The sequence below is a fragment of the Lissotriton vulgaris genome, chromosome 1_1, assembly GCF_964263255.1.
Source record: "Lissotriton vulgaris chromosome 1_1, aLisVul1.2, whole genome shotgun sequence".
Classification (NCBI taxonomy): domain Eukaryota; kingdom Metazoa; phylum Chordata; class Amphibia; order Caudata; family Salamandridae; genus Lissotriton; species Lissotriton vulgaris.
The window spans coordinates 803,798,093-804,086,450 of NC_141685.1; the positions used below are offsets into that span (position 1 = coordinate 803,798,093).

General features: G+C 45.0%; 1 protein-coding gene across 1 annotated transcript; it reads left to right on the plus strand.

The window, feature by feature from the left end:
* Positions 1-10,684: 10,684 nt before the first annotated feature.
* Positions 10,685-183,014, plus strand: KIAA0040 (KIAA0040 ortholog). Its single transcript, XM_086956625.1, has 2 exons — positions 10,685-11,157; positions 181,799-183,014. Exon 2 carries the CDS (start codon positions 181,931-181,933, stop codon positions 182,231-182,233), a length of 303 nt encoding a protein of 100 aa, XP_086812751.1. The 5' UTR covers positions 10,685-11,157; positions 181,799-181,930; the 3' UTR covers positions 182,234-183,014.
* The last annotated feature ends 105,344 nt before the right edge of the window (positions 183,015-288,358 follow it).

Here is a 288,358-nt window from a genome sequence, read left to right on the forward strand (position 1 = left end):
TAACTCTTGACCCATCTTTATTTTGTGTAGAGTTCTCTGCTTTCACTTGCAGTTAAATGGGTTTCTTTTAGGATGACTACCTAGGCTTTAGAAACATCTAGGGGCATATTACCAATCAATAGCGATAATTATCGCTATTGCTTGGTTAGCGTGAAAAAATGATCGCTGAGCTGTGGCGATTTTTATCGCAGATAAACCTTGGAATTACCAAGGTTTATCGCAAAGGCGATAAAAATCGGCCGCAATGCATGAATATCGCTGAAAAGTCCGCGATATTCATGCATTAGCGAGCTAATGCTCTTAGCCATGTTATCCACCTCCCATTGGATAACACGGCTAAAAACTGCTCAGGGCAGGTGTTAGCTTTAGGAGATATTCGCGCTTAGCGCAAATAGCTCCAAAAGTTGGTAATAGGAGATAGCGATGTTATCGACTCTTTCCAGTCGCTAACATCTTGGCACACCCACTTTGCGGATCTATGACAGAATTTCGATAGACAGAATTTCGACCTACACAAATATCGGCGTAATTATATCGATTGCAAGAATATCGACGCCCTATGTACAACATGGTAAGTACCAAAATATCGAAAAAATAATATCGATGTTAAAAATATCGTTGTCAAATATATCGTTTTTTTTGGGTTTAAAATAACATGAAAAATACTGTAAAGAATACTTATAAATTACTTAAACATATTTAAATATATTTAATAATGGTAAAAAAAAAATAATACATATTTAATATTTAAAAAAATATTAACAAATCATATATAATATATACTTACTTAACAATAATTACTATTCCCACTCCAGAGGGTGCAACAGTAGAGAAAGTGTTGGATAGCGTAGGGGTAAAAATTACTATTCCCACTCCAGAGGGTGCAACAGTAGGGAAAGTGTTGGATAGCGTAGGGGTAAAAATTACTATTCCAACTCCAGAGGGTGCAACAGTAGGGAAAGCGTTGGATAGCGTAGGGGTTACAATTACTATTCCCACTCCAGTGGGTGCAACAGTAGGGAAAACTGACCCTGAACCCAAAAAATATTCCTTTACCCAAAAAATAAAAACTGACCCTGAACCCTAAAAATACCCCTTTACCCAAAAACCCAAAACTGACCCTGAACCCTAAAAATACCCCTTTACCCAAAAACTGAAAACTGACCTTGAACCCAAAAAATACCCCTTTACCCAAGAACTGAAAACTGACCATGAACCCTAAAAATACCCCTTTACCCAAAAACTGAAAACTGACCCTGAACCCTAAAAATACCCCTTTACCCAAAAACTGAAAACTGACCCTGAACCCTAAATATACCCCTTTACCCAAAAACTGAAAACTGACCCTGAAACCTAAAAATACCCCTTTACCCAAAAACTGAAAACTGACCCTGAACCCTAAAAATACCCCTTTACCCAAAAAACCAAAACTGACCCTGAACCCTAAAAATACCCCTTTACCCAAAAACTGAAAACTGACCCTGAACCCAAAAAATACCCCTTTACCCATGAACTGAAAACTGACCCTGACCCCTAAAAATACCCCTTTACCCAAAAACCCAAAACTGACCCTGAACCCTAAAAAAACTCCTTTACCCAAAATTAATTAATATTACAATTAAATTACTTCCCACCCTATTCCCCTATAAACCCACAACCCGCTCCAGTAGTAAAACATATAATTTATTTAAAAATATACATAAATTATCAATTAATTATTCAATTAATCAATTAAAATAATTCATTGCCAATTAATATTTAATTGCAAAATAAATTAATCATTAAAAAATAATTATTTAATTACAAATAAATTACTTCCCACCCTATTCCCCTATAAACCCACAACCTGCTCCAGTAGTAAAACATATAATTTAGTTAAAAATATACATAAATTATCAATTAATTATTCAATTAATCAATTAAAATAAATCAGTGCCAATTAATATTTAATTTCAAAATAAATTAATCATTAAAAAATAATTATTTAATTACAAATAAATTACTTCCCACCCTATTCCCCTATAAACCCACAACCCGCTCCAGTAGTAAAACATATAATTTAGTTATTAATATACATAAATTATCAATTAATTAATCAATTAATCAATTAAAATAATTCATTGCCAATTAATATTTAATTGCAAAATAAATTAATCATTAAAAAATCATTATTTAATTTCAAATAAATTACTTCCCACCCTATTCCCCTATGAACCCACAACCCGCTCTGGTAGTAAAACATATTATATATTTTTTATTTATAAAAACATATTAAACACATATTTTAACAATTAATTTAAATACTTAACTAAAATTTCTAACACATATTAGTAAATCGAAATTACTTACATCGATATATATGCTATCGATATAAGTAATGTCGATATTACTTACATCGATATATATGCTATCGATATAAGTAATTTCGATATTACTTACCTTAGGGTCGATATTCTGGCCATCGATATTCTGGACATCGATATTCTGTCCCTTCGATATTAGCAACTCGATATAAGTGTAAGTCGAAATTAAAGATTCGATATTTTGACTGTGTACCCCACTTTGCATGTCATTAGTGATAAATATCACTGGCATGCTAAGTGGGGTCCAAGATGGTCGCTATCTCCTATTAGCTGTCGCTAACTGTTAGCGACAGCTAGCTAATTAGCTAGCTAATAGGGAGATAATTTTATCTCCGCTTTCTTGGCTTTTAAAGCCAAAAAAGCAGAGGTAAACCCCCTTGATAATATGCCCCCAGATATTTCATCGCCAACCTCTGTTTGCTTTTTGATCTAAGACCATTTACGTTCCAAGTCAGAACTTGTAACTTATTGTCATCATCTCCCATATCTATAGTACTTTTTTCCAGTAATGGCCCAAGACCAAAAGGATATTAATAAAAAAATACTGAGGACTTATTCGTTTTCTTTCACACTGCACCCCACCCTGTGCCCTAACTCCCACCTCTGTCCACCCTCTCCCACCCATGGGAACCCTCTCTTGACTCTCAGGCATATACATGCCTATGAGACCACCAGAGAGGAGGAGAAATCTCCCTAAACTATAACAATAACAGTGCTTGCATTTCCCCCCTCAGCCCCCAAAACACATCCGACATCCCTATGGTCCTGTGATTCCTTAACCTATGACTTATATCTTCATTTGTTAGTTCGAGAACTGTACCCATCTAGATACTCCACTCTTCTTTATAATGTCAATTACGCTGTCTTCTTCTTCAACTGTCCGGAAATTCTGCATATGGTTTGTCCCACATGACACAAAGCATCGCCAGGAATTTCAGTTGGGCTCTGGCTCCAAGTTTATTTAACTCCTCCATCCTCCTCCCTAGCTCCCACTGTTTCTGATCTATTGCGCAGCACATATCTGACCTGATAGAGAAAGTAACATTTTGTGCTGTTAATGGTCTGTTCTTCAGAGATGCTGTCAAAATTGTTTCTTTGACTGTATATGAGATAAAGTTTACAAGGATTTTTCTCTGCTTCTGTCTCTGCATATTACGTTTGAAAGGGTCCCGATGAACTTGTTGTATCTCATAATCCAAATTGGCGTCTGGCCTATCTTTCAAGATGATCTCCCTTAACAATTTATTATAAAAACCTTAATTTTGGTCCCTTCTTCAGCTACCGGAATATTTAAGACTCTCAATTTGTTTCTCCTGGAATGGTTCTCAATTCTTTCCAAATCTTCCCTGGGTCCTATATTTTCCTTGACCAGCGCTCCCAGCCCATCGGTATTTTTGTTGATGTCCTTCCTCATGAATCCTACTTCTTCCTCCAATGCACCTGTCCGCGCCACTACATCATCAAGTTTCTGTGCTAAAGCCGCACAGGAGGCTTGTATATCTGCTTGGTTGGCTTCCGATGTTTTGAACCTACTTTTGATCTCTATTAAGTCCAAAAGAATGTAGGCCAAGGGGGTTTCGGGGTGCTGATTCGGTCCCCCTGACTCCGCTACAGGATGTTCTTTGTGTCTTGGCCTTCCCTCACCGTCTACCTCATCTCTTACTTCCAGAAAGCTGTTCTGTGTTGATAACTAGAATGTGCCCCCAGACACTACTCCACCTCCACTAGTCTTCTCAATACCCCCTATGACCTCCCGCGCTGTATTAACCTCTGCTGGGGTGGCATTAACATCCCCATCTAAGACTCCTTTTGGGACATAGTTGATGGTCTCCCACCCTCTGTCCCTGAAGTTGTTCTGTGGGTCAAAACCCTATAGAATGTTTTGAGGGAGGGGGTGAGATTTTTTCCCCTTCCACGAAGACTCTTCCCCAACTGCCTCACTGACATCCCTGCTCTCACCAGCTTCATTGGGGCTAAGCCCCCTGCTTTATTGACACCTATATCACAGGGGGCCTCTGAGGCTAAGGGTAATTGTAGATCTAAACTTACCCCAACCGATTTCCCAACAGCCTGGGTGCGCAAGGTGTACCTGGATATCTTATCTGGGATGGCACCTGTTTTCTCCAATGGGGTGCACTCTCCTCCATAGGAGCACTCTGTTGTGCTTTTAAACCTCCTTGGCCTCTTTTACTGACCCACTGGCCTATATTCAAATGTTGAGAGACTGCGACAAAGGTAACATTCAGCGCTCCCTTTGTGCTGCCTTTTCCACCTCTTTCATCCTCCAAGCAGCTTGTGCTGCCTCAGCCACCATGAGAGAGGGGTCACGCCACCCACAGCCCTCTCTCATGTCAGAGCTGTTCACCCTGCCTCGGGGTGGCTCCACGGGCCTTCACCATTTCCTGAGTATAACTGCATTAATTTAATGTCACCGATATGCGGTGAGTTATTTCCCCACTATCTGACTAGGGGTCATATGTATCAAGATACCGATTAGCGATTCTGTAATAGCTATTTTTAAGAAATCGCTATTTCAGAATCGCTAATTGGTATGTATCAAGAAAATCGCAATATTTTAGCGATTTCTTGATATTCCTTAATTGCGAACTTGCAAATTGCGAATTCGCAATTAAGGAATACTTTCCCATTCATTTCTATGAGCCTCCTGGCCCATAGGAAGGAATGGGAATTTATTCTCAATTTGCGATTCGCAATTTGCTAATCGCAAATTGAGAATAATTTCAAGGGTGCAGGGGTGTCCAAAGGACACCCTGTTGCACCCCTGAAATAAGTATGGGTGCACATGTGGTGCACATACATGCCCTAAGGGCATGTATGTGCGTCACATGACACGTTGAAAAATGCTGAAATGTGCATTTTTCAAGGAAATCGCAACTTACCACCAACTAGAAGTTGGTGGTAATTTGCGATTCCTTAAGGGCATTTTAGAATTTTTTTTGCTTAATACATTGCATGTAAGGAATCGCAAAATTTGCGATTCCTTAAATGCAATCGCAAAATAAGGAATCGCAAATTTTGCAATTCCTTATTTTGCACCCAAATTCTTTAATACATACCATTTTGCGAAAATGAGTTCGCAAACGCCGACATTTTGCAAATTTCGGCGTTTGTGAACCCATTTGGCCTTGATACATATGTCCCTAGGTGCGGCGGCAGGGGCGGGTGGCCGCGCACCGATTGCACCCATCCTCCTCGTCTCTTCGTCGGTCCGAGACTGCTTACCTCGTGGCCACCATGTTCCCCCACATTCTTTGTGTCGCTGGGCGGCTACCTTGATGAAGCCCGCATGCTATTCTTTTTGCTTTCAGAAACAAACCCCCAAAGCCGAAATGTACTTCTCAAGCGCAAAATGTACAAATGTTTTGTTTTTCATACCTGGGATCACCATATTTACCACTTTTGATCCGGGTAGGGAAAGAGCGATCTAAATAGGGTTCACTTCCCAATGCATGAAAGGCTGTACCCCTATGTAAGAACCTGCCTTGAGAGTGCCTTCAGCTCTCTTGAATGGGACTATCTGTTTGCAGTCTTATACAAGTTCGGCATAGGCTCCTTCTTTATTAGGATGGTCAAGATGCTGTATAGACATCCGACTAATTGTGTTAAAACTTTGCCCTATATCTCGGACTCCTTAAATGTGCGTTGTGGGAACCGGCAGGGCTGTTTGTTATCACCTCCCCATTTTCTCCTTAGCAATAGAGCCGCTGGCTGCGTATATTCGCTTGCAAGTGGACATGGGTATACCCCTGGGAGATGGCATACACATAATCTCTCTGAATGCAGATAACATTCTGCTATATGTGAGAGATCTTCACTACATCCCTTCCCCTCTAGATCTGGCACTCTCATTATGTGTCACTGCATCAGGGCTACATGTCAATGCAGGGAAATCCATTATTTTTCCTTTCTCCGTGGCCACCCTTGACCCGGGACACTCCCTGGGCAGTGTCCTAGTGCCATGGTTCCGATACTTGGGTGTCCACATATACTGGAACAAAACCAATCTATTTGAGGGCAATAGCTGCAGAGCCTCCTCTGATATTCAGTCACAGATGGACTTTGGGGAATCTATTCCATTGTCTTTCTCTGGCACAGTGGCCCTCACAAAAATGGTGGTCCTTCCTTGCCCTTTTTATAATTTCTTTACCCTACCCCTCTATATCTCTCCATCCTTCTTCCGTAAATTTGAGAAGATAATCAGGGACTTTATTCTGGGGGGAGGGGCGTCCAGACTTAGTGTTTCCATTAAGAAGCTTTATCTACCAGCGGGGCAGGGCAGCCTTGCAGTGTCTAACTTCGAACACTATCACTTAGCCGCTCAGTTACAATGGATAGCCAGGTGGTTAGCTTCGCTAGCTTCCCGTCAATTGTCAGACACAGCCACTCTACAATCTCCCACGCCACATCACACTCTGCTTCACATCTTCCATCCATGAGTGAAACCCAGGAGCATTGATTCCTTGCAACTTTCAGTAACCTACAAATGCTACCGTAGAAGCCTATTTATCACTTGTAGCAGCGCACCACTAGCATCACCTCCTGAATCCTAGACCTGGGCCTAGTTACAGCGAAACGCTAATCATGAAGCAGTGGAAAATGCCAGTGGCCCCACATGCAATAGCCTGGAGCCTCTCTTTACTTAATTGGGCCAGGCGGGAAGGCATAGCCCTGCAGAGGGAGGACCTGCTGGGTTTCGCTAATTTCCCCTGGCCAGTGGTTGGAGGCTATTGTGGCCGATCTGCAGAGACTGGATTCACCCTCTGAGGACTCTCAAGGGAGGATTAGGGACTAGGCTGTTCCAACATCACGATTTGGGAACGCTTCTCGATATGTATGTCCTTGGTAGCATTATAAGGCAGAGTTCTGCTATACCTGGTTAGCTAGTTATCTCTTAGATATTCAACACCTGATACATGCAGATAGTTCTTCGATGTAGTACACTACAGCAACAGGTCACTGGCGGTTAACCACTCCCCTCTATTGACTTACTTTGTCCTCTTTTTGTTCAACCCTACTCCCAATGTTCAAATCTGCAGCATAACAAGAGGATCATCTGCACTACACATACCGCACGGGGTCTACCCAGGTTGCTATTGATAACTTTCTCTTTCTACTGTGTTATTTTTCACTCACTATGGGACATATTATCAACGTCCAGCGATAATTATCGCTGGTCGTGCTTAGCGATAATTTTGTTATCGCAGGCTATCTCTGGACTTTATCGTCCTGGTAGCGGGTTATTAACAACGCGTTTCTCCAGGGTGATGAAAATTCCAGAGATAGCAAGGTTATCGCCATTTTGAAGGGAACATCGCTGGTTTTCCAGCGATGTTCACTACAAAATGGCGATAACCTTGCTGATACGACCCACAGGGTCGTATCAGCATAATCCACCCCAATGTTAGGGATAGGTAAGTCTGCATTTTAGCAGACTTTAGTTTTTGGAGAAAACAGTGGTTTTCTCCAAAAGCTAATATGTGCTAAAATTCTGGGGCAGTCTTGTAAATATTGCGATGTGAACATCAGCGATATTTGCAAGGTAGTCCATCCGGGGAAAACCCAGTGACGCCCACTTAAGGCGTTGGGAAAAAGGGTGCTAACATGCGATTATGGTGCCGTTTGAGCTGATTTTCCAGTGCGAGACGAACAGCCGGCACTAAAAATCGGCACGAACATCATGACCTAACGCACTCTGCCGCTTGCTGAACTCCGTGTAGCGCAGCAGAGTTTTTGGTCATTTCGCAGAGTTCTGCATAGCGGAACACCACTAACCCCACCCAGGCTTCAATATAAGGTAAAACAATGAGCTCTTTCAATCATTTTTCTTTTCAACACAGTATTAGCTGCTTTTTCAAAAGCAGTGGAAGGTCACACCCAGGAACACCTTTTAACAAACCACGGTTCTTTCGCTGGTAATGCATATCTAAGTTTCAGTAGTGTAACAATATTTGAGGGGGTCACCCTGCAAAGGACATGGAGGGGGCATCCCATGCTCCGGACCCAGTCAGGAGCTCCCAGGCCAGGGTCCTGTGCACAGTGCTGAAGGGGGCCACCTGGAGATTGGGGCCCCCCATGCACTGCAGGGGCTGTGGGGGCTATTGTTATACCACTGCTAAGTTTGAATTATGAGGCTTCAGAGAGATGGAATTTGCTAACAAAAATGTGTCTCTCATGATCGGGTCCTATGGTGGATGAAAGAATGAGGCAAGTGAAAGGATCTAATGTAAAAATTTGCTCCTTTTTAAGGGTTCCAAGTATTAAAAATTACACTAATTTAGGCCTTTTAATTGTTGAATGTTGTGACAGGGAAGTTTAAAAACATGGTGAAAAACAAACCAACATGTAATTGTCTTCTTTACATACCTCCATTTCTGTATAAAAATGTACACAATTTATCCATGTAGAAGAAAATTGCATCACAGTGCACTATTGACCCACATTTCCCCAAAAATGGTCCAGACTACCAACTCACCCATCTCCATCCAACCGCACTGAAAAGTTTTTGATCATTTGCTACACTGGCCCATTATACCATGTTCGGGCAAAAAATTCTATCACAAGGAAACAATGTGAATAAACAGAATGAAAGCAGCTGTTTTCAGCACTTGATTTATATTTCTGCACTTCTTTTAGCGTGAAATGTGCTCTTGTATTCAAAATAGACTGAGGGGGGATTTACTAAGATTTTGCACCGTGTTTGCGTCACTAAATCAGCGCAAAATCTTTTTTTCACAATTTGCTTTCCAGCTCTAAATTTGTTTAGCGCTGGAAATAACGGAAAAGTAATGCGAAGCAGCACATATCACTGCTTTGCATTACTTTGTGCCATGGGGGCGTACCAAGGGTGGTGCATGCGGGTTCCCATGCAACCACCCAAGGTTTCTCAGGCTAAACCCAATTTACTAAATAAAGTAGATTGGGTTTAGCGTGAGAAAACTGTGCCCTTTTAAACTAGTTGCAAGGAAGGAGAAATGCTTTCATTTCTCCTTCCTTTTCTGACTTTGCTTGTGTGCTGCACTTTACAGCACACATACAAAGTGGGACAATGGTTAAATTTGAAGGGCAGATTTACATGAACTGGCACAATTCTGCATATCAGCAGAGATGCAACAGTTAATTTGCATCACGCAAAAAAAACCTTGTGCCACCATGGATGCGTCGCATTTACAATACGGCGCACCGCGGCAAAAGGATTAATAGATGTGTGACGCATCGATTGGCGTAAAGGCAACACATTGTTGGAGTTGTGTCGCAAACACGACGCAAGTCCAGCAATGCTTCGGAATGCCTATTTCTATTACGCTGCGTCACTCCTTGCTCCTGCTTCAAGCAGGCGTAAGGTTTTGACGCAGTGGCTTCGTAAAATTGACTCCATGAAATCTTGTAGATTTCTCTGCGTCACTTTTACGAGGCTTTCTTGAGTCGGAACGCCCACCCTGCATACATTATACCTGATGCAGGTCTTTACAATGTGATGCATCTCCTCAGATGCGTCACGTTGTAAATGTGTTGCAACATGGCGCATTGTTTACAATGCGGCTGCATCACAAAAGTGACGCAATTGTGGAGTAAAACTGTTGCAAGGGACTTGTAAATCTGCCCCTCAGTCTGTGCATAGTATTTTGTATTGGAAAGGTTCCTTCTTGTACAAAACCTATGCTAGACTCACAGAGACACTCTTGCACCATGACGCAAAGTTGTCTCTGTGGCCCACGGCAGCTGATTTCAGCACGGGCGCTAGAGAGAGGGGAGGAGAGTGCCTTATTTCAGTAAATAGGGCGCTCTCCTCCTCTCTCCTTCCTAAGTAGCGCAGAATTTGTGGCTGCTGCAGTACGCTACGTGAAAAAACAGTAAATCCGCCCCTAAATTTGCACTAAAAGATAGAGCTAAATGCAGGCTCCGCATTTTGCCTAATTTTCTATGATACCACGTCATTTTTCTGACATTTGGCGTAATTATGGAAAGGAAACCCTAATTAACACCTGAGAGTCTTTATTGGGGGGGGGGGGGTGTCAGAAGAGGTACGCCCACAAAGCAGTGAACCTCGCCGCCCTTGGTACTGTCTCTCCTTGGTATTGTTTGCACACTGGATCCTCACATTTAACCAGCCCACACAGACTTCGGACGTGCACACAAATGACGCGTGCAGTGGTGCAACGCTTTGTGGAACACACGCCATAAGATTTCAACATACATGCGAGAGGTGCCACTCTCCTCCACCCCCTCTCCAAGGTCGTGGAACAAACAAACATGTCATTCTGATGCCAGGTGTGTGCGGCACGTGTTTCCGTAACCTCTCTGTGAACACTAGATTCTCTGCCCTTCTACAACCACTTCCTCCGTGGGAAGCACCTAGACGTGAATCCGTTCACCGTAACGCGCTGCCCAAGCATCCCTGACTGAGTGCCCCCTTGCCAGAGCCTGAGCCGCCTCAGGAAGTCGAGCCTCTGACATCAGTCTGCGCAGCCCTCAAGAATGCGAGGCGTGAGCCAACATGAAGCAAACCAAATAAGACACGGCGGAAGAAAGAGTAACAGCGGCGGCGAGCAGGGAAGGTGCGGGCTTCGGTTTCTCAATTTAACGGTGACGTAGGCGTGTGACGGAGGGCCACACCCAGGTGTGGTGGGCTCCGGGGCCAAGCACAGCGGTGAAGTATCCCAAAAGTGCGGACAGAGGCGTTTGTCCACCACAGCCGACCTTCAACTTTGAAACCACAGAGAGCGAAGTACCCGCGTCTTTGACTTTGGCAGAGAAGACCGAACTGTTCGCAGAGGTGAGTGAATGCTTCGAGGGCCCGCGGCGAGGGGTGGCTGTGCCTACGCGAGTCTCCCAGTGCCGCATCCGTAATATTTGCCTCGAGGCGCGTGGCACAGAGTCCAAGGCCATTGACATCCCGTACCTAGCCAGAACTGGCAAGAGTGCTCAGTGGAGCAAGTGTCCCCAGAGGACAAATGCGTTCGCCCTGCTGGTCGCGCAGTCCGACCCTGGCGCTGCCAGCACTCTTTTTCATCTTGCCCACCTAACGTTTGGGGCGCACAGATACACTTGAATTTGTGATGTGCGCTAAATAAACGTTTTTGTATTGTGAACTATGGAAATGACGTCTTGGTGTTTTCACCCATGTTCGCCCAGTGACTCCCTTTATGTAAGATGCTCAGTGGGATAATGCGCGTGCTGGAGAAGTTCGAAACGGACACAGGATCTGGTACGGTGGGGATCGGAGGAAGGGGGCGGACGTAGTCATTTTTTTATCCTTTAAAGGTCAAGAAATTGCTAACTGCTGAGCTGCTAATGAATGCTCTATTGAGCCAGCTTTTTCACTGCCATTCCCCATATACACGAAATTGTGCAAATTTAAACTCATCCTGTCCTCCAAACCAAAAGGAACCATAACCAGAAGAGACTTTTATGGCCTCAGTTATGAAAACTGTATCATCTCTGCGTGAAAACTGCGATGCGACAGTTTCCAGTGTGCCCTCCTTGCGACAGAATGGATGCACTGTATTTAATGTACAGCCTCCATGTCGCAAGAGTTACAGATATGTCAGGATTTCTGACGTATCTGTAGGCGCAAAAGTGGCGCATTGCTGGGGTGTGTCTGTAAACAGACACAACCCCAGCAATATGTCCTTTCACATGGGGCAAGTCCCATGTGAAATGCCCTGTGTCAGTCTAACGCCTGCTTTAAGGCAGGCATAAGATATTGACGAAGTAGTGTCCTAGAAGTGGCGCACTGAAATCGGATAGATTTCAATGCGCCACTTCTACAAGGCTATTTGCGGGGAAGCGCCCACCCTGCGTACATTTTACCTGCCGCAGGTATAATGTGGCGCAGGGGATTACAAAGAAGCGCATCTGCCTAGATGCAACATGGCGCATTTTTTATGCCACCAGTGCGTCACAAAAAGTGATGCAACGGCGGCGCAAAAGTGTCGCAAAAGTTTCGCAAGGCCCTTTGGGTCTCATTTATGGCATTTTGATGTAGACTGCGCTGTCCTACGCCAAAGTGAAAAGACAGGAATGCACCGTATTTAAGCAATACAGTGCAGTCCAGTCCTTTCAGTATGTGCTGGTGCCGTTTTGGCAGCCTAGCCCCAAGGTAGGCACCGTTGTACCATGGTGCAAGAGTGCCTCCATTGCAGGCAGGATTTTTTTGTGCAGGAAGGAGCACCCTACTGCACAAAACAATACTGCTAGGCATTTTCATCTTTCTATGTATGTTTTGAGGAAAAATCTGGGAGAAATTAACATATTTCTCCTCTTTGCACCTCACTCAGGAGGCGTATGGATTTGACGCTTTCCCAGGTTTACATCAATTTGTGAATCTGGGGAAGCATCAAATTCCATGGATGTTGCAAGCAATGTTCCCTCTAATTTTGTTCCTCTGTGTGCGGCAGTGGAGGGTCTCTGTGCGCTGCAACCATGGCTATGTGCGCCAGGAACCAGACCGAGCGCGCGTGCACCGCCAAATGTCACTCCTTTACTGTTTCTGTCATACAGCCTCTTTTGTTACTTGCAGTTTATAAGTTTAAATCCTAATATAGAACAGTGAGCTATTAACTATCAAAGAGCTGCATTTCCGTTCATTACAATGGCAGAAACCCTGCGACAGACCACCCGAGCGGAAGAGTAACATATCTTTTGATTGTAAGAACTTAAGGGTGTTTTTGAACAGTAAATAAGAAAAATTCAGCCTAAAATTTAAAAATCAGCATCAAGAGGAATAACCTTCAAATATTTTTTATTTGCAGATAAGTTTAACCTCATCCGTGCTGCCCCGATTTACCGCCGGTGCTGGGCCCTAATGAAAACAGGCGTGGTCATGACGGAACGGTTCCGTCATGAGCACAGCTCGACCGATGCTCATGACGGAACCGTTCCGTCATGAGCATCGAAAGGGTTAAACAAAACTCAGAACAAAGAACAGTAGGGCGGCCTATTAAAGGGAGTTCCTCAAATACTAGAATAGATGCCTAAATAACAGCCAGTGTAAGAAAAAACAATTCCCAACAGGATTTATGTCAAGACAGTTTCAATAATGTATGCAATGTGCATTACAAGAAAGGAAAACCAAGGAGTCAGTTGATTAAAGGCAGTATTATTCACCAAAGAACAAAAGAAAGGAATGGTCTTTCACATATCAATACAGTTAGAGACAGCACTGTACAGAGTGGATCATGTGACAACCACGTGACACTTGGTGCAAGGTGCTATATACAATTGACAAACGTGAAGGTGCAAGTGTTTAAAATATACAGCGTAATCGACGCATTAGCCAAATTAATACATCAAATCATGGCTCCAAAGCAGCAAGTTATAGTCACTTAAAACAAAATTATTCATATAGGAGCACAGAACGTGATATGCGTCGTATAATTCAAGCTGTATAGTCGACGGCGTTTCGACCCCCTTTAGTCGGGATCGTCATCAGGACAGGGTTGTCGATGGGAAACAGTGCTGTGGGCAGAAAGGGCAAATTGAGCGGAAGACCGATGGTTGGGACGGGGTGGGAGGGATAGGGGAGTGGCGGAGGTGGAAAAGGTGCATGAGTGATCAGGTTTAAGCTTAGGTCAGGGAGAGTGGTGGCGGTGAGGTGGGAGTGGTGGGGTGGGAGTGATGGCCGAGCGGGGATATACTTCAAATTGTATACCTTGGCTCCTTCTTGATATAGATAATCTAATCCTAGACACCCCCAATTCACAATTTGCCCTTTCTGCCCACAGCACTGTTTCCCATCGACAACCCTGTCCTGATGACGATCCCGACTAAAGGGGGTCGAAACGCCGTCGACTATACAGCTTGAATTATACGACGCATATCACGTTCTGTGCTCCAATATGAATAATTTTGTTTTAAGTGACTATAACTTGCTGCTTTGGAGCCATGATTTGATGTATTAATTTGGCTAATGCGTCGATTACGCTGTTTATTTTAAACACTTGCGCCTTCACGTTCGTCAATTGTATATAGCACCTTGCACCAAGTGTCACGTGGTTGTCACATGATCCACTCTGTACAGTGCTGTCTCTAACTGTATTGATATGTGAAAGACCATTCCTTTCTTTTGTTCTTTGGTGAATAATACTGCCTTTAATCAACTGACTCCTTGGTTTTCCTTTCTTGTAATGCACATTGCATACATTATTGAAACTGTCTTGACATAAATCCTGTTGGGAATTGTTTTTTCTTACACGTTATACCCATCCCAACGAGGTCTATGGGTCTTCTCCTGTTTTTTATACAAATAAATAACAGCCAAGCACTATAGGTCTCAAACCACAAAGTGACCAGCTAGAGTACAAGTTCTGCATGTTCGACCCCATACCTCATGCTATGCTGTAGGTACCATCTGTATGTGATAGCAGATAACTTTCTTGTCAGACCGCAAGTATTTCAAAGGGAAAAAGTCCCCACATGTGTCACAACGGTGATGATAATTAGAGCTACTTTGATGAAAGAACTGGTAGGGCACCTCTCACTACCTTGACTGTGCACAGACAGGCCTTGAGAGAAAGACTATTGTTTACCCTTCATTTTAAAAACTCAAATTAGAAACGCTCAGTCCTATCTGACATCTTTAAGTATGCAGACGTGGCTCCAACTGCAGCAACGAGAGAGAGGGTGGGAGAGGGTTAAAGAGAGAGAGAGTGGGAAATAGAGAAAGGAGATAGATAGAGGGTTAATAAGAGAGAGGAAGGATGACATGGGGAGAAGAAGGGGAGAGAGAAGGAGAGCTGTGAACAAGTCTGCGAGGTGAGGCTGAAAGAAAGATGTTCGAGCTAGAGGCAGAAGGGATTGCAAGAGAGGGAGAGAGAAGAGGCTAACAGAGTACGAAAACGATAAAGATAGAGAATGGGGTGCAGAAAACGAGGGTGTGAAAAAATGGAAGGAAGAAGGTGAGACAGAGAGGAACAATAGAAAATGAGCACGGAAGGGAGAATACTGGAAAGAAACAGGGCGAGAACGAGGGAGAAGTTTTAACTGCAGAGTTCTGGGGTAGCAGTAGTGTCAGCCATTGTGATGTAGTGCGTGGGATCGGTCTGTGTGTAGCGTGTGGTGGTAGTGGAAGGCCTTATCTTAATGTATGGTGGGTGTGGTCTGTCTGTGTTTTGGTGCAGGGCGTCAGTAGTAATGATGAATATGAGGCAGGAGTCCGAATAGTGGGATTGCACTCGCAACTTTACTTGAAAATTTACCATTTGCCCACTATTTTTTTCAAAATTTTCTCTATGCGTGCTCGCCGCAGTGAAGTACGACTATTGGTTTACGCCTCACCACTTTCAGATGTCACCAGCCACCACTGACATAGTTGAAGGCACCCAAAAACATGTTTGAGCGTAGGTAAAGAACCCCACCTCCTGCTGCCAGTGCTGGATTTTGCCTTGCATGTCCAGGCCTTGCAAGTCATGGATGCCCACAACATACTGAGGGTTACAATTATGCAAGAGGGGGGTGGCATTATCCCAGGGTTAGGCATCATCGTGCCATAGATGCCTGGAGCTGACACCGTTATGCTTGAGCTAGTTGTATTCAAATGGTAGGCACCATCATACCATGGATTCCCTTAACTTGAAAAGAATTATCAACATTATGCCGGCTATATACTGGAAATGCGCCAGTCATGCACATTCAGGCATGCGCACCCATAGTCTGGACATGAAATGTAACAACCTAGGCAATTCAGTACTTAATGCTCATGAGTAAAGTGACAAAGGAGAGAACATAACTATAAGGCATAAAATCGGTGACTTTAGTTTTATTAACATGAAAAGATAAAAAACACTAATAAAAAATTGATTCTCAAATGTAGTTAACCACATACAAAATTATTCAAATCAAAATTACATAATATCACAATATAGTTTTTATAAAAAAAATTATAAAGAGAAAAGAAGGTAAAGTGGCATGAAATGTTTCTCGACGCGCGTTTCGGCGACCAGCGCCTTCTTCTGGAGTAGCCACGAATTATCTGATAACAGAAAATATTAAAAGTGACATAAGCAAATGTTTTTGACAATTATTAGTTAAAAACAACCTCTTAGATTAGAGAGAATCCTAAAAAAACACTAATTGTGATCAACGATGTTATAACAGGCCTCCCCCATTGTCATTTAATTAACATGTAGCATATGATTCTCAGAGACAAATTATCCTGACACTCAAAAAACATATTTCATTGCTCATTCTTATTCGAAACATATTTGATATATGTTAATGTGGGGTGGGGCCGACTAATTCAAACAAAGTATAAAACGGGTATTGATAAGCTCACTTATTATGTATACTCTCAATGAACTTCTTGCACACGCACTCTCACTAACTGTATTAAATGTAGTTACTCTGCGAGGCTGCAGTGTGTATGATGCAAGCTGTATCCCCCTCACACAAGGCGATGCAAGCAACGCTAGGGCCTAAGTGACATTTACTAAGCCACGTAAAGCTACCTTGCATGGCTCTGCATGGCTGAGTAAATCCACAGTTATAAGGTAGCACTAATCGCTGCCTTGCATTACTTTCTGTTGGGTAGGCGTTCAATGGGTGGAGCATGGACATTCTCATGCATCTACCAATAGATTTTGACGCAATCCTAGATTTACACGTAGTAGTAAACCTGGGATTCCGTCAAAATGGTATGCCTTGCCAACAGAGACATAAATTGTGCAGTACACATAAAAAAAGGACGAGGCCTCCCAGGATTGTTTTTGTGCAGGAAGGTCTCCCTTCCTGCACAAAAACAATCCTGCCTGTAATGCAGGACCCCTTGCACCATGGTGCAAGGGTGCCTATGTTGGCGCTAGGCAGCACTCAGTGCGCCAGTGCAGGGAGAGCTAAGGAATGTGTCATATCTTAGTAGATATGTGCATTCCTACTCTCTCCCTGTCATGCAGCAAGTTGTCTTACTGAGTTGCATGGCATCTTGATAGATCTGGCCCTTAGTTCACTGTGGGAACCATGAAAAGGGTAGTGTTCATAATCACTCCCAAATGTGTCACTTCTTTTGATATTGCTGGTAATGGTTTGACTTCTTGGGCCCAGTTGGTTGTGGGCTGCTTGTTTATTTATTCTCTGTAGGTTAGTGAAAGTTATGTTTGTGGTGATTACTCAGCATACATTGATTGATGGCTTGGACGTGTTGGTCAGACCCTAAGATGTCTTGATCTTTAGGTTTTCTAGTTTTGGGCGATCTGCATGTTGTTTGAGGTCTTGTGGTGGCTGAGGTAAAGGCTAAAGAAATGAAGAGGAATGGCGAGATAACGAAGCCTTTAGGTACTCCAAATCTGTACTGAAAGAAGCTAACATAAGCAGGGGAGAGCAGATGATTCTAGACCAGCCATATAGATAGGAGGAGATCCAGTCTTGGAAGCTTTATTTATTGGCTACCAAGTTCCTGTAGCCCCAACAGTAGGGTCTCTTGGTGCACTGTGTCAAATTCTACATAGTCACGGTATTTCTGCCGGCAGCTGCTTTCAGATGATTGCAAATGGCTACAACATATCACGGCAGATTCACTGTCTGTGCTAGGGTGAAAACCAGTTTCACTGTCAGACTGGAGGGGGTCCCTCCAGTAAATTTGGACAGCTGTGGAAAGGCAGCTCTTTCCACCACCTTCCCTAAGAAAGAGCCATTGGATATCAGTCAGTAGTTTACTACATTTGCTGAGTCAAGATTCTTCTTGCAGATTAGCTGAGTCTGATATGAGGTCTTGAGGACCTAGAATGGGTGAGGGGTGTTTGAAGGTAGCAAGTTCATCTTTACACTTGAGAGACAGGAGCTGTGAAGAGTCGTATGTCCTTTAAGTTTGGTGCTGGCCATGAGCCTTAATGGAAGCCAACTGATTAACATTCCTTGACTAGTGTTTGAATTTGGGCTCAGTTCTTTAAAGGCACCCAGAGACTGTAGTCTGCCTGTGCCATTGCGTATCCTGGTCTCCATCATGCGGGGTCTTGGGCATTGTGTACCAGGGCTAATGTTCCAAGTTCTTAGAGCAAGTTAAAAAACCCAGTGTGTACTTTCTGTCGGTACACGCTGTGTTTTTAAACTTGCTTTATGCTTTGGTTTGGAAAGAGCTGTGCGGGGAAGTCTGTGGGCTTTTGCTTAAGTATTCATGCTAATCACAGCCCCTTCACAAGCTGTGATTAACATGAATACTTAGACAAAAGCACATAGACTTCCCCGCACCGCTCTTTACAAACAAAAGCGTAGAGCAAGTTAAAAAACCCAGCGTGTACCTTCAGAAAGTACACACTGGGTTTTTTAACATGCTCTAATATTTTGTTTGTAAAGAGCGGTGCGGGGAAGATTGTGGGCTTTTGTCTAAGTATTCATGTTGATCACAGCTCGTGAAGGAGCTGTGATTAGCATGAATACTTAGACAAAAGTTACAATCTGTCCCGCAAGTTCCAACAGCCACAAGCCTCCAAGCCCCAAAGCCAGCCTTACCTCACCCCGACTCTTCCATCGGTATACCAAGCGGCGCGACTATTTCGCGGGATGTGTGTGTGCGCGCTGCACATACGTAAGTGCGCGCTCACCGTAAGAGAGGTGCGCGCACGTGCGCACGTTAGTGGGAACAGTGGTTGCAAGGTAAAATCCACGCCAGCACCCATGGAGTACTTCCCGTGCGCAGAGTTAGGTGACACAGTCATTTGTGCTTCTTCGCCTTCCTCATGATTTATGAGGTCTGTCAAAGCCACAAAGGGTGGCTTTGCTTGGCTTCATAAATCTTCATGAGAGCCCTTCATCATGCAAGTGCCACTTTACATGGTGCAAAAGTGGCACAGGCCTCTTATAGATAAGCCTCTTAATTACAGAGACCAGACACAATCATATCTGTGAATTCTGCTATCAGTCAGCGAGTAAAGGTGAAATGCAGTTTCGGGCTGTCCGACTGTAGAGAGCAATAGGAGAATACACAAATACTGTGCACAGTAACATACGCTTGTTTCTGTTGTCAATTCTTTCTATGTGTATTTTATGGGGACTTCTTTTCTGTTTATTAATTCTGTAGAATTAAGCGGTGTTTTTATGGTAGTCCAAAAATAAGAACAAAACATTGGTTAGATTATGTAATTTCATCTGTTTTGAGAAGTAGTTAGGTGTTGCTGCAGAGAGGACAGTGCTTAATTTGGGCCTGTGGTTTCCGGTGCTCAGCACCAGCACTTAATCATCAACACCCGAGCTTGAGCACCAATTAAGGGCACATTAATTTTTGGTGGGCACAGGGAGATTAGGTGATTCGACCAGAATCACTGGATGTTGAGCTGACGCAGAGACTCAAACCTAGTTCCCCAGCTCTGAGGTTGGCAGCTCTGGCAATTACGCCACATCACTTCCCCACTTGTTGGTTCTGTGTTAGGCAGCACTAACAGGAGACAGGCAGCTGGCCGAAGCTGCCTCCTAATGAGAGCCCGGCACTTCTTTTTCTTCAAATTAACCATTCGGAGAGAACAAATTTACTTAGAAGTCATGCAATGCATCACAGCAGCCAAAGTCACGGAGCTGCATTGCCTGAAAGGGTGAGAGGAGAACAGCACCATATCTACTAAGATCAGTAGCATAGCAAGGATCTCAAGGGCCCTAGTGCAAGCAAGCAAAGTGTCCTCTTTGCCTGCTGTTGGGATACTAAAATATAGGATTACCAGGGTTCAATGGGCCCTACAAGGCTCTGGGCCTCTCTGCACCTGCTCCACCAATGCTAGTTTTCTCTCTCCTACAGCGCTCGGGCACTTAAGGGTGACTTGCATCACGCACACACTGTTCCACAATAGTGCACAGGTGTGTGTATGATGTCTATCACAGGTTTTCTAATGGCGTGTACCCTTACAGTACAAAAACTATACTTAGAGTTTGCAACTAATCCAACCTTGCATATGTGCTGTTCAGTATAGAACACATAAAAAGGTGTAAAACTTGGAAGAATGACTGCTTTTCGCCAATTGTTTGCAACTATTATTTTTGCGCAGTTTCCTGTCTACAAATGTTAGCAGACCCAGCTTTGCATCAAATCCCATGGGTGGTTACGTTGGAACACCCAAATTCTGCTCATGGGACACCTCAATGAGAAAATCAGTGCATGCTATAAGGCTAAATTCCAAAGTAAATCAAGTGTTTTGCTGGAAACTAAATACCAAATTAACATTTTGCTCCAGTTTGTGTCACTTTTGGAGACATTGAATCAACATAAGTTTGGCCATTACTGTTGTGCTAAGTAAGCAAACTAGAAATCAGCAAGCATTGGCAATGCCAATAGGTCTGGCCTTGAAAGTAATTTTGTATTGTAATGTGAAGCATTACAAGCAAATAGCATGGGAATGAATATTTGTGTGGAAGCAAAGAACTGTAGAATAATATGTGTAGGTTACAAGGTTAGGTGACAATTACAATGTCAAGCCAGATTTAAACATCCTTCCCATCTATTCTACTGTCAGAGAAACACACCATAAATTATCTAGTTATGTCAGACACTTTAGTAGCACTACAGTGTTATTATGTGTGTGTCCCAGAAAGTTCATGCTCAGACAGTTGGATACATAAACCAAATAACCAGAGCTGTGTGGAGGGCAAGCACTTTTTATGTGGAAGCACACAACTCATGCCCAAAGAAAACATGTACTTGTGGCTCCCAATAAAGGGGCAAAGCTAAAACCCCTCTCTAATAATGCTCACATAATTGTCTGGCAACGCACTGTCACGATGGACCATAAAAAAGTGAGGCCAAGCAAGAGACGGGTTTCTTTATTTTACTGAGACGGAGGCATTTATTAAAGCTTCCTGCCATGCATCAAACGTTCGGATACAATATGGACATTAATTTCTGAATAGGGGATTTCACCACACTCATGAGGTTCCAGAGCACTTTATACACTTACCAAATCCAATTGTGCTCATGATTCTTGAACCAAAAGTGTGAAGAAAGGGTGAGTAGGACCTTCCAGAATTGGATCCTATGACCTGCAGATTCTGCCAGAACCGTAGCCTCTGGCCTGTGCAGCAGGTGCATTTAGCAACCAAGCTGCCCTTTCTGTTGTGTCATGTGTTATATACTATATTATGTTCTTTATGTTATTCATATTATATGTAGTATGTAACCCTGTTCTGCTACCCTGTGTTATGCCATGCTATGCTGTACTATGATAAATGTTATCTCAAGGGTTGTCTGCTGTGAGATTGTATGGTATGATGTGCTATACTAATGTTATATTTATTGTTATGCTATACTTTGCTATCCAGACCTCTGTTATGGTATCATATGGAATGTGGTAATGTGCTCTGCTGCATGCTGTCTGCTGTGCTATGCTATATTAGATAGGTAAGGCCCCAGCATTGCCCCAAGGAATCGGTAGGGAGCCATTGCAGACATACCTCAGTTTAATGTATGCAATCTTTATATAGTATTCTGATGCAGAGAAGTTTTATGGAATGAGGAGAGCAAAGAGGGCAATTGCCCAGGGACCCAACCTACTATGAGCCCCTCTTGGAAAATGAACTTTCTCTCTGTCTCACCACTGTCTATTTCTATGTGTCAACCCTTCTCCTCACTGCCTACCTTTACCCCCAATTGTTGGAGCCACAAGCAAAGCATATTTCTTGTGGTTTCCCAAAAATCATTTTTGTTTTTATATTATTGGCAGCAGAAACAGTAAGCATTTTCATCCTTATACATGCAAGGCATATTTTAACTATTTTTGAGTGACCTGATTTCTGAAAGTTTACTTAGTATCTTGTGGGCTTTAATTGACAGAAAATAGGTATTACAATTCAAAGTTGTTCCCAACAGGGTCCCTCAAATTATGTCTTGCCCAGGACGCCAAAAGTCTTTAACACTGTTCTGACATTATCACGGTGTGCAGCTAGGGTGCATAAGTACTATAACATACCTATGAATCACTTACAATGAGCTGAATTGTTTATAGGGACTTTGATTTACGATCCTTTTAAGGAGTGAAGAAAGCAACTTAAACATGTCAGTCAGTCAAATACTTATTAGAACATTGGAATGTTGGGAGTTCAGTTGAAGACAATGGAGTGCTCCGGGCTTCTAATGGCTGGTAGTAGCCCGGAGCTCCAACATTCCAATGTTTGTTTACAGCTGTTGCTGTGAACAAAAGGCCTCATGGAGCCTGAGGAGATTTCAATCCGCTAAGGCTTAGTGAGACCTTTGTTATACAAATTAGAACATTATGTCCTCTAGGGGCATAACGTTCAAATAGCCTTAGAGTCCGCTGTAGCGGGCTCTCCCGGCTGTTAAAGGCCCCCTCCATTGTTAAAGGCCTTCGCTTTGGGCCTTTAACACTAGAGCAAGCCTTTAATGGCTGGTAGAGCCCGCTACAGTAGACTCTAAGGCTATATGGTACGCTGACTATACATAAAAGAACAGTTACAAAAATGAAGCCAGTGTCTGGGTTCAGGGACCTGTCTTGTGTGTGGGCTATCTACCAGCAGTGTGTAGGTGTAGCCGTTCAGAAAGAAAAGAATTTTTCTTTCTTGTTATCCCCTCACTCACCGGAGTTTCCTCACGGTGACATGCTTCATCATCGGGGTCATCCCAGTTCTCTACGAAAAGGGGCGTGCTGCGACTCTCGAGCTACGAAGGAGCACTATGAAGTGAAGGACTATGTGTGGTGAGAGTAAGTGGAGTGGATGTGTGTGTGAGTGTTAAAAATACCGTGCTAGTGGGCCTCAATGTTTTATTCTGCTCCTAGACCGGTATGTTAAAAATGGGGTTTGTACTGTGGACCAACCAGTGATGTGGGTTGGTTCAGTACCTGGTCAACATGTTTCACGCTACCCCTAGCGTTTCTTCAGGACCATACAGGGACCAGCCCTGTATAATACCACTCCTAAAAAACCTAGATTTAGGATTCAAATATTAAATTAGTGCGAAAAAATATATTTACAGTGATTGACGCTGTTCCTACTTGGTACAGGCGTTGTTTTGTTCATTGGTGAACATTTGTTGGTGCAATATGGCACATCATGGTCTCATGGGGGGCGGTATCGCCTCGTTGGAAACAATGTTCCTGATCAGCAATGCCGCATGGTTTTACCTAGCTGCTTCCCCTTGGACCGAGATGCGGTCTGGTCCCTGTATGGTCCTGAAGAAACGCTAGGGGTAGCGTGAAACATGTTGACCAGGTACTGAACCAACCCACATCACTGGTTGGTCCACAGTACAAACCCCATTTTTAACATACCGGTCTAGGAGCAGAATAAAACATTGAGGCCCACTAGCACGGTATTTTTAACACTCACACACACATCCACTCCACTTACTCTCACCACACATAGTCCTTCACTTCATAGTGCTCCTTCGTAGCTCGAGAGTCGCAGCACGCCCCTTTTCGTAGAGAACTGGGATGACCCCGATGATGAAGCATGTCACCGTGAGGAAACTCCGGTGAGTGAGGGGATAACAAGAAAGAAAAATTCTTTTCTTTCTGAACGGCTACACCTACACACTGCTGGTAGATAGCCCACACACAAGACAGGTCCCTGAACCCAGACACTGGCTTCATTTTTGTAACTGTACCTAGGAGGACGACCTGGTCTTGAGTAAACCTCCTTTTCCCTCTACTCTGTTACTATACATAAAAGAACTACAGGTCATGTGCAAAGCAGAGACGCTGATTTGACTTCAAAATGTGGGGTGCAGTATCTGAAAAGGGTTGACAAAGTCCCCCTTTCATCAGGAAGCTGTGTAGGGATATCCTTTGACAAAAATTACAAATGCGCTCTACGGAGATGTGAAACATCACACAGGTGTGGGGAGACCCACTCACTCCTGCTCATTAGGGACACTATCTCCTGTCCTGGACTTCCCCCCTTTATATAGTTAATTTCAGGTGCGTTAGCATAATTAGGTCAATGGAGCAAAACAAGACCCCAACACCCAGAATGCAGTTGAAAATCCTGGGTGGTACACTGTGTCCATAATGGCCTGAGGAGTGGCTGTTACCTTACACTGGGGGACACAGATGGAATGTTGCATCTGTACAGGCCCAATGTTTGATGCTCAGGGCTGGTACTATGACAGTTTGCTGTGGACCCACCTGACCCACAATGCTGGAACTAGCAAACATTACTCCAGGAAATCTCAAACTGGGCAGGAAGGGCAGGTCAGAGACATTTTCTGGCCTGGGCAAAGTGGGCTCTGGCCCAGGGTCCCAGCCTTTCAGTGGCTCCCTGATAGAGCCACCTCTGTGCTGCAGAGTCTCACCCTGATGACCTTGAATACATCTTAAATATATTGTTTTAAATACCATTTTCTTTAATTTATTTGTAGTTTAGGTTATGTGTGAGAGTCTATTACAGACATTTTGCAGAGAAATGTGGTGTTTGTGTTTCACACAAAATCAATTAATAAAGTTTCTTTTAGCTCAAAACAGGGCCTCACAAATGTGAAATGGGAGGGTGTCAGAGAGATTATTTGTAGTAATATTAGTGAGCTGCTGTGTTACAATACTGAAAATATCACTGCCCCTGAATATTAGGTGTACTGCCTGTGCACTATCAATGACCTGGCCTAAGAGGGCATGAAAATGCTGAAACTGGATCATAAATATAAAGCTGTTCCGAACAGATGCGCCCAAAATATGTTTGGCCCAGGGCCCCCAAAACCCTTAAAATGTCCCTGGGGCAGCCCACGAGGGGCTGAGGTGTAGAACCTGTACAAAGATAACTATTCTGTGCATTATTTTATACAAACTGCAACCTCAAACAAATGTAAGTATGGACAAAAATGTTAAAAAGCTATTCTGTTTTACATAATTGGTTACAAAGAGAATCAATTTCGATATAACTTAGGGGCCCCAGGCGCCTGCTGAATAAATCTATATTGCAGTGTATAGGTTTCGGATAAGCTTACCCAGGCAGTTAAGGAACTTGCTGAAGAGATCTGTCTGGAATTGGGTTTGAATCATTAAGTAGCTGACATGGCTGATGTGTCTTTTACAGTAAATTACTTGTAATCAGTAGACAGCAGATTTCTATTTTGTGATAGGTAGCTCAGCGGGTTATTGCATCTCTTGCAGAGATCCTTATTGACTTTCAGGTCGTATGTTACAATCACATCGAATAGAGTGAGTTGTGTATCAAGCAAATAACTTCGCCTAACTATGCAAGGCATCACTTTGAATTCTTGCCGGTTGAAAAGACCTGCTAGGATTACCAGAGATAAATGTATAGATAGCTCACTCTCACAGGGACAACTCAATGAACCCATACAGTCGCTACTGCAAAGAGGGGGAGATGATGTGGCGTAACGGCCATAGCGGCCCACTTTGGAACTGGGAAATCAGGTTCGAGTCTCGGCATCGGCTCAACATCCTGTGATTCTGTGCGAATCATTTCATCTCCAAATGCCTACCAAAAAGTAAATGTACCCTTGTGTAACAGAACTGGTGCTCATGTAAAATGCTCGGATCGAGTTTGCACTATATAAAACTGCAAAAAATAAAGTGGCGATTGGCAGGTATGACTTTGAATCACTGCAAGGCAGAGTCAGCTTTTCTCCGGAAGGTTGATGAATTGAGTATCATGAGTGGGTAATTGTAAAATCTGTTATTTGCAGTGCTTGTAATGGCAGACGTGCAGTATGAAGCGCTATACAAAAACAAATTATTTATAAGTATTGAAAACATTCACTTTTTCTTCTGGAATATAAACATGGCGATACATTATCACGGCTTTTATCGGCAGGAAACTGCCTCTAAAGCGGCGATAATGGGCTTGATAATATGCCCTTGTGAATTCCCATAGAAGCCCAGGTTAACACCAGAACCTGGGCTTCTATGAGAATTCACAAGGGCATATTATCAAGTTCATTATCGCCGCTTTAGCGGCACTTTCCTGCCGATAAAAGAGGTGATAATGTATCGCCCTTTCTTGATAATATGGCCCGTGGTTATTAGTGCAATTACACACACAGACATGCCAGATATTTTTTTTAAACATGCATTTTTTTATATTCAGAGGGCTTGAGTGAAAAACGCTTTTCAATCTCACTTTATCTCTTGGAAATTAGTGAAAGGACACCTGAGTGTATCTTTGCTGCCGAATTGGAAGCACAGTTCCTGTCGTGATGCACCATTTCAGCCGTAACCTCTCCCAATAGGACAGCAAATGCAATCCAGACAAAAGGGATTAATTAGTGCCTCCCCGCGAAGTGAGCCGTTTACTGCCCTGGGAAGGAGCATTTGGAGATCTCGGACAGTGACGGCTTCTCTGCTAAGGTGGAGGAGAGTCGCCCCACTCCTTTGCAACAGGGAAATATAGGAAATATAAAATGTTAGTAACTCGATGTTATTATCATTTTATGTTTTCCTGCTGCAGAAGCTTTGCGGACGGGGTGGGGCTGGGCTGCTCGCCTAGGAGCAGGAGGAGGAGAGGTTTGACCACTCCAAGTGCGCATGAACGTTTGGCCGGCCATCTCGGGCCAGCCAAACAGTCATGCGCACTTTACATGTTCTCCATTACAGCCTGGGCGGAGAACATGCCCAGGCTCCCACTGTCTGTCAGAGCACCGAACCACAGCACTCAGACCAATCACAATGATGCATTGCAGTCAAGTGATTGGCTAAAGGGAGCCTGGTGCTTACTGTTCTAGTCAGACGAGACGATGGAGGAGAGACACATCAATCAGGTACGGTTTTCCTTTTTTTTTTACATTACACACCCTGAACCCCCACCCCCGATCCTTGGTACTCGCCTCCTTCAGGCTTTAGCACCACAAGGCAAAGCAAATTGGGTCTATATGAGAAAATATAATGCGCCTTGCACCAGCACCTAGCATACTGGACCCAGAGGAAGAGTCACTGGGACTGGCACACAGGGCCCATTTCCGGTCAAGAGTAGCTGCTGGAATAAGGATGCTAAAGATTCCCACTCTTTTCTAACACTTGTTGCATATCAGTACTCTGGTTACAGCAGAGCCTGACAGCAAATGACATGCCCCTCCTCAGTGGCTTAATGCCCGCCACCCCAACACCCCCGCAAAGCTAGAGGTGCACAAGAACAACAGCTGTGGTAGAACTTACGGGGCTGTGATTATAAGGATCTCCTTATGAGTAGGTGTGACCTTCTCTTGCAGTGCTCCTCGTGTACACCCAAATTTATCAAACTTTCACGCATTGCAAAGCTGCGCCAACGCAGGCCCCCTTGCACCATGGTGCACCATGGTGCAAGTGTGCCTGCATTGCAAGCAAGACTATTTTTGTGCAGGAAGGTGCCTCTGAGGCTTTTCCCTTCTTCTATGTGTGCTGCAAAGTGCATCACATGTGGAAAGAGGAAAATACAAGGATAAATAAAGACATTTCTCCCCTTTAACCGTCCCATGTGAAGGTGCAGCATTTTGACGCATTCCCAGATCTACCACCAATGGTAAATCTGGGAAAACACCAAAATCCATGGGTGGATGCGTGGGAACGCCCGTTGGAACACCTCCCTAGGTTACAGTAACGCAAGGCAGCAACATGCGCTGCCTTGCATTCCTCCAGACGCACAAAGCACTGCAAGGCCATGCAAAGTGACTTACGTTGGTTGGCAAATCTGACTTTCGTGTTGCGTTGCCCTTGCATTGCGTGACGCGAGGACAACACTACACTAGGATAGATCTGCCCCCTAGACCTTATTTCCGAGGTAAGCTGGGAATACGCGAAGAATTAGTCACAGATAAGATTTTGTGTATTGAACAGTCGGATTCTAAAAGAGCCACAGTGTTCTGAGCCTTCCTAGGGCTGATGGGAAGACAGAAAAAGCAAGATGGAATAATAGGGGAAAAAGGAGGTACATTCATGATTCACGAAAGGCTGATCCTGGAGTGAGTCAGAATGCTGCCCACCCCCCTTCAGCGATGTTAATAAGTAGAACATCACTCTGGGCTGATGTGCATAAATAGTTTACAGCATGCTGCTCTATCATGTGCGAAACGTATAAACAAAGGCATTTAGTCAGAACATAAGGGATTAAATGACTGCAGCGAGACAAACTCGAATTATACGGGCCTTGTGTGTATGGGGCCAGATGTTTGTATCTGTGAAGCCATTGTGACATGTAAAGCAGATATGTACCACATTAGTCAAGCCCTACTATGGTAGTAGTGTGGAAGATGACCGCGGCAAGGCAGGAGTTAATTTTTATATGCACTATTTTTGGTAAACTTACTTGAAGTAAAGTATTTCCACTGCCACATTTTTTTAACTGGCAAAATATACAGGGCCTCATTTATGAAAAGTGACGCATCGCTGCGTGAAAACAGCGATGAGTCACTTTTCACTGCGCACTCCTTGCGACACCAATGATGCGTCATATTTAATATATGACGCATCATGTCGCAAGGACTTACAGATACGTCAGTATTTCTGACGCATCTGTAAGCGCAAAAGTGACGCATTGCTGGAGTTTGTCACAAAAGTGACGCAACTCCAGCAATGCGTCCTTTCACATGGGGAAAGCCCCATGTGAAAGGGCTTGCGTCAGTCTTACGCCTGCTGTGAGGCAGGCGCAAGATTTTGACGCAACAGCGTCCTAAAAGTGACGCAGTGAAATCTCATAGATTTCACTGTGTCACTATTACGAGGCTTTTTGCGGGGGAACGCCCCCTCTGCATACATTATACCTGACGCAGGTATAATGTGGCGCAGGGGTTTAAAAAGTGACGCATCTACCTAGATGCGTCACTTTTTAAATATGGCGCAACGAGGTGCATTTTTTACACCGCTGGTGCGTCACAAAAAGTGACACACCGGCGGCGCAAAACTGAAGCAAGGCCTTCATAAATAAGGCCCACTGTATATACACATAGTTTTTAATAGCTCTGAGCGTTGTATGTGGAGGAGACACACCGCAGAGCACTTCAACCTTAGGCTTCGACATTATTTGTTGAGTGTCTACATGAGATGTCATGCCTCTGCAAAGAAAGAAATAACTCTCTGTACAAAGACTTCCTTCTGGGGATGCAATCATAGAGTCTACTCAGAGTCAATTACTTAATCAAAGCCCTGAGGCATGCTTTCACTAATCATTATTTTCTTGATATTCATTTAGTCTTAACCTTCCATCATCCTGGCAGTATTCAGCATAGATATAGTCTACTTTATTACTATCTATTCAATTACATACTCTTCCAGCGGAAAATACACACATCAATCTATTTAAAACAAATTTTGTGTAATCTACAGGACTCCTTAAGATGATTTTATTAAACAAACCTGCTTATCATTAGTTCATGTGCATAGCAATTTGTAAAAGGAGGATCATTTATTTACTTGGGTTTTATATAGCGCTGGCTAGACCCAGAGGTATCAGAGCGCTTTACATGAGTAGAGTTACATAGGTTACGAATACACATTGTTACAGAAGGTACAACAGTTACAAGCTACATTCTATGGTTAATGGCGTGTAGAGGGGTAAGGGGGTAAATTAAAACGGTGAAGGGAGGGAGATTAAGCGAAGCGTAGGCATAAGATCAAACAAAGCAGGCAGGTGGAGAGGAATTCAGGGGAGAGAGGAAAGGAAAAGGGGAGGTAGCCAAAGAATGAAGGAGGGAAGCAGAGGTGGAGAGGGTAGGGGACACAGCATGGAGATGGGGAAGTAACTGTGTCTGACGTCCGGCTGGGTGGGACAGGAAGCAGTCTCAGTCCTCGGTTATGTGTGATTCCCATTTTCACGGTGGACACTCTCAGCGAGGTCGCTGAGACTTCAGGGCATAAGATACTGAATCCATCCCCAGCAAGGGGAGAGGAGTGCTTTGGTCACGGGCACACTCTGAAGAATGAAGGAGGTAAAAGGAGGGTGGGGGGGTAGGAAACCCAGCAGGAACACAGTGTCCGATGTCCAGCAGGGTAGGAGATGGCTCCCAGTGGTAAGGGGGTCAGTCCCAGTCTTCCACTATGTGTGACACCCTTGTCACTGTGGACTCTCTTAGAGGGGTGTCTGAGACTCCAGGGCAAAGTTGCTGGATCCATCCCCAACAAGGGGAGTAGGAGTGCTTTGGACAAGGGCATAGTTATGGGGGCCATTTAAGGAAGTCAAGCTGGTAGAAAAAGGTACTCCCTGTAAAAGGGTCTAATGGCATTACCTCTTCCCATTTGGCTAGCACCACGTTGACGAAGCACCAAATCGCCAGGCTGGAAGGAGGAGCTCTGTGTTGCTCGTACAGTCGCCATTATAAAGACAGGCAACACGTTTTAAACAAACAGTTGCAGAGCCCCTAATAAAGTTTTTTTAAAAATTGGCAAATACCCCATCGGGTGTGCGTCCAATTGGATTAGGGTTAGTTCCTTGGGTGGCTCCTGCGTTATACTTTGATGGCGCCGCCTTCGACCGCAGCCGCCATCTTAGGGTCAGGCATTGAGTTTTATTGCCTCTCTTCCTACAGGAGCATGCTGCCAGCCGCAGGCCCAGTATCAACACACGGGCAGTCAACAGGGGACCCACCACTCTGGCACGCATCAGTCAAAACATTCTTTGCCAGGCCACAGCACTCCCAGCCAGGCAGTAACTATCGTCAGGGGACTCCCTTCGCGGGTTCGCATCACCGGGTGAGAGCTTATTCCCCCTTACTTGGTTCCCAGTGGATTCCGCTACATTCTCGCTCCTCTGGATCCCCAAGTTGCAGCCACACACTACCTTCTCCAGTAGGGCGCTGCATGTTCCGTCACTCGAAACCTCCATCTGTTGCGCCACTCCTCCTGTATCTCCACTCCTCTCCTCCACTCAGTGCCAGCAGGAATGTCAAAACTTGCGGCAGTATGCTCCGTACGCTTCATAATTTGGAAGTATTATTATTTAATCAGGAATGTTCTTATATTAGGCAAACTGGCACCACGCAGCCCTGGCGTCACCTTCAGAAGCTAGAGCAATGAGGGAAGACTTGGTCCAGGGAAGCCCTGAGAGTTGGAAGCCTCCTGGCTTGATCAAAGCTCTTGTTTTAAGAAATATGGCCAGTGCAATGCGTGCCAACATGGCAGGAATGTGACTGCATACACATCACCCTTGACATCATCCACTACATGTATAAGAGGCCAATACAACTGTAAAACAGATTACGCAGTTTACATCCTCCAATGCCCATGTGGATTGATGTACGTGGGCAGTACCACACTTCCCATACAAAAGAGAATTATCCAGCACTTAGAGACAAAAAGAAATCGGGACAGAGGGTACCAGGTTGCCTGGCAGTTTGGGGAAGTCATGGAAGGGCAGTAACTGGTTTGAACTATTATTTGGTGAATACAGTTGCCCTCAACATTCGTGTAGGGGATAGAGAAAGACAATGGAAACATCTGGAGACCAGCTACATAATAGAATTGAATACCAAAATGCCAGGGGTTTCCAACATGGAGGAAGATTTGTACCCTCAGCTGTAAGAAATAGAAATAGCTGTTAGGATTTCCCTCTGCATCTACTGTGATTTTTACAGTTGCGATTTTTAGCCAGTCTGTACACACATATTTTCTCAAACACACACTATTACAATTTAGGGAGTTATATTTAAAGCCATGCAGTACAATAAATTACAATGTAGCATATAATACAATAAAATACATGTTCATCCCTGACAATGGTAGTCCCAGCCCACCATGGGATATATTGATCGATACTATAAAACTTACGTCCTACTATGTGAGCATGCTAAGGGCAATGAAGTGTTAATTGAGCACCCTGTGGGCGTTTGATGAATCAGTGCATTCAGACATGTTTAGTTTTCCGATAGTGCAACAGTAAATGTATGGTGAAATCTGAATGTACTGTATTGTCAGGCAGGTATCAGTAACCTTACTGCAGCACAAACATACATTGAGTATAAATGACTAGCTAGACTACGTCCTTGTGTGCTTAATTTGAGTTTTACATATACTGCTACAATGTAGTAGTAAAATAGAAAGCGCACACTGCACACTGGGGCTAGCAAGTAACAAGTAACAACGTAACAGTAGAAACTGCAATGCAGCCAATTGCTTAACACACTGTAATTTTTAATTTTCACCAGTGTTCAGCTCAACTGTAATTGCTGTGATTTAAATGCTTTAAAATGTGAATCGTATTTGCAGTAATGCATTACATGTAAAAACTACAAATTTAATGTAGATTTAATTTCAGTTAGAATGTTCATTTATTCACTCCGGCCAAAGCACAGTCTGTTTTCACTGTTTGTATTCATGTCATATAGTGAACAATCAAATCATTGGTGTAAAATGGCACATCGCCATTGTTGACTAAAGCTGCAGGGCAGCGGAAACACGTTCCTAGAAGCATCATCATGTTTGTATTTCACGAGGGTTTATTGTGAGAAATTACAGACAACATTACAGGTTCAACATTCCGAGGCTGCATAGTCTTGATTCCACCTCAAGTCTCTTTCATCCACCACTAGACACTTTCTGGACATGTATATCACTCTTTCAGGTTCTTTTTCATCCCTGGTTTCTTTCTTTACACTGTTTTTCTGTCTTTGTTTTCACCATTCTTTGCCTCTTTTGCATTTTTTCTTGCTTTGGGTCTGAGGAGGAAAAACAAGTGCCGGTCCTCAAAAATGAGTGCCGGTAGCAGTGTTTAATTTGTAAAAAAGTAAGTGCCAGGGCCCTTCTCCTGTGGCCACTGCAGCTTGCACCACTCATTGCCCCTGCCAGCACTGCTGTTGACAGTACCAACACAACTACCAACCACCACACTCCTACAAGTGTGACAATTCAGACTATTCCTGGCCACCCAAAGGTTTAAGAATGGTGTGGGTGACAGGTATTATTCATTTTTAATGTATATTGAACGATTAAACAATTGTCGTTGTGCTCATATGAACATTAGACAAACATGGCCTCCTTGTGGCAGACTGTCAAAAGAGCCGGTGTAAAGAATGAAGTGTCTGCCAGTGCTAAGCACCAAAAACCCAGGCTCAAATTAAGTACTGGCCAGTGGGCTCCACCTGCAACCACCGGGTAAAATTATGCCTGCTTTCATTTTACAGAACAATTAGAGTCCACGCTGTGAAATAGTGAAGGTGCAACTTCATCTCATTAAGCATTCAATTTGTATGCCCATTTTGCGATTATCATCTCTAGGCTGACTACAGCAATACTTTGTATCTTGGCATCTTGCTGCGAAATAGAGCAATTGCAAAGGATACACAATTTTCCACCAGAACAATACTGAATCTGCTCATCTGTGGTCGAATATCTTAGTTTTTGTTGGAATTAACATTGGTCCCGGTCGCTAAAAGAGCCATTTTTAAAACTATTGGCCTGGCCCACATCGAGAGACGTTTTAAGGCATGGACAAAGTGAAATACAGCGATCCCACCTTTCAATGGGCCTCTTGGGGAACTTCAATTTCTCTTTATCTCACTTCTATATATTTTTCCATCTTAATCTTTAATCTGTAATTCAATATTGTTAGGCAACAAAGGGCTTGAATTAGCAAAAAAAGGGTAATAAAATTCGAAGTAATTCCAAACAGGGGCCCAAAAATATGTCTTGCCAAGGGCCTTTAAAATGCTCAAACTGACACTGGCCACATGCCTCTCAATAGAAATGTTCCTATGTATTTTGTAGGCTTGCACCGAACCGACTGTTCTAAAAGGCCGCTAAATTCCTCCTCTGCTGTCTCCTGGCCATTCGCTGCATCTGCAAGAGAAGGTCGGGAGGATGACTCTTTTCTCATCTTGCCCCTAGAGAGTGTAAGGAGTTACCCCCTTTCATCTACCTGTAATCCAACTTTCAGCAATCCCCCCACCCAAAAAAAGACATGGCTACTCACCTCTCCTCAGCCACTCTTCAGCCTTTCTCTGACCTCTGTAGTTCAGCACCAGGGTGCCCTTCTCTGGGGAGCAGTGCGCTTTATAAGTTATGATATAACTCAGCACTTGGCTTGAAAACAGCTCAGCACTTTGCAAGGACTGCTTTTCAGGGGGAAAGAGAAAGACTCCAAATTACAACTGGCTGAGCTAGAAGTAATGAGGCACGCATTGCGGATCCTGAATATCGAGTACAAAATGACGCGGGTAACTAATATCGTTGACAAAATATCAAGGGACAAAATATCGAACAGGTAAGCATGCGTAGATTTTCTATACCTATCTCTATATAAATTTACCTTGATGATTTATACATGTACAAGAATAATAAGTTTATACTTAATAATATGCACTTACCTTTCGATAATTTGTCCCACAATATTTTGACTACGATATTAGTGCTCCACAATGTTCTTGTACTCAATATTCAAGAGTAGGATCTATTGCAGGATTTCATGACTGTTTTGTATTCGATTCAGAAAAGGGGGTGGTGATGAACAGAGTGTCTGAATTAAGCAGACCACTCTTACCCAGTCCAAAGATCAGGGCTTGATCCATCACCGTTTTTTAGCTCACTGCACCATCCCAGCTCAGAACCTGGCTACATGCAAATTAGTCTGTTCCTGTCCCAGTGCATGATGGGAACAGGGCAAACCAAACTACCAAGCCAATTCTTATACTGGGAAGGAAACAAGCTACCAGGGACCGGTTTCTGGCATTTCAGCCGTCGTCGGCCCGGCTTGCTTGAATCCTGATGGTGCAATGAGCAAGGGACTCACATCTGAGTATACCCTTCCACGCTTATGGTGGACAAAATGATTCAGAAAAGGGGGTGGTGATGAACAGAGTGTCTGAATTAAGCAGACCACTCTTACCCAGTCCAAAGATCAGGGCTTGATCCATCACCGTTTTTTAGCTCACTGCACCGTCCCAGCTCAGAACCTGGCTACATGCAAATTAGTCTGTTCCTGTCCCAGTGCATGATGGGAACAGGGCAAACCAAACTACCAAGCCAATTCTTATACTGGGAAGGAAACAAGCTACCAGGGACCGGTTTCTGGCATTTCAGCCGTCGTCGGCCCGGCTTGCTTGAATCCTGATGGTGCAATGAGCAAGGGACTCACATCTGAGTATACCCTTCCACGCTTATGGTGGACAAAATGATTCAGAAAAGGGGGTGGTGATGAACAGAGTGTCTGAATTAAGCAGACCACTCTTACCCAGTCCAAAGATCAGGGCTTGATCCATCACCGTTTTTTAGCTCACTGCACCATCCCAGCTCAGAACCTGGCTACATGCAAATTAGTCTGTTCCTGTCCCAGTGCATGATGGGAACAGGGCAAACCAAACTACCAAGCCAATTCTTATACTGGGAAGGAAACAAGCTACCAGGGACCGGTTTCTGGCATTTCAGCCGTCGTCGGCCCGGCTTGCTTGAATCCTGATGGTGCAATGAGCAAGGGACTCACATCTGAGTATACCCTTCCACGCTTATGGTGGACAAAATGATTCAGAAAAGGGGGTGGTGATGAACAGAGTGTCTGAATTAAGCAGACCACTCTTACCCAGTCCAAAGATCAGGGCTTGATCCATCACCGTTTTTTAGCTCACTGCACCATCCCAGCTCAGAACCTGGCTACATGCAAATTAGTCTGTTCCTGTCCCAGTGCATGATGGGAACAGGGCAAACCAAACTACCAAGCCAATTCTTATACTGGGAAGGAAACAAGCTACCAGGGACCGGTTTCTGGCATTTCAGCCTTTGTCGGCCCGGCTTGCTTGAATCCTGATGGTGCAATGAGCAAGGGACTCACATCTGAGTATACCCTTCCACACTTATGGTGGACAAAATGATTCAGAAAAGGGGGTGGTGATGAACAGAGTGTCTGAATTAAGCAGACCACTCTTACCCAGTCCAAAGATCAGGGCTTGATCCATCACCGTTTTTTAGCTCACTGCACCATCCCAGCTCGGAACCTGGCTACATGCAAATTAGTCTGTTCCTGTCCCAGTGCATGATGGGAACAGGGCAAACCAAACTACCAAGCCAATTCTTGTACTGGGAAGGAAACAAGCTACCAGGGACCGGTTTCTGGCATTTCAGCCGTCGTCGGCCCGGCTTGCTTGAATCCTGATGGTGCAATGAGCAAGGGACTCACATCTGAGTATACCCTTCCACGCTTATGGTGGACAAAATGATTCAGAAAAGGGGGTGGTGATGAACAGAGTGTCTGAATTAAGCAGACCACTCTTACCCAGTCCAAAGATCAGGGCTTGATCCATCACCGTTTTTTAGCTCACTGCACCATCCCAGCTCAGAACCTGGCTACATGCAAATTAGTCTGTTCCTGTCCCAGTGCATGATGGGAACAGGGCAAACCAAACTACCAAGCCAATTCTTATACTGGGAAGGAAACAAGCTACCAGGGACCGGTTTCTGGCATTTCAGCCGTCGTCGGCCCGGCTTGCTTGAATCCTGATGGTGCAATGAGCAAGGGACTCACATCTGAGTATACCCTTCCACGCTTATGGTGGACAAAATGATTCAGAAAAGGGGGTGGTGATGAACAGAGTGTCTGAATTAAGCAGACCACTCTTACCCAGTCCAAAGATCAGGCTTGATCCATCACCGTTTTTTAGCTCACTGCACCATCCCAGCTCAGAACCTGGCTACATGCAAATTAGTCTGTTCCTGTCCCAGTGCATGATGGGAACAGGGCAAACCAAACTACCAAGCCAATTCTTATACTGGGAAGGAAACAAGCTACCAGGGACCGGTTTCTGGCATTTCAGCCGTCGTCGGCCCGGCTTGCTTGAATCCTGATGGTGCAATGAGCAAGGGACTCACATCTGAGTATACCCTTCCACGCTTATGGTGGACAAAATGATTCAGAAAAGGGGGTGGTGATGAACAGAGTGTCTGAATTAAGCAGACCACTCTTACCCAGTCCAAAGATCAGGGCTTGATCCATCACTGTTTTTTAGCTCACTGCACCATCCCAGCTCAGAACCTGGCTACATGCAAATTAGTCTGTTCCTGTCCCAGTCCATGATGGGAACAGGGCAAACCAAACTACCAAGCCAATTCTTATACTGGGAAGGAAACAAGCTACCAGGGACCGGTTTCTGACATTTCAGCCGTCGTCGGCCCGGCTTGCTTGAATCCTGATGGTGCAATGAGCAAGGGACTCACATCTGAGTATACCCTTCCACGCTTATGGTGGACAAAATGATTCAGAAAAGGGGGTGGTGATGAACAGAGTGTCTGAATTAAGCAGATTTGCATATAGCCAGGTTCTGAGCTGGGATGGGGCAGTGAGATAAATAACGGTGATGGATCAAGCCCTGATCTTTGGACTGGGTAAGAGTGGTCTGTTTAACTCAGACACTCTGTTCATCACCACCCCCTTTTTGTAAATCGCTTTTGGCCACTATAGGTGTGCAGGGTATACTCAGACATGAGTCCCTTTCTCACTGCTCCATCAGGATTCAAGCAAGCCGGGCCGAAGAAGGCTGAAATGCCAGAAACCGGTCCCCGGTAGCTTGTCTCCTTTCTGGTGAAGAATTGGCTTGGTAGTTTAGTCTGCCCTGTTCCCATGATGCACTGGGCCAGGGACAGACTGATTTGCATATAGCCAGGTTCTGAGCTGGGATGGGGCAGTGAGATAAATAACGGTGATGGATCAAGCCCTGATCTTTGGACTGGGTAAGAGTGGTCTGTTTAACTCAGACACTCTGTTCATCACCACCCCCTTTTTGTAAATTGTTTTGTATTCAGTCATATTGTATTGTAATTGTAAATTTATTTATATAGCGCTTACTACTCCTGACGAGTTATCAAAGAGCTTTTCGGCCAGTAGCACGCTACTCCGGAACTCAAAAAGGATTAGTGGTGGATAAGTATTGTGAAAATTGAGTTAATTTGAGCGGTGAACATGTGAGTCTATTAGTTAGATTCAAATTGCGAGCTAGTATGCGTTTAATTATAGGTGGACTGATATGGAACACTTAAAGGTATGAAGGTGCACCCGTAATTAGCAATCGTAGGGCGATATAGCCAGCTTGTTATAAAAATCAATGCGAGTGACACTTGATACAGGAAAAGTGTGAAACGCTGCAACTACAGGTAGACCAATAATTGGAACGATTCAAGTTTACACTCATATATTAAACACTTGCACACCCTTTCAAATTTTTTGTCTAGCTCAAAACTCAAACACCTTGCACAATGCATCTGAATTTTGTGCAGGTTTTGAAAAAAAGCGTGAAAAAAATGTCCTAAAATAAATTTTGTGGGAATTTTCTCACATTTTCTTTTCTAAGAGAAACTTGTGTGATGGCAAGCTGTTCGATGTCCCCAGACTGGGCACCTTTATGCAGTACAGTATTTGCCAACTCAGGCACCCCCCAAAGACTCACTGCGAGATGGAGATTTTTTTCATCTCCCTCGAAGGTAAAGCTCAAAGACATGGCTGAGATAGAAACTGTATATGCTTGCCAAACTTTCCACAAAGAAATGATTCTGAGGTCCTATTTTATTTCGGGATATGGGGCTCGCTAGAAGTAATCTGCCCCTTGGCTGGGAGAGACAAAGGGGAGATTTAGGGCCCCATTCTGAGTGAGGAGCCGATACCACACGGTGGCAGGGATAATGAGCTAATAAAAACTACTGTAAATAGTGGTTTTCCAGCTCGTTTTCTGAGACTTTGAACTGCCGACGTCCATTAAGGGGTGTGAAAACATCACAGGACATCAGCACAGCTTCAGCATACTTTTTTTTGGGGGGGGGGGCAGAGTTGGGCTCAAAAGTGCCTCACAGGTACTTCTCGGCACGATATCCCACCACCTTCAAGGCCCATACCCTCCGCACACATTGAGATTTTTGTTCAAGTTGGAAGATATGCAGAGTGATATCTGTAGTGTCCTATAACGTTCTAGTCTAGGTTACGCACACGCACCCATGCACCCGCAGGCGAGGCGTGGCCTGCGGCGTACAATAAAAGGAAGGGGTGCGCTCGAGCACGTCACTTCCGGCAGTGACCCTGTGTCCGAGCCTCCTTGTTGCTGCGGCGCTGCCGGCCCCCGCGCAAGGGTGCTAAGCCACCAAGGTCATTGGTGGCCCTGAAAGGTCACCCCACAACACTGGCGACGAGCGGAGGGGGCCCAACCCTCGCTCGCGCTCACACGCCACCTCGGAGCCGGTTCGCCCCTTCCCGCGGTGCCGACCGCGCTCCTGCGGCCTCCTGCTACTGGCCACGCTGGAGGCCTGTGTGCTTATCTGGGCCTGCAATTCGGCCCTGATCACCCCTCTAAGCTCTGTGTGGGGGCCATCTGGGGCGGAGGACTCCCCCTGCATCGAGGGATATCGTGCGCAACTGCTGGCTGCGGAGCCGGTCCGCCCGTTGCGACTACATGCCATTTCTCACGCATTGCGCGTGAGACGTGGTTCGGCCCGGTGCCCCGTTTTCCCCACGCATTGAGCGTGTGCAGCCTGGAGCAAGCTGGGAGCAGTATCAGCGGTGCCAGGGGATTGTGGACTCCGGCGGAGGGCGTGCCTGTCCTATCCCTGAGTGACCTCACCGTGTCCGGCAGCAGTGCAGCTGAGGTGCCGACGCGCCACACCCTGTGTGCTCTCCGAGCCCTTTCGTCATCGAGGAAGTGACACGCCCTACGGCTGGGTCCTCACGAGGCGCCCGAGGCCTACCACCACGACGGCAACACGAAGGTGAGCGGCGCGACTTCGCAGGGTGTGCGCAAGGGAGGATACTAGCAGGAGAGACCCACTAGCAACCCCGGGGTCCCATCACCATGGCGGACGAGGACGCACCGAGGCCGGTTATCAACATCCCATTCCAGCACGCTGCGACAGGGGTGTTACCACCATTTAGCGAGGCGGCGGACCCATCTACGGCTTCCCCGAGGTGGAAGATATGGCTAGAGCGATTGGAGAATTACTTCGTCGTCACAAGGGAAACAGAAAAGACAGTGAAACGATCGCTTCTACTACACTACGCAGGCGATGAAATATTCCGACTGTTCAAACACCTGCCCAACACTGGGGATGATTACGACACGGCGGTCGCCGCGCTGAATGCCCATTTCGACCCCCAATTAAATATAGACTTCGAGGTTTTCAAACTAGGCCAAGCGCGTCAAAGGGAAGGCGAGACGATGGACCAATTCCATACCCGTGTCAGAGAGCTGGCCAGCTCCACCGATGAAGATCAACCACGGGCCATTAGGCGGCAAATCATCCAGGGATGCCGGGACAAAACACTGAGAGGAGCGATCCTACGCAAACCAGGCATAACGCTAGAAGACATCTTGATCCTTGCTAGATCCCATGAACTCTCGAGCGTCAGGGCTTCCGCCATGGAACAAGCACTCCGCCCACCACTGGCCAAAGCAGAGGCCATCAAAATAGAACGGGCGGACGCAGTACGACCCCAGCCAAGGGGCCCACCGCAAAGAGAACATCGGAGAGATCCACCGCGGACGCGATGTGGGTATTGTGGACACGAACCTCATGGGGCAAAAGACTGCCCGGCTCAAGGTAAAACTTGCGCGAACTGCGGGATACCTAATCATCTCGCTTCAGTGTGCCGCAAAAGGAACACGACGAAACCATTTCGGAGACCACGAGCACCCACAAAAGCCGTCCGTCAACTATCACTGGATGAGGCGGCACCAGCCAGAGCAGATAAACACCTTCCCACAGTGTACGATGACTCGGAGTCGGAGGACGAAGAGGCGTACATCGTGTTGTTCGCACGAGAGCTAAAACAGCGAAGACGGCCTCAGCCCACGTGCATTGTGCAAATGGCGGGAAACAAAGTTAAGGCCATCATTGACACTGGGGCTACTGTAAACGTAATGGGTCTGCAGCAATTCAACAAACTACGCCCACGGCCTGAAATATTACCGTCCAAGACCAGGATTTTTGCCTATGGAGCGGACACTCCTCTGCCTCTAAAAGGAAAGATAACAATACCGATTCAGGCCGACGAGACACAAGTAACGGCAACGATCCACATCATCAACCGTGAAGCCGATACATTGATCAGCAGTCACACAGCAGAAGACTTGAAGCTCATAGCCTTCGCCAACCGGATAAGATCGCACCAGGTGGATGAACTTTTGGCGCGATTTCCTGAGCTGTTCCAGGGCCTAGGCTGTATCAAATGCGAGCCTATCAAACTGCACATAGATAAATCGGTCACTCCCACCGCCTTGCGACATCGCCGAATACCTTTTCATCTGCGCCCACTGGTGGAAAAAGAACTGGAGAAACTAGAGACTCTTGGGGTCATCGAGAAAGTCACAGGACCCACACCTTGGGTATCACCCATGGTGATTGTCGAAAAACCCAAGCAACCAGGCGCTATCCGCCTGTGCATCGACATGCGATTACCAAATGCCGCCATCCGACGAGAGAGACATCTGACCCCGACCATGGACGACATTATCGCTGACGTAAATGGGTCCAAGTGGTTCTCAAAGATAGACCTGAATGCCGGATACCACCAACTGCCCCTAGCAGAGGAAAGTCGCTTCATAACCACTTTCAGCACTCACCTGGGACTCCGGTGAGGTTCCGTGACAATTGTAAGTGGTGTTTTCGACTCGCACGAATATGGTCGAGTCTGGTATCTATGAACCGCAAATGACGAGTTTAGTAAGTATGCGCAGTTTCGCTGTGCTAACTTAGACCGTTCGTTTGTTATGTGGGTTTTTTTTATCTGCACCCACGGGTTCCATCTTAGATACGGCATCCATTTTGTCTCTTGCCCTCAAGTAGCCAGCGAACGGACGCTGTCCGCTTCGCGACCCTGGGGACTCCCAAGATATTGGCGGAAGACACGTGTTCTTTGAAAGTGTCTTTATGACGAGGGGGTTGCTGCTGTAAGGCAGATGGCGCCGCTCGAGGCTCATCTTGCCGCACGGGCTTATTGTCTCAGCCGTGCATCTCATTAGGCACATCCCTTTGATGCCTGTATCTAGTGTTTCTCGATACCTCCCCTTTTACACCCTTTCCGATCTCCCCACTGTCTCCGTCTTCCTCTGCACCTGTCTTTGTTCTACTTTACTGCTGATTGGAATTTGCTAATGGTGGGAAGATGGGTTTTTACAGTTGGGAACCGCCAAATGTTTCCGTACTTATGTTCCGGACCTTGTGTGTTTCAAAGTGACCAAAGCGACCCCTCTGGGGGCTAATTGTGGGAACCGGGTTGTAAACTTTTGTGTATCATGTTATCCTATGGGTAAAAACTGTATAAAAGGAGCGATCCACAGAACCAATTTGAAGCAGTCTCCCCGAACTACACTCGATGTACTTCCTGTGACTTCTGTGTTCCCTGCAGCAAATAAACCTTGAATCTTTGACGCCGAAAGGAAGTGTCCCGTGTCTCTGTGACTTGTACGCCGGAGCAGGTTACCCACGAAGGTTTCAGGTGTTGTGCCCTGGCACCGCTGGGTCCAAAAGAACCCAGTCCTTCAGTTGGCGCCCAACGTGGGGCTGCATCAGTGGTACCGGTCCAAGCCCGACGATCGTGAGGAACTTCGTGTGAAATCTCCGAGGGAAGGTGCACCCCGCTTCATCGATCCTGTTGTCGAAATAAGTGGTCCGAAGACTTTTCCCGCGAAGATTCCCGCCTCCTGACGGCTGCGACGGACTGCTGCCCTGACTGTAGACCTGTTTTGGCGCCTGGCGTAGACCTTGGTATAGCGAGACGATTGACGGGCCTTCCTGAGGACGCCATCGATCTTTGAGTTAAGTATTTTGTGGGTCGCTCCCAGAGTTCTTGGTTGTTGACACTTTAGCGAGTGTCTTTGTTGTTCACGCTGTGTGAGTGTTTTTGTCGGTGACACTTTGCTAGCGTACTTTGTTGTTGTATTGTTTGACGACTGCAGCCGCCAAAAACCGAGGGTTTTGTTCTTTGCTGGGACTTGGTAAATCCCGTAACCCTTGAAGTTTGTGAAACTCGGCTAGTGTGCAAGATGCCTGGTCGCAGTACTTTGTTCAGTTGTTTTAGACCTTGTGGTGCGGATTCCCTGCTGGAGGACTCGTGTCCGATACCTCCAGTTGGAACTCCTACTTATGACTTATATAGCAAACATGGGCTAGGCCCGATTGCTTTTAACGATTATTGGATTAAATATACAAAGAAAGACGGCGATCTTCGTTGGCCACCTCACGGTAGCTTCGAGGCGTCGATCTTAGATAATTTAGAAATAAAGTTGTTCGAACATAAATCTAGGCCGGCCATGTTTGATGCCTTTCGGTTGTGGCGCAAAGAAGCCCGACAGAAAGAAATCAGACAGAATAAACGTAGTCAGCGAGATACTGTTGCTACTATAGTGAAGAAAGCTGAGCAGTTTCAGCGTGATAAGGAGGATAAGGATAAGGAAGTGTTTGAGAGATTACAACGTATGTCCATAGATAAATGCTATCCTACTTTGCCTACGGAGTCGGATAAGAAGGAAGAGGCAGTTGAGGATCCTTTAATGTCCTATCTCATGAAGTCGCCACCTCCGTACGTACAGGGTACCGCAGCTCCTGTGGTCCCTGCCGTACCTGTTCTTCCACCTATTGTTCCTCCACCAGTTCCTCAACCTGCACCCGCTCTTCCGACTGTTCCTGCTCCTTTGTCTGTTTCTATTCCTACTGCTCCTCCGCTTCCACATACTCCTGCTCCCGCTACTGCTCCTGTGTTGTTAACCCCTGCTGTTGCTACTGTCTCTACTCCTTCTCTTGTTAGTCCTGTGTCTTACTCTTCTCCCTCTACTCGTAATCGTAACTCTCCCCTTGCGACAAACTTCTTTCAGTCGCTCGGACCTGTTTTTGGGTCTGCTGGATCTGATGGTCCTCAGAGACGTAGTCAGCTTCCTGGTAACAGAGAACGTGTTGCACTATATAATATGGCGATGGGTTGGATGGTAAACCCTCTTAGAAATCCACCTCGTGTTGTCCTCGAAACGTTTAATCAATTCAACATACCAACTCAGAGATATGTGTTTGACGAAATGTGCCAGTTCCTTCATGATCAGATAGTGGCCAATGCGCCTGACGAGGTGCTGACCGCCCTGTCCGAACTTCGGCTTCAGTTCGCAACTGGACTGATAGTAGACACTAATGTCCGACGTGCTATTGAGCGGTTGCTATCTCTTCGTCCCGCTCCTATTCCTCATGCATTGTTCGTTGAGGACATTGAAAAACAAGACGAGTCTGGCCAATATCCTATGCGTGAAGTTCCGCCGGTTTGGATACCAGCTGATCCTAATGCTCAACCTCATGCGACAGTGGCACATTTTGAGAGGGTGTGGATACACCTCCCATGGAAACGATCGGAAGTGCTTCAGGTGAAACAATCTTTGCCCGATCCTCGTAAAAATCCTACTGGGTATTATAAGGAATTATCGCAGCTCGTAGATGCTACGGTGATGAATCTTGCTGATATCGATATGTTGTTTGGCAACGTCGTACCGCAACCGGTATGGGCTAAGATTCGTCACCAAGATCACGCAAATGAATTAGGTGGTGATTGGGCTGCCATTACAGCGGCAGACGCTGGACAAGTGGCTGCTACTAAACCCGATCAGTTGATTGCTGCTCTTCCCCAGCGAATCATTGCATTAATGAAAACGCTTATGCCAGCTATGAGGGTAAATTGGGACAAGTTGTCAGCCTGTAAGCAGAAGAAAGATGAGAGTGTTTCCGATTTCTTTACGAGGTTCGAGGAAGCATTCATTGATCATAGTGGACAGGATATGGGTACTGAGGGTGGACAGAGGTTGTTTGTGGATAAATTCGTGTCGAATTTGTTGCCCGATCTAAGCAATAAATTAAAGAATTCAGAAAGTGCGTGGGCCGTTTCTACCTCAGCTCAGATATTGGCTACGGCACAATATTACGAGAATAGAGAGAAAGAGGAAAATGACCGTGCTGATAAAAAGACGAAAGAGCTAAAAACTAAAGTGTTGTTACAACAAGCGTATCCGCCGCGTTCTAATCAGAATGCGCCTCAGCAGAATAGATCACAGTCGCAATCTAATCGATCGCAGCCGCGTAATGATTCCTCTTTCCAAAGATCTTCATTAGGGTACAATCAATGTGCTTATTGTAGACAGGAGGGACACATTAAATTCAATTGTCCTGCTTTAAATGAACGTAATAGTGGTAATTCGTCTAAAGGAGGCCGTGGTGGTTCACAGCACGCATCACGTGGTAGAGGTCGTGGTGCTCAGAATGATCGCTCTGACAATTCATCAAATTCTAATAACTGTTTCGATCAACGTGGATCATCGCAAGGACGATCTGCGCAGTACAATGTAGACGATTATTACGTCGATCAGGGAACTGACGATAGTAATTACTAGGACAGCCAAAGACAAGGAAAGGGAGTGGTATCAGTTCCGGTTGATCAGAGAGGGCCTTACGTCGCAGTTGCTACATCGGGCGTCGTTGAGCCTTTTCTGTTGGACACTGGTGCAGCGAAAAGTTCTATCATGCATTCGAAACTCCCTGGCGCACCTTTGTCTGGCTTAACAAATGTTTCCGTTGGATTCTCTGGCGCCCCCGTTAGCAATCCAGTTTCGCGCCCTTTGCCCCTTACAATTGGGCCTCGTGAGCTCGAAGCTCCGTTGATTTTGACTACTGGTTGTCATCCCCAGTCAGCTGGTTTGGTTGAGGGGTACAATGGCACCCTTAAACTAAAACTAGCGAAGATTCAGGCTACGACTGGACTTTCGTGGCCTGATGCTTTGCCTCTAGCATTACTGTCAACTAGGGCGACTGTACACTCCCGAATAGGGCTTAGTCCCTATGAGATAGTGTTCGGCCGTCCTGCGAATGTGTGGGGGGTTCCTAGGCCAGGAATATTCTCTGATCTTGAGTATCCGATGCTGATTGACTACTTACATGACTTGACTGCTAAACTGAGGTTAATTCACCAACAGGTTTACGACGCCTTGCCGACGCAGACGGAGGGTCCAGGCCACCAGCTCCAGCCCGGGGACTGGGTGGTTACTCGTAACTTCTCACGCAAGAACAATCTGGACCCCCGATTTACCGGACCTTACCAGGTACTCCTGGCCACGAGGACTGCCGTTCGTCTTGAGGGGCGGAAAAATTGGGTACATGCTACCCATTGTAAGCGAGTCCCTATTCCTTTGCCGGCAGACCCGTGGGTAAGGAAAGGCATTGCGTCAACAGAAACAGAAACATTGCCGGCGTTTGTACCTTTTAGCGACGCACAGCTTGTTGGAGAACCCTCAGCGCAGCAAAAAGCCACTGTTGAACACTTGTCAGCAAAAGACTCAAGACCAGATCAACCAACTGATCAGCAGGACGCTGTCTCTTCAACGGATCCTTTGTTCGACGAGCAGACACGTCCCGGGAAACATCGATATTCTTTGCGATCTCACACTAAGGACAAATAAAATTTTCTTGCTTTGCTGAAATTGACAACTGCAATATCCTCGTTTCCCATGATCAATTTTGAACATTCGTATCATTGACAATTTTTTGTACATATATCAAGCTTCTTCCTTGTATCTTTTTCCTTCCACAGCTGAGAGACATTGTGCTAATATATATACATATTGTGTATTGAAGGCCGTAGGGCCGCGCGCGTACTTCCTTCTGGACAGTAGGTCTTGACGCTAGGTTAAAGGCCGTCGGTTCCTAGGAACCCCTGGGGATTGACTATTGCTGCACAGAACGAAGTGCGTCAAGAAACGTTGCGGACGGTCGTAGGGAATGGCATTTTCGAAGCTGAATGATTTGGAAGGAGCTCAGGCGTACAGAGTCAAGCTGCAGCAACTCAGTCGTACCAAATGTTTTATATTTCAAATGTTTGTGTTGTTTCTGACTGCTTCTGCATTTTTGACGGGTGGGGTGTATTACACTATGTCTTACTTCTTACTTGCTACCCCTACTCCTACTCCTTACCCTAACCTTACTTCTACTGCTTCTCCTCATTCCTTTCATATGTTACCGGAACACGAGCAGGCTAGACGTGTAGAATTCCGCAACAATTCCTTTATTCAGCTCCTCCATCAGCATCAGTTAGTGGTTAACACTACTAATTGTTGGGTGTGTGGGTTGATGCCACATACTACGGGTAAGGGAATTCCATATCTGGTATTACCGTATAGTTCCCAAGGGTCAGCTCGAGCATTCCAAACAATGTTTCGAAGCGCACTGGGTTTCCACCCCACTCAAGAACAACGTTCCCCCTACTCTGGTCCTACCTCGTATCAGAGGCTGCTATCGATGGCAATAGAGGATATGGAAGATGAGATCCATGATCCTTTTCTTATCCCTGAAGAAGAGGTACAAGCCTATAGGGTCCTAAGTAGAGGGGAATATAGTATGTTCATTAGTGAAAAGCAGCTTAAAAGCTCACCTCCAATATGGGTCGTACCCCACACTGGTAATCTTTGTCTTATGGGTCGTGGTTCGCAAGCCCCACTTGGAGCAAGTGCTTGCACTGAAAGTTACGTTCTGCCACTGTTCTCGTCCCCTGTGTTTCTGGCTGCCAAGGGTACCTACTTTATCTGTTATGATCGTGCATACACATGGTTGCCCGCAGACTTCATGGGCTCATGTTTCATTGCAAATCTGTTGCCTCCGACGTTCACTGTAGATGCTGATTATCATAAGACTAGAGTTGTACGAGGCGTAATTAGCGAAGAGGATACTGCCGGTCAAGAGGCAGGAGACTTTTTCAAGGGTTTCCTCCCGTTTTGGGGACCTATGGTTAATAGTAGGAACCTGAGACAGTTGACTCGAGTGGTAGAATCGACAGCTAATATTACTGCCAGTGCCCTTGGTAATATCACCACAGAACTTCAGGCGGAGAGACTTATGACGTTACAAAACCGTATGGTTTTAGATGTCGTCTTAGCAGATCGCGGTGGGGTATGTAAAGTGATCCATTCGAGCTGCTGCATTTTCATTCCAGATAATGCTCCTACTGTCTATCAAGCCATCTCGAAGTTGCATAAGATCTCCGAATCCATACACGTGGATGTAGGGGATTGGACGCTACTTGGGTGGTTTTGGGGCCTGATGTCGACTTGGGGTTGGAAGATTCTGATGATCATCGGGGTTGTGGTAGTGTTCCTGTTCATGTGTTGCCTTTGCGTGCAGTGTGGTCCTGCCTTATGTGGCCTCTGTGCTACAACGTGTATGAGACAACCATCTGTTACCAAGGGGACTCGGTTGGACAGAGCTATGCTACAACAACATCTCGATGGTCTGATGAATATCGAATATGATTCCGACTAGTGCTTGCCTACATGAGGGCAAAAGGAGCGTCTGAGGTTCCGTGACAATTGTAAGTGGTGTTTTCGACTCGCACGAATATGGTCGAGTCTGGTATCTATGAACCGCAAATGACGAGTTTAGTAAGTATGCGCAGTTTCGCTGTGCTAACTTAGACCGTTCGTTTGTTATGTGGGTTTTTTTTATCTGCACCCACGGGTTCCATCTTAGATACGGCATCCATTTTGTCTCTTGCCCTCAAGTAGCCAGCGAACGGACGCTGTCCGCTTCGCGACCCTGGGGACTCCCAAGATATTGGCGGAAGACACGTGTTCTTTGAAAGTGTCTTTATGACGAGGGGGTTGCTGCTGTAAGGCAGATGGCGCCGCTCGAGGCTCATCTTGCCGCACGGGCTTATTGTCTCAGCCGTGCATCTCATTAGGCACATCCCTTTGATGCCTGTATCTAGTGTTTCTCGATACCTCCCCTTTTACACCCTTTCCGATCTCCCCACTGTCTCCGTCTTCCTCTGCACCTGTCTTTGTTCTACTTTACTGCTGATTGGAATTTGCTAATGGTGGGAAGATGGGTTTTTACAGTTGGGAACCGCCAAATGTTTCCGTACTTATGTTCCGGACCTTGTGTGTTTCAAAGTGACCAAAGCGACCCCTCTGGGGGCTAATTGTGGGAACCGGGTTGTAAACTTTTGTGTATCATGTTATCCTATGGGTAAAAACTGTATAAAAGGAGCGATCCACAGAACCAATTTGAAGCAGTCTCCCCGAACTACACTCGATGTACTTCCTGTGACTTCTGTGTTCCCTGCAGCAAATAAACCTTGAATCTTTGACGCCGAAAGGAAGTGTCCCGTGTCTCTGTGACTTGTACGCCGGAGCAGGTTACCCACGAAGGTTTCAGGTGTTGTGCCCTGGCACCGCTGGGTCCAAAAGAACCCAGTCCTTCACCGGCGTTACAAACGACTAAACTTCGGCATTTCGTCAGCGGCGGAGGTATTTCAAAATACTATTCGTGAACTTCTCTCAGGGTTACCGGGAGTCATCAACGTCAGCGATGACATCCTGATACACTCAGCCACTGCCTCAGAACACCACAAGCACCTGAGAGATGTCCTAAAAAGACTCCGTGCCTATGGAGCCACACTCCATAAAGAGAAATGCCAATTCTTTCAGCCCTCGATAGAATTCTTCGGCTACGTGTTCAATCAGGAGGGCATTCAGATTGATCCAAAGAAGTCCAAGGCCATCAAAGACGCCCTTGCGCCAAGATCTCCGACCGAGGTGAGAAGCTTCCTTGGTATGGCCACCTACTGTGGCCGGTTCATACCAGGCCTAGCCACCAGGAGTGAACCGCTGCGAGCGCTAACGAAGACGGATGCCTCGTGGCAGTGGGGCCCACGGGAAGAAGAGGCCTTTCGGGGGATCAAAGAAGCGCTCCTGGAAGAAGCCACGCTATCCTACTTCGACCCCAAGAAGCGCACAGAAATAATCGTGGACGCCAGCCCGGTGGGACTCGGCGCAGTCCTGACCCAAGAACATGTGCCGGGTCAATGGACGGCACTAGCGTTTGCCAGCAAAGCCCTGACCCCGACAGAGACCAGGTATGCCCAAATCGAGAGGGAGGCTCTTGCCATCAAGTGGGCCTGCGGCCACTTCCACCTCTACTTACAAGGACACCCGTTTGTAATGGTCACCGATCACCAACCACTAGTACCCCTTTTCAAAGGAACCGCTCCACACCCCCCACCTCGCATTGAACGGTGGGCAATACAACTACAATCCTACGAGATGGAAGTCACCTACCGCCCGGGAGCCAAGAATCCCGCGGACTATCTGTCGCGCCACCCATCCCCACAGGAACAGGAACCAAGGGAAGATGACAGAGAGGAATACGCTCAGTGGGTGGCCCTTGCATCGTGCCCGAACAGCATGACCATAGATGAGATCAAAGAAGCCGCGACAAACGACAACGTGTACCGAAGGACGACCCAGGCAGTCCAGGATGGCTCATGGACGGAATACCTGCGCCCACCCACATCCTGGGGCGCGGAAGACAAAGAATCACTCACAAGGTTCTGGCGGATTCGGCATGAATTGAGTGCCACGGAAGACGGAGTGCTACTGAGGGGCTCACGACTAGTCATACCCCACAGCCTAAGATACCGGGCAATACAACTGGCCCACGGAGGACATCAAGGCTCGACGAAAATGAAGGCGCGCATGAGGGAGAAGGTCTGGTTTCCTGACCTGGAGACCAGCGTGGAGGAATACGTACGTGGGTGCATGGCCTGTCAGCTGACCAGTGACCTGGAGAGACCCGCACCCATCATCACAGAAGAAGCCAGCGCCTCCCCTTGGACCAAAATCAGCATAGACTTCGGAAGTTTTCCGGGAGAAGGACACACACTGGTCGCCATTGACTCGTACTCTAAGTATCCAGTAGTGGAGAGGATTGCCTCCACGGCATTTGCCCACGTAGGACCGGCGCTAGAGAAGATCTTCTCCATTTTCGGCTATGCATCGGAAGTCCGAAGCGACAATGGGCCACCGTTTCAAGGGGCAGAATTTGCCACGTTTCTCACGACCAGGGGCATCCGACACCGCCGCATCACCCCTCAATGGCCACAAGCAAACGGAGACGTGGAGAGGTTCATGCGGACTCTCAATAAGGTATTCCGAATTGCCCTGGTGGAACAGGCTGATCCCGAACAAAGACTACACGAATTCCTGAGGGAATACAGAGGCACATCCCACTGTGCGACACAAAGAAGCCCATGGACCCTGATGTTCCAAGGGCCACGGAGAGACCTCCTCCCGACTGCGCCCGGATGGGCGCCGCCCCCGGCTGACATGGAAGGAGCCCAGTCACGGAGGCGCCAAGAAAACCAACGCGCCAGCACACACAGGAGGGCCCAGCCGAGGAGCATTAGCCCGGGGACCCGAGTGATCGTTCGCAACAGACGTCCTGGTGGGAAGTTCCAAACCCGATATGAACCAGGTCCGTGGACCGTCACGTCTACCAAAGGTACCATGGTCACCGCCAAAAGAGGAGGAGAGGAAATATCACGGAACACGTCATGGTTCAAGACGCTTCCGCAGGAATCCAGTCAGCAACCGGAAGCGGCAGGAGAGGGAGCCCGACCCACTGGAGGGACAATGACCAACGAAGAAAGCGTCAACGTCCCGGAGTGTCGAGTGGAAGAACGTGACTCCGCAGCAGCGCCCGAAACACCGGCGGCTGCAAGCAAAGACACTGACCAGAATAATGAAGGTGGTAGGGGCAACACCCGAAGGTACAATCTGAGGCCTAATCCCCCACCGAGCCAGATGCTCAAAGACTATGCCTGTCGACTGATGTCCTGAGCTCCCCACCCGTGGACACGCAAGTACTCAGACACTGTCATCCTACATGGCATAAGACTGAATCTGCTCTATTGTTATCTGTTTTGAAAAATTTGCAAGTTGGATAGGGATGTAGTGTCCTATAACGTTCTAGTCTATGTTACGCACACGCACCCATGCACCCGCAGGCCAGGCGTGGCCTGCGGCGTACAATAAAAGGAAGGGGTGCGCTCGAGCACGTCACTTCCGGCAGTGACCCTGTGTCCGAGCCTCCTTGTTGCTGCGGCGCTGCCGGCCCCCGCGCAAGGGCGCTAAGCCACCAAGGTCATTGGTGGCCCTGAAAGGTCACCCCACAACAATATCCCCTATAACAAGTATATCAGGTGCGGACGTGCACCTCGTAATCATCACTTGAGGAAAGAGAAACTAGAGGGTGAGAGAGAGAGAGAGGAGAGAGAGAAGGAAGAGGTGAGGGTGAGAATGACTGAGAGAAAGTAGAGAAAGAATAAGAAGGAAAGGAGAGAGAAAGAGAGAATGAAAGAGGAGAGGGGGAGAATGAGAGACAGAGAGAGGAGGGGAGAAAGAAAGAATGTGAGAGAGAGATGAGAGAGACAATGAGAGAGAGGAGAGAGAGAGGAGAGAAAGAATGAGAGAGGGAATGGAAGGAAGAGGTGAGGAGAAGAATGACAGAGAGAAAGTAGAGAGAATAAGAAAGGAAGGAGAGAGAACGAAAGAGAGAGGAGAAAGGGGAACATCCTTTACGACGCGGATGTTACCCCGCAGTACCGTTACAACGCGTATTTTAGAACGCAAGTCGTAACCTCGTAACCACGACTTGCGCTGGAGCGCGCTAAAGGACAAGGAATAGTAGATTTACTATTCCAACACCTTCCATACTGTACGTAGGCTGGTGTTGGAATAGTAAATTTAATTATTCCTAAGTCCGCACCCCTACAGCGCAAGTCGTGGTAACGACTTGCGTCGTAAAATACACGTTGTAACGGTACGCGTGGTAATACCACGCGTCGTAACAACGTACATCCGAAAGAAAGAATGCGAGAGAGAGTGAGAGGAGAGAGAGAATGGAAGGAAGAGGTGGGGAGAATGACTGAGAAAAAGTAGAAGAATAATAAGGAGGAAAGTAGAGAGAAAGAGAGAATGGAAGAAGAGAGGGGGAGAATGAGGGGAGAAAGAAAGCATGGAGGAGAGAGAGAGGAAAGAGACAATGAGAGAAAGAGAGATTGAAAGAGAGGAGGGGGAGAACGAGAGAGGAGAAATAAATAATGTGATACAGAGAGAGAGGAGAGAGACAATGAGACTGAATGAGAGAGAGAATGGAAGTAAGAGGTGAGGGGTAGAATGACAGAGACAGAGGAGAGAGAAAGAGATTGAAAGCGAGAAGAGAGGGAAGATTGAGAGAGAGAAGGACGAGAGAGGGAAAGAGAAAGATATTGAAAGAGGGGGCTATGAAGCAAACGGAGGTGCGTTGCCTGGGGGTACGGAAAAGTAAAAAAAAAATAATAGCTGATGTCTGGGACGGCCAGGAAGCCTTGGCATGACGAGTAAGGAGAGAGGGAGGAAGAGGCAGTCAGGCAAGAGAAATCGAGTTATTTTGCTCTGAAAGCTCTTCAGGACTCGGAGGGACATCTGTCTGGCGCTCATCGCTTACATTTTTATTTCCCCGGCAGGGCCTAAACCCAGCTTGTCCACTCACAGTCCATCACACAGAGGAAATGAAAAAACACAAAAATAGGCTCACAAAAGGGCGTGTGAGAAACACCTTCGAAAAGCAGAAGTGAGAGCGCTCTCTCTGCTTGAGCCCAGACCAGCCCTGCCCTTGGAGAGAACAGAGAGGCATTAATAAAACACCTGGAAAGTATGTCGTGGCGACCATACATCCGCAGACGAGACTGCCAGGAGCCAGCTAGGTTCACGGCGCCTGAGGGGCTATGCAGCCGTGACGTGTTTGTAACACACTGAACTATACAAGCACCGAGTTAACCCACATACCTTACCTCAGGGCCAGCTTTAGCGCTGGTGGTGCCGGTATGACAGTCTTTTTTGGCGCTCTCCATAGAATATGACCGCCTCCTCGGATTCTCCCACTACCACCCCGCAAAAATGCCCCTCAGCTCCCTATTGACCCTCCATCAAATGCATTTTATTTGTTTTAAAGCGCTGGTAAAGGCTGGCTTTACTAATCCACTGAGCTGTCCACATAAAATGCATGTTATTTGCAGCAGGCATATTAAACGTCTGTGCTACTTTATGGTGAGTCAAAACTGCCACTAGGCAAAAGTTCTCTCCAGCAGAAACATGAATCAAAAGCGTTATTGTGACATTTTTATTGCTGCCAAAAAGCTGGGTGCACAATGAACTCTGCAGCAGGGGCTTTTAATTCATACACTATTGCTAAACACAGTGCCCCCACCACCCCCGAAGACAGTGCCCCCCCCCCCCCACGGCCGGACTGGCTGTAGCGGGCACCGGGCAATCCCCCGGTGCGCCACACGGGTGGGGGCCGGTTTGGGGCCCCTGGGGGCCGTTTTTGTTACAGGGACGTTTTTGCAGCATAGCGGCAAAATCGGTACTCCCCCCACGGCCGGACTGGCTGTAGCGGGCACCGGGCAATCCCCCGGTGCGCCACACGGGTGGGGGCCGGTTTGGGGCCCCTGGGGGCCGTTTTTGTTACAGGGACGTTTTTGCAGCATAGCGGCAAAATCGGTACTGTAACAAAATCGGCCGAAAACCGGCCCTGGCAAAGTGCTCGGCGGCACCCACAACCCCCCGGAAGGGGGCGGGAGTCGGCTGAGCACTTTGCCAGGGCCGGTTTTGGTTCCCAGTCCGGCCCTGCCCCCCTCCCTTTCAAGGTCGGCGCCCAGTGCAGCCGCACAGTCGCACCGCCCTAAAGCCGGCCCTACCTGTCCTTCTAGCTTACATCTCCTCAGCTGTATTTCTCACCGATCAAGGGTCCTTTACCAGTTGCTTGCAGTGATATCACTGAGGGAGATAGTACGAGTGGTCAAGTGCTTCCGGGCACAAAATTACTTAGTCTGAAACCACTGGATTGTACTACTGCATATTGACCCCCAGAATATCCTAGTACAAGAATATCGACGGGTAAAATATTGAAAGGTAAGTGCACATAGGAAAGTATAGATTTACTATTCTTAACTCTACATCTACATACCCTGAAGATATATGTACTGCTTCGGTCCATGTATGTGGACTTTGGTATAGAAAATCTAGACTGACTTACCTGTCAATATTTGTATTTGATAGTTTGTCTCAACGTTATTCTAGGGTCAATATCCAGGATGTGCACCAAAGCCACTGTGTTTCCAGACCCCAAATGACCAGGTCTGGAACCAACATATCCAGGTTTGCAAGGTGGCGCTCTGCATCTGGTAAAACTGCGGCTGGAGAGGGCTGGTTCTACAGGCAGACGTACAGCCTGCTCCTTCCTTCACCAGGAGAGGGAGTAGACTATGCTCCATCTAGCCAGGCAATAGGCTGGCATAACAAGGGATGGCCTTTCCACCACCTGCTCCCACCCCTTGGTCTGCACCGGTCCCCTGCTGCCATTCACAGCCTGCTAAGCGCTGGTGGATAAAGTAAGCAGGAAACTTCCTAGAATTGGGCAAAACCTGCACTAAAGGACATGGTATTTATAGGACAGGTATGTTATTCCCCCTGCTGTGGAGTTCAATTTGTGACCCCTGGTAACCCATGGGAAGGTAAGGTCATAATCGTTAATTGCAAACCTAGGGCCTCCTTTACGAGGTTTTGGCACTCGGCAGCACCGCAAGGAATTTTACTGCACTGTCCCGCGTCAAAAGAAAAGGGCTAGGTTGTGCCATAACTATGAGGTACAGCACATTTATGTCCTTTTCCCTCAGCTGGCGCACAGTGAGCTGCCATGGGCCAACATAGCCACCCTTATGCCATGGTGCAAGGGTGCCTGCTTTGTAGGCGTGATTGTTTTTTTGTGCAGAAAAGGATACCTTCCTGTGGTGAGCTGCAAGTTTTTGGCGCTGCCTCAGATTTTCGATTCCTAGTAAATATGGGGGGTTGTCATAAGGCATGGTGTTGCTGGGAACGCCCACAGCAACACCCATTGCATGCCCCTTTCATGCAGAAAACGGCGTCTAACACAACTATATTTGGAAGGCAGCGTAAGTCGAGCGAAGTGGCTTAACGTGCCTTGTAAATAGGTAGCAGGGCACAGCGTCACTGGAGCGTCACTAAAAAAGAAATACTCCGATGGCACAGGGGCCTTGAAAGCATGCCCCCAGTATCTCCCCTTGGAGTTAACAGGGAACTCAAAATTACTGAGGCTGGAGGAGGCCACTTAATTATTGGCAGGGTGCCATGCTGTGTTAAACTTACAACGCTGGAGCAGCAGCTGGATCTTTGCCACCCCCTTCACCGGGGAGGAAGCCAACTGGCTAAATATGGTATAACTTTAACAGATCTCAATACCCCCCTTCATTGCCACTGTATAATACCAGCCTTGCAGCTTTTCTAGGGAAAATGAAGAACACTTGAGGGCAGATTTTTTTTTCACGTAGCGCACTGCACCAGCTGCAAATGCGGCGCTGCGTGAAAAGAAGAGAGGAGGAGAGCACACTATTTACTAAAATAAGGCACCCTCATCCCCTCTCACTAGCGCCGGCGCTGAAATTAGCTGCCGTGAGCCACAGAGACACCTTTGCGCCATGGTGCAAGGCTGTCTCCCTGAGTCTAGCATAGGTTTCCAGTACAAAATGCTATGCACAGTCTCAACTTTAACTATGTTCCCACCTTGTATGTGTGCTGTAAAGTGCAGCACACATGCAAAGTCAGAAAAGGGAGGAGAAATGAAATCATTTCCCCTTCCTTGCGCCTACTTGAAAAGGGCGCAGTTTTCTCACGCTAAACCCAATCTACTTTATTTAGTAAATTGGGTTTAACGTGAGAAACCTTGAGTGGTTGCATGGGAACGCCCATGCACCACCCTTGGTATGCACCCATGGCACAAAGTAATGCTCTGCTTCACATTACTTTCCAATTATTTCCAGCGCTAAACAAGTTCATGAAAAGTAAATTAGGAAAATGCGCCGATTGCCGATTTGCATCACTTTTGGGACGCCACCACGGCGCAGAATTTTAGTAAATCTCCCCCTCAGACTTCTCCCACAGGCACAATGTCTGAAATCTGTAACATAAAAAACAAATACCACCAAATGAATAAAACACTAAACATTGCTCTGCCGACCCATCGGCACCCCAACCTTTAAGCACACTCAACTGTGTCACATACGGGACCAGGGGACACAGTGATTTGACGAGGATCACACAATATAATGTTGGAATGAGGCAAGTGGAACTAGGGTTAGGATGGCGGTTTCCTAGCGGTAAGTGAGTTATTTTGACACAAGTCGCCTTCTCCTCAGCCGTTTGCTGGACAAGGTGACAGCGCGTCCTAGGACACGACGTGCTACTTGTTATGTTGCATCTGGACACAAGATATAGGGCGCAGCTGACCGAAATTCTAGACGCACAGGTAAGAGAATTTGCAATGGGATTTACCAAGAACAATGTATACATTCTCCATTTAATATAGCACACCCCAAACTGATATTTTTGCTTGAAGCTTGAATTATAGCAGGGTTCCCTACCCTTCAAGAATGCTTACCTCCAAGTAATCCCCATTCTCCTTGAAACCTTCACGTTCAAAGCTGTGGTGAGGAGTTTGGTGTATAAACGAGGCAGACACGTTGTGCGCTTTATGTATTCTTTATTTAATAGAGAGCGGCGGGTAAAAACTCCAGCTCTCTTGCTATGGCAGGGCTACAATGCCTGAGATGGCAGCCCTCGCTCGTAGCGTCTTCCGTCACATGACGACGGAAACACTAGAGTGCAACACTACATATCTCCCCCCTTTAACAACACTACGAAGGAATACAAAATCACTGGGTAATAACTAGGATAGTTCAGTCCAAGATGTGATTAGGTCTTCATGTCGAACTCGCAATACTTTTTGGGAAGTACCACAGTCCTATCTGTGCGGGTCTGTCTCTGCAGGGTGCCTACCCTCATGTCTCTACTGCCACTGTGTGGGGCAGTGTTGATTGTCTCTTGTGATTGGTGACTGGTGACAATGCCACTCGCACCTTGCTCTACTTGTCTTGCCTGCCACTCAGAGTCTCCTGGATTCTCCTGTGTCCTGGTGGTGTTCGCCTTTTCTGTATCAGTGCCTTCTGTGCCACCACTAGGTGTTTCTGTGTCTCTGTTATTTTCCTCTTCCTCCAGGTTCCCGTAATTACTTTCATCCAGTGGGGTCTCTTCTGTCTTGGCCCATTTCATAACTTTGTAGCACCTGGACATTCTGTTTAGGGACCATATCTTCCCGCCACTCAATTAGGCTGACCCGGTGTACATTTCTTAGACCTGCAGAGGCGTGCTGTACTTGCTGGCCCTTTCCTCCTCAATTAAGCGAGCCTAACTCTGACCCATTCCCCCATTTCCAGCATTGCGTCTTGACATTGTGCTTCTTGTTGTAGTGGTCCGTGTAGATCTTTTGCGCCTTTTCCAGATTGTTGTGCGACCATTTGCTTTGTACTGTGCGTTGTTTCCACGCCACATTGTCTCTGGTGAATGGGTCACGGCCTCTCAATATTTTGAATGGACTGTACCCTGTCTTAGTGGGAATGATTCGGTAGGCCCATACAGTGCACTTGAGTTCCTTCACCCAATTCTTCCCTACGTTGATGGCCGCTTGGATGGAACCCATGATGACCCTGTTAAATCTTTCGGCAAGGCCATTCCCTGCTGGATGGTATATCGGAGTGTGTTTGATCTGTATTCGGTTCCTTTCCATGAATGCGTTCCATTTCTCAGACGTGAGTTGGGGTCCATTGTCACAAGTTATGACTCGTGGGATCCCTTCTCTGAGGAATGTGGATGTGAGGAAGGCCAGCACTGCATAGGTGTCCACGGTCTCACATATCTCAATTTCGGGCCACTGGGAGTACCGGTCGACGAGCACGAAGGCGTACTTGGGTACACTGTTTGCATCTAATATGGGACCCAATATGTCCACTGACAATTCTTCCCATGGGTTGCCTGGGTTGGAGAACTTGCCTAACGGGGTCGCATCGTGGTCTGTGTTTTGTCTGCATTGCTGCACTGTTTGTATTCTCTAACATGCTTCTCCACCTGGCTATCCAGCACCAGCCACCAGTGTGCTTGTTTGGCTCTTTGTTTTGTTTTCACTATTCCCAAGTGTCCTTCATGCAGAATAGGAAGCAACCGGGTTACGAGTCATCCTGTGGGCACCACTTTGTCTCCTCTGAGCACGATTGTCTTGTTGTCTCCTACTGACAGCTCTTCTCGAACTTCATAGAATTTCCGCTGTTCAGTGTTTAAGTGTTTCTTTTCCGGCCACCCCGTGATTATGAACTGTTTGATTGCTGTGAGGCTTGTGTCCTCCTCGTATGCCATTTTCCATTCTTGTGCACTTAAGACCGTTTCCTGGTCCTCCATGAATGCTATGGTGTATTCATCTTCTTCCGTTGGCACCGGTGCATTTTCGATTGCAGCAGCCCTGCTGAGGAAGTCGGCAACTTTGTTCTTGGAGCCAGGAATGTATTGGATGTCGTACATATAATCCAAGAGCTGCAAGGTCATTTTTGCTATGCAAGGCGTGGCCGTCGTGTGTCCACTTGATGTAAGTACCTTCACCAATGGCTTGTGATCCGTCCGGAGCAGGAATCTGGAGCCCCACAGGAAGTGGCGGAATCTTTCCATTGCCCAAATTGCTGCTTGCATCTCCTTCTCCACCACACTGAATTTTTCTTCATTCGGGGCCAAGGACCAGGACGCAAAGCTGACCGTCATCATTTCACCTTCTGCGGATTGCTGCATCAGGACCACTTCCAACCCTCTGTCACTAACGTCTGTGGTGAGAATGGACAACGCCCATTGGTCAAATCCGTGTAGGGGCACAGCCTCGTATATGTCTTCTTTGATTTGCTTGAATTCTTGCTGCGTTGTATCGGACCAAGTGAAGGCAGTTTTCTCCTTTAATAACTGACACAAGTTGTGTGTTTTGGTGGCAAAATGAGGCACAAACTTGCTATAGAATTTTGCCATTCCAAGCTATGACCGAACATCATCCTTATTCCAGGGGGTAGGTGCATCCTTTATAGCCTTCGCATTAGCCTGTTTTGGTGCAATGCCTTTGTCACTTATTTCATGTCCCAGGTACGTGACCGATGACACTCCAAACCTGCACCTGTCCCATTCTGCGGTGAGGCCGTTCTGCCTTAGTATGCGCAGTACTGTGGAGAGCTTGGCATCATGGTCTGCTTTGGTCTTGCCCATTATTAGGATGTCGTCTTGGAAGTACTGCACCCCGTCTGTGTTTCGGAAAAGTTGATGCATTAGTTTTTGCAAGACCGCAGCGGCAAACGCTAGGCAGAATGGCATCCGCCGGAACTGGTAGCATCCAAACGGTGTAATTAACGAGGTTAGTTTCTTGCAGGTTAGTTTCTTGCAGGTGGGGTGCAGTGCGATCTGGTGATCTGGTGATAGGCAGAGGTCAGGTCTATGGTGAAAAACCATTTGATGGCCTTTGTCAAGGCTAACATCTCGTCGATCCTGGGCAATGGGAATTTATCAACTAAGATGTTTTTGTGGAGCTCCCGCAAGTCAATGCAGAACCGTACCTTGCCGTTGGGTTTCCTGGCTATGACCATGGGTGCCAGCCATTCTGCGCTCTAGATCGGCTTAATAATTCCATTATCTTCTAAGCGTTGTAACTCTTGCTGTACCGCTTCCCTACTCTGAAACGGAATATTCCGTACTTTGTGACTCATTGGTTTTGCTCCTTCTTGAGGCAGATCTTGTGAGGGAACTCCGCATTCCATTTTTTGCACTGGGGTAATCATCAGGGGTCATCATCAGGACTTGCGTTGTGCCTCCCGGCTTCAGTTGAATACCAAATTCACCCTGGTCCACCCATCCTAAGACTGAAGGTTCTTTCTCCACTACATAGAGCTTCCCTTCCGCCGTGCGGCCTTTGAATTCAAATTGGAGGGGACTGTACCCCACCATGGGGATGGGCTCCCCTGTGAAGGTAACTGGGAGGATGTCCGGGGCCAGGAGGTGTGTGCCCTTGGTTTGCGCGAGTTCTCTGTCCCAGATGCTGCGTTGTATGATGGTGTATGGGAAACCCGAGTTGGCTACCATTGCCACTTGGACTCCCCCTATTAAAAGTTCGCACAACGGCTTCTGCGTGCGTGAACAGTCTATGCCCAAGACTTGGTCGTCTATGCACAGGACACTTTCATTGTTGGGCCACGTATTTGATTGGCGTTTTTTTAATATCCCAAACTAAGAAGGGCCTCCAGGCACTCCTAAACTCATTTAGTAGCTATTGTGTGATGAAAGGATTAGAAATAAATGTTGACAAAACTAAGTGTATGGCATTGAACCCTAGCAAACCGGATAGAGGGGCATTAATTTTAAATGGTCAAACCGTAGGAACTGTGGACAGCTTTTCCTACCTGGGGGTAGTACTCGATTCAAATTTAACTTGGAAGGCCCAAATCGAGAAAAGCAAGGTGTCATATGCTCATAATGTTAAACCGATTTTGAGCAAACTGAATGCTAGCACAAGTAAGAGTGTGACACCTGTGCTTGAACTCTTTAAATTTAAAATCCAATCGGCCGCCCTGTATGGGGCTGAGATATGGGGACCCTGGGCCAGGGACAGTTTCCAAGGCCTGGATAATAAATTTATGAGAGCAATTGTAAGGGTTCCCACTAGTAAACTTTTAATCCCTCTCCAATTTGATTTGAATTTTAAAAGAACTGATTATTTTACTACCATTAGACCACTAATGTTTTGGATAAGGTTGTGGTCTACCCCAGAATTATTTGAATATAGGAACGGCCTTCGAGAGTTATTGGACCTAGACTCTTTCCATTCTATTCTATGGCTTAGACATATTAAAAAATGGTTCTCGATAATGGGCTTGCCCCAGCTGGTGGAGAATCCAGACAATTTACCACCCTTCGCTAAGTCTTTAGTAAAGCAAGCCTTCTGGTCCTATATGACTAATAGGCTAGTATATGAAAATAGAACTGGGTCCTTAATCCAAGAATTTTTTACTTTTAAAGATGAACCCTGCTTTGAACTCTTCTTGGACGAAATAGAGCCACCCGTTACGAAGTCTTTATTTCTGAAATTCAGGTATGGTAACCTCATGCTGAATTCCAATATAGAACGCTGGTCCAAGAGAAAAATGGAATGTCCGAATGCTATAAGTGGGAAATGATCCATGTGCTTAGATTCTTGTACGGAGAATGAGGTCCACATGTTGTTTATATGCAAAGCATATTCGAAAGCTCGAAAGAGATGGTTGAAACCCATGTGCACTCTCCTAGGAACAAGATCTTGTATGACAGCATACAGGGTTACCAAAACCAATACTGCCCAGTTTATTGTATTCAGCATTAGTAGGTTTCTTTACTCTGTGTATATTGTTCGAAGGAAATTGGGCCAGATGCTTTGAGTAGGAATTTTATATATGTTTTTATCTCAACTGTCAAACGAAATGTGCTAATAAGAGGGTGCTGGAAACTAAGTTTGTACTGTATTTTAAATCGTCTGTTTCTAACGTATCTGCGTATGTACATTGTATGAGCCTCTGGTTAATGTATGTATATATGTGTGTCTTTTATGGCCAACTGGCCGAAATAAAGAAATAAAGAAGAAGAAGATTGGCGTTTTCTTGGGTTTGCGTCTGCAGACCTTCTCGAAGTGTCCCCTGATACCGCAGTACAGGCATTTGGCTCTGAAGGATGGACAACATTTGTCGTTGGCTGCGTGTTCTTGACTGCCGCAACTGTAGCAAGAGTTCTTGTCCTACCCTTAGGGTTTCCGGTTCATTGGTGTTTTGGGTGCATACCTTTTGGACTGTCCTGAGCTTCCTGTGAACGGCTGCTTGCGCTCTTGAGGGGTGGCGTCTTTTACTTTGCCCACCATGGCTTTGCTGGCACTTTCCTTTTCGGCGGCTTCCGCACACCGTTTCGAGAGTTCCGCTTTTTTGACCATGGCCACCATCTTCTTGATGGGGGCGTCTCCACTGACCCATAACTTCTCCTGTATGGATGTATTCACCGTGTGCATGATGATTTGATCCCTAATGAAGTCATCGTGGAGGACTCCGAATTTGCAGGTGATCACTAGTCTCTTCAAAGCGGCCACGTAATCATCCACTGATTCCCCCACATTCTGTTTCCGTTGAAAGAAGTTGAAGCAGTCAATTGCAATGCAAACCACTGGCTGGTAATGACTGTCCAAGTCCTCAATGGCGTGTTGAAACACATCATCGTCGTCCTGAGCCCTGGACCAAGTTTATGTGCACCCTGATGCCTTCCGGACCCAAGTTGTGCAGTAGGATCTTCTTTTTCCGCTTGCTCAGAAAAACTTCACCCCCTTCGTCCTCCAGAGCTAACAATTAGTTCAGGAAGTATTCTTTCCAATCTTCCCATTTCATGGCCAGTTCCCCCGGTTTTGGTAGGAAGGGGACGGGGTTTGTGAGGGAGAAGGTTTGGGCACACATGGCAGCTTGCCGTCTGGGTGGGGCATCGTCTGCTCTGTGTGGAAGGCTCTCTGGCACGCTTTGGTCTTGTGACCCACAGCGTCTACCTGGCCCTGAGGTCATCAGCCATGTTGCCTTGAGCCTGGTGCGCCAGGATCGGTTGTCCACCTGTCGCTCAGTGTGCCCTCCCCCGCTGGTCTGTGGGTGCCTGGCGTAGCTGCCTCTGGCCTCCCCAACCTCTACTGTGGGTCTGCCTGCCTTCCTGGCCGTTGCGTAGAGTTCAGGGCGGTGCCTTCTGGCTGCTTGCTCCCTCGTGGCAGGCTGGTCTGCTCTCGCCTTGTCCTGCTCTGTGGTGCCCACTGGTGCTGGGTTGCTCTCACCCTCTCCGTGCAGCCTATGATCTCGTCATTGGGGAACCCGGTGCTCGAGACTGGCTGGGCGGTGGCTTTGGTAACACTCCACACCCCTGGAGTTGGAGACTAGGTGTACCCCCCTGTAAGCGGTGGGGCACTCCACTAGCTGCTGCTCCCTGGGACCGGGATCTGCTGTGACTGTTGTGGGACCCTGTAGTCTGGCCCTTGTTGCAGCACCCTTACTGCTTGCGGGGGAGGGGTCCTTGTGCCCTGCGCTTGGTCTCTACTTCACCCTCAGCATGGTTGCTGGCGCACACACACAATGCTTCTACCTCCAATGCGCTTCTATTGAGGGGGAGGGGCACTGCTTACTCACAGTTCTGCCACTCCCTCTGGCATGGGAGTGAGGCGGGACAGCTGCTTTGCCTGCTGCTGGTGCAGCGCTCCTCCTATCCCCTGCGGCGCCGCTTCCCGTGTTCATGTGCCGGCTCCCCTGCTGCGCTCTCTCTCGGTACCAGGCCGCCACGTGTGCTCGGATACCGCGCCGTGGCTGGGCTGTGAATGTGTCTGCCTCCCAAGCCTCGTCGCCAATTTGTGGTGAGGCATTTGGGGTATAAACGAGGCAGACACGTTGTACGCTTTCTGCATTCTTTATTTAATGGAGAGCGCCAGGGAAAAGCTCCAGCTCTCTCGCAATGGGGGGGTACCATGCCTGAGATGGCCGCCCCCCGCTCCTATCATCTTCCATCATGTGGCAACGGAATCACTAGAGCACAACACTACAAAAGCCTTTTCCAGCCATCTTGCACTCTTCCCCTCATTTCCTTGCTCTCTTGTTCATTTTTCCTCATATACACTCTTTCGTTCACAGACACACACACAAGAAGGCAAAGACACAAATACACATTCACAAAGACAGGCGCACACTTTCTCTCTCTTGTTCTCTCACTCACTGTTGCTCCTTTACTTTCCCCTTCTTACCTCTCTTCCCTCTCCCATTTTTGTCACTCTTTTTGTTTTCTATTTCTCTTTCCATATCTTTTGCTCTCTATCTAAAATACTCCCACTTTCTGTCCCTTTGTTTATTCTATTTCTCAATTAATCCCACTCTTCTAGTACACATTCTCTTTCACTCGCTCTCATTGCACTTACTTCTCTACCTCTCCTATTTCTTTTTCACGGGCTCATACTGTTTTCTCTCTACCACAGCATTTTCTCAAGCACAGATACATGCTTCTTCATCTCAGAGAACACACAATGCCATTCCTGCAAATACTTCACTATATTTACCTGCACAAATAAAACAAGGCACTGTGCACAGGGCTAGCACCACAGATCATACCCACCTTGCAGAAACAAGTCTATAGGAGGCTCTGCTTTCTCAGTACAAGTCGCCACGATCTGGAAATATCTGTCATGATTTGAAACATCCAAAAACATTTTAAGTTCAGAAGAAAGGTGGAGACATGGTTGTTCCCTGGATAATTCCATCAACCGCTGAAAAGAACAAAGACTATCACCCTTTTACCAGTTTAAGCATAGTCGGATATATAGAACAGTGCTGATAGCACACTATGGGAAGAAGACAGACACAGGCACCCAGCGCAAATTGGGTGCTCCACGCAACATACGTTTAATATAACCTCGACACATGGATGTACTATAACTGCATCATCTTGATCACACAATACGTCTCTCTTGGCAATACAAAGAGTACCTGCTGTCACTCTGCACCCGAAGACTCACAACCTGCTAATGACTTATGGTACTCTAACAGGTAGACCCCCACACTTCGCCGACTTAGCAAACTACGCCTACCCAACGTTTAACCTCAAGATGGAGGACAGTTACTCTAGTCTCCCAGTATCAATTTGGTATAATCCATGTGAGCATATGATATCATATATCAAATCATTACTTGATCCGTCATCGGCAACAGTACAGGCATAGAATATATGAAAGGACCTATGGCACCTTCCAGGCACCTGGATAGTGCAGATACAGCCTGCATCAGCTGGCCTAAATAATCACACACTACTAACCATATCGGCAGGGCAGCTGGACTTATGTGGCTGGGACAGGCTAAATTTTGTCATAGGAATGACTAAATTATGCAGTAAGAAAAGCAAATTATGTGGCAGCACATGTTATGTTAGTATTACCTCATTCTTTTGCCATTTTTACTCCTGTTAACATTATCTTGGAAAACGTTTCACCTTAGATGTAACACTTTGACACCCATATACAGAAATAGGCAATAGAAGGTGACCATTCAGCCTTTGAGAAGGGCCTTCCAGCAACACGTATTGTCATTTTTAGTAACTTTTTATACATTTGAGTTTGGGGGAAAAAACGTTTTTGCTGAACACTGCATATTAAGCAGCAGATGGTGGACAAAGTGGGTGGCTAATGCAGCAAATCCATAACTATGCAGAAAGTGCAGCGGCCACAAAAGCGCATGTTTCCAGTGGCAAAGCTGATAGGCCTGCTATAAACAAAGAGATCTGCCACAATTTTCAGGTAACTGAAGGACTCTAACATAATCCACCCGCAGGCCTTTAATGACTAAAACAATGAAAATAGCGGCAGCGGCTCCTTCATTCATACGTCAGTCAGTGGAAATTGTAATGATAATATAACTATATCATCATTTTTTTTTGCACTGACTGACTGAGCCATGAAGTCTTCGTCAGAGCCAGGGCATGGCAGGGAGGAGGGGGTAGTGTGCACTGTAAAGTGTGCATGTCGTTGGCCGTCCGTCCGAGGCTGGCCACACAGACATACGCACTTAGGTTTCTCCATCCTGTCTGTGTTGCACAGCCAGGTTGGATAAACCCCACAGGCACTAAGGCACTGTCTGAGTGGCAAACAAGGCCGCTTAGGCCTATCCTGGTGCTGCTCTCATGCTATGAAAGCAGCATCTGGATTGGTTAGGGAGCCTGTGCTGGTCTCCCAGGGACTGCTGGGACACCATCAGGAAAGAAGAGTAGCACCGACATGTCGGCAGCAGGACAGGTACCTTTTAAAAAAATTATATCTTCCCTAGGACCCTCCCACCCTCACTGGAGTTTTGTGGTGGCTGCCACTGGAAAATAGCACAGTTCAGCTCTGCAAATCTCTTCAATTAACATCTATAATGGTAATGACATATAGGAGAACTATAACACAGTCTACCCGGGCAGATTTCTGAACCCCCCTCTTTCCCTTCAACTGTTGCAACCCCTGACCCATAACATGTGGATGGCCTTCTGCCACATCCAGCATAGGAGATGTGATCGAGAACAATAAAGATAAACTACCAACACAATAAAGGGGCCTGCACACAGAACTGGCCGTATAACACAGATTGTAAAAATGTGGGTCTATATCTCACACCTCCTCATCCATCACACTGCTAGGCGCCATGTCCCACAACAGGATAAGAACAACTCAGTGGTTCTCACGCATGACATGTAAACATTTCCCACATAGGCTATTATGGTTGGAACACTCTTTCAACCATCCACCAACACGGCGTTGTTTGCTATCCACATATACAAGTGCTTCAGTGTCCCTCGTAGGGTTAACAAACTCTATACAAATAGTATTATGAAATACAATACAATAAATACAGATACATGCACTTCAGCTCAGATTTTTTTTTAATCTGTGCTGGTGCAAAGAGAAGCAAAGTCATGCAATGTTTCTCAAGGGTTTTAATTTTCCAGTGCCAAGGTTATTTTTCTCTGAAAATGTACAAATTGCTCTTTGTGCTACTTTGTGTCTCTTGCATCAATTGTTTGTTACTGGGGTGTCATTTGGGTGGATCAGTGACAACGTCCATAGTTTCTGAGGCAAAGAGCCTGTTTGATTGAGATACGCAGACCATGCTTTGCATAAAAAAAACTCTCCTTAACGCAGGTGTTAAAAAGAGGAAATGCTGTAATTTCTCCAAAACAACCCACACATGCATGTGTGCTGAAGAGCACAGCACAAGTTCCGTACGAATCCTTTGCTAGATAGCACACACTCACCTCTGCACCTTGTTTCTTGTCTGTGCATTATGCAAGACAGCGGTTTTAGTGCACCAGCACCGGATATAACAGGAGCAGTACATTTTTAAGTCTCGCCTAAGACAGGGTGCATGAATTGTCGCTTGCAGGAGATATTGTGTACCAGGGGCTTGGAGCCCGCCAATTGCTTCACATTTGCTGGCTTCATTGTCACTCCTATTTGCTGCTTCCTAGCTGAATAGTACGTGCCACTTCACTTCTGCTTCTTTCTTGTGAGCATGGACCAAGTACTGATTTGCATTTTAATTAGTGTTCTTTTGCCGTTCGCCCTGTGTTTGAGGTACTTTTTTTAGGTCGCAGCCTACCAGACAGGGCATCTCTCTGGTTTGCGAGAGCCATCTTGGAGACATTCAGAAAGTTGCTGATCTAGGAATCACCATTGCTTTGTAACTCACATTTTCCGACTTTCTATTTGTTGCTTTATTTTCTTTAGACTGTCCAGCCTGTTGCTCAAACCTTGTTTACTGTATTCCTCCACTAACCCACTTTCTGTAAACAGGGCTTTAAATCTTGCTCTTATCTTGTCACATTTGCTGTGCATACAAAGGCAGAGGTCAAATGTCACGTTGTGTCTTCCAGGGAGCTTGGTGTTTATTTCTTTCTCCGACTTCAAAGCGAGAAGATTTATGTGATATTCATGCTTGCTAGTAGGGGTCTGCTTGAGGAAGTCTGTACAGATGTTCTTTTTTTTCTATCACACAACACATTTTCAATGTCTGTAAATGAACTGTGCTGACAATCAAGTCAATACATTGGGTGATAACATTTTCACACATTATCGTTTGTGCGCTGTATATTTTATCTGTAAAACTGTATGTGTGAGTGCAAATGTAATGGTCATTTCAATTGTAGATGTGCTGTCTGTAATGGCAGTACGCTACCATACCATGCATACTCCACGTTACCCCACTCCACTCTACTCTGCACCACTCCAAGCCACTGTACTCTACTCTGCACCACTCCACACTATGGTCCTTTACCCCACACTATGTCACTGCACTCTTCTCTTTTCAAACAAACAGATGCCTCAGACACCATAAATTGGATTTTTCTTTTTACCTTCTTTAGACGTCCTTTTAATTAACTCTGGATTCACTATTCTTTTCTTTCTTTTTTGTATACTTTTTACATTCAGGATTCCTATCACCGATTATTTTTTAACATACCCTTGGTGTTTTCTTAAAGCAAAAAGCAGTATCTACAATATTTACATTACTTACATATATGAAAACATTAACAACACAACAGACGTTCTTTCACATGAACAAACACGTCTTTACAAGCAAACACAATAAAAATACAGTCACTTTGCATCGAAAAAGTTATTTTTAAATTTAACTCTTCCAGTCCTACTTATTTGTGCCTACTATTGGGACATTTATTTTTTTGTCCTCAATACACGCTGTTCTTCTCCACACCAGCCCACTGTACACCACTCTACTTTACACCACTTCACTCTACTCCATGTCAATGCACTTTACCTTGCACTACTCTATTATGCACCACTGCACTCTACGCCAATGCACTCTACACCACGTTACTCAAACCTAATGCACTCTATACCAATCTACTCTGCACCAAATCACTCAAAGCCACTTACTCTATGCACTGCACTCTAAGCCAATATATCCTACTCTGTGTCCTTGCACTCTATGCCACTCTATTTTACTCTGCACAATTGCTCTCTATGCTACTGCTCTCTACGCCACTCTACTCTACTCTGCTCAACAGCACTCTATGACACTCTACTCTGGGCCTCTGCACGCTACACCAAAGCACTCCATGGCACTCTACTATACATGACTGCATTCTGCGACAGCATACTCTGCTACAATATATTATCTGCCACTCTATTATATGCCACTCTATGCCACTGAGCTCTATGCCACTGAACTCTACATCACTGTACTCTGAGCCACTGAACACTACGCCAATGCATGCTATGCCACTGAACTCCACGCCAATCTACTTTATGTCACTCTAATCTACTCTGCAGCACTGCACTCTACAACACTCTACTCTGTACCACTGCACTCTCCAGCACTTAACTCTATTATGAAACAATCTACTCTGCCACTGCAGTATACACCACTCTATTGCACTCTGCACCACTCCACTCTTCGCCACTCCACACTGTACCACTCCACACCATGCCACTGGACTCTTTGCCAATGCACCCTACACCACTTTAGTCAAAGCCAATACACTCTAAGCCACTGCAGTTTATGCCAATCTATTCGGCACCACTGCACTGTATGCCACTCTACTCTACGCCACTGCACTCTATGTCACTCTACACCAATACAATCTAAGCCATTCTACTCTACACCACTGCACTCTACAACACTCTACTCTGCAGCACTGCATCTTTGATACTGGAATCTATGCCACTGCACCACTCTATACCACTCTTCTACACTCTACGCCAATGCTCTCTTGCCACTCTAATCTAATGAGCACCATTGCTCTCTGACACTGCACTCTACACCACTTAACCCTATGCCTCTCTACTCTACCCAACTCTACTACCCCACTCTACTATGCACCACTACACTCTTCGCTACTGCACTCTACATGCCACTCCACTCTGCAACACTGCACTCTGCGCCAATAAACTCTATGCCACTACTCTATAGCACTCCACTCTACCCTGCACCGCTCCACTTTGTGCCATTTGACTATACTCTGAAACAATCTGCTCGATGCCACTGCACTTTACGCCACTCTACTCAACTCTGCACCACTCCACTCTGTTCCACTGCCATCAACACTGCACTACTCTACTCAACAACACTCTACTCTATGTCACTGTGCTCTACACCACTACTCTATGCCACTTCACTCTACCCTGCACCACTCTGCTCTACCCTGCACCACTCCACTCCACTCTGAAACAATCTATTCTTTGCCACTACACTCTAGGCTAGTCTGCGCCCCTCCACTCGATGCCACTGCACTCTACGCTGCACCACTCTACGCCACTTCACTCTACACTATGTCACTCTACTCTTAACTACTGCACTCAACACCATTTCACTCTACACCACATTACTCAAATCCAATGCACCATATGCCACTGTACACGTATGTCAACTACTTTGCACCACTGCACTTTACACCATTATACTCTACAACATTCTACTCTATGGTGCTGCACTCTATTTCACTTCATGCTACACCACTCTATTTTACTCTGCACCACTGTACTCTACGTCACTGCTCTATGCACCACTCTACTCTGCACCACTCTATGCCACTGCACTTTGCAACAGTGCACTCTATGACACTACCCTCTGTAACATTCTACTCTGCACGACTGCACTCTACACTACTGCACTCTATGCCACTGCACTCCATGCTACTGCACCACTCTACTCCATGCCAATGCGCTCTACATCTTGCTACTCTGCATCACTCCACTCTAATGCCACTCTGCACTAATCGACTCTATACCACTTCACTCTACTTCACTCTTCTCTACAATGCTGCTCTCTCCGTCACTGAACTCTACACCACTCTACTCTGCATTGCTCCACTCTACGCCACCGTACACTACGTCAACCCACTCTAAGCCACTCTAATCTACTCTGTACAATTGCATTCTAATCCACTGCACTGTACTCTGAAGCAATCTCCTCTATGCCACTGCAGTTGCCATCACTCTATTTCACTCTGTGTTTACCACTCTATTCCACTCCACGCAGCATCACTCAATTTTATACTGCAGCACTCTATGCCACTGCACTCTACATCAATATGCTCTACACGTTTATGTGGTCACATTTGGCCAGGGCAAGAACACCACCATTTCAGATGCTCATGTTTAAAGTTGGCATCTTTTCTTGAAAGTTCACATTTGGCACACATTCGTTGCATGCTAGTATGGGATAATGTTCCATGAAATAACTTTGCTTACATTTGCACATCTTCATAAGCATATTATCAGAGACTTGAACATTCTGTACTAAAGCTAAAGTTCACTGTGCAAAATGTTGTTGTTTGTTATTCTTTGTCAGGATAGAATCAATAATGACAGTCTTACTGGGACTTCAGCATGGCATAATGGGTGAAGTTTATAATATAAATAGGTTTTCATGTTTTCAGTTTCTATTTTTGGTAAATTTTGGTGTTTTTTTTTTAGTTTTTTCAATACCTTAAAAAAACAGTGGTTATCAGTGGTTACACATGTTCGCGCCATTAAAATAACAGAACAGTGTTTTTCCAGTGTTTATGGAATTTTAATGCAATTTTAATTATTGCTTGTTCTCTGCACTGATAGTACAAGTGTATAGATAGCGTGGGCACAGGATATATGAGGTCCAAATACATTTTTACTGCACCAGAATGGACTACAAAGTCAATAGCATTCTTCATTAACTCTGAAGATTGTAAACATGCTTTCAGCATACCATCTAGCAAGTGACAAGGATCTCTTACAGGGAAGAACTTCAGCTCAGGTATTGATTTTGACAAACCATCATACAATTGTTTCACATATACAGCTAAATTACTGCAAATACAAACAATATCACTCCAATCTTTATTGAACTTGGTAGGAACTTTTTCCAGCAGCATCCCAAGTGACAATGCGTTCCATTTTTACCAAACGTCTGGTGTCATGTTTTCACCACTATCTCAGGTGCTTGGTGAGAACATTCTTTTCACATATACCTGTCACTACATCTTGCATTGAAGGTTTAAAGCTTGGGGTGTTTGGCAATTCACTTGCAATCAATACTGACTCACTAGAAAAGGGGGCAGATATATCAAAGGATTTCACCCATTCTTTAACCACATCGGTGCGGTACGATTTACCGCCCGGTGCTGACCCCTAATGGAAATGGGTGTGGTCATGACGGAACGGTTCCTTCATGAGCACAGCTCAACCGATGCTCATGACGGAACCGTTCCGTCATGAGCATCGAAGGGGTTAAATGTGGGTAAATGTGATCGTACATATTAGGAAAGATTCTTATGAAACCAGCTATTTTACCTATCAGTGAAATCAAATATAGACAAAATATCAAATATGATTTTGATATTTCCCAAATCTCTACAGTTTATAAGATAACTAAATAAGACCTACAACATGCTTCTAAACACTGCATCTTTAGACCAAAGACCACAAAACTGAAAAGAGCAGAAGGAAGAAGAGACAATGTTTTAGTGACATCGCTTAACAACAAAACTCAAGCAGAATAATGTTAGCCCAGTCTTTCTTGATGCTACCTTGTATAACAAAGTTACATTGTATTGGCCCCTTCAGGGAGAAATAAAAAATGTCTCTTTCACTCATCTTTTCCTTTCTTTGAATGGCACTTAGTTTGTGGTTGCAACAGTGTTTTTTCAGTGTTTATATGTTTACACCAGTTATGGCTATTTTCCTTTCAGTGGGGTTTTATCAGTTATTATAGGTGTAACCCTAAAAGCAGATAGCCTAAATATAAACCACATCACAGCTTTGTGTAGTCAAAGGAGCATTTTGCTAACACTGTTGAGGTCACTCCACACTGGAATTCCAGCCCAGTTCAATCCGGTTTACCTCCGGAGAAGGATGGTGCCCAGCTCTACAACAAGATGGGCTGTTGTGCGGGGGTTGCTATGCCACGCTATGCTACGAGCCGGAGCAGGGGGCTGTGAGCACGGCGAGCATGTTGAGTCAACCAGACTCCGTGTCTGGTGCCCTGGAACCCTACGTCCAGTCTGAGTGGGTCTGCAACCAGCGAGACAGGTGCTGAGGAGTTGTGCAAGTCTGAGGGCAGCGACTGTAGTCAGCTGCCACAGAGAAGTGAGCCCGGTCTGGGTGTGGCTTATGCGGGCAACTGAGCAAGCTCCAACTCGTACTCTGCTCCTTGCCTCTGTGGTGTTTCCTCGCCTTTACCAGTTGCTGCTGCAGCTTGGGCTGTGGTGCGGTGGCCTGTGCTGTGTTCTTCGGAGCTTCCAGCAGAAAGTGAAACCAGGTATGCTGGGACTTCAGCAGGCTCCATAATCTCGGCTTTGTCTTGTCTCCTGGCTCTATACCATCATACCACAGAGCTGTTGCAGGAAGTCCCAATTGCTCTGTACCCAAAGTCATCCTTCTTGGCCTCCTGACTCCAGGGAGGCCCGGGGGCAGGACTTCAGCACCTCAACAGATAACATAGCACAGGCACCAGTACAGGAGCCTGTGCTGTGTCTGAATCAGCACTGAGCCGAGGCAAGTACAACAGTCAGGTGCACCTTAGGAGCACACCATTAGCACACCAGGAACAGAGGTGAGGGGCGGTCACTACGGTCACGGGAAAAAAAGAAAGCGCGAGAGCTAGGGGGCAAGCAGGGGGAGAGATGATGGTTAGTTCCATCTTACCAGGTTGAGCCCTCTGAACGCAGAAGTGGCCCAGCTAGGACTGGGTGCAGCTTGTGGCCAGGGGAGCGCACCCCAGCCTTTGCTGCTCGAACTCCCCATGCCACTGTGACGAGGTAGCTCTCTTTTCTGTTGACCTCCAGAAAAGCCCTTCAAACGCCACTCTTTAAATACCCCTAAGCACTCTCCAATAAATTGTGCTGATGAGCGCCCTCCTAGCCTCAATTGCCTCAATTTGCTCACTTGCAACGGCTATTGCCTCAACAGTGCTGTACTTTCATGAACAAAATCCAGCTCTGACGTAGCCTGCATTGCCTAGACTGCTTTAATCAGTACTAAAACACTGTCTTCAATACTCTGCTGAGACAATAACTTCTCAATGAGGTCTGGTAGGCCCAGGGTCGACCCTCCTTTGATCCTGTGCAAAAAGAAGGGCGGAAAGTCAGTCAGCTGGTATTCACGAACAGCTAAATCCATGCAAAGCTCTCCTTCAACGGTCAGAGCCCTAGACTTGCCGTGCACCCCTTCCTTAACTAATTCATTTGCTTCATGGCCCTGACTTCAAAAATACTCGTCAGAGTACTCTTTTATGAAAGAGTACGCAGTCCTTTATTCAAAGATTGAGGAAGTAAACAGAATGTTTTCAATGATACAATCCCCACAAATGCCCCAGTAGAGTCTGCAAGGAAAAGTAGTAGCGGTTACTCAAGGATTTCAATAAGACAACCCGATGGACCGGTCTGCAAGACTCAATCCCTCAAACACCACTAATATAAAAGACGACCCTCTCTGTTGAGCAGCAATTGGCTTCCCCTAGACTAACTCTCCAGACACAAAAGGAACATTACCAGCAGCTTAGCCCTTCTGTAAACTTCGAGGTGGTCCCACAGCCTAGGTGTGCCATCAAATCGAACCATTGGTCAATACAAAACACACTACAACTAGTGATGAAGCACTCCTGCAGCAATATTTCTCACAGTCTGAGCAGGAAACCTCATTAACGCATTAACGCTCTTACCAACAACCTCGGGCTGGCACACGGGCACTGAGTCAGCGATGAATAATAAATCTGGTAGAGGCAAACAGCCTACCTCTCCGTCTACCATCATTACTATCAATACCACAGACTGCCATGAATCAACATTCATCAGCTATTTTCAAGCTGCTTCTCCCACTCAAGATTGCACAATTATTTCCCTGCTAGATATCAAGACCTGGCAACAAGTAACCAACACACTAGACACTACTGCCAAAGCCTTAGAATACCAGTCCAACAGGTTTGACCTCCAACTATCTCTACTAGAGATGCTTGCTCAATACACATCAACAATTGATTCACGTTTCGAGCGTCTCAATGCTACCGTAGCAGCTTACTTTCGAATGCTCACAGCCCTTCTAATCAAAATGCTGCTCCTTGCCCTGTCTCTGATACTCAAGAGTGCGTTTGTGCTACTCTGAGGGACAAGTTGTTTGCCCTACCTACTATATTGGGCTATTTATTACAGGAGGTAAAATTGGTAAAAAGTCCTCCAGCTACACTGCTACCACCAGTACTACCAGATTCATCTGGACAATTACTATCATCAGTAGAATCGTTGTTCCCCTTAAAAAACTCACCCTTTGAACAAAACCACGAATCCCAGCGGGGAAGTACAGCCCACGCCCTCCAAACTTGTATCCACAGGCAGCAACAACACAAGGTCGATACCTCCAGGCATTCTCATATTCCAAGAAATCCTCCGACAATCTCTGCCACCAGTAGCACATCTCCTGTACAGCTATCGAAACGCAAAAGGAAATGGCTTAGGAAACAGAAAAAAAAGCAGGACAAGATCCTGAGAGCTACACAATAGGCAGTCACAATCGAAAGATGTATTCACATTGCAAAAAAAGAGCCCCTGGTGCTCAGAATTTGCGATCATAGAGCAATAACTGAGGAATCAGACCTTAAGTTACCCTCCCAGGCCTTAACACCTCTGTCAGGCCCACAACAATCTCTCAGCATCCAAGCCTTCAGAAATTGGGGCAACTAAACTTATTAGAAATCACTCAGAGAAATTGGGGCAACTAAACTTATTAGAAATCACTTAGCCGTCACCTGTAATACAAGTAGCACAACCAAACGTAGAACCTATTCACCCCATCTATTGACGGGCAAACTGGAAAACACCTGGCTTCCGATTTCATACCATTGTCTAGCAGGCAAAATAATACAGACATTTCACTTTACAAACCCAAACAAGAAGTAACCTCTATCGACTCAGACACACTAGGCATACAAATTATATCAGAACCTCCATTTTTACAAACAAACCCAGCAACAAAAACAAAAATACATCAACACAATGCTGATATCCCTCAAGAAGACGTGGTGCAAGTCCACTTCAATGCACCATTGAATACCGACTGCCCAAATGACTTTAAAGCCGAACTACTGTCGAACTCCTCTGCCCCAATAATAATTAATGTCAAATCAGCCCAATCTGGGTGAAACACTAGTAACAAACTTGCTAGGCTCCTCAATGTCTTCAGTTCCCCCACTCAAGTACTTTAGTTTCCTCAGAATGGAACCCGATTAATAGTGTCTCTGGACCTACTGCCCTTTCTTATCCAGGAGTAGGGAAATCTAATGTAAATCCATATGGCCCGGTTTAAACCTTACTTTCTTCTACAGTGGATATCCAGCACATCAATGCATCTCAAGATGTATCCGCCTTAAGGACAATCTGGCATCCCGAATACGAATCACAAGGGATCAGTGATATTCTGAACCGGAGAAACATCACTAAACTTCTGGCCTCACATCGACACCTTTCTCATCTGAATATCAATAATATTACTGCTATTCAGTTCATACCTTCAATTATTTTTTTGCACAAAGAAGCAACTGCCATGACATGGTCAACCCAATAAATATGCTTTCAACACAATCTGTGAAAATCAGAAAACCTTAACAGGTTGAGGAATTTGGATGACTCTCCCTAAACGGCCTTGATCCCCACAAGCTTTCTTAAAAAATAACCAGATCAAACTCATAATATACATGTATGTAATCAAGTTAGAGCTAACTTTGAACCTGGCACGGATCAACCTCAAAAACAAAGGTCAGTATTGAAAAAAGCAGCAGGACCCCTCTAACCATTAACGTCTGCCAACCTTCATTCACTAATCGTTTCCACACGCATACAGGCAGACAGACAGTGCAAGCTCATTATTCTGAAGGCAAAAAATCTCAGGAGTACTGGAGATGGCTCGCTTCCACCTTACAGTCGTAAATAATTCCCTTTGGCAACCACTGTTCTTATATCAACTCTACACACAGGCACCCATACCGCAGCACGCATAACTCCAATCTTGAATGAGTCAGATGCTACCAACTTAGCTTAAACTTTGTATCGCAACATTTTAAATACAAAAGTCAATCAGTATATCATTACGACCTCTCACAAATTAAAATGTCATTGCATAAAAGCGCTAAACACAAATCTCTTATAAAATACAAAAAGACCACACAGAGACAATCTAAAAGGGAGAAAACATACAAGACAATTACAATAACAACAAGTCTCCCCAGACCCACCTTCTCACAGCCATGGTTCACAAAAGAACTCAGATGCTAGAAAAGATTGCTCAGCAGGGAGTTAAAATCGTTTAAATCTTGGTCATGTACCTCCACACTCGCAGAAATCAACATCCTAGTAGAAAAAGCAAATTTGGCATGCAAAACAAAAGTATGAGGTAGGGTTCCAAATGAAACTTTTTCTCTCTTGTAGAACAAAAGCGTCAAGGACTTTTGGATCATAATTAACCGTCTTAGTAGGGGGCTAGAACCAGTCAACATAAACGGGAATAATGTCACCTCTGAAACCTGGATTGCTTATTTTGGCTCTTTTTACAGGGCACCAACTAAGCACCATAATAAAGAACCCTTGTCCCAGCAGGCAAAATCCTGCGCAACGAACGGCCGAGGCATCAGAAGAGCAACTCCGTCAATACGTGACAACTTTCACAATCACAAGAATAGCAAACCTGATTCAGAAAAGAAGAGCTGAAAGAGCTCCTGGGCCCAATGGGATTCCAGCATCAGTTTTCAAACAAGATCCCAAAGTTTGGCCCATTTCCATTGCAAATTTATTTAAAGTGTGTATGACTTCAAATTCCATCCCTTCATTGTGGCAAGGCTTGATTTTAAATCCCATTTATTAAAAGGGACCAGTGGCACTACCAGATAGCTATCGTCTTATAACCCTACTCAATGTTGAGGCAAAATACTTCACATCACTGTTATTGGAGACTTTAAATATTGATATCTTTCACTCAAACTGGCTTTACACTCTTTTCAGGCACCATTGACAACCTTGTGGTCTTAAGGATGCTTGTTACAAACAGATAAGCACGAATGAGTAATTATACTGCTGTTTCATAGACTATAGCAAGGCCTTTCACCACATGAACCGTCAACGCCTTTGGTCTAAGAATAATGCCTGGTAAGTCCCAGAGGCACTACTACTAACCCTGGGCAGGTAACTCCGCTCCACCACCGGAGGTTGCAGAGATTTGCCTACTCTGCGCTCTGTGGCAAACGCGGAGATGGCCAAAACTCCACCTCCAGGGCAGAGCGGAGTTAGCCGCTCGCTCCCCCCTTTCAAATACTTTAAAAATAATAAAAAGAAGGCATTTACCTGTGCTTCTGCCGCCTCCCCTGCCTGGCCGCTCTCCTTCCTACTCATCTTGCTCCCTTTTTCATAAAAAACCCACTACGTTGTACGTCTTCCGAGTGCGCATGCGCAAGATGTACAACGTAGCGTTTTTTTCAATGAAGAAAGACGGGAGGCAGCGAGGAGCAGGAAGGAGAGCGGCCAGGCAGGGGAGGCGCCAGAAACATAGGTAAGTGTTTTCTTTTTATTCTTTTTAAAGCATTTGTAAGGGGGGGAGAGGGGAGGGAGCAGAGCAGAGCTATGCGTTGCTCCACAGAGTTTTTTTCAAACTCCGTGGAGCTACGCGTAGAGGCACTACGCCAGCTCCGCCCACCCTTAACTACTACGCAGTATCCAGCTGCTTTACTCAGACGCATGGGCCAGAGTGAAACTGGATAATAATACAGTAGTCTCAGATAAGAAAAATACTGCACAAGGCGTAAAGCAATGCTGTGTATTAGCCACAGCTCTTTTTAATTTGCTGATTTGTGATTTGGTACCAGCTTTCAACTCAGTCACCTGTCATGCACCAAAACTGGCAAATCAACATATCCAGTGTCGCCTTTACGCAGACAATGTCGTTCTCTTCAGTCAAATGCAGATGGGCCTCAACAATCTGATCACTGTCTTATATAAGCACTGTTAAATGGAATGACAATAAACAATGAAAAAACAAATGTTGTGATATTTGGCAGCAAATAGAAAAAAAAACTGTGCCTGTTTTTTAAACAAACATCTTGATTTGATTTGATTTGATTTGTCAACTTGTAGAGCGCGCGAATGCCCGTGGGCGTCTTGGCGCTATGATAGATCCTCCTATCTCAAGAACGGTGTCTCAGTTATTCAGAGAACAGCCATGTTTTTACTTCCTTTCTAAAGGATTCCAAAGATGGGCAGGTTTTTATGGCAAGAGGCAGTTGATTCCAGGTTCGTGCTGCATGTACTAGGAAGCTTCTACCGCCCCAGCTAGCTCGTCTAAATCTGGGGACAGTAATTAGCTTCAATTGACCGGATCTCAGAGGTCTCGTTGGTTCATATTGTTTTAAATGAGACCTCAAAAATTGTGATCCTGTTCCCTGAAGTGCCTTGTGGGCCAGGCAGAGTGATTTAAATTTCACCCTTTTTGCAATTGGCAGCCAATGAAAAGTTTTTAGTTTGTGACTGATTGGCTCAAACTTAGGTATGCCTAAAACCAGTCTGGCTGCTGCGTTTTGCAGGTGTTGTAATTTAGCTATGACTTTTGTCCTAGCTCCGGCATATAAACCATTCCCATAATCCAGTCTCACCAAGGCTAATGCTGTCACTACTGTTTTACGTGAATCCTGTGGTAGATAAGGCAGTAAATTTTTTATCATTTTTAGAATATACCAAAGTGTTGATGATAGCTTGCTGGCTTGGGCTTCAAAAGATAGATTGATGTCAAGAGTGATGCCCAGATTCTTCACTTTTTCTGATGACTCTGGGCATCTACCCAAGTCCTTAGGCCACCAGGCGGGGGACCAGATGTTTGTGTCACCCCCTAGTATCATCACTTCACTTTTATCTCCGTTAAGCTTTAGGCAATTCCTTTCCATCCATTGACTAACCTGTGTCATACATAGTTGGAATTTTTCTGCTGTATCCTCCACATCCTTGCTGATGGACACCACAATTTGGGTGTCGTTAGCATACGATATTGGGGTGAAACCACATTTTCTTATGATTTCTGCAAGGGGGGCCTTGTATAAGTTAAAAAGGGTGGGACTCAGCGAGGACCCCTGCGGGACCCCGCATGGTAAGTTAAAGAATTTAGATTTCGCTCCTCCTACTTCTACTGAGAAAGTTCTGTTTACTAAGTAGAATGCGATGAGGGTACATGCTGAATCATGTATTTCTGCTGTTTTTAAACGCGTTAGGAGAATCTCATGACTGACCGTATCGAAGGCCGCCGATAGGTCGAGTAATATCAAGGCGGCCTTCGCTCCATTATCCAGAACTTTCCTAAGCTCTTCCACAGCTGTAATTAAAGCAGTTTCCGTTCCGTGTCCTTGGCGGAAACCAAACTGAGAATGGTCTAGCCAGTTACCGTCCATCAGATAACGGGATAGCTGTTTGTTTAAGAGTTTCTCTAAAATTTTTGCGGCAAAAGGGATCCTAGCTATTGGTCTATAGTTACTTGCTTCTTCACAATCCAGATTTGATTTTTTTAGTAGTGGTCTAATTGATATCTTTTTCCAGACGTCTGGAAAGATATTAGTTCCAAGTATTTGACCAAATAATTTTTCTAATACCAGGCTCAGTTGTTCTGAGCAGATTTGCATTATTTTGGGTGGACAAGGGTCCATTGGGCTACCTGAGTTAATAGTGAGTAATTCCTTCTGAATTTGATCCGTTGTTGGAGGAATAAATCGGAACAATATGGGTTGGACTTATTGTTCTACTGAATTTGTTGATTGTGAGGTAGCCTGATCTGCCATGTCTGTGTTATGGCTTTTGAAAGAGTCATAAACTGAAGATACTTTATTTACAAAGAATTCACCTAAAGTGTTACAAAAGTCTGACGAACTTCTGACTGTTCAAATAATTATAAATACCTGGGATGCTGGGTGGACGATAAGGGAGGTCACTTAATGCACCATAGCTCATTAAAACCAAAATCTACCTCACTACTATTTGCCTTTCGAGCCATAATCAAAAGTATAAATCAGCCCACCCTAGAACCATTGCTGAAAATAATTAATGCCAAACTGATACCGACCCTGGCCTATGGGGCTGAAACATTTCCAGGCAAACTTGGCGTCTTTTTGAACGATGCCCAGTGTGCCATTTTAGGTCACTCTTCAAACACCCGCATAACTCCTCACCTTCCCAGATCAGGATGGAATTTAAGCTGGGCGACCAACTACTCATGCAGAGAGCCAGTTTCCTGAAATACATGCACTCTGCACGGGCCGGCAAAAAAGGATCCTTGAAAAACCTTATTTGGCTACAAATTTCACTTGCAAATAGTTTCAGGCCTTGGTCTGTTTGGTCAAAAGCTCTCCAGGATGCCTTGGAGTTGAAAGGTGCAGCAGCCTTGTGGAATTAAAATCTGCCTCATCAGCAGTTCAAAGCAGCCCTAAATAAAAGGTCCATATGGAAACCTTTTTAACCAACCATTGATCCTTTATCACCGAAACATTTTGTGTGTGTATTAAAGTGAAGTTTTGCCAACTTTGCTGGGTTGTTACTCATCACTGGATTTGTTACCTCTCTGGATAGGTCAACCCGGCATCAATATATGCCGCTTATGTGGCCTGTTCCAGGAATCACTACCTCACTTGGTTTGCATTTGCCCCTCCCTGTTAGACGAGCGCAAAAGATTGTTATGCCTCCTTTCAGCATAAATCTTTATTCGGTAAATAGTTATCACCATAAAAGAATACAGATCAAAAGAAAATAATATCAAATTTATAGTTGATCAAAACAAACAGTATAATTGCTCATACAACTGTGAATATTAAGACAATGAATCAGGTCTCGTTCTCTTAGACACCCAGACAGCTCGTAAAAAGGATACAACAGTAAAAGTCACATGCTTAGTCGGGAGCATCTGAAAACACATCAGGGTAAGCCTAACTTGTTTCAAATTCAGAGATTTCAACAAGCAAATTAAAAAACGCGTTCTCAGTCAGCTGAAATAGCATTGTAAAATGCAACATATCCTACGGAGACAAATTCTCTCAGCTGCAGGGTGCCCTAAACTCAGGCCGTGCCCAACCACATGGAGTTGCCAAAAAATTGTGCAGTGGATTGAACCTAAACTTGGCCAATAAGAACAGGCCATGCTGTGAGCGAACCATGACCAGATATGGCTCCATTTCCCGCACAGTTTATAAGAGCATGTGACCTCGAACTGATGACTTCTGAAGTTCTAAGCCTTCTCTCTCAGAACGCGAGTGCCCCAAAAACAGCCTTTTAGGGCTCCCCAGGTCACAGACGGAGAGAGAGGTACTGTCTACAAAAATATGAGACCTACCTATGGAAGAAAAGGCTACCTTAACATAAGCTATCCACAGCATGCTATTTACCCGATCCAGGGCCAAACAATCCTCAAGGATCAACTGGCTTAGCTTCAGTTCCACCCTGTTCCAGATCTTAATCCAGCACAGGAGTGGCCTTAAAGATATCAAGTCTGAGACTTGTTCAAGCCTGAGCTCTGCATACACAGAAAAGGCTGGGGTAGACTGAGGGACCTGGACCAACTTACGTAATAAATTATTCTCCAACATTTGGATCCAATCCAACATGACATACCCCCAGACCTCACGGCCATAGCGAAGTTGTGCAATGCACTTGGCCTGATAGATTTTTAGGAGAACCCTTGGAGCCCTGGAGCCAAGTCTATGTGCAAAACTATAAACTGCCCCCATTGTTTTTACAGACTCTGATCTATTTGTCTCAACCAACGGTTTCCAACAATTATTAACATCAAATAAAACACCCTAAAAGGCGAATGCCTATACTTTGCTCAGGGTAAAATTGGATATTTTAAAAGTCTTCGTATTTGTCGATTTAGGGCCCACTACCATTACGTATGATTTCGAAAAGTTAACTGACAATTCAAGAAGCCCCATAAAATACATATACCTAGCCAACAGCAAATCCAACCCATGTCCTGGTCGAGCCATAAGGACCACGTCACCCGCATATAATGAAACAGGGAGAAATCTGTCGCCAACCTTAGGGCAGTCGGACAAAACTGCTAAGAGCACCGACTCTTGCCCGTTCCCATACAAGGTTAACAAGAAAGGGCCAAATATGCATCCCTGACAAACCCCACAACTCATCAAGCATGAAAGAGTACACTCTGCACCCTGAGAAAAATTCACCAAGACTGAGGTCTTTGAATGGAGATCATCTAAAAGGGCCACAATACTAGGATCAACTCTCATCTTACTGAGCAAAGCCCAGAGTTTCACTTGTTCACCCTGTCAAATGCGGACATCAAGTGGATAAATGCTAAATGTAAAGATTTAGACCTGACCACCGTGTATTCATTAATAATTAGATGAAGATTGAAACACTGGTCTGAAGTCGACTTCTCCTTCCTAAAGCCATATTGAACATCACTCAAAATATTATTTTCTTCTGCCCAGTCACAAACCTATTTAAAATCTCCCTCCCCAAGACCTTAACCTTTGCATCCAATAAAGATATTGGTCAATAACATTGTGGGTTCTCTTGGTCCCCCTTCTTAAAAATAGAAACAATCAGAGCAGTGGACCATGAGGGTAACAACCCTTCCTGTGCAGCTGTGTTCAAGGACTGTGTTAGAGTTGGGGTCCAGACTTCCGTATTTGCTTTGAACATATCTGGCGGTATATTGTAAGGGTCCGGAACCTTATTACTAGACAAGGCAAGAATGCCTTGTATGACTTTATCTAGAGTGAAGACCACTCGGTTACCAACTGTGACAGGTGCATCAGGGGTTTTAACGCCCCCTCCCACACCTTGATTGTAAATGCCTTCAAAATGATCCACCCACTGTTGTTCTGGAATGTGATGGTACGGGAGCGGGGCAGAGACATCAGCAAAGCAAGTCCTGTTAACTACTCTGTAAAAAAGAGAGCTGCCCCATCTCAGAAGCTCGCCGAAGCTCCTCCCAGGTGGATTCCTGTAGGTTATGTTTGCATGTCAATTGAGCCTGCTTGTAAGCCCACCTACAATCTTTGATCAAGTGCCCATCACTCAGTGATTGATTCAAGGCCGCCTTCAGCTGACGCAAGGTTTTCGAGCAGTCTCTTTCAAACAATTGAGGGTTTTTTGACACCTGGGCACTAGAGGCTGTAAAAGTCATTAGTTTACGAACCCTCAGGGCTATGCATTTGAAAGCTTCCAATACCTCCCCCACCCCTGCATCACTATCAATTTAAACGTTGATTTCACGCAGACAAGTTGCAAAGAGCGAGGCTTGGAGGTGCTGAGAGTCCACCTGAGACCATTTCAACCTTCTCCCCTAGTAAACAGCAGATAGCCTCCTTAGAGCTCGCCTTAATTGTGGTTTCGGGAACATGGCAATATCCAAAGTTAAGGATAATGGATTGTAATCACTAAGTGCCAGATGCATCAAGCATCCATTTTGCGATTCCTTATTAGCGAAAAATAAGGAATCGCTAATAAGGAATGGCAAAATGGAATGCATCAAGCAATCACTACAAAAATAGCGATTCCTTAGAATTCCTTAATTGCGAGTCGCAATTAAGGAATACCTCCCCATTCATTCCTATGGGCCTAGAGGCCAATAGGAATGAATGGGAAGACAATCTCAATTTGCGAATCGCAATTAGCGATTCGCAAATTGAGATTGCGAGTTCAAGGGTGCAGGGGTGTCCAAAGGACACCCTGTTGCACCCCTGAATTTGATCTGTGCACATATGTTGCGCACACACATGCCCTTAGGGCCCCTTTTGTTCCATCTCAAGGGTGCTCACGAAGGGGGTGCCACAGGGCTCATGCCTCAGCCCTACATTGTTTAATGTCTATGTGGCCCCCCTTGCTGAGATTGTGCGGAAATATGGGTTCATACCGGTTTCCTACGCTGACGACACCCAGCTCCTCTACCCTTTCAGCTCCCTTGGCCCCAAAATCAAGGAGAATTTTGCTGAGGGTATGAGGGCGGTGTCACACTGGATGACGAGGAACTGCCTCCAGTGTAATGTAACAAAAACGGAGGTCATGCTCTTTGGCAAAGCAAGTATCCTTTGGTCCCCTGACTGGTGGCCAATAGATCTCGGCCCAGTACCTGCACCCAAACTTCATGTTAAAAATCTTGGAGTGAAGTTGGATCAAAAACTGACCCTGAAAGAACACACAAACTACATTGCGGGACTGTGTTTCCACACCATTGGTCTACTCAGGCGCGTCTTTCCTTATCTCCCTGCCACATTTAGAAAGACACTTGTACAAGCCTTGGTAACCAGTCGCCTGGACTACTGCAACGGCCTGCTGACATTAGCTAATGCAGATGCAGTAGGCCGTTTGCAGGTAGTCCAGAATACGGCACCAAGACTGGTCATGGGTGCACCTGCCAGGACTCCCTCTAAGCCCTTGCTGAAAGAACTGCATTGGCTTCCCATACGGCAGCGCATCAACTTTAAGATCTGCTGCACGGTGCATAAATGCCTGTATGGAGCAAGTCCTAAGTACCTATCTCAGTCTCTGGAACTGTACCAGCCCAGCAGGTCTCTCCGCTCATGCAACCAAGCCCTGTTAAAATCCCCCACCACAAAGAAAACCAGACAAGGATACCGAGCTTTCTCCTCTGTTGGCCCCGCCCTCTGGAACAATCTTCCCATTGACCTAAGAACAACCATAAACCACCTGTCCTTCAGAAAGGCATTAAAAACCCTTCTCTACCAAGAAGCATTCCTATCCATATAACTTCCCAGGTTGCTCTACCTGACAACTCTTCAGCCGGCAAAGCGCGGAGATATCCTTACGGGATTGATTCCTGCGCTATAGAAGAAATTAAAATAAAAATAAAATAAATGTGTGTGCGCAACATGAAACTTTGAAACATGCACAAAAGTGAATTTTTCAAAGTTTTTGAAAATTACCATGAAGTTGTACTTCGTGGTAATTTGCGTGCCCTATTAGCAAATTCGCTATTTTTGAAACTTTCATGCATTGCATTTAAGGAATCGATTTGAGATTCCTTAAATGCAAACAATCGCAATTTAGCGAATTCTCTATTTGCGATTTTTGCATTTGGGATGATGCATCCCAAATGCAAAAATACCGGTCGCAAAGGGGCAGATTCTGAGAATCTGCCCCTTTGCGACTGGTATTTAGCATGATGCATCTGGCCTATTAAAGGCTAAAAAGAATGTCAAAATTAGAAATAAGCAAGTATAATGGTACTGAAACAAATATAAAATCAATGAACGATCTACAGCCTCCTCTCAATCAAACAAGAAACACTTTCAATATTTGCTTCTGTCAAATTTCTTTTGAACAATTGCTTGCCTCATAAAACTCCTGGAGATAGCATACAGAAAACTCAGGACCTCAGCCTTGGTTCTAGGCCCCTTGACAGTGGCTGCTTCACTATAAAATGCCCGTACACAAATAAAAACAGAACTAAACCGCAAAGCGTGGACTTAAAACGCCACATGGGTATCACAGAGGAATTCCAACTTTCAGCCGTGCACTTAAAATAGCAACATAACTTGTTTGCCAGCACAACGGAACATTATTGATAAAGACTCTCCATTGTTTGGCATCATAACTTTTGGTCTCCTGAGTACTAGTGTTAATTGCGATTGTCCCTCTGGACTTCTTAAAGATGAATAAACACTGTCAGGTCACGTCGCTCATTGTACAGTAAAAGCTTGAATAATGAACATGGATAAAATGGAGGCTGCTAGGCCATCACAGATAATTCAATCTGAGTCGACACGTGATAAAGATTTGGATCTGCAAGAGACAATACCTATCCTTCCAATTCTTGTTAATCCGTTTAAAATTTAATTTTCACAGTCATTTTAGTGATAAATTGGTGTTCAAATATTTAGTGCCTTTGGCTTTTTAAAATGTCCACAGCAATTTAGCTTGCCATTTCGGGTATACCATGTAGATGCATCAATGGCACTGTTGGGCCATTCCTTTTTACTCATGAATCTTTGTAAATTGCTACTTAGATAAATATTGCAAACTCTATCAGAGCATTTTTAGGACAGACACATTTTATGAGTCAGACAAAATCTCTGATATATATATGTAATTAAAGGGTATGGCCTGTTACTGGCAATTGTCTCAATCTAAATGCTAAAACATTATGGCTTCAGCTTGCTGAATCTTAATGATATTATGCTACAAACTTGCGCTATCTTATGCCATACACACATTGATTGCTCTGCACAACATGAGGATGTTTATTTGTGCAAATTTTATATTCAAAAACTTTAATGCTTGTACACTGCTTTTTATCTTCCATTTTGCACTTTAAAGGACTTGAATATCTCACTAAAGTATTTTGAAACTCAAAAATCAAAACGGGCTCGCAGTTGAAACATGCCACAGGTAACTGGGGGGTTACGTCGCCTTGCAGTGTTTTTGGCAGACTAACCCACCCTAGGCACACAAGCATAACTATAACTATACTTATATGCATCATATTTTCTAAGTAACAGTACAGTGGTTGAACTGTGCATTTTTTTTACCATTCTTGCCATGCTGATTACTCCACTTTGTTCGACTATTTCTTGTGTTTGCCTTTGGCATGCATGAGTTACCAATCGAAAGGGATTTGGATCTGTTCTCCATGATTTCCTTGGAGAGTCAGGGTTTTCATGTTTTGAGATTGCACATAACACCTATTATCTTCATAGGTTAGGGGTAAAGATGGTGCACCGTGAGCTAGCCAGAACTCAGGCCAACATATCCTGATGGTGTGTGTGATCTTGTGCAGTTTTGTTGTTTGTTGTTCAGCAAACGCAGTTTTACTGAGAAAGTATGAACCATAGGACAATATCACTTTACTCAAAACCAATACACTCTCTACCGCTGAACTCTATTCCAATCTACTCTGCACCACTGCACACCACTAAACTCTACTCTACGACACTGCACTCTATGTCACTCTACACAATTGCCCTCTGTCACTTTACTCTGCACCACTCTACGCCACTGCACTCTTCACCAATGCATTCTACACCACTCTACTCTACATAGCTGCACCCTAGGACACTCTACTATGCAGCACTGCACTCTATGCCAGTGGCGTAACGAAACATGAGGGAGCCCCATACAAAGTACATGGAGGACACCCCCCATGCCCTGGATACAGTCAGAAGCTCTCACTGCACGTGCCCGCCGCCAGTACAAAATGTCAGAGGGGGTCCCTCGCACCACTGGTGGTAATGGTATTCCACTGCACTCTGCCACTAAACTCTAAGCCACTCTACTCTATGCCACTGTACTCTGTGCCACTATACTCTACTCTGCACCGCCCTATGCCACTCTACTGTACTTTATGCCAATACACTCTACGCTGCTACTCTATACACCTCCACTTTACCCTGCACCCCTCCACTCTACATCATTTCACTCTACTCTGAAACTATCTACTCTACGCCACTGCACTTTATTCCCCTGTACTCAACACCACTCTACTCTACTCTTCATCACTCCACTCTACGCCACTACAATCTATGCTGTGCCACTCTACTCTATACCACTCTACTCTATGCCAGTGTGCTCTACTCTGCACCACTATACTATAACCTGCACCACTCCACACTACTCTCAAACAATCTATGATACGCCACTGCACTTTAGGCCACTGCAATCTGCCCCACTCTGCTCTATCGTACTGCAGTCTACGCTATTCCACTGTATTCTAAACCACTGCACTCTATGCCAATGCACTCTACACCACTTTACTCAGAACATAGGTACCTTACGCCACTGAAACTATGCCAACTACTTTGCACCACTGCACTTTACACCACTATACCCTACAACATTCTACTCTGTGGGCCCGATTCACAGAACTAACTTAAGACAAAATCCTAAACCTACTACCATTTTGGTATTCACAGAAGGCACTTACTCATTTTGGAATTCACAGAAGTCATCTAGGAGTCCTAAAGTTAGGAGTCCTAACTTTACTATTCCTAAACTGAGAAAAATCCTAACTTTAAGACTTTCGGTATTCACAGAAGGCATTTAGTAGTCCTAAAGTTAGGAGTCCTAACTTTTCTACTCCTAAACTGAGAAAAATTCTAACTTTAAGACTTTTGGTATTCACAGAAGGCATTTAGGAGTCCTAAAGTTAGAACTCCTATCTTTACTACTCCTAAACTGAGAAAAATCCTAACTTTAAGACTTTCGGTATTCACAGAAGGCCTTTAGGAGTCCTAAAGGACTCCTAGCTTTAGGACTCCTAAATGCCTTCTGTGAATACCAAAAGTCTTAAAGTTAGGATTTTTCTCAGTTTAGGAGTAGTAAAGTTAGGACTCCTAACTTTAGGACTCCTAAATGACTTCTGTGAATACAGAAATGATTAAGTGCCTTCTGTGAATACCAAAATGAGTAAGTGCCTTCTGTGAATACCAAAATGAGTAAGTGCCTTCTGTGAATACCAAAATGGTAGTAAGTTTGGGATTTTGTCTTAAGTTAGTTCTGTGAATCAGGCCCATTGCCACTGCACTCTACGACACTGCAATCTACGTCACACTACACAACTGTGCTCTACGTCACTGCTCTCTGCACCACTCTATTCTAATCTGAACCACTGTACTCTACATCACTGCTCTCTGACCATTCTGCTCGGCACCACTATATGACTCTGCACTCTATGACCCTGCACTCTATGACCCTGCACTCTGACACTCTACTGTGAAAGACTGCACTCTCTGCCACTGCACCCTATGCCACTGCTCTCTACGCGACTCCACTCTACACCATTGCAGTCTTCCCTGCACCACTTCGCTCTATTCCACTTCACTATATGCCACTCAACTCCACTCTGTGCCACTTTGCTCCACTCTGCGCCACTCCACTCTGCGACATTGCAATGTACGCCACTGCAATCTACTCTGCACCACTCTACTGTATGCCACTGCATTGTATGCTACTGTAGTCTTCACCCCTGTACTTTATGCCACTTCATTCTAAGCCACTCTACTTCCCTCTACTATACTACACTCTACGACACTCCACTCCACGGTACTCCATTCTATGATGCTCTACTCCATTCAACTCTGCTCCACTGACACTCTCCTCCACCCTATGCCACTCAACCCTACAGCACTCTACCTCACACCATTCTACAACACTACTCCACTCTACTTATGCAGCCCCCTCTGTGCCACTCCATAGTCAAGTCAAGTCAAGTCAGGTAATTTATATAGCGCACTACATACCCAGAGGGTCTCAAGGCGCTTAGGAAGGGGAGGAGGATTACTTGTCAAATATCCACGTTTTAAGTTGCTTTCTGAATGCTAGGTGGTTCTGGGTAAGGCGAAGGTAAGTGGGGAGTGAGTTCCAAGTTTTAGCAGCCAGGTATGAGAAGGATCTGCCTCCCATGGTGGTCTTGTTGATGCGAGGTACAGTGGCGAGGGCTTGGTTGGAAGAACGTAGTTGGCGGGAGGGGGTGTAGAAGGAAAGTCGTGAGTTGAGGCATTCTGGTCCGATGTCGTAGAGTGATTTGTGTGCGTGGGTTAGCAGTCGGAAAGTGATTCTCTTATTGACGGGGAGCCAGTGGAGGTCTTTCAGGTGACCAGAGATGTGTTCGTTGCGCGGGATGTCTAATATGATCCTGGCTGAGGCGTTTTGGATTCGTTGGAGTTTCTTCTGGAGTTTAGCGGTAGTACCTGCGTAGAGGGTGTTTCCGTAGTCCAGTCGGCTCGTGACCAGAGCATGGGTGACTGTTTTCCTGGTTTCGGTGGGGACCCAGCGAAATGTTTTTTTGAGCATGCGAAGAATGTTGAAGCAGGATGAAGAGACGGCGTTGACTTGTCTGTTCATTGAGAGTGAAGAATCCAGGATGACGCCTAGGTTCCGTGCGTGGTCTGTCGGGATGGGTGCTTTTCCAAGGGCTTCCGGCCACCAAGAGTCGTCCCATGCAGAGGGGGATGTACCTAAGATGAGGACTTCTGTTTTATCTGAGTTCAGTTTCAGACAGCTGTGTTTCATCCATTCGGCCACTTCTTTCATTCCTTCGTGTAGGTTAGTTTTGGCGGTGCTGGGGTCATTGGTGAGAGAAAGGATCAGTTGAGTGTCATCTGCGTAAGAGATGATGTTGAGGTTGTGTTGGCGGGCGATGGCCGCGAGGGGGCTCATGTATACGTTGAAGAGGGTGGGGCTGAGTGAGGATCCTTGTGGAACGCCACAGATGACTTCAGAGGCCTCGGACTTGAATGGTGGAAGGCGGACTCTCTGCGTTCTTCCGGTGAGGAACGAGGTGATCCATTCAAGTGCTTTTCCTTGCATTCCGATGTTTCTGAGGCGTTGTAAAAGGGTGCTGTGGCAGACTGTGTCGAATGCTGCAGAGAGGTCGAGGAGGATGAGGGCGACTGTGTCTCCATTGTCCAGTAGAGTTCGAATGTCGTCTGTTGCTGCGATGAGGGCGGTCTCAGTGCTGTGTTTTGCTCGGAAGCCAGATTGTGAGGAGCCGAGGGATTTGTTGGCTTCGAGAAAAGCGGCGAGCTGGTTGTTGACAGCTTTCTCGATTACTTTGGCCGGGAATGGAAGGAGCGAAATGGGGCGGTAATTTTTGAGTTCGGTGGGGTCCGCTGTGGGTTTTTTCAGAAGGGCGGTGAGTTCAACGTGTTTCCAGTTTTCCGGGAAGGTGGCGGAGTTGAAGGAGCAGTTGATGACGTCTCGGAGGTGCGGTGCTATGACGGAGTCTGCTTTGTTGAAGATGTGGTGAGGACATGGGTCTGTGGGTGATCCTGAGTGGATGGAGTTCATCAGGCGGATGGTGTCCTCAGTGGAGATTGGGTTCCAGTCGTTAAGGGTGTTCGCGGGGGGAGAATGATCAGCATATGGTTGGGTGGGTTGGTCTCCGGGTTGGTTGTCGAAGCTGTTGTGGATGTCTGCAATCTTGTTGTGGAAGAATTAGGCTAGGGAGTCCCAGAGGGCTTGAGACGGTGTGATGTCGTTGGAGTTGGCCGAGGGATTGGAAAATTCCTTGACGATGTTGAAAAGTTCCTTGCTGTTGTGGGCGTTGTTGTCAAGTCGATCCTTGAATGCTGTTTTCTTGGCCTTTTGGATTAGTTGGTGGTGAGTGCGGGTGGCGTTTTTGAAGGCGTCCTTGGTGCTAGTGTTTGGATCTTTTTTCCAGGCCTTTTCAAGGGAGCGGCAGAGTTTCTTGGACTTCTTAAGATCATCGTTGAACCATGAGGCCTTCTTGTTGCCAGGTTTGCTTTGACGTTTTTTCAGTGGTGCTAAGGTGTCGGCGGTGTTGGATAACCATAGGGTGAAGTTGGCGGCGGCTTGGTCTGGGTTAGAAGAGTGGGCTGGGGTGTTTAGAAGGAGCGATGAGGAGATCTGGTCGGTAGTGATTTTGTTCCAGTTTCTTTGCAGAGTTGGTTGAAGGTGGTTGGTGGGTTTTGGCTTGTTGTAGTGAAGTGAACGCAGCTGTGGTCAGTCCAGAGGAGATCCGTAGTGTGGCTGAAGGAGACATGATTGCTGGAGGTGAAGATGGGGTCGAGTGTGTGACCTGCGATGTGGGTGGGGGAAGTGACCAGTTGTTTAAGTCCGAGGTTGGCAAGGTTGTCCAAGAGGGTGGTGGTGTTGCGGTCGTTGATCTTTTCAAAGTGAAAGTTGAGGTCTCCCAGAAGGATGTAGTCTTTGGAGGGGAGCGCGTGTGGAGTGATGAAGTCCGTGATGTCCTCACTGAATTTGGTGCGGGGTCCTGGTGGTCTGTAGAGGAGGGTGCCTCTGAGTGTGGTCTTGGGGTCGATGTGGATCTGGAAGTGAAGGTGTTCGGAGTTGGCGAGGTTGGCGTCAGAGCTGGTTGAGATGCGGATTGATTTCTTATGGACGATAGCGATTCCTCCTCCTGTGTGGCCGGTACGGTCTTTGCGAGTGATCTTATAGTCTTCAGGGATGGCAATGGTGATGTCTGGGGCGGAGGAAGCGTTCATCCATGTTTCCGTTAGGAAGGCGATGTCTGGAGAGATGGTGTCTAGTAGATTCCATAGGTCAATGGCGTGTCTGTGGACCGAGCGGGTGTTGAGAAGGATGCATTGTAGGTGGTTGGGGTCGGGAATCTGTGGTGTGGTCGTAGCGGAGATGATGTAGGTGCCGCTGAATTTGCAGGAGTAGCAGGAGAAAGGTCCATGGGTGTGTCCAGGAGCTGCTTGGACGCAGTTGGGGGCGCGACCGGGGTTAAGGGCTAGGAGGGTGGCGGCGGCGTAGGTAATGCGGGAGGGCTGGGCGGGACGGGGGTCAGGGGGTCTGGCGCTGGGCGCGGTCCAGGCGCGGACGGGCGTAGACGGGCTTACCTTTGGTGCACCTTCGGCGCGGATTGGGTGCGGTCGCTGTGCGTAAACGCTGCGCGCGGGAACTCCTGTCATATGTGGAAAGTGGAGGGGGAGGGGCGAGGGCGGCTCAGCTGGGAGGCGGGTCGGGCACACGAGGACCACAACAACAAACAAAATGGAGGCGGAGGGGGGAGCAGGGCGGAGCGCTATTGGCAAACGCACAAACAATGTTATGAAACAGCAAGCACAATGAAATACTTTGAGCGCTAAAGAGGCAAAGCGGTAAACAAGCAGGCGAAATAAAATGCAGCTTAATGAAGTCAATCTGAGCAAAGCAGCGCTACGATACCACGTGTCTGCCAGGGACACTGGGAGCGACCACTCGGTCCGTGAGGAGGAGCGAGTCACAGCGTCTAGAAGGCGAGGAGCGCTATATCAAGTCAGTGGGAGGGCGGCTCAGCTGGGAGGCGGGTCGGGCACACGAGGACCACAACAACAAACAAAATGGAGGCGGAGGGGGGAGCAGGGCGGAGCGCTATTGGCAAACGCGCAAACAATGTTATGAAACAGCAAGCACAATGAAATACTTTGAGCGCTAAAGAGGCAAAGCGGTAAACAAGCAGGCGAAATAAAATGCAGCTTAATGAAGTCAATCTGAGCAAAGCAGCGCTACGATACCACGTGTCTGCCAGGGACACTGGGAGCGACCACTCGGTCCGTGAGGAGGAGCGAGTCACAGCGTCTAGAGGGCGAGGAGCGCTATATCAAGTCAGTGGGAGGGCGGCTCAGCTGGGAGGCGGGTCGGGCACACGAGGACCACAACAACAAACAAAATGGAGGCGGAGGGGGGAGCAGGGCGGAGCGCTAATGGCAAACGCGCAAACAATGTTATGAAACAGCAAGCACAATGAAATATTTTGAGCGCTAAAGAGGCAAAGCGGTAAACAAGCAGGCGAAATAAAATGCAGCTTAATGAAGTCAATCTGAGCAAAGCAGCGCTACGATACCACGTGTCTGCCAGGGACACTGGGAGCGACCACTCGGTCCGTGAGGAGGAGCGAGTCACAGCGTCTAGAAGGCGAGGAGCGCTATATCAAGTCAGTGGGAGGGCGGCTCAGCTGGGAGGCGGGTCGGGCACACGAGGACCACAACAACAAACAAAATGGAGGCGGAGGGGGGAGCAGGGCAGAGCGCTATTGGCAAACGCGCAAACAATGTTATGAAACAGCAAGCACAATGAAATACTTTGAGCGCTAAAGAGGCAAAGCGGTAAACAAGCAGGCGAAATAAAATGCAGCTTAATGAAGTCAATCTGAGCAAAGCAGCGCTACGATACCACGTGTCTGCCAGGGACACTGGGAGCGACCACTCGGTCCGTGAGGAGGAGCGAGTCATTCATGATACTTTACTCCACTCTATTCTATGACCCACTACTCCACTCTACTCCACTCCACTCTATGCCAATCTACTCCACTGTATGCCACTCTGCTCTGCAACACTCTATGCAAATCCCTCTATGCCACTCCACTCTACACCACTCCAAGACACTGTATGCCATTCCACTCTTCTCTACGCCACTCAACTCTATGCCCTTCCACTCTACGACACTCTGATCCCTCCATGACACTTCACAACACTTTACACTACTACATGACACTTCACATCTCTCCTTTCAAAGCCACTCAACTCTACTGTACACCACGCCACTCCATAATCCACTCTACTCCACTTTGCAACATCCCACTCTTCGCCACTCTCCTGTACCCTATTAACTTTTAGCCATGCTAAACAACAGCCGCACTGGTGTACAACATGGCTAAAACATATTGGCAAAGCCAATAACTCTTGCATAGGTGAGACCTATTAGCTTTGCCAATGCTTAATATTTCTCCTTCCTCTGTTGTCCTTCTTATTTCTTCTTCTCCTGTCATCCTTCTCTGTGTTGCTTCTTCCCTCCCACTAAGGGTGGCCGTAAAATCCGTTTTGCGGGCGAATTTGCAGATTTTCCGCGAATCTCGCGAAATCGCGTTAAAATCCGCGAATCAGCGGGGGCGAATTTTCAGCCAAGCAATGGTTACAGCAGCAGGTGCAAAAGTTGAACCTAATTTATTTGTAATCTTTTACAAAAGGGTTACAAACAACTTCACTTCAACTTGGACACCTGCTGCTAATTGCTTCCTGGCGCCTCGTTGCCTACTTGCAACTATTCTCTGACCCTGCTCTGACCCTTGAAGCAGGGTCAGAGAATAGTTACAAGTAGGCAACTAGGCACCTGCCCAAGGAATTAAACCTCATCAGGAAGCACTTACAGATATAAAAAACAGGAAGAAGGGAGAGGATGGCAAATACACCCATTTTGAGTTGTCAGGAGGGGTTAAACTAAAAGAGACCTTTACAGCACAATTTTCATATGCATTTTGCTAAAAATAAAAAGTTGTATGTTCTGTAGGGGCAACTCAGGAATCTGGCCCTTCAGAGATCCGGCCTCTCTTTCTCTCGTTCTCTCTCTCCCTCTCTCTTTCCCTCTCTTTCTCTATCTATCTATCTATCTATCTATCTATCTATCTATCTATCTATCTATCTATCTATCTATCTATCTATCTCTCTCTCCCTCTCCCATAAACGACTGCATGGGTAACTTCGCTATGCAAGCGGCTCGCGAAGACGCAAAAAGCCCTGCGAACACGCAAAAAACCCTGCGAACACGCAAAAAACCCCGCGAACACGCAAAACAACAAAAATCCGCAAATTCGCACAAATTCACGAATTTTGCGGATCGCGAATTCGCAAATCCGCAAATTCGCGGATCGTGAATTCGCAGAATTCGGCCATGCTTACCTCCCACCCACCTGCTGTCCGTCTGATTTCTTCCCCCTCCCACCCCTCGTCTGCGTTCCTCCTACCCCTCTCAGTTCCCCTTTGTCCATGTTGCTTCTTCCCCTACCACCCCCTGGTGCATGTGATTGTTTCATCCCCTTCTAACCCCCAGTTGTCCATATTGCTTCTTCCCCTCTCACCCGTTTGTGTTGTTTCTTATCCCCTCCCACCCCCACCCTCCTGTTGTCCATGTTGCTTCTTCCCTCTCACTCCTCAACTCCCATTTTCTGTGTTGCCCCCCGCCACACCCATCACAAGAAAAAAATTGCTATGATGCGACCAGCACTGGCTGCGTCATACTAGCACTTTTTGCCATGCGGCGCAGCAGCGGCGCCGCTCTACAACATGCAGTAGTGGACCGTGGTGGGAGAGCTGCTGGGCGCTGACGTGGGGCGGGGGAGGTGCAGAGTTTGTGATAGTAAAATACGGATTACGGCCGATTAAAGGTAAGTAAACATATGAATAAATAAAACTAATTTTTGTTCTCGCTGCATCTGCAAATTCGAAGCAGCGCGTGCAACTAAATTGGTTTCCTTTATTTATATGTTTTCTTACCTCTAATCGGCTGTAATCCGTAGTTTACTACCACCCACCCTGCCTGCTCCACGTCAGCGCCCAGCAGCACTCCCACCACGAGCCGCTACTGAAACATGGCTAAAAGACATTGCCATTTGCCAATGTTTTTGAATAAAGATGACTCTGCGCTGTTTTCTCCTCCTTGCACAACGCAGCGCGGCAACTTTCGTTGCTGTGCTCCGTTGCGCCAAAAAATAATAAATATGGGTCTTCGTGTCACTCTATTATCCCTTCTTGTAACATTCCCCTGGTTGGCTGGCAAGTATCCTTCAAGTGCACGCAGGTTGTCCAATTCAAGGTAGTGCGCGGGACTTGACTCACAGTTTATAGACGCATTCCTGTTTAATCCCCACAGCCCTGCAGGCCTGCGCTCTGGAACTATGTCTGTCTGTCTCTCGGTTGCCCCTGGTAACAGAGTCCCTCATCACAAGTTCACAGTCAACTGCTGGCATGCATACAAGGAGGAAATGCATTTCTTTCGCTACAGTTTATGCAATAAGCAATTAAATGCATTCTTGAAGCCGGTCACATGGTCACATGTGGTTTGCCTCCGTACCCTGCCTCAATGACAAATGTGTAACACTGAAGACCTCATTACACATTTGCTGTTTGTGAGCAGCGGCTCTGAGAAGTTTTACCCATTGTTGCAGCGGCCTAGCGTGGGTTTCAACTTGCCAGCGCCGGGGGCAAGGCACCTATCCTTCACCTTTCTTTTAAAGTTAGCCGCCCTTATTAACATGATGCGCCCATAAGAATACCCCTAAGAATGTTGCGCCCGGGGCAACGGCCCCTGTGGCCCCGCCTACTGAATTGTTGCCATAAACGTTTGGGATGTAACAGGTAGCAAATACATTTAAGGACGGTTGGTGCATCTTTGGCGAAGCTCGATGTGTGTGCGCTGCCTGGGGCTTCGCAGCACAATCACACGCAGAAGGGATGGCAAAGCTGGCCAGACTTTCAAACCTCTTATTCACTGGGACATCTAACAGTAATCGAAGGTAGAACTCCGATATGGTGTAAAACAAATAAAACAGACTAACATAAGTTAACAACATCATTATTTTTAGGGTAATTACACGGAAACATGAAATGAAAATCTGGAACAAAGGCAATCCTGCAGGTCTAAAACATCTGCCTTTCTAGGCCATGACGTTTTGTGAGAGAGGGTAGAAAGAAGAGCCCTTTTTAGGTCGAGGACTATCGGTTCTGCCGTAAGGCAGAAACCGGATGTCGGAGATCTAATGATTCTTAGAGTGCTGCATTTATCCCTCCCTCTTTTTGCTCGTTCTCCATTGGCTGGCTTCCTAAAAGGAGGCCAGCCATTGAAGGAGAGAGCCGTCCATCCAAAGAAGCTCCGTCTTTTTCGGATTCGGGGGCGTGATTTTTTGCATTCTTTAGCCCTGTGACGTCGTCTGTCACTCAGGGCGCAAAAACACGCCCCCGAATCCGAAAATGGCCGTGCGTGTCTCCGAGGCATTGTCTCCTTGCCTCGGAGAGACGTGGTCGTGTTTTCGTAGTTGCTCGCCTCCCTTCCCTGCTGCTTTTAGCAGCTGCTCGAATCCGCTCGCCTCCCCCCTCCCTCTGCCCTCCTCCGTTGTGCTCTCGCCTCTTCCCCCTCCCCCCTCCCTCTGCTGCAGCTCTCGGCCCCCACCCCTTCCTCCCCCCGCTTGTTTGATTTAGTGAGCGGAGACAGCCACATCCTGATGCGCGAAGCCGACCCGGCCTTCCTCGGAGGTCCAGCAGCAACAGGAGCCCGGGTGAACCTGAGGATTGGGCTGTCGAGCCCTGCTGGGCCTGCCACTGCATCACAAATCGCATCAGGTAGGTGGTCCTTGATGTTGTCTGTGTTTTTGGGCTCCTGATCCAGCGCTGCTGAGACCGAACACTGACCAGCCTCGCTTCCGGGGTGGCCTAGCTGAGACTGGGCTGGGTGGCGCCATGGCTTTCCATTAGCGACCGTGCAGCGAGGAGACACAGTGAGGTTTCCCCCCCGTCAGAGACATCCTTCGCCCTGTAGTAGGGTGCGACGGGGGTTCAAGTTCAGGGCTGCGGGTGAGTTTCTCCATACCTTTAGGAGATCCCAGGCTATATTATCCTGCGGCCTTGGTCGGGCCACCACTTGCTGCCTGTGCGTTGCCTGCAGCTCTAGTGTGCTACCGCCCTAAGACCCCTGCTTCTCTCGGGGGTCTGGATACCCTGCGCTGGGCATTGCTGTTTCCCCTCTGGGGGCGCGGTGGGGGGGGGGGGGGGGGGGGTGAGCCCCCAGCTGTGCTGGAGCGCTTCTAGCCACATCGTACTCGCCACTCTGGGCCCTGCTTGTTGGGAGCATACTGGCCCAGCTTCCACACATTAAAACCCCTGCATCACCGGACAATAAAACAAACCTCTGCCTACCAGACCGGTCTCCCTGGTCCACGTACCTACATTCCTGAACTGCATTAGAGGCTCCTTGGGGGACAATGCGCCACACGTGCTGGATCACTCCCACTCTAACGCACTTTGCCAGCCAGTGCCTTCGTGGTGCCCCTTTTTGGACCACGATGAACTGCTGTGTGTGGGGCGCTTCAATCCAGTGCCTCGAACTGGGCCTGTACACCTCCTCCTCTGCAAAAGCCTCTGCTAATCATCCCCTATTGCCACCATGGGGAGGGGGGATCCTAAACAATGTAAGCTCCCATTTGAGAGAGACAAACAGTCTGATAAAGCGAAGATCATGTAAGACTCCTAGGAGCAAGTGTCTGATCATGGAGCTGTGAAGCAATTAACAAGGACAAATGCCATCATGGCAGAGTTGCGGGCTGGATTCTACTCAACAGATGCTATTTCAAAACATTAACCAGCCGCCTAGATCGCATGGGAGAAGGAATTGAACATCACAGCACTCACTTTATGGGGCGGAGGAGCGTATCGCAGGCCTGGAGGATAGCACTACCTTCCTTAATAAATGTCTGGATAAGGTGGAATGACTTCTCAAAGCAGTTGCTGCTAAGAACGAAAGTCTGCCTGTTGAACTTTGGGGCCAGAGATACAGTGCTCCGTCTTGCTCACGAGTGGGGCCCATTACAGTATCTGCCAGATCCTTATATCAAGATGTCAAACCTCTCCTGTGCACAAAAGGCTTCAAATATGGTATGTTATACCCTGCTTGGCTCTGGGTGGATGTAGACTTAAAGGATAGGTTCTTTGATTCCCCAGCTGAATAACTTTCCTTCTATAAGGACCTTCCATCTAGCAGTGCCCGGTCGCCGCTATCCACTCCATATCGTGTCTTGGCAGATTTGCAGGACTTGCAGAGTGTGGGCCTTTTCCCCCTGGCTGAGATGCTTGTACTCCGTTTCTAAATAGTGTTATTCTTGGATGATCATCTGCTGAGCAGTCTCTTACACTCACCTTCACAGTAATGTCTTAGACAGGACAATCACACATATGCCTGTAGCCATATAATGTATCACATCAGATGTTTATTCTTGTGGGCTCCGTTTCGTAGAGTTGTCCACTCTTGTGAATACCATACCATAATTTGTGTGTTTTTTATTTGCTTGTTGGTTTATTCGGGATCTACCTAGCAGTTTGGTATTCATTTTACTTGTAGATTGTTGTTGTCTTTTGTTTTTGCACTTAACAAATGCCTGGAATGAATTACTCTCGCTGTTTTATTATGCAAATCATACATATTCCATTACAACTGTGACTTCAAAAGGGCGATCTTCTTTTGCTGAGATAACATTTCTGGCTTGGAACGTCAGAGGCTTAAATAAACACCGCAAAAGCAAGCAAGTATTGGCTTATCTCAATAGACATCGGTCAAAAATTACTTTCTTGCAGGAGACACAGCTCCCTCCACAGGACTCCCCCGGATTTACAAAAACCTTGGGATCTCACAGATATTTTTCTAGCTACAGTACTTATTCACAGGGGTGAGGGGTGTACATTCATAAAAGCATCCCCTCCAGCCTTATCAATAACTTCATTGATAAGGAGGTCCGTTATGTTGTCCTTGCTGGTCATTTGGCTGACCACTGTGTACTACCAGTGAATGTGTATGTCCCTAATGTGGATACCCCTGATTTCTTTCACACGCTCTCATCCATACTGGGACATTTTGACGCTGCCCCTTTTAGACTGGGAGGACCACAACAGGGTGCAGAGCAGTGAGTGCAGGTGCAGAGTGCTGTGTGCTGTTGAGTGCTGTGTGCTGTTGAGTGCTGTGTGCTGTTGAGTGCTGTGTGCTGTTGAGTGCAGAGTGCTGTTGAGTGCAGAGTGCTGTGTATTGGCAATGTAAATGACAATGCCATTTATTTGTGATTTAAAGAAAAAAAAAGAAATGTCGTCGTCCTGCTCTGCCCCCCCTTCCCTCCGCCCGCAGCTCCGTCGTCCTGCTCTGCCCCCCCCCTTCCCTCCGCCCGCAGCTCCGTCGTCCTGCTCTGCCCCCCCTTCCCTCCCCCCGCAGCTCCGTCGTCCTGCTCTGCCCCCCTTCCCTCCGCCCGCAGCTCCGTCGTCCTGCTCTGCCCCCCCTTCCCTCCGCAGCTCCGTCGTCCTGCTCTGCCCCCCCCTTGGAGTAATGTCATGCTAGCTGCTCTCAACTAAACACGTTCAAGAAAGTAGTTGCCAACACTGAGAAGTGATTACACAAATTAAGCACTTGCTATTGACAGTTGTTGGGATTTGCAGATGGCATAATCAACTCGGCCTTTCATCCTTCCAAGGCACATAAATTAACTGCTTTAAATACTTGCGGCAATAGTAAGACGTGTCATTTACAGCTCTTGAAAATGACTCAAAACTGTGAACTAGCGCATTACATAAAAGTAAGGAGATCTTGCAAGATAGGGCAGTGGAACCTACAAAAGTGTTCCGAAGTGAGGTCAAAATATCAATTTTGTTTCATTTGGTTGCAAAAATATTGTCAAAACCAGGTGAGTACAGGGCCGGTGGTAAATTTTCCATCCACGCAAGGTTTACTAAGCTTCAAGCTCAAAATGACAAACCTCACACTCTTGGTTGATGGGTTCGCTGGAGTGCTAGGTAGTTACTGCCGGAACAGGGGAGGGTGCCCAGATCTAATGCCCCTACCTGAAATGTAAATAACCAGGAGACAACACTAAGAGGAGGAATTTTCACTATCTTTGACAACCTAAACCATACCTCATAGCACTATCTCTTAGGTATTTGTGACTTTCTAGAAACACACACGGGTCGTAAGTGGATTAAGGGGCGTGGCTACGTTTTTTTACAAAATCACTTCTCTTGCCAATTGATTAGGCGTCACAAGATCAAGCGGGTCAATAGGTGACAAGCTCATGGTAGGATCTGCCCTTTACGCTTCCAAACATGTATACCTCCCATTGTCACCAGAATTTCTTGATTAGATCCTAAGATTGACATTCCAGCTCTCTTCCATACAGATCCTGCTCTCAAATACTCGGAGTATGCTAACCGTTGTAGGAGACTTCAATAATAAGTTTTCACAGTCCAGCTCTGTCCTTCCCTCCGCACGCAGCTCCGTCCAGCTCTGCCCCCCTCCCCCATCACTCCGCCCGCAGCCCTTCTTCGCCCCGGTCCCGCTCCCCCCCTCCCTCCGCCCGCAGCTCCTTCGTCCTGCTCTGCCCCCCCCCCTCACTCTGCCCGCAGCTCCGTCGTCCTGCTCTGCCCCCCCCCTTCCCTCCGCCCGCAGCTCCGTCGTCCTGCTCTGCCCCCCCTTCCCTCCCCCCGCAGCTCCGTCGTCCTGCTCTGCCCCCCTTCCCTCCGCCCGCAGCTCCGTCGTCCTGCTCTGCCCCCCCTTCCCTCCGCCCGCAGCTCCGTCGTCCTGCTCTGCCACCCCCTTGGAGTAATGTCATGCTAGCTGCTCTCAACTAAACACGTTCAAGAAAGTAGTTGCCAACACTGAGAAGTGATTACACAAATTAAGCACTTGCTATTGACAGTTGTTGGGATTTGCAGATGGCATAATCAACTCGGCCTTTCATCCTTCCAAGGCACATAAATTAAATGCTTTAAATACTTGCGGCAATAGTAAGACGTGTCATTTACAGCTCTTGCAAATGACTCAAAACTGTGAACTAGCGCATTACATAAAAGTAAGGAGATCTTGCAAGATAGGGCAGTGGAACCTACAAAAGTGTTCCGAAGTGAGGTCAAAATATCAATTTTGTGTCATTTGGTTGCAAAAATATTGTCAAAACCAGGTGAGTACAGGGCCGGTGGTAAATTTTCCATCCACGCAAGGTTTACTAAGCTTCAAGCTCAAAATGACAAACCTCACACTCTTGGTTGATGGGTTCGCTGGAGTGCTAGGTAGTTACTGCTGGAACAGGGGAGGGTGCCCAGATCTAATGCCCCTACCTGAAATGTAAATAACCAGGAGACAACACTAAGAGGAGGAATTTTCACTATCTTTGACGACCTAAACCATACCTCATAGCACTATCTCTTAGGTATTTGTGACTTTCTAGAAACACACACGGGTCGTAAGTGGATTAAGGGGCGTGGCTACGTTTTTTTACAAAATCACTTCTCTTGCCAATTGATTAGGCGTCACAAGATCAAGCGGGTCAATAGGTGACAAGCTCATGGTAGGATCTGCCCTTTACGCTTCCAAACATGTATACCTCCCATTGTCACCAGAATTTCTTGATTAGATCCTAAGATTGACATTCCAGCTCTCTTCCATACAGATCCTGCTCTCAAATACTCGGAGTATGCTAACCGTTGTAGGAGACTTCAATAATAAGTTTTCACAAGTCTAATCCTTGGAAGACTAGAGGAAATGTGACCGGTACTTGGGAACCCCACAGAGATAGTACCTTTCTCTGAGCCAGTCGACTTAAAGAATGTGTGAAATGATCACAACTAACGAAATCCTGTTTTGCTGTTGTCCAGACATACACTCTGTGTTTCCAAGGCTTGACCCGTTATTTCTACCAGAAACAAAACACAGGCTAGTCGGTATGCATTTCTGCAGGGAAAATGCATGCTAGTTGGTAAGGCTTATTACTTAAGGGAAAAAGTCTTGGATCATATAGTACTTGTAATGCCTACGACTTAATCGATCCACATGTATGAAAACTTCTAGGTCTTGTGGCAAGAGACGATTTCACCTCCTATGGTGTAGAGTAGACAGAGTATGGAAAGTGGTAATGACCAAGAGGGTAGAAACTGAAGCATTTCTTATAATTAGGAGCACCCTTCTTGTATTGACCACCAGAGACCTGGATGAAAGTCTAATGATTTGGGGGATCTATATATCACTAGAGGGAATTCTCACTGGAATGAAGATTATAGGAACAATTCCCCTGAAACATATGAATATCCAAGCAAGTCCAGGAATCAAATGGCATAGCTGGACAGGCACCAGACTGGCAAGGTTCACAAATGATTGAGAAATCAAATCTATTTTCGCAATATTTTATAAATCTGCATATGTTCAGAGCAGTGTGTTGAGGCATATCATGACTCTAAGAGAATTAACCCCTTATGAAAATCAGATTCCAGGACAAAGACCTAGTCAAAGCTGCAGTTTAATGTACGAAAAATGGTACCAACTATGATATTGGTTGTTTCCCAAAAAGCAGCACTCAGATGATGGTGCCTAACTGATGTTCATGGTACTTAGATAAAATGAAGCTAAGGTACATGCGAGGAAGCTATCAAATGGAATTCTGAGGTTCGTGTCTAAACTTTTTGGATGAGATTAACTGTTAGCTAGATGTTGGGTCAACTGACCCCGAGAATATCCCATTGATTACTGTTCTGATTCCAAAAGATTGGTAATTCATTGATCGTAGTATCCTTGAACTCAGAGATCGCCTCCCACTCCATTGTGTTTGGAATACATGCTGAGAAAATGTGAGCTAGATGTTCAAAACATGTCCAAAATTCCACTTAGCGTTCTAGTCTAAGCATTTCTGTGTGGTGCTCTATCAGCAGGGGGAAGAGGATGCAGTGTAGATGGAAGGCTGCATTCTTTGTTGCATTGTTTACCTGTAGGCAAAATAAACAGAGTCTACGTTTATCCTGGGATTACTAACCTAACTGGCTGGTGCTCCAGACTATATTGTTAGTGTACATGCTGAGCTTCTTCACCACACCTGGCACGTGTCACCTGCAGGTCACAAGACGACCCCCGCAACAGGCACATTAACACTCGGAGCTGCTTCACGTTGTTTCAAACGTGGTACCAGAGCAAGTCCATTAACGCTGGACATACCTCCCCAGTACAGTGCCCGGAAGCTTACTGCAGCTAGACTAGATCTGTGCAACAGGTCCCTTAACCCTGTCATCTATCTACAAAGCAGTCTGTTGGTGACGAACAAACTGAGCCACGAATGCGTTACTATAAGTTCCCCTTTGTTTTCAGATTATTTCTGCAGAGTTTATATAAAGTCAGACAATCAGGCGGCAATACTGTGGCTCATATAGGAATGCATTACAACCACTGCATTACAACCAGGGCTGCTTTATCCCTCCCTCTTTTTGGCTCACAACTACCTCACAACTTTACTCTCTATCTCACTCTCTCTCTCTCACTAGCTCACTCTATTTCTATTTCTATCTCAATCTCACTCTCACTACCTCAGTATATCACGACTCACTCCCTCAAAAATTCACTAACTCACTCTATCTCACTACCTCACAACTTCACTCTCTCTCTATCTCACTACCTCACTCTCTCTTTCTATCTCACTAAGTCACTTTCACTCTCTTTCACTACCTCACTCTCTCTCTATCTCACTACCTCACAAACTCACTCCCTGTTTCTATCTCACTACCTCAGAACATCCCTCTACCTCACTCTTTCACTACCTCAGTCTCTGTCTCTCACTACCTCACTCTATCTACCTCTCTCTCATTACATAACTCTCTCTACCTCACTACACCACTCTATCTCACTACCTCACTATCTCACAACTTCTCTCTCTCAAAACATCACTACCTCACTCTCTTACTACCTCACTCTCTTACTACCTCACCCTCTAGCTCACAACTTCACTCTCTCTCTCTAACTCACTACCTCAATCACTCTCTATCTCACTACCTCACTCTTTCTATCTCACTAACTCGCCATGAAACCCCTGGGTGTCTGTGCGCTTAAAAAGTTTAGAATAACATAACTCACTTTCACTCTCTTTCACTACCTCTCTCTCTCTCACTACATCACTCTATGCTTATACCACTACCTCACAACATCCCTCTCCCTCCCTCACTCTTTCACTCCCTCACTCTCTATCTACCTCACTCTCTCTCACTACCTCACTCTCTCTCTATTTCAATACCTCACTCTCTCTCTCTCACTACCTCACTCTCTCTCTCTGCTAATGCAATAGGTATCACATATGCAAAAAAAGCTAATGCCGATAGAAATGACAATGCCATTTATTTAGGGATACAAAAAAGATTAAAAAAAATAATGAGCAATACCAATAGCTCTACCTATAATATTGCCGAGACCATTGCATTGTAAATGCTTGTTTATTTAATAAAGTGCAAATGCGTATCCGACCCTCGTTTAAACGTGAAGCATGTACATATATCGATTCAGTTGCTTTCGGTCAAACATCTGTATCCATGGGCGTCCGCAGAAATTTTTCCAGGGGGGGGCAAAATGTTAACGTCATCACCATCTGTATCCTTTGATCTGGTCACGTGCCCTTCAAATTTGCCTCACTCCCACCACGTCATGCAGGCATGAGGGCAAGGCAATGGATAAGCCCACTTCGCCCACTGGCTCTCTTTTTTGTTGTAATCCATGCCCCTTTTCGTGGACAAGTATGACAAGGCTTCGTACCAAGGCTAGCAGGCCATTCTCTGATTTTATATCTGTTTTCATTTTATGGGTTTTACTTTTTATTTAAATTTGTGATGTTACTTATTTTTTATAGTTTTTATTTTTATATTTGTATAATATATATATATATATATATATTGTATTTATATACTTTTATTTTTTACATTTTAAATGTTTTATATTTGTGAGGGTATGTGTTACTTATTTCTTTTGCAAACGTACACACCACGTTTAAACTGGTGCGATTCTAATTTGTATTACTTTGAAGCTTGTAATATCTATTGCATATGTTTGCAAAAATGAATTGCATTCTTGCTAGGGCTGTACCAACTGGCTTTGCCAGCGCTCGTTGATTACTTGAAGTTCGCTTTAGAGGAAGTCATAGTTTCACAAGATCTGCCATCTCAATGTTTTAGTGTGAACATTACATAAAGACGTCATAAAGTGGCGGAGAGGGTGTGGTGCAGTGGCCATAGCTCCCCACTCGGGAGCTGGCGATCCCAGTTGGAGTCTCTGCGTCGGTGCAACATCCTGTGCAAATCACTTGGGGGCAGATTTACAAGCCCCTTGCGCCTCTTTTGCGCTGCCGTTGTGGCACTTTTGTGACGCAGCGGCGGCGCAAAAGATGCACCATGGTGCGGGCTATTTACAACGTGACGCATCTGGGAGATGCGTCACGTTGTAAAGCCCTGCGCCTTAAGGAGGCGTTCCGGTGCAGGGGGGGGGGCGTTCCTGCGCAAGAACGCCTCCTAAAAGTGGCTGAGTGAAATCTAGGGATTTCACTCAGTCACTTTTAGGCCAATGCTACGTCAAAACCCTGCGCCTGCTTGAAGCAGGCGTAAGGCTTGACGCAGCATTAGTAGAATGGGCCCCCAAAGCATTGCTGGAGCTGCGTCGCAACTCCAGCAATGTGACACTTTTACGGCACAGATGCGTGACGCATCTGTGCCGTTTTTGGCCCATGGTGCACCGCATTGTAAATGCGGCGCATCATGAGTGGCGGAGGCGTGGAGCACAATTACTGGCGCATCGCAGCTAATTTGCAGGGATGCGCCAGTATTTGTAAATATGCCCCTCTCCCCGTGCCTATGGACAGGCCTGGATACCCTCACAGGTGATAAGCTGTCTATATAAATCAAAAAAACTAATATTAAAGGCGTCAATTTAGGGATACAGCTTTAAAAATCCCCAACAGTGAGTGTCTACATGAATGGCGAGCTATATCTCTGTTTACCAATTGTCAAGGTAAGCTATCCTGCATAATGATCTATTGCATTTAAAGGGGACCCTCAGCCTGTGTTCTGAATATGGGAGAATGCAGGTACCTGATACAAAACTGTATCTAACACAGTTAAGAAAATATCGAAAGTACATAATCTGATCATCCTGATTCGCAGACCTTGGAAAACAAGCACTGATCTGTTTGTTGTTAGCAGAGATTTCATTGCAGCATATGCCGTTGCTAGTCAAAGCTTGTTATGTCATTATTTATGCAAAGTTTCTCGTGGTTACAATACTATATCATATATATACAGCGCTTGCTGTCTTAGACTTTAGTTTCGAAGCTCTACCCGCCTAACAATATTATAACCCAACGCCTTGGTATGGTTTTTATCCCCCTGCCCCGAAGGAGGGGACGCTTCTGTGTCCTGTCCAGGACTTTAACGTGCGGCTGGAGGATTACACGCAAACCACGGCAGCAGGTGCAAAACTCGCAGAGGTATTTCTTCAGTTAAAATGAGTATTATGTTTCCCTACCCTTTCTTGAGGGTGGTGTATCTCCAGAAAGAAAGCTTCACAATTGGGAACGCTTTGAGTCAAATTTCTGGGTGGCCTTGTGGCATTAATAACAGTAATGTTCTGCTGGCTTTAAGACCCAGCAGTACCAACAGTCTTCTAAATATGGGACTTTTGGGTGGTCTTCACTATTTACTATTCCTTGCAGAAGGTCAATTTCTTCATTTTTTATGGCTTAGAGAGTTATGTTTTTTGTCCTGAGAATGTCCTCTCGATCTAGCCGTATAGTCTCATATTTTGAAGATTGTTCAACAAGCGGGAATTGTTGACATTGCCAATGCTTGTCCTTGTCCGCTTGCCGAGAGAGGAGCGGCACTACTTGGCTTGAGAAACAAGGTCGACTGAGCCACTGAGGTGGAGGGGCAAATTTCCAAGTTAGAACGTGTAGGTTAGGGTCTCGAGACAGCAGCGCATACAGAGCCTTTCAGGCTCCCACGGGCTCTCTCAGAACAGGGAGAGGATGAAGAGGGCTGGGCCCGCTGCTGCATCAGTTGTCTGATGGGCTTTAAAAAGGAAGGGGGGGATCTTGACCAGACCAAGCCTTTGACACCCATAGTTTAGTCTTGGTGGCGGAATCCAAGCTCTCTCTCTGTTTCATAATGAAGAGAGCTCATCTGGCCTTAGCTCACAGGCTCTCTTGCGAACCCTACATCAACCTCGCATCATGAAGGTGCCCAAAGATGACCACTGAGACACCATTCTTCAGGCAGTGTGTAAAAAACAGGTGGCTCTAACAGAATCCTTACCTTCCCAGCCTAAGTGAGGCTTGTGGGACAGAAAAGAAAGTCATTTGAGAGAATAAAAGTCCTTTGAGAGAATTGTAAATCTAAATTGATACTTGTATAGCACACTACTCACCCGCAAGGGTCTCAAGGCGCTTGTACGAATACCACTGTGGAACCCATCCTGGCTTTTCCTGTGAGGCGTCCACTCCTGGACACCCCCAAAATGGAGGCCAGGCATCCTTAGCGCTGTGGGGGCCGTTGTGGAGATTAAGTAAGCTATTGCCCAGAGTTGCAGAGTGGGACTCCATGATTGGAATAGGCACCGAGGCGAGAATTATCAGGTCCGGGGAAATTGAGCCCAAGACCCGCCGAGGCGGAAATTGAACCCTGGTCCCAGGCTAGACCTCTGCATCAGGGTCTGCCGCTCTAACCATTGAGCCACACTTCTCCACTTGAACTAAAACTGAGAAAAATGAAACATGACTACATACCTACCATTATCCTGCAAAACTCATGGTGCTCCTGGAGGCCTAAGTGCGTTTCTTCGATACCCATGAGGCAGCCTGGCACTGGGTGGCTGAAGAGCGAGTCATAGAAAAAAAAGTGCATTCCAAAAGAGGTCTTTGTAAACCAGCTAGACTGCTGGGTGCCAGAACCAGAGAAAGGCATTGACCTGGTAGATGGCAGAGAACAGCACATTCTGGGGTAGGTGGGACCGAAAAGCAGCACCGTCAAGAGCCAGACTCAGACTCAGCGTTAGGCAGTTCCAAGGAGGAAAAGAGCTGCCCTCCAACCCAGTCACAGGTTCACAGTTGACCAGAAGTGACTGGCCCAGAGACAAGGGAAGATACGTCACTGATCGTCACACCAGGTCCCAAAGGTCTGATGTCCTATGCCACTTACTAATTACTATAGTGCCCACGATGGTACACATGGAACGTATGATGGTTGCAGTTGTATCCATAAATGCGTCTTCTTGCAAGTTGCATGTTCCACTCTTCCTTTCTTTCACTTTCTTCCCCGCCCATGTGTCTTCCCTTATTTTACTGATTTACCTTCTCTCTACTCTGCATATGTTATGTATTGCGGTGTTGGAATACGGGGTGGGGTTCTATGGATGATTGGATATTGTGACTTTTCCTGCTAAAGTTGCAGGATTTATACATCCATTTGATTGACATGATCATCCTTTTTCTAAGTCTTTAGGAGAAATTAACACTTATTGTAGGCGCTGTTCTACAGTTTCACTCTACTGGCATTGAGTTTATCAAGAGAACAAAAGTGTTGATTGCCCTACCTGTTCACATTCATGATGTCTCTAACAACATCTATATATAATCAACAATAGAGACAGGGCTCGTAAGGCCACTCTTGTACCCCTTATGAGTAGTAGTTATGAATCAACAGAAGAGTGACTAAAAAAGTAAAGGGATAGTAAATAGCTACCACCAAGTAAAGAAATTATTTCAAACAAAGAGCAGTCAAACAGTTAGGGTTGCATGCAGAGTGCCACAAGAAGAATCCTCAGGCACCAACAAGACAGTCGGTTGCCATTTGTCTTCATTGGGTTCTTTTAGAAAGTAGTGATAGAAAAGTTAAAAGAAGTGTGGACTACTCCCCAGATTTAGAAAAAATCATTTTATTAAGGGGGTAGCTCTAACTTCATTAAAAATCTAGGTGAGAAAAGTCGGACAGAATTGTGGTTATGTTAATTTGAACCACCCAGTCCTAAACAAAAAACAATATAGGTCGACATGTTTCTGCTACTAGGAGCCTAAACTCGGCTCAGCGTTCATCAGGACCATACATAACTACATCACGTGGGTGAAGCACGCTAAGGCTTCGCAGCCACTTGAGGTAGAAAAATATATATAAAAGGATTACGACCTTCTGTGTAATCGGGATACTGGAACTTCCTAGTGTTTCTCCTCCTATGTGTGAGGGATTGAAGTATGCGTGTCAATTTTACAGCACCGCATGGGATCGTGGCTGGGGGAAACTCTTCACGCTCGGGACCTGACTCCCTGCCAGGTCATCTTCGGGCCGTGGACCTGGCAACAAGCAGGTTTATATGCGGGGAGTCGCCTCCTAGAAGTGGCTGAGTGAAATCTTGTAGATTTCACTCAGTCACTTTTAGGCCAGTGCTACGTCAAAACCCTGCGCCTGCTTGAAGCAGGCGTAAGCCTTGACGCAGCATTAGTAGAATGGGCCCCCCAGAGCATTGCTGGAGCTGCGTCACGCATGCGACGCAACTCCAGCCTTTTCGGCACAGATGCGTCACGCATCTGTGCCGTTTTTGCTCCATGGTGCGCCGCATTGTAAATGCGGCGCACCATGGGTGGCGGAGGCTTGGCGCACAATTACTGGCGCATCCCTGCTAATTTGCAGGGATGCGCCAGTAATTGTAAATATGCCTCTTTGTCTTCAGCAAAGTGGCAGTGTTTTTTAGACTCATCGTGCTGCAGAGAGGCAAGGAGTATTTGTTGAAAATATGACTGTAAGGTCATACTTAGAATGTATAAGATTGAGGAGTCCATGATGGATTTAGGACTTGTCAGCCGCGGAAGGTCATGTGAAGACAGTGTCCCTGGTGGCCTTAAACTCATCTGGATGTTGATCGTTCCCCAGCAGTGCCCTTTTGTGTTTCAGAAGGGAGTGGGCAAGCTGCATAAATTTGCCGAAATTGGCCATGTCTTTCACAGTTTCCAAGGTGTAAAGCTGGCTGACAGCTTTGTTTGTTGTGTGACTGCCACGATGGAGAAAGATAGGCTAAGATGGATTCGACGGGCCTCTCGCAGAGCCATGCATCAGAAGAGTATATGTGCCAGTGATTCCATTTTATGCTTGCACAGTCTGCACTCAGTGAAGCCTGTGAGCAGCTCCCAAGTTGGATATATTTCTCTTAGGGGGAGCAGGGAAAGCCTTGCTACTAAGATCAGATTTAATGCTCATCTCCCCACGGACTGATTGAGGTGGGGCTTTGTTGATGGCAGTAAGTGCGGCAGTTTCATGGTTTCGTGGAGGTCCCTTGTGTGGAGAACTTCTAGAGTCTAACCTCTTCGCCGCGGCCTGAAGAAAATTGACGCATGCGCGGGTCAGACGCCCCCTGGCCGTCCTTTGCACATGCCCACTGTGACGTCGGATGGACGGGGGCCGTTCGACGCATCAAAGAGGTTAAAATGCAAGATCATAGTCACAGATTTCTGTTTATTACTGTCTTGACAATTAAATAGTCAGTGATGTTCAGATCCCAGTTCTCTGTGGCCAATAGCAAGGATACCTTTGCTGTGGTGAGTTTTACAGGCCAGGGGTTGTGCGGTTTAGTGAGAATAGTTTTTATAAGTTCCTTCATGGAATTTTCTTAGGCCGCAGTTGCCAGATAGAAATATTTTACCAGGGCAGCTAACCCTTCTAATTTCTGTTGTATGAGATCGAATTCTAGGCGGTGCAGTGTTGAAAAAACTAAATATTGACCCAAACTTTCCAAAATATGCCTTCCTTCTATATACACATATAGAAGCTAGAGCTCAACAAAAGATGCATTTCCGATAACAAGGGGAGCGAGACAGTAGTCCAGTTCAGTTTCCCACAAACGCCCTTGCCATTGGGAAAGTGGTTTAGGATAGATGCCCAATTCAGAGATCTGAGTGGCTGATTTGGACTGAATAAAGTTTCCCTGTAGGCGGACCACCTATTGCTCTTCCTCAGATTACCCAACGGCTTGAACCTCTAGGCGTTGACATTTTTTGACGTTTTTGGAAATTGTTCTGGCCTTAAGGTCAGCTTATCTAAATTGGTCTACTACCCAATAGGGTCTTCTGCTTCCAACCTTACATGGGCTGCCTTGTGATCTTTTTTGTCAATGTCTATTCTTTTTAGTAGGGATTTCTCTGAAATGGAGACTCCTCTATAGTGACAGTGGCCTAGTGCTTCAGATCCTATTTTGGTGGTGTCTGGGTGCCGCCCATATAGCCCTGGACTTCATTCCTCACACGTAATAGTGGTGCATAAATGGGTGACTGGTCTGCATTCAGATACAGCTTTCGCAGGTAAAAGGTGGGCAGTAGGGGAGACTCATCCCTCACACTTCCCATATGAGGGAAAATCCCTTTATGGATCTGTGCCATGCTGGGCCAGGTACACGCCCTACTGGTCTTCGAGTGGTCGGACAACATCAGAATATCCAAACTTGATGATGTCATGTCCCGAGACACCCTCAGCTTTGTTTCTGAACTCCAATCTTACTCTGATCTGCATTGAAGCCAATTATTGCAATAAGTGCAGCTCCTACATACTCTGACTCACTGGACATCCCAAGTTTGAATCTACTGGAAGCCAAGCTACCAATGGGCGACATCACATTTCTAATGTCGACTGCTCACTAATGATCCACACGCTTAATGCATTCCCTGCTATCAGACTAGTTTGGGAGGCGGGAGTGGGGTTACTTGCAGAGGAAGAATGGCAGGCTAGTTGAAAACCTATGCAGGATATACTGTGAGCGACGCTTTGGCAGTTTGGACGGGAGAGTACTCCAGAATACTTGCAATATTGGTGTCCTACGGGAGATTTCATGCACACAGTCTGGTCATGAAGTCGGAGACGATCTCCTTCAGTGGTAAAAAAAACAGCGTAGAACTCTTTCTGGGGGTACTTAGTTATAGACCCTCAGGCTCACATACATATTTTACCAAATCCCTACAGACGCATCTGGAATCCTGTCTGGACTCCACCTCTGTGACTATATTAGGTGGTCTTAATTTTCATTTAGAGGCTTAGAACAACTATTATACAACATTTCTGATAGACACCATAGCTAGCTTTGGCCTGAAACAGACCGTCTTAAAGCCCACCCATCAAGCCAGTCATATCCTTGATGCTATCTTCATCAACAATAAGGATATTGTAGTAAAGACTGTGTTGCCATTACCCTGGTCTGATCACTTTATAGTCAATTTTGAGGTGAAAATTCCACCAAAGAAGTTGGGTCGTAGAAACAGACCTGGATTAATTAAATTTCGTGCCTGGAAATCGGTACAACAAAACTATTTGATCAGAACACTACTAGAGGAGCCCCCAGTTTTGACCATCACTAAGGAGGCAGCTACCAATTTCGGCAAGTGGCGTAATCAGGTAGCTAACACTTTGGCACCAGAAAAAGCAACCATCCTAGAGTGAGGCAGGCATCATCCCCTTGGTACACGCCTGATTTAAAGTTGATTAAAATTAAATGCAGGCATAAAGAGCATACCTGGAGGACTGATTATAGCTCAACCCTCAGGAAGAATTATTGTTTAGCCCTCGAGAAGTATAAGACCGCCATAATACAGGCCAAAACAGCCTATTTTACTCAAAAAATCCAGGAGGCCTCTAACTCCTAGAAGGAGCTATTTCAAACTGTCAATGCCCTGTCTAGTTGCCCGAGAGACGCTGTGTTTGCTCCGGATCAGAACTTTGCAAATGATCTGGGTGTGTTTTTTCAAAACAAGGTTCAGAAGGTATACAATGATTTTGCAAACACAGCTGTAGCAGGTGGCATTATTCATCACGGGGATGATTCAGAGAAATCATCACAAGGAAGCTTCACACAATTTTCTGTGTTGGAGAAAGAAAAGGTTCATGAGCTTTTGCTTCAAACAAAATCCGGGTCTCCTCTTCACCCTTGCCCCCCATATATTCTACATCTGGCTGCAGAGGAGATTGTTCTCTCCCTGACGCCACTGTTAAATCATGTCACTAGTACTGGAATTTCCCCATCTGACTGGAAAAGGGCTTGTATAAGACATATACTGAAGAAGTCCTTGCTTGACCCCCTAGAGGCCCCAAATTATCTGCCCATCGCGTGTCTTCTTCTGCCGTCCAAGGTTCTTGAGAAAGACATGAATGTTGAATTAACATCATCTCTAGATCATAACAACTTACTAGATTCCACTGAACATGGCTTTAGAGCCCGGCATTCCACTGAGTCTGCCTTGATTCTGGCGACAGAGGAAGTTTGTGAAGCAATGAATGGGGATGGGTCAGTGGCCCTTATACTGCTTGACCTCACATCTGCCTTCGATACAGTATATCACGAAGTGCTGATACATAGGCTCCAGAAGGCTGGTGTTAGTGGTAAGGCCCTAACCCTACTATTATCTTTTTTGTTAGATAGGGAACATCTAATACATTGGAATGGAAGTCACACTGGTTCACTCTACCGGGCGGAGTCCCCCAGGGCTCTTCTCTATCTCCCACCTTGTTTAACATTTATGTGACTGCTTTAGCCAGCTTAATAAAGAACCACCGTTTCTCGCTTGTGTCCTACGCTGATGACACACAGTTAGTGGTGTCCATACACACAGCGTAGACACTACGGCGGAACATTTTCGAAACTGCATCACAGATTTGATGATCTGGATGAACCACAATTTTTTTTAACTAAACACAGGTAAAACCGAAGTTGTGGAATTTGGCAAAAAAGCCTCTGTTTGGAGTCAATTATGGTGGGCCCCTGAAGCTGGAATGTGCCCTGTGCCGGTACCCAAAGAAAGAAACTTGGGTGTCCTGATGGACAAAGATCTCACTCTTGCTCCACAGATAAACCAGGTGTTCTCAGCCTGTTGTTACACCTTGTAGTCCTCCGGAAGATCTTACGCTTCATCGCTTTCTCATTGAGGAAAACGGTGGTTGGAGCCTTGGTGCTGTCAAGGTTGGATTATTCCAATGCTCCATATCTGGGAGTGGGGGCAGCCCAGATCTCGAAACTCCAATCTTTACAAAATGCAGCTGTAAGAGTATTACTTAATCTTCCAAAGCATCACTCCACTTCTGCTGGGGCAAATTAACTACACTGGCTTCTAGTCAAACGACGGGTGGATTTTAAGGCTCTGTGTATAGTCCACAAAGCCTTTCACGGAGGAGGGGCGTCTGATCTACAAGCTGTGTTCCCTCGCTATAACCCATTGCGCCGTCTTAGATCCTCTAATGCAGGACTGGTGTTATGTCCTAAGATAAATAGTGAGGTGGGGAGGAAAGCGATTTTAGCTGCAAAATTGTGGCACTCACTTCTGACATCACTCCGACTTCAACCAAGTAGAACACTTTTTAGAAAGCAAATTACAACCTGGCTTTACTCTCAATGTTAATCGATCTAGTCGCACTCGTAGGTACCTTATCTTGGCGCCAAGTCACCTCAGCATTAGTGCCCTTTATAAATGTCTCAGTCAGTAAGTTAGTCAGTCATATCCTAAGATCCAGCCCCTGGTGAGGAGGTGACTCTGTCTCTGCTGGGGGTAGGTTGAGGATACCCTGAAGCGGACTCTGCTTAATGTGCCAATAGATCTACATTATTCCTTTTGCAAACATGCCTCATCATTGCTAAATATTACACAGCATGGAAGAGGCGTGAAGTTGACCCAACGACCTGGACACCAGGGCTTGAGGGATGGATCACTGTATGACCCTTGCGATTCTGATCTACAGGACCAGAGGATGTCCCCAGAACCATCACAAAATATGGTCAGACTAGAGTCAGCATCGAGGTCTTTTGCGGTGATGAGACTGTGTTCGATATTTTGTAATGATGGGGCGATTCAGGGTTTTGATATGGAATGTACAATGTCATGTTATTGTTTGGCTGATCTGCTCTGGATGTGTATGCTCTTTTATGCTTCTGTGATGTAAATCCATATGTGGTTTGTTATAATTATATTCATTACTACATATAAAATGCCAATAAATCTTTGATTTAAAAAAAATGGTAACACTATAAAACACAGAACAACTGCATAAATCTTGCACTCATGAAACAAAGCCCTGCAGGGACAGATTAAAATCAAAAAGTGTTCATTAGAAAAACAACAACTGAGAAATATTTCTAATTGAAAACAAAGCTACAGCAGAAATGGTGCTCATGAGAACACTTAAAAGCATCCGAAAAAATGTTTCTCAAAATCAAAGCGACAACTAATAAGGAAGTGCCTACTAGAAAGGCAGAATCCGCAGAACTAGTGTCCATCAGAACGTAAAGAGACCTCAGTCAAATACTCATCTGAAACTGAAAAGCTGCTGAAATGGCACCTACCAGAATTTTAAGCAACAGCAAAAACAACTCCGTTAAGCAAGAAACTTAAAACATCGGACCCAGTACATGTAATGCAATAGCATGAAAGAACCCACCAGAGAGAGAATAATAGCAAAAAGTGACCATCAGGGGAGAGCAACACCAGAAACTGCGGCGATCAGAATACAGGAGCAAAAGACAGCCCCAGTGGAAATAGCACATATCATAACAGAGAGCAGCCACAGAAAAAGTGAACATCCGGGACACATAGCCACCCGAGCCGCAGTGCAACAAAAGGACTAGAATTTACTAGTAACAAAGCAGGACTAGAAATAGGACCCAATGGAAATAGAGCAAAACAATAAGTAGTGTCATCAGAAGAATAGTACTAGCAGAAATTGTGTCAATCAAACGTTGTAAACAAAGACACAGCAGCATCACATATTGAGCCTATAAGAAATACAGCAGAAGAAGAAATAGTGTCCGTCGTAACGCTAATAAACAGCAAAGATTTGCCGGGTCCATTAGAAAGAAAACACAAGCGAAAATAGTGCCCATGAGAAACAGAGGAACAGCATAATAGTACTGATGAGAAAGAGAGCAACAACAGAAAAAGCAAGTAGATGCTACACTCAACAGAAAATGTGTGGCCATCAGGAACAAGCATTGGCAAAGCCCCTTGGTATGACATTGGCTGACACTGACAGCCTTTTGTCTTTGTCAGTGTTTGTTTTGTCAAGATTTTTGCCAAACTTTATTGTTTGGGAAGCTGCTCGGCTAATGTCAATCTAAAAAAAATAATTCCAAGAAAGCAAAAATAGGTTTTAGTTCAAGAAATTTCACATTGCCCTATTAGTCCCTGGCAATAAAGGGAACTACTTTGTGTGTGGATGTGTTCTTGTGAAAGAGAAGAAAACTGTGGCTCACATTGACGTAAGGCATGGCTGAAGGGGGCTGACCCATTGACCCATGCTGAGGTGGGTGAAAAAAAGATGTAAGTGACATAAATATTTTTAAATTCAATACATTGTTATTGACTTTAACGAAACATAAAGAGAGATAACCAAAAAAAAATAGAGAAATAATACTCACAGTAATGTAGTATAAATAAGCATGTAGTCTACGAGTGCAATGAATACTGAATGAGGTGTTTTAATACATGATGATATTAAGAAATGGGTTAACCAAATCACATAGTTGAGAGTCTCGTAGTGTAATGTTGTTCAGTGGTGATGGGATACGTTACATTCAGAGTTTATGCAGAGTGATGGGAGGTACGGAGAGAAAAATGGAGTGATAATAGTAACCCTGGGCAAAGCACTACGCTACGCTCGCGTAGTTTGCGAAGTTTGCGCTACTTCACACTACGTGAACTGCACGTGGCGCAGTGCAAACACATGTAGCGTAGTGCAGCGGTCATTTTTTTGATTGCTCGCAGTCCTCAACGTCAAGTTGGTGACCGCGAGCAAGCAAAATTACATCCCTGCGAGATTTTTTCCTCGTTCACGATCAGCAACATCAAGTTGCCGATTGCGAGCGTGGAAAATAAACCTACCGGCGAGATTCTCAATGCGGGGGGTCAGGTTTCTCATTGCGAGTGGTCGCGTATTCTCGTGACCGCTCGTGATGAGAAACTACCAGTCCGTGTTCAGAAAGCTGCTGCGCGAGTAAAAATCTACTAGACTGGCAGAAAACTACAGCTGGCACTGTGCAGGATGCCGTTTTCAATGATTGCACAGTGCCAGATGCTTGTCTGCACTGTGCAATCATTGAAAACGGCATCTTGCACAGTGCGAACAGGGTACTACGCAGTTCACGTAGTGCTACGCGTAGCGAGAAGTGCACTTTGCGTAGCGCTACTTCGCAAACTACGCCCAGTCCTAGATAATAGTAGGGGTGTGGGTATGAGTGGAAGGCAAGGGAGGGAATGGTGGGAATATTAGGTTATCCATTTGGGAAGGGCCTCTAGGGAGATTAATCAACTTACAATGATTGATGAATTTGCAGGTTGGATAGGTATTATGGATTTTGGGGTGACCTGGTATCTTCTACAAATGTATGGAATTTAGCCCAGATGTTAAATTAGGATTTAGTTGTTAATTATGAAGTGTTTAGGTACTTGTCTGTAGCTGTTTTAAGGTTTGTGTCCATGCCCACCACGTACGTAGGGATAGTTGTAAAAAGTCTGTTCATTCTGAAAGGATGGATTTAATTCCTTTAGTTAATAATAGGTCTAAAAGGAGAATGTCTGTTTAATTTAAGGCTTCAGTGGTGTTTTGTGGGAAGGACCCAAGAGTTATTTACAGAGGCTAGGACCGGTACCAGCTTAAGTTGAAGATATTGTATAAGTAGGAACTAATATTGGTCCAGAAAGTTTTAATGAAGTGACAGTCGAGTGACCGGTGTCTGAGGATCCCTTGATTCATCTTGCAGGACCAGAATTTGCCTGACTCAAGGAGACCTAGTTCGAATAGTTTAAGAGAAGTCCAATGAACCATGTTTGCTGTCCAGAATCTAGATTCTAGCAATGAGCGGCAATTTTGGATGTGGTAAGTCTTGACCAAATTTCCCCCCAGTCTAGTGATTTGGAATGGAGTAGGTTTAGATGTCTTGTGTAGGATGATGTGAGAAGACTGTAGACTTCACATGCACAAGAGTCTCCTTTTAATATTTTTCTAGCATGCAAGGGAGGTCGGGTTTATGAGGGGACTTAGATTTTGACATGGTGCTTTTAATTTTCAGAAAGTTAAAAAAAGTTCAGATCTGTGAGATGGTGCTCAAATTGCATTTTATAAATGGGTTTTTCTAAGATATCTTCCTTTGTTTGCCTAGTTTTGGTATAAGAATTTTGCCGTCTGATCTTAGGCTGGGATTGTGCTAACTTTACTACTCCTAAACTGGGAAGAATCCTAATTTTAAGACTTTCGGTATTCACAGAAGGCATTTAGGAGTCTTAAAGTTAGGAGTCTTAACTTTACTACTACTAAACTGAGACAAATCCTAATTTTAAGACTTTCGGTATTCACAGAAGGCATTTAGGAGTCCTAAAGTTAGGAGTCCTAACTTTACTACTACTAAACTGAGAAAAGTCCTAATTTTAAGACTTTCGGTATTCACAGAAGGCATTTAGGAGTCCTAAAGTTAGAACTTCTAACTTCTGTGAATACCAAAATGAGTAAGTGCCTTCTGTGAATACCGAAATGAGTAAGTGCCTTCTGTGAATACCAAAATGAGTAAGTGACTTCTATGAATACCAAAATGGTAGTAAGTTTAAGATTTAGTCTTAACTTAGTTCTGTGAATCGGGCCCCTTCTAATGGGAATATAAATGAGAGTTGAAATCATCATTTTGATCCTTCTATACGACCCCACCACATGATGTATTTTGGTGACCAACTGTCACGAAGATCATTATATGTTTGATAAGATTGGTTTCACTAAATTTAATAGAGTTAGTGAAATTGTGTTCAAATCATATCCCAAGATATTTAATTATGTTATGTTCCCATTTTAGGCCTGTATTATTTATTACGCATTTTTTTGTTACAAAGATTGTTTAGGGGGAGTGGTTTAGTTTCGACGTTATTAAAAGTATGTCTTGAGATCTTGGAGTAGTTCTCCACAGTGTTTAGTATTGAAGCAATGGCTTTGTCTGCATTTTCTGTGACGATATGAACATCATCAGCGTATGCTTCTGCTTTCTAAAAGCCTGACTTGAATGGAATCCTTGAAATATCATTATTATGTCATATTGCTATGAGAAATGGTTCTATTGTTAACGGGAATAATACAGGTGAGAGTCAGCACCTTGTCTATTGCCTTGTTGGAGATTAAAGATGCTCAAGCGGTGTCCATGTATGTTGATTCTTATGAAAGGGTTGCTATAAAGAGCAAGGAAGATTTTTATGAAGTGAATGCCTAGCTTAAATCTGTTTAATATTGCCTTTACAAAGTTGCAAGATACCTTGTGAAAGGCTTTTTCAGTGTCTAAGACCTTCTTAATTGATGGGTTCGAAAGAATGCTTGTTTTTTCAATCACGTAACTCAACAGTTGGATTTTGTCAGAGGCTAATCTGCCCTTGAGAAAGCTATTTTGGGTTGGAGGGATGACAATTTAGGCAGGGCTTCCAATCAATTGGCTAGGATTTTTGCATTGATTATGCAGTCTGTACTGATTAAGGGTATGGAATGGTTATTTGTATGATATTTAGGGTCTTTGCGTTGTTGTGGTAATACAGTAATGCGTTTGATGTGGTGCCTGAGATTTCACCAGTACCTGTGTATTACTGAAATAATGATTCTAAAGGTTATTGAATGTAGTTGTACAGGCAGCCGTAGAAGGAGAATGGAAAGCCATCAGGGCTTGGTGCATTCCCTAATTTTAGAGAAAAGATAGATTATACATTTTTTGGGTGGAGATATGGTATCATTGAGGATCCTTTTGGGTTTGTGATAGATGGTATTTTGGGGCAAGTTTTATATATTTTTTGAGGTGGGATGCAAAATGCCTACCTGATTTGTTATGACCACAAATGTTTATTCCTTTATATTTAGTAATAATGAGATGAGCTTTTTGGGAAAGGATTTTCTTATGTTCCATTTTAGTTTCTCCATTTCAGTCAATATATATTTATATTTTAATTGGTTGGTTACAAGATTTTTCTGAAGCGTTCTGATGTCCTTTTCTAGATTCTCTAGTTTTAACTTATCATCTTTATTTTTCTTTGCCAAATGATTAATCATTGACCCTCTATTTGTGGATTGGAGCATGAGGGTGTGTAATGCTCTAAATATCCTTCGGTTTGAGTTTTAATAACATAGGACAGCGAGTCTTCTTTAGTGAGTAAGTCATTAATTCTCCATAGTTTTTGGTTGGTAAGAGTGGGTGAGATATTGTACGTGATGAAAATGCATGCATGATCCAAGAAGAGTACTGGTTCGTTGGAGGCTTAAGAGACTTTACAAACATGTGATTCGTCCAGTAGTATATTATCTATTCTTGAGAAAGTGTGGTGTGGGAGTGCATAGAACGTATATTCTTTGCCCGTAGGATTGGCTAGCCGCCATTTGTCCTTGAGTTTGTGTGCAGAGAAATTATTTGGCATTTGTTTGTGTGATTTATTTGTTTTTAAGGACCAGTTAGAGATCCTGTCTAAGAAGCTATCCCATGGGAGGATGACATTGCCTCCTAGTGTTAGTCTAGCTTTTGGGGGGAGTTGTGCAAGTGTTTTGTTGAGATTGATCTAAAACTCTGGATCATTCATGGTAGGAGCTTAGATGGTAATAATGTATAGCTCAGTGTCTTATTTTTGGACTCTCATAACGAGCCCTCTCCCCTTGCTGTGAGATTCCACTGTCAAAAGTTTAAGACCTAATCATTTTTAAATTAGGTTTACAAGACGTTTTTTCTTTTTCGCAGAAGGGCAGCAGGCAAAGTCTACCATCCAGACTTTGTATAGTTGGTAGGAAAGCTTCATTAAACCCATTTTTATTTCTTGTAAAAGGATTACCTCCCCTTTAGGTTTAAAACAGTAGTCAGTAATCTTTTGACGCTTCACTGTGTGGTTTATCCCTTCGGTATATGGAGATACAATTTTAATATCAGTCATTGTGAAGCGGTAGTGGAGGTATTATGTTGGGCCTATGTTTGGTGGAATATTTTTTTGTGTACAGAAAGGAATAATGTATAACAAAAGTGTTTAGGGTTAAGGGTAAATAAAATAAGCAAGTGACATATGGTTTTCTTTGAAATTGTAGATGGACCTACCCAGACTGGGTAATGTAAAGTAGGGAAGTGAGGATGACTGTGTGGGAGAGATAAGTGAAAGATTAGAGGAATAGAGATTAGAGAAATAAACAAAGACCCACCCATAAAAAGACAAAATCTCACCCCCAAGCCACCCTCCCACCACAACAGTCATAGAAAGGCAGTGGGAGCCACAGTAAGCTATTTTTCCCATGGATGAGGCACTGCCTCTGGTAGAAATTAACATAAATGCATTGAGATAAACAACTTGCATTTTTTCCAAGTTAATGAACAAGTAATAACAGGTTATAATGTCAGTTGGTAAGTACCAAATTTCACAATGCATACAAAATGAGTCATAACAAATATCACATTTTAGGGATCACTGTTGCTGATGTAATAAGTATCTTGTAAAAACCAGCAACATGCAGTGAATAACATGTAAGTATTAAGTATTACTCAGCGAGCAAATGTTGATATCAAATGCACACGTTATGAAGATATGAGTTTGCATGTGAGTGATGTACATCAATGAAAAGGACATCTGATCATTTAGAGTGTGTGTAGGCAGGGTCTAGAAGCAGGTTCAGTATGATGGCAATTAGCATCGATAGTAAGGTAGGAAGTGATAATAAGCTTAATATTAGTACCTTGTGGTGTGAGGTCATAAAGTTCTGATGTGTCAAGTAATCATTTGAATGTCATTAAGGTTGTTGATGCATATAACCAGATCTACAGGATTTTCAAGGATACGTTGTTTTCCATTGTGTCTAATCTCTACCCGCGCTGGACCGATGAATGTGAGTTGGATAGAATGGTCCTTGAGAACCTTTCTATTAGATTAGAAAATCTTCCTTGTTTTAACTGTTTGTTTTGAATATTCCTGAGCAATGACGATTTTATGTCCATTCCAGTTGAACTGAGGCTTTTTTAGTGTAGGCAACAATTAATGCTGAATGGACATATCTCATTAGGCTGCAAATAATGGCTCTTGGGGTCGTCTGATTTTTCACTTTAAAGCTGAGAACTCTGTGGGCTTGTTATTTCAAAGGTTTTCTCAAATTTTATACGAAGTGTTTGAGGTATCCATGTTTTCAGGAATGTTGTGAAGGTGCCAGCCGAGCCTCTGTTATTTCGGGGATCTTGAATAGTTGAAGATTTCCCCTCCTCTTATGAGCTTCATATTCACTTTTTTCTTGGGTTGTAATCCTAGTTGTGAGATTGGAGTTCGTGTTATTCATTTGGGGGCAGATTTACAATAACTGGCGCATCCCCAGGGATGCGCCAGTTATTGTGCGCCGCAGCTCCGCCACTCATGGTGCGCCGCATTTACAATGCGGCGCACCATGGGGCAAAAATGGCAGAGATGCGTGACGCATCTGTGCCGTAAAGGCGGCGCATTGCTGGAGTTGAGTCGCAAGCGCGACGCAGCTCCAGCAAGGCTCGGGGGTGCCCTATCTGTCCAATGCTGCGTCAAGCCTTACGCCTGCTTCAAGCAGGCGCAGGGTTTTGACACAGCATCGGCCTAAAAGTGACTGAGTGAAATCTTGTAGATTTCACTCAGCCACTTTTGCGAGACGCACCTGCCCCGGAACGCCCACCCTGCGCCGGAACGCCCACATGTGGCGCAGGGCTTTACAACGTGACGCATCTGCCTCGATGCATCACGTTGTAAATGGGTCGCAGGGATGCGCCACATTTACGCCGCCGTTGCGTGGCGCAAACGTGGCGCAAGTCCAACATAAATCTGCCCCTTTGTTTTTATTATCTCCTAGTCACTTACATGAGATTCAGCTTCAGTCATTCTTCCCCCCAGATCAAATAAGTCTTTCATTATACCGGCGAAGTTAATTTGCATGATATATGTGCCTGTTTCTGTTGACTGGGCCAGGTCGTATAAGGATTGTGTTTGTTTTTGTATGATGATATCTAATGATGAGCCTTCTTCAGTTTCTCCTTTTATTTGTGATTCGGGTAGTGAGGGTCTTGTTTTGTCCTCTTTTGACCCATTTTAGTCTCATTTGTTTCTTTGTCTCCGGATTCTGTATTGCTGGTTAAGGAGACGTGAAGGCCATGTGATGTAGTCACTTTACAATCGGCTTAAGGATATTGAGAAAATAGTTAAGGAAGTAGCGTGAATAGAATCTGGTATGTGTAGGCAGGATTTCAGTTCAGACCTACAATCCAACAAAGGTTGTGAGGCCATGAAGCAATTAGCTCCCAGAATTAAGTGTGCTAATATTGTGATAGTGCAGGATTGTAAAGTCTTGTCATCATGCGTGATTCACCAACTGTGAAAGTGCCCCTGTGATTAATGAGGCCCCGGAGGTTTGGTTTGTGATGGACCCCCAGCTGCCTTGTAAGATCCCTGGTATATGAGGTCAAATTATGGTGTGGCTACAGAGATACATTGGATTCACCAGTAGTTGGAATGCAGAGGGTAGATTATGTCGGAAACAGTTGTGCTTTAGGCTATATTTGACTCAGCAATGGACGCAGTAGTTGCTGTGATGGTTCAGCTGCGACAATCTAGTATGTACTATATATAGAGAGGGCAACATCAGAAATACCTCTGAGAAGAAAAAAGCAGTAGTGCTCCTCAGAAATACACCACCACCCAAATAATGTAATAAAAAGGAACTGAAATCTCCACTACATACACCTGCCTCCCTCTGTGTATATTGCTCAACAGAGGTGATTGCCTCCACCATGATGGGACATTTTTGAGATAATCTAATGGCATAAATAGCAGCATGCATACGGCTAATGGTGGCGTTCCCACTAGCATATGTGAAGACTGAGAAAGCACTACCAAATTGAGATTACATCGGCAGGACATATATTACTGGTCTGTTTGACATGCTGTGGAGCCTCAAATACACAAAAGACGATGGAAGGAATAATTGCAAATAGCCTACCTACTGGCAATCACTCTCTCATCATATTTTGCCCACTGTGTCACTCCAGGCAGAGGCCCTCCTTATGCAAATCAGTACTGACCCTGTTCCTCATGGGAACAGTCCATCTTGAACTGCTAAGCACGGCCCCCTCCAGAAGAGAGGAAAAGCAACCCCAGACCAGTTATGGCCTCATCAGTGAAATATTGCTTGCATCCTGTGACAGAGAAAGCAAGGCACCCATGTCTCAGCATACATTTGGTCACGTAGGGCGTTACAAAAAAGGTGATGGAAGGAATGTTTACAAACAGTCTCACCACTGGCAATAACTCAGGGTAGTATTCAAATCCATACTATTTTACCCACTGTGCTAGTTTAACCCCTTGGGTGCGGCCGCAATTCTGCGCCTGTGCGGCCGTTTTGAAGAGTGGGCGGGTTCATGACGGCCCCCAGCCGTCATCAGCACACGAGCACCGTGATGCATGGCAGCTGGGGCGGTCATCAGTATGGAAGGGGTTAAAGAGAGGAACAAAGGCAAACCCAGAAACTAGTATGGGGTTGTTTTGTTGCATTTTGGATAGTGCGTACACTGGCAATTTGGGATGGACTGTTCCCCTGAGGAGCAGGGTTAGTACTGATTCACATAAGAAGGGCCTCTGTCAGGAGTGGTCTCTATCTCGAGGGCACGTGGGCAAGGAACAATGGATTGGAATGCTATCCCAAGCAATTTCCTTACTGAGATCAGTTACTTTGTTGCACTGGAGCATGATGTGGATGATTCTGTGATATCCCAGCCTGTACCCACATATCATATATGGTACTTGTTTGGGAAATTGCGGAATTCATCTGGCAATTTTGGTCCAGTTTCTGGCCAATTTGTAGTGACGTTGGCACCGATGAAAGTGGTAAAAGGATATTTGTGCCAACTGACCAGTGCAAAAAACATATTTTCTAAGGTTCTTTGCAAATGTCAAGAGCAGTGCAAAATTTCTTTCCACTATTGAAAAATTGCCCAGCACAAATGTTTGCATGTACCTACCATAGAAGAGGCACTATGCCTAATACGTTTTTGGTAGCAGAAGGGCAAAAATAATTTAAGAAAAGGCTACTGAATGATAGAATACGTTGGACGATTGTGGCTGAAAGTAGTAGTGATTACCTTATAAGCATTTGTAGCCCTAAAAAAGCTATCAAATTGTGAAATACTTGAGGGCCAGATGAATTTGAATGTGAATTTAAAATATTTCTATAGCGCGGCGTTCACCCAACGGTTTCTTGGCGCTCTAGGAACATGGACGGCAGAAGCAGAGAGATAAAAGATCTTATATTAAAGAGTATGGGCTGAAGTTGAGATTTGTGCATTTGCTTTATGTTTTAGCTAAGGCAGAGGAGCGTTAATATCATTTTATTTTTTGTACCAGCTATGGGGCTATGTAAGGGCGGGCTGGGGACACAGGGAGGAGAAGGGTTGTGCATCATAAGTGCGCATGACAGTTTGGCCGGCTGTCTAGGGACGGCCAAACAGTCATTCACACTTAGCATTTCCCCATCTGGCCGTGTTTCACAGCCAGGTGGACAGAAGTCTCAAGGCTCTCAGGCACTGTCTGAGAGGTCACACCGTCTGCTCAGACCAATCACGATGCTGCTGTGATGCTGGTGACAGCAGCATCGTGATTAGCTTAGGCGAGCCTGTAAGCTGCCAGGGAGCCAGGAAAAGAAGAGGACAGAGGAGAACCTGCGGCCGTTATCAGTTAAAGATGTTTTTTTAAAACATGGTATCGCCCGCCTCGCCTCACCACCCCTATTCTGTAGCAGCCGCCACTGAATTTGTGGGTGTTCATTTTGTACAGGATTTGTGCGGGGCCGGCATGAATGTGATCGAGCCTTTAGTAGTAAGCAAGTATTTCGAGTTCTGTGGCCAAATGGTAGGTTTTCCATATCTATCGTAAGGTTTCTGGGGGAGTTTTACTGAACTCTATTCATCATTATGCATGTGGCTGCATACAGTTTAGGAATCTCAGAGTTCGTTATTTATTGATCTGTCCATTGGTTCAATTTTAGAAAAAACGAGCTTAAAAAATTATACGGTATTGAAAGGTTGCACAGGCGATTGATGTGTTATATTGATTGTCTAATCCTACTGTTGCATAATGTTGTGGTGTTTTATAATCATTTGTGAATCCGGAATGCATAGCTATAATGTTTACTGTTTTTTGGATTATATTCTAAATTCAATGAACTATTTTTAAATGGACTAAATTAAATTATAAGATTAATTGTTTGGCATCTAACCTACCCCAACCAATGTGTGGATTGGCTGGATTATATAGACTATTGCAATAGTTACATTGAGGGATTGGATTGCCAAGGGATCTCCACATGCCATAAAATATGCACAGTACTTCGATCCATCCATCCCCCTGCACTTTCCATCCATCCATTATGTATCTATCTAGACTTTCCGTCTCCGTCCATCCATCCTCTGGCTATCCTCTTGTATTTATGTATTTTCCACATCCATTTCTCTTTCAATGCCTCTCTCACCATCTTTAACTTTCTCTATCATTCCTCTCCATTCGTTCTCTCCCTCTCTTACCGCTTCTTTCTTCCTGTTCCTTTGTATCCTCTTCTCTGTCTCCACCCACTCTCCTTTTCATCTCCCCTCTTTGAATCCTCTCCTTCTCCTGTAGGCTGTTGTCTCCGCTTCTCTCCCTTATTTTCATCTTTCATTCTGTCTTCTCCTTTATTCCTGTCCTGGGCTTTCCCTTTTCTCTCTCCTTCTCTTTCTCCTTTCAACATAGCCGCCACCTCTGTCCCTCTCTCTCCCTCTCTCTCTCTCTCTCTCTCTCTCTCACACTTTCTGCTTATCTCTTTCTCTAGATTTCTTTCTGTCTTTCTCTTTCCTCTGACTTACTCTTGCTCCCTTTCCCATTATTTCCTACCCTTTCACTTCCTTTCTCTCTCTCACACTATCGCTCTAACCTCTCTCTCTTGCTAGAGTCTTTCTCTCTGCCTCTCTCTCCCTCGCCCTTTTCCTCTGTCCCTCTTTATATCGCTGTCTATGGCGTCTCCCTCTCATAAGGCCTCTTCCTCCACACCATGTAAAAGCAGCAGGCTCTGCTCAGACTTGCCTTGGGAAGCTGACACATCTCTCAAGCCCACCTTTGTGTACGGAGTCTCACCGGGGCCACAAAGGAACTCGCCAAGATGAAATATGGGAAAGTCGTTCTGTTACTTTGATTCGGGCCCGGGCACGGAATGGAACTGGCCCCAGGACATGTGAATGCCTCCGTTGATAATTGTTTAATTGTGAGAAGAAGAACAAGGAAGCTAATAATCTAAACATCAGACCTTGGGAACAAGATGCGCCATGGGCTTCACTGCACAGTGGCAGTGACTTCTAGCAGCAAGCACTGTGTCCCTCCGTCACTGCAGCCTCTTCACTCATTCAGCCCTCTAGATCACCACGCGTCCTCATTACTTTATCAAGCTCCAACGCTGGAGCTGCTCCATCAATGCAGCGCCCTCCTTCACTGCAGCCCACTCCTTCACTGTGGCCCCCTCCTTCACTGCCGCCCCCTCCTTCATTGCAGCCCCCTACTTCCCTGCCGCCCCCTCCTTCACTGCAGCCCTTCCGACAGCGCACTGAAGTATGCAAACATATGATAGATGAACTGCTTGAATTAATCTCAGCTAATGGTAATTACTCCGGGCATATCGACTCCCTATGTATAACAAAAGTCCGACTCAATTGCCAGGGCCGGTTTGCTTTCCCAGTCTGGCCGGGACCCAGCTATACGCAAAGCAGTCTTGACCCTGCTAAAATAGGAACAGTCCAGCCAAATTTACCAGGCCAGGTCCTCTCTGAAACAGAACACAAGCAAACGAAGACCGGTTTTGCCCTCATTAAGAGTCACCAGTTGGGTAAAACTTGTGGGCATATTTTCAAGAACTGACGCATCGGCATCAATCAGATTCTTGCACCTGTTGCAAATGCCCTGACGACACCATGGATGCGCTGTATATACAATACAGGGTTCCATGGCACAAGGATTCAAGGATGTGTCAGAAATTCTGACGCATCTTTTGACGCTGCAGTAACACACTGCTGGAGTTGGTGGTAAGACTGATGCAACTCCAGCAATGCGTCAGAACACAGAGGCGAGTCCCATTTTAAAAGCCCTGCATCAATCTTTACACCTGGTTTGAGGAGGCGTAAGGATTTTGACACAGTCAAGTCGTAGAGTGATGCAGAGAATAGTTGTACATTTTTACATGGCATTTAACGTGGGAACACCTACCCTGCATGCATTATACCTGGTGAAGGTATAGAGCAGGTCCTGGAATAGGGCGCTTGCCCTCCTTCCTGATTCCCGGATTCATCGTAACTTCATAAGATTCCAGTCCATTGCGCCCTTTTTTTCATCTTGTCCAGGCTCAATACCCGGCCTCCAGTAGGACTGTCAACTCCCCTACCTGTCTTGAGAAAGACCCGCCGTGACCTCCAACTGGGGCATCATAGGGTCGAAACGTCGACGCTTTACATTAGGTCCAGCATCAACAAATTTCTATGCTTAGATAGAAATCTTTGTTTGTGTAACATTTTTCTGGCCTATCCTCATTTACCGCTTGTACTTATGTATATGTTCGCACTGTATATATTGCTCACCACCTAAATACCCTGCACATTTGTCACTCCCCTTACTTTGTATTCTTTTTGACAGTCCGTATTAAGATATTGTATTTATCAGTGAATGAAGTAATTCTGTGATAAAATATTTTTGAGTAAGCAATTGGGTTTTTTCTCATGCCTTATTCATTAAGTATGTTCAAACAATTGATTCTTCCATGCTTCATTTATTAAGTATGTTTTTGTGTCTGAGGCCTCAATTCTAAGACAGCATTAATAGCATTGGTCAATTTATGCTAAACCCGACAGAACCACTTTTGTTGTATTTATGTACTTACCCAGGTTCTGAAGGACACAGGGTCACCCCTTTTCGTATCAATCGAAGGTATAGAGTGATGCAGGCCTCTACAAACTGATGCATTGGGCCCAATGCGTCGGTTTGTGAATATGGAGCATTGTGGAGCAGTGATTGCGCCTCTTCTGCGTCAAATAAATAAGACTGCGGCAGCGCTAGCTCCTTGTAAATATGCCCCTTAATTCCAGTGTGCCTCAGTTTCATGTACTTCATTGGTGCAGTCCTCAGTCACTATTACTGCATGCCCCATCACTGCCACAAGGTCTGTCCCTGCTGAGCCACTGTCAATACTGCCATGTGCATTACTATAGTCTACTTAAGTAACATAGCCACCTGCATTCCCTCATCTCCCTTCATCGCTGCATGCTCGCAAAACAAGGCAGCTTCCTGCACAAGTACATCCTCTTCCAAGAATGCAGCCCTCACAGTCACTGCATCTTGTCATCACTGAGGCGCACTCTATTGATAACACTCCTCCTCTATCACAATAGCCACCTGCACTGACGCAGCCCTAATTATCACTGTACACCTCATCACTGCAGTACCCTCCAACAAAGCACTCCCTCCGCCAGTTCAGCCATGTGCATCAATAGATTCTTCTGAAGTAATGCAGCCACCTACATTCCTTCATTGCGGCATGCCCTCATAACAATGCGGTCCATGCATTAAGGCAACCCCTGGAACAAATTGATCCTATTTCTTGGTTGTGGCCTCCTCAGTCACTGCATTCCCTCATCATTGCAGTACTTCCAATACACCAAGCACCGCCTCTTTTAAAGCAGCTACCACCACTGGCGCAACCCTAGGCATCACTGCATCCCATTACTGCAGCATCCTCTGGTAATGCAACCTCCTCCACCGGAGAAGCCCTTCCATCACAGTATCCTGGTCTTTCAATGAGGTTCCCCATCACTGCATGCCCCTATAGCTGGAGCACATTCCATCAATTCAACTCGTCCATAGACACTGCAGACCCAACCACCAATGCGACCTACTGCATCGCTGCACCACCATTACTGCAGCACCTTCAACAAGTGCAGTAGCTTCCACTAGTGCTACATTCCCATCTATCAATATACTGCTTCGTTCTCCAGCGCTTTCTAGAGCCGAAGTTTCTGATATCTGACCCCTCTGCACTAAGGACTCAGTCAATGTTCCACCCAAATCAGAAACTAGGGGTGGGCGGTAAACTCTGCTCCACCAACGGAGTTCGCGAAGTTTGGCTCACTCTACACTCCCCCTGGAGCATCAGTTCGACAAAAAAATCTGCCAACCGCTGTGTGGCGGAGTTTTTATTGCATGCAGCTCGTCAACGCTAAGTTGGCGAGCGTGCATGAAAAAATTAGCGATGGAGCCATCCAGGAAGATTTATCAATGCAGGCGGATGCAGTAGGTCGCTACCACTCAGGTTGAGAAATTTGCCACTCATATTGCGAAAGCTGCCAATGGAATAGAAAATCTACTCAAGAGGCAGAAAGAACTAGCACCCTCTGGCGCACTGTATAGTGCCGTTCATGCTGATGTTACGGCAGAGGACAAGCTCCAGGCACAAAAAATCAGCGTGACAGACCTCAATCCCCCCACTCACGGAATCTCGTAGAGTTTTTAGGTAACTCCGCAGAATTCCGCGAAGTAAAACTCCACAAGTTCTGCCCACACCTACAGAAAACCAACTGAAATGCAACGCATACATAGCCCACTGAGCAATATTTGTGTAAGCTATGTTTCAGGTAATGTGCAGGCCCACACGAAATGGGAGCGAAAGTTAATGGAACACTAAATCCTCTTTCCGTGGTGTAACAAAATGTGTGGGGGCCCCCTAAATGAAGTACACGCTCAAGGGTCACTAGAATATAGGATACCCACTTTAAAACCTTTTTTTATAACTAAAACCCTAATCTAGTGCACACAAGATGAATTATTACCACATTGAATATGAACAGTAAGACAGCAAGGAAGTTTATGAGTAATGTAAACATCAAAATTACTCCAATATTGTTCCTATGGAAGCTATAGCATTAGGACTCACATTTGCTATATTTACGCACTATACTAATTCTAGTTTTAGTACATTAGTAGCTCCTACTTCGGAACAATACATTCTATTTTCAGCTCACAAAGCCATCTCGCAATGTGCCCCTGTGTGATTGTGAATAGCATAGTCTACAGTGCTAATTGCCAAGTAACCATTGAAGGCACAATACTTCACAGCTTCAGTTGAGGCCGGTGCATGGCTGTGTGTCTGTCTTTCTGTTGCCTGGTGTGAAGTCTTCTCAGGCTTTTAGCACTTTATGTCCGTTTTTTATAGGTTATTCCAGGCTTTGTTGAAGAATTTTAGTATAAATATTCAACAAAGAATAGTGCAATGCCCTTTCAACAATTTCTACTCTATTAGACAGTGTTCTATAGGAAAGACATCAAATGAACACGTAAAACTTTTTGGGGCATATTATCAAGAAACGGAGTTAAAATTATCACCGCTTTAGCGGCAAAAAGCTGCAGCTATAGCGGCGATAATGGCCTTGATTATAGGCCCTTGAGAATTTCAATAGAAGCCCATGTTCTGGTGTCAACATGGGCTTCTATTGGAATTCTCAAGGGCATATTATCAAGCCTATTATTGCCGCTTTAGAGCCAGTTTTCTGCCGCTAAAGCGCGACGATAATTTTAACTCTGTGCTTGATAATATGCCCCTTGGAAACTCCATACTTTACGTTTAATGGTGAAACATAAAGGTGACCAAAAGCAATAATTTAAATACCACACAAATTCATTTACGCCTGATAATCATATTTTCTGGAACAGAACAATGTGAAAAAGAATGTGCATTTGATTTCATTACACGCATTCACTTTTGATGAATCAAGTAGCACATGCTCACAGAAAAGGAATTCAGGCCATAAAAGGAGAGCACAAAAGATGATATTGATGAATGTCGACTTCTCAGGAATGTAGCCCGTTTAGCCAATGCAACCCCCTTCTTTACTGCACCACCATCACCACACTTTCTTCCTCCAATTCAGTCCAGCCATATTCACTGCACCACCATTACTCTACCACCATCAGGCAGTGTAGCCCCCTCCATCGCTGGCTAGCCTCCATCAATGTAGTCTCTTCAGTACTTGCAGCCGCCTCCACCAGTACAGCTCCATCTACCAATGCAGCCCATCCATCACTGCATCCCCATTCATTACTACAGCATGCTCCACCACTGCAACCCCTCTAACACTGCAGCCTCCACTGCCAGCGCAAGCACCATCCTCACTGCACACCTATCACTGCAGAAACTTCCTTCAATGTAGCCACATTTACCAAATCAGCCCTATCCACTAATGTAACGCCCCTCTATCTGCCCCTCTTTCTGTCAAATGTGTACACATGTTGATTAGGTGTGATTGGTGTTTGCTGGGACTGTTTCAACTAGGCACCCTGTTCTAGACTTACTAAGCCTTTGCATTGTCCCTGCTTCACGGAAGGTGAAGCAAGGCAGTGCAAAGGCTTAAGTAAGACATACAGAGCCTAACAATGGCTGAGGTGATTTGCGCCACCTTGCTGTACGGTGTGGGGGCATTATTTTTTGTTTTTCAAAAACAAATTTCCACTTGAGTAGCTTGCCTCAGAAACACAAAAAAGGAACATGGATGCAGAAACATGGCGGGCATGCAACAAACCGGGTTTGCAGAGGAGATGGCCTCAACCACCCTCACAGCCAGAAGGCTGCATGCCAACCTTAGACCTGATTAAATATTCCACCATCTACGGATAGTATGAAAAGCAAACTTTGCACAGGCATATGCAAGTTTGCACAAAGTGAAGTCTCTTCCCCGATGCCAACTAGCACAGATAGGGCGGATGTACGACCGGAGCATTTAGTGACTCGCAATTTGCGCTCAATTGCGAGTCACAATTTGCGAGTCGCTAAATGCCATTTACAACAGTGTCAGAGACACTGTTTGCGATTCCCAATGGGGTCACAAATTGCCTGCCTCAATATTCATGTCTGGGACTGCTTTTAACTAAAGCAGTTTTTTTTTATTTTAAATTTTAATGCAGCCCATTTTCCTTTTAAGGCCACTGCCTGCTCCTAAAAAACAAATTCCCTTGCATTTGAAAAGGGGAAGTGGCCCCCTGGGGACCACTTCCCTTTTGTAATGGATTATCACCCTCTTGAAGATGGCGGTAAATTGTGAGGGTTTTGCGACCACAATTGCAGTCACAAAACATGTTTACATAGGGTAGAGAGTCGCAATTAGGAAGGGACGCCCTTGGAACGCCCCTTCCTAATTGCGAGTCGCAAATCCTATTTAGCCAGTCGCAGATAAATTGCGACTCGCTAGATAGGTTTTGTACATGGCCCTGTAGGTTGTTGCATGCACAAAAGGTTCGCACACCCGTTTGCGCATGCAAAAACAGGTAGTACATCTGCCCCATAAGAATTTCAGAAAAGACACCATTAGTAAAGTGTTTGTTTAGGAATAGAGTGCTATTTGTTTCTGTGTTTACAAGATGCTAATCTACAACCAGCACTGAAGTAGTTTCACAATCTATGGTGAGATGTACCCGTCCTCCTCCCACTTCCTGATTAGCGCATTGAGTGAAATGTTTTAATGTCTTTGATGTTTACTTCAAGTGGACCGCACTCTGCTGCTTTCAGAGCACCTCCTGAGCCTAACAATAACATGAACAGAGGAAGCATATGGAAGTACAATGTCAGAGCGCTGCAAAAGGAGCGTGCAATAAGATTAAAAGAAGCATTGAGTGGACCATTTCCATAACACGCTGCCCAAAGCATTAAAAGTAGCACTGACCTTTAACAATTTAGAAGGGCAACATTTCCATACATGGAACAATCAGCAGACATACGGAGTCAGGATATCTGTCGGATAATTCCTGGGCCATATGGAACTGCAACGCAGCCAAGGGTGACCTCGAACACCTGATCTTTCTGTGCCCAACACTCAATGGGTTCAGGGGGAGGGTTTTTGACTTTATAGAGAAGGTGTTCAAATATAAAATAATAAGAGACTTTGCCTCAATCACCACGGCCTTTATTCGAACGGAACTCCCCACAGAGGGAGAAAGGGAGCTCCTTGATCTCCTCCTAAGTGCTGCAGCCAAGTCAGTACTAACGAACTGGAAGGACACTTCTAAAGCATCTTACAGAGGTTAGCTCGACTGGATCACCTACCTAAGAGGAGCCAACTCCCTAGCGATAAGATACTCACCCTGGAAAACGACCTCTAGGAACCTATGGGAATCTCTGGACAGGTGCTTGGACACCTTTGACCCACCGTGAAAACATGAACATTTGAATGAATTATGAAACAATAAAAATGTTTCGACTCTAACACTGTGCTTGCTGAAGCTGTTGGATCTGCTATTTAATCTCTCTATCTCTTTACTTATGCACATTTTCCTCTCTTCCTACTCTACTCCCAACCTACCACTACTGTATAACCAGCAAAACGGGGCCATCCAAAGTATTTACTATGTACCGCTTACCTTGTACCACATAGGACGGTCACCCATACAAAGTTATCCCTATGCACTGTATGTATGTATGTGTATAAATACCACAAATACATTAAAAAAAATAATAATGAAATGATGAACACAATTTTTATTTATTATTTCCCATGAGATATATACGGGGAAGGATAGTGAGAGTAGTATTCGTCATGGCTATTAGCAGACCAGTCAGAAGGACGATCAGCAAAGCATTGCTGAATGCAAACAAGGGGTGATTACACTGAGGTTCAGCGAGCTGCAGAGGTTTGTGATTAATCTGATCATAGCATACCCTGGACCAGCATGCATAAAGTGCTAGAAAGAAAACAAATTGATATTCAAATGTTGCATGAAGACATAGGTATTCTGAAGGTACAAAGGAGGCAATATGTTTAGGGTAGAACGCAGCTCCTCTGATCTGTGCATTCGAAGTACAAAATATGCGGGCAGGACACTGGGCCATCCTGTGGATGGAATTTGCACAGCAGTAGTGACACATGGAGAGAATTTTCCACTTCATGATTGGCTCTACCATTTTAGAGTTATAACCAATTATATTTGAGGAATTGTTATGGACCCGGATATGGATTGCGGATTTAAAATATGTGGGAACGTCACATTCAAGTTGTATAGGGGTGAGGGAGATATCCTATGCAATTCTACACCAGGCTGAATTGATTTTGCCCATGATACCTGGAACAATATCATACTGGGTCCAGCCCAGAAACCATTTCCTTAAAAGTTAATGTTTGCCCAAGAGTGAGCAACACAAAAATGTATGTTTATCATTTCCTTGACGGAGGGTTTCCACCAATATCCTCCAGATGGAATCTCACTGTGTGCTGAAACAATTATTTTTAAAGTGCAAATTTCAGTGTGTGATGACTTAGCTTCTGACCCAAATTAACCCTCTTAGATGTTATGCTTTTGGAGCCCCAAGATTTTTGGATCTCTGCTATGAGTTAAGTCTCACAGGATATCACATATTGAAAGTTATGGTGAAATGGTTAGGTATGCTACTAGCCAGTACCTGCCTTTTAAACTAAAGTCAGCTACTGTCCAGCTGGTAAACGAGGATCAGATGCACACATGTGATCACATGTGCAGATGTGTTTGCACCTGCGTGTCGGGCTGAGTGAGCAGGCTACTGCTTAACTCCGCACAGTATCTGCACACAGGTAGCCCGTTGCAGATGGGACCTTTAATAAATTGATAATTTCCTGTGCACCTTGATTTGGCCCAATCTAGAGTAAAGTTTAACATACGCTGGCCTGGGTTACCCTTGTTCCTGAGCCAACTATGATATTAATTTGAGCGTATTGCACTCTGGGTTTTGATGAAATTTATGTGAGTCAGCTCTTAAATAAATTCAGGCGTTGAACAACCCTTCTGGGCTAAGTTATTTACTCTTCTCGCCAGCAGGTAGATCAGGTAAATCAGGGAATTAAGCCTGTTTCTGGGAAGGGTGGAGGCAGATCTGCAGTAGGTTAACTACATTTACACTGACTGGCAAGCATTGGCATGCCTTTTCCCAGACAAATAATATGGCCACAGACAGACATCTTTTTCCATTCTCTCCAGGAGGCCCCTCTGAAGTGTAGATTGAAAGGAACTAGTTTAGCAGTGGACGTGATGGGCAGGCTTGAGGGTCTTAGAGAGCTGGGACCACTGTCCACCTGAAATTGTCTTCTTGAAAAGCCCAAGGTGTTCTGAAGGAGAGATCGAACAGGGTTGAAGTGATGATGTGTCATCTTTGGGTTGCCCCATCCTGGAACTTTCCACACCCACTTAAAAACACTGTATGAGACTTTGAGATCGTTTTGGGACATGGAGAAACTACACCTGAAAAAGAAGGTCTGCCTTGAAAAAAGACGACTCCTGCTGATGAAAAGGACTCCTGGACTTCTGAAAGCTGCTGGAAGAGAGGGCTCAAGGACTTCTGGTGCCTGCGGGCACCGAAGGACTTGAACTCATCTTGAGCACCAGTGGCACTGGCTTCCCTTTCCTGCTGAGGCTAAGTAGAAAGTAGTGGGTGATTTGATGGTTACACTGGAGGAGAAAATACTCTGGAACTTTTGTAATTGGTGCTGTGGAAGGTACCTCTGGTGAGGGCCCCTGTCTCTTGCTGGACCCATAAGAGCCCTGCAAGTGTCCACAATACCTTTGGATCCAGGGAGTTCAGACAGTGAGGGTTGCCTGCCTTGAGGGCGCTAGCAGGATCCTGAAAGAAGACTCTGGGCCAAGGCACCCAGGCAGAAGTACAAGGCCTGGGCTATGAACAGCTACCCCCTGCTGAAAGAAGGCAGGTCGGCGTTGGCCCTGCAACATAGGCTAAAAACCTGACTGAGGAGCACAGAGACAGGAGGGCAGGCCTCATCAGAACAGAGGGAGAGCAGTAGAGAAGTCAGCTCCAAGGAGATCGTGAATATTTGAAAGGCTAGGAGGCCTTAGCTGGCATTGAATAAACGAAGCAGCAATGGGTACATTTACTATGGTTTTTAAACATGACACCACTTTTTAGGACTCTGGCAACAGTGAGATATGACGTGGTGCGATCTGTTGAGGCACAGATGAGCACCTCTGGAGATTATGGGCAGTAGGGACTAGGCTTGATGCCATCTCTGACCCAAATAGAATTTTCAGTGTGAGATCCCTCTAGCACCAAAAAGACATATGCAGCAACACTTGAGTAAGAGGTCTGGAGCATCTGGAGCTAAGAAAGGAGGTAAGGAGAAGCAATTGTCTTGGATGGCCTATACATCTGGCGCAGGCTGGATTGGAAGATGGCCCCTTTGCAAAACCCCCCTCACTTAGCAAAAAGGTGACAGTCTTCAGCAGGGATTAAATTGTTCACTCATTTGCTACCTTCTAATTTCAGTTCAGACCACCATCCACCAGATGGATACAGAGGTTGTCTGCTAATATTATTTTAAAAAGAAAACCACTCTCAAAATCAATGCATTGTTATTAAGACCTTAGGAACACTCTCAACATAAGAAACATAGGACCTTATTTAGACTGTTGTGGACGGGATACTCCATCAAAACGTGACTGATGTCTCATCTGCCATATTACAAGCGCTGTAGGCTATAATATATTTGTAATAGGGTGGGCAGGGCATCTGCCATGTTTGTGAAGCAGTATCCAGGCTGCCAAACTCTAAATAGGGTCCATAGCTCATCAAATATTATCTAATCCTGAAAGTCAAACAGATTTTGAAAATCCTCTTATCCATCACTAACCTGAATAAGTATAGAGGCTCATTTAGAATTTAAATTCTCAAGGCTCCCAGCTACCAAACATATGGTTTGTCTTCCTCATTTAGAAGTTGTCAAGATGCAGGGTTTCCAATGGCAGGGCATCAGCTGTCATGGTCATCCCAATCCTTTGACCTTAGGATCTTTCAGGTCACATTGATGGCCACCCCTCCTTATTTAGGGTGGGGCGACCATCATTAGAGTTTCCTGCCTGGATGTCATGTGATGTACTATAGTCTTGGGCAGGGAAATCCATCCGTGGCCCTTATGCTTATAATTGTTTGAATGCAGCCATGTCTTTTGTCAGACTGATACATATTGCTAGTTTTTTTCACATTTTGGCATCTGAAACTTTCAATGGTTCCAACCTAATTCTAAGAGACATCAGTTGGGAATTTGTAGTCTCATCTAGAAGTCTGGCAAGCTGAGGGAAGGAAAAAAGATCAGTCAGCTACTTCGGGGTTTTGATGTGTACTGCTTCACATAATAGGGTTAGACATCTATGCTGGATATGTTTCTCCACGGAACCATCCAACTCTGTATGTATATATGTATGTGGTATTTCTAAAGCGCAAATCTAGCCAAAAGGGAGCAGAGCGCTGTACATGTTCAAAAGCAAGCTTAAAGTCAGAGAGTATTAGGAGAGGAAGCAGAGTTGTGGACGGTTGGTGCCTTGTGATATAATGCTTTCTAAAAAGGTCAGTCTTCATCTCCTTGTTAAATTCGAGTAGCGTTGGGGTGGACCTAATGGGTACGGTGATATTGTATCCTGGGTGCATAGATGGAAAAAGGCCTGTGGTCTTATTTTTTCTTTTTTACACTTCTTAGTCTGCAGTCTGATGGTGTCCTGGCTGTGGGTGAACCAATAATCATCAGAGATGTTGAGATCATCTGCAAGATAAGCTGGGGTGTTGGCTTTGTAAATTCTAGTATTCTTTGTGAAACACAATCATGTTTTATGAGCTTAACATGATGTGTATGACTCAATGTTGGATTTTTGCAATTTCTGTTTTGGAAGACCAAAATAAATAGAAATTCAATAGACCACTCTAATTAAACAACTGCTTGAATGATTAGCTGATCAGGTTTTAGATATGGCTAACAGATGGGTATTAGATGATTTCACTACAGCCTGGACCTCTGGGATGAAAGATACAAACATATATATAAAAAAATAATTCACATCTTGCTCCAGACAACAACGAGATTCCTCTACATATGCTGGTCTGGACCTTGTTCTTTTGAAATATTTGTAATCTACAGCTCAAAAGAATTTGAAAAAAATATGAATCATTATACCCAGAAAGGAAATGAATGTGGCTTTTTTACATAAAAATATAATAAAAGAAGTGAGGAAGATCAGATGAAGACAGACAGCCTTAAGCTCCATGAATTCCTCAAGAGACGGTTGTAACACGGATGAGAGTGTTTTTCAGTCTGGCAGTATATGTATTAGCCCAGAGACTGCTGCACTACTCCCCCCATGCGCCAACATGGGACAATGGCGCCTGATATGTGTGCTTTGACTCCCTTAGTGCAGGGGCCAGAGACTGCTGCATTACTCACCCCGTACACCAATGGGGTACATCGCGACTTGTAGCCACGCCCCAACATTGCGCTCACAAGCGGGCTTCGACTCCTGCAGCATCGGACATGCGCAGGCTGCGCCCGGGTGAAGCCCGGAGGAGGCTTGGCTGGGTCCCCTCTTTTTTCGTTTGTCTACTAACTGCTTACTACAGCAGTGCCAAATTGTGAGTGTTTTACTCCATAAAGGCTTGTCTAATCAATTCCAGCGATTCCTATTGGGTATTTACATTGTCAAGCTGCTGCCTCATTTTTCTTCTCTCTATTGTTCAACTGTTGTGACTGTATTATAAGCAGATTTGGCAAAAGCCAAAGCCGCCAAGCCGCCTAGCAGTGAAGGTCCAACTACAGTTACTATCAAACAACTACTGCAAACCAATACCCTTACTAACTATTTGAATAATGCTAAGGACATAATCAAAGAAGGGATCTCTACTACTGAAATCAAGATTACTGTTTCTCACGGTGGGAATAATAATCCTGGAAGCCCTCCCACTACTGCATCAACCCTGGGACAAAAGAAAGTGCAGGGTGCTAGAAAAAGGTGTGCTACCTGTGTGTCCATTCTGAGGACTCAACTATCGAGGGCCAGCTCCCTTTGCCTCCGGTGACTACGAAAAAGAAAAAATGCCCCCATCCATTTTGGCTGACCAAGTAAACCGCAAGGTGCTAATAAACGGTAGGGGATTTTGCACTAATTATGTGTCTGACATGGGGAATCTCTCTCTTTCCTCCGACATAGAATTGATGTTAAAAGCCATGTATGGGAACATTGTCAGCCATTTGGACAAACCTGGGGAGCATCTCGCCACATTGGAATCTCTAGTTCAGAAGTTCCTGGATATTCAAAGTAATCTGGGGGCCCAATTCAGGGGTCAATTAGTTGCTTCAGTGCTAACAGAAAGTTCTGTTGTACCTACCCCTACAAGGAGCCACCCAAGAGGTTCCAGTCTTGACCCTAATCTCTTGGGACAAGGAAAGAGGGAGAGAGTCTTAGGTAGAGGTCAGACCATTATGCCATAGACTAGTAACTCTGCTGATTTTAGTGAAATGCAGCCTTTGTCTTTGTCAGTTAGTAACAACCAGTATTCTCCTTGCTCTGCCCTGAATTTGCTGGCCAAAGACTGTAGCCTAGATCTTCCCCCCAAGCCACTTCGTACACAGTGATTCTCACTAACATACCTGTGGTGAATCGCCTTCCCCACACGCCTGAAGGCTTCTTTAGTAAAGACACTTAAAGTTTCTTCGCAGATTAAATCCTGTGCTTGGCAGGCCAGACACCAACAACTTCTTTCCGTGTGCTCCAAACCCCCTTGTAACATAATCATTTCACAAATATTTTCTCTTACATCATAACATTCCACCACCTTGAAAGTAGGACCTAAAGTCCAACTCAGTACTGGACAAGATAATGATGATGTCATCTATATACTGCCCCAAATAGCGGAGTACTTTTCCCCATTCTGCCGCTGATGATGCCCATGCATGGATGTGTTCCACCCATTACATAAAGAGGTTTGTGTAAAATGGAGCAAATTTAGAACCCCTGGCTGTTCTCTGGAGTTGTTGGAGCCATGAATTGTCATAGAGGAAGTAGTTGTTGGAGAGAATCAGATCAGCCATCTCCAGTAATATCACATTACGTTTGGAATAGTTAGCTCTCCTTTTTGCGAGAAAAATATCCACAGCACTATGTCACCAACCCCATAGAGTCTTCTCAAACCAAATCCTCAGATTTATTGAGGATATCAGTGGTGTCTCTAATGAAAGAAGGAAGGTCCGTTACCTAAGGCTTAAGGAAAATGTCAACATATTGTGACAGATCTTTTGTGAGGGAACCAATCCCTGAAATAGCATGCGCCCCCGAGGTAATGGACTCTTCTTGTGGACTTTGGGCAAAGAATACAGGCAGGAGAACCTTGGGCAGTCAGTTCTCAAAAATATGTACTTTATGTTTGATACCAAACCAGCCTCCATCCAATGAGCTAGTCTTCCATTGATCAAAGGCTGAGCAGTGGTGTAAGGGTTGTGCTTCAATTTCTTATAGCTACATGTATCATCAAGTCTCTTAAGATTTCTTTCTCAGTGGCGTAGCTAGACACATTTCCGCCCGTGGCGAACCCTACCTTTGCTGCCGGGTGGCTGTATGGAAGAGTGGGGGAGTTGGGTTGCTGGTGATTCCTGAGTTTGCGGCACTGAGCGGGTGAGGCCGCCACCCCCAAAACTAATGCCGCTCGGGGCGGACCGCCCCTCCTTGCTACGCCACTATTCTTTCTCATAATCCCTTCTGTTCATCACAACAACACTCCCCCTTGTCAGCTTCGCGTACAATGAGTGAGTTGTTCTTATTTAGATTGAGTAGAGCTGTTCTCTTGTCCTTAGATACATTTTCATTATGGTGAGTGTGATGTACATTCAAAAGCATAACCCCCTTATTATCTTGCTCTCTTCTACTCCTGGCGCTTCCTTTCCTACTCCTGACCTCAGAAGAGGGAAATGTTTTGCCACCTCTGAAAACAGGGGTCACAAAGGAAGTGCCAGGAGTAGCAGGGAGCAAAGTAGAGGTCACAGCTGCGACCCCTGACTACATCCATATTGGGTCCATTGCTAGTGGGTGATCAAGCGGGTGTGTTGTATAAAGACTCATGTGCTTGTTTGTCTAATCCAACAAACTTCAAACACAAAAATACCATGAAATAACTCATATTTAAATGTGAAAATCGGTTGTCAATGAGTTCACTTAGAACCTAATCCACAAAGGGCACAGTGAAATGATCAGAAATGTGTTCCTGTCGGACTGTTCCTACATTTGAAGAAAATATGTAATGTTTATAGGTTTCACAAAAGATTCCTCAAGTGTACATGAAATCAATGAAAGACATATATTTCTGTAAGTATACTCCACAGTGTAATATTTACATATATAGAATTTCCACCACATTAAAATTTCCACCTGCAGAACTGTGGCCCAAATGTCCATTTGCAATTCTTTCTAGCTTTCTTGTTTTCCAATTGACGAACATATTCTTCTCTATAGAGAATCCCTTTCCCTTATATATCCATTTTAAGCCGAGAAATGTACTAACACTCACCTTGAACAGGAGTACAATGTGGTTCATTTTCAGCCAGAGGTCTTATCTGCAGCAGACATATGAATACCCACTAATATGAGCGTTTGTGAGTATTTACTTACTCTTGCCAGGAGGCCCACCCAGGAATATCCATAATATTTCCTCTGTCCTTAAATTTGTGAGTCCAGAAATTTCACCAGTCTTTTGTCATTTCAAAAATGTACACTGTGAAAGTAAAAATGCGGACAGCTCTAATTCTGTGAATCAGAAGCTGAAATTTACATTTGGAACTACCTTTTGCATACACTGAAGTGTTACTAAGGTGTGCAAAATGCTTTGTGAATCAGATCTTATGTTGTGTAAAGTAAATTGTACTAAGAATAAGGCATAAAAGTGACTGATTGAGAAATTCTGTTGCTTTATTTAAATTCCTTTTGAAAGTGGGGATAAAATACCCAGATGAGATATCATACAGTTAATAAAACCATTATGTTTGATGATTTCCTCACTCTACCTTTAAAGACTTAGGTAGTTTTATTTTACCACTTCTTAAATACCGAATGATATCGAATTGGTATTTAAGAAGTGGTAAAATAGAGGGGGGGGATGTAGGTAATACAGAATCGGTAAGTACCGAATCGTTAAGATTCGGTATTTACCAATTCTGTAAATACCGATTTGGTAATGCCCATTGATTCCAATGGGCATTGAAGCCCATAGGAATCAATGGGCATTACCGAATCGGTATTTACCGATTCGGTAAATACCGATTCCAGCAAGGGTGCAGGGGGTATCACTTTGACACCCTCTAGCACCCCAAATACAGGCATGTGTGCCATGTGGCACACAGACATGCCCTAAGGGCAGGTCTGTCTGTCACATGGCATAGGTGTGCATGCACACATGTGCATGCACACCTGGATTCGGTATTTTACCACCCAATTGGATTGGGTGGTAAAATACCGAATCTGAAAGGCCTGTAGCACTGGAAACAGTGCTACCTACATCAGGAATTTTCCAAATCGGTAAAATTACCGATTCAGTATTTTACAGAATCGGTAAATTTACCTAGGCCTAGATGTAGGTAATAGCAAATTACCGAATGGTAAATACCGAATTTTACCGATGCGGGATTCACTATTCGGTAATTGCTATGTAGGTAAAATATTCGGTAAAAATACCGAATCTGTAAGATTCGGTAATTACCGATTCTGTAATTACAGAATCGGTATTTGCCATTGATTCCTATGGGCCTTGAAGCCCATAGGAATCAATGGCAAATACCGATTCTGTAATTACAGAATCTGTAAAATTACCGAATTTGCAAGGGTGACAGGGTGTCACTTTGACACCCTGTTGCACCCCTGTTTCTGGATTGTGTGCCATGTGACACACAGACATGCCCTTAGGGCACAGGTGTACATGCACAGATGTGCATGTACACTGGAATTCGTTATTTACCATGGAATAGTATTCCATGGTAAATAACGATTCGGTAAGGGCCTGTGGCACTGATTACAGTGCCACCTACATCTTGATTTACAGAATCGGTAAATTTACCGATTCGGTATTTTACCGATTCTGTAAATTTACCGATTCGGTAAATATACCGATTCTGTAAATAAAATGACCCCTACATGCCAAATCCCAAATACCGGTCGGTAACGGCCGAAATCGGCCGTTACCGACCGGTATTTGCCGACCTACATCTAGCCCCTAATCTGTAAATTTACCGATTCTGTAAAATATAGCCCCCTACATCTCAATCACCAAATACCAGTCGGTAACGGCCGAATTCGGACGCTACCGACCGGTATTTGGTGACCTACATCGGGCCTTAAGGGGCTTATTTGTGAGGTACGTGTGTGACCAGTGCTCTCATAAAGATTTACGAAGTTGCGCAAAGCCACCCTGCATAAGGCACTGCAACGCAAATCACTGTGTCGCCTTACTCTGCGCCCCGGAGGTGGGCCAGGAGCATTGCATTGTAGTGGGTTTTCCCATGCAACACTCATGAGATTTGACGCTGCTCCAGAATTAAGAGCCCCAGAATTAATAGAGTGATGTAAGCCTGGGGAAGCGCCAAATCTGTACGCCTCCCGAGGTGAGACGTAAAGAGGAGAAATATGTTCATTTCTCCTCTTTTTCTTCCTCTTCCCATGTGTGCTGCAGGAAAGAGGAAAATGCTTTGGCGGATTATTTTTGTGCAGGAGGGTGCCTCCTCCTGTACACAAACAATCTTGCCTGCAACGGTGGTGCAAGGGTGCCTGCATTGGCGCTAGGCTGCCAAACGACGCCAGTGCAGGCAGAAAGGACAGGAATGCACCATATTACTTAAATACGCTGCATTCCTGCCCTTTTATTTTGGCATAGGGCAGCGCAGCCCTGTGCTTATTGAAATTCTGTCTACCATTTCGACACATCTGGCCAAACTTTACATGTCCCCCCTCCTTCCATCAAGTACAGCACTACACACACACACATTCCATCATATTTCAACTTTCATTAGATCCTACAGGCAAACAATATCACAATCAGTTTCCTTAACCGTTCATTGCCTAAGAGCCTTATGTTGTAAAATAGTATCCCAGTGCGAGCAGTAGTACAATGTGGTGAAATTATACCATACCACTCAGCAAGTCATTGGTTTTCAAGGACCTCCACCTTAGGTGGCATAAAAACAAGTTCAGGGGCGGTACAAAATATCAACCTGCACATGTCAGACTTCGTAAAACAACTTTATTCTCTTTTCTTGCCCATTTTCGGTGCTTACCTTGAGGCAGTGGTTGCATTTGGGACTCACCGGTACTCATTTTTAGGGACTGGCATTTATTTTTCCTCAACAGACTTTGATCCAATGCAAGAGAGAGAAAAACACAGAATGACGAAAGAAGTAGGAGGATAAAGAAGCAAAAAAACAGTAATAAAAGGGAGGAAACGGATGACTGTTTGGTGATAGATTAAAGAGGCATGGGGTGAAATCAAGACTATGCAGCCGTGGTATTCAGCTCATGGATATTCAATAGTATTGGCCACAAGCTTCTGAGCAACAATTTGGAATCCAGGACTCATTCTTTTAGAAAATAAGCACTGCATACAGCCTCTAATACTTGCCAACAGGTTGAAGAGGATTTTTGGGTTGATTCATTTTAGTGCTCCGGGAGGAGAATGTCAAGCGCAATAAAAACAAGTTGACATGGCCCTGAACATTTTTTGTAACTTCTCTCATGTCTGGCTTTCCATTGCTCCCCTCTTCACTTACCACCATGTCTCTTTATTTTATTTAGTAATTTGCATGTGCAACTGTTGCCCACAAAGAAAACGCCTTGAGTTCATTCTTTGTTATGCCACACCTCCTGCTGAATGTATGTGATTCTGTATATTTAGCTCAGTGTCAGTCCGAGCACCTCACCTCTACCCAATAAAAGGGCCAAGAGGCCTAAGTCTACAACTGATTACATCCAAAATGCCTGGTTTGGTTTTGGATGAGCCTGATGCTGCAACTAGGGCCATGGGAAGGCATCTTAACCGCATCGCTGTGGCGGCTTTTCCCGCTGTGTGCGGCAATTTTCAAAAAGCTGCGTTACATGACGAGCTCAGCTCGTCATCAGCACACGACCGCCGTAGCTGATGACGAGCAGAGCTCATCATTAGCAGCGAAGAGGTTAACTTTGGAAAGGTGTTCCAGGTTTGATAGCTGCACTGGGTGTATTTGTTCAGGTGTTTCCCTTGACCTCCTTCTCTTTCGTAATAAGCTCTTAGACCCATTCCTCCCGGCTTTTCAATAGTTTCCGCATTCAAGTGCAAAAGAAGAGCTGCTGAGTTATTGATTATCCATTCAATGCCTGATTCTACTCATAAAATAAAAATCAACCCACAGTTGGCATTTTATCACATCTTTGATGAGAGAAATGATGGTTCTTCAATTTCGTTTATACATCACTAACCTCCAGAGGTCTCCCACCTTTCCTTTTTCCGCTGCCTGCCCGCAACACCTTTTCAGCATATGCTAAGGCATCTCAATGGGATTCAAAACATAGCATGTTTATTCAGTTGGCATAATGAGCAGAAAATCCCTTGCATACGTAATGCTTTTTTTCAGCAGAAACCCGTGTGGTAACTCAAGCTTGACCAGGTTTCTGTTGTTCTTCTCGGCTGGATTACAAAAAAATTTGTAATACACCACTGTCCCCTCTATACTTGTTCTTATGTTGCAATATTGAAACTTTGTTAATGATTGCTTGTGGGCTGGCCTGTGGGAGTGGAAGTTTAGAAGGATTTCTGTATGTATGATTTATTACCAAATACAAGTCTGGTCTTAAAGTGCTTTAGAAAATGGAATTAAACATATTACTCACAATTAACTGTTTCCAAATGCTCTTTCTAGCCTCCCTTGAGCAAATTATTTTAACGTGTTTGCTTTTCAAAATAATGTGTTATAATTTTGCATTCATTCAACATTTCAGAAGATGAAGCGACATCAACAATTATTTTTGGGTTTGTTAAAATTGGTTGGAGCACTTCTACAAATACCTTGATGGTGTTCAATTTTGCGACATCGCACAAATCTTTTGCCCAAGGCTGGGCAAGTAGGATGATTGCCAAAATAGTTCTTGACCCACACCTATAACACACTCCCCTTGTTTGCTTAATTACTTTAGGAATCGCTGCTACAACATGTTTATCAACAACTACGTTGACAGGGGGTGAATAAAGTGGATTGGCATGTATGGATACTAGAGAGTTCATAACCTGGGATGTTACAACTGACCTCTCTATGCTTCTGGCAATATCAATTGTTTCATTGGGGGTGGGGTTCTTGCAGGTTACCAATCTCTCCTGTATTTTCTTGGAAAAACTGTTAAAAACAAACTGGTTCCTTATGTAAATATCAACGTTATTTTCGAATTTGCATTTCAAAGCTAGAACACGTAAAGTGGCAATGTACTCTTCTACTGTCTAATCTGATGCTTGTTTGCATTTCGGAAAAAAATTGTCTTTTCTACTGTGTGTATTGTTTTTGCATTCTTTCTTTAGCTTCAATATACACATTTCATGTTGTGCCTTCTCCAGACGGTGCAGGTACCATAGGCAAGTTATCAAATAGTTTCTGACCAGCCAATCCTAAACGAACAGCAGAGCTTACTTTTTCAGTAGGCGAGCAATCTACAGCATCAATAGCTGTGATGTAATTCCTTAAGATCCTCAACCAGTCTTTCCATTTAACATCATGCCTTCCTGGTTTTTGCAGCAAAGGAGGAGGTTGTACAGCACCTTGAAGTGAGGCCATATTGAGTTAAAGATTAAAACACACCAGGACAAAAATCAAATAGAATAGAACAAATGTCCCACCTGGGCGCATGAAACGGCAAATGTCTCATCTGGGCAAATTAAAATGCCCCTGCATTAACAACAAATGAAGAAATGAAGATTGCGGTGATCAAGAAGCAGTAAGCAGTAAGAAACTCTGAAGCAGTGTCGGCTGTCAGAAGTAAACTAAAGGAAACAAAGATGGCCGCCAATGTACGGAGCGTGTGTGATGAAATCAAATGCACACACATGTCTGCGTCTGAGCGCTGCGCTTCATCTACAAAATTCTGAAATGATGCAAGGGCAGGAAGACGTCAAGGAGAATGCGGAGGCGATTTGAATGATGACGGAGGGCGCAAGGGCAAAGACTGAGGCCAAACTGTAGCAAAAGTAAGGCAAGTGAATTAAGTTTGGACTTACATCAGAATTGCGTTGGCCCGATAGAAGTAAAGTTCCAGTAAAAGCAGGAAATACTTGTAGGAAGAGATGTCGGTGGGTCGAGCGTCTTGACTGCTCACGAAGTAGAGAAGTGATCTTCCGTTTTAAATCAACCTCTTTCTCAACCACACTCCTGGTACCAAAATGTGGGAAGGGGGGAGAAAGAAGTCCAAGCAGAATTGGTTGTTGAAAGCAGGAACGCTTTATTCTCAAACTGTAGAACCCATGACCATGGACACGTCCGGATGATCCCAAGGACTAAGCAAACTGCCCAGCAGAACTGACGATCCTAGAACCATTCAGGAGTGTTCCAAAGAACATGGAACACATATTAAAGGAACACAAGAAATACAATAGTAGTATACCACACAGATACACTGGGTCAAATTCCAAATGTGTTCATAGTTAATAGTACCATCATGGCGACACTCCCCACCCCCAAGCACCTAGCATGCATGCAAATAAATACACACCACACAAATTTGTTGTTGGGAAAAACTGCTGCAGGTTTATTACATACAACGTTATGTAATATGGTGGGTTATCTTACGGGCGATCCAAGGGCAGGCAGCATTCTCGCCACCTGCCCGCCTGATGAGCCAAGCAGCACTGGGGAGCAACACTGGGGCAAACCCCATCTGTGCTGCCCTTTCTGGTGATCCTCCTCCCAGATCACGTTAGACTTATTACTCATGCCCCTTTCAGGGCGGAGCTTAGCAAGGCAAGCCCCCGGTTGTTCAGGCCCACAACCCCCGAAGGACCAACGGGGCGCCAACACGGTTTCCAGGAACCTCCCATGAGGCTCCTGGGCTCTGGCACCCCTATGTGCCATGCAGAGGTACCCTTCTGTACCCATTTGCTTCCAGATCGCCCTGTAACTCCGCCTGCAACGAAAGAGAACAAGATTACAACATTCCCATCATGCTTCCTACCACCGACCACGCCGGGTAAGCGGTAGGGTGGGAGACGGCATTTGTCCAGCGAGGCGGCGTCCGCACGTGTCATGTGCGACGACAAAGAGGTCGTCAGCGTGGCGAGGGGGACATATATACCTCTCGCCCGGCCTCCTGCACCGGACATGACACGGCACTGCCCGCGACCAGGAGGGGACTCCCCTAGAGTCCCTGCCCCATTGGCAGGAAAGGGGGGTGTCGGCTGCCCGATGGCACTACAGGGCCGCCCTCTTGAGTGGCCTCCTGCTGTGTCCTCGGGCAGCCGCATATTCAGGGATAGTGATGTATTTTTCTAATATTGTAACTCAGTAGAAGCTCACTAATACTAGTGCAAATAGTCACTGTGCCACCCTCCCATTTCCCATATCTGAGGTCCTCTTTGGATCTAAAAGAAACATTTTTTAAGGATGCTGCATGAAACAAAAACACATTTGTCTGCAAAATGTTTGTAATTGGCTCTCACACATTACCCGGATTAAAAATAAATGAGAGGAAAATGCAATTTGCAGCTATCTGTTGAAGAATTATTCACAGTCATCAGGGCAAAACTCTCTGCTGAACAGAGCTGGCTCTATCAGGGTGCCCCCTGAAAGGCGGATACCCTGGGCCAGAGCCTACTATGCCAATGCCTTAAAACATCTCTGTGCACATGCAGCCCCAATGCAGCTCACATGCAGTTCAGCGCAGACATGTATAAGAATCGATAGATTGACTGAGTGCTGCTGTATTTGGAGGATAACGGATTCTACATTCATCTCGAGCCCTCAAAGGCAGACTTCGGAAACTCAAGCTACAAAAGCAATGTAAAGTAAGATTTGCACTGTTTGTCCTGTTGTCTGCCACTATCCTGCTGATTGATTCTGAGACCGATAGGCATCCTGTGGTGAATTGTTTGTTTTTGATATTATTATTATTTTCTCCTGTTGGACTATGTTATCTCTATTTGGGTTTTTGGCAAGAATGTAGGGATGTATGACGGTACAACGCGTACCGTTTCAATGCGTGCCTTTACAACGCGTCTTTAACAACGCAAGTCGTTACAACGACTTGCGTTGTTGGGCGCGGATAGTAAATAGTATAATTTACTATTCTAACACCAGTCCCCGTGGATAGTAGGGAAGGTGTTGGAATAGTAAATATACTATTCTTTATCCTTTAGCGCCCTCCAGCGCAAGTCGTGGTTACGACTTGCGTTGTAAAGGACGCGTCGTAAAAGCACTGCGGGGTAACATCCACGTTGAAAAGGATGTTCCCCAGAATGTAGTATCGGTGATGGCACTTCCTAGAATGCCCCCTCTGCATGTGCCGTCCCTCAGCGGTTGCCATGCAAGCAAAGTGCCCACGACTTCCTTTAATGTAGCAGCGCTCGCGCAGCACAAGATACTTCAATCAATGGAGCTTGTGCTAACACTTTGAAAACGTTCCTTTTTCTCGCTAATGGGTTGCACGACAACCAAACAGATTCCGCTTCCGCATCTGGTGCTCCAACGGGAGGTTCATAGGGTGAGCTCCCACCAGAGTAACCCATCTAATGCCATCCTGCAGGGGATACGTGCTGTGTCCAGAGAAACGAACAGCACTGGTTTTGGCAGTTGATGGCCGATGTTCATAGGCATGCGTATGGCCCTCAAGATGGCAGAGGAGGGCTGTGACTACCGGCTGAGTGAGATCCATCACACCGAAGGCCTGCTGGTGAGAGAGGCCCAGTGCCTGAGACTAGCGACAGGAGCAATTGAGTAGTTAGAGAGCCCCCAGGGGTACCTCGAGGACAGACACCGCGGCATGGAGTTCGGGACCCAGTGGCGCTGTGGGTGTTTCGTGGCATGGATCCGCCTGCCCTGAGCGATGGCAGCTCGAGGTGGAGGAACGGAGGAGGTGCCTATGCTTGCCATGAAGGTTGGGGCCCACCACCTGTGAGTGTAACAGCACCCTGAAGGCCTGGCTGAATGAGCACTGCAAGAACCCCAGCAATATTGAGAAGATCATGCTCTGTAAATATCAGGCCTCAAAGAAGAACAAGGAGAACTCTACTCACATAGGAACCAGGGCATTAAATTATATCAAAGAACAACGGCTCCTGTGGTATGGTACTATAATATATCATTCAATGTGTAGCTTAATAGCAATTCAAAAGACACAAGAGGGCTACCAGGGATGTCAAAAAGAGTTACACCAACAATATGAGAGAATTCTCAATACTGTTTATATACTTCAAAACACAAGTTGCAAAATTACACAATTGTATTCAGCTTGTCACAATTTTTTATCACGCATGGTGTGAGAACAAGTTATTATTCAGATGTTCCCCAATGCCTTGTCCTGAAGAGACCCGTATTTCTGACGGTCGAAATGCCATCGACGCCACAAGGAATTGAACCAACAATTAGTGCCCAGGTTTATGTATAAACACTATAAATAATTCATTATTAATATTTTGGTCGCCCTCTTGTGTCTTTTAAAATTGCTATTAAGCTACACATTGAATGATATATTATAGTACCATACCACAGGAGCCGATATACTGTAAATATCAGGGGCGGCTCCTAAGGCGGAGGAGCGTCGCCCCACTACCACTGAAGCAGTAAAAGAAAGGAAAAAATAATGTAATGCTATTATCATTTTATTTCGTCCTCCTGCTGTGGCAGCTTTGCGTGAGGGTGCAGGGAGGCTGAGCAGGGGAGGAGTGGTAGAACCCTCTTAAGTGTGCAATGATTGTTTGGCCTGCCCTCACAGGCCGCCCAAAATAGTCATGCACACTTTCCCTATTCTCCATGCAGGCTGCATTACAGCCTGCATGGAGACCATGCCCAGGTCCCCCGTCCCTGGCTGAGCACCGAATCAAAGTGCTTAGACCAATCACAACGCAGCATTGCAGCGTTGTGATTGGTCAGGGGAGCCTGGCTGTGCCCCCTGTTCCTGGAGTCCGACACAGGACAGCAGGAGCAGAGACACAGGACCTGGCGACAAGATAAATGCTTATTTATTTATTTATTTTACGTTGCGACCCATGCCGGCGCCACTGGTAAATAAGTAACATATTCTTGTCCATCCCTAATTGCTTCAACTTTTATTAAAATGTAATCTTGAGTGCATTTTCAACTTGTATACATGTAACTCTAACCACTAGTATCTGTAGTAGACGTATGTACTTGCTACCATTCTTATGTGATTTTAGGGTTTATCTGTGTGTATCTGTTACGTTATTCGTGTACTCTGAAGTCCTTATGTAATGTAATTGGTTCTATTTTAAAGTGCCCTGACACCTTCGGGAAAACTTTGCGCTATATAAAAACGCATACATAAATAAACAAGGCGTGCTCGAGACCAGACCAGAGCAACGAGCCTCTTTGACACTCTTGCCCATAGAATGACATGCAGCATGGGTGAACTTTCAATCCAGTGTCGAAGTAGGGTGTCACGACCTTGGGCTCTTTCGTGTCTTCCAAGTACCGGGAACTGGAAAATATTTAACTTCCTGACACTCACCACTGTAAATAGAGGCTCTCTCGTGAGAAGAGGCGGGGGCAGGCCGCAGGAATGAAACCAAGTTCAGCGTGTTTTTGTTCAGCGATTCTATGGCCTGAGTCACGACGAGGCTCTTAAGCCACCTGAGATATTTAGAATATGCGTGGCGTGAGATCTTACGTCAACAATGGAATTCGTTCTAACACTATCAGCCTCACAGTACTGTGAACCCGCTTCAATAGCTGTCGCTCTCAGGTGGATAAAAAAAAAGAACATTACAGGACGTCGTGGTTGTCAGACCTGGTCGATCATGTGGCCAGAGCTCTTCCCCAAATACCCATTTTGAAGGAGGGCCTGTGACTAGTATCAGCCCCTTTGTATGTGGTCATACCAGGCAAACAATGCACTGGCCCACTTCCTGAACACATTGGCCCAAGTCACAAAACATTTTTGCATGCCATTTCTTAGTGCTCTTGTTAGTAAATTAAGGCAGTGTTGGGTGCCAACACCTCTTACCACTGTATTACGAAAGTACGTTTCTGGAGTGCTATTGTGTAATAAGAATATTTGGCTTATTTGCTGTGTGGCTATTTGCTGTGGTAGTCACATGGTCTGTTGTTTTGTTCACTGTTGTGCTTTTGTGCTGCATTACTGCCTCTCTAGACAGACACATTGCTGCCCTAATGCTCTATAAAACATGTATTAGACACGTCTCCGAGTAGGCATGTACCAAGACCACAAGGCCTGTAACATTCCCAAGCCTTCAGACCCACCTGACGCAGCAGCCATCTTGAAGTGTTGGTAGGATGCAATGACTGGAACGAGAAAGAATGGAATCGGAGTACAGAAATTACCTTTAAGCAATTAAAGCATGGCCTCCTCGTCCACTTTCTAATTACAGTCATTACTTTTTGAGGACTACACAAGCTAAAGAAAAGCTCACTGAGACTCCACCCAAGAGGGAGGCAAGGTTCAAGTGGGAAGCACCTGCACCCCCAGAAGGGAGGAACTATGCCTAACCTCCTCTGCAACGAAAATGAGAGAGCAAACCAAGCGACTTTAAATGGGTGTGGAAGTAATTTAAACCACTTACCTGGCATGCAGTGTCCCCGGGCTACCCTCCTCCTCTTCCTCACATTATCGATAATCCTTGAGAAAACTGTGCATGCGTGCGTGCATGCGCATTTCTTGCAAGAAATGCGCATACGCCATTTTCTCAAGGTTTACCGATCCTGCAAGGAAGAGGAGGATGGCAGCCTGGGGACGCCGCATGCCAGGTAAGTGGTTTAACTTTACTAGTACGTAATGTAGATTTAATTGATAATATAGGGGGGATTGAAGGTGGGTGGCGTAGCGGAGTCCCACAGTTTGTTTTGCAACTCCGTGTAGCCCTGCTAAGCCCACGGTTAGTTTTGACAGTTTATTTTTTTTATTACAAAGATTTATATAGCGCAAACTTGACCCGAAGGTATTGGAGCACTTTACATAACATCAGTTCCGTTACATGAGGACACATTTTTGTTAGGCACGGGGAGATTAAGCTATTTGCCCAAAATCACTGGATGTTCAGAGTCATTGCCGAGACTCAAACCCGGTCCCCCAGATTCGAGGTCGACCACCCTAGCCGTTAGGCCAACTCCTGCTATGTTTGGTTATGTTGCTTTGTGCATGCTATTATGTTCTGTGGTTTACTTTAGATGTGTCAATAAATGCTGCTACATTTCCAGATGAAAGTAGATCATACCATTTAAGTTCCCATCACAAGTAACCATTTACAACTCTCTAAGGTCATATATACCGCTGCTCTAAGACACCGGCCAGCCCTGAACTGTGACAGAATCCATGCCTTAAACTGGCACTTTCAGTGCGAACTTTGGGGCATATTACCAAGCAATAGCAATAATTATCGCTGTGATATGGCCCCTGCTCTGCTGCCTGAAAGCTAAGTTAGTTCAGCCAATATCAGTTTATGAGAATTTCCCGGCTGTGCCTAATATTCTACGCCTTTCCGGAGTGCCCCATGGCGGTGCAAGCCAGCTCAGTCTTGGGAGTAAGGATTTCGCACATGTGCTTTCATAGGTTGGACCCTCTTTCCCAAAGATCTGGTGGAGCAGCAGGTGCTGGTTTCCGAAAATCCTGTGTCTTCCCCTTCCCTTGCTGATGATTCTCGAGGGTTCCCTGAGGTGACGAAACGAGAGAGCCTGTGGTCTGAGAGTCCGGCAGCTACTTTATAGGCAAATGACAGGTTTTTAAAACTTACAACACTGATTTCACCTTGTGGTTATGGTAGTCTAGTGTGAATGGAGGTGGGAAAAGGGTGGACATAAGGATGGTATAGGAGAGAAAAGGAAGAAGGAATGGGGAGGAGAAAAGAGACAAAGGAGGAACTGCCAAATAGAAGGAGGGAGTGAGGAGAGCAGAAGGAAGGAATGACTGGACATGGAGAGGAGAAAGCAAACAGGGAGTATATTAAAAATGGATGAAGGGCAGAGACGTTTTAAGGCATGGGCAAAGTTGTCAATTGCCTAGGGCCTCCACCTTGCAAGGGGCCCCTGGGAAAGTGAACTTTCTTTCTATTTGACCTCTGTCAATTCTATTTTTCAATCAAAATCACTCTATCTCCCTACCTACCTCTGTCTCTGACTCCCCTCTACCCAGTATGCTGTTAAAATTGGATTTATAATTTAGTATTTTTGGCTTCGGGAAGGCTTGAATTAGCAGGAAATGGGTAATAAAATTCAAATTTATTCAACACAGGGCCTCCAAAACATGTCATGCTGCGACCCCCAAATTCCTTTAGATGACACTGATGAAGGAGAATATGAAAATCATACAGAAAGGAAGAAAAGAGGACTAAAGGAGGAAAGAATGGAGGGAGGAATACAGGAGGGGTGATGGGTAAGAGCAGCAAAGGAAGAGTGAAGGAAGTTAGTGTAGTAGTTAGGCAGGTGATAATGGAGGTAGGGAAGATAGACAGGTGATCTAAAGAGATTACCTAGGGGTTCACGACTGCGTTTCCTGAATCGGACTGAACCCTGAAGTCATTTATCCACATCACGGTTTCCCTTCAGCAGTAATCAGTACTGAAACATGCATTAGGAAAGCCAATACATTTGTGTTTTGTGTAGTGCAAGCAAACAAAAAGCAGACAAAAATATGAGGCCAAATGGACACATGCTTTCGCACAGCAAACAGATCATTACACACTTCTAATCAGTCACAGAGCAGCACACATACAGATACATATGTATGCAGGCAATACGCGGATGTTCTTCTGACACATGAGACTCACATACAGGTGTACATTGTATTGTATTAAATGATTAGTGGTGAATGAGTATAGGAAAATATTAAATTAATATGATCGGTGGACATGTGAGCCTGTTATTTAGTTTGAAAAGAATAGTGGGTGATAGGAGAGGGAGGGATTTGCATTTATATAGCATTTGCTACCCTTGAAGAGGTATCAAAGCACTTTTTGACGAGTAGCACGCTACTCCAGAACCCGACCAGGATTATCGGTGAATTAGTATAGGGAATATGAAAGTAATTTGAGCGGTGGACATGTGAGTCTGTTAGTTGGATTGAAAAGGATAGTGGAGGGATAGAGGGGGGAGGGGTCTAGAAAGTGTTTATTTGGAGATCATGGACAACTGCAGAAGAGGCCACTGCACCCAAGTCACCCATGTCACATTTGGCAACTTAAATTAGTGCTTTGATTCGTGGCCAAATGTATTTCTTCGATGCAGAAGAGGCTTATTGGCTAGAGGTGCCGACCTTGGAACATGAGTAACTGGGTAACTAGGTTCAAAGGAGAATGAGGCAAACATGTTACTCGCAGGCAGTGAGCGAAGTGACACTAAAATAAATACTCTTTTGGAGCCTGTGCAAGCCTCCAATGAAATAATTTCTGGGAAGAGTGGGTTTCTTTCTAAAAAGATAACCAATGAACACACCAGATGCCGGATGAGGGCCCTGAACAGGCTAATCTCCAAATGAGAAGCATGATACTTGCATGCCTCTCCCGCTCTGACTATCATAAGGGTGGTAATTCCAAGTTGACTGCCATGTGGCATGCCCTTAAATGTCCAAAAGGAATTGACAGGAAAATGTTTTGCTAGTGTGCAAATGGCGTTCATAAAACTAAGCCTAAAAATGTTTGTGTTCATTGCATGCTGCCTGGTTTATTGTAAACTAGGGGCCTGATTCCCAAGGAAAGTTACGACTCGTACCTTTCCTACTGCGGAGTCCCCGCAGTTGAGGCAGAGCCTCCACAGTCAGGTTGGAGTCACTGCAGCCCAAACGGAGCCTCCGTATGTTATTTACCCCATACGAAGACTCTGCCCCGCAGCGGAGACTACGCCGCGAATGCAGGGACTCCGCAGTCGAAAGTTACGAGTTGTAACTTTCTTTGTGAATCAGGCCCAATATTTCTTTGCATTTGTACCTAAAGCAGTGATTGATCCAAAAGGCATGGTGTGCCATTACCTGAGAAACCCTGATCGTAAGCGATAGTTGTAAAAGTAATGACACTACTAGGACCAGTACTACATCTTTTATCCCTACAGAGGAAATTCAAATCAGAATTAATGATTCCCTTTGGAATTACTCATTTCTAAGAGTCCCTTCCAGATCCCACCTGTAATCCTCCAGTAGCAGTAACACAGAGGAGCCAGACTAGCCAGGGGGTTTACCACACACTCAGAATGAGGGTCCACCTGGTGAGACAGTGACACAGCTCATGCATTCCTTCACTCACTGCACTCCTGGGAGAGGAGTCATTCCATGCCTTTGTGTATGGGTCAAAAGGCCATTTACTTCCAAAATGTCCATTCCTGCAAATATAGATCCTCTGCAAAACAAATTGGCTTCATTCTATATGATTAAGACCACTGACTGGTCCTTGGGGCTTTTCAATAACATACCCAGATCATGTGAAGAAAGTACACTGCAGCTGAAAAACAGAGAACTGCTGCCCATTTCCTATACACTTGGCCTTGAAATTGATGTGTTTACAAAATATCTGAGCGGTTATAGCACATAGCTCTAGCAAACCTGCCCGTCCTTTGATCACCTCATTACGAGTGTCCCAGTGCTGTCTGGTGTTCCTTTCTCACATGCAAAGTTAATGATACTGGGATTCCCCTTAACTCCAGAGGTGCAGAATTAACTGCATTTCTGTGTTGAAATCTGAGAGTCCCCTGGCAATGAGGAGTCACCAGGAGAATTAAACATTCTAGGCCCAATTCCCCTGGTAATTCCTCATTCTTCCACACAGCTCCACTGGAAACATCATGGGTTTGTAGTGCCTCCATGGGCCTTGTAATTCCCAACGGGTCAGGTAACTCTGCTACCAGCCTCATTGGGAACTTTGCGGCGCTCATAATGAGGCCCTAAGGGGTCTCTTCAGTGGCATAAGCGGGCTGCATAAAGTATAACACAACATAGAATTAAGATAATGTAATAGATTACTCCAAGAAACTTACCAGAAAGCCATAAGTTCTTCTTGTGGACACTGCAGTTAATAAGCTATAAAAGTTGAAAAAGATAACTATAAAATAAAATGGCTTTTGAGAAAATTGGAAAATGGTCGTGGAGCTAGCAATACACTCTTTTTGGGCTTTTAAGACAGGACGTCAGGTGGCATGCAAAGGTATTCAGGGAAAGCTAAGACTCAGATAATTTGGTTCTTGAACTGTAAAACACACAGTAATACCAATGTTAGGATTAAGCCCCAAATGACATTGCAGTTGTTTGGCGGTCAAACTACATCTTTAGGTATCAGGGGCCCATTGCTTAATTTGACCCGGGGGGTTCTGGTGCTCAGCACCAACACTTTATCATCAACACCAGCGCTTTTCATGAGCACCAGTTAAGGACACATTAAGTTACGGAAGCACAGGGAAATTAAGTAATTTTCCCAGAATCACAGGATGTTGAGTCAACGCCGAGACTCGAACCTGGTTTCCCAGCTCCGAAGTTGGCAGCTCTTGCCATTACCCCACATCCTTTCCCCACTTTCACAGTAGTTGGTTCTGTTTTATGCGGGTTTAACAGGAGAAAGGGGCTGGTGCAAGCTGCCTCCTAGCGAGAGCATCGGCACTTATGTTTTTTTTTACATATTAACCGCTGATGAGGCCGTATTACAAAAGGGCGCACTGCTTCTGATTGTGCAAAGACACAACTCTAACTAGGTGTGCAGACCAAAAAAAGGGACAGTACGTGCCATATTACAGATAATGTGGTGCTGCCAGGGCATCTGCAAACTTACGCCTGCCCTGGAGTCAACACCTTAGTGAAGGTCCCTTTGAAGCAGGCAGAAGCTGGGCTGTTTTAGAAAGGGGGACAGAGATCATGCTGCAGGTGGGGTAGTGAGTGACTGCACCCTGGCAGAGGTCGCGCTCCAGGGGCGTGCGGTCTGTGTGCCATCTCTCAGTGGTGCACAGTTATCATGCCGCCTCATGGTCAATTTGCCTCTGTGCCCATGCCTGTAATAGGGCGGAACAAAGCGCCATACAAAGATTAGCAAGAAACAACAACATCACAATACAAAAAGCAGACAAAGGGGGAGCACTTGTATTAATGGATTCCTCTTTCTACAAGCAAAAAGGCGACGAGCATGTAAATGACATAAACACTTATGCTCGGCTAGCACAAGATCCAACTACAAGTATCGCACACAGTCTCGATGAAATACTGGATAATGCAGAAGAACTGAACTGGATAGACAACAACACAAAACGGTACCTTAAGCAGATTTACCCCCGGAGGCCAAAAATTTATTTTTTGCCGAAGGTTCACAAAAGCATCGAGAATCCACCGTTTAGGCCAATAGTATCAGGCTGTTCGTCTATTTTTGAGAATCTGGGCATTTTTATTGACACGCATATGCAGCCATTCATACAGGATTGGCCAACTTAACTGCAGGATACTTCAGACTTCCTCAGAAGTCTGGCAGACATTGATAAAACTGGATGTAGCGAATGGATTCTTTGTACCATAAACGTCACGTCGCTATATACATCAATACCGCATAAACAAGGAATAGAGGCTATGGAGTGGGCTCTCCTGCAAACAGACAAACCTCATGGATTAAAGATACTTCTATTACAACTACTGGAGTTTTGTTTGATTAACAGTTACTTCCTCTGGCAGGATGGATACTATAGCCAACTGACAGGCACGGCCATGGGTTTCCCAGGAGCATGTATTTATGCAAATGTATACATGGCGAAATTTGAACTGGATTACATCCTAGAAGATCCAACCTGGCAACAAGGTTTGATCTATTACAAGCGCTATATAGATGATATCTTCATCATATGGAAACGCTCGAAAACTGATCTTCTAAACAACATTGCCAGCTTAAACCTTGTGGACCCAAGGATTCAATTTACATACAACACAAGCAGTGCAGCATTACCATTTTTGGATGTTCTAGTTGAAATCAAGGATGAGTCCATCCAAACGAAACTATACAAAAAAGCGACTGACAAGAACACTGTGCTACTGTACAGTAGTTTTCACCCAGCCAGTTTGATAAACAACCTGCCAGTTTCTCAATTTATGAGGATCAAACGTATATCCTCTAATCCTGATCAATGTAACAAGAGCCTCAATGACCAAAAACAGCGATACCTTGATAGAGGTTATCCAAAGAAACTACTGGAAGCACATCTTGAAAAGATCAAGACAATACCGAGAACAGAACTTTTGAAAAAGAAATCGAAAGTTTCAAGCAAAAGAATGGTTTTCGTGTCCAAGTATTCAACAGCTTCTAGAGACATCAAAAGAACAATATCAAAAAGGTGGGAAATTCTACTTGCTGAAAAAGACTTTGGAACACTATTCAGTGAACGACCGCTGTTCGCATATAAAAGAGCCCAACATCTGAAGGAACTCCTTAATAAACCAACCCCAATGCAACAGGAACAAGTCCACAAAGGAACAATGAAGTGTTTTAATTGCAAGAACTGCAATAATGTTATTTCAGGAAACATCTTGCAACACCCACGGACTGGAGAAAAAATAATGCTTAGACACTCAACTAACTGCGACTCTGAACACATAGTTTACTCTATTAAATGCCCGTGTGGCCTATTATATATAGGCAAGACAGATAGAAAGATGAAACTAAGACTTTCTGAGCACAAGAGCCGCATAAGAAACAAGAATGTAACGTCACCTTTGGCACAACATTGGTTAGACAAAAACCATAACATAGCACAGCTTCGTTTTCAAATCATAGAGCTGATACCCCAGAGGCTAGGTATGGATAATGCCAAAATCCTACTACAAAGAGAAACGTATTGGATCCGTAAATTGCAGACCATGGCCCCTCTCGGGTTAAATGACAAAATAGAAATGGCTTGCTTTCTTTGAAATTCTAGGCCCTAAAAATATAGGGACTAAGGACTCCTAAAATCACTGTGGCGCTCTAATAGAACATGTAACTTAGCTGGAATTATTTTTCAATTAGATGCGAAACACACTCATTGTCATATTACCTATAGTCATTATTTCTAAAATGTATGTATATTATTTTCACTGTAATTTGTTTGCTTCTACTATTTGCAACATGTCCATAGTTTGTAAATAGGCAGGGAATGATTGTTTTTTATAGTACAAATCACCTCTTTCATGAACACGCATTAACCCAAGGTCCACAGACCATATTCTTGCCATGTATTGATTTCAGTACACACACTGGTTGAGAATCAGCTTCGCAAATTAATCTCACCGCGCATTATCATCTGTTTATATTGCTCAAATGAGCGGACCTTGTGATAGCACACCGTTTTTTTTTTTTTTTGATTTATTGGATGTTTGACTGAGCGGCCTTCGTGGCTTTGCAGAGCCGTTTCGGTCCCACGTATTATTCATTTCTAACAGCAACCTGTGCTTAAGATTCCCGTTATTAAGCCCATCGGAGCATATGTTCCACATACTTCAAACGTCCGATTCTTAGTTCAGCGAGTCATAACTGTTTTTACTAACGGACCTTGCGTCTGAGTTTTGTTGTGTATGTTCATCATGCTTTTGAACATATAAAGTTTTGCCATGAGTAAAAAAGCTGATCGCTTATGTAGTCGGGTGTAGTCTGTCGTCGTTGTTTACATCCTCCTTAGTAAACAACTTTAATAGAGGAAGGACTTAGAGATCTAACACAGTCGCCGGCAGGCCAGCTAGGTGACGGTTCAACCCTCGGTATATATCTGAACACTGCACGGTAAGTTAGTTAGTAGTTAGTTTTTTTGTAGTGCGTACTAGAGTCCTAGTGACTTTTGACACTAGGCCATATACATTGTTTGAATATTAGTTGGCAGGCACTAATCTGGTACAGCACACGTATCGCCATATAAGATTAAACCGCGGTCATAAACACGCGTGCAGCACCCTATTTCATTCATGCCTGTAATACGGCACAAGTGACGAGGCAAGGTATTTCCACCCATTGCCCAATCCCTAACACCAAAGGGACCAATCAAGTGACTGCAGACCCTGCTGTAATGCCAAGGTGCCATGGGGCGCTGAAAGTGGGCGCCCATGCCATTATGTCATTGAGGCACTTTCTGTAATGCAGTCCCACAGTCAAATAAAAGTGCTTTTTCATACGCGGGGCAACAGCCAAAAGTAGACATTTTGAGTTTAGTGTTGAACATGTTCCTTGATGTTTCCCTGGAAACTGGAAAAAAGCAATTTTATCCTTCAGGAAAGAGTTTATGCAAGATGTGGTGAAGGGTGTGGTCCAAACCCAGCCTAACATAAGGTGCTGCTTGAGGACAAACGCGACTTGTTCTAGCAGGAAGCCTGTACCATCCCCTGCTGGAAACACCACGTGTAAAAGAAACAGACGACGTGTATCATGATGGGCTCCGCTGGCTCAGTGCAGTCTCTTTTTACGCGCCTGCAGTGTGCAAAGTGAATTAATCTAATCCAATATTCCTCTGAGTTAGTGCATTATTTTAGGTAGCACAGTTGAGAAACCCAAAGAGGTAAACCCAGCTTTACTGCCAGAAAAGCTTTAAAACATGGAAATGTCTGGTTGAATCAAATCCCTTTACATTGTTCAGCTACATTAACAAACAAGGGGGCATATTAACAAGGGCTTTATCTCCACTTTTTTGGCTTTAAAAGCCAAAGAAGCGGAGAATAAAAATATCGCCCTATCAACAACAGGGTGCTAACATGCAAAATCGCATGTTAGGACCCTTTTTTCACTACGCTTCCCTTTGCATCTCTAATGAGATGCAAAGTGGGCGTTCCAGAGCAAAATAATAAGCGACATTTCTCCTATTACCAAGCTTCACTCTAACCATTTTAGAGACAAAAAAAGCAGCGCTAACCACGGTTAACGCTGCTTTTTTACGTCTGCTAATTTTCAGACTTAGCCCTGTAATCCAATGGGAGGTGGATTACATGGCTAAATCTACCTTGGGCTATCAACAAGAATATCCCTATCCTTGTAGCTTTATCGCTGCATTACCAGCGATAACCTCCCAAAATGCCGCTATCGCTGGATTTTTTATCGCCTAGGCGGTTAGCGTTGTTAATAACGCGATAACCAGGCAATATTATCCAGCGATAGCGGGAGTTAAAAAAATTAACGCTAAGCGCCCTTAACGTTAATTTTCCCTGTTCCTTGATAATATCCCCCAAGGTCGCACTCCGTGTAGAGCCAGTAAAGTCCATCATGATATGGCAACTGAATGCAAGGATGCACTGCGTTTGGTGCACAAGCCTGGAGACATTAAAGACAGGTGGGCTTGTGTGTAGATTTGTGCAGAATAAATCGAGCTCCTGCCATAAAAATAGCTTTCCGTTCTATAGCAATTTGAGTAGAACAGAAAGTTCTTAAATAAATCTGCGGAAAGCTGTCAAAGAATCCTCAAAGAAATTTTTTTCTGCTAAGTTACACACACCTCTCACAAAAAACGAACACAAGATACTGGCAGGAGACATGTCCGAAGAGAAATGTTTCGTTAAAGGTTAGCGTGTCTTTCAGAGGGGCATTTTCTACTTGAACCTATCGCTCACAGGTAAATACCACCTAAAATGTTGAGTTGTGTGCACACTGGCAACAATTTTGCTCATTTTGTATTATGTAAAATTCTGAAATTACGTAAAATGTCGATGGCATAAAAACAATTTTGCGCAGGTCTAGATGTCTCCTGCCCTTGGAATAGAGCCCATTTGTAACCTATCAGTACCTAGGCCAGAGCTTTAAGTGGGCCGGGCCTCACCAGTGCTGAGAACCAGCAGTTTTTTGAAGGATGCCTCAAAACAGGTCTCAATCAGGCTCTGTTTTGTGCCCTGGCACAGGCGGTCCGTTTATACCGGACTGCAGTGACAGCAGGTACATCGATGTGCGCTGCTCACACTGCTCACCTCTCACTAGTGGAGAAGTTACAGCATGACGTCATGCCAGGTGAGCGTTGTAGGGGAAGGAAAATCCTTTAAAGGGAGTCATTTTCTCTCTGGATTTCCCTCCTCATTTTGAAACGCAGGAGCAGCAACATCGTCGTGGTGTCAGCAGTGCTTTAAGTGGAAGCTTTTTCAATATTATATACAACAAGCTATAGTTGTTGTTTGTTTATCTTATGCAACTAGCAGCAATTGACAAAGCCAATAGTGCTGACTTGTTGAAGGTGTAATGTTAGTTACTTGTTGTATTATATACCTGGATGCAGTGACAGAAGCAGCAAAATACAAGCCGGGTGGCACACTATTCTAGGCACAGATTTTTAGTTTAAGTGTTTTTAAGCCACGACCTTAATTACATCGGACACGCCCCTTTGAGAGACCCCCCAGCTTTTTCACCCCACTTGAAGCCCTGACCTGGACACACTATAAACTGAGCATGTGGGTATGCAGCACTTACATAAACAGCTGACCTCGTCCATAGGGATAGACGGACCGTAGACATTTTTCATCAGATACCATAAGCACACAATAATAAAAACAGAAAAGGTGTACACTGTGCATCAGATCGGTATGTATAGAACATAATGAAACAATTTATATAATTTCAAAAACTGTGACATAGATAAAACACATCTTAGTTTTAAGCACCACAGCACCAGAGAGTGGCCACCGTGGCCGAACTGAACCCCCTCCGTTCCCCTGAATCCCCCACCCAGGCGTTCCCCCATGCAACGTCAGAGCCGTCTGAGTTGAGGACCCCAGAGGCGGAGCTGTCAGGAAAACGAGTGGAAGCCAACATTAACTACCTCAGAGCCCCCTCTCAGTCCACCCCTAGGTGAGCCCTCACCAACTTCTCTAGGCAAATCCTTCCAGTCCCCCGCCCCTCCACCCCACCGCAAAAATATGAACTTCGCTCAAAAATGGCCAGAAAGGGCGAGGGGAAGGGCCGGAAGATAGGGATAAGGGGTCTACTAAGAGCAAACACCTTCAAGGGTCGATATGCGTCGATAATAACGCGTTATCTCGGCGATTAATTCCGGCGATAGCAGGCGTTATACAAATTTGCGCTATATGCGCTCTGCAATGTTTATCGCAGTTTGTTGGTGATATGCTTCATGATTCCTTAGCTACAGGCCTTGCAGAAAGCAGCAGAAACTGAGCCTTGAACAAAAATACCAAGGCCCTTATTCATAGTTTGGCGTGCACGGGACCTCGTAGCAGATGTTCTTTTCACCCTATTTAGGGTGCATGGAGACCCTATACTCTTTAAATAGGACGGAAGGGTCACCTGCCACTTTTTGGCAGATGCCCCACATTTGCCAAATTCTAAATAAGAACCGGTGTCTTTAATCATGTTTGTTCTTTCTACTGGTAACCAATGGCTAAATTAATTTCATCAGAGCGTCACTGGGCTGGCCATAAAAGCTGTTTGCATTTTTTCAGTATAATGTTTCCAAGTACTCATCTGAACAATACTCCTAAGTTCTAATAGTGTTCAGCACACCTCCTGAACATATTAGGATGTGTCTGATGATTTGAGGGTTGCCATTCCTTCTTCCTTTCAGTGAATACCTGGGATTCTTTCTCATTAACCTCTCGCCCACAATCCATTCTTTGTATCGGCCACAAACCCCTAAAGACATGCCTTATTACTTCTGCCAAACAAAAGGTCGTTGTGAGCAGATTTCTGCATGTTCCTTTTGCCTACCATCAGTTACTCTTCAGGGGTGCTGCACACTCAGCAAATCCTTTCACCGCTATCATCATCATCTACCTTAGCCAAAAAATGAAAACAGGGTTGAAGGAAACTAGACACTACCATACAGGATTACTGCGTTGTGGTTTATGAAGCTACTTTGTTGTGGCAGTGTTGCATGAGTGAGAAGCAAAAGTGCAGGTAAGGAACATTCTATGCAAAGCAACAGAATATAGGCAACACATGAGAATGCGTCATAGTGAAGTTGGTGAATTGGTATGGATTCAGAAAACATACATCCTTGAAACTGTACTATAAAAAGAGTTCATTGTTATTGGAGGAATATTTATGATGTATGAAATTTAGCTCTTTAAGGAAATAAATCCCAACCAGCTTTTTCAATGTGTTCCAAATAAATAAATTGAACATGCTAGTGGAGTGATTTAGGAAGTCACAAGGGTTGTGTTTATATCAAATCAGAGTTGCAGAAAACTTGACTCAACTCTGTAGTTTTCTCGTCGCCATCAGGGAAAAACGAATAAACAATTATTGTTGAAAACTATAAGGCAAGTAGTGTTCTCTTCTCTTGAATTTAAATTAACATCAACAGATAAAGAGGCTCAAGCCCTCACTGAGAGTGTGTCGGGTGGCCCACAAGATTAGCAGGGTCTAGGTCCTCTTCTCCACAGCAGAGGACTACCTGCCAGAATCAGAGATCCCTCCCTACCTGGTGGGAATCTGTAAACCTTCGGAACAAGTGTTGCAGCAGTGCCTGCTCTCAGGATCGGCTCTGAGGCGGTGCGACCGGTGTCACCGCACCGGGAGCTGACTTTGCTTAGGGGCGCGTGTTTGCTAGTTTGCTAGTTAATATTGTTTTTAAAAGTACCCGCTGCAGCATTCCTGACCTCCAGCAATTTTCAGCCAACAGTAAAAATACCAAGCCTAAGGTGATTGATGCTCTTCCTGGAGAGAGAAGGAAGTGTTGTCTAGTAGAAGTTTCCACTTGGGGATGTTTTGATTCATCTTAAGGTAGTGCAGAGGGTTAATATGCCTGCTGTAAAGAATGTGTACCATGCAAGTCACAAAGTGAACATAACATAAATCGATCAGGGGGTTACTGCTTTCATCAGAGACTTCCTTTTGTTGCTTGAGGTTTATAATTTAAAATGCTGTAAAAAAAAATCACTGATGATTACCTGTCATCAAAGAACTGAAATGCAGACTTCAAGTATAGAGTAGAGCGTATTGATCCCCCCCCCCCGTCTTTCAATATCCTAATGTTGTACAAAGTGTTGATTGGGTAGAAATCAATTCCAATTATTAAAGATAATCCCCAACCATGGTCTTACATTTCAAATTCTGAGTCTGTGCTTCTCCAGACCAAGCCCCCCTAAACTATACTGCCTACCAATATGGATGACATATAAATCGTACCTCTCTGTCTTATGTAACGTTTCCTATACATTGATTCCCACACATATGATTGAGTAATGTGTGTGCAATATAAAGTGCTCTGACACCCTTGACTTTTATGAGTGACACTATAAAACGAATTAAATGCATCTGAGTGAGAGTGGCTATGGAGACTGTTAAGGGGTGGTTGTAGTGTGGGAATCCGTTGCGCAGGTGGTCATGGGGGTGGGGGCAAAAAACATTGTCGCACTGGGTGCCACCGGTGCTAAAGCCGGCTCTGCCTGCTCTCAAGGCTAAAGAAGATGCCTAGTGGGCACCATGTTAGTTGTGCCCACTCAGCAAACATGTTTGCTTTTCAAGAAAATACTCCCAAAGCATAAATGTATTCTTAAAAACAAAATAATCAATAGTCTTGATGTTCAGGGAACTTTCTCAACTCAGCTGGGTGAAAATGAGTAATTGTCCATCCTGTTGCCCAGGCCTTGCTCAGGGTTCTGGGAAGAGAAATCTAGCAGCAGCCATCCCTCTCTCAACAGGGCAGGTTGATCTTCCCAATGATGTGGCAGCCCAGTGGTGTTCAGTCTGCCAGGTCGAAGTTTTCCATTTGTGGAGCCAGCTGAAGCTTCGCCAGCCCCGTGGTTCTCCACCTCTGAATGTGGTGGGGAATGGCGAGTTTGATGCGGTGCCTGAGGCCCCATAAACTGATATTTATGGCAGTTCACCCAGTCTGCCCAACTCTGAATGAGTGCCTTCTCTGTATTTGTAATGTTTGAAGTCATAGGCATCAGAGAGACGTTCAACATTCAAATGTAGAGCAATGAATATTTAAGAACATCCTTTCAATAGGGTTATTTTCATGTTTAGCAAGATGGTTTATTGTGAATTAGTATATATGAAATGTAATATTTCTAAGAAGAAACATTGTTCACAGTTCAGGAAAAGCTCTATTAATGTCTTCTGAAATGTCCATGTCATTTACTGCAGAAGGCTCAATAGAATTTTGTTTATAATGTTTCAGGAGCTACATTTCCTACAACTACCGGTAAAAGTATCATTACTGAAGTAAAATGGCAGATAACACTGCAAAGAGAAGCACATATAGGGCAAAAAAACTTGATGGGTGGAATACTTGAGTCATTCCAGCACACTATTTTTCTATTCACTGTTCTACTTCAGACAGGGATCTACCATTTACAAATCAGCTTTGATCCTGTTCAACCAATAACGGCTCAGTCCAACCTGCTTGACCACATCCCCTCTAAATGAGAACACAACCAACTTACACTGATTTCAGCCTCAACAGTGAGGTGTAACATGAGTTCTGTTGAACAGTGAGCATTGGACGCACATCTGTGCAAACCCATCACATTTCAGGGCATCTCACTGAGAAAAACAACAAGCATTGGCATAGCCAATAGGTCTCGCTTTTGGGCCCTTCTAAGTATTTAGTTATGCAGCACAATATCTTTGGTGCAACAACATTAACTGTTGCGTGGCTAAACAGTTATAAGGTCCCAAAGGCGAGACCTGTTGGCTATGCCAATGCTTGTTTTGTTATGTCGGGTGGGAGGCCAACCAACAACATAGACAATGGCCAGCCGCAAGAAAAATAGAGTAGCTATCATGAAACAAGACTTAGAGATAATATATCTATGTGCAATTTGGAAAAATAATGCAATAGAAAACAATTTGTGCTTCTTCAGCCAGGCTATGAGGGTTCACTCTATGGATGGGATTACCCTGGGGAAAGCATTCGAAAGAGGCAATTCTGGGATGTCCACTGATGTCCCTGAGGTTCTGGGGAAAAGCACTTTGTTCCAGTAAGCTTGTTTTTACCGCTACTGCACTTGTGGAAGGTCTGCCTTCATAGTTATATAATGTAAATTTTCCTTTTAGTTTAGGCCCTAAAAAAATCTTTAGGAAAAAACATTGAAATGATCGGGAAACGTGTGCAGGCAGTGAATAAATGGCTGGAATAGTTTGGTGGAAGTATATGTACAACTGAAAGCAAAGGAAAATACTTTTTTTAAAAGCAGAACAATATGTCAGCACCAAAAACCAAAGCTCAAAAAGGGAAAAGAGCTGCTAAAGACATCGACGTTTATTTATGGCCATTTAGAATATCTTGTGAAAGTAAACTACAGTGGCTCTAATAGGTAAAAGCTGTTGAGGTTAGGTTGGATGCATTTCTGGGTACTTAGATATGAAACCTGGAGCAGTAGCTCACCTTCCTAACATAAAATGCATTATTCTAATCACCTTAAAACCAGAGGCTGCGCCCACTGATTTGCACAGTGTTTTCACAGGAAGGCATTGAAGACACATCTTCACTTCCCAGTGGCACGGCAAATGCCTTTTGGCAGCAGAAATGAGCGGGGCTGAGAGCATCCGAGCTACAAATAAAACCGTGGCTGCAGCGTCTGGAAAAGAGCCATTAAAATAGAAAATTCTCTTTTCAAGTGGAACTGTGGTGCTGCCGCCGCCTAAAGCAAACGCACTAAGAGGCAAAGAAAAGGCCCTGAAAAGCAATCCCTGGCGGTGGCAATGCGGCTTGAGAGGCATCTGTTGTGGAATACAGGGCTTCGCGTTGGCACGAAATTGAGACAAACTGTCATGAAAAGGTCAAAGGTCGGGCATGCTGGAAACGGTTTTAAGAAGAGATTGCTTTGAAATGGAGCTTGCAAAAGATGGACACAATGCTTTTAGTTGGAGAGCAGGGCTACAAAGATGTTTCAAGGGCCTGAAGGGTTATTTTAGACACACAGGCAAGATAGAGTACTCACTTCACACCTGGAGGGCCGAATTGAGGTTGTCAAGCTCTGATATGTCGAGGCGGGGTTGGGCAGAGAGGGACAGGCGGCGGGGTGTGAAAAAGAAATAGTTAGGGATGGAGACAGTGGTGCAAAAAGTGGGAGTCAAGGAAGCAAGCATTGGCCACCAAAGTCATCGGATCACGATCGCTGTGAAAGCGAAAGTGATCGCAATGATGTGCTAAAACACACAAGGGATGCGCGCGTGCATGTGCGCGTTCTAGCAGGCTGGTCGCCGCTTTGGGAGCACTTCCCAAAGCTACTACTAAATGTCTTTCCGGGCAGCGCATGCGCGCTGATTCAGCGAGACCTAAACATGTGATATGTGGAATGTTTGAGTTAATCTAGACGCTAGCAATGATTTTGGGAACTCATTCCTGTCATTCGTTTCTTTTCTCTTTGTGGCACTTCAGAGAAGGGCCAACCTTATGCAAATCATATGTGACCATTTTCCAATAGAAACAAACAAGGCCCAGCTGTCAATATTTGGGCCCGATTCACAGAACTAACTTAAGACAAAATCCTAAACTTACTACTATTTTGGTATTCACAGAAGGCAGTTACTCATTGATGAGTAAGTGCCTTCTGTGAATATCAAAATGAGTAAGTGCACTTACTCATTTTGGTATTCACAGAAGGCACTTACTCATCAATGAGTAACTGCCTTCTGTGAATACCAAAATGAGTAAGTGCCTTCTGTGAATACCAAAATGAGTAAATGGTAGTAAGTTTAGGATTTTGTCTTAAGTTAGTTATGTGAATCGGGCCCATTGCCCCCTCTTAATGCGCACCCAAGCAACCCAGAACTGGGTTTAGCCTTGTTGCTATATTAGGCCCGACATGAGCAAACTAAAACCCTCAAAATTACCACAATGTTACACAATCTTAATGGAGATAGCAACTTTCCAAAATGTACTTCACACAAAGTTTAAAATGAAGCAATAACTTGGTCAACCAACTCATCCCAAAATACTCTGATTAATGTATATATTCTACTTTGTCTCTATCCTCTTTAAAAGGGCTCCCAATGTAGAGAAAAAACAATTCTCTTGACCCAGCCCACATTGCTAGCAATCACCAACAGTATGCATTCAACAATGTTTATTTGTTTGAAGGTGTCTGCTTGGACTTGCAGGCCTACTGTGACATCACTCAGTTTACTTTAATGTCTTCAAACACCATACATGTGTAAAAGAAAGCTTTGGTACTCTGCATTTGGGATAAATCTGGAAAATGTATCTATTAAAAGTAAGCAGTGAGCAAGAAAAGATTGAGCAGGAGTATCATATGGCAACCACCGAGGAGGTGAGATCCTGGAGAAAAGGCAATGCACACACTCATAGCAAACGTTGGAAGCATCTAGTATATGGCTGCATGAATAACGTTTGTGATACTCTCAGAGGTAGGTGTTACAATGAGATCAAGAAGCATCATTTGCTTTTTTTATAGTTACCCTCTTTTGTGCTATGGGCAGCTCATATTTCTTTTAAAAGTTGAGTGTTAGTGAAGTCAATTATTTAAATCCTTACCCTTTGCCTGGCTCACGCTCTTTCACTTCAATGGGTATACTTATTTATTCATCGTATGGAGAATATAAAATGGGATATTGGAAGAGCAGAGTAGGCCTCATTATTTTCTCTATTTTTTTTGTTTTGTTTCTTTTTTGCAAATTTTCTTAATTGAGGCCTTTGACACCTGACGTAGAAAGAGAAAGAGTGTAGCAAGAATCTCGAATTAGAGGCTGATTAATATGTTGGTGGTCAGGATACTTCATTACAGCAGCGACTGAGTGTCCTTACTGCACAAATAATGGTCGATCCACCTCCTTTGTATGCGGGCAGACCTTTAGTGTAGCCACTGTGGAAACTACTGTACTTCCACCACGGTCACATCCCTCTGAAGGCCCTACAGAGTAAGAGCCGTCAGAGTGTGACATCGATTTCTGCCCACCTACTTTAGATGGGCAGACATACAGGTCAGTTTTCACTGCTCATCACCGCCAGGAAAACTGTGTAGTACATTTTATCACTGCTACCTCTTTTAGACTGGATACATAAACTAAGGAGTACTGGCATAGGTTTTTTACTTTGGAAGGTACCTTTGTTATGAAAAAAGTACAAAATATTAAATGGAAATTAGTAATTCCCAAATGGAGCATACCATACGGTTAATGGCAGGGATTCATAAATTGGCATAAGGAAGCTATCAAGTACCACCATTAGCCCATATTAGGGATCTTAAAGAGTTCGAGGAAAAAATAGCATACAAGATCAGTCATTTGAAGACTAGACGTAGAACCTGTCCTCCAACCACCCCACCTCCTCCATACCCTTGTGCTCATGTTACATAGATGAAGGAAGATAAATATGACCCTCGAGACATGTTATTTGTACCCCACATGGCGAACACAGGCCGTGAACTAGTAGGTGCACAAACAGGCATGTAGGCAGATGGTTTAACGCAAAGAGGAGCAACACAAGCAGATAAAGCACAGCTGGAGGTAGGGCGCATGGATGGAGTGCAAGCATATTTAGCAAAAGGGCAAGTTTAGCAAGCACTAACACAGGAAGTAATGGGGCTGCATTATCAAGGACTTGAAGAGAAGTTGCTGACACTTTGCGTTTCCGTTTACCACTTTCTGCTAGGTTGTTGTCCGTACCTTTCTGCAACCTTGCCTCAGGAGTGCAATCATGGAAAGAAATACCTACTCCTACCTGGCAGAAGCTTTAAAGATGTTCCCACAGGGTGGGAGCAGAAACTCACCTAGTCCAAGGGGGTGGGGTGTGAAGAACCGGGTTTTAGAACCCAGTGGCGCCAGGGGCACGCCCAAAGTCTTCGGGTTCACCTGTCTTAGAATACAGAGACACGGGATACTTCTTGGTGGCGTCAAAGATCGAATTTATTGGCTGCAGCCTGAAACAGAAGTCCTAGAAGTACCACACGGTGTAGGTTCTCGGGAGACTGCTCAACTTTACAAAGTGAGTCATCCCTTTTTATGCCAAAAATTATGCTTCAGGCAAACATTCCTTATTTACAGTTTGACCAATCACATGTTTCCAAAACAAAAGTATCGCATGACGGTAAAACCCATTTTTCAGTTATCTGGCCCACAGTAATTACACAAGAAAACCCAACATTCCCTTCTTGCACAGGCCGGACAAACTCATAATAAAAAGACCACAACCCATATCATAAATAGACCATAAAGGAAGAAACAGAAACAGATAGGAGTAGGATAAGGCATGTTTGTGTGCAGTAAAACTTTACAATGTCCTATGCTCTGATCCTTAATCTTGATCAGCTAAAGGGCAAGAACTGGTTTGGCAAGGTCGGCTTCAGGCAACAGGGTCAGTTCACTCAGGTCAAGCAAAAGTCAGCACAAACTCAAACTAAGGTGTATGTGTCCTAGAGACTCGTTGGGCCACAGTCATCGGCCTATGTGAGGGCAACCACAAAATGGCTGCCATGTACAAAATAGAACCCACAGGTTTAGAAAGAAATCTCTAAATACATAGTGAAGCCATTGATCGGTCATGACGCAAACACTTGTACTTGCCGAACTCACTGGTTACAGTCCGCTGTTACCAAAATCATAACGGAACCATGATATTTATAAACGGGTTTAGGATTCACAGAACCTCAAGTGTCCCTGGTTGCGCGCAGGGTCAAATATTCGCTCTGGGAGGGAGGTTGTGTGCCCCAATCCCCTTTAACTATATGTTTAGGCTGTCTGGGATGGTGTCCCTCTCTTGTCTCAGGGAGAGGGCCAACCCCCCTTCCTTTTAAATATATATTTAGGGCCAGAGAAATGGGGCCCTATGGCCACTATTGGTTCCCGTAGGGTAGGCTGCACACCTCTATCCCAAGACACAATGTTTTAAAATATTTTATTAATTTCTTGGTAAATATAAATGTAAACTCAATTAAAATACTTATTTACATCCAAGAACTAATAAAATAAGTTGTTAGAGAACAGTATCTGTTCAAAATCAAGTTTATTGAATAAAGATTGTTAAGCAAAATAACATAAAAAGACTCTACATAGCAATCCTCCAGTTACAAACACTGTGTGATTAGCAAGGAAAAAGAAACAGGTACGAGAAGAGTATGCTGGGGTTGAATGAGGTGGAGGGGATGGGGTGGTGGAAGAATTGATTGCGATGCAGCACCTTCTCTCAGAAGAGAATGGCCAATATTTAAGAGGCCCTTGCACCACCATTGTGTCACCTTTTGTGACGAAACTGCTGCGCAAACTACTAGATCATATTAATGAAGCCATACAAAGCCACTTTGCATAGCTTTGAATCGCCTCATAAATATGGAGTAATGCAAGGAAGCGCAAATCTTTGCATTGCCATACTCTGCCCAAAGATAGGCGTACATGGGTATTAGGTTGGGTCTTCCCACAAGACCTTGTAAACCTGGGGATGCGACAAAACCTATTGCCTCCCCTGGGGAGGTGCACAAGGAGAGATATCACCATTTATCCCATTCTTTCCCCTTTTTATGTGTGCAGCATACATAGAAAGAGGAAGAAGCCTCCCAATGTTTTTGTGCAGGAAGGTGCCAATTCCTGTACAAAAACAATCCTGCATGCAACACAGACACCCTTGCATCATGGTGCAAGAGTGCCTGCGACGCCACTAGGCTGCCAAAACAGTACCAGTGCAGGGAGAAAGGACAGAAATGCCATAGATACAGTTCATTAATGCCTTTTCATGCCCTTTCTCTTTGATGCAGGGCAGCGCAGCAAGGTGACTTGATGCACTGTACTGTGCCAAAATATCATAAATCGGCCCCCAAATGCACACAAGAATACTAAAAAAAACTAAGTTTTCCTTCTGGCCAGACAGGAATTGCACTTCACTTTCGGATCTCTGTACTTTTTCTGCACTATAAAGCACATTACCATTACCAGGGCACTAGGCTTTATTCATTAGATGGTGTCCAGCTTTTATACGTTTCTTACTGCCTCCTCCACCCCACCCAACATGGCAAGACCTAGATCATGACTGCACGTTTTCCATTTACTATTTTTAAATACTGTTGTCAGGCAAGTATGGCTTCAGTTTTCCAATCTTTTTCCAACTTGAAGCAGGGCCAGAGAGGTAGTTTATTCCACTGGACATTTTCCCAGTGCTCTGGGACCGTTGGAGGGCATTTTTGAAAGTCCAAGGCCGCCCCTGGTGCCTCTGTCACTTTCCCCAGCTCCCTCAGGTGCAAGAGCGAGAGAAAGAGGAGGAGTTAGAGGGGAGGTAAAGAGAAAGCAATCAGTGAGGTAGAAGAGAGAGGGGAGAAGGAGAGAAAGAGTAGATTGAATAAAAGAGAGAGTAACCACCTTGATACACCCGGACCAGTCGGGCTCCATGCCACACTGAAACACTACTCTCAATCTGCGTAGGTTACATGGGATACTGGGTGATACCCCGTCGATTCAGGAGCCGGCGGTACTAGTGTCCTTAGACGCCACTATGGCGTTTGATAGAGTCGAGTGGTCATATCTCTTTGCGGTATTGGAAAAGATAGGCTTTGGACCGGTGTTCGTAAGCTGGGTACGCTTGTTATACGCTACCCCATTGGCCAGAGTAGTCGTCAATAACCACAGGTCTGCTGACTTTCCCCTCGGAAGGGGTACGAGACAGGAATGCCCTCTGTCCCTGCTTCTCTTCGCTCTAGCCTTGGAACCTCTGGCGGCATGGGCTAGATGGGACCGATCAATACGAGGCCTGCGGTGGACACTAGACTGGGAGGATAAAATCTCTCTGTGTACAGATGATATCCTGCTTTACCTCACCAACCCCAGGGGCTCTTTGATCAACTTTCTAGATGTACTTGCAATATTCGGAAGATATTCCAGGTTTGCAATTAATTGGTCGAAATCGGTGCTCTTCGTCCTCAGGGGCTAGCCGCCAGTGCTCCCGCAGTCCTGCCCTATACAGATCGAGCCGATAGCGTTTATGTATATCGGTATCTATGTTACATTTGACCCGGAACTACGATATATCAATATTCTAAGACCTCCCCTTGACCTGCTCAAGAAAGACGTGGAGCGCTGGAATTCTCTTCCACTTTCACTTTGGGTAGGGCAGTTCTGTTTAACCCCTTAAGTGCTGCGTCGGGGCGTTGGCCGACGGCAGCACTACCTCCCCAGTGCTGCGCACGACCATTGGACGTCCATTCAGCTCTAGTTTCAATGGACAGTGCAGCACTGGGGAGGGATATTTGCGCCGCATCCATGAGGTTAAGATGATGGCCCTTCCCCGATTTCTATATGTATTACAGAATACAATGGACCCGGTACCGACCTCCTATTTCAAAGATATAGAGGCCCTCCAGAGGAAGCTTCTTTGGGATGGAAGATACTGCATAGTATTCTCTAAGCTCGTTCTTCCGTGGTACGGCAGTGAGATTGGGCTGCCAGACCTGTGGAAATACTATTGGGCCTCTCAGCTTGCGGCGGTGAACCATGTTATTTACGGACCTGCGGGGTATCCAGGATATGCCATGGACCATGGGCTGGCGCCAGGTGGTGATTTCACCAGGGCACTGTATGCCAGGTCTAGGCAGTTTTCCCTAGTGGGTCAAACGACGCATGCTGTTCACGTGTGGCACGCGGCCAATAGATATCTGGCCTGGGAAGGGAGACTCACCTTGGCCACCCCACTGTGGAATTCTGAGAGACTAAGGAGCTTGTGGAAGACCAAGGGATTCGACAAGTGGGATCTTATCGAGATCACTCACATTAAAGATATGTGGAGCAGGGGCACAGTACACACATTCGCTTCTCTCAGGCAGCAATATAGCCTGTACGAAAGCGAGTTCTATTGATACCTCCAGATCAGACACGCACTCCTCACACATATCTGGAGACACCGCACTTCCTGAGGCCTCTCCTTTGGAGGATCGTGTGCCAGACGTATACCTCCCCGAGAAAACGATTTCTTTAATATATAAAAAGCTTATCAATAACATAGAGAACCCACTGGGGCGTATTAGAACACAGTGGAGTGCAGACAGGGGTGGAGCTAGATGATGAAGAATGGACGCAGGTGATCTCCTCTCTGAGAGTGGTCGAGATCCAGATGCGACTTCGACTGGTACAATTAAAGATATTGCATAGGTCATAGGTCACAGGGCCACGGCTGGTACGAATGGGGCTAATGGAGAGTGGTGAGTGGCGAAGGGGGTGTGGAGAGCTCGGCACCTTTATGCATATTCTCTGGCATTGCCCTGCAGTGCAGGAGTATGGACAAAGATTCATGAAGAGATGCGAGGTGCTTTGGGTGTGGAGCTGCAGCCGGAGGCCCGGAGATGTATACTGAATGTGTGGGAACCCACAGATTTAAACACATACGGGAAACAATGGGTAACACTGGCGTGTATGGTAGCGAAGCGAAATATTGCTCAGCTGTGGGGAGCCAGTCAGCCGCCCGGGTTTCCAAATGGGTGGAGGATTTGGACTGGTGTGTGTTTCGGGAGAGGTCGGTATATTTGGCCAGGGGTTGTCCCGAGAAATGGGGGAAGGTTTGGGGGACCTGGAATAGTTACCATGGAGAGATGTACACGCCCGGTGCGGCAAGTAGAAGTAGAAGCGCAAGAATCCCTGTGACCCAGATACCTAAATACTGTTTTTAATAATTTTGTATAAATGAGACTGTGTCCTTGTCCACTGATGAAACTGTACTCCACCTGATGCCTTTAATTTGTTTTGCCTAGTTCTTTCGTTGTTTATTGTTAATAAAAAGATTTAAAAATAAAAAAAGAGAAAGAGTGCGTGAAGAGACACCACGGCTACATTTGGTTCTCCAGTCCAGCCTTGACTTGAAGTTCAAGAGAGAGCCTGAGTCTGTCATCAGTCACCATGGGGAACCACAACAGGCAGCTTGTACGCTCTTCTGCACACACCGACTGCAGGGCCTGAAGAAGTAAGGCCAGCCAGCCGAAGGGCAAAAAAACATGAGCAACCACTTTGTGTCATTAAAGCTAAGCTATGTACTGATTGGCCATGCAGTTCATGCTCCACCCATTCTATCTTAGGTGTGGGAAGTAGTGTTGCGGGGTGTGCTGCAGCACCCCTAAAATAATCATGCTGGAGTTCAGAAGATGAATGAGCAATAATAATACCTTTAAGAGTCGTTTGTATCTTGTCAAGAGGTCAAATGATAGGTTCTGTCTTCTAACAATCTGCTGCTTATTCTTGGAACATGGAGAGTGTTGTTTACTTTTCCTTCTCTGGCTGCAAAGTAGGATTTGTGAAGTGAACTATGTGCAAGCCTGCTGAGTATGAAAGAAATGGCTGTAGGGTGTTATTTTTTCCCAACACAACAAAACTTGAACTGTACAAGTATTTCATAATATATCAGCAATTAGGAAAGAACAAATGAAACACTTTTGGTAATTCTGAAGTCTGATGGAAAAAACTATGTTAATAGGATCAAACGGAATCAAGACACTTTATTTGGTGGTGTGCAAATGATAAATATTCACTGAAACCCATTTTCCACACATCATTTGTATGCTGCATAGTTGTATCAGTAAAACAACATGTTCGTGCAAATGTAGTGCCTCATTTATGAGGCCCTACCAGCACTTTTGAGCGGCCGGAAAGTCACTTTTTTACATTGAGGTGGCATAATATGCCACTGGCATATTTATAAGGCCACTCAAAGTCACGTAAAGGAGGCACAACTATGAAAAATATCTTTATTTCTCCTTGTTTTTCCTCTTTCTATGTGTGCTGCGTTCTGTCCTTCTTTTACCATTGTTGAGGAGGGAAGAGCCGCATCATGATCCACTCGAGACTTTGCGTCTCTTAAACATGGCATTTGGTCTGTGAGTTATGCTTTGATGGAAGGGTGGGTTGACCTATGATTTGCAGTGCTAACCATAACTTAGGAAATTCTGATGTTTTCAGTTTCATTTCATAACAATAACAGGTCTTTAACAGTTTTTTTAAGTTATATCTATCTATCTATTTTTTATCTATAAATATAGAGAGAAAGAGCTAGAGAGAAATAGTAAGAGAGACTGGGGCATATTTACAACTATTAAAGGCATTTTGGTTCCTCTATGCCCTTCTCCATATTTACAAACAGGCTTTAAGCCACTTTACACGTATCACTTAGCGTGAAAGGGGCATGCAATAGGTGTTGCTGTGGACATTCCACCGCAAAAACCATTGCTTTTGACGCTGCCCCAGATATACAAGGAGGTGTACATTTGAGGCAGCACCAATAACTAATTCCACGCAAGAGGTGTTAGAATGGCGAAACAAGGAGAAATACTTTTATTTCGTCTTGTTTTTGCTTTTTCTATGTGTGCTGCATTTTGCAGCACACATAGAAAGAGCAAAATGCCAGGACACCTTCCTGCACATAAACAATGATTCCCTGCAATGGAGGCACCCTTGCACAGTAGTTCAAGGGTGCCTGCGTTGGTACTAGGCAGCTAAATTTAGCACCAGTGCTTGGCAAAACACCGGGGTGTGCCGCATTCTTGTGAATATGGTGCATTTTTTCATAAATATGCCCCACTTTCTATTTTGCTTTATCTTGCTGTACATTATGTGTCATTCTTTTCTTCTATGTCTATACAGAAAAGTTCATGTGCATTAGCATCTCTGACTTTACTTGTTTTTTTTTTCTGTAGACTTCCGCCTGCGCTTTGACCCGGACTGGAGCTGAAAGAGATTCCAGAGGACGAGTTTCAATGATTTTCATCGTGTTGTTATAACAGTTCCCAGAAAGAGCCAACCCCTCGGCATCTCTAAGCTGCCCCGCCATGGACAAATTCACGGACTTCTTCACTTGGTTCTGGAATCTGGTGGAGACCAAGCACCAGGAGGGCGTGTACCAGAGCATATGTCTGGGGGTCATCATTGCTCTGCCCTTCACCGTCCTTCTCGTCATTGCTGTGACCTGCTGTCACTGCTGCTGCTGCCGCCACAAGAAGGAGTCTGCCGGCACCACCAATACCCAGGTGGAGAAGAAGAAGAAGAAAAAGAAGAAAGAGGAAGAAGATCTGTGGATTTCTGCCCACCCCAAGTCCATGCTGCTGGAGAAGATACCTCCTCCGCCTGTATAGTGTAGAGGCCAGAGAGGTTGTGCGATTACCCACAACAAGATGAGACTTGTCTGAAGGCTATTCACCACTCGGCCATGCTGGGGAAAGCAGGAGTCATCCTTTCTGAATAATATACTACTGAGATTGGGAATCTTGATGGGAATGCTCAACCTTGACACTGGTGACAGCAAAGGGATATTGATAACATATCTCTCAAGCATGTCCAATTCACAATGGTACAGAAAAACATGACTGAACACCTGACTGACCAGGCAGAACCAAAGCTGCCAGAAGTAGGGGTGGGGGTGATGCAACACCCCCCAAATAACCATGCTGGAGTTCAGGAGGTGATTGAGCAATAAAGATATCGCAAAATGTTGTTTTTATCTTGTGACAGAGGTCACACTTAAAGCTATGTCTTCTGACAAATTGCTGCTTATTCTTTTAATATAGAGATTGGTATTTACTTTTCTTTATCTGACTGCAAAGCTAGAGGATTTTGTACAGTAAACTAGCTGATAGTTTTGCTTTGGTCACACGAGTGAAAGAAAAGGGTGTAGGATACCAGTTTTGTTTTCTAAACAGATAAATTCCTGTAAATGAACTGTTCAAATATTTCAAAATATATCAGCATTTAGGAAAGCACAAATCAAGCAAATGTGTCTTGTAATTCAGAAGTTTGGTAGAAAAAAAGATTCTAATGGGATCAAAACAACATGTGTAAATGGCATGAATTAGCTGCAGCCCGATTTCGATACATAATCGTTTGTGCTGTATAGCTTTATCAGTAAAACTGCATGTCTGTACAAATGTTGTGTCCATTTCAATGCAAAATGTGCTGTCTGTAAATGACAGTGAGCTACGGCACCATTCTTTTGTGATATATTTGCAACATTGTTCTCCAAAACGCACCACCAGCTACATACTACACCTGCTGAATGGGCGTAGCTCATTTGCTATATTTGTTCTTTGTGTGGTGCTTGGATTTTTCACAGTCCTTACAACTTCTGTGATGTAACATTGGTGGCAGCGCCCTCACTCTGAAAATCGTTCCAGTACCACTGTTCAGAACATAACACAACAAACACAAGAACCACAAGAGGAAGGAAAGGGACATACTTCTCTACCACTTTTGGGAAACTGTCAAATGCTTTGTATCTGCTGAGGACTTTCTCTCCGCAAACGCACCCCCATTGGTCCTCACGCACAACTATACTTCTTTACTGATATTTGTATCTAAAATGCTATTTGCTGATAAAAGATAGAGGTGTGTATTTTTGTAAGCACTAATACGTTGTCATCATACCAAACAAGTTTAGGCAGTTTGTTTCAACTGATGTGAATGAACATCTGTACATGTGGTCTGTGAGGTGCCTACAAGTAATGTGCAATAATATATTTTTCTTTGCTTTTTTTTTACATCAGTATTTTTGATCAAGACATCACGGTGCAAGCTAAAGATATATTTGTTTTTTAATAAAGAGCCTTTGTAGCGCAATGATGCCCCTGAGTAGTAATAGAGCACAATCTCACATTTTCAACCAATTATTTATAGAAGAAAGTTTGTAGCCTGGCAGGCCGCGTCCTAATTGTTGGACAGGCCACATGACGGGCCGCTCTCCCCCGGCTCGACCAGGCCCGAGCCAGTCACGCAAGCACCACACACCACCATTGCACGTCCTACGTCCCCTCAGGGACACCTGCCCTCGAGCATGATAACCTCGTGGGTCCGATCCACTGCCGACCCATGCGCCCAGCCGGGGCCGCCATCTTGGACACTTCGCCACGAGGCAGCCTGGCCCCCGATCGACCTCAACCCTGGGCCTAGCCCGGCCTCAGACATTCCGGCACCACCCTCCACCCAGGAGGTGAGCGAGCTACTTGGCCAGTCAATGGGAGGAAGAGGTGTCGATGGTTCTCCCCCGGCCAGTGCCGCTCGCCCATCGCCTCCCCGGGCGCTGGCTCCACCCCCCTGCTGGGTGTCTGGACTCCCTCATCCCGGACCTCCCGACCTCCAAGTGCGAGGGTCCGGACATCAAAGCACGCCAGCCCTATAACTGGGGCAGCTCCAGAGCAGGAAGGCAGTTGTATCTTGGAGTCGAGAGACGAAAGAAGAACTCATCCTGGACGGACTACTGGCGCTGCCGTAGCTCTGTCCTGTGCACCATCATCCTGCCTGTTGGCGCTGCCACAGCCGTCGTAACCTTCATCCTTCATCGTCGTCCGGATCTGCTGGCGAGGCCGCGGACCGTTGTAACCGTCATCTGCATCGGGACCTGCTTGGCTTCTCCACGGCCCGTCGACCATCCTTCATCCATCTCGGGACCTGCTTGGCTCCTCCACGGCCCGATCAGCAAACCCGCCGAGCTCGAGGATTGAGAGCTATTGAACTCATTGGTAACTAAGACTGTCCCGCTACCCTTTTCCTCAACCAGAGATCAGAACCGAGGGGACCCCTGAGTCCAGACCTCCTTGTATCATATTGACGTAACCTAAGAATTGCATATAAAGTCTCGTTAACCTTCAATCTTGTGTGGTGTCCGTCTGTGGGGGGGAAGTTACTTATCTGTACAGTCGTTGGAGACGGCTCTCCCTGGAGACCTCTCCCCGTAACCTCGGCCGACCCTCCCGGTCCGTCTAACATTGGTGGCCAGCGGCGCGATCCGAATCACCGCATAACGTACAGAGAGTAGCTCACCCCACAACGAACAACAATGTCGACTAAAGAGAGCGGAGCAACTGAGAAGTTCCAAATGGAAAAACTAGAGGAATACAGCCATCGTGAACTAAAGCAGTTCTGCATCGAACTAGGTATCGCTACCACCGGACTAAGCACCAAGGACGATTTTAAGCATGCCCTAGAATCTTGGGCAGAAACCGGGGATGTCGAAACCCCTGAGCAAAGCACCGCGAAAAAGACCAACACGGCCCCTGAAGAGCAAAGAACGGGTCTCTCGCAAGACGAGATCCAAGAAAGAGAAAAAGCCCGACTACACGAACTCGAAATGGCCCGACTCAAGATGGACGTAGAACTCAAATTGGCCGAGCAAAAAATAAACTTAGAGCACCTTCGCCTCCGAGAAGAAAGAGAGGAGAAACAGAGGCAAAGGGAGCTCGAGGAAAAAAGACTAACGTACGAGCACGAGCGGAACCTAGCCGAGATCAACCTGCGCAAACAGAATAAAGAATTAGGGGTGCCCGACAGACCGTCCACCCCAGGGACCACGGACAAAAAAGTGCACATCCCCAAGGATGTGGTCCGAGAATATTTTCGAGAAGACGACATCCAGCAATGGTTTAAGGCATATGAAATCGCGATGACTGCGCACCGGATCGATAGAGCCGACTGGGGAGCCGGCCTATGGGGCAAATTCCTCAATGAGGGCCGCGATACTCTGTTACAGCTCCCAGACCACCAGATGACCTCCTACGACCATATGAAAGCGGCCCTCCTCACTCGCTATGGCCTCACGCCCGAGATGTACCGTCAGAGGTTCCGAGACTGCACACGCATTCCAGGTACAACTTGGGTGGACTATGTAACGTACTTTAGCCGAGCCTTCGAAGGCTGGATCAGAGGGAACAACGTCACGACCTACGAGCAGTTGTTCAATCTGATGGTATGGGAGCATCTGTCCAACAATTGCTTCATTGAACTACGCCAACACCTCCTCGACAGCAAGCTAACCGATCCCCGGCAGCTCGCAGCTGAAGCTGACCGGTGGGAGATCACCCGAGTGGGCCGGAATGGGTCCTACGAGCAGAACAGGAACAACAATGGTCACTACCGACCCAGAGGAGGAGGAGGGGGCCAAGGACGAGGAAGAGACAATACTCCGGCCGCCCCCGCTACCAGCACCACCCCCCCGGCCAACCGGGGCAGCACCCCGGCGCGACCGGGATACAGAGCCAATGTTACATGTCACCGATGCCAACGAGTCGGCCACTATGCAAACGACCCAAGCTGCCCGCAGTATCAGAGTCCAAGACCCCGCCAGGTGGCCGCCGCGGCACTAGGGGAAGAACAGATCTCCGAGGAACAAGAAACAGGCGAGCAAGAGTATCAAGAGTGGGAGCCAGCCGCCATGACTCTCGCGTGCTTAGGGGGAAGAGACATGGTCCCGCGGGTCCCCCTACCCGCTAACACCCAGAAGTACAGCCAATGGGTGAGCATCAATGGACAGCGGGCCGAAGCCCTTCGAGACACCGGGGCTAGTGTGACAGCCGTCCGGTGCCACCTGGTGACCCCAGAACAATATCTACCGAACATTCTCTGCCCTGTGCGATCAGCCGACAACTCGGAGAGTCTGTGTCGGATGGCCTGCGTCCCCTTTGAGTGGGGAGGGGTCTCCGGCATGTTGAAAGTAACGGTCCGAGACGACGCCCCCGTGGACTGCCTCCTCGGAAATGACCTGGAAAGCTCCCCGTGGGCAGCCGTGGAGCGAAAAGAACACTTGGGGATGTTGGGCGTCCCAGACTGGGCGTGTGTCACCACCCGGTCCATGGCCGCCCGTGCCAACCATCACCCGGAAGAACCAGAATGGCCGGCGCCTCCGCCTCCGGTCGCCCCCGCCGAGACCCCCGACCAGGACATCCCCCTCGAACCTGCTCAACCTTCCGACCTTGCTAATCTTGACCAGTGGGCTCAAGAAGGGGGACCCACACAAGAACAATTTCGTCAGGAGCAGAAGACCTGTCCCTCCCTTGAGGGACTCCGACAACAAGCGCTCGCCCAAAGCGCAGGGGATACCTCCGGAACTCATTGGGTCTACTGGGACAATGACCTATTGTACAGCGAGCAACGAATCGCCGAGCTGGGGGCCAACCGAGTACTAGTGGTGCCCCTCCGCTTCAGAGACTTCCTGCTAAATCTGGCCCACGATGTCCCCCTGGCAGGGCACCTGGGACAAGATAAAACCTACAGCCGCCTAGTGACCCACTTCTTCTGGCCAAAAATGAGAAACGATGTGCACCAGCATTGCCGATCTTGCCCCACGTGCCAAGCTAGTGGGAAGAGCGGCCGCAAGTTAAAGGCCCCCCTGCAACCCTTTCCCGTAGTCACGACCCCATTTGAGAGGGTCGGAATAGACATTGTGGGACCCCTAGACCCGCGTACAAGACAAGGCCATCGTTTCATCCTAGTACTAGTGGACCACGCCACCCGCTACCCTGAGGCTATTCCTCTCCGGACCGTGACAGCCCCAGTGGTCGGCAGGGCCCTGATGGGGATCTTCTCCCGTGTGGGGTTCCCCCGAGAAGTCGTCAGTGACAGAGGCACGAACTTTATTTCCAAATATATGAAGTCCCTCTGGCAACAGTGTGGGGTCACCTACCGCTTCACGACCCCCTATCACCCCCAAGGAAACGGACTTGTTGAGCGGTTCAATCGCACACTAAAAGGGATGATCGGGGGATTGGAAGAACCCCTCCGTCGCCAGTGGGACGTGCTGCTGCCGTGCCTCCTCTTCGCCTACCGGGAGGTCCCACAGAAGTCCCTAGGCTTCAGCCCATTCGAGCTGCTCTATGGGCACCCAGTACGGGGACCACTCAGCCTGATCAAAGAAGGCTGGGAGATGCCTCCGGCCAAGAGTCCTCCAGATGTCTTCCGGTACCTCCTCACCCTCCGCAACCAGTCTCAGCGGTTCAGAGACCTAGCAAAAGCCAACCTAGAGGCCAGTCAAGAGGACATGAAGAAATGGTATGACCAGAACGCCTCATCTATTGAATTCGAGCCGGGGCAACAGGTCTGGGTAATGTCCCCCACAGAACCGTGCGCTCTCCAAGACAAATGGACAGGACCCTTCAAGGTAATCGAGCGCAAGGGTCCTGCCACCTATCTGATCGATATGGAGTCCGCCCGGAATCCGCTCCGAGTCCTCCACACCAACAGACTGAAACCCCACTTTGCACGAACAGAACTCAGCCTCTTGATGGCCACAGACAACGGGGTTGAGGACGACTCCGAGCCTCTCCCTGACCTCTTGCGGACCCAGGAGCAAGACGGCTCCGTGGATGGGGTCCGACTCTCGGAGACCCTCACCCAGGAACAACGCCAAGAGTGCCAAGCCCTCCTATCACGATTTGCCAGCCTGTTCTCCCTCACCCCAGGTGTCACTTCCTGGTGTGTGCACGATGTGGACACCGGAGACAGCCCTCCTATCCGCCACCGGGCCTACCGCGTACCTGATCGGGTACGGGCCTGCATCCAGGCGGAAGTAGCCAAGATGCTCACGCTCGGGGTCATCGAGCCCTCCGACAGTCCATGGGCCAGCCCGGTCGTACTGGTCCCCAAAGCAGCCGCCCCCGGAACCACACCCGAACTCCGGTTCTGTGTCGACTACCGGGGCCTGAATGAAGTCACCAGAACGGACGCACACCCCATCCCCCGGGCAGATGAACTGGTCGACCGAATGGGCGCTGCCCGCTACCTCAGCATCTTCGACCTAACGGCGGGCTATTGGCAGATCGGCCTCACACCCCGAGCACAAGAACGTTCTGCCTTCTCCACCCCCGATGGCCACTATCATTTCACGGTCATGCCCTTCGGCATGAAAAATGCCCCAGCGACTTTCCAACGGCTCGTCAATCAGGTCCTGGCGGGGCTCGAAGAGTTCAGCGCCGCCTACCTGGACGACATCGCTGTGTACAGCCACCATTGGACCGAGCACCTCCACCACCTCCAAGCAGTGTTGCAAGCCCTTCAGCGAGCTGGCCTCACGATCAAGGCCAGCAAATGTCAAATTGGACAAGGGTCGGTGACCTACCTCGGACACCAGGTGGGAAGCGGTCTAGTGGCCCCTCTACAACTGAAAATTGCCGCCATCCAGAACTGGCAACCCCCTATCACTCAAACTGAAATACGAGCCTTCCTGGGCCTCACGGGCTACTACCGAAGGTTCGTGAAAGACTATGGTACCATCGTGGGGCCTCTCACCGAACTCACGTCAAAAAATCAGCCCAAGAAGGTGAACTGGACCCCAGAGTGTCAAGCGGCATTCGAACAGCTAAAGGCCGCCATGTGTTCCGCTCCTGTGCTCCAGGCCCCAGACTACAGCCGAGAGTTCGTCGTCCAGACGGACGCCTCCGACCAGGGCATTGGGGCGGTCCTGTCCCAGGTGAACACCGAAGGCCTTGATCAACCGGTGGCCTTCATCAGCCGGAGACTCCTGCCACGGGAACAACGCTGGAGCACCATAGAGAGGGAAGCCTTCGCTGTGGTATGGGCCCTCAAGAAGCTCCGACCCTACCTTTTTGGCACCCACTTTCGGGTGCAGACTGACCACCGACCCCTGCAGTGGTTGATGCATATGCGGGGGGAAAACCCAAAGCTGCTACGCTGGTCCATCTCCTTGCAAGGTATGGACTTTACCGTTGAACACCGGCCTGGGTCCGACCACGCCAACGCGGATGGCCTGTCCCGGTTTTTCCGCCTCGACGAAGAGAGTCCCCAAGAGGATGGGTAACTCTCCCCGCCTTCAGCTGGGGGGGACGCATGTTGGACAGGCCACATGACGGGCCGCTCTCCCCCGGCTCGACCAGGCCCGAGCCAGTCACGCAAGCACCACACACCACCATTGCACGTCCTACGTCCCCTCAGGGACACCTGCCCTCGAGCATGATAACCTCGTGGGTCCGATCCACTGCCGACCCATGCGCCCAGCCGGGGCCGCCATCTTGGACACTTCGCCACGAGGCAGCCTGGCCCCCGATCGACCTCAACCCTGGGCCTAGCCCGGCCTCAGACATTCCGGCACCACCCTCCACCCAGGAGGTGAGCGAGCTACTTGGCCAGTCAATGGGAGGAAGAGGTGTCGATGGTTCTCCCCCGGCCAGTGCCGCTCGCCCATCGCCTCCCCGGGCGCTGGCTCCACCCCCCTGCTGGGTGTCTGGACTCCCTCATCCCGGACCTCCCGACCTCCAAGTGCGAGGGTCCGGACATCAAAGCACGCCAGCCCTATAACTGGGGCAGCTCCAGAGCAGGAAGGCAGTTGTATCTTGGAGTCGAGAGACGAAAGAAGAACTCATCCTGGACGGACTACTGGCGCTGCCGTAGCTCTGTCCTGTGCACCATCATCCTGCCTGTTGGCGCTGCCACAGCCGTCGTAACCTTCATCCTTCATCGTCGTCCGGATCTGCTGGCGAGGCCGCGGACCGTTGTAACCGTCATCTGCATCGGGACCTGCTTGGCTTCTCCACGGCCCGTCGACCATCCTTCATCCATCTCGGGACCTGCTTGGCTCCTCCACGGCCCGATCAGCAAACCCGCCGAGCTCGAGGATTGAGAGCTATTGAACTCATTGGTAACTAAGACTGTCCCGCTACCCTTTTCCTCAACCAGAGATCAGAACCGAGGGGACCCCTGAGTCCAGACCTCCTTGTATCATATTGACGTAACCTAAGAATTGCATATAAAGTCTCGTTAACCTTCAATCTTGTGTGGTGTCCGTCTGTGGGGGGGAAGTTACTTATCTGTACAGTCGTTGGAGACGGCTCTCCCTGGAGACCTCTCCCCGTAACCTCGGCCGACCCTCCCGGTCCGTCTAACACTAATCATGGGTGAGCTGGGCCCATGCGCCGGGTGCCGACCTTTAGAGCGGATAGGAGATACTGGCATACAAGTCACACAGCAGTCTCCCTCCAATAAAAAGCTGTTAGAAACACTCAGGTATATTTACAAAGAAATAGCACTGCTAACAATTTACAAGAATACAGTGCATCCCCTGTGTTTTCCCTTGCGCTGGCGCTAAAAAAAGCTGCCTAGTGCTGACACAGACACCCTTGCGCCCTGGTGAAAGGGTGCCTGTGTTGCAAGGAATCATCCCAACAACGCCGGCACCCTTGTATTATGGTGTAAGGGTGACTGTATTACAGGGATGTTTGTTTATGTGAAGGAAGGGACACTACCTGCACATAAACTATCTCTAAGTATGATTTGCTCCTTCTAAGTGTGCTGCAGAATGCAGCACACATAGAAAGAGCAAAGAATTAGGAGAAATAATAGCATTTCTCCTCGTTGCACCAACCTAACGCCTGTTATTCAGTGGCATTCGTTTTTGGTGCTGCCTCAGACTCACACATCCTTGTAAATCTGGGGCAGCATCAAAAAGCAATGGGTGGTACGGTGGAACACCCACAAGAACACCCATTGCAAGGCCCTTTCACGCGGATACCTGCGTGAAAGGGTACAAAGTTTACAAAGCGGAGTCCAGCCATGCAAAGTGGCTTAACAGCGCTTTGTTAATATGGAGCAGAGCATTGCGCTACCGGAGCGTCCTAAAAAGTGCCGCTCCGGTGGCGCTTGTAAATGTCCCCCAATGTCTCTACATACTGCTGGCGCCAGTGCTCGCATCCTGTCTCTTTCCTCATGACTATCCTTTCCGTTCCCCTCACCCTGTCACTTTCTTAACACACTTCAGAAGGGTAGAGAAGGCACAAACAATGCACTGCCTTAATTCCTAACATAATTAAGCGAATGGGTGCACAAAATGCAGGAAAAGTTGTCCCATGTGCGTCTGATTCAGAAAAGGGGGTGGTGATGAACAGAGTGTCTGAATTAAGCAGACCACTCTTACCCAGTCCAAAGATCAGGGCTTGATCCATCACCGTTATTTAGCTCACTGCACCATCCCAGCTCAGAACCTGGCTATATGCAAATTAGTCTGTCCCTGGCCCAGTGCATCATGGGAACAGGGCAGACCAAACTACCAAGCAAATTCTTCACCAGAAAGGAGACAAGCTTCCGGGGACTGGTTTCTGGCATTTCAACCGTCGTCGGCCCGGCTTGCTTGAATCCTGATGGTGCAGTGAGCAAGGGACTCATGTCTGAGTCTGTGCGTCTGAGGCAAAGGGAGAGCTGGAGTTGCATGTTTAACTTTTGTACTCTTGGGTCCAGATTACAAAAGTTTTGTGTCTGATTTGCATCATGTTTTTGATGCAAACTCAACACAAAATCCATTTTGGTATTTACAATGCAACTCAAGTATCAATTTGCGTTTTTTGTGAAAAATAAAAAAAAGTAACATAATGCAGTGCATTGCACTGCCTTGCAGTTACTTGGCGACAGGGAGGCGTTCCATGGATGTTGCATGGACATTACAGTGTTTCAAACCTTAATTTTTACATGATCCCATACAAAGAGTTGTAGACAAGTTTTTGCGCCAAAATGGTGCACCTGCCTGAGGCTGGCATAACAATAAGAAATATCTTTATTTCTCCTAGTTGTTTACTCTTTGCGTGTGTGTGTTCAAACACATAATCAAAGAGGAAAAATCCTCAAGGGATATTTTTTGTGCAGGTAAATACGCCTGCCTGCCTGAAAACTATCCTGACCATAACACAGGCACCATTGCACTAATTTTGTATGTCATAGGGCAGGATAACGTCTACCAGGCAAAACATTTTTTGGAAAAGAAAGGTAGATTTTTTTTAAATATTAGTTTTCAGAGCCACACAGGTTTGTTTGTACCAGAGATCTGTGCAATGCCAAAAGCCATAAAATTGTATTCTTTTCTCGCTCCAACAATGCTTCGCAATAGAGACCAAGCAAACTAGATGGTGTGGTTTTCTTTAACAAGATTTTTTTGTTGTGCAATAGTATCCTCTACTGGTCATAAAGCATAATTACACGTTATAGAATCGTATTTCTTAACGGTTGTTTGCAGCACTGCCACTTCGAAAAAGATTTAAATCTGCTGAAGATTGTCATATATTTTTTTAATTCATAGAGAAAAAAAAGATGGCGCTATATATCCGTTCCAGGACTACGCAGAGCATCTTCTTAAACATGAATATGTACATAGGCTCAGTTTCAAATACCATCAGCGTAATTGTTTCTAATTGATCAATAATTCCACAAGTGAATTCAGGAAACTTGCCAGAGTTGTAACTGCTTTCTTCAATAAAATGTTTTTAAAAAACTTTTGTTTAGCGATGATGTTCTGTTATCGGAATGGCGCCTCATGGCACAGCCTTGCTCCTTGTCCTCCAGAGGTTATTTTGCTGTCTTACACGTTTAGAAAGAGAACAACACGGAATTATTTATTACTTCTCCGAAATGCACAAGTCCTAATTGACAACATATTTTCTGCAGAACAGACGCGCACGGTGGAAAGTGTAATGCCCAATAAATTGTTTATATTTTGAACGAATCTTTTTTAAGATAGATCTGAGAACAAACTAGAGCGAGTCGTTTATTTTAGAAAAACGTTTTTTGTTAAATGGCGCCCTCTACTGGTTTTGGAGAATCAGCACTCGTTTCATTTATTTGTTAGTAAACATGTAGCGGGACAAGCACAGAGGTATCTGGTGTACACAGGCACAGGAAATATATTTCACTCGACTGGTCCTGTGCACGATAAACAAAATGATATATTTTTTTAAACTGGAGAAAATTCTGGTGGGTAAAGTGTTTCTCACACAGCTTTACATTTACCTAGTAACAACAGTTAATCGATGTGATCTAAACAATTATTTACATCAGTGCACCTTCAAACGTAAGGAGCATTGGCAAAGCCAGTAGGTCTGTGTGAGTTTAGTGTAAGCACTGCAGTGAAAGATGTTGTCATTCACCAGCTTAGTGCAAGAGTTCATGCATCAATGGGCCTAGAAATAGGTAACTAACTACCAACGACCCTTTTTCCTAGGGGTCATTTTCACTCACCCTTCCTTAGCCATGCTGGTGCAGTTTGGTCCATACACAACATGGGTAAGTCAAAACTACCAGTCTTACTGTTTTAAGTGTAATCGACTAAAATAACCGGGTCTAGAGCTACAAGGCCGGGCCATTGAGCAACTCTCGGTCATTGGAGAGAGGGAGGTCATGCTTTCATTGACTATGACAATTATTATGTTTGGGTCTGGATGTGGGGAGACATAACATGTGCAGTCAGGCATTTTGGAAAATGCCTGGGGATGGGTTTGAGGTGCAATAAGGAATTGCTGCAAAAAACTGAGAAGATGGAGTTGGCAGTGACAAAGCCAAGGCTGACAAGTGGCCTGATGCAATGTGTGACACCTTCATCCAGTCCTTGCTTCTTAGGCAAGAACACTTTGGGGCAGATTTACAATAACTTGCGCATCTCTTCATATCAGCAGGGATGCGGTAGTTATTGTGCGCCATGCCTCCGCCACCATGGATGCACCGCATTTACAATGAGGTGCACCATGGGGCAAAACAGCACAGAAGCGTGACGCATCTGTGCTGTAAATGCGGCGCATAGCTGGAGTTGTGTTGAAAGCGCGACGCAGCTCCAGCAATGCTCTGGGGGGGCCTTATCTTGTTAATGCTGCGTCAATCCTTACACCTGCTTCAAGCAGGCGCAGGGTTTTGACGCAGCATGGGCCCAAAATTGACTGAGTGAAATCTTGTAGATTTCACTCAGCCACTTTTAGGAGGCGTTCCTACATCATAATGCCCCCCCCCCCCCCTCCCCTGTGCAGGAACGCCTCCTTCTGGCGCAGGGCTTTACAACGTGACACATCTCCCAGATGCGTCATGTTGTAAGTACCCCGCACCATGGCGCATCTTTTACGCCGCCTATGCATCACAAAAGTGACGCACGGGTGGCATAAAAGGGGCGCAAGGGGCTTGTAAATCTGCCCCTTTGTATAATTGGATCTTAAGACCATACTAAGGATGATAAAAAAAGTCAGAGAACAACATCACACTGGGACTCCCAACAGCTTTGTGGAGATGTGCTAATGCAAAAAGATGCTGGGGACAGTGATAATATGCAGAAGATAATTGGAGGATGGGATTTGTGTGCAGAAGAGTATTAAAGGGTAAAATATCCAGGATGAAATAATACACTAAAACAATTAAAATCATCTCCCCAGTATGCATTGCAAAATTTGATAGAAAGATCTCTCTAAGTTTTATACCCAAGGTAATGCTAGAAAGTAGGGGTATCCCACTGGTTCCCGGTTTGCACAGCTTTTTCTAGCTGACCCCATGACACCAGCACGTTGTCTGCATTCCACTTTCAGCAGAAACCTGCAGGCAGCAAGGAGCACAGTCTTCCAGCCACTACTAAAACAAAAGACTGATTTAAAGCCCGTCAGCACTTCTTTTTTCGAGTATTAACTTGGGTAGGATCCAACTTGAGCCAAACACCTCGAAGCCAATGCAATGGAAGGAAACAAAAGTGCACAGGTTATCACTTCACATGTGCGTTGGAAAACTCGCAGGCAGGTTTTTGACTTTGTTTAACCCCATATGTAAAAGATTTGCATGCACGGTAATCTATATGAGTAATTACACAAATATTGTTCAATTGACACCTACTAATTTTTTTATTTAATTCTTTTATTACCTTACTCTTCCCAGTTTAGGGTGTCCGAATTCTTTACATCATTCACAAAGGCACATTAAATTATACAAGTATGTAAACCAATGTACAGTAAATATTCCATAAGATAATGAATGTAATAAGTAGGAAACATTTTAATTATGATGCAAAATTACCAAAATAGTGTTATTACTCCAGTGTGAGTAATTAGCAGTAATTTGGAGCAAGCAAAACTACCACAGGAGCACAGGAACAACAGATTAAGAGAGAGTAAGCGGCTGCTGTCCAATGCTGTTCTTGTTCTTGAGCATTTAATGCTATTTTCGTACTGCAAAGTGCATCCTGTGGCCCATTTTGAGACACAGGTGTATTTTGCACTAAGGAAATAGTGCTAAATACTGGATTATGTTCCTCACACAACTGCGCATAATTGAGCAATTTTTCTGTAATTATGTTAGAGAGAATTACACTCACCAATAGTTATAAGACTCACATTTTGTCAATACTTGTAGACATTATGGGGCCTACTACGATCTCAGTCTTAAAGCCTTCGACTGGAGGTCAGAAGCTTTACGACCGATATCGTCAGTTTCAATTCTGAATGGCTGATTACAATACAGCCGGTCAGAATTGAAACCGACTGGTCATTCCGGTTGGCTTCGCTGGCCAGTCGGAAACGGGCCCGTAATCCCATAGGAAGGAGTTTTCGCCTTCTGGATTACGATGCTCGGTTTCTGACAGACTTTCTATGCTGGACTTTCCGACATGGAAAGCCTGTCACAAAACTATTTTGGGGGCCCCTAGCAGAAACCCCTGTCCTTGCGGCCTCTGGTTGGATGCAGAGGGGGCACCTATGTTGCGCCTTGAGACCCTTCCGGGGGAGTAGCGCGCTATACAAATGCCCATGATTGATTGATTGGTTGATCCCCTATTAATCCTCCCATTTCCCTAAGGGAGCTTGTGCTACGGCCTTAACATTTGCTCCCATGGGGAAATGTGGGAATGTGACCGCACCATGTGCGGTCGCAACGTAATTAGGCGATCGGGACCGCCAGCCGGAGCTCAGTCGGTCCCGTTTCCTCCTCAATGTCGGTCTGTGGAATCTCCGACTGAAATTGTAATAAACCCCTTAATTTTAAGAGCAATTGTCAAGAAAAACACAATGGTAGGATATAAAATGTAAAGCAGGGATGGTGATTGTCTGTGCTAATTAGACTTTATTACTCCTCAAAGGAACCATTCTTTGCAATCTTAGAATAACAAGAGATTTTGAAAAAAAACTATAAGGATCTCTCTCTATGCTACTTTATGAGTCAATCCTGTGACTGTGTAAAACATACCACCTAATTCATGAAGCTAAAATGCGCCCGCAATCGCTGCGAAAATGCAATTGCGGGCGCAATATCCGTAATCGGGATTCAACAAGAAAATAGCGACTTCGCAAACCCATAATTGCGAATTCGCAATTAAATTCACAGAATCCCGGTAGGAGAGCATTAGCGAATCGGAAAATGTGACAATCCACAGATTCTGCGAAATAAATTGCGAATTCGCAATACTATCGCTATCGGCATTCATGAAAAATCGCAAATAGCGAAAAACCCAAAAATCGCAGTTTGCGCGGCGCAAATTAAGGACAACTCAAAGCAGGTGGTAACCATAAAAGCCATCAAAAATTTCCATTTAAAAAACCGTTGGCCAATCAGTAAGAGGTACAGGCCTGACCAATCACACATAAGGACAATCAGCAGCAGCATTAGGAGTTCCACAATGCCAGGAATGTACATGGTGGTCAGGCGTCGAAGGCTACAGCGAGCAGCACGGAGGAGACGCAGGATCCAGGACAGGATTTTCCGCCAGCGGGTCACCTTGCTGGGCCAAACCAGAGAGCAGATATATGCAAAATACAGGCTGAATGGGGAAATGATAATGCAGCTAATACAGGACCTTGACCCCCTGATGCAGCACCCAACAAGGCGTACCAATGCTGTGCCTACACATGTGCAGATATTGTGTAGCCTGCACCTCCTGGCCTCCGGGAGCTTCCAGGGGATAGTAGCGGCTGCTGGGGGGATATCCCAGCCCACCATGTCACGCTGCCTCCAGACTTTTGTTGACGCCATGCTCACCCAGCTACACCGTCACATCACATTTCCCACCAGCCAACAGGATTTGGACTTGACCAAGCTACAATTCTACAATGTAGCCCATTTTCCACATGTACTCGGATGCATAGACTGTACCCACATCGCCATCTGCCCACCAGCTGCCACGGAGTATATGTTCCGCAATCGCAAGTCCTACCACTCCCTCAACATACAGATGGTCTGCAATGCTAAGACATACATCACTGACATTGTGGCCCAGTACCCAGGGAGTAGCCATGACTCCTTCATATTCCGGCACAGCGGCCTCCACACACGACTGGCCAGGGGAGACTTCGGGGAAGGACACCTACTTGGTAAGTACACTTTGTCAACAATGTCACATTGCAATTAGGTAGCAGTGCAGCACAGGCAATCACCCTCTGCTCCTCTCATTCAGGTGACAGTGGCTACGCCCTCCGTGAATACCTCCTCACCCCATACCTCAAACCTGCTACACCCCAGCAACGGCGCTACAATATTGCACACATACGGACAAGGAATTGCATAGAAAGGACATTTGGCCTGCTCAAGAGCAGGTTCCGCATACTGCACAAGACAGGTGGGGCCATGTATTACAGTCCTGCAGTGTGCTGCCGCATTGTGGCTGTCTGTGCAATACTACATAACATTGCAACCAAGCGCCGGATACCTGTCGACATCTCTGGCAGTGAATCTGAAGGGGACAACCGGCCACCTGCACATGCGCGCCATGCACGCGGGGCGAACCCAGCTGAAGGCCACAGACGTCGCAACCACATCACAGTGAACAGTTTCTAGTGCACCCTCTTCCCTCACCCCACAAATCACTAATGCATGCAAAATGTAATAATGACACAACACTAATGTGTGCTGCAAAAATAAATATATTTGTTTCAATCACAAAAATGGTACCAGTTCAACTATCTTCTACTAACAGTATTACTGCATACTGCTGTGTCAAAGGACAGGGCAGGCTTATAATTGCATATGTAACAAGGACCCCCTGAAGAATTGAATTTCGTAATTCCTAGGTCAGGGAAAAGAACATGTTTGAGAAATAACAACCTAGGCAATTAAACACAGTGAATTACTTTAAGGTCAAAAGATATATACAAATGGACTACAGCTGCTAAAAAACACGGTTTTATTAGTTAGTTAACACAGGTAAAAAAGGTTCATTATATGACACAAAATAGCAATAAAAATCTCATAGTACAGTTGACAATCACAATTTAACACTTAACAGACATAAAAATATATAATGGCTAGGTGGCATGAAGATTCAATCTCTACGCGCGTTTCGGCGGCCAGCGCCTTCTTCCTGGAGCAGCCACACAATATTAAATGGAAATGTCAGCGGAGGATAGTTGGTTAAAATTAAATGTTCAATTTCTCTTTTATCGGTGTCGATTATGATATAGCTGATTATATAGATGTGTAAAGGATCTAAGCCCGCCAACCGGAACCCTTTAGTGTAGATGAGTCCTGATAGGGAACGGTCTTGAAGATCTAGATTCCGGATCTATTGCACTCTAGTTATTTCTTTTCAGATGTTAGGTTGGACTTGCTCTTTTTTTGATCTATATTCTTCTTTGATACAGTCTTAAACCTAAAAATGTTGGGTGTTTCTCTTTTCTATTTTCCAAAATATAGGGGATTTCTTGATCATCTATGATGTCTCGTCGGGTCATGACCATTTGTTGCCGCGCTCATCACCCGACGAGACGTACCGCCCGCCACCGGACATAGAGAGCCCTGCCAATTATCATTAGGCAGGGAGATCTTTTATTCTCTTGAACACCACATCATAGATGATCAAGAAATCCCCTATATTTTGGAAAATAGAAAAGAGAAACACCCAACATTTTTAGGTTTAAGACTGTATCAAAGAAGAATATAGATCAAAAAAAGAGCAAGTCCAACCTAACATCTGAAAAGAAATAACTAGAGTGCAATAGATCCGGAATCTAGATCTTCAAGACCGTTCCCTATCAGGACTCATCTACACTAAAGGGTTCCGGTTGGCGGGCTTAGATCCTTTACACATCTATATAATCAGCTATATCATAATCGACACCGATAAAAGAGAAATTGAACATTTAATTTTAACCAACTATCCTCCGCTGACATTTCCATTTAATATTGTGTGGCTGCTCCAGGAAGAAGGCGCTGGCCGCCGAAACGCGCGTAGAGATTGAATCTTCATGCCACCTAGCCATTATATATTTTTATGTCTGTTAAGTGTTAAATTGTGATTGTCAACTGTACTATGAGATTTTTATTGCTATTTTGTGTCATATAATGAACCTTTTTTACCTGTGTTAACTAACTAATAAAACCGTGTTTTTTAGCAGCTGTAGTCCATTTGTATATATCTTTTGACCTTAAAGTAATTCACTGTGTTTAATTGCCTAGGTTGTTATTTCTCAAACAGGGCAGGCTTATAGTCAGCCTGTGCCTGTAATTGTCATATGTAGTCAATTGCGCCTCCTGCGCGTTCCACCCAAGCGCCTCTGAGGCTCATCCTCTTCCGGGGCACCTGTACCTGCCGTGGGCCTGGTGCTGCGCCTGAGTGGCGGGACTTGTGAGGCAGAGTGGCTGCTGATGCTGGATGCCCCCTCACTGATATCATCACCCCCAACAGTGGCAGGTAGAGCAGGAGGGTGTAGTGCTGTAACCGCCGTGGTCAGGTGCTCCAGGACCCTGGTCATATCCTCACAGCACTGGATAAGTTGGTGCTGCTGTGCTAGGGACCGCCGCGACAACTGTGAAGTTGCATTGGCTGCAACATAATTGGACCTGCTGTAGGCGGCCAGCCGGCTCATGAGCTGATGGTGGCACCGGCATGCTGCACTGCGCTGAGTAGTCATCGCTGCAGTGTTGGCCTCCATGGCTGCAGTCATGCGGGCCATTCCCTCCTCCACACCTGCCATGGCTGCAGTCATGTTGTCCATGCGGTCCCCCACACCTGCCATGGCCGCCGTCATGCGGTCCATGCGGTCACCCACTCCGGCCACATTGCGCCCAATCTTGTAGAGCTGGAGCTGTATGGCACCTTGCTGCCGTGCCTGGCGCTGATGGATACGCAACATGCGTCTTTCGACGCTCATACGCGCCATCCCCTGTCCATTGCCCCTCCTGCTGATTGCTGCAGTGGTGTGCTGGCGAGACCTGCCACGCCTGCTCTGCTGGCCTGACACCGTGGCTGGCTGCTTCTGAGGTTCCGTGACAATTGTAAGTGGTGTTTTCGACTCGTACGAATATAGTCGAGTCTGGTATCTATGAACCGCAAATGACGAGTTTAGTAAGTGTGCGCAGTTTCGCTGTGCTAACTTAAACCGTTCGTTTGTTATGTGGGTTTTTCATCTGTACCCACGGGTTCCATCTTAGATACGGCATCCATTTTGTCTCTTGCCCTCAAGTAGCCAGCGAACGGACGTTGTCCGCTTCGCGACCCTGGGACTCCCAAGATATTTGCGGAAGACACATGTTCTTTGTAAGTGTATTTATGACGAGGGGGTTGCTACTGTAAGGCAGATGGCGCCGCTCGAGGCTCATCTTGCCGCACGGACTTATTGTCTCAGCCGTGCATCTCATTAGGCACGTCCCTTTGATGCCTGTATCTCGTGTTTCCCGATACCTCCCCTTTTACACCCTTTCCGATCTCCCCACTGTCTCCGTCTTCCTCTGCACCTGTCTTCGTTCCTATTTTCGATCCGTTTTACTGCTGATTGGAATTTGTTAATGGTGGGAAGATGGGTTTTTACAGTTGGGAACCGCCAAATGTTTCCGCACTTATGTTCCGGACCTCATGTGTTTCAAAGTGACCAAAGCGACCCCTCTGGGGGATAATGATGAGAACCGGGTTGTAAACTTTTGTGTACCATGTTGTTGTATGGGTAAAAACTGTATAAAAGGAGCGATCCACAGAACCAATTTGAAGCAGTCTCCCCAAGTTGCACGTGGTGTACTTATCGTGACTTCTGTGTTCCCTGCAGCAAATAAACCTTGAATCTTTGACGTCCAAGGAAGTGTCCCGTGTCTCTGTGATTCGTACGCCGGAGCAGGTTACCCACGAAGGTTTCAGGTGTTGTGCCCTGGCACCGCTGGGTCTTACAGAACCCAGTCCTTCAGTTGGCGCCCAACGTGGGGCTGCATCAGTGGTACCGGTCCAAGCCCGACGATCGTGAGGAACTTCGTGTGAAATCTCCGAGGGATGGTGCACTCCACTTCATCGATCCTGTTGTCGAAATAAGTGGCCCGAAGACTTTTTCCGCGAAGATTCCCGCCTCCGGACGGCTGCGACGGACTGCTGCCCTGACTGTAGACCTGTTTTGGCGCCTGGCGTAGACCTTGGTATAGCGAGACGATTGACGGGCCTTCCTGGTGACGCCATCGATTTTTGAGTTAAGTATTTGTGGGTCGCTCCCAGAGTTCTTGGTTGTTGACACTTTAGCGAGTGTTTTTGTTGTTAACGCTGTGTGAGTGTTTTTGTCGGTGACACTTTGCTAGCGTACTTTGTTGTGTTGTTTGACGACTGCAGCCGCCAAAAACCGAGGGTTTTGTTCTTTGCTGGGACTTGGTAAATCCCGTAACCCTTGAAGTCTGTGAAACTCGGCTAGTGTGCAAGATGCCTGGTCGCAGTACTTTGTTTAGTTGTTTCAGACCTTGTGGTATGGATTCCCGACTGGAGGACTCGTGTCCGATACCTCCGGTTGGAACTCCCACGTATGAGCTCTATAGTAAGCATGGGCTAGGCCCAGTTACCTTTAACGATTATTGGATTAAATATACGAAGAAGGACGGCGACCTTCGTTGGCCACCTCATGGTAGCTTCGAGGCCCCGATCTTAGATAATCTAGAGATTAAATTGTTCGAAAGAAAGTCTAGGCCGGCCATGTTTGATGCCTTTCGGTTGTGGCGCAAAGAAGCCCGACAGAAAGAAATCAGACAGACTAAACGTAATCAGCGAGATAATGTTGCTACCATAGTGAAGAAAGCAGAGCAATTTCAGCATGATAAGGAGGTTAAGGATAAGGAAGTGTTTGACAGATTACAGCGTATGACTGTAGATAAATGTTATCCCGCTTTGCCTACGGAGTCGGAAAAGAAGGAAGAGCCAGTTGAGGATCCTTTAATGTCTTATCTTATGAAGTCGCCACCTCCGTACGTACAGGGTGCCACAGCCCCTGTGATTCTCCCTGTACCTGTTCCTGCACCTATTATTCCTCCTCCGCCTGTTCCTCAACCTGCACCCGTTCTTCCGACTGTTCCTGCTCCTTTGCCTGTTGTTATCCCTACTGCTCCTCCGCTTCCTCATACTCCTGCTCCCGCTACTGCTCCTGCTACTGCTCCTGTTTTGTTAACCCCTGCTGTTGCTACTGTTTCTACTCCTTCTCTTGTTAGTCCTGTGTCTTATTCTTCTCCCTCTATTCGTAGTCGAAATTCTCCTCTTGCGGCTAGCTTCTTTCATTCGCTCGGACCTGTTCATGGGTCCGCTGGTTCCGATGGTCCTCAGAGACGTAGTCAGCTTCCTGGAAACAGAGAACGCGTTGCGCTATATAATATGGCGATGGGTTGGATGGTAAATCCTCTTAGAAGTCCACCCCGTGTTGTCCTTGAAACCTTTTGTCAATTCAATATACCAACTCAAAGATATGTGTTCAACGAAATGTGTAAGTTTCTTCATGATCAGATAGCGGCCGATGCGCCTGACGAGGTGCTGACCGCCCTGTCTGATCTTCAGCTTCAGTTCGCAAATGGACTGATAGTGGATACTAATGTTCGACGTGCTGTTGAACGATTGCTATCTCTTCGTCCCGCTCCAATCCCTCATGCATTGTTTGTTGAGGATATTGAAAAACAACCAGATGAGTCTGGCCAATATCCCATGCGTGAAGTTCCACCAGTGTGGATGCCAGGCGATGCTACTGCTATTCCTATTATTCCGCCGCATTTCCAGAGAGTATGGATACATCTCCCATGGAAAAGATCGGAAGTGTTACAGGTGAAGCAATCTTTGCCTGACCCTCGCAAAAATCCTGCAGGGTATTACAAAGAATTATCGCAGCTCGTCGATGCTACGGTAATGAATCTTGCCGATATCGATATGTTGTTTGGCAATGTCGTACCGCAACCAGTATGGGCTAAGATTCGTCAGGAAAATCACGCGACCGAACTAGGTGGTGATTGGGCAGCCATTGTAGCGGCGGATGGGTTACAAGTTGGTGGTGCTAAGCCTGAACAGCTGATTGCTGCTCTCCCTCAAAGAATAATAACATTAATGAAAACTCTTATGCCAGCTATGAGGGTAAATTGGGACAAATTGTCAGCCTGTAAGCAGAAGAAGGATGAGAGTGTTTCCGACTTCTTTACGAGGTTCGAGGAAGCATTCATTGACCATAGTGGACAGGATATGGGTACTGAGGGTGGTCAAAGGTTGTTTGTGGATAAATTTGTCTCGAATTTATTGCCCGATTTGAGCAATAAGTTAAAGAATTCGGAAAGTGCATGGGCCGTTTCTACTTCGGCTCAGATATTGGCTACGGCACAATACTATGAGAATAGAGAAAAAGAAGAGAATGACCGTGCTGATAAAAAGACGAAAGAATTGAAAACTAAAGTGTTGTTGCAACAAGCGTATCCTCCACGATCGAATCAGAATAATTCACAACAGAATAGATCGCAGTCGCAATCGAATCGATCGCAGCCGCGTAATGATTCCTCTTCCCAAAGATCCTCGTTAGGGTACAATCAATGTGCTTATTGTAGACAGGAGGGACACATTAAATTCAATTGCCCTGTTTTGAATGAACGTAACAATGGTAACTCATCGAGGGGAGGTCGTGGTGGTTCGCAGCAGTCATCACGTGGAAGAGGTCGTGGTGCTCAGAACGATCGCTCAGATAACTCATCCAATTCTAATAATTGTTTCGATCAACGTGGATCATCGCAAGGACGATCTGCGCAGTACAATGTGGACGATTATTACGTCGATCAGGGGACTGACGACAGTAATTACTAGGACGGCCATAGACAAGGAGAGGGAGTGGTATCAGTTCCGGTTGATCAGAGAGGGCCTTACGTCGCAGTTGCTACATAGGGCGTCGTTGAGCCTTTTCTGTTGGACACTGGTGCAGCGAAAAGTTCTATCATGCATTTGAAACTCCCTGGCGCACCTTTGTCTGGCTTAACAAATGTGTCCGTTGGATTCTCTGGCGCCCCCGTTAGCAATCCAGTTTCGCGCCCTTTGCCCCTTAAAATTGGGCCACGTGAGCTAGAAGCTCCGTTGATTTTGACTACGGGTTGTGGTGAAAATCTTTTGGGCCTGGATTTGCTTAAACGTTTGTACGCAACTTTGTATTGTTCTCCTGCGGGTGTAAAGCTTTTACGTTAGGAGAGAGGGTTGTCTCTCCTATGTATTTGTCTCTCGATAAGCTTCCACCGGAATTGAGTTCTCTTCCTGCGTCTTTGTGGGCGACGGGTCCAAATGACGTGGGCCTGCTTGATTTCTCCCCTTATGTTGTACAGCTGAAATCTAATGTGCGTTTACCACGTATTCCCCAATATCGTATCTCTCTTGATGGTGAGCGAGCGCTGTTAGCGATCATCTATGATCTGATTGAGAAAGATGTTATTGAAGAGACTCGGGGAAACGTGTGCAACAGCCCTGTGCTTCCCATTCTTAAACGTACTGATCCCTCAAAACCACCTGTTTATCGTTTTGTTATCGATTTACGGGAGGTGAATAAAATTGTGGTTCCTCAATTTCCTGTTGTGCCTGACATCACGGCGCTACTGACTCTGATTCCAGCTTCTGCATCATGGTTTTCGGTGATTGACTTAAAAAATGCGTTTTTCAGCATCCCGATTGCCGAGGAGAGCAGGGACCTTTTCGGTTTCTCTCTCGGTGGACGTAGCTTCCGGTTCAAACGCGCTCCTCAGGGCTACTGTGAAAGTCCATCTATTTACAGTCAAGCCTTGAAGGGTCAACTGGATGCGTTTAGGTTGCCGGTCGGTGCGGCCTTGATCCAATACGTCGACGACTTATTGGTGGCTGCTGATACTCAGGACATTTGCAAAATTGCTACGGTGTCGTTGCTGCAACATCTCTGTGAGTTGAATCATAAGGTGTCCCCTTCTAAACTCCAATATTGTTGTCAAGAAGTAACCTATCTAGGTCACTTATTGTCAAAGGAGGGAAGGAGGTTGACCCCAGAGAGAATTGCAGCAATTGCGCGAATGGCTGTGCCAAAAACCCAAAGAGATGTGCGTGCCTTTCTAGGTATCACGTCGTACTGCAGGCAATGGATTCCCAATTTTTCATTGCTAGCGAAACCATTGGTGGCTCTTACGTGCAAGGATGTTTCAACTCCTTTACCATGGACGGAAGAATGTCAGAAACGTTTTTCTGAACTGCGTGATTCATTGTGTTCGGCTCCTGTGTTAGGTACCCCTGACTACAGTAAGCCGTTTACATTATATGTTCACGAGAGGGAAGGTTGTGCTTTGAGCGTTCTAACGCAACCTTTTGGTGGTAAGCAACGTCCATGTGCATATTTTTCCTCGACCTTGGACCCAGTAGCTAGAGCATTGCCGAGTTGTTTACGAGCAACAGCGGCAGCCGCGGTCTCCATCCGACAATCAGCAGGATTGGTCATGGATAATATGCTTACGGTGATGGTTCCGCATGCAGTCGATACTCTTTTGAATCGAACGAAAACTCAGCACTTGACGAGTGCGAGGTTGTCTGGGTACGAGTTGACGTTGTTGGCAAGCCACATTCAAATAAAACGTTGTAATGTTCTGAACTCAGCAACTTTGTTACCAATTAGCACAGAGTCAGATGAAGTAGCAGAACATGACTGCTACTTGAGGACTGAAGAGGAAACAAAAGGTCGAGTGGACCTTAAAAACACGCCATTGGAAGAACCGGATGGCACATTGTATGTGGATGGGTCATGTTTTAAGTTGCCGAATGGCGATGTGACTACTGCTTATGCTGTTGTAACATTGAATACTGTTGTTGAGGCTGCAAGGTTGAATCAGAATTCTGCCCAAGCTGCAGAATTGATTGCTCTTACTAGAGCGTGTGTGTTAGCGAAAGGGAAACGTGTGAATGTGTTTACCGACAGCCAATATGCGTTTGGTGTCGCTCACAGTTTTGGACGATTGTGGAGAGAGAGAGGTTTCTTGACGTCGCATGGTACGAAGATTCAGCATGGCCAGCTTGTGAATGATCTGTTGAATGCATTGACGCTGCCTACGCAAGTTGCGATTGTTAAATGTAGTGCGCATCGTAAGGTGACGGATGATGTTGGTCGTGGTAACGCGTTTGCGGATGAGACTGCTAAGGAGACTGCCCGGAACCTTAGCACTCGGATGTATGCGACGACTTCGGTTAGGTGGCCTACAGAATCGAGTATGTGTGAGGACACTATCGAAAGTGTGAAAGAAATTCAGAATGAGGCCACCGAGACTGAAAAGACGAAGTGGAAAGAAAGCACGGGAAAATTGGATGCGAATGGTTGTTGGATTGATTTGTCGGATCAGAAAAGATGGTTGTTGCCTGATGCGTATGTGCTGGCCGTTGTGACAATGGCGCATGGGTTAGCACATATCAGCGCGAAAGGTATTTGCAAGTTGTTGGCTCCTGTATGGAAGAATGATGGTATTACGAAATGTGCTGAACGTTTGGTGAAGAATTGTATGGTGTGTATGATGTACAATCCTGGCAAAGGAACCCCAACTCCTCCTGGCAGTTTTGCTCCCCCTTCATATCCCTTTGAGGTGATTCAACTGGACTTCATCCATATGGAGCGATGCAATAACCTGAAATACGTTTTAGTTGTGGTTTGCGCATTCTCCCGATGGATTAAGGCCTATCCTCTCAAAGACAACACTGCTTTGTCTACTGCGAAAATCCTACTGAAGGAATATTTTCCTCGGTATGGAATGCCTAGAGTCGTGTGGTCAGACAACGGAAGTGAGTTTGTGGGAAGTGTGATGAAGAGTGTGTGTAAGGGCCTTGGAATTAATCAGAAATTCCACAGCGCCAATCATCCCCAGTCAGCTGGATTGGTTGAAGGGTACAACGGCACCCTTAAACTAAAGCTAGCGAAGATTCAGGCTACGACTGGTCTTTCGTGGCCTGACGCTTTACCTTTAGCATTACTGTCAACTAGGGCGACGGTACACTCCCGAGTAGGGCTTAGTCCCTATGAAATAGTGTTCGGCCGTCCTGCGAATGTGTGGGGGGTTCCTAGGCCAGGAATGTTTTCTGATCTTGAGTACCCAATGTTGATCGACTATCTACATGACTTGACTGCTAAACTGAGGTTAATTCACCAACAGGTTTACGACGCATTGCCGACGCAGACGGAGGGTCCAGGCCACCAGCTCCAGCCCAGAGACTGGGTGGTGACGAGAAACTTTTCACGCAAGAACAACCTGGACCCGAGGTTTACCGGACCCTATCAAGTGCTCCTGGCCACGAGGACTGCCGTTCGTCTCGAGGGACGTAAGAATTGGGTGCATGCCACGCACACCAAAAGAGTCCCTATCCCTTTGCCGGCAGACCCGTGGGTAAGGAGAGGCATTGCGTCATCTGAAACAGAAACCTTGCCGGCGTTTGTGCCCTTTAGCGACGCACAGCTTGTTGGAGAATCCTCAGTGCAGCAAAAAGGCACTGTTGAACAATTGGCATCAAAAGACTCAAGACCAGAACACTCAACTGATCAGCAGGACGCTGTCTCTTCAACGGATCCTTTGTTTGACGAGCAGACACGTCCTGGGAAAACCCGATACTTTTTGCGGTCTCGCACTAAGGACAAATAAAAGATCCTGCTTTGCTGTGTTGACGATTGCATTTGCATTATCCCGTTTTCCGTGATCAGTTTTGAACCTTCGTATTACTGTAACCTTTCTGTATATATATATTGAGCTTCATTCCTTGTACTTTTTGCTTCCACAGCTGAGAGACTTTGTTTTTGCATACATATATATATTGTGCATTGAAGGCCGTAGGGCCGCGCGCGTACTTCCTTCTGGATAGTAGGTCTTGACGCTAGGTTAAGGGCCGTCGGTTCCTGGGAACTCCTAGGGATTGACTATTGCTACACAGAACGAAGTGCGTCAAGAAACGTTGCGGACGGTCGTAGGGAATGGCATTCTCGAAGCTGAATGATGTGGAGGGAGCTCAAGTTCACAGATTCAAGCTGCAGCAACTCAGTCGTACCAAATGTTTTATATTCCAACTGTTTGCATTGTTTTTGACTGCTTCTGCATTATTGGCGGGTGGGGTGTATTACACGATGTCTTACTTCTTACCTGCTACACCTACTCCTACTTCTGACCCTAATCTTACCTCTACTGCTTCTCCTCATTCCTTTCATATGTTACCCGAACACGAGCAGGCTAGACATGTAGAATTCCGCAACAATTCCTTTATCCAGCTCCTTCATCAGCACCAGTTAGTGGTTAACACTACTAATTGTTGGGTGTGCGGGTTGATGCCGCATACTACGGATAAGGGAATTCCATATCTGGTGTTGCCGTATAGTTCCCAAGGGTCAGCTCGAGCATTTCAAACAATGTTTCGAAGCGCACTGGGTTTCCACCCCATTCGAGAACCACGTTCTCCCTACTCTGGTCCTACCTCGTATCAAAAACCTTTGTCGATAGCAATAGAGGATTTAGATAGTGACATCTATGATCCCTCGCTTATTCCCGAAGAAGAGATACAGGCCTATAGGGTCCTAAGTAGAGGTGAATATAGTGCGTTCACTAGCGAAAAGCAGCTTAAAAGCTCGCCTCCGATATGGGTCGTACCCCACACTGGTAATTTTTGTCTCATGGGTCGTGGCCGAAGATCGCAAGCCCGACTTGGAGCAAGTGCTTGCACTGAAAATTACATTCTGCCGATGTTCTCGTCCCCTGTGTTTCTGGCTGCCAAGGGTACATACTTTATTTGCTATGATCGTGCATACACATGGTTGCCCGCTGACTTCATGGGCTCATGTTTCATTGCAAATCTGTTGCCTCCGACGTTTACCGTCGATGCCGATTATCATAAGACTAGAGTTGTGCGAGGCGTAATTAGCGAAGAGGATACTGCCGGTCAAGAGGCAGGAGACTTTTTCAAGGGTTTCCTCCCGTTTTGGGGACCTATGATTAATAGTAGGAACCTGAGACAGTTGACTCGAGTGGTAGAATTGACAGCTAATATTACTGCCAGTGCCCTTGGTAATATCACCACAGAACTTCAGGCGGAGAGACTTATGACGTTACAAAACCGTATGGTTTTAGATGTCATCTTAGCAGATCGAGGTGGGGTATGTAAGGTGATCCATTCGAGCTGCTGCATTTTCATTCCAGATAATGCTCCTACTGTCTATCAAGCCATCTCGAGGTTGCATAAGATCTCCGAATCCATACACGTGGATGTAGGGGATTGGACGCTACTTGGTTGGCTCTGGGGCCTGATGTCGACTTGGGGTTGGAAGATTCTGATGATCATCGGAGTCGTTGTGGTGTTCCTGTTCACGTGTTGCCTTTGTGTGCAGTGTGGTCCTGCCTTATGTGGCCTCTGTGCTACAACGTGTATGAGACAGCCACCTGTTACCAAGGGGACTCGGTTGGACAGAGCTATGCTACAACAACATCTCGATGGTTTGATGAATATCGAATATGATTCCGACTAGTGCTTGCCTACATGAGGGCAAAAGGAGCGTCTGAGGTTCCGTGACAATTGTAAGTGGTGTTTTCGACTCGTACGAATATAGTCGAGTCTGGTATCTATGAACCGCAAATGACGAGTTTAGTAAGTGTGCGCAGTTTCGCTGTGCTAACTTAAACCGTTCGTTTGTTATGTGGGTTTTTCATCTGTACCCACGGGTTCCATCTTAGATACGGCATCCATTTTGTCTCTTGCCCTCAAGTAGCCAGCGAACGGACGTTGTCCGCTTCGCGACCCTGGGACTCCCAAGATATTTGCGGAAGACACATGTTCTTTGTAAGTGTATTTATGACGAGGGGGTTGCTACTGTAAGGCAGATGGCGCCGCTCGAGGCTCATCTTGCCGCACAGACTTATTGTCTCAGCCGTGCATCTCATTAGGCACGTCCCTTTGATGCCTGTATCTCGTGTTTCCCGATACCTCCCCTTTTACACCCTTTCCGATCTCCCCACTGTCTCCGTCTTCCTCTGCACCTGTCTTCGTTCCTATTTTCGATCCGTTTTACTGCTGATTGGAATTTGTTAATGGTGGGAAGATGGGTTTTTACAGTTGGGAACCGCCAAATGTTTCCGCACTTATGTTCCGGACCTCATGTGTTTCAAAGTGACCAAAGCGACCCCTCTGGGGGATAATGATGAGAACCGGGTTGTAAACTTTTGTGTACCATGTTGTTGTATGGGTAAAAACTGTATAAAAGGAGCGATCCACAGAACCAATTTGAAGCAGTCTCCCCAAGTTGCACGTGGTGTACTTGTCGTGACTTCTGTGTTCCCTGCAGCAAATAAACCTTGAATCTTTGACGTCCAAGGAAGTGTCCCGTGTCTCTGTGATTCGTACGCCGGAGCAGGTTACCCACGAAGGTTTCAGGTGTTGTGCCCTGGCACCGCTGGGTCTTACAGAACCCAGTCCTTCACTGTGTTGCCGCTGTCGCGGGCCCAGATGTTGTAGCACCAGCTGCTGGTGGTGTCACAGCAGGCGTTGCTGGTGCGGCAGGGACTGGAGGCACACTAGTCGCGGGCCTGGCTCCGGCTGTAGTTGGTGCGCCAGACGCAGGGGGCACAATAGTCGCGGGCCTGGCTGTGGCTGTAGGTGGTGCACCAGACGCAGGGGGCACACTGCTGGTGGACCTGGCTGCTGGTGTTGTTGCAGTGGCAGGGGCTGGTGCCTGTGTTTGTGGTGGCACCTCCTCCTCCTGGGCCTCCTATCAATTAGCAGCCTTTCGCTGTCGCTGCTTTCAGCGCCACCTGTGAGGGTAAGTGGACGATCATTAGTTGCATGTATCTGTCAGACGTGCAGTTGCTACATGCATGCTGGGTGACATTCCCTGAATGGCTGTGGCTTTGCGTACTTTGGAACCTGTCTGGCTGCATTGTGGTACTACTACATTGTGGCCACACTACATCTCCCACAATGCTTCAGGGCATTCCCTGATGTGCAACAATGGCATGACTATGGGACATTATGGGAGCCTATATGGTCATGGACATTCATAGGGGACAGGGTCGCAGTCGCATGCCACTTACCTTGGGTGTCTTGGGTAGGGCGGGATGAGTCCAGACGTGTGAAGCCAATGCACGCCTCCCTCTCAAGGATGTCTTCCACCTGGTCCTCCAAGGCTGTGTTAGGAGGGACTGTAGGTCCGCCACCTCCAGTGCCCGATGCCTCTCCAAGGCGCTCCGCCACCTTCTCTTTGGCACGACCTCGGAGGTCGTACCATCTTTTTTTAAGTTCGTCTAGTGACCTATCGGCCACACCCACGGAGTTGACGGTAGAGGCTATTCCCTGCCAGATCCTCCTTTTTTCCTGCTCCGGGACCCTCCTGGAGTCTTTGCCAAACAGTTTGGCGTGGTTGGCCACCACCCCTTCAATCAAATGTTCGAGCTCCTGCTCTGAAAATTTGAGCTTCCTCTTCCGCCCTGTGGTGTTGCTGGGGCCAGGAACAGGTTCCTCTGACATGGCAGCAATGTTGTTGCAGAGTACAAATCACCAGTAGAATAGCAGCAGCTCTCCCACTTGCTCCCTCGAGGTCTGCCTCACTGTGCTGAATGGGGGTGGGAACTGGCTGCTTCCTGGTTGTGATGTCATCACTGTGCTCGAAATGCGACTTCCCGTTTTCCCGATCTCGCGATTTTGCAATCTCGCAAATAGCGATATCGCAAATACCAATATCGCTATTTGCGAGATCGCAATCCCGACGCGGGTAGCCGGAAATAGCGATTTTTCTGCGATTATCGTTAATCGATAACGGAATTTGCGCCCGTGTGCGAATCGCTTTTTTTTATCGCTAATCTTCATGAATTCAGATTTGCGATTTCTCAATAGCGATTCGCAATTTTTCACTATTTGAGAATCGCAAATCCCGTTTTTCATGAATCAGGCTGTATGTCACTGTCCCAGAACTGTGTAACCTCTAGAGTTATCTTACTGCTATTATAATCTGCTCAAAATTGCTGGGCACGCAATTATCTTTGCATGCCCAGCAGAGATGATTGCGTGCCCTTAACTTGGTAAGATATTTTAAAATGCACCTCTTTGTGACCAATTACGTACGCTAGACCAAATTTACTGTCTCATATGTCTGTTCCAAATTTCATTGTAGCTGATTTTTTTTAAATAAATGTAAAAGTTGAGTGTCTGACTCTGCTGTTCAAGCTCTGCCTCTTATGACTCCACCCCTTTTCTCTGCTACAACTTGACCCAACTTTATGGGGTCCAGGAGTGCATTTTTACCAATTCCAGCACTGACCCAAGGTAACACAAAACTTTGTGCTAGGCCATCAGGTCTTAATAAATTTGATTGCAGCATTGCAGAAAATGAGAGGTGCATTCTGAAATGTAGGCCAGATGTGTATCAGGTGGAAAGCTGTCAGTACAATAGCTAAGTTTAGTGCTTTCAATTCCTTACAAAACTATAAGAAAAGAAAAACAAAATCTTACAAACTCTGGGATGTCTGATACTAGGCATTACTCTCCAGTGTGGATAACTGTATTCTTCTCTGGTAGATGATTTTTGGCATCCTGTAAATCTCAACATAAACCCCTGAGGCTTTAGCAGTTTACAGATGAAACTGCCAGGAACATAACAGAATCACTAACCACCTACCTGGGGATTTATTTCAGACACAGCAAAGTGGTTACTAGATTATACGAAGGATGCACTTGATTAAATCATGGGACACAGTGGGCCCACAAAATCATGAAAAAGCTGATATTAAACGCATCACAAGGAGATTTGGAGCCTGCATGGAGACTTGCAATACAATTAGGAAACATACTTGACAATGACATCATTAGACATATTATTTGATATGATAATATCATGAGATTTATAACGAAATTAGGATTTGGTGAACCCCATTTTCAGGGCAATATTCCGTGGTCCTTTGATTTGGCACAGTTTTCATTTTTTTAAATTCATTTCTATCAGGTACTACGTACCTGGATTAAAGCAGCTGCCTTTATAGCCAATAGTAATACTCTCGTAAGCAAATAAATATAAAAAATAAACAAAAAAGCTCGAATGTTTCCAACAGTGTAAGATACAGGTGACTAGAACAGTTTTCCAAACCATGGTGTCTGAGATTCGTCGTCGGCGAACCCCTCTCGATGAAAGCAATGTGCTGTCGTCGAGCTGCGCACAGGGTGAGAAACAAAGAAACTTAATATAAAATACAGTAAAAGTTAACATAAGCAATAAAGAAGATTTGATCATGACGGCTAACCTACTGAGAAGATTATTTTCTTTCTAGGGTGAGAAGGAGTGAGCCCAATGAGTAGAAAGGCACATTTGATTAATAAAAGGCAGATAGATGAGATGATCATTTCTAATAATAATGCCAATGTCTTTTTATAAAGCACTAACTGTATCACTTTTGCGTGTAGGTCAAAAAAGTCAAAGGGACCCCTCTCCCTTGATGAATGGTGACAAAAACATTTTTTAAGAGTAGGCAGCGGTCCCATGGACCTTTAACAAAAACTTGTTGCATTTAAATAAATAAAAAGACTTTGGGGCATATTACCAACAAGTAACGATATTTATAGCTAAATAGGCTTAGCGACGATTTATTTATCGCTGCCTATCGCTGGATATGTTAGCGGAGAAAACATGCTATTAGCAATGTTTTTCTCTATTGTGCTAAAATATCCAGCGATAGTGGCGAAATGCGTGAATATCGCTGAGAATACAGCGATATTCATGCATTATCGACAACATGCTCTTAGTCATGTTATCCACCTCCCATTGGATAACATGGCTAGGAACTGGTCTGGGCAGGTGTTAGTATTTGGAGATATTCGCTCTTAGCCCAAATATTTCCAACGTTACGCCTTCCTTGCTAATAGGCGATAGCGACGTTAGCGAATGCTTTCAGTCGCTAACTGGTTGGGTACGCCCACTTTGCATATCATTAGCAATAAACATCGCTGACATGCAAACCGAGCTCCTAACCGTTCGCTATCGCCTAGAAGCTGTCGCTAACATCAGTTAGCGACAGCTTGCTAACAGGGCGATAGAATTATCGCCGCTTAGCGGCTGAAAACGGCTGCTAAATCGGCGATAATTGCCACTCGCCCCCCTTGGTAATATGCCCCTTTACTTGAAAGCATTCACAGACATGGTGGTCTGCTGACCTCAGCAGGTGATCATTACTGTCATGGCTGCAATTCCTAGTGGGTCCCAATTTGCGACCTACCTCAGTAACCTACTTACCTCATGATGGTGGGTACCTATGGCCTACCTACCTCATGAGGAAGCTCGAATTGTGACCATTAGGAATCAATAATTTGCTAACCAACCAATTAGCACTTAGGTCTGTTCACAAATTACCACCTTAGTTGCAAAAACACTGGGGGCCTCATTTATGAGAAATGACGCATCGCTGCGTGAAAGCAGCGATGCGTCACTTCTCAGTGTGCACTCCTTGCGACATTCCTGATGCGTCATATTTAATGTATGACGCATCATGTCGCAAGGAGTTACTGATACGTCAGTATTTCTGACGTATCTGTAAGCGCAAAAGTGACGCATTGCTGGAGTGTGTCACAAAAGTGACGCAACTCCAGCAATGCGTCCTTTCACATGGGGCAAGCCCCATGTGAAAGGGCCTGCATCAGTCTTACGCCTCCTGTGAGCCAGGTGTAAGATTTTGACGCAACGGCGTCCTAAAAGTGACGCAGTGAAATCTCATAGATTTCACGGCGTCACTTCTATGACCCTTCCTTGCGTCAATACGCCCCCCTTGCATACATTATACCTGGCGCAGGTATAATGTGGCGCAGGGGTTTACAAAGTGACGCATCTACCTAGATGCATCACTTTGTAAATATGGCGCAACAAGGTGCATTTTTTACGCCACTTGTGCGTCACAAAAAGTGACGCACCGGCGGCGTAAAAGTGACGCACTGCCTCATAAATGAGGCCCCGGGTGACTAGTGCTATGTACATCTGGCGCATAGTAGACTGTGGAGAGGAAGCTCTGGAGACTACCCCATGACTTCATAGAAAAAATATGTTTATTTGTTTTATAACTAGAATACAAAAAGTTCTTGTAGACACATACAAATGGCTTTTAAATTGCTATTACACACAAAATGATGGGTAGTCATATGTTTATTCATTGCTTTTTGTAGGATAAATAGTATTGTTAGAAATTGGGTCTCTGGATGGCAGAGGTATGCACCCTGTTCATTGTAGGACCACAGTCCTTACCTGGGTAAGTAGGGTGCACAACAGGGGCGGCTGGTCCATAGGGGCGTCGGGGCAGCGCCCCACTTGTCACAATCAAGAAAAACTGTTCGCAGGCAGCAAGAAATGTAAGCAGACGGCAGACGCAATTAATTCGTCTCATCGTATGTTTACATTTCTGGCCTGTGCTGGCAGCTGCTGCTTCACAGCCTCAAATGCGCATGCGTCATTCAACAATAACGCAAAGCGCATGCAACAGGCGAGAGCAGTAGGAGTCCAGAGAAGTGGACTCCTACTGCGCATCTGCGAGCCAGGGGCGCTTTTTATTTAGCACGGCCATTCCATTGCCCTACATTAGGCATGCTGCGCATGCCTAGTGTAGTGCAGGAGTGTGCAGATAGGCTTCTGCTCGGGCGGTGACGTACAGTCGCCCTTTGCCCTGTAAAATGGCAGTATACCGCCGAGTAGCCGCCCCCGGTCGCATCCAGTCCTATGATTTGTCACTCGGATTCGAATACGTGATGTGATGTGGGACCGGCGAAGGAGATGCCTCACCCGGGTAAGTTTTGTTTATTTTTTTTTATTGTATTTAATAATTACCTCCAAACACCTCCCCTCCCCCCCCCCTCCTCCACCCCCCTCCGACCTCCGCCGTACCCCCGGAGTCATGCAGGTAGATGAATGGAATAGACTTTTAAACTACTTTACTTTCGTATAATAATAATGTATTTTAAAAAAAAGTTTGCGGCATTCTTCCAGTCCAATCTTGTGGCTATAAAGAGGCAGCGTGTTACTGTTAATCAGAATGGAGCTCCTCGAAGGATCTAGTTACCAAGGTGCATCGGCGCACCTGTGTGTCTGTGGCGTGTCTTGAACAGCAGAGTGAGGTCGGTGCAAGAAAGGGTGAGCAGGGGGAGGGCGGGGGCAAAGACAGAATGGTATGCTTATGATATAATAGAGTTCCAAAGGTCAAGGGTGACGTGCTGGCACAGCTCTGTGTTGTAACTGTACTTGTTTACTTTTCATTTTTGATATAGCGCCGCATAGCAATAGTGGATTAAATAAATTCCAGTTATTTACAGTGGAATAGTGGGAGCGCTGCCGATCACCAGTGGAGAAATAGATTAAAGGGACGCTGTTACACAGAAATGAGGTGTATTGTCAGTCATGTCAGGGGTCAGACACAGAAAGAGAGGACGAGGCGCTGCATTTCTGGGTTGAGCTGTTTTGACTATGTTGGTAACAGCAGTGAATGCTGAATATTTTATGCATGCAGTGTCAGTTTGAGGCAGATTACGTGTAATAGCTGTAGGCTCCATTCTTGTATTTCGTTTGCATTATGCATTTTTAAATCTAAATATTATAATGTGTGCGGTTTTTACATTTTTTTATTTTATTTTGTACATTTCATTGTCTTCACCGATGGTTTAGTCAAAGTATGGGATGTGTTTCTCCACCTGTAGTCAGTTCCGTCTATGACATGGGTGGTGACCATAGCTTTCTGAAACCCACTCTACCTTTAATATGGAAGGTTTTTCGATCTGGATTTTGAGAACTGAGGCGCCTCTTCAGAGATGCAGTAAGTTAAGCAGGGCCAGAGCGACATGCTATTAAAAAGAAAGGGGAAGAGGTGTAGAAAGGAGGCAGGCTGCAAAGAAGGATGACTGTCCCAAAGGAGTTAGGAGACAGAAAGGAATGGTACCAGGAAAGGGACAGTGAGAGACACTGCTGAGAGAAAGATAGGACTCCGACAGGAAGGTTAGCAGAGCAGTGTAGAGAAAAGCACTGCCTAGAGGGGAGGCTGCAAATGATAGACAGGCAGCAAATGCAAAGGATGATAAATGGGGAGAGACAATGGAGAGAGGAAAGTTAGAGGAAGTATGTCAAAGAAAGAGACTTTAATGAGAAATGTTAGCAGAGCAGCAGAGTGAGATCGATTGCAGGCAGAAAAGATTGTAAAGAGAGTGGAGCAGAGAGAACTGATGAGACCAGAGGCCGAGAGGAAGGATAGAAAAGGAGAGAGAGAGAGGAAGGAAGGTCTGAAAAGAAGAAAACTACTTGCTTGCTACATTCTGCTAAAACACAATCATCCCTGCCACACAAGTACCCTTGCACCATAAGGATTGACCTGCGTTGACACTCGGCAGCTAGTTTTAGTGCCATTGCAGGGGAGAGTACAGGGGTGTGCATTATTCCTGTAAATATGGCACATCCCAGGATTTTTTAAATGACGCAGCTCGGCACAGCAAAATGTTTTGCGATGCCGCGCCGTGCCATTTCATTGTAAATATCCCCCTTAGTGCCGTTGATATAGATTACATTTGCCAAGGTGTGATAGATCATGTGTGTGTTTGTGTGTGTGTGTGTGTGAGAGAGAGAGAGATAGTTTCTATGTGACAGTGTCCAGGTATTGAAAATCTCCCATGTTCAATATAATTAGTCGTTGTTTTCATCATTCTAGCATAATGGTGGACAATTTATGAATTATTGCAGGCATTTCCTGTGACATTCTCTGACCTCCTTGGTATAATGGTGCCCATCCGTGACATGCATTGTGTGGGTATTTTTAACTTAATTACAGTGGTTCTTTGCATAATATTGACCCTGGAACACAGGTGGTGGCCCTCCTGCAATGAGGTTAATCCGTGGCCTATTGTGGCCATTCTTGACATAATTATGTATAGCTCTACATTATGATGGTTAAACTTCGTGACAGCTCTTGTGTGTTTCTGGTATTTAATAATAAATGTGCACGAAAGACAGAATCTGTCAGTTTGGGTGAGTGCTACTTTTGCATGCTTGGTGAAAATAGCAGTCATCTATTCGGGAGAATAGAGCTTATTAATGCGTAAAGGAATTTCTGTAGTTTAGTTTAAATATCTATTTTCTTAAATGATCACGTCAATGTTTCAGACAAAATGATTGCATTCATGAAATATATTTCACTGCAAACTGAATGTAGGAGGCTCCCTGTGGATTTTGATTGCTTGGTAGTAGACTGCTATTGTTTCGCGACTTGTGTGATGCGCATTTTGTTATTTATACTGCGAAACATTCTATGATATCAATTCTGTTGTCTGAGCTTGTACAGTTACTTTAACCCGCAGTTATTTTTTATGTAACTGAGAATCCGCATAATGTACAAACCCATAGGACTGGTAAAGCCCTGTTGCCTTTGGTAAACAATATACAAAGATCCAATATTATTCAACCATTAAAAAAATATTTTTAGGGATTGTGAGCCCTAGCCCTATTTGTAGGGGTCAGGCATGTCTGGACTAAACCACAAATGTATTTGATAAGGGTAGTATTGGGTCTGTCCAAAGGCGAGCGGGGGAAGGTTTATAAGCAGAGGACACTCAGGTGTCTGAAGATTATTGGGAGCATGAGATATTCGGTAATACTTTATGTGGTAATGTAATGAACCAACCATTCGTGTTATTTTCTTATTATTGAAATGTCCCTTAAGGAGAGAGGATTTTATTTCCAATGCACAAGTGCAGTTTTTCAGAATCATCTCTTGCTGGCGTGGTAACCACGTATGTAAAAGGGATTGGAACTGCACATTTCCTGTAATAGGGTCACTCACTGTCCCCAGTTCACGTGAACTGACTCGTGCCTCATGACGTGACAGTAGTGAAAGGCGCACTGAAGCCAGGCCTTCTCCGTTCACTGTGGAGACAGAACCAGTATATAACGTGTGTCGTGCACTAGCAGCACTAAGAAGAAGATATGGGACGAGACATGACTAATATAGCCATAAAACTTTATTATTCATTTTAATGGGCTACATATATCTTGCTCAAAGATTCTATAATAGAATCTTTAAGCAACATATATGTAGCCCATTAAAATGAATAATAAAGTTTTATATGAAAAGACCTACTGGAAGTTTCTCGGTTACAACTGACAGTCTTCGTTTAAATAAGCAAAGAACGTGGTTGGAAGATATTCTGTTACGTCACCTCAGGAGCTGACCGAGCCCGACTGTTTTCCTTTTCAAACTCTTCTTCCTAATTTAATTAAATGGCAGGTCAGAAACACGCAATACCCCCCTGCTGCCAGTCATGTATTGTGTTCTGTACTGGCTTTAGAAATGTTCACAAATGCTGTTACTTTGTCTTTTCCAACCAAAAAAAAGCACAGTCTTTTAAACTCCGCTCCTGCTCTTCAGATACGTAAGACAGCAACCAGCCCATAAGTGGTGCAGAAAGGAAGCCCTAAATTAGCTTTGGGTGCTCAGGTTATGTGATCCGATCCCAGGTCACTAATCGTGAGGATGCCTCCTTGGCAGTTATTGTCGAGTGGACTTGGCTGTGAAATACACATTGCATGCAATGTTTTACTTGCCACACTTTGAATGCTGCACGATTAGCTTTTTTTTATTGTTTTGTACTGAGTGAAAGCTCATGTCTGCGCCTACTGTGCAGCTTACATGGTCACTTAATTATGGCCTTCGGGTGCATTTTAGCGATTGAGAAAATAAGTATTTTAAATAATTCACACTTTCTGTTTATTTACACTCCGTCCAGTAAATAACTGGGTTCCGCTGTGAAACAGAGTACTCCTGTGAGGCAGACCCCTATGCCCCTGTGAAGGCCCAAAAGTGACCGACGCTGGCAATGAAGTAATGAATAAAAAGTATTTTTAAAGCGGGATTTCTGGGTCTGCTTTTCGATTTGTGGCTCCAGAACTCTGCTGGGCCTCAGGATTTTCAAATCAAGCACAGGATTTACAACTCTTGTTTAAAAACATAAATAAGTAAGGCTGGGGGTACAGTGCTTTACTACTGCACTTCATGACGAAGTAAGAGGCTCATAGAATCATTGGAACCTAGTTAGGCCAAGATCTTATGATCCGGTTTAAAACCACTCCAGGGAAATTATATCTACAAGAAGAGTTCACAGCGTTTTTCTGCCAATATCATACATCGAGCATATACTGGGAAATAATGTAAGCCAGCAAGCAGTATTTGTGCATGTTTTGTGTAAAGAATTAGCCTATTTTCAATTTTGGAGGGGCAGCAACATTGTCGTGGTGTCACCAGGGCTTTATGTGGAAGCTTTTCAATGTTATATACAAGCCACAGTTGCTGCTTATTTATCTTTTGCAACTAAGAACCATCAACAAAGCCAGTAGTCCTGACTTCTTGTAAGTATGATGTTACTTGCTGTATCATATATCTGGATGCAATGACAAAAACAACAAAATACCACTTTTCAGTCTTCATTTGAATTTGTATTTGTTGCATATTTTCCATAGTGCATGTATTGTTTCAAAGGAAGATTTATTTTCACTGAAGAAGATTTTACCTCTATAATTTATACATCAACTACTAACTAAGTGTTACAGCTGTTGTGTGTCAGTTAGGCAGTACTCCAACATCCTACGCACAATGCCTCCTGTTTATTTGTTTGTTATTAAAATACATCTGTCAGGTACTCAGCAATGCATTGTGTTTCAAAGTCTGTTATGAATCTCTGTGGTTATGATGAAGATGAATAAGCAGCTACCTATGTTATATGACACCACTTTTATTAATGTAATAACTGCACTTTTACAATTGCTTTATTAACCTTCCTGCTTTCACAAATTTGCTTGAAAATGCACCATTTGTCCACTCTTTTTTCAATATTTTCTCGGGGGGAATTACCCCCGAACCCTCCTTAGGGGGTTCGGGCTCGCTCGCTATGCTCGCTCGCTACAGTGCAGTGTGATTTTATGTTTACGCCTCAACACTTTCAAATGTCACCAGCCGCCACGGGTGCACAAACTAAATTAGCCTGTGTGCACCCTCTGGTAGCTTGTCACAGAGAAGTCAGGTTTAACTTCAGGGCCAATGTGTAAAGCATATGTGCAACACTTGAAACAGTAAAACAGTGAAAACACCACACACAAATATTCAACACCAGCTTAGTAAAATTGAGCTTAATTTAATGAACAAAACAAGACCAAAATGACAAAATACCAATAAGCAGATTTTCAAATATTTTGAAATATAGTGCTTAAAAGCATAAAGAAACAACCTGGGACATGTGGTCACGCTTGACTGACGTAAATCCAAAAGCTCAGGCTGACTGCGATGGAGCGTGGATCAGATACAGGGACCAGCGATGTCCTGCTGAAAAAACCATTCTTTTAGACAAAAAAGCAGGGTTTGGTGTTTTTATTTCACCTTTTTACTTTCACTGTTAGTTTTTAACATACAGAAAGGCATTGGATTCATGCCGTATGAAAAGGACAGACATGTACATTCAACAATACATCAATGAATAAATACAAGATACTTGACGTTTGATGGTTACATGACAAAGAACATTAATAACAACAAATGACCAAAAATGACCAGTCCTCAAGTTGAGAAAATAAATGTAATGGTGCAGACTTATTTGCAATTTACATTACTGCCACCTACTCCATACAGCTAGTCGATAAGGAGAGTAAAACAGACTTGCTCCCTTGTTTGCCCATTGTATCAATCAGTGCAATGCTAATTATTTTGTCTAGCTGTGATGGTCAACGCGTGTCAGAACCCTATTGTCATTGGAGGGTTCTCATCAGGGCTCGGTCGAACTCTTTAATGTCAAAACTGAGAGTTGACTCCTGAGGCGGAAGCCGGGAGTAAGGCAGCATTGTATTTTAAAACTTTGTGTCACGGATTACTATTTGTTTTTAAGAAATTATTGTCACAGATTTAAAGTGTGTTTTAATTTCACTTACCGGGATACAGCCGTGCACGCAGCGGAGCCAGCGCTGACGTTGCACGCATACTCCCCCTCGCGCCACGAGCGGAGGCCACGCCCCTTTCAGGCCACGCCCCAAACACCCGCGCATAAAAAGCGCCGTGTTTGACTGTCGAGCCAACACTGAGAGTTGACTCCTGAGGCGGAAGCCGGGAGTAAGGCAGCATTGTATTTTAAAACTTTGTGTCACGGATTACTATTTGTTTTTAAGAAATTATTGTCACAGATTTAAAGTGTGTTTTAATTTCACTTACCGGGATACAGCCGTGCACGCAGCGGAGCCAGCGCTGACGTTGCACGCATACTCCCCCTCGCGCCACGAGCGGAGGCCACGCCCCTTTCAGGCCACGCCCCCAAACACCCGCGCATAAAAAGCGCCGTGTTTGACTGTCGAGCAAAAACTGAGAGTTGACTCCTGAGGCGGAAGCCGGGAGTAAGGCAGCATTGTATTTTAAAACTTTGTGTCACGGATTACTATTTGTTTTTAAGAAATTATTGTCACAGATTTAAAGTGTGTTTTAATTTCACTTACCGGGATACAGCCGTGCACGCAGCGGAGCCAGCGCTGACGTTGCACGCATACTCCCCCTCGCGCCACGAGCGGAGGCCATGCCCCTTTCAGGCCACGCCCCCAAACACTCGCGCATAAAAAGCGCCGTGTTTGACTGTCGAGCAAAAACTGAGAGTTGACTCCTGAGGCGGAAGCCGGGAGTAAGGCAGCATTGTATTTTAAAACTTTGTGTCACGGATTACTATTTGTTTTTAAGAAATTATTGTCACAGATTTAAAGTGTGTTTTAATTTCACTTACCAGGATACAGCCGTGCACGCAGCGGAGCCAGCGCTGACGTTGCACGCATACTCCCCCTCGCGCCACGAGCGGAGGCCACGCCCCTTTCAGGCCACGCCCCCAAACACCCGCGCATAAAAAGCGCTGTGTTTGACTGTCGAGCAAAAACTGAGAGTTGACTCCTGAGGCGGAAGCCGGGAGTAAGGCAGCATTGTATTTTAAAACTTTGTGTCACGGATTACTATTTGTTTTTAAGAAATGATTGTCACAGATTTAAAGTGTGTTTTAATTTCACTTACCGGGATACAGCCGTGCACGCAGCGGAGCCAGCGCTGACGTTGCACGCATACTCCCCCTCGCGCCACGAGCGGAGGCCACGCCCCTTTCAGGCCACGCCCCCAAACACCCGCGCATAAAAAGCGCCGTGTTTGACTGTCGAGCAAAAAGTGAGAGTTGACTCCTGAGGCGGAAGCCGGGAGTAAGGCAGCATTGTATTTTAAAACTTTGTGTCACGGATTACTATTTGTTTTTAAGAAATTATTGTCACAGATTTAAAGTGTGTTTTAATTTCACTTACCGGGATACAGCCGTGCACGCAGCGGAGCCAGCGCTGACGTTGCACGCATACTCCCCCTCGCGCCACGAGCGGAGGCCACGCCCCTTTCAGGCCACGCCCCCAAACACCCGCGCATAAAAAGCGCCGTGTTTGACTGTCGAGCAAAAACTGAGAGTTGACTCCTGAGGCGGAAGCCGGGAATAAGGCAGCATTGTATTTTAAAACTTTGTGTCACGGATTACTATTTGTTTTTAAGAAATTATTGTCACAGATTTAAAGTGTGTTTTAATTTCACTTACCGGGATACAGCCGTGCACGCAGTGGAGCCAGCGCTGACGTTGCACGCATACTCCCCCTCGCGCCACGAGCGGAGGCCACGCCCCTTTCAGGCCACGCCCCCAAACACCAGCGCATAAAAAGCGCCGTGTTTGACTGTCGAGCAAAAACTGAGAGTTGACTCCTGAGGCGGAAGCCGGGAGTAAGGCAGCATTGTATTTTAAAACTTTGTGTCACGGATTACTATTTGTTTTTAAGAAATTATTGTCACAGATTTAAAGTGTGTTTTAATTTCACTTACCGGGATACAGCCGTGCACGCAGCGGAGCCAGCGCTGACGTTGCACGCATACTCCCCCTCGCGCCACGAGCGGAGGCCACGTCCCTTTCAGGCCACGCCCCCAAACACCCGCGCATAAAAAGCGCCGTGTTTGACTGTCGAGCAAAAACTGAGAGTTGACTCCTGAGGCGGAAGCCGGGAGTAAGGCAGCATTGTATTTTAAAACTTTGTGTCACGGATTACTATTTGTTTTTAAGAAATTATTGTCACAGATTTAAAGTGTGTTTTAATTTCACTTACCGGGATACAGCCGTGCACGCAGTGGAGCCAGCGCTGACGTTGCACGCATACTCCCCCTCGCGCCACGAGCGGAGGCCACGCCCCTTTCAGGCCACGCCCCCAAACACCCGCGCATAAAAAGCGCCGTGTTTGACTGTCGAGCAAAAACTGAGAGTTGACTCCTGAGGCGGAAGCCGGGAGTAAGGCAGCATTGTATTTTAAAACTTTGTGCCACGGATTACTATTTGTTTTTAAGAAATTATTGTCACAGATTTAAAGTGTGTTTTAATTTCACTTACCGGGATACAGCCGTGCACGCAGTGGAGCCAGCACTGACGTTGCACGCATACTCCCCTTCGCCTCACGAGCGGAGGCCACGCCCCTTTCAGGCTACGCCCCCAAGCACCCGCGCATAAAAAGCGCCGTGTTTGACTGTCGAGCAAAAACTGAGAGTTGACTCCTGAGGCGGAAGCCGGGAGTAAGGCAGCATTGTATTTTAAAACTTTGTGTCACGGATTACTATTTGTTTTTAAGAAATTATTGTCACAGATTTAAAGTGTGTTTTAATTTCACTTACCGGGATACAGCCGTGCACGAAGCGGAGCCAGCGCTGATGTTGCACGCATACTCCCCCTCGCGCCACGAGCGGAGGCCACGCCCCTTTCAGGCCACACCCCCTCGTCCCACAACCCCAAACTAGTATAAAATATGTGCAATCCTCGGTCGCGCAGCGGGTGAGCGCAGCGGGCGCGACGTTTGCGCGCCGAAGGCGCGCCTAAGGCAAGCCCGTCTGCGCCCGTCCGCGACCGACCGGGACTAGGGGCTATACCGCCTACAGGCCCCAATCCATCCGCGCCGATACTTATCCAGTATACACGGAGCGAATTACTAGCCCTCAACACGGATGTTAGATCTCACCGTTGTAATCAAACCGGCCCGGACTATCGTATGGACCTTTCTCCTGTCTTGCCTGTCGTTGGTCGAGTATGGGCCAACCCCCAACTGACCTCCGCACAAACTCTACCAAAAATCAGCTGGAACTGAAATGCCTATACCTTAATGCCAGATCCCTACCTAAACATGCCCTAGAGATCTGGGACATGCTGACATCCAGGACCCCGGACCTAGTTTTTATTACCGAAACATGGCTATCGGACTCTAATACCCCAGACCTCGCTAATGCCCTTCCCCCCGAATACAAAATAATTACACAAACAGACAAGGCAAGAAAAAAGGAGGCGGAGTTGCCGTGATCTTTAGAGATCACCTGACATGCCTTGCGGAAAACACAATTGTGTACCCTGAACATGAGATATTACCATTCAAAATTTTCTCCCAGGGCCTCATCATTCTTGCGGGCGCAGTTGTCTACAACCCTCCAGGGCAACAAGCCAGCATAAGCGCCAAACTATTGAACCAACTGCTACTATTGTGTCTAAAACAGGAAAACTACATGGTCGTCGGCGACTTCAATGTCCATTACGAAAAAACAGACGCCCCCGGATCCGCCCAGTTGAAATTCGATATGGAAATCCTACAACTCAAACAGTGGGTCGAGGGCCCCACGCACTTAGCCGGGCACACCTTGGATCTTCTTTTTACCAATATTGAATCAACTACCATAAAAGAAATCCTCCCCCTATCCTGGTCCGACCACTCCATACTATCCTTTTTATTTAAACTTCCTGGCAAACCCCTGAAGCTTAGATCCACCCCTCTCGTTACCAATAGAGCCTGGAGACTAATTAACGACTCAAATTTTCAAACCCACTTCCTTGAGACAGATGTCACACTACTGGAAGATCCCTCTATCACTAACAACGTCACTCTTTTAGATTCTGGAATTCGCCAAGCGCTAGACAAACTAGCCCCTATGCGGGAATCAAAGAAAAAAACGACCATCACGGAGAAATGGTATACCCCTCTCCTAAAGAGCCTCAAAAAGGAATGTCAAAAAGACGAACACCGATGGAGACAAACAAAAGACTCGGAAACTAGAGCAGCCTATGTCACCAAACGAAAACAATATTTTTTGGCCATTAGAGACGCAAAAAAAGCATACTTCACTCAACGAATTCATGAGAACCACAATTCCGCTAAAGAATTGTTCAAAATAGTGAAAGAGTTCAGCAACCCGTCAAGCATCTCACAAACCCTTACCCCATCTACAGAGGCCTGTGAACGCATCAACACCTTCTTTGTCGATAAAATTAACAAAATCTACACTACCTTCACCCCTCTAAATACTCCTACCCTGCCTGACAACCCTGATGACCTCACCCCAATAACAGACAAATGTAACAACCAACCAGACCCAGGCAACACACCTTGCCTAACTTGCTTCCAACCATTCTCGGAAGATGAGGTATCAGCAGTTCTGGAAACAGTTAAATCCGGCTCTCCCGCAGATCCCTGTCCCCATTTCGTGTTCTCCAAAATTTTACCGACACTCTGCCCTCTTATCACCAAACTCTTCAATAAATCGCTCATCACCGCATCTTTTACAGAAGCCTGGAAACACGCTTCCGTGACTCCCCTTCTGAAAAAAGCCGGATCTGACATCTCCAACCCGGAGAACTACAGGCCAATTTCTCAGCTCCCGTATCTCTCCAAAGCTCTGGAGAAACTAGTCAATATACAACTATCCCGATATTTGGAAAACAATTCACTCCTGGACCCCTCACAGACCGGCTTTAGAGCCAATAATAGCACTGAGGCAACGCTGCAGGCAGTATCGGACAGTATCAGATGCACTACAGATAAAGGTGGAGCGGTGGCTCTGATACTGCTTGACCTGTCAGCAGCGTTTGACACCGTATCCCACGACTGTCTACTAAACACTCTATTGAGTAAAGGAGTGCAATCCACAGCACTAAACTGGATTAGATCGTTTCTTAGTAACCGTACCCAGGCAGTGCACATGGGCCAGTTTCACTCGAAACCCTGTCCCATCAGCCGTGGGGTCCCACAAGGGGCCTCACTGAGCCCCACTCTCTTCAATGTCTATGTTTCATCTCTGGCTGACATTGGTAGAAAGTGGGGCATCGGCATATGTTCTGTTTTTGAAGGAATGAACGAGCAACTTTTCTCCCGCCTACAGGTGTTACAAAATCAGGCGGCCAAGCTGGTCTGCAATAAAGGCAAGCGAGATTCAGCATCCGCTTGTCTCCGGAAACTTCACTGGCTACCGATGCGCCAGAGGGCCACTTTCAAAATACTCTGTCATGCACACAGAGCCCTCTATAAAACTGGCCCCACCATCCTGCAAGGGAAAATTGACTTCTACATCCCCAACAGGAACTTAAGATCTATTCACTTAGCCCTTGCTAAACCTAAACGCATCCATAAGACAAGAACGGGTGGACGCGCCTTCTCATACCTGGCAGCCAAAAGGTGGAATGAGTTACCTGTAGATCTCAGACATACCATTACCTACCTTCAATTCCGGCAAAAATTAAAAACCCACCTCTTCCCAAAAAACTAAATCCCCCAGCATAGCCATCAGCAGTCTCCCTCATTTTCATAGCGCCGTGATATCCCATGGGATGAGTGTCGCGCTTTATAAATACTGGAAATAATAATAATAGGGGTAAGTGTGCAAGAGGCTGGCGATCGAATTCGGATTGTGTGTTGACTATTCAGTATGTTTATCTGTGATCTTTCACAACTGTTGCCTGGACCAGCGAAGCCCCAATTCCTACAATGTGTGCAGTGTCACAGGAACCAGTTCGATCTGCATGCACGCTGCAGCACTGCTTTGGCGTCTTTGAAATTTCAGTTGCTGTCGATCGAGTGGTCAGGACATCTCACTCTATGGTTTGCCTCAGTTCCTGCATCTTTGGCATTTAGTGACCAGGTATTGGCACAGTGGAACAATCTTTGAATCTCTATCTTATTGCAGGAAGTATGTCATGGCTGCAAAGGGATCTTTATATATGGCTTCGATCTAGTTAACCGGGCAAAGCTATGGATGATAATGGAGAATATGGGAGTTGACATTGAGCTGCTGACCCCTTACAAAGCGTCTCCACCATGGCTTAACAGAGACAGTCCGATATGGTCTGCATGGGGATGGGGAAGCTGGGATTCTCATCCAGTTTTTCGTACCAATCTCCAGAATCCCAGAACAGGCCGACTAGACCTTTTTACCTGTCTTAAAAGCGTAGAGGGGAGAATTCACAATCATCACTTTAAACGATTTACCTCAGAATTCAATTTTGTTCAAAGAAACACTGACTACGGACTGAAATTTAAAGGGTTTATTACATAGCCCAAAAAATTGGATGTACAGACATCTCAGCAAAAGATTCAGGAAATAAACCGGAACTAATACATGCATGATCCTACGCAGGAGTCTCAAGCGACTCAAGATCAAAAGCAAAATCAATTCAAGGATCATTAGGCAAACAATGACAATCCCAACTTGAGTTCTGGACTGCATTTACAGAAAGGAAGAATTTGGTTAGACTGTCCCTACTCTACTCTAAAGTGACATCCCTACTTAACCTTGCACTCAGTCAAGAATAAAGGTGTCAGCAGTGATGACTTCCGAAGAAGTACACTCACTTTCCTGTAAGAAGCCTCAGCTACCAAGCTCATTCTAAGATGCTCCTTTCTACCCCTTACTCTGTCTTAAGTTCACCGTTCCCTACATCTTTGCTTTCCCAAAACCAAGTCTCTCTCTCTCTTCCTAGACCGTTCTATACCCAGACTGACTAAGACTGCCGCTCCACCCTCGGGTGCTGTCCCTAATACAAAACCCCTAAGACAGTTAACACGTCTTCAGACATGCCCCTCTGGCAGGTATTGATCCATGGAGTTTTCCAGCATGGCACCTCTCCACCGAGCGCCCATTGGAGTGTCCTTGGGTCCCAGGCACCTTCTCCGCTGAATGTTGCACTCCCAAATTCCTTGGCACCTCTTCTGCGCTCGCTCCTACTAACCTAACTTCTAAACAATGGCTCCTTCTACCTAACGAGGCCCATGGCCTTGCACCTGCAAGCAGGAATATGTGAGAAGAAACCGTGCTACATTCAAAGTTACAATTCACATTTCGCTCAGGACAGTATTTCCCAAGAATAAGAAATTATTTTCTTCAACTAAAGCTAACCAAGAAAAAATACGGTTAGGCCTCTACTGGCTTCAGCATAACTCGGTCCTTTGCACATTTAAATGCGTTTTTATCATTACATGAGCATTACATTTTCATCGGTTAAACCCTAATTTTATTTTCAATGCAATCAACGTCTCTTCACATTAAAACCTATGTTGAATCGCTCATTAATAAGCATTTTTATTCTCCTCTAAGGCACTTCATTGTTAATAAGACAATTCACATGTGAATACATTTCCACGTTATGCAAACATTAATTCCTGGTTAAGGCACTACAATTATCTACAGTTAATAAACACTCCACTACATATTGCCCTGATCCCCGGCCTACTGTTACATTTCTAAACTATATTAGTAAAAGTCCTCTAAATATGTGGGTGCTGACTACGTAGGAATATGGTGCACCCTTTTCAAATAACATGGCGCTCTCTCAGTTCCCCCCTTTGATGACCTGTGTCATCACACTCTACACAATCCATAGGGCAAGAACCGGCTTAATCAGAGCTAGTTGCCACTTTCCCTCTGTTAAAAAGGGGTTCCAAAGACAACCGGTAACCAAAAACCCTTTTTATGTTGCCCGGCGGTATCGCCTCTATGACCCACCAATATTAATCAATGAAGAAGCAGGCGCTGGAGACTGGAAGGCAGGAAACGAGGATTTTATTCTCTCCGGAGGAGAACACATCAATTCAGACAGCAAGTATCGTCACGAGGTGCTCTAGCCACATCTCTGAGGCCTGGCCTCTTATACTAGGGTTTATGACTTTTATTGCACATAACACATTCTCGCAACATTTTAGTATTAGAAAGAACATCCTCGGAATCTCCCCTTCAGGCCCGTTCCCACATACATTTACAGTTGGATTCCCCACCCCGGTCACAACAGGTGATGGTTGTCGCACAGCAGGGCATTCCGCCGATTCACGGAATGCATGGGGTTGGTCGGATCTCATGGGGTGGGGGCTTTGATCGGTTCGGGGGTCTTTTGATGGGGAGGGGAAGCTTCCTACTGTACGGGGTAATAAACAGTATCCGCAGAGCCAGGTGGCGGCCTGGGAACAGGGAAGACAAACGGGGACACAGGAAAAGGGGTTTGCATCAGAAGGATCTGAGGCCATGAAAGGAATGAGGGGAGGTGTCGCGCTGGGAACAGGATGGGATTCAGTGGTGAAGCTGCGCTGAAGAGGGGTTTATGACCCAAGGCATGAGAGAGCGGGGGTTGTCAGTGTGCGGGGGGATGCTTGCGAGGTTAAGGGAGAGAGAGAGACGCGCTGGCTATCAGCGAGGGGCAGGGAGGCCATGGCGTTCAAAATGGCTGCCGCTTACGCGCACGAATGGGCTTGAAAAGGGGCAAGATGACGCCGATAATGTTCACCAAGTTTGAGTTAATTTTCCACAGTCCTCCCTTTAACATTTCCAAGACATCTTGCTGGCCTATTTCCTATCTATACCTATATGCAGCGATCATAAGTAAGGGAGAGGGGACTTAGGCAAAAGAGCTGTACATAAACATCACATTATAAACATTATATTGAAAAATCTCATCATCTAGTAGGCGGGTTCATCGTTAAGTTGGTTGTAGAAAAAGTCATCGTAATGCAATATCAGACTAGAATTACGTAGCGAGGGCGTTGGGTATAGATCATAGATGCTTATAGTCATTCGAAATAGGAGCTGGTAAGTTATCATATAAGTAAGTCCTCTTTGCATTCGGCGGGTGCATAGTTAGTCCAATGGTGATTGGGAGAGAAAGGAGAGATAGTAAAAATATCAGAGTTCTCGTTGTCTTTTGTCGTCTTCTGTTGGCACTGTTAAGCACCTGGATTACAATTCGGTCTGTCAACAGGAATGTTCATGTGGATTGAGTCGTTGGAGGTCTGCGGGCAGGGGTACATTTTGTCTTGTTTCGTCAGACCTCATAGGAGCAATGCGTTACGGGTTTGGAGCAGGTGCACTTTCTTTTGTAACGCAGAGCATAGATTTGCAATAAAAAATGCGATTGTTCCTGAATTGTGAGATCTGTTTGTTTCTTGGGTCTGTGTGGTGAGCATTTCCAGTCGCTTCCATCATCTTCGAGGCGTTCAGCAGCGGGTAGAACCACATACTTCGTTCATCTTTTCTTTAGAGGCGACCCTTGGTGGAGTTCTAGGTCACCGTTCTAAGACTAACATAGTTCGTGGTCTACTTAGTCGGAGCTCCCTCCCTTCTGACGCAGGGAGTACTCTTCTCTGGGTAGCTCGGTAGGATTTGGAGGAACTTGGGAGTTCGTGTGGAAAGGTGCGGGTGTGAACAGTCCTTATGGTAGGTCGGAGGAGGAGGGGATGGAGCAAGGCCAAGTCGGGGACAGATCAGGGGGAGGCGGAGAGTTTGCGACAGGCGAGTCCGTAACCATGTTCAGAGAGCGGGGGCTTTTTGGCACACGTTGATCATAGAGCAGGGGCTTCAGGTCAGCCCTTTCCTTAGCTTTGTCTGAAACAGTGCCCCGTCCGGCGTCTCCTTACTGCTGTGGTCTCGCCTCGGCCTCCGTCGCTGATGTTCCACAATCCGCAGTCAGGCCGCGTGCTCCCACATCCGGTCTCTTTCTCCTCCGACAGTGATACCCTTAAATGAGTTTTGAAAAGACAGTCTTTAGAGATATTGCAGAAGAAGGTAAGTACATAAATCTATTTCTCTCCCAACACCAAGCAACTGGGGTAAGCACTCGCTACATTGGAGATTCTTGCGGCTAACGTATAAACAATTGATGATGGGTTTGCTGGATTCCTTACAACTTCCTTTCGCTGGCTAATTCTTTGGCGCTTTGATGGTTATTACGTTCATTTGTAATAGGTACGAGGTCTGGTACTCATTTATTGCATACGTCTATTATAGTAGATGTCAGTTCTTCTGGTAGAGACCTATTTCCCTAGTACGAGTCTTGCAAGGCTAGGCTGGTCTTCAGGACCTTGTATTTTACGAAAAAGTGCAACGTGCTATTCACCATAGTCTGATAGGCATCCTTCTGAGGGGTGAACATAGGCTAAACAAGTCTGCATTACCTAAAAACATCTTATTTTCGACAAGGCTTACTGCAACAAATTCTTTCGACTTTCGATCTAATTTTCAACTTTGCACACATCTTTCTAACTTTCTATATAAGTCCTCGCAACCTGGTTGCTATAAAAACTCGGGGGGGTGGTTTGCGATAATTATTAAACTTATCCTCGGGAAAGGTGGGATCTTATGGAAAACGATTAGGAACATAGTGAATTAGAGCAGGGGGCGTTTTTCAAGCTCTCGTTCAGGGCAGCTGACACCAAACTGGGGGCATTTTGGGAAGACGGGGGTGTCTTGATCATATCTTACTGTTTGGGGTATGGGGACAATTTGGAATGGGGATGGTCGCATTACCACAGACATATTTTATCATAGAAGCCACTGACAAATAGTTCCCTGGCTGTGGGTCAAATTTAGGGAACCTCAGTCGTCTTACCTGTCCCTTTCCTATTGGCCAATTTAAATTTCATCCATATTTAGCAGAAAGGGAGAGGTAGTGACGTGGTACCGATACAACTTTATTTTAGGACAAATTTGTGCAAATACTTGTGGTATTTGGGGCCAATCAGGAGGTGCACCAGGTTCGTCAATTAGGTGCCAGTCGCTAGGAAGAGGGAAAGTGTGGAGGGGCGAAAGAGTGAGAGGGAGAGAGAGAGAGAGAGAGAGAGAAAGAGAGAGAGAGAGAGAGAGAGAGACAATAGGCCAAAACAGTACACATGGGACATGGAGAATGACTGTGTACTGTTTGGGCTATTCAGTGCGTTACCCAACGTTAGACGTTTCGGGTCTGTGTTAGGATGTAGGAAGCATGCAGTTTTGGGACAGAAGAGCATTAGATTAGGTACAGAAAGGTCGTGCATTAGGTAGAGCGTCCTTGTTGTGTCGTTTTGCAGCGCTAGTCCGTTTTCATGCATCGGGCGTGACGTGGTTCCAGATCCCTTACGATACTCTAATCGGGATTCTAATGTAACCTGCAGAGGGAAAAAGGAGGGAAAGGGGGAGGTGGGGGGACAACATTCGAACACATCAAATGTACGGGCACGAAAGTCCTTTACTTACCGCATACTCGTACTTATCTCTTCGGGATATAATCCCTTAGGGTTTTGGTTTCCGAAAGTCAAGGGGGGCGGGCAATGTGATAGGTGGTTTTATGGGGAGGTTCGAGGATGGCATTTAAGGATTGTGTGTAGAGAAACGCTTAAAAAGGAATCAGAGGTGCCTAGCGTGAGGTACCCGGTTTTGTAGATGTATCCGGCCTTCGGGATCCTTAAATCATTCCCAAAGCTGTGAGGTTCTAAGGCATATCAGTTCTTCGTTTTAACCCGGTACCTTAGTACCTTCGACCACCATATCTTAATAACATTTTATCAATCACCCCGCTTTACTTTACCCATTCTCAGAAGTCGAGGTCCTTCTTCATATGTTAGTCCCTGAGCTTAGTCGCATATTTTGGAGGCAACGTATCATACCTGGGATCCGATCATCAATCCGGGGCCGAACAACCATTTCTCGGATAACCTTAAAAAAAAGAGCAGAACGGTTGCGCACAGAAAAACCCTCCCACCGATACCCGCATTTACAAAAGTATGCGATGCCTATTCATAGCTTTTTAAGACCTTTATTTGTAGAATTATTCAGTACGTAAAATGTGAGAGCCAATTCATATTTTGGCCTGACATGTCGTCGATGGAAGCACATACAGTAGGGGGTTATTTTGTAACACAAGAACATGTAAAAAAAGGCCTAATCTATTATTTGCAAGTAACTGAAAACATTTCATTGCGTGACAAGGGAATCAGGGGCATTTCAGTTCATAAATGGAAACACAGTCAACCTCATCGGAATCACATTTCCTAGATGTAAACTGTGAGTGTGCATCATAAGCGACGTTATGTACCAGTTACAATAAATATCAAAAAAAATAAATCGTTCATTGAAATCAACATTTTTACGGAACCCCTTCTCAAACGTTCGCCAAGTGAACCCTCCTCCCTTTCCCATCGAGCGCACAATGGTTCGTATATATATCTTAGTACATCAAGTTTCATTAGTTAAGGAACACCACGAGGCATCCGTTAGTTTCCATTGATACCGGCGCCATTTTGGGCGAGGCCGGCTTAATCCGGAAGTAGCATCAGAGGAAAAAATGTCCCCGACGATTGGCGGTTGGACCAGGGTCCCTTTCGGTAGTCCAAAAAACTGTGCTAACAGAGGGGCTGGTGGTGTGGACCGTCAATCAAGAGAGGGAGGGGGTAGAGTCTTTCTTACCGGGTCATGTTGATGTTCAGCCGGAACTTGCTCGAGTTCGTTAGCCCATAATGTTCCTGGGTGGTTCAGACGGAAGCTGATGCAGACACGAGAGCACCGCCATCTTGTTGCTGTGCCGTGGTTATTTCATTTGAGATCAATGCAACTGTTCCTCACCGGAAGCCTGAAGGGGCTGAGGGCTCTTGGGACTTTGGTAGAATCTTCAAAGTCGAGGGGATGTTTGTCGATGGTGGGGGCTTGCGCCCAGGTGGGCAAGTGCCCGAGTTGCAATTTCGGACAAAGTTACTCCAGCGGCCTAGACCCGCCTTTCGAGGGCCCAGACGCCATTTTGAGACCCTGCAGCAACCGCCCTTCGTCGTATCTATCAGGAGAGGAAGAAACTTCTTGTGATGGCGAAAGACGGAGCATCATGTTGCTGGAGCAGGACATTTTTGGTTCGGGGCGCCAGGGTGCAGCAGTGGAGCCTTCATTTGGGGAGGTGAGGGAGGCTTGTCTGTGCCGTCTCCCTCTCCCGGTGCATCCCACGCCGTCCCTTTTGAATCAGGGGTGCACATGATGACCACCCTACACCCCTGATTCCGACTCTTGGGGGACCATTGTACATCCGGTGCTCCGCAAATATACCAGTCGGGCATTGTATGTCCTGTGTTGCGGAAATATACCAGTCGGGTATTATATTTCCTGTGCAGCGTAGGTATATGGCCGTCGCCCGGCTGGAGGACATCGGCGCCGGGCCAGGGCAGGGAAGCCTCCTACCTGTGGAGGTGGGAGAGGCTCGTCCGCGTCGCCTCTCCCTCCCTGCCCACCCTGCATCCGTTCGATGGAGGAATTCGTGATGGCCGGACCAGGAGATACGAGGGAGGGGGTCATTTGCAGCCACCCCCTCCCTACTCGCGGCCCGGGGGACGCCATCCCTGGAAGGGTAGTATGGAAAGACCATTTCATTGCCTGCTTTGTGGAGTCTCCAGTACCTTCTCGCCAGCGATCTCTTTTGGCCCATGGCTGCTGGCAGGCCCCGCCCCACACGTGCTATGTGTTTCGGATGGGCGGGACCATCGAACTGTTACATTGGAGGACTTCCGGAGTGAGCATAATATGTTTTGTATTTTTCCTATTAGTAAAGTTTGTTTTAGAGAGAGTTCTACTAGTTATTCTATTTACTGTTGGTTGTGTGTTTTACCGTAATTAAATCCTAAGTTATATAATAGACGCTTGGCTTTCTTGAGTCTTTTCTCTAACAGGGGGTTGTTTACACTGACCTGCAGTTGTGTTTGTTTTTCAGAGTGGGGGAGCAACAGAGAGCAATCAGTCCCAGAACTCTAACATGTCGTTAAAATTGGTCTGACGAAATCTGTGCCATCGAGCATAATCAAACGGGGTGGTCCTGTCTGCACTAGTCTGATTGGTTTTTGTCTCGTGCCTTTTCCCTTTCTGTCGGCCTGTTCTTTCTGCCGACCCTCCGTTCTTACCTATGCTCTGCAGAGTCGGGCACTGGGCTTTCCAGTGTCCAAGACATTTACAGAAAGCACATTGGTTTTGTTTTACATCTGTTCGTCCTGTGCATAGTGCCGGGGGATTACCTTCGGGTCGTTGTGTTCCGGGGTTGACTTGTCGGCACACCCCTTTACACCGTTCTCTTTTCATATCTATTCCTCGGAATTGTGCCATCGTTGGCCCTTCCCTTTGCCTACTAGACGTTTGGAGGGTTGTCCGTCGTGTCCCTTCACCTTTTCCGAATTCGTCGCCTTCCCTTCGTCGTGTGGCTTCTTTGCGCCACATACCGAGACTATCGAGCATAACAGGTGTTGTTTCATTCCTACGAAGAGCTATTTCTACCGTTTCTATTTTGTCGAGATCAAAGGATCCTCTCAGTGGCCACTGTCTTTCTCGATCCTTTTTCGTATATTTATGCCACAGCTCACTATAGGCTATAGCGATTAATCCATGCTTCACGAACATGTCCTTATTAGGGGTGCCTTCCAGCGGAGCCGGATGGTTCATCTCTAATAAGCGGTCCGGGCTAAACAGGCTACTAACCAGTGGGGAGAAGACAGGCATGACGGATCACAATGGGATAATAGTCAGCACTACCTATCTTATCACTGCGTGCAAAGACTAGACAGAATATTTCTATTCTACGTTGTTTGCACGTAGTGAATACCTCATGAACCAATCTTGAGCAATCAATCAATGTTAGGTCAAAAATAAAAAATCAATATGGTCAATGGGGAGAATAAGTAGGCTCGCAAAGGTTCGCGTCACCTACCCTTTCACTATCTGTAAAGAGGGGACCTATTTTTCCCTGTTTGCAGACAGAGAATCTCCAGAAAACAATCTATAACAGTTAATCAATGGGGGGAAGGGGCAATTGTTCAGTGGGGGAGAAAGATAGGTCCGACGGGCGCGTACCTATCCTTCGCTGTTTATAAAGGGAGAGCCTGTTGTTTCTCCGTTTGTAGACAGTGAATCTCCAATAAATTAACAAAAAGTAATACTAGTATTTTCTCAACAATTATCAATCACTTTCAATTATCTATCACTTTCGCAATTCGTCGTGTTTACACGACCTTACCCGGACCGCATGGACAGTTTCTTGTCTTCCGAATCCAGCGCCCGATCGTCCTCTTCTCTTCGTACTTCTCGTGGCACTCCTGATGGTTCCCAGTCAGGACCGCAGATCACTCGAGAGAGGTCTGTTCGGAACCAGTGAAGTTCGGATGATCGGCTGTCAGACGAGGGTCTATCGGACAGGGTACCTTCCGATCGTTGCAGTCGTTCACTCTGTCGTCAGGACCTCTCCCACTGGATCCACGAGTCGCTGATGGGCCCCACGTTTGGGACGCCAATTGTTAAAAAGGGGTTCCAAAGACAACCGGTAACCAAAAACCCTTTTTATGTTGCCCGGCGGTATCGCCTCTATGACCCACCAATATTAATCAATGAAGAAGCAGGCGCTGGAGACTGGAAGGCAGGAAACGAGGATTTTATTCTCTCCGGAGGAGAACACATCAATTCAGACAGCAAGTATCGTCACGAGGTGCTCTAGCCACATCTCTGAGGCCTGGCCTCTTATACTAGGGTTTATGACTTTTATTGCACATAACACATTCTCGCAACATTTTAGTATTAGAAAGAACATCCTCGGAATCTCCCCTTCAGGCCCGTTCCCACATACATTTACAGTTGGATTCCCCACCCCGGTCACAACAGGTGATGGTTGTCGCACAGCAGGGCATTCCGCCGATTCACGGAATGCATGGGGTTGGTCGGATCTCATGGGGTGGGGGCTTTGATCGGTTCGGGGGTCTTTTGATGGGGAGGGGAAGCTTCCTACTGTACGGGGTAATAAACAGTATCCGCAGAGCCAGGTGGCGGCCTGGGAACAGGGAAGACAAACGGGGACACAGGAAAAGGGGTTTGCATCAGAAGGATCTGAGGCCATGAAAGGAATGAGGGGAGGTGTCGCGCTGGGAACAGGATGGGATTCAGTGGTGAAGCTGCGCTGAAGAGGGGTTTATGACCCAAGGCATGAGAGAGCGGGGGTTGTCAGTGTGCGGGGGGATGCTTGCGAGGTTAAGGGAGAGAGAGAGACACGCTGGCTATCAGCGAGGGGCAGGGAGGCCATGGCGTTCAAAATGGCTGCCGCTTACGCGCACGAATGGGCTTGAAAAGGGGCAAGATGACGCCGATAATGTTCACCAAGTTTGAGTTAATTTTCCACACCTCTCCTGAGCAACTCCATGTTTTCAGACTTTGATATTGACTGTCCTGCAGTCTCTCCATTCGCCTCTCTTGCATTCTCATTGTCCTCTCCAGTCTGCTTGACTTGTACCACTTGTACTCTCGTACCAAATCCCACAATCCAATCACACAACACACCACAATAATAATTGGCTTCAGGATATACCCAAGAATTCCCTTACCAAGGTTCGCAAACCAACTTCCAACCATTCCAAATTGATTGCCTATTTTCCCCCACACAGTTTCTTCCGTCAAGTCCTCTATATCATAATGATCTGCAGTAATGTTGCTTATATATTTCTCCAGATCCTTGCTATTGTCTGGTATATAAGTACAACATTCTTGGACCTTCAAAAGTTTACAGACTCCTTCCTCTTTGGCTAGAAGGACGTCTAAAGCAAGACGGTTTTGTAAAACCATAGTTCTAATTGACAACATCTCACCCTCGACCAACACTAAGGACTTAGCCATATTCATAGATAATTCATCTACAACAGTCGCAGCCTTCGAATCTTCACATCTTTCAAAATGACTCCCACCATAGGTATCATTGCTCCAAAAACATCTCCAACTATTGCTCCTGCACTTTCACCTCGCTTCACTCTCACATGTTGTCCTGCCTCCATTAGCTCAAAATCTTCTGTATGATAGATCTTAGAGAAAATGATCGCCAAGTAACAAGTTCCATACCACTTCTCAGGCAACCGCACACAAGCATTCCTCCCACAGACAAAATACACAGTCGGAATCACTTACACCACACTTTGCAAGAAATCCTTTGCATAATACTCCAAGTTGAAAGTATGTTCACATGTGGTGTGACCTACATTGACATTCTCCTAATAGGTCTGTGAATGCATAGTTTCACTTTCTGCACTTCATTTAAAGCTATCGGACCAAAACTCCCCTTTGATTTATGCAACTTCTCTTCATCTGTCCAGTCCACTCTACCCCTTCCTGAATCTCCCAACTGTTTTTATTTCCGATATCTATCTTCAACTTGATCTATGAATTTCTTCTCTGTATCTGACAACAGGCATGTCAAATTATGACGATGAGCATATGCTGTATCCAACTCCTGGGTCGGAATAAAATACGTCCCAAGCCTATCCTCTGACTTGTAATAATCAAACTTGTTCAAATGCTTATAAGCTGGCACTTCAGGAAGCACTGCATCATAATTCGAAAATAAATATTCAAAATGATTGCGACCATAAAATATGCTAAGCAGCAAACTACATGAAATTCCATATGTTAATGGAAGGTGATGGTATCTAATACCCTCATCTACTGAAGCAGGCAACTGCATACACACATAACAATCTTTCACATTGAACCTCTGGGATGTCAAATACCCAGCGGCGCCAGCGAAACGCCCAAAGTCCTCTGGGTTCCCTTGCCTTGGTACACAGAGACACAGAATACTTCTAGGTGGCGTCAGAGATCAAATCTATTAGCTGCAGCTAGTAGCAGAAATCCCAGCAATACAACACGGTGTACAACTCAAGAAACTGCTCAATTTTACTAAGGCGAGACATCCCTATTTATACACAAAAAGGTACATTTAAAATGCACGCCCCTGCACCAAAATTCAACCAATAGAAAATACATGATATCACACAGCATCATACAGTAAAGCTCATTTTACAGTGTCCCAACCCACAAGTTAATATTTAGGCATATCTAAATAATAATCTGGAAGGCCCGGACAAACCCTTAATTGAAAGCGTAACCCATGAAATGAAAAAACAGTAAAGAAAAGTAGTTTCAGATAATGTGCAAGATAACAGAAACGTAAAGAAACTTAAAAGTTAACAAATGTCTTGAATGGTGATTGGGAAAGTGGATAACGATCTTGCAGAGAAATTGGCTTGGCAGGGTCAATTCCAGGTGAAAGGCCAGCTTCTGAAATTAACTCCAGCGCACGAAGAAAACCTTAGTTAATGTATACATGACCCACAAAAGGTCAGACTGCTTTGCTCGCAGACTAACTTCTGAGGCCTACATAAAAGGCAACACCAGATGGTAGTCACGACGCATGGCAAAAACCCATGTTTAGAAAAGAAAGTCGTAAGGAAAGAAACAATTTAGATATTGATTAGGATAAGATATGTGCAAGGAAACTAAAGGTTAACGAGGTCCTGAACAGTGATTGAAAAACACAGACAACGAACAGCTAGTGAAACTGATTTTGCAAAAGGTCAGTTTCAGGTGTAAAGGGTCACTCTCTCTGCAGTTCATTCAGAGTCAGAAAAACCCAAGTTAATATATGCACGAACTCAGAAGGCCAGGCCACTTGTTCGTTGGGCCTACTTCACAGGCCTACGTGGGGGCAAGACTAAAATGGAGTCAGATTTGAGAATTACAGAACCACAGACCCTCCTTTTGCCATTACGTAGGCAATAACCTAAACTCATGTTAATCTGAATCTAGGTCTATATCTATTCTCATCAGGTCATCAAGGTGTTGCTGTAACATCATCTTATTATCCTTCACTTCTCTTGGGACTGGTCTTCTCAAACAGATCGTAGCACAAGGACTACAAATGACGGGACCACACTGGATGCATAAACAACACGAGAAAAGGATAGCTGACGCAATACCAAGGAACATCAGAATCTTCCATCCCCATTTGGACAGAGATTCCCATAACCATCTCATCAACGAACAGTTACCTTCGTCCACATGAATAGACTCAGAGATCTTATGTAGTCTAGAGATGGCTTGGTACACTGTCGGGGCATTGTCTGGTATGAAAACGCAGCAACTAGATCTAATCAATTTGCATACCCCACCTCTATCTGCAAGTATAATATAAGGCGATCCGCTTGAAGCTCAGCTGTAATATTGAACACACACACTCTTACCAAGCTGAGCTCTCGGATTCTGACCATTACCTTGCAAACAGAGATGACCTCGGTGGGGTATAATCCAAATAGGAGGAGACCTTCACTGCCTTTCTTTCCCCATCAAGCTAACACTATATGTCGTCTTATTCCAACCGACATATGCTCGTACCTCATCTCTAGGGTTAGCGTTATACGCATCGATATCTCTAATCATATCAACTATTCCCCGTATCAAGGCATTATTACTTGCATTGTCTTTGACGGAACGTACAGGAGAGGCTTCATTCGCATAGATAAACATTGATTGGAGTGCCCAAACTGACCCGTTAGGCAAAAAAGGCAAAACCAAATATGGCATTCCCTTATCTGTAGTACGTGGCAGAAGACCACACACCCAACAATTCGTGGTATTTATGACTAGCTGATGCTGATGCAACATCTGTATAAACGAATTTTTCACAAAGTCTGATCTTCGTGTCTGTTCATGTTCAGGTAACGTATGAAACTCATGTGGAGAAACAGTAGAAAATGAAAGAGTACGTTGGGAGGTAGAAGTAAGTGGCAATTGTGTGACATAGAAAATCCAACCCACACAAGCTAACGTAATATTCACAAGCATAAGAAAACACATTATTAAAAAACATTTGCTACGAATCAATGTACATATTCGGACTTTAGAATCTACTTTCCTAACACATTTATCAGACTCAAGAAACTCCATCCTCTAACGTGCTGCTCACGGAAATTTTCCTTCTTCACTTAAGTGCGCGCCAAGATCGCACTAACGACCCTGAACCACAGACCTTGTGTCAATACGCGGCTCACCCCTTAAGAACTTCCTACCGTGACCCTACAGCTGAGTCCGGATGGTGACTCGAAAAAGGAAAAAGCAAAAAAGTCTCCTGATCTAACAAGGTGTAATTCACTGTATAAAAAATTTGGTTTTATTTGTCCATGGCAATAGGCTTTCTTGGCCTTAAATCGTAGCGTTCTTTATCAGGTACAGTTGGATCCTTAAATAAAAGTTCCGGATTGGTGGTGTCAATCTTTAGATGAGGATGCACAGCAGCTTGCAGAACATCATCATCCTCGCGTTCTGACTGTGTCCATGTCAAATGAGCATCACTAAATGGAACGAATTTGGGGACTCTCTCGCAATCTGTGTCAGCTATACCATCCCTCACCCACTGATCATACGGTAAAGGCAAAGGAACTTTTTTCGTATGGGTGGCATGCACCCAGTTCTTTTTATCAGCTACTCTAACAGCAGTTCTAGTGACCAGCAATACCAAATAAGGACCAGTCCATCTCGGTTCCAAATTCTTGGATCGCTGAAAATTCTTTGTCAAAGCAATGCGTGAAGGAACTTATAACAACTACCCGACAATATTTTGACGATAATGCAATAGGTACAACAAAAAGAATGACATGGGACGCTTATAAAGCGGTAATAAGAGGAAAACTGCTTAACCTGGGTGCCTATAAACACAAAACAAAAAAACAGGACATCATGAAAATGGAAACAGAAATCAAAGAAGCTTAACTACACTTAGAATGTGATGTCCTGCAAGACCAAAAGGGAAAACTGGAAGAAAAACTTCGTAACTCAAAAGAAAACCTGACAATTTATCTAGAGAACATATCAAAGAGAAATGGGAGAGCAGTAAATTAGCAAACCATGAATATGCTGAAGGATGTGGAAAATTCCTAGCTTGGAAAATGAAAACAGATCAATCCAGAAACAATATTTTAAACATATATAATCAAGATCAATCAACCGTTTTTTCAGATGATGTCGCAATAAGAAAGGAATTCTTCAATTTCTTTTCTTCAATATATAAGGAGGACACAAACCCAACAGAAGAAGAAATTGAAAATTACCTTGAAAAGATCCAACTCCTGCGTTTGACGGAGGAAGAAGCGGAGTTTATGAATTCCGAAATAACAGTAGAAGAAGTAAGGAGCGCCATAAGTCAATTAAAGAAAGGAAAAGCGGCAGGTCCAGACGCATTGCCCAATGAATTTTATATTGCATTGAAAGAAACACTAATCGAACCTTTAACTGAAACGATGAATAAGACATATTTGGAACATGAAATGATCCCAGACTCATGGATCGATGCTACGATAAGCATACTGCTTAAACCAGGAAAAAATCCAAAGAACTGCGCATCATATAGACCAATATCGCTCCTAAATTGCGATTATAAGATCTTCATGAACGTAATAGCGAAAAGAGTATCTAAGGTTATGCCCAAATTAATTGATAAGGACCAAAAGGGTTTTATAAAGGGCAGACAGATACAAGAAATCACGCATGAACTAATAGCAACAATCGACATAGCGGTACTGGAAAATCTTCCTCTTACACTCATCACATATGATGCCGCTAAAGCCTTCGATCGTGTTAACTGGGCTTTTCTAATCAAAAGCATAGAGAAAAGCAAGTTCGGGTTTAACTTCATTCACATGGTTAGCGAAATTTATTCAAACCCAAGAGCAAAGGTAGCTGTTAACGGCAATCTTACGGATAACATTGAGATCCAAAGAGGCACACGACAGGGATGTCCTTTATCTCCATTACTTTTTAATTTATATATTGAACCCCTGGCATACTCTATCAGAAATAACACCAATATCACACCTTTCAGATACTTACAATGGACAAGGAAAGTAGCGCTCTACGCAGATGATCTAATGGTGTTCACGGACAATTACAATTTTTCTAAAATGGCAATTGATGAAGAAATGAACAAATTCAGTAAAGTTTCAGGATATCTGATAAATATTGATAAAACGGAGATAATGAGCTGGAACTTACAATTAACTTCACCGCTCTTGAAGGATAAAATAAAATATTTAGGAATTACCATAACACAAGATCTTGGAAAACTAGCGGAAATAAACCTTAACCTAATTATGAATGAAACGAGAAGGCTCCTCAAAATCTGGTCAGGTCTACCATTAAGCTTCTTAGGCAAATCTAATATAATCAAAATGTCAATTATTCCAAAATTCACTTATCTTTTCAACAACATTCCATTAGAATTCAAGAAGGAAGCTCTAAAAAAAATACAAGGAGAAATATCCAGCTTTATTTGGTCATCAAAGAGTACAAGAATCTCATGGAATAAACTCAGGAGAAAGAAGGAACAAGGGGGCATAGCAAGTCCGGATTTATATGAATATTACACATCCTTCCAATTCAAAAACGTCAGAGTTTTACTGAAAGCACATCAAGCATATCCAATATACTTGCAACACCTGACAAATGGCGAAGATTACTTCCTCTTCAAGTTTGGCCACCCTAAATTTTTCAAAAAAGTCAAATTAAAAGTTCTGAAGAATGCCGTTAAGATCTGGAATCAAATAAGATCCGTCACACAGATTCCATATTATAGTAATATGGCTCCAATATGGGACTCCCCAGGCACCCCGGACTGTTTAAAAGATTCTCTATCAAAACCACTTAGGCAACATGGTATCGAAAAATGGGGTCAACTTCTATCTGGAAACTCCCTGTTATCATGGGATCATTTGCAAATAATTACAGATCGTAAAATCTCAAAATTTAAATATTATCAACTGAGCAGCTGGGTAAGCACCATTCCAAAGGGAGCCTCAGATCCGGAGAACCTAGAACCAGAAATGATGAGTGAAACAGTACTAAAGAAGGAAGTATCAAAATGGTATTGGGCATTAATTGAAACAGAAAAAGAAGAACTAATAACTGCTGAAAAAATATGGAAGAAAGACTTACAAAGTGAAGTCTCAGACCTTTGTCAACTCTGGAAAAAATCAGTAGAAAAATGTTGGTTATGTATAAAGGCCGCTCCACTAAAGAGGAACCACCTTTTCTCTATACATAGAGCGTACTGGACCCCTAAAAAGTTATCAAAATTCAAAGGAGCTTCAGTAAAATCATGCAGCAAATGCGGAGAGGAAAAAGCGGATGATATACATATGTTCGGTGGGTGTCCCTCGCTCACACAATACTGGCAAGAAATTGGTAAGACTCTAACCGCAATACTGGCAACTTCAATAACTGTGAGTATTATTTTAATTATTTTTGGGATATACAGCACTACTCAAATGAATCAGATAAAGTTAGACAATCACCAAGAAAACTTATTATTTGTTATGATCTTGTTAGCTCGCAGAGAGATATGTATTAATTGGACAAAACCGGTCCCCCCAACACATGAAAGCTGGTTAAACACGGTAATAAGAATTAGTAGTCTAGATAGAAAAGGGAAACAAACCAAAAAAATGAAATATTGGGAGATCCTGGAAAATTATATTGAATCTAGACAATAACCGATAATCTCTCCTTGCCAGAGGTCCCCTTGCCGATTTCCCTTTTTTCATTTTTTTTTTTTTTCCAATGATTAAGCGGACAATAATTCCCGGCATGACTTGAAGTCTGTCAAATATCCAAAGGGTCACAGAACTCCCGAAACGGTGGAATTATTGAGTAAGATGGAGGTGTGCAGCGGAGAACTGACCAGATCAAGAACAAGGCTTACCCCTTGTACCTCCCGATAGACGATCAGGGGCAGCTTTGTGAAACACCTTGTTCAGATGTGTATGGTCTCTCAAACGCCTTTCTTTTCTTTTTACTTAACCTGCAAAATGAGGATTTAAGAAAAAAAAAAATAATTCTTTGTCAAGATAAAATCACCAGGTTGGATCGTGTGCCCTGGATCTGTAGTAGCTGTCGGCAAACTGTCATAGACCTGTTGGTGGAGAACACGTAATTTAGCAGTCAAGTCATGTAAGTAATCCACCAACATAGGGTACTCAATACTGCTGTATTCTTTAGGACGAGGCACACCCCAAACATTCGCAGGACGACCAAACACAATTTCATACGGACTAAGTCCCTCTTGAGAATGCACAGTCGTCGTTGTTGACAAAAGAGCCAACGGCAAGGCATCCGGCCATGTAAGACCAGTCCTCGCTTGTACCTTAGCTAATTTCAGCTTCTAGGTACCATTGTAACATTCAACAAGTCCAGCAGACTGGGGGTGATTCGCAGCATGGAACTTCTGATTTATTCCCAAACCAGCACATACTTTCTTCATGATTTGACCCACAAATTCACTCCCATTTTCCGACCATACAATTCTCGGCAAACCATACCTAGGGAAGTACTCTCTCAGCAAAACCTTGGCTGTAGACAAGGTAATATTATCCTTTAGGGGGTAGGCCTCTATCCACCTGGAAAAGGCACAAACAACCACAAGGACATACTTCAAATTATTGCATCTCTCCATATGTATATAATCTAGCTGTATCACCTCAAACGGATTAGTTGGAGGAGCAAAATGACCAGCTAGAGTTGGAGTTCCCTTACCAGGATTATACTTCAGACAAATCAAACAATGTTTCACCACGTTATCTGCACATTTCGGAATTCCAGCATTCTGCCAAACTGGAGCCAACAACTTGCATATTCCCTTCGAACTTATGTGAGCCATTCCATGAGCCATTGTAACCACTGGGAGCACATACGCATCAGGCAACAGCCATCGCTGGTGTTCTGACAACTCAACCCAACAACCTGTCGAATCCAACATACCCGTAGTTTCTCTTCAAACACTCACTTCTTTCTCAGTCGCTTCAGCCTGAATCATTTTCACACTTTCCATTGTGTCTTCACACATTCCACCAGCCATAACCCAATTAGCTCGGCCTGCAACATGAAATGAATGAAATGAAAAGAGTCTTATAATGCGCGACTTAGCCCGAAGGCTTCAAGGTGCCTAACAGAAAACAGTATAAACAAATGAAGAGTATCTACGGGTACGCCTTTGCGAACAACCAGGTTTTCAATGCTTTACGAAAAGCGGGGACGGAAGCCTGCGATTTGATGTTGCATGGAAGAGTATTCCATAGCTTAGGGGCAATTAAAGAGAAGGCCCTCCCACCCCATCGACTCTTTCAGAAACGAGGGACCGCCAGCAGGTTCTTATAGGAGGAACGTAGAGATCTGCTTGAAGCATAAGGCAGCAATAGTTTCCTGACCCCACCCGCACCCTTCCCAGAGAGTGCACTGTGGGTTAGGCAGAGCGTCCTGAAAGTGATCCTCGCCTCAACAGGAAGCCAGTGTAAGGTTTTCCTGGCTGCCGTTGATGACGCCAATCTGGGGGCATCAAGAACGAATTTGGCTGCCGCATTTTGAGCAGTCTGAAGACGTTGGATTAAGCTCTTATTCATGCCGATGTAAAGGGCGTTACAATAATCAAGACGCGAAGCGACAAGTGCTACTACCACCTGCTTCTGCGCCTGGAAGGACAAGTAATGTTTTATTTTACGGAGAATTTTAATGATTCCCCAACAGGTAGCAACAGTTCTATTAACCTGCAGGGTCATGGAAAGGGAAGGTTCAATCATTACCCCTAGGTTCCGTGCTGATCCCGAAGGAGTGGGACAAGAACCCAACGAGGACGCCACCATTCAGGTGACCAGATGTTATTGTTGGAGCCAAACACCAAGATCTCAGTCTTTTCCCCGTTCAACTTTAGCGAATGGTAAATCATCCAGTGGGACACTGCCCGCATGCAGTTCCTAAAGTTGACCGGGGACGGGTCACCAGAGTGGGAGAGGGACACCAAGATCTGTGTGTCGTCCGCGTAGGAGACTACCTCCATCCCATAAGATCTAATTAACCTGGCAAGCGGCGCCACGTAGATGTTGAATAGGGTCGGACTTAATGTCGACCCCTGTGGGACCCCACATTGCACAGGTAGGGATGGAGATAGAAACTCTCCCAGCTTGACCCTCTGTACCCTCTGGTCTAAGAAGGAGGCCAACAGATTCAGAGCCGCCCCTTCCACCCCTATCTCCCTCAGCCGGGATGTTAAAACCGAGGGAGACAGGGTATCGAAGGCTGCTGTTAGGTCCAAAAGGACCAGGACGGTGGAATGTCCCTGGTCTACCTCCATATGGATGTTATTCAGTACGACCGTGAGGTCTGACTCGGTGCTATGGTGTCTCCTGAAGCTATGCTGGGATTGGTCTAAGAGACCCAAGGAGTCAAGAAAAGCCGCCAGATGTTGATTCAGATGCGTCTCCAGCATCTTTGCCGGCGCAGAAAGCAAAGAAATAGGGCGGTAATTCTTAAACACCTCGGGATCTACAGTAGGCTTCTTTAAAAGAGGCTTAACCACCGCACTCTTCCATTGAGATGGAAAAATGCCCTCTCTCATGACCCTATTCATGATATCCAGCAGGGGGGAAGGAGGGGGTCTCTGCACTCCTTCAGAACTTTGAGGGGGCAGGGGTCCAATGGAGATCCCGACCTTGTCTTATTTAAGAGCAGGTCAAGCTCCTGATGGGACAACGGCGGAAACTCTGACAGATTTTTTGGAGTGTTGGAAGAGATCTCCTCCGTAACAGGAAAGGAAGGGACAGGCGGAGGAGGGGTAACAGATCTTTGTAAATCAAGATCCCTATATATGTCCGCAATCTTAGAATGAAAGAATCCTGCGATCTTATCGCAGAATTCCTGAGTGCTTACTACAGGGTCCTGCGTCTGTAGCGTGCAAAGCGAGTCCACTATTTTAAAGAGATCCCTGGGAGAGGAAAGAGCCGTTGTAAGATTGGCAAAGTGCTCTTGCTTAGCTCTGATAATCTCAAGCTTGTAGTCCTTGAGAAGTTTTTTATGTTTTTCCCTCTCATCAAGGTTCCAAGTCAAGCGCCAGAGCCTTTCTTGCTTCCTACATTTTTGTCTCATGAGCCTGAGAGGTTCCAAAAACCAAGGTGAGGAAGGTTTCTTTCTCGCAGAGTCGCAAGAGGAGAGAGGAGCCAGCACATCAACTGCTGTACTGATGGCTTTAGAGAATTCTGAAGCAGCTGAGTTGATGTCATCAAAGAGGGCTGTAATATAGTTTTTCATCAGGGGGGCCAACGAGGTACTGGTAATATTCTTCAAATTCCTCCTAAAAATGGTTTGGGTGGAGATGGCCTTCTTTGTAGGGGTTGGAGCAACCGAAAGTTCCAGAGGGACAGCAAAGTGGTCAGACCAAGACAATGGTATGGGAGCATCTGTTTTGAGCCTCTCATCATTGGAGAAGACCACATCCAAAATGTGACCCGCCTAATGGGTGGGGTGTTTGACCATTTGTACAAGATCACATGCAGATAGTGAGTCCAAAAGATCTGAGGAGACTTTAGAGTCAGGGTTATCTAGGTGAAAATTAAAGTCACCAAGAACTGTCAAGTTGGGGGCCCCAAAATAAGGTTCTAGCAGGTTGAGTAAAGACTGACTAAATTCTGTCCTAGATCCGGGGGGTCTATAAACCAGGATACCCACAAAGGGTTCGGCGTCGGGAGATTTTAAGAGAAAGTGCAGGGCTTGAAAAAGGTCGGAGGGCCTGGAAAGTTGAGTAGTGTGACATGTGTGAGAGATCTTATACAAGATTCCAAGGCTTCCTCCTCTGCGCACCACTCTATCCAGTCTGGCCAAAGAGTATCCATCTGGTACAGCCTCGACCAAGTCAGGTCCCGAAGACTCGGTGGCCCAAGTTTCAGTGAGAAACACCCATGTGGGCTTTCTTGCTGTGATGAAATCGCAAAAAGCGAGATTGTTTTTCACTAAGGATCTAGTGTTAATTAGGAAGCCAGATTCCTTCTGGATAGGCGACCTAGGGGAGATAGCAGACAAGGAGGGGGGCCTATGAGGGCAAGATGCCGATGACATGCCGCATGTGCTAAGACAAGAACAGTAGAAGGCTTCTTGTAGAATATCCGGTGAGCAGGTAAAATGGCACGCCATACTGGTCTCAACTGAGCGAAGTCCTGATAGGAGTATAAGGGCGATGCCCGGGGAGGCATACCTCAGACCCCTAGGGACCAGAGTCTCCCGCCCTTTAGCCTGGTCTTAGCGCGGACAGGCGCAGACGGGCTGGACTCTGGCGTGACTCCGGCGTCACTACGGCGCAAACGCTGCGCGATAAATGCTGCGCGTACAATAGCTGCTTTATATGCAGGTCAGCGTGTCCTTGTGACAGCTGGTCTGCTAGCCAAAATGGCGCCGCCAGGCGTCCAAAACTTCCTCCAAGATGGCGGCCAAAGTGAAGGTGAATCCGGGGACCCGCCAAAGCGCGGTGTTTAACAATTATGGTGCAGGTGATGGGACGGCGCAAGGATTAAAAACAAGGTAAATGCAAGAATATTAAATTAAATAGCAAAACGGGGATTAATAAAACACTACCGCACTATCGCGAAATAGCTGCTAGCTGATCTGCCCTGTAGCGCGCAGTTGCTGTAAGGTAAGGCGCACGCGTAGTTACTGAAAGGGGAGCCCACCTACAATGCCCACCTTATATGCAGGTCAGCGTGTCCTTGTGACAGCTGGTCTGATAGCCCAAATGGCGCCGTCAGGCGTCCAAAACTTCCCCCAAGATGGCGGCCAAAGTGAAGGTGAATCCGGGGACCCGCCAAAGCGCGGTGTTTAACAATTATGGTGCAAGTGAGGGGACGGCGCAAGGATTAAAAACAAGGTAAATGCAAGAATATTAAATTAAATAGCAAAACGGGGATTAATAAAACACTACCGCACTATCGCGAAATAGCTGCTAGCTGATCTGACCTGTAGCGCGCAGTTGCTGTAAGGTAAGGCGCACACGTAGTTACTGAAACATACATACGGCTCATGTCTTTTGTTGTTTCCTTCGCAACTTCATCTGCAAACGCATTCCCTCGACCAACATCGTACACAACTTTCTTATGCGCACTACACTTCATAATTGCAATCTGCTTTGGGAGAGTGAGAGATTCCAAAAGTTCATTCACCAACTGCCCATGCTGTATTTTGGTTCCGTGCGAAGTAAGGAACCCACGCTCTCTCCATGAATGCCCAAAACTATGGGCAACAACAAACGCATACTGGCTATCGGTGTAAACATTCACTCGCTTTCCTTCTGACAACACACACGCTCTAGTCAGTGCAATCAACTCTGCTGCTTGCGCAGAATTCTGTGGTATGCGTGCTTTCTCAACAACTGTATGTAAAGTTGTATTAGCATACGCTGCAGTCGTTTCACCATTCGGAAGCTTAAGACATGAACCATCTACCCAGAGGGTACAATCAACATCCGTAAGGGGAGTATCCCTTAGGTCAACTCTAGCCTTCGTTTCTTCCTCTGTACGAAGAAAACAATCATGCTGTTCCTGAGGATCCGTCTCTGTAGAGATCGGTAACAACGTAGCTGGATTCAACACATTACATCTTTTAATGTGCACATGACTAGCCAACAATGTCAACTCCTAACCTGACAGACGTGCACTAGTAAGGTGCTGTGTCTTAGTACTGTTTAATAAGGTATCCACTGCATGTGGGACCATCACAATCAACGTATTATCCAATACCAAACCAGCAGACTGTCGGATAGAAACAGCTGCTGCAGCTGTAGCTCTCAGACAACTCGGCAACGCCTTAGCAACTGGGTCTAACGTTGCTGAAAAATACGCACATGGACGCTGCTTGTCCCCAAATGGTTGGGTCAACACTGACAACACACAACCTTCTCTCTCGTGCACGTACAACGTGAAAGGCTTACTATAGTCTGGAGTACCCAACACAGGAGCCGAACACAATGCATCGCATAGTTCAGAAAAACTTTTCTGACTTTCGTCAGACCAAGGAAGAGGATGCGGAGTATCTTTCAGAGTCAATGCTAACAGAGGTTTCGCCAACAGTGAAAAATTGGGGATCCACTGTCTACAATACGATGTAATACCTAAAAAGGCACGCACTTCTCTCTGTGTGGATGGTACATTCATTTGCGCAATTGCTTGAATTCGTTCTGGGGCCAATCTCCTTCCCTCCTTCAACAAGAGATGACGTAAGTAGGTCACTTCTTGGCGACAATATTGCAACTTTGAAGGTGACACTTTATGATGAAGGTCAGACAAATACCGCAACAAAGAAAGAGTAGCCTCTTTACAAATCTTTTCATCATCAGCAGTAATCAACAAATCATCGACGTACTGAATAAGAGTAGCACCAACAGGTAACACAAAACCGTCAAGCTGAGTTTTCAACACCTGACTATAGATGGAGGGACTTTCACAATAACCTTGGGGAGCTCTCTTAAACCGGAAGCTTCGGCCTCCTAATGAGAAGCCAAAAATATCCCTGCTCTCCTCAGCAATAGGAATACTGAAGAAAGCATTCTTCAAATCGATGACAGAAAACCAAGCTGCCGAAGCAGGAATCAAAGTCAACCAAGCAGTAATATCAGGTACCACAGGAAACTGTGGCACAACAATCTTGTTTACCTCTCGAAGGTTGATCACAAACCGGTACACAGGTGGCTGAGAAGCATCAGTACGTTTAAGGACAGGAAAAACAGGACTGTTACAAACATTACCTCTCGTTTCCTCAACTACACCCTTCTCAACCAGATCATAGACAATCGCTAAAAGAGCTCTCCCACCATCACTCGAGATCTTGTATTGGGGAATACGAGGTAGCCTAGCATTTGACTTAAGGGTGACAAAATAAGGTGGAATCTGCAAAAGACCAACATCATTTGGACCTGTAGCCCAAAGTGTATCAGGAATCGAACGCAATTCCAGTGGCAAACAATCCTTAGACAAATACATTGGGGAAATCACTTTCTTACCGAGGGTAAGTGGTACTCCTGAAGGAGAACAATGTAATGTCGCATACAATCTTTTCAGCAGGTCCAAACCCAACAGATTCTCACCACAACCAGTCATTAGAATAAGTGGAGCTTCCAATTCACAAGGGCCAATGGAAAGGGACAAAGGACTAGAAACCCGATTACGAACTGGGGCGCCTGAAAATCCTACTGAAACATTGGTCAAGCCAGACAAAGGTGCACCAGGAAGTTTAGAGTGCATAATAGAACTCTACATCGCACCAGTATCCAAAAGAAAAGGTTCTGCCACACCTGATGTAATCACTTCAACATAAGGTCCACTCTGATCTACTGGAACTGACAGTACTCCCTCACTTTGTCCGTTTCTGTCCTAGTTATCATTATAACCAGATCTCTCACCTTCGACATAGTAATCCTCAACATAGTACTGGGCGGACTGACCACTCGGAACATTCTGTCTGTCAAAATAATTCGCAGAATTCTGTAGGGAAGTGGAACGCTCATTCTGAGGGATCACACCACGTCCCCTACCCCTAGGAGCTTGCTGAAAACCACCACGACCTCTCTGACCAGATACGCCATTCGCACACTGTAACAAAGCCGGGCAACTATTCTTGTAATGACCTTCCTCTCTGCAATAAGCACACTGATTAGGGCCAGGAAAGAATCGCTGAACATAAGGCTCAATTTGCAAACAAAACAGGTGATGGACCGAATGTGGATCAATGTCACACACTCACCCCAGTCCAAAGATCTGGGCCCAAATCCATCGTTTTTTTGCACTCCACACCACCCTGGGTTAGACAATGGCGATATGCAAATCAGCTCTGACCCTGTGCCCCATGGGAACAGTCCAGTCCGAACTACAAAAGCCATGTCCTTCCCAGATTGGAATCAAGCATCCGAGGACCGGACCGGTTTCGAGGTAACACCTCTCATCAGCCTGGCTAGCTTGACTCCAGTGGTGTGGAGTGCCTGGGACCCACGTCTGAGCATCCCCAGCGCACTTATGGTGGAATTTGCAAACAAAACAGGTGATGGACCGAATGTGGATCAATGTCACACACTCACCCCAGTCCAAAGATCTGGGCCCAAATCCATTGTTTTTTTGCACTCCACACCACCCTGGGTTAGACATAAGGCTCAGGCTTCTGTAACAATCTCTGAAATTGTGGAGGTTGCTGAAACTGAGGCTGATTCTGACGAGGCGGATAAGCTTGCTGCTAAAGAACTTTCGTCTTTAACTCTTTTGTTTTCTTCTCCACTTTATCCTTCTCATCTTTATCCCTATTCTCGTAATATTGTGCAGTAGCCAATATCTGGGCCGACAAAGAGACAGCCCATGAACTCTCAGAGTCTTTTAACTTATTAGAAAGTTCGGGAAGCAAATTAAAAACAAATGTATCCACAAACAACCTTTGACCACCCTCCGTACTCATATCCTGACCACTATGATCAATAAACATCTCTTCAAACGTAGTGAAGAAATCAGATACATTCTCGTCTTTCTTTTGCTTACATGCTGCTAACTTATCCCAATTCACTCGTAAAGCGTGCATCATTGTTTTCATCAGATTAATAATTCTACCTGGTAATTCTGAAACTAAAGGTTCAGGTTTAGCACCTCCCTCGTGTCTACCATCTGCAGCAACAATATTCGCCCAGGTATCACCTAATTCAGCAGCATGATTCTCATGACGAATCTTCGCCCACAAGGGTTGAAAGACTACATTACCCATCAACATATCGATGTCAGCTAAATTCATAATACACGCTTCAACTGTCTGGGGCAACTCCTTGTAATAAACAGCAGGATTCTTACGAGGGTCAGGTAAGGTCTGCTTAAGAGCCAAGACCTCTGCTCTCTTCCAAGGGACATGTACCCATATTCGCTGAAAATGAGCCGGAGCGGCAACAATACCCTGATTTACATTGGCCTGAACTGCTTCTTTCCATACATGAGGAACTTCTCTCATAGGGTACTGTTTCACTTTCCTCCTAACAGAGGAATCAGGTTCATACAATGTCTGAGGCAAAAGTCTAGATCTGAAAGCAAGTATTGTCTCTAGGGCATCGGTAACATCAGATTCCACTATCATCCCTTTAGCAAAATCTGACTGAACATCGAGCACATCCTGCGGAATCAGACCAAACTCGTTATCTTCCCATTCCTGACGCAGAAAAGTACACATTACATCAAAAACATACCTTTGCTTAGGCGGTTCCCACTGAAAGAAAACATCCATAACTGCTGGCAAATCATACCTCGGAGCATTTAAAATCCACCTACGAGCCAACAAATCCAACACTGTCCGTTCTTCAGAACTAGGAAGCTGACTACGACTCTGTTTACGTTCCGAAACAGGGGTCATATTCAGTGACCCAAACAATGGTGACAACAGTTTAACAACAGTCTCGGTCATTCGTTTTCGAGCAGAAGGGGAAGAAGTAGACATAAGAACAGGAGAATAAGTATTCTGAGGCAAGGAAGGTGTAGGGACAGGAACAGTAGAAGTCGAAGATGCAGAAGGCAAAGGAGTTTGAGGCAAAGCTCGTAGGAAGGCTGGCGACCCTAGAATGGGTTGCGGAGGAGGAGGCAAAACCATCTGTGGAGCACCGGGTGGCTGAACAACAACAGGAGGTTGAACAACAAAGGGTGGAACAACCGGGGGTAATAGAGGTGCAGTAGCACCCTGCACATAGGGAGGAGGCAATCTCAGTAAATGAGAGATCAAATAATCTTTTTCCATCTTCCTTAAACTGTCTAGCAGCTTGTAGTACTGACATATTCTTATCTTTCTTATCTCTCTTTGCTTGCTTAATTTCTCGCTGTTTGTCTTCCTTACACCAAAGGCGGAAAGAGTCAAACATTGCCGGCCGGGCTTTCTTCTTAAATAACCTAACTTCTAGATTGTCTAAAATCTCTGTTTCAAAACTACCATGTGGGGGCCATTGCAAAACACCATCTTTTTTCGTGTAGCGGACCCATACTTCATTATAAGTAATGGGACCCACTCCGTGTTTAGAATAGAGCTCATAAGTCGGAGTTCCAACCGGAGGTATCGGACATGAATCCTCCAATCGGGAATCCCTGTTACTACCACAAACAAACCAATTACCAAATTTACCAAGACCAGGCATCTTGCTCACTAGTCTGGTTTCAAACTTCAAAGGGAATAAAAAAAAATGATACACTTGTAAATATACAAGCCCTTCGGCTTTGGGTACTGCAGCAACCAAATCAAAACCAAGGAACCAAACAAAGTCGTGGGAGCGGCCCACTTATACTTAACCAAACATCTGTCACGCCACCAGAAGACCGTCTATCGTCTCGCTTTACAAACATCAATTGGAGGGTCCAAGACAAGGCGACAGTCAGGGCAGCAGTCCTTCGTAGCTGTTGGAAAGCGGGAAGCCTCGCAGAAAAGACCTTTGGTTCACGTCGACATGCAGGGGTCGATGAAGTGGGGGCCCTCCTCCAGAATTTCCTCATGTGGCTCCTTGCAATCTTCGGGCTTGGACCGGTACCAGTGAAGTCGCCCCACGTTGGCCGCGCCAACTGAAGAACTGGGATGTCAAATACCCAGCGGCGCCAGGGACACGCCCAAAGTCCTCTGGGTTCCCTTGCCTTGGTACACAGAGACACAGAATACTTCTAGGTGGCGTCAGAGATCAAATTTATTAGCTGCAGCTAGTAGCAGAAATCCCAGCAATACAACACGGTGTACAACTCAAGAAACTGCTCAATTTTACTAAGGCGAGACATCCCTATTTATACACAAAAAGGTACATTTAAAATGCACGCCCCTGCACCAAAATTCAACCAATAGAAAATACATGACATCACACAGCATCACACAGTAAAGCTCATTTTACAGTGTCCCAACCCACAAGTTAATATTTAGGCATATCTAAATAATAATCTGGAAGGCCCGGACAAACCCTTAATTGAAAGCGTAACCAATGAAATGAAGAAACAGTAAAGAAAAGTAGTTTCAGATAATGTGCAAGATAACAGAAACGTAAAGAAACTTAAAAGTTAACAAATGTCTTGAATGGTGATTAGGAAAGTGGATGATCTTGCAGAGAAATTGGCTTGGCAGGGTCAATTCCAGGTGAAAGGCCAGCTTCTGAAATTAACTCCAGCGCACGAAGAAAACCTTAGTTAATGTATACATGACCCACAAAAAGTCAGACTGCTTTGCTCGCAGACTAACTTCTGAGGCCTACATAAAAGGCAACACCAGATGGCAGTCACGACGCATGGCAAAAACCCATGTTTAGAAAAGAAAGTCGTAAGGAAAGAAACAATTTAGATATTGATTAGGATAAGATATGTGCAAGGAAACTAAAGGTTAACGAGGTCCTGAACAGTGATTGAAAAACTCAGACAAGGATCAGCTAGTGAAACTGGTTTTGTAAAAGGTCAGTTTCAGGTGATAAGGGTCACTCTCTCTGCAGTTCATTCAGAGTCAGAAAAACCCAAGTTAATATATGCACGAACTCAGAAGGCCAGGCCACTTGTTCGTTGGGCCTACTTCACAGGCCTACGTGAGGGCAAGACTAAAATGGAGTCAGGTTTGAGAATTACAAAACCACAGCATCCATGGCATCAATATACTCATGCCACAATTTTGCATATGCGTTAAGCTTTTAATTACCTTTAGACAAATCTATGTGTAACCTATGACTCTCCTCTAGCAGCAAAGCTTTTCTGTCTCCTATTTTGACCTCTTCTTTGCTAGGAGTGGTAGGTGTGGGTGTTCCCTCAACCTCCACTGCCTGATCATGTGGTACTAAATACAAAACTAAAACAACTGAGATGATGAAGAGTATCACTCCTCCTACAAATGTGCCTACAATGCACCTAGCTCTACGATTCGGGTTTCCAGCCTCCATGGTCTCAGGTCTATTCTCAGTTTGTTATTCAGCAACAGCACGCAAAAGTCTCTCTTCCTCTTCAGTTGCTTGAATCACTCGAACCACACCTCAGAACCTAAAAATCCAATTTTGATTTTAGTTCTTTATATACAGCAAACAATAGACAACCCTAACCCTTCTCCGTCCTCTAAGGGAAGTCCCTAAATTTCTTCTTCTTCCACTCGGACCTAGGCTATTTACAGCAATTATTTACAGCAAAAGTCTTTTAATCTATAATCAGCTCTGCTCCAACCACTTCTAGCACATACTCCAGAAGTTCAAGACGAAGAACAATTGATTCATGAGATGGTATCTCAGGGCCAAACGTAGGGAAAAGCAATCTACTTAGAATTAGATGACGTATTCCACTCAGTATCAGGGGATTCGGAACTGTGGTTATGAGTACACCTTCGATCTCAAGTCCTGGTACCAACAACAGCACATCCAACTTTATGTTAGGACTGGTACTGATCACTGTCACTGCCCTCACCCTCCCAGATCTTAGTACACCTGGCAGCAGTCACAGGATAGGTCCACTCAGGAGCTGCGTACCTCCAGCAAGGCACCCTTGTTCGCCTTGACCTCCTTGAACCTCCTCTGGCCTGTTCTGCTTCTCCTCCATCCGATTCAGACACCGGAGCAAGATCTCTTTCGGAGACCAACCTCAGGTTCAGTCGCCTCTGTCTCCGCTGGTTCTCCGGTCTCTCTCTTCCTCACTCTGCTCACAACTCTCCGCAGCTGAGTTTGGCTCTGGGTCACCCTCAGCGTCACTTCCCCTTTGCGAGGCATTTTCGGTGTCACTCCTGTCGTGACCCTCCTCAGCCTGATCTAGTGAGCAACCAGCTTCGTCAGACACCCTCACAGCTTGACTTGTTCCCTCCTGTGGCCTTGCCATGTCAGCTGGATTTTTATTTTGGAGAGGAGCTGTTTCTTCCAAGGGTGCTGGAACTCGGCGGGTGTGTGAAGCATGCACCTAATTCGGCAGTCCCCCACACTTAACAGCAGTATTTGTGACAAGAACAATCTGGTAGGGTCCCTTCCAACGAACATCCAAACAGCTCTTCCTCACGTGCTTCCGCACCAATACCCAGTTCCCTGGACTCAGGTCGTGACAGAGATCACTAGAAGCCGGGACCACAGCAACCTGCACCTGATGAGACACAGAATGGATGACATCAGTGAGTCCCTTGCAATAATCAAGGATCAGATCATCTGTGATACTCAGCAAGGCTGTCGCTGGCACTGATGGTAACCTCATTGCCCTCCCCATCAGCACTTCATGAGGTGAAAAACCTGTTCTCCTGTCTGGGGTACTGCGCATACTCATTAGCACCAAAGGTAATGTGTCCGGCCACTTCAGGGATGTGGATGAACACACCTTTGCCATTAGAGCTTTCAAAGGTCAGTTGACCTGCTCCACTATCCCAGAAGCCTCCGGGCGATAACTACAATGGAGTCTCTGATCAATGTTCAGTGCTGTGCAAAGCATTTTCATAATCTCATTATGGAAGTGAGTGCCTCTGTCTGATTCCAAAGAGGTCGGAATCCCGAATCTAGGCACAAGCTCCCTCAACAATAGCTTACTGTAAGTGTGTCGCACCTCCGTGTCGGGTATGCCTCTACCCGGATCACTGAAATATTATCGACGGACAATATATCGAGTGCCCAAAATATCGTTGAAAAGTATCGACAGCAATAATATCGAGTTTCTATACTTATTTAACAAAGTATAAAAATATTGAGTAAAATATATCGAGTCTAAATAATATCAACAACACTAATATAGACAACCAAAATATCGACTACAAATATATTGTTTTTAAACTAAATAAACCTAACACTACAAAAATATCGACTGCAAATATATAGACAACAAAAATATCGTCTTTTGATGATTATCGACTTAGGATTATAAACATTAAACATGTCAAATACATTATATATCTCCTTGAAAATACATTACACATTGCAAAATATATATAACATGTTACATAACATTTTTTAAAGACATTGAAATGTGTAAACATTTTTCCAACATTTCATGAAAACATTGCAATTCTTATTTCAATATTTCTACATCAGTCTACATATATTATCACATTATTATTACATATATTTAAAATAACATATTTTACTAACCAGCTTTAATGCAGAACTCTTCACAGATCACCATTCCCACATCAACAAACAAACCAATTAATTGTAAAAAAATTCAAACTAGCCAATAAAATGCTCCCTTTCTTAAAACATCCAATGAAATGAGAGAACACAAAATATACACACTATAAAATGAGTACATGCCTACTACCATTTGTTGCTGCTAACTCTATAGAAAGAAGAAGGCAACACTTTGTCCAAGTGGTTCCTGATGAATCTACATTACAAATCAAGATTGCTACCAAATTAATCAAGTAAGTTTAACTTTATTTTTATAATACACAAGTACTAGGCTAAAAATTTAACTATATCTCCTAACTGTGTAAATAACATTTATTTCTCTCATTCTACATTTCTTATATAGACATCTCCAAAACACATCAAATAACCTGCTCCTATTTCTTTACCATTAATTACTGATTGTAAGTATATGTACATGTTTTCTAATACACCAACTGCTGTTATTAAAAACTATTTTGTAATAGGCATTCTTTATTTACTCTATCTTCTTAACAGACAATCAGAAAACATCATTATTCTACTCAAGTACATTTAACAACTACACAAGTTAAATAAGTAAGTATATGTGTTAATTTCTAAAAGGCCCTAAAATACTAAAGAAATTTTCTAAACACCATTTCTTGTTTATTCTATCTTCCTTACAGATATTCTAAAGACATCCTACATCTACTATTCCAAAAACAAAGACTACACAATTTAAAAAAGTAAGTAGATTTGTAGATTTCCTAAAAAGCCCTAAAATGCTAAAGCTATCTTCTAAACACCATTTAATTTTTATTCTATCTTCTGTACAGATATTCTGAATACATCCTACATCTACTCTACCTAAAGCAAGGACTACACAATTTAAACAAGTAAGTATATGTATTTTTGTCCTCAAAGTCCCTAAAATTATAAATCTATTTACTAATAAGCATTTCTTTTTTATTCTATCTTCTCTACAGACATTCACATTACATCCTTCATCTACTCCACCAAAGACAAACACCCTACAATTTAAACAAGTAAGTATATCTAATTATTTCCTAAAATACAGTAAAAAGCTAAATGTAATACAGCTTTCTCCTACAAAAAATTCTAAACATTGTTTTAAAATAGCTTATAATTTTTTTCTTTTCCTACCAACAGGAAAACAAGAAGAACATACAAGAAATTAATTGTAAACACTATTTCTGCTTTTCTCAAAACAAGATTTACCAACTGTAAGTATAAATAGATGAATTATAAATGTTTACAACAAAAACTAAAACATTTAACATTTAAACATGTATCTTTCTAATCTTCCCTAGAACAAGTAATACAAAATGACTGAAGGTGCTGAATTTGTAATGTCACAGAAAAATAAATTGTTGTTATGTTATATGGGGTATGTTTATAATCAAGAAAGACAAACAGGAAGAAAAGTATTCTGGAAATGTACCAAATACTATTCAAACAAATGCTATGATAGGGCTACTACTGAAGAGGCAAATGTATTATTTACCAAGGAACACAATCACCCCCCCCCTCCCAACGTCACTGAGATAGAGATAAGGGATGCTCTGGAAAGTATAAAAACAACTAGCACACAGAGTGACAAACCTACCACACAAATCCTAAAAGAAGAACTATTAAAAATTCCAGCCCATTCAGGGCAGCTAACTTCAATTGACTCCCTTAAACGCACAATAGCACGCACAAAAAGACTAACTACCACAACACAACCTAACCCTACAACCTTTGAAGAAATTGTAATTTCCCCAGAAATGAGCGTAACACACAGTAATGAAAAATGTGTACTTTTTGACAATGAAAGCCCCACCAACAGAATTATCATGTTTGCAACTGCTACAAACTTAAGGAAACTACAACAATGCGACCAATGGATGATGGATGGGACTTTTAAACCATGTCCCAAACCATTTTATCAGCTTTATACCATACATGGATTATACCATTACTGCAATATCCCTTTTATTTACTGTTTGTTACCTAACAAACAACAAAATACATATACTGAAATATTAAATGAAATCAATAATTATTTCCCCCAGAAAATAATTATTGATTTTGAGCTAGCTATGATCAATAGCATTTTGAAAACATTTCCCCACACAGCAATCCAAGGTTGCTACTATCACTTCAATCAAAGTATATGGAGACATCTCTAGAAATCCACCTTAAGCATTCAATACTCAACTGATAGCAACTTTGCATACCAAATCAAAAAATTATTAGCACTAGCCTATGTTCCAGTTACTGATGTAGCGGAACACTATAACTTACTAATTGACAGCACATACTACAAAAAGTATGAAGAAAAACCTGCCCCACTACTAGACTATTTTGAGGATACTTGGGTGGGAAGGTTACATAGATCTAGGCACCGACGCCAACCCAAATTCCACATACCTTGGTGGAATGTATATCTAAGTACATTAAACCAAGAGTCAAAAACTAATAACAGTGTTGAAGGATGGCACAATGCATTCCAAGCTACCAATAACAAAGCCAAACCCACATTCCTAAATCTATTAGAAGCTTTACTAAAAGAACAAAGCTACCAAGAGCTAAGGATAGAACAATCTGTTATACAAATTGGACCTAAACTAACAAAACAAACCAAACAAATGTTCAGACTCCTGCAAAGCCAAGTGACACTATATCCTTCAACCAGAGGTCTAGAATACCTATCACTAATAGCTAAAAGCCTACTATAAAATATCAGACCAAAATTAACAATAGCTTCTGATAATTACTTAAAAGGAAAAAAAATCACCATTTGAAATTAATAATAAATAATACATATTTGTGTAACATATTTAAAAAAATGTATGTAACATTTTGTTGACAAATATGCAATATTTATAATAACATCAAACATGGCAATGACATTTAAATCGACTTTTCCCACCCAAAGAAAATAAATTACAAACCATTACAATTTATGTAGCTGAAGAAGACGTCATCCATCCACGTAAAATCCATGCAATTCCTTACAATCCATTACTAATTCAATTGTGGAAACCCTAAAAAACTCGAAAATAAATTACATTGGTAAAAAACGCTCCAGAAAATCCAGAAAAAACAAGTGTGGACACTTTTTAATTTAAAGTGATATACACACACCTTGTAAAAAATATCCAACGCATATTCTTCTCCCAATCCAATGTGACACCCTACAAAAACCCGTAAAATATATTAAAATTCGCTCCAGGAAACGCGTACTAAACCAAGTGTGTTGAATTCATTTAAAATATGAACATACACACACTTATTTTTAAAAAACGCACTATGTTCTCCTAATCCATTCCAAACGAACAACCATAAAAACCCGAAAAATAGTAAAAAAGAAGAAAATCGCTCCAGGAAATCACGAAAAAAGGAGAGAGTTGGTAAAATAATACATGTATGAGTAATACACTCTTTTCTCCCACCCCAAAAAACCCATCCTTCCATGGAATTATACTGCGAAGTTCCGGAACCTGTAAAAAATGCATACATAAAGTAACCCACCCACACAAACCCCCAAAGATTTCCAAATACACATTAAAATTAATGTAAAACATTTAAAAACACATATCCTAAGCATAAAATAACACTAAGGGCTCCATTGGGATGGCGGGCGGATTGCCCCCGCCAGGCGGGGCAATCCGTCCGCCATCCTTCCCTGTATTCCCCCTTGCCATATTAGAATGGCGGGGGGGACCACGGCGGAGCAAAACACCGCCCGCCAATTTTCCGCCCCGGTCGCATTGCGGCCGGGGCGGAAAATGATTAATATGGTGGCGGTGTCTATGAGACACCGCCAGCCATATTACAATGGCAAGTGTGCAATGCCTTTCCGTGGCGGCAATGCCGCCACGGAAAGGCAGGCGGTTTTCACTCTGGGGACCCCCTGTGGGCCCCCGGAGTGAAGGCCAAAGGGGGGTGACACACAGGGGGTACTTGTGGTGCCCCCCTGCATTTGCATAATCAAAGCGGCAGGCGCCGCGCGGTGCCTGCCGCTTTGATTACGTAAATGCTGCTTAGCATTTTTAGTATTGTGGCGGGCGGAGCAGAGAGCTCCGCCCGCCACAATACTATAAATACAGGATGTGCCCACCACTGTGGCGGGCACATCCTAATGGTGTGTGCGGGGCCCCCGCCCTAAGGACGGGCGGTCCCGATTTCCGACAGGATGGCGGGCGGGCTTTGCCCGCCCGCCATCCTAATGGGGCCCTAGGTCTCAAACATACACGACGCTTCAGTAACAACGATGTTTCACATAAAACTTCCCAAAACAACAACTACATACACACAATAACACTACAAAGATTTAATATACCCTCAAACACTACTACCCTGTAAGAAATATTAGTTAAAATTCACCTTACCTTTCTCAACGCGAAGCACCTTCCAACCTCGAGCTTCTCCAGTCCTGAATGAAGCAAAATTACCTTACGCTATTAAAAAGTAGTCCCCTTAAACTATATTAGAATGGTAACCATACTAAATACAATGTTCTAATAAGAAATAAAATACATACACCCACTTATAATTTCTAAGTAAATTTTGTAACACAAATTACGATTTAATTACCTTAAATATCCTTTCTTAATTAATATTAAATCATATTTTTAGAATATTATTCAATATTAATATTACAAAAAATATATAAACATTATATTAAATATATAAAAAATGTAATGTTAATGTATATTTATTATAAATAATTATTCCTTTATTTAAGTGAATGTAGATTTCTATTGCATTTGTAAATTAATAATATAAATAAATATTAAATATTATTTATTTTTATTATTAATATCATTTAAATATGTCAATAGAAAATAAATGCAATTACAACTATAACATAGAGTTACTATTAGCAGAATTTAATTTTTGTAATTTGTAAAAAATGTTATAATTAGTAAACAATTGTAAATTAATTTTAATAATTAATATAAAATATTAATTAATATTATTAAATAATATAACCATGTATGTACAAAATACAATTTTTATCATAAACATTATATCCAACTAAGTCATTGTTTTACTATTTGATATAGTATTAGAAATAATGTTTTTTGCCAAAATCATTGTATACATAGAATAATTAATGTTTATTTATTGTTTATTAAGAACATTGTATTTAATATCTATCAAACTATTTTACATTGTTTTTTGTATTAAATCTTAAAAACATATATTTACTTTCTTATTAGTTTATAATAATTTATATATAAACATGTATATTAAATAATATTAATATATAATATATTAACATTATTTAATAAATATTTAACATGCTGTTAAAAATGTGATTATAATTTATGATAAATATTACTTATGTTACCCAAATATAATTATGAAAACTAACCATTTTTTTGTATAAATACAGTGAAAATATAATTTTTGAAAATGTACAACATTTATAAATCAAAATAAATGTAATTCAATTCATCCTAATTTCATAACTACTTACATTAAATATAAATTGTTTCAAAAATTGTACTGTACATGTTATAAATACAAGTTGACAATAAACATTTGTAAAAAATCCACGTGTACTTATTTTCCTAAGATTATGACACAATTATGTTAAAATTTCTTTGAGGGTGCAGGACAGTGACCAATTATAATTCACTATTCCAACTCCAGTCAAGCAAATATCAGGGAAGGTGCTGGACACTGAACAATTATAATTTACTATTCCAACTCCAGTCAGGCAAATATCAGGGAAGATGCTGGACACTGACCAATTATAATTTACTATTCGAACTCCAGTCAGGCAAATATCATAGAAGGTGCTGGACACTGACCAAATATAATTTACTTTTCCAACTCCAGTCAAGCAAATATCACGGAAGGTGCTGGACACAAACCAATTATAATTTACTATTCCAACTCCAGTCAGGCAAATATCAGGGAAGGTGCTGGACACTGAACAATTATAATTTACTATTGCAACTCCATTCAAACAAATATCAGGGAAGGTGCTGGACACTGAACAATTATAATATACTATTCCAACTCCAGTCAGGCAAATATCAGGGAAGGTGCTGGACACTGACCAATTATAATTTACTATTCCAACTCCAGTCAGGCAAACATCAGGGAAGGTGCTGGACACTGACCAATTATAATTTAATATTCCAACTCCAGTCAAGCAAATATCAGGGAAGGTGCTGGACACTGACCAATTATAATTTACTATTCCAACTCCAATCAAACAAATATCAGGGAAGGTGCTGGACACTGAACAATTATAATTTACTATTCCAACTCCAGTCAAGCAAATTTCTGGGAAGGTGCTGGACAGTGAACAATTATAATTTACTATTCCAACTCCAATCAAACAAATATCAGGGAAGGTGCTGGACACTGAACAATTATAATTTACTATTCCAACTCCAGTCAAGCAAATCTATGGGAAGGTGCTGGGCACTGACCAATTAAAATTTACAATTCCAACTCCAGTCAAGCAAATATCCTGAAAGGTGCTGGACACTGAACAATTATAATTTACTAGTCCAACTCCAGTCAGGCAAATATCAGGGAAGGTGCTGGACACTGAACAATTATAATTTACTATTCCAACTCCAGTCAGGCAAGTATCAGGGAAGGTGCTAGACACTGACCTATTATAATGTACTATTCCAACTCCATTCAAGCTAATATCAGGGAATATGCTGGACATTGAACAATTATAACTTACTATTCCAACTACAGTCAGGCAAATATCAGGGAAGGTGGTGGACACTGACCAATTATAATTTAATATTCCAACTCCAATCAGGCAAATATCTGGGAAGGTGCTGAACACTGATCAATTATAATTTACTATTCCAACTCCAGTCAAGCAAATATCAGGGAAGGTGCTGGACACTGAACAATTATAATTTACTATTCCAACTCCAATCAGGCAAATATCAGGGAAGGTGCTGGACAGTGAACAATTATAATTTACTATTCCAACTCCAGTCAAACAAATATCAGGGAAGGTGCTGGACACTGAACAAATAAAATTTACTATTCCAACTCCAGTCACTCAAATATCAGGGAAGGTGCTGGACACTGACCAATTATAATTTACTATTCCAACTCCAGTCAAGCAAATATCAGGGAAGATGCTGGACACTGACCAATTATCATTTACTATTCCAACTCCAGTCAGGCAAATATCAAGGAAGGTGCTGGACACTGACCAATTATAATTTACTATTCCAACTCCAGTCAAGCAATTATCAGGGAAGGTGCTAGACACTGACCAATTATAGTTTACTATTCCAACTCCAGTCAGGCAAATATCAGGGAAGGTGCTGGACAGTGAACAATTATAATTTACTATTCCAACTCCACTCAAACAAATATCAGGGAAGGTGCTGGACACTGAACTATTATAATGTACTATTCCAACTCCAGTCAAGCAAATATCTGGGAAGGTGCTAGACACTGACCAATTATAATTTACTATTCCTAATCCAGTCAGGCATATATCAAAGTAGGTGGTAAACACAGATCCAATATAAATGTTAGAAAGATATTATGTTTTATTACCTTATTTGCAATACATTTTTATTTTCTTATATATATGTATATCAAATATTTAATACAATTATACATTTTAATGTTTATGTTTAATAATAAATATAAATTTTTAATTAAAAATCTAAAAGAAAAATATATTTTTTAAAATATTACTAATTTTATTTATTACTAAATTAAAATTGTAAATGTGAATTTTTATTTAAATTTTTTTTAAATTTAACATTTTCAATTAAAATGTAATATATGTATATATTTGATACATATATTTTTATATTGTTCTATATTTTAAATAAAAATAAAATGTGTAAAATGTATTTGTATATGTTTATATTTATTATTTTAATGTTTTTAAAATAATTATAACATTTTGTAATTTTTTTATAATCGAAATTTAATAACATTAAATAAAATGATTTAATATTAAATTTTTACAAATTTTAAATTTTAAATTTTTAATATTTATGTTGTTTTTTAATTTCAAATTTTAATATTTTTAAAATTGTTTCCCATTTTTTTCGAATTTTGTATTATTGAAAACTATTCAATTTCATAAATTGAAGTACCAAAATATTATTTTTTTCCTAAATTTTTATTTTGTGTGGAAATATCAAAATATTAATACATTTATTTGAAATTTTATATCATATTTTTTATTTACTACCCACCCTTTTCCTCTATTAACCCAACATCCCGCTCCTAAACATAGAAATACATTTTATTTCACATTCTCTTTTTTAATTTTATCTCAAAATTTCTGTACATTTTTGATTAATTTATGTCCTTATTTTAAAAACTAAATTAATATTTTTTTTTCAAATTTTTTGTTGTTGTGGGAAATATCTAAATATTTATATTATATTTAACATTTTTATATCATATTTTTAAATTACTCCCCACCCTTATCCCCTATTAACCCAACATCCCGCTCCTAAACATATACATACATTTCTATATTTATATAATTAATATACTGAACATATATTAATACTATATTATTATTTATTATTATTTTCCAATTTTAAAATTTATTAGAATTTATTTTACTTATTATTTACATTTTATATCTACATTTTCGATATTTTATCCTATTACTAAAACTCGATATTAATACTACTCGATATTTTTGACTCGATATTTTTGTTCTCTATATTTTTTTTAACCATTATATATAATGATATTTTCTAACTCGATATTCTTACTGTCGATATTTACCTATACTCGATATTTTTTACTCGATATTTTACCCATTCGATATTTTGGATTCGGTATTATGACTAGTTACCCCTCCACCCACCTTGAAAACACACACACAACCACCAAAATATATCTCAAAGGATTGCACCTAGGCATCTCAACAAAATCCAACTGTATTTTGTTGAAAGGCCCTCCGGACCTTCCTATGTGACTCATTGTGACAGCAGTTCTTTTTCCAACATTCATTCGTTGACATGTGACACACCTCTGGCACACAGCTTCTGCCACTGCAAGGAACTTTGGATTGTACCAAGCCTGTCTGAACACTCGCATCATCACATCTCTTCCCAAGTGCACTGCACCGTGAATTTGTCTGGCCATTGGACTCAGCAAGTCATCCGGTAATACTGCCCTTCCATCAGCTGAGACCCAAATGTCCATGTCTCCTTTCACACATCCTGAATTGACCCACACATTCCTCTCATGGTCTGACACCTGTTCCTGCATCCCCTTGAGCTCATCCCAAGTATCTGCCATGGCCATCATCATGTTCAATTCGGTTCTTTCTTGGAGCCCACCTATTTCTTGTTCAGTGAAGGAATAACCTTGTTTGGCACAGAATCGTGCAACTTCATCTGCAAAGCGATTTCCAAGCGACACAAAATCTGTCCTGCAATTTCCTTGGGACCTTGCAAAGCCTCTAGCAATCTGACAAACTCCCTGTGCCTGATAGGAGATCCAGAAGATGTCATATAACCTGTCTGGGACCATAACTGTCCGAAGTCATGAACCACACCAAACCCATTTTGGCTATCCGTATAGATGGTGATCCGAATTTTGTCTGCTGCCAGGCAGGTACGAGTCAAAGCAATGAACTCAGCCACCTGAGCGGAGTATACTCCTTCCAGGCATACAGCTTCAACAACTCCAGTAATGGTACATACAGGAAATGCTGCTCTCAACTGACCAACATTGTCTCTTATGCACGAGCCATCGACAAAGAAAATTTCATCAGGGTCAGTCAATGATTCATCAACAATGTCAGGTCTCGGTTTGGTGCATAATTCGGGTACATCAAGACAATCATGGTCCTTACAGTCTTCATCAAGTGTGTTTGGCAACGGCATCAAGGTAGCAGGATTCAAAACAGAGCACCTGTTAAGGGTCACATTCTCCGCAGCAAGTATAACCTGCTTGTAGCGTGTGAGCCTATTATTCGTCAAGTGCTGTGTTTTTGTCCTGGTCATCAGCAATTCAACTGAGTGTGGTACAAAGACTGTTAGTGAATGACCCATCACAATGCTTTCACATCTCTCAATGCTGACACCCGTTGCAGCAACGGATTTGAGACATCCGGGCAACGCTGAAGCTACTAAATCTAAAGTAGCTGAAAAATAAGCAACTGGTCTATGGACACCCCATGATCCTGAACTAGGACTGCCAATGCAAAACCACAGCAAAATAATGAAAAAGACTTATTGTAGTCAGGCATTCCCAGTGCCGGAGCACGACACAAGTCCTCTTGCAACTCAAGGAAAGCCTACATACAGTCATATTCCCATGGTACCGGATCACTCACATCCTTGTGCAAAGTCTCTGCAAAGGCTTTGCCTTCAATGAGAAGTTGGCAATCCACTGACGACAGTAGCCAACCATTCCCAAGAGCATTCTGACTTCTCTCTGGGTCGAAGGCACCATCATGTTCATGATTGCCTCAATCCTATCGGGTGACTCCTTCCTTTTGCCCTTTTCTATTCTGTGACCCAGATACCTCGCTCAAACAGTACTGCAGCCTATTTGGCGACACTTTGGGCTCGATTCCGATCCGGTAAAAAAAATACCCCGTACGAATCGTATTCGTAGCCGTTTCCGTACGACTCGTAAACACACCGTACGACCCGGCGAGTATGATCTGGACCGGGTGATCAGGACGCTATTCGTACGGTCCGAGTCAGGTAAGGACGATTCGTACGGAAAAGCGCTCAATCACATACACATCGTACGCCGCGTACCCCCCATGATCGCCGGGGTACGCGCCGTACCCCTGCGATCATGTGGGGTACGTGCCGTACACCCAGCGTACATGGGGTGCGCACCGTACACCCACCGTACATGGGGTACGGTGCGTACCCCATGTACGCTGGGTGTACGGCACGTACCCCACATATTCGCAGGGGTACGGCGCGTACCCCGGCGATCATGGGGGGTATGCAGAGTCCCCGGGCGCGAACTATGCGTTTACGGCTGTTTCCAGCTCCCGTAAAAAAAGGGTCGTACGTGGCGTACCCGACACGAATCGTACTTGCTCGGTCGTAAAAACCAGCCGCGAACCGTAGCGATTTCACGTACAGCGGGTTCCGAGTGAGACTCGTACGGAAATTTTAGTCGTACGGAGTCCTGTACGACTCGTACGGTCTTTGGCTCCTGGTACGGATCGTACTTCGTCGTACGTACGGGGACGTGTACGGGTACGATTCGTACAGGGAAAATTGCTCCGTACGACGATTCGGAGCGCATTTTACCGGATCGGAATCGACGCCTTTGTGTCCATTCTCTGCCAAATGATTCAGTAAAGCGATGGTATCAATTCTGCATGCATCTTCGGTTTCTGACGCCACAAGGAGGTCGTCTATGTACTGGACGAGAACAGAGTTCTGCAGCAGTACTAGACTCTCAAGATTCTTTTTCAAGATCTGATTAAAGATCGAGGGACTTTCTGTGTACCCCTGAGGGATACGACACCATGTTAAAACATGTCTTTCCAGCTTAAAAGCAAAAAGAAACTGGCTCTCTTCATGCAAAGGTATCGAGAAGAAAGCCTGACAAAGGTCAATCACAGTAAACCACTCAGCCTGACATGGAATCTGAAACAATATAACAGATGGATTCGGTACTACTGGACAACAGGAAACAACTATGTTGTTTACTCGGCGAAGGTCCTGTACAATTCTAAACTTCCCACTCGGTTTCTGCAATCCCATGATTGGCGAATTACATGGACTGCCCATAACCTCCTTCAGAATTCCTTGTTTAATCATGGACTCAATCACAGGCTTTATCCCTGCAATCGTCTCTGGAGTCAATTTATACTGAGGCGTTCTCGGGAATTCAGCCTTCTGCTTGATCTGAATCTTAACTGGCTCAACTCCTTTGATCAATCCTATGTCTTCTCCTGTAAAGTCCCACACCTCCTGTGAGACTGAATCTCTCAAGTCTAGCGGAAGCTCTTCTACCGTCAAAGATGGGTACATCTCTATGAAGTTTGGAATTGGATAAATGCACAGCGATTTGTTATCTCTCAAAGTTCAACAGTTAGTCGTTTTTTTGGTGCACCGTAAGGTGGCGTCGAGGGTCCTGCGACGTCGAGATACACAGCACTGATGTGGCACTAGAGGATCTCTAGTGTCATCCCTTACCGGGCACACAAATATTTGTCTTCCCACACAAAGAAGACTTTCAATCCAGTGTTTCAATTGTTCATGAAATTTATTTTATATTTGTAGAAAAATTTATCATCATCATTTTATGTTGTTCGTTCAATATGATTCTCATGTTTGTAAATCAGACATTGTCATAATAAGGCATCCAATGCATTTCGGGCATTATATAGCATGCCCTTCATCAGGGAAATAGACACTGTAAAACAAGGAATAATAAAATCATATCATCAAAAAGGTTCTGTGTGAGTCTTATTAACATCAATCATAACATAAACAATACAAGGTCTGCTTGATGTGTGCTTATAAATCAATATGAACTGTGTGTGAATCACATGCTGTGGTTAGTATTAGTGAAAAAACAGAAAGAATCTTCTCAAAGAAAAATGCTCTAACTCACATGGCTGGGTCTCTAACAATACTTGTAGTTCTGCAAATCAAAAATGAAGCAGTGTTACAAAAACAGCCTCAAATGGTGGGGCAGTTCATAAGGCAAAAACATTCTAACATCCAGGCTGATGGTCTAACACTTTTGTAACACTGCTTCATTTTTGATTTGCAGAACTACAAGTATTGTTAGAGACCCAGCCATGTGAGTTAGAGCATTTTTCTTTGAGAAGATTCTTTCTGTTTTTTCACTAATACTAACCACAGCATGTGATTCACACACAGTTCATATTGATTTATAAGCACACATCAAGCAGACCTTGTATTGTTTATGTTATGATTGATGTTAATAAGACTCACACAGAACCTTTTTGATGATATGATTTTATTATTCCTTGTTTTACAGTGTCTATTTCCCTGATGAAGGGCATGCTATATAATGCCCGAAATGCATTGGATGCCTTATTATGACAATGTCTGATTTACAAACATGAGAATCATATTGAACGAACAACATAAAATGATGATGATAAATTTTTCTACAAATATAAAATAAATTTCATGAACAATTGAAACACTGGATTGAAAGTCTTCTTTGTGTGGGAAGACAAATATTTGTGTGCCCGGTAAGGGATGACACTAGAGATCCTCTAGTGCCACATCAGTGCTGTACATCTCTATGAACACATGCTCCTTCGCAACCTTAAAGGTAGCATCATCATCATTCGTCTGCAATTCCACTCCCTTCGGTGTGCAATAGATGGTACAATTAAGCTTGCACAGGAGATCCCTCCCTAGCAAACATACAGGACTCGAATTGCACACCACAAAATGGTGTCTGTCCCTGAACGTTCCTATCTTCACAGGAATCAGTTCTGTCAAATCCTATTGGCAACACCTACAACTTGGATTGTCTGTCCCGAGAGGGGTAGGTTAGGGAACACTGCAGATCTTACAGTAGAACGGGTAGCACCAGTATCAACCAAAAAGGTGGTAGGGTGACCGTCAACATCGGCCTCCACGAATGGTCCTCTCTGGTCTACCTCCAAGACTGCCCCAAGAGTACAGTCTTCCTCCCCTCTCAGGCACCGTCATGCCAATGGATCGAAATAACAATCATCGCTCTCATCAAAGAGAGGCATCTGTTGGGAAATCCGATTCCCCGTCGATATTCTAGGTGGCTGGGGAACCTGGACTTGAGGAGCCGAAGTCCCCCCTTTTATTGACTTAGTATTTGCTACTGCCGTCATTGTTACCTGAGGTACCTGCACCTGCACCACCTGCTCTTCCTACTGTACCTGATTATCAGGATTAAAGGGACACTCGTGTCTCCAGTGTCCAATCTGATGACACGCAGTGGTCTTTTTCAGAGTCGACAAGTCTACCCTGAGTTTAGAGTCATCTCCATTTCCTTTCTTCTGACCATTCTGCTTCCTCCCTAGGGTACCTCCACCCGACTGCACCTGACCTCCCTTGTCAGCGGTCTGCATCTGAACCAGCATCAGCTTATCTTTAAGCTTCTTAGTCTTGGAATCTATTTTGTCACTACAGTACCTCGCGTACCTCAAAATCTCATCCAGTGGCTTGCTCTGCCAACAAATCAAATTCAGCTGGATCATAAGACAGATATCAGGTCTCAACCCTAGAACAAACTTCGAAACAAACTGTCCTATGTCCTTAGGGTCCATTACATCCAACCCACTGTACTGCTTGAAGACCTGCAACAGTCTCCCATATTATTCATGCACCATCTCTTTCAGGTCTTGAACCGTCAGATCTATTTTCACCCAGTCAATGTCCTGTGGTGATACCTTGGACATCAACCACGTAATCACCTGCTCGTACTTTTTCAGTACAAGAGGCGACGGTCCATTAGTGATAGCATCTCTATCTGGCTCCGCAGCGGGCCATTCGATAGCAACCTTGCATGCTACCCACAAGTCTCCTGGAACCAAAATGTCAAACTAAGTGTTCAAGTCAATCCACAATACTTTTGAGATTTTAACAAACCTCTCAACCTGCTTGTAGCATTCAACTGGGCTCTTTCTCAGCTTTGGGAAGTAATTTGTAAAGGCAGCCAAATCTCTCCGACTCCAGGGCACATGTACATATCCCCCATTGGCCACTTCCCGTAAAGGGTAAGCCCCAATTCCAGCCATTCCCCCTCCTGGAGGAGGTGTCTCCGTCACACTCCTTCTACCGCTCTTTTTCTTTGACCATCTTTCTTCCCATTTGTCAAGTCTTCTCCAAGCTCGAATTCCTATAATTAGTTCTCTAATGTGAGTCTTTAGACCAATCACCCTTTTCTCTTCTAAATCCTGATCCGTGTATTGCAGTCTGTGATTACCCTGTAACATCTTTGTTCTAGACAAGTCCACATCATATTTGTTTGCTAATTCAGTCAACTTCTCATGGGTCAACCTAGCTTTACGAGTTACATCCTTCGCTACAAACAGCAACTCGTCTGGTTCATAGAGTTCAATCCTCTCTAAAGGCAAGTTTCCTTCAACAATCTCATCCACTTCTGCTTTTAGGCGCATCACATCAATTCTTCTTGCCTTAATTGCTGCACTCAAAGTACCTCGACTAGATGTGCCACTCGATTCCCTGCCATCATTGTCCTGTACCCCGTGCCTGTTCATTTCAGGGGTGTTGTGAGGGACTCTGCTATTTTCAATACTCCCATGATCCCAGTCCTCTCTTGGCCTGTCACTCCGAGCTCCTTCAATTGTCTCCCATGATCTCAAATCCGGCCTCGATTCCCCAAGGGATTTCGGCCTTGGTCCCCTCAGATCCATCGGTCCTCTCGACGAATCTGCTGTCGCTGGTAATTGGGTACTCGATTCTACAGGTCTTGACATTTGGCTCAGTCCATCCGCCACACTGTTCCATCCATAACTAATACCCCCTTCCATGCCCCTCTGTGGTGGACTTCCGCTTTGCGTCTGCTCTGGATTGTATACTGACACTATGGGACCAATGGTTACCGGTACTGTAAGAGCATCCGGCAATCTCAGAGAATTGACACACTCTACATTCTGCGCTTCTCCTGTCGAGAGCTTTCCCACTACTTCAGTTCTAGGAGGAATTTGCGGTACCCTAACTTCCTCTACTGGGGCTGATCCCTCTTCCCCTTCCTCTGGGTTGTATGGAGGTGGTCTCTCAGACAACAGCCTTTCTATTAAGCTATCATCCGTATCACTGTCATCATTTTCAGTATTCTTTTTCTGTGCCTTCCCTGTCTTAACCAACATGCGTTGTAATGGTTTGCGTTGTAATATTTGCATCGTAAAGGCACTGCGTGGTAAAAGTTGCGTTGTAAAGGATGTTCCCCCCTCGAACTGTGTCGGTCTTGGTAGTGGTTGCAAGGAAGCCATAATCGACTTTAACTGATATAACACTTCCAATCTAAAAGTTCCATGTTTGGGGAAGTCAACTCTTAATTTCCATCATTCATCTTACACCAATTTTCGAGCCACAATATGGAATGTAACCCAACATTCGTAGCCATTCGTAGCCATGTAATGAGCCAGCGTATCCTTGGGCGGGGCTTCTTCTCCCCCCGGGGTTGTAACCTTTTTTCGTGCCTGTACCAATTTCGCAAAACTTTAAAACATTTCATGATGAAACGCAACGTTTCCCTGTTTACAGCACTCTTTTACTTCCTGATGAAAATCCACCAATCCAAGTGCTGCTGCACACCAACCGCCCTATCCCAGAGTGGCACCTTCTGACGTCACTCTCCTCCGCTTCGCAGCAGTGCCCCTCCTTTGCAGCTAGTCTGTCTCTCACACACATCCCAATCATACACTAAAATGATCACTTCCCACCAAGCAATCACTTCCCTGACTGTACGCGGCACATCTAGTCGAGGTACTTACGTCCACAGTCTCGTAATTGTCACTGAACTGGCAACTGTCTGTCCACAAAACGACCGGACAATCACCTCAACTGATAGGTTACAAATACACAGCAACTGACTACCAACGTCACTTACTCACGCACTCACACATTCGTTCCCCCTATCTCGGTCCTGCGGGCGATCAATGGTACCTCATGATCCCCTTAAATGGTCGACAATTACTATGGGTGTTCGATACACCCGAACCACTTAAGCTACTCCTTGAGCCTAAGATTTTCCCGGACTGCGCGCGCTCACAGCCTGATCTCCTTTCATACAACAGGCATTCCAACTCTGCAAGACACTACAACACAAGCACAAAACATAACACCGCAATCTAACAACATATAGCCCTATTCATACTCACTCTCCACGGAACTGCTGCTTTCGCCACACCGTCACTCTCCGCCGGTTTCCATGAAACGCCGTCTTCCACCAACAATCCACTGGGAAAACATTACCTAATTACTATGGACCTCGGGGAACTCTTGTCCTAATCTAGATCTCCACTCGCTCTAGAAGGGAAACCATCCTCTGTAGCTACCAACTGGGAAAGCTGGGATTCTCATCCAGTTTTTCTTACCAATCTCCAGAATCCCAGAACAGGCCGACTGAACCTTTTTACCTGTCTTAAAAGCATAGAGGGGAGAATTCTACAATCATCACTTTAAACGATTTCCCACCGAATCTAATATTGTTCAAAGAACCACTGACTACAGACTGAAATTTAAAGGGTTTATTACATAGCCAAAAATAATTGGATGTACAGACATCTCAGCAAAATATTCAGGAAATAAACCGGAACTAATACATACATGATCCTACGCAGGAGTCTCAAGCGACTCAAGATGAAAAGCAAAATCAATTCAAGGATAATTACACAAAGAATGACAATCCCACCTTGAGTTCTGGACTGCATTTACAGAAAGGAAGAATTTGGTTAGACTGTCCCTAATCTACTCTAAAGTGACATCCCTACTTAACCTTGCACTCAGTCAAGAATAACGGTGTTAGCAGTGATGACTTCCTAAGAAGTACACTCACTTTCCTGTAAGAAGGCTCAGCTACCAAGCTCGTTCTAAGATATTCCTTTCTACCCCTTACTCTGTCTTAAGTTCACCATTCCCTACATCTTTGCTTTCCCAAAACCAATTCTCTCTCTCTCTTCCTAGACCGCTCTCTACCCAGACTGACTAAGACTGCTGCTCCACCCTCGGGTGCTGTCCCTAATACAAAACCCCAAAGACAGTTAACACGCCTTCAGACATGCCCCTCTGGCAGGTATTGATCCATGGAGTTTTCCAGCATGGCACCTCTCCACCGAGCGCCCATTGGAGTGTCCTTGGGTCCCAGGCACCTTCTCCGCTGAATGTTGCACTCCCAAATTCCTTGGCACCTCTTCTGCGCTCGCTCCTACTAACCTAACTTCTAAACAATGGCTGCTTCTACCTAACAAGGCCCATGGCCTTCCACCTGCAAGCTGGAACACGTGAGAAGAAACCGTGCAACATTCAAAGTTACAATTCAGTCTTTCCCAAGAATAAGAAATTATTTTCTTCAACTAAAGCTAACCACGGAAAAATACGGTTAGGCCTGTACTGGCTTCAACATAACTCGGGCCTTTGCACATTTAAATGCGTTTCTATCATTACATGAGCATTACATTTTCATCGGTTAAACCCTAATTTTATTTTCAATGCAAGCAACGTCTCTTCACATTAAAACCTATGTCGAATCGCTCATTAATAAGCATTTTTATTCTCCACTAAGGCACTTCATTGTTAATAAGACAATTCACATGTGATTACATTTCCACGTTATGCAAACATTAATTCCTGGTTAAGGCACTACAATTATCTACAGTTAATAAATACTCCACTACATATTGCACTGACCCCCGGCCTACTGTTACATTTCTAAACTATATTAGTAAAAGTCCTCTAAATATGTGGGTTCTGACTTCGTAGGAATATGGTGCACCTCTACACATTTTCAAATAACACGGCGCTCTCTCAGGGAGAAGACTTCACAGATTAGATCCTTACAGGGTGTGCAACAGGGGCGCATCCTAGTAGCCTTTCTTTTTCTGCTCTACATAAATGGGATCAGCATGAACTTAATAGGGGCATGAAAGGATAGCCAAGGATGGGGAAACAATGCATACCCATTCTCTGTATGCGGCTGGTGCAATCTTGATCTCGCACACTGCAAATGGTTTACAGGTGCTACTGGTCACATTTTTGTCTTATATGGAAGACTTAGATTTAAAAGTAAATTTTTACAAAACTTACATTATGTCATGTGGGAACCCTAATATGAAAACAAAGCTCTTCTCAAAATGGGGTACTCGATTGGAGAAGGTAAAATAGTTTAATTATTTAGGCATCATTTTTAGTTCATCACTTTCCTGAAAAGCGCTCCTTTTTGCAAGAGTGTATTAATTTGAAAGGAATACGGAGGCCATCTTAAGATTTGATCAGAAACTAAAGCACAAACCCATTAAGAAGATGATCAACTTATATAAAAGTAAAAGCTTCTCAGTAGGATTATACGATGTGGGTTTGTGGGGCTACTGTAATGCGGGGCACCTTCTGCGGATTGAAAATGGCTTTGCCTGCAGACTGGTGGCAGTGCCAAGAAACACCGCCACTTTCCACTCCCATGAAGAATTAGGATTCGCCTATATTGAGGACCAAATCGGACTGGCACCGATATTATTGTGGATTAAGTGCTGGGGAAACCGGAGGCAGCCTTAGTTATATCCTGCATGGCTGAATGTCTAGCCTTAGATGGTGCCAACCAAATCACTTGACTTGTATATTTGAAGAGCACTTTAGAAAAACTAGGGGGCCCATTAGGATGACGGGCGGACTTTGTCCGCCCGTCATCCTACCGGTGATTGGGACCGCCCGCCATAAGGGCGGGGGTCCCGTGGGGGCTATTAGGATGTGCCCGCCACAGTGGCGGGCACATCCTGTAGTTGTAGCATTGTGGCGGGCGGTGCACTCTGCACCTCCCGCCACAATGCAAAAAATGCATTTTCACATTTGCATATGCAAAGCGGCAGGCACCGCGCGGTGCCTGCTGCTTTGTATATGCAAATGAAGGGGGGTACCATAGGTACCCCCCTTGTGCACCCCCACCTCGGCCTTCAACATGGGGGCCCGCAGGGGCCCCCAATGGCAACGACCGCCTGCCTTTCCGTGGCGGGATCGCCGCCGCGGAAAGGCACCCATAGCCACACATGCAAATATGGTTGGCGGTGTCTGATAGACACCGCCACCATATGAACCCTTTTCCGCCCTGGCCGCAAGGCGGCCGGGGCGGAAAAGTGGCGGGCGGTGTTTGCCACCGCTGCGGTCCCCCCCCGCCATTGTAATGTGGCGGGGGGGAAAAGGGTGGCGGGCAGGCATTTCTGTCGGGCGGATCGCCACCGCCACCATGGCGGTGGCGATCCGCCCGACATCATAATGGAGCCCTAGGCATGGCAGAAGTATATGCTACTCTACACAAGCTCACATTTAATGTAAAGAGTTTGTAAAAAATGTTTCTCTTGAGCTCTGTATGGAAGTAAGTTTAGGGAAGGTGCAGGATCTGCTAACAGTTGTGATCTACTCATTGGTGTGAACTACGAGAAGCTTCGAACCATATCATGGTTAGCTGACCCATTCCATTGATTTGATTTTACTCATTTTAGGTTTAACACTGTGCTTTTTAAGGTTGCCTTCCCAATGCAAAAATATTGCCAATATGAACTACCTCCATGCCGTTGTAACAATGTTTCAAAACAAAGCACTTGCCATTTTATATTGTTTTGCCCATTACATTCGGTGCCCCGTTCCTCTTTCCTGGTTCCTGTATTGTGTAGGTCATAGATCAGAGAGCATCGGTTACAGTGGCATAGCTAGACCTACTGCCACTGGGGGCATGCCCTAAATTTGCGCCCGGTGCAGGTACGAGTGGGGGAGGGTTGAGGGGTGGCGGCCGACTTACGACTTGTTCTGGGATTGGGGTGTGGGGTTGGTGGCTGACGAGCAACTTGTTCTCAGGGGGCAGGCGATGGTGGTAGTCAACAGACATGACATGCTCACGTCTGTCGCCAGCAAAGAGACATCCCCCACCCAAACACCACTGACCAATTCGGGTTGGATTTTTTGCAGAGACTTTCATGGGCGTCCGCAGGGGGGGCAAGGAGGGGCGCTTGCCCCCACCCTGGAGCGACCCTCCTTGACCCACCTGCGGACGCCCATGAAAACCGTGACTTCAAGACAGGGTTCTCACTCTCTTTCCTCTTCCTTTCTTTTATTTGCGACCCTGTGAAATGGATCCAAAAAAGAAAGACGCTTTTGCTGGAAAGGTCATATTTTTCTGACATTTTAATTCCAAAGTGCAGCATTGGGAATAAAAGGCAAAAAATATGAAAAATAGATAAATAACTAAATAAAGTAAGACAGAGTGGTAGCAAATTGACCAAACAGATTTTATTCACAATGAAACACATTAGCGCCACTTTTACAGTTTGCCAGTGAAGCGCTATTTTTTTCCTTGTCTTTGTTTTCCCTGGACTTGGAACTAGTGCACCAATCCTGGAGGTACTGCAATGTGTGGATTGGAAAACAAAATGTGTACTGCAGCTCTGCATCCAGGGATGTGGTCTTTTTACCATAGTTCTTACCTTTTGTAAGGGTATAAGCAATGGATATTGAAATGGGTCCATTCAGGGCCCTGTAGTCGTGTCCTTAACTTTTCAGGCAAAAGCACTCAGTGATATCTGAATAGTGAGTGTAAAAGCATTAAGGTAACCATGTTGTTCCTGCTTACATTTCCCATGGTTTGCTAAATTTTGCATTCCCTTTAAGTGTTTGCTTTTTCCAGCATGTTGTAACTTTTTTTTTTGTAGACCGCATATTGCTCTTGTCTAGTGCGTAATTTAAATTGAGCTGCATCCAGGTATTTATAGCGGGCAACAATTGGGTTGTAGTTGAAGACAGTGGGAGTTTTTCTCAGTGGGGCAGTACGGTGTTCAGTGGGGGAGAGGATGTGGCACTAAGGTCAGAGCTGCTGAATTGGGAACTGGGAACCAGGTTCACCCTTAATAATCAGTCCACCAGACCTCTCCTGCGAGAGCACAATCACATGCTAGACCTTAGAAGGCTTCGCAACACCTTAGAAGTCCTAGTGTCTTCGCACCAGCAGGTGGATCCTAGCATGACAAGTGTAGGTTACCTTCAAGGCTTGTCCACCACTATCCATACTGAAGTTCACCTCCAGTCTTGCGGGCAGGCCTATGAAGCAGCACGCCCTAGAACAACAGTCACTGAGGTCACAGGACCCTTGAGAAGGGCCAGCTCTAGGGCGGTGCAACCAGTGTGACCGCACTGGGTGCTGACTTTAGGTGGAGGCATCATGTTTGCAAGTATATTATGGTTTTAAAAACGCTTGCTGCCTCCTTCCTGGCATAAAGCAATTTCCGGCAACAATAAAAATGTAATGATGACTCTGGGGATTAATGTTCTTCCTAGAGAGAGATCAGAATTTTGTCTAGTGGAAGTTTTGACTCATGGAAAGGTAGCTCAGAGGGTTAACGTACCGGCTGCAAAGAACATGCGCCATGCAGATCACAAAGTGCACATAATGTAAATAGGTCAGTGGGCTACTGTTTTTGTCAGAGAGATCCTTTTGTTACTTGCAGTTTATGAGTTAAAATCCTAACTTAGAACAGTGAGCTATTAACTGCCATCTAAGAGCTGCATACAAACTGCAAGGTATAAATTAGAGCGTTATGTTCCACTCCCCCCCTAGCCACCCCCACTCCAGTCTTTGATAATCCTAATGTCCCAAAAAGTGTTCTTTTAGACAGAAATCAATTCTGATTATTAAGGAGAAACCCCAACCATGGTATTACGTTTTAAATTCCGGGTATTGTGTTTCTCCAGACCAATCACTATAAAACTATACCGGCTACTAGTATGGTTGTCATGTGACTCCTACACCTTGTAGTCCTTATTCTTATGTAACCTTTTCTATACAGTGATTTAAACACATATTGATTGTCTCTGTGTAATGTGTGTGATGTAAAGTGCTCTGACACCCTACAATTGTATTAGTGGCGCTGTAAACCAAATTAAATGCACCTGAGAGAGAGTAGTTATGGAAACTTGGGGGGCACAGTTAAAGGGTGGTAGTGAGGGAAACCATGGAAGAGGTGGTCATTGGGGGACACTAATAAACATTAATGCACAGGACACCACCAGTGCTATGGCTGGCCCTGCCCTTGAGGTCAGTCTGCCTCACCCATAGGTACCCCCATTGGCCTTGTTTCAGCAGTAGTAGCTGCAACTCACCAGGGATTGGCAATGCAGGACTTGCACGCACACCAAACTAAGTTCGCAAACTTACAGTCACCCGGCTTCAATCACAAGCACTTTTAACATGTGTTGCCTGCTGTGGGGCCACTGGAATTAATTATGCAGCCAAGGTTGACAACATTATGCCGTAGTGTTGACTAAATTATGCATTAAAAAAAGGCTGCAGCGTAATGCAGTATATTTTCAGATATTTTTTTATTTTGATGTGTGTAAACATGCTAACAGTCTCTGGAAAGATTTTGCCTTATTAGTACCAGTATAACATACAAACGCAGCCGTGAGAAAGGTGACCAGTCAACCTTTACAATAGGCCATCCATCCACTCCGCAGCAACACAAGTCACATTTTATATTAACTTTTGATATGTTCGAGTTATCATGAATTCTAGCACCAAAAAGCCAATATTGGTAAATATGTGTGCTACAAATAGTCCCTAACATACACTGTGCATACAGTATATTCAATCTGGTGTTTTAATCATAGGCTGTTTTAAAGTATTCTGATAAAAATCGAATTGTGCTGAAGACAGCCTTGATTGGTGTTGGATCGAGGACCCGGAAGTCTGCACACCTAGCAGACCGAGATAAAGCACCTTGTCATAAAGTTTAACGTTTTCCCTACATGTGGTGTTTGTTGGCCTGTGGCAGGGTCAGTCACATGTCCTGGATTCCAGGCATTTAATTGAGTCTATCCCAGTTCTGCGCCCCAGTGTTTCTTGTGCCCCACCTGGCACAAATCATGTTGGAGGATGGTGATGATGTTAACATTTTGCCCCCCCCTGAAAAAATTTCTGCGGACGCCCATGGAGACTTTCTACATTAGAGATTTTCTATGCAGTTTAAAATTTCAATTAAAAAAAAGTTAACAATTAGGAAACGCTACAAAAAGATATACATCTGAATATTGTACAGATATACATCTGAAAATTGTTTTTTTGTTCCTTGCAGTAGTTTAAACCTATGTAAAATGACTGGAAGGATGAATTACCTTTGAGTCACTGTTATAATGTCTCAGAAATAAGCGCAAGCCACTTCATATAACTTTGCTTCTTATACCAGGTATTTTTTCCGGGTCTTTGTTATGTAAAGGTCTAATGTCAGACAACACCTAAAGTCAGACAACACCAGTTTGGACTGTAATTCTTGTAGATTCTCCCAATATCAGAGAATTTGTCAGACAGTTTTAAACGTATACCAGGATGGCTCTAGTATTCAGAAATTGTATTGACAAAACATATATACGATCTATTTATTAATGATTTTTGATGGTTTTATTTGTTATTGATTTTTATGTTAACTCTTGCATTTTAATATGTTATTATTTAAATGATTGTGTTGTTTTAGGGCTTAGTGCAGAATAAAGTTTATTGACTTGACTTGACTCCTGACAAAAACAGGCATCACAGGCCAGTGAATGACTTGTTCTTTTGTAATACTGAAAACATGTGTCAATTACACAGTGCTTTTATGTTGATGCTTCACATGGAACATTTATTAATGTAATGGATGGCCAATGCTAACTGTCCTTATTTCGGTGAATTTCGATGGTAAAAAGACTTACGGGCATATTAGCAAGAAATTGCAATATTTATCGCGAAACGCGCTTAGCGTGTTTGTTTTTATCGCTGCCTATCGCAGGATATTTTAGCGGAGAAAACATGCTATTAGCAACGTTTATCTCCACTGTGATAAAATATCCAGCGATAGCAGCGAAATGCCTGAATATCAGTGGAAATCCAGCGGTATTCACGCATTAACGCCATGGTGGACTTTGCCTGAAAATCCACCTCCCATTGAGGAATACAGGTAAGTAAGGTTTCCAGCAGGTGTTAAATACTAGCGATAACCGTGCTTAGCGTGTTTTTTTTTCCTCTTCGCCTGCGTTGGTAACAGGGGGAAGTAGAGTTAGTGACTGTTTTCAGTCGATACTAGTTGGGAACGCCCACCTTGCATTTCATTAGCGATAATCATCACTGGCATGCAAGGCGATAGGAAAACCGTCCGCTATCGCCAGAAAGCTGTTGCTAACGCCTGTTAGAGACAGATTGCTGATAGGGCGATAAAAAATAGCCGCTTTAGCAGCAAAAAGTGCCTCTAAAGGGGCGTTAAAGCCCTTGCTAATATTCCCCTTAGTTAACCATGCCAAGAGTTCTAACTCTGACCTAAAGCCTCACACAAATCACGCCAGAGAGCTCTTAAACACTAAGCTTTACTTAAATCAGTGTGCAGGGCTTCAGTGCATTGTTCTAAAACTCAGGATGCAGGAAAATCAAACAGAATACTGTATATGTATTAGTTTAGTTACTAAAGAATTACAATTTGGTGTTAGTGGGCAGGATTTGGATTTCTTCTTTGTAAGGACTAACAAAAGGATGGCTTGGGACAAATGACATTTAATTGCTAAAAAATAATTAAAGCTAGCATTTAAGAGTTAACGAGTTTATTAATCAAACAAAAACTGTTTTTTACACATGATTGGATTTGGGTCCCTTGATGATGATGTGATGGCATTATCTCACTACTCACGGGAGATTGTCGGGCCTGAAGGCTAACTGGACCAAATCCTGTTTATTTCCGCTGCGAAGAGGGGAGGCACAACCTGCCAACCTCCGGATACTCAAGTGGGAGCCTAGCTGTTTACAGTATTTAGGGGTATATATATACCACTCAGCGGCAGTCATGCTGGATGGCAATGTGGTCCGCTGCATTAATGCATTGAAGGGAAGCATGGCCTTTTGGGCCACTCTTCCGCTTTCGGTGACGGGCTGTATCTCCCTACTAAAGATGATAGCGCTTCCGCTGCTGCTCTACTACTTCCGCACATTACCGGTGTGGATACCGAGCTCCATCTTCCGACGGTTAAGATCACTGGTGATAGCCTTTCTATGGGGTGCAGGTAGACGCAGGATAGCGCTTGAAACCTTACTACGACCCAAGGATGAGGGGGGCATGGCGGCGCCTGACTTTGAGTGCTACTACCTGGCGGCTCAATTACAGACCTTCACACAAGAGGTAGCGAAGGTTTACCGGGGTCCAGAACCGGGCAGAGACGAGGGCACCCCACAACATGTGCTTGCGTACATTACCCTACATCAAAGGCTCCTCGTCAGAGACCTATCTCTGGAGGAGCAGACGTTTAGGCTCTGCTGGAACCGAGCATGCTGGAGAGCGGGGGTTCGACGAATATACGCACCGGAGATCCCGCTGGGGATGGTGATGGCACTCACGGCGTAGACTGGTCGAGACTGCAGTGTTGGGAAGATGCAGGTTTACAGATGTTGGGCGACCTATATGAGGACGGGGTATTACTCCTGTTCCAGACCCTACAGGAACAATTCGATTTGCCTAGAGGGGACTACCTGATGCATGCTGCTGTGACCGGAGCCATGCAGGAGCACTGGGGGGAGGGGTTGCAGGAACCCGCCACTTCTATGGCCTGTCAGTACACAATGATGGCAGCCGGTACCTACAAGGCAGTGACCTGCCTTTATTCCCGGATGTTGCAAGAAACCCTGCAACCACTCACCACCTTGAAAGCTAAATGGGAACTAGGGGGCATATTATCAAGGGGGTTTATCTCCGCTTTTTTGGCTTTAAAAGCCAAGAAAGCGGAGATAAAATTATCTCCCTATTACCAAGCTGTCGCTAACACCAGTTAGCGACAGCTAGTAGGAGATAGCAACCATCTTGGGCCCCACTTTGCATGTCAGTGATATTTATCACTAATGAGATGCAAAGTGGGCATGCCAAGATGTTAGAGACTGAAAACAGTCGCTAACATCGCTATCTCCTATTACCAACCTTTGGAGATATTCGCGCTAAGCGGGAATATCTCCAAAAGCTAACACCTGCCCTGAGCAGTTCTTAGCCATGTTATCCAATGGGAGGTGGATAACATGGCTAAGAGCATTTGCTCGATAATGCATGAATATCGCTGGCTTTTCAGCGATATTCATGCATTTCGGCCGTTTTTTATCGCATTTGCGATAAACCTTGTTAATAGCAAGGTTTATCTGCGATAAAAATCGCTGATGTGCGGCGATAATTTTTGTCTCTAAACAAGTTAGAGACAAAAATTATCGCTAGTTGTTGGTAATATGCCCCTAGATCTCCAGATGGAGATCCCCGACACCACCTGGGCGCAATTACTACGGCGAGCGAGAAAGAGCACGAGAAACGCCAGATTTAAGTTGATACACTTCTACATTCTCCATAGGGCGTACCTCACCCCAGGTAAACTAAGGAAATACTTTGGAGTTGAGCTCGCGGCTTGCCCTAGATGTAATACTGTAGAGGCAGATTTGGGACACATGCTGTGGGATTGCCCCCAACTGAGGGACTACTGGCAGGAGATCGGGGAGGCATTGAATAACGCTACGGACAGGGAATTGCAATACACTACAGCGGTAGGAATACTGCACTGGTTTCCTCACACACCCAAGAATAAGACGACAAGTAAGTTTATAGACATGGGATTGATACTAGCAAAGCGAGAAATCACTAGGAACTGGAAATCCAGGAGAGGGCCCACATATCAGCAGTGGTATAATGAATGTCTGAAATGGGCGGCGAGCGAGAACACCCTGCGGTATCAACTAGCCAGACGCACCGCAGACGAAAAGGCGCTAGAAAGGGCGACAGCATGGGAGTCACTAGTGCAGGCGCTCCGTGATGGAACGGGAGAGGAGGAGGGGGGACATACCGACTCCGAAACGGAAGATCCCACTAGCACACCGGGTACACACTCTTAGCGAATGATACATTCCTCCTTGCAAACACCAGAACATACGCTATTTAGAAATCCAGGCATAGGCGCAGGCACTTGGGGGGAGGGTGGGAGGGGTGGAGTTGGGG

Coding starts and splice junctions, on each gene's coding strand:
- KIAA0040 (XM_086956625.1), top strand. CDS start 181,931: ATGGACAAATTCACGGACTTCTTCACTTGGTTCTGGAATCTGGTGGAG.